Below are 275,209 nucleotides of genomic sequence, written 5' to 3' on the forward strand. Positions count from 1 at the left end.
AACCTGATTCAGGAGATGATACATCTGATTTTTTTTTTATTGTATTTATCCAGAACATTTAGCATATTATAAGGTAATTCTGTAACCTTGTATGTATTCTTATCTACTTTATTTGTTCAGTTTTTACTATTTTTTTTTTAATTGTTTACATTAAGGGGCAGTGCTTAAAACATAAACCAAGCCCTATATGTTTTACACCATATTATAATTAGTGTCAACAACAGAATTATGTAAATAACCAGGGAAAAAATATATCGTGGTCACAAATTGAGAATTAATTTAGTAAAATTGTGGCCACAGATTAAACAAAATGGGGAACAAAGACCTTGTTTCTTCCTGCTTGTTGTGCATAGGTTAACAAATGATTTTTATCGTTAAGCCATTTTTTATCGTAAGGCCATAAAAATACTTAATGCAAATATGTGAAATCTTGGCAAACACATTGCAAGTGCAGCTGAACTTGCACTTGAATCACCGAGATGTAAAATAGGAATGAAATATTGAGACATTGTGTCAGTAGCTGCTACTTTGGACTAAAACCCCAGAATTCCAAACGGAATCATTCAGTTTTTGAGGGATTGGTTAAACCTTTCTTCACAACACCTGGAAGCTAAGGGTGAAATGCCAAGATAACATATGACTCTCCAACGCAAGCCATTTAGGTCAAAGCTTCAACCCCGCTGTGAGGAACTTGAAATTTCAGGGAGAACCAAAGCAGATAATATGTTTACTTGGCTGATACAACTAAAGCCAAAAGTATATTTCATTTGTCCACATTCCTTTCCAGCTTCAGGATTTTTGTCATCAGCTGATGTCCACGCAGACAGCATTGAATGAGAGCTTAAAAAGAAAAGTCTGCCTTTCATGGTGGAGTGTACTTTAAAAGGCTTGCATGCTCAACTGTGCACAAGATGGAGTGGAATGTGGAAAATTAAGTGTTCCTAAGCCTTAAGTCCACTTGTGCTTCCACAAACACTTACCAAATCCTCGACGCCACCTGAGGACGAAGCCTACATTCTTCAAGCATGACTCCCTGCTGCAAGAGCAAATTCTGTACCACAACTCATGTGAGCTGGTTTGTGCACAGCACAAATGGACAGCAACATGCTGTGCCAGATCTAAAGTTGGATATGAGTGCATTCCCTGATGATTGTAGACCAGTGGTTCCCAACCACGTTCCTGGAGTACTCCAACACTGCACATTTTGCATTTTTCCTTAATCAAACAGGTCATCAGCTCATTAGTTGAGACTCCAAGACCTGAAATGGTTGTCCGATGAAGGAGACATGCAAAATGTGCAGCTACTCTAGGGTACTCCAGGAACATGGTCGTGAACCAGTAGCTACATTTACATGGACACTATTTGCTTCAGTCTGAATGAAATCATTCTAATCGATGAATTTGACCATAGTGTTTACGTGAATGCCAAATAAACTGATTGGGTTGATGTGAGCATTTATATGCCACAGGTTTCCAATTATATACTGTATGCCCTTGTCAGATACTGCAAACGTAGCGATGTATCCATCATGACAGCTTGCACCAGGACTTTTGAGCCAAGGCAACTGCCTCTTATAGACAGTCCCTGTCCCAAACTCTTGAGTATGTCTGCACAGTAGAGAAGCTTTCAGGAAGAGATGCCTAAAAAGACAAAGCAGCAGCCAAAGACCTGGTGGAAACAGGTCCTTAGAGGATGACATCTCTATCACTTCCTTCAAGGACAAGACTTCTTGAATAAGGATCTGGTTCCTAGAACATTTGTCATGTAACTTAATCACGTTCATGCTTTCAAGAGCCCTAAAAAAAATTGTCGGCTAAAAGCACAATTTTGTGGAGTTCCTAACTATCCAATTTATGGGACATCCATAAAACTTTTGTCCCAGGTGTGCACCAATGCGACAGTACTAACTGCAGCAAAACAATCCGCCTGTATGAACATCAGCCGAATGAGATGCATAAAAGAGACCCATAAACAAGCAAACAGCATCAGTGCTCTTTTATCAGCATGTTTTTAAGACATAACACCAGGCTTAATGAAAGTCTTAAACACCTTCAAAAAGCTTTGCAGGGTTTTATGCATATATATTGCCTCATTCTTACTTGGAAGAGCAGCCGTCTCATCCTATTTCTTTGTAATTATCACCCTTCAGGTGGAGCAGATGGCAAATTAACCGCTGGATGCAAACTGCTGACAATGTTGTCGTCTTATCCATTTTGCATGATGACAGTGTTAGTGTTTTATGCACATCCTGATTACAACAATTTTGACAGTGGGTGGTTGTTGTCAGGGACTGTTAAGTATGGAATGATTTTTGAAGAAGTTCTAAGGTTGCTGTTTTTTTGTGTGTGATATAATCATTCTCCCTCTTGAAATGCTTGCATAAAGAAGGTTCATTAGTATCACTTGTTGTTATGCAGCACAAACTCATTGGTTCGGAGAAATAACTTTTTTACACAGTTCCAGTTTTAGGACATTTTTGTAGGCTTAAAATGTGTTTGTCTAAGCAAATCAATTTGTTTGTGAACCAGTGCATCAGCAGATAAATTAGGCCACAATGATCTGGAATGCAAGCCTGTTACAAGACAGTGTTCAGTGTTCTTCTTTTATTCTTCTATTCTTCTAGTATTATAGTGTCCAAAGTATTCATACGTGTAGTAGAGACAGGGAGAATAGCATGGTTTGTTCCAGGTTCTCAGCCAGCTCTAAGTAAAATCATTGTGTGGAAAAGAATGATTAATTTGCAGAAATGGACAAAGAGGTTGAAAACCCTGATAAAATGAGATAATCTTGCCACAGTGCTCTCATCTCTCAAAGGAGTACCACACGGATCTGTTTTAGGCCCTCTTCCGATTTCCTTGTAAATGCTTCCCCTACAAGCTCTACATTTTTTTGTATAAAACATTTTTTTTTTGTAGAGTGTATTAAAGACATTAAAAACTCCGTGACCAGTCATTTCTTTCTGTTGACACTCCATTGTTGCTTTCAGATAGAGGTGGATGACAAGTCTGAGTCAGCAGAAGAAAAGCTGACTTTCCATATTGAGATCCAGAGTCCAGAATATTTGCAGAAATTGGGAAAATCTGTAGTGGATTGTTTATATCCAGATTATGTAAAACCAAGTCAAACTTCCTTTTCAAAGCCCTACCTGTGAAAGTACAGTTCCTGCAGTTTGTGAAAGCACATGACCCAGCTTCTTTTACTGAGCATTGTGAGGAATATTTGACCCATTCGGCCTCTTTGCGATTCAGAGGTACTACTGTACTGTTTCTTCCCTTACTTCAGATACTGAAAGGCACTGCAAATGACTGTTGGATAGTAGAAAGGAGAAGACGTTCAGACGTGGGGCAAATTTAAAGATATATTCTTTTTTTTTTCTTTTTTTGAGTGATGAGTATGAGGTAGAAGCTGCAAGAAGGCTGTTGGAGAGGAAACAAAGCTCACAGGAGAGTATTCATGACTTTCCATTATCAAAGATTATGCCTGAGATAGAAAAGGGATATTCCATAGAGAGATTGTTCACACTACCGAAATTGTAATCCTTAACTAATCAGCCTACTCGGAGGAATGGTGAGAGAGGTGAGTATACTGGAAAGGATTGTTAAGATTCAGGTTCTTAAATTTGTAATCCCACACTATTCTGACATGGAGTCTGAACTTAAAAAGACATTTGAGTTTTAGCATATGTCTCATTGGAGACATTTGGACTTGTAATAGTAAAAGCTTCCTTGATGACAAGCCATTGGATTAACGCTGTGACATTTAGCCGATTATTGTCCTCTAAATCAAGAGGAATAATTTACTCGTACCTCTCATCTGAGCTCTGCTTTCCACATGCTTAATTTGGTGTCATGTAATGATGGAGATAAATGACTAACAACCAAAACCAAATCCAAAACTGTATACAGAAGTGTCATCATCAAGGTTTGTGGACCAAAGCCAGTTGCTCAGCAGTGGCCTCAGAGTTAGTCAAGAATCTAATCAAAAGAAACCAACATCAAATGTAATTACACACATTGCTGTCCTTTGTCCTTTTGCATGCAGTAATCTGTAGTGGATTACTTTTGGGGTATTTTACCCGACACTACGCTAACGGTAAAGACAAACTACTTTTAAATCAAAGTTTTCACATTTATAGCAAACTACTACAACACACAGTCCTGGTAAAATGCAAACGGACACTTAAACAAAACAAACCTTTGGAACAACAGAAAATGATAGAATTTTTGTTTTTAGGTGAGCTATTCCTTTAAGGTCTAGATTTATCTGTCAATGAATGATTTGTGAGAGGTTAAACACCATCCATTCAACACCACTGCCTGATCTCTTCTGGCACCCCTTGACTGCAAACTCCAACACATATCAAAACAATTGTGATGTCAAGGATGGAGTGTGTTCATTTTAACTTAGGAGAGCAGCTGCAGCACCACCTGAGGGAGAGAATAGAAAGAATAACACTAGAGATATCATTCAATATAGATGAACTGTCAGTTTCCAAAAGCATCAATGGTCCATCCTCTGTGCCATTCATCTCACAGCCATCAGACTCTTGCGATACTGACACTTGATCCTTCTAAACTGACAAAGTTGGACTTATTTGGTGAGGAAGGCCTAAAGACAAACATAGAGTTATGCAGGTGAGAAAATGCAGGAATTATATGGAGCAATGTCTGAATCCATTATAGATAAAGTGCTTAAAAATCTCTAGTCACTGCTGCGACTGTTGCAGTTGCTGTTGTGGCTGAGTTTGGAGGAGATGACCTTCAAACATCACAGATGTAATGATATCAAGGCAAAAGAAGACATTAATGATTTTGAGTAATCATCTCCCTGAAGTGAGAGTGAGTGGGGTGTTTACACAACAGCATTTTCAACTAAAAACTTAAAATTTTGGCCGTTCATTTACTTGACAACACCATTTTGGGGGTCTGAAAATGCAAACTTTTGAAAACAAGCTTCAGAGTGCAAGATTTGAAAACAATACCGTTATCATCTCTGTGTGAAAATGGTGACGTCATACGCATGTGTATTATGTGTCCAAACCTACCTGGCCCTACTTGAAAAATTAATTTCCCCCTTCTATTAACTCATGAAAGAACTGTGATTAACCACATTATTTTAGAAAGCTGAGTTAAATTTCACTAGCCAAACCCAGGCCTGATTACTGCCAGACCTGTTGAATCAAGAAATCACTTAAATAGAACCTGTCTGACAAAGTGAAGCATGTTTAAAGAGCAACACAGCATTCCGCGATCTTAATTAATAAACAGATGAGAAATAAAATAGTTTACATGTATCATGTATCAGTCTGGAAAGGGTTATAAAGCCATTTCTAAGGCTTTGGGACTCCAGCAAACTATGGTCAGAGCCATTATCCACAAATGGAGAAAACTTGGAACAGTGGTGAACCTTCCCAGGAGTGGCCGGCCTACCAAAATTACTCCAAGAGCGCAGGCCTCACTTGCCTCAATTAAGGTCAGTGTTCATGATTCAACAATAAGAAAGAGACTGGGCAAAAACAGCATCCATGGGAGAGTTCCGAGGCAAAAGCCATTGCTGACCAAAAAGAACACAAAGGCTCGTCTCACATTTGCCAAAAAATATCTTGATTATCCCCAAGACTTTTGGGCAAATATTCTGTGGACTGATGCGGCAAAAGTTGAACTTTTTGGTAGATGTGTGTCCCGTTACATCTGGCATAAAACCAACACAGCATTTCATAAAAAGATCATCATACCAACAGTCAAACATGGTGGTGGTAGTGTGATGGTCTGAGGCTGCTTTGCAGCTTCAGAACCTGGACGACTTGCTATAATTGATGGAACCATGAATTCTGCACTCTATCAGAAAATCCTGAAGGAGAATGTCCGGCCATCAGTTTGTGACCTCAAGCTCAAGTGCACTTGGGTTCTGCAGCAGGACAATGATCCAAAACACACCAGCAAGTCCACCTCTGAATGTCTCAAGAAAAACAAAATTAAGGTTTTGGAGTGGCCAAATCAACGTCTGGACTTGAATCCAATTGAAATGATGTTGATGATCTGAAACATTGTGACAAACATGTAAAAAAATAAAAAAATCCGGAAGGGGGCCAACACTTTTTCACACCACTGTATGTGACATTTTTCAAAAACGCAAAGGAAAAACATGTCAGTTTTCAGCAGTCATTGTCATGTGAATGTACCTTGTGAGCTCTGTTGCTGTATGGAGGTCAGGAAGATACCTTTAGAGATAACTAAACAAATGAAAGGGGCGAAGAAGTTTTTTTTCTCCAAATTTTTAGATTTCGTAAAATTGCTTTGATGAAAGAGACAGGAGAGGGTGGATACACAGGTCAAGAAATCTTTATGTTGAAAAAATAAAAAAATAAAAACAGTGCATAAGATCAAATAAAATATGTTTAACGAAGAATCTGAAATGGTATTAAATTTAGATTTTTTTTTGGGGTCTTTTGTCTGTCTAGGCAATTTTTCTTGCTTCTGTGAGTAAATTTACTGTGGGTGTTTAAATCTAAATATGGCAAGGGATATCCAGAAAAGGGCATTGCTCTTTCAAACAGTAACGCAACAAAATATGGATGTTATGTCAGTACAGAAAACAATTTTTTTCCCTTAAATTTTTGGGATTTACAATAAAAATTTTACAGAAAAACTGGGAAGGATTTTTGGACAAAGGATGGTTTGAAAACTGTAGATGTTTCCAAAGCCTCTTTTTGCAGCTATTGTGAAAGCCATTATCAACAAGTGGAAACAAAGGGGCTCCACAATAACGTTCCAAAGAACAGGGCACCTGTCAAAAGCTGATGTAAAAACAAGACGAAAACTTGTCAAGGAAGCTGCCAAAAGACTTACAGTAACTTTAAATGAGCTTGCTGCATGTGACAAAGATATCCTGCTTTCTTCATATGTCTGGGCTATGGGATAGAATGACCAGACATAAGCCATAAACCATAAGCCAAGTGGGGAATACGAACTGTCGGCGGGTCACCAAATCCCAGGATGAACTCCAGACGAGTCAGAGTTAGGCAGAAGTCAGCACCGGGAGATCAATCAGAAGCAGCTCCTAATACAAGAGAGTTTGAGACGCAATATTCAGATGCAGGCAGGAAGGTCAGACACCAGCAGACAGGACAAAAATACATGGGAATATAGAAAATATAGTGTGATATATTACATAATACATATCCATATGGAAACTAGTATTTTTAGTATACTAGTATTTTTCAGTATATTGCAATGTATGCATGGACGTATGTATGTCTATATATTGCATACTATATAAAAATGTATATCTGTGTGTGTGTATGGGTTGGGAAGGTTACTTTTAAAATGTCGTTACAGATTATAAAATACATGCTTTAAAAAGTATTTTGTAACGTATTTTGTTACATTACTTAGTAAATTAATCTACATACTTTGGAATACTTAAGGTAAGCAAGGGGCATATTAACTTTGATGTTTTTATGTTAACCACCTCTAAATAAAAATGGGTGGCATGAATGCATTTAAAACCATTATAAATGCATAAATAATGCTCTGAGATTAATGTTTTAAATATAACATTTTGAACAGAAATATAAAATTATGGGAGGAAAACATGTTTTTAAATATGAAACTAAAACCGCCAGTAGGTAGTGGCAAAGGTTCGTTCAAAAGGCCTCTTTCAGGAATTAAGCTAGTGATTTTATGAATGTAATTGAATTATTCCCTCAGCTGATTCGTTCAAAACGGGGCTTCATTCAGAATCCAGATGTTGCTCATAGATGCGCAAATCTTCTGATGTGGATGTTGAAGGCAGTTGTTATTTGCATTAAGTGCAATAAATTCTATTTACACCATGTAAGAATTTATTTTATTATTATTATTTTTTTTTAAATAAGTGATAGAAATTAGATGCTATTAATACTTATTGCAAACAGTGGCAGATATGAGTTCGACACAAGGCTTTCTGGCTTTGCACTGTGATGTTCCGTCCTTTTTGTATTTCCATGACAATTACGCACTTGGCTTTTTGGTTTTCTCTTGCATTTTAGTGAGTCGTAGTCTGCACTCTGCTGGCCAGGTTGCTATTTGAACAGGCTGCATGCAAGTTAGAGTCAGAGAATCTCTATTTGCCTCATTGATTAAAATTTCTAATCATTTTACATTAATATTAAAAGAAATAAATGACATTAAAATAAATCAAATAAAAAGTAATCACTTTGGTAATTTAAAATACTTTTTGGATGTAACTGTAATTTAATTACCACCCATATAAAATGTAACAAAAAATATATATATATATAAAATATATATATATATATATATATATAGTGATAACAGCACTTTAACTATTTCACCGTTTGTATCACTCCGTTTGCGCTGTTTCTCACAGCGAGTGTCATGGTGGACACTCAAATTCACTATAATTTTATAAATAATACTGTTTTTGTGTCATGAAATGTAGTGTAATAACATTTTTAGGCGAGGATATACAGGTGCATCTCAATAAATTAGAATGTCGTGGAAAAGTTCATTTATTTCAGTAATTCAACTCAAATTGTGAAACTCGTGTATTAAATAAATTCAATGCACACAGACTGAAGTAGTTTAAGTCTTTGGTTCTTTTAATTGTGATGATTTTGGCTCACATTTAACAAAAACCCACCGATTCACTATCTCAACAAATTAGAATATGGTGACGTGCCAATCAGTTAATCAACTCAAAACACCTGCAAAGGTTTCCTGAGCCTTCAAAATGGTCTCTCAGTTTGGTTCACTAGGCTACACAATCATGGGGAAGACTGCTGATCTGACAGCTGTCCAGAAGACAATCATTGACACCCTTCACAAGGAGGGTAAGCCACAAACATTCATTGCCAAAGAAGCTGGCTGTTCACAGAGTGCTGTATCCAAGCATGTTAACAGAAAGTTGAGTGGAAGTGTGGAAGAAAACAATGCACAACCAACCGAGAGAACCGCAGCCTTATGAGGATTGTCAAGCAAAATCGATTCAAGAATTTGGGTGAACTTCACAAGGAATGGACTGAGGCTGGGGTCAAGGCATCAAGAGCCACCACACACAGACGTGTCAAGGAATTTGGCTACAGTTGTCGTATTCCTCTTGTTAAGCCACTCCTGAACCACAGACAACGTCTTACCTGGGCTAAGGAGAAGAAGAAATGGACTGTTGCCCAGTGGTCCAAAGTCCTCTATTTCATTTGGAAACCAAGGTCCTAGAGTCTGGAGGAAGGGTGGAGAAGCTCATAGCCCAAGTTGCTTGAAGTCCAGTGTTAAGTTTCCACAGTCTGTGATGATTTGGGGTGCAATGTCATCTGCTGGTGTTGGTCCATTGTGTTTTTTGAAAACCAAAGTCACTGCACCCGTTTACCAAGAAATTTTGGAGCTCTTCATGCTTCCTTCTGCTGACCAGCTTTTTAAAGATGCTGATTTCATTTTCCAGCAGGATTTGGCACCTGCCCACACTGCCAAAAGCACCAAAAGTTGGTTAAATGACCATGGTGTTGGTGTGCTTGACTGGCCAGCAAACTCACCAGACCTGAACCCTATAGAGAATCTATGCGGTATTGTCAAGAGGAAAATGAGAAACAAGAGACCAAAAAATGCAGATGAGCTGAAGGCCATTGTCAAAGAAACCTGGGCTTCCAGACCACCTCAGCAGTGCCACAAACTGATCACCTCCATGCCACGCCGAATTGAGGCAGTAATTAAAGCAAAAGGAGCCCCTACCAAGTATTGAGTACATATACAGTAAATGAACATACTTTCCAGAAGGCCAACAATTCACTAAAAATGTTTTTTTTATTGGTCTTATGAAGTATTCTAATTTGTTGAGATAGTGAATTGGTGGGTTTTTGTTAAATGTGAGCCAAAATCATCACAATTAAAAGAACCAAAGACTTAAACTACTTCAGTCTGTGTGCATTAAATTTATTTAATACATGAGTTTCACAATTTGAGTTGAATTACTGAAATAAATGAACTTTTCCACGAAATTCTAATTTATTGAGATGCACCTGTACTTGTTTAGACCTCAAATATGCGGTTTGTTAATAAAGATAACATCTATTTGAAAATTTGCTTCAATGTTTTTGGAGATGTGACCTCAGTAAAGCTCAGTAAAGCTCAACATTCCTATGGTGGATGGAAAATGAGATTTGACATTTAAACCTTTAATGACTGCAACATTATATCACAATATATATATATATATATATATATATATATATATATATATATATATATATATATATATATATATATATATATATATATATATATATATATATTCTGCACATATACTGTATATTGCATATATGTTAAAATATCCTAAAACACACAGTACAATATTTTATGTAAATCTATATATTATGAAGTGTATTATTGAATATTACATACATTAAAATAAATACATTGTCACACATTTTTCAATATGAAATGTAGCAATTCCTTATGCATTGTTCAATATGTTGTAATATATTAACAAGATATAGGCCTATCGTTCAGTATATTTTCAATATACATTAAGTAAGTTTAAATACTGATTAAAATATGAGGAAATCTATTTTTTTGCATAAAGGAAGGCAGAGAGAAGGCTTGTAGCAGAAAACACTCACAAGGAAGCAGAGAAAGAATTTAAGTGTAGGCTAATATTTCTTGTACCATTGAAGAAACTGTTTTAATTCACTTTTCTCTGCTGACATCTAGTGGATAGACTGCAAATATACTGATGCAAAGGATGTGAACAAACAAGTTATTACAGCTAATTATGCAAGATCACAGAAGGACTAATACCATGCAGACTTGAACAAAAACCCTTGAAACTTCACGCTCAAAATTACAGTCTTAAGAACGATTTAAATTTCAGTCACAGCAATAATGAACAGATTTAAAATTACCCTTTTGTTTTTCTTTTTTTTTTCTGTATCAGTAGCAGTGTTAAGATAGGCTACTCTACAAAAGTAATTCATTACTAGATGCTAATTACATCTTCAACATTATAATTAGATTACGAATTACTCTGTCACATTACTTATTACTAATTAATTTCTAAATTTCACATCAACCTCGGCCAGTTGAACAAAGCAAGGATAGAGATGAAACTGTTCTTTTAATTCTTTCAAATAGGCTAAATAATATATATGTGCATAAAATTATTCTTGAACCAAAGTATTTAAAGGGAGAAGATTTCATTAATAACACATTTTAATGTTAGATGTTTTATCCACGTAGTGCCTATTTATTGTTCTATAGTCTATACGGTATTTAATGCAATTACATCAGAAGTAACCGTAATTACATTACAGAAAAACTAACGTGTTTTCAAAAGACATAATCAGATTTGACCATCCTCTGTCCTGACAGTGTAAGTTTTATCTCTCTTTCATGTTCTTTTGATTCTCTTTCAGGTCTCTGTTCTTGTTAAATAAGTCAGTATTGTGCATCATTTACATCCAACTCCGGCCCTCGAGATCCAATTTCCTGCAGAATTTAGTCCAGCCCTAATCAAACACATCCGAGCCAGCTAATCTAGGATCACCAGAAAGCTACAGGCATGTGAGTTTGATCAGCGGTGGAGCTAAACTCTGCAGGATAATGGATCCGGAGAGCCAGAGTTTCCCAGCCTCGCATTAAGATCTCAGCAGGGACAAAGCATGCTTGAGTGGAGAATCAAATCAGTAATTCAGCAGTAAATAGGGATCTGATTTCCTGCTTGATGCTTTCTAGAGTAGTATTTTAACTGTGTGTACTGCTTTCTTCTGTTTTCAGTTTGACAGGCGATATGTGACCCTGGAGCACAAAACCAGTCTTAAGTCGCTGGGGAATATTTGTAGCAATAGCCAAAAATACATTGTATGGGTCAAAATTATCCATTTTTATTTTTGTCAAAAATCATTAGGATATTAAGTAAAGATCATGTTCCATGAAGATATTTTGTAAATTTCTTACCGTAAATATATCAAAACTTAATTTTTGACTAGTAATATGCATTGCTAAGAACTTCATTTGGACAACTTTAAAGGTGATTTTCTCAATATTTAGATTTTTTTGCACCCTCAGATTCCAGATTTTCAAATAGTTGTATCTCAGCCAAATATTGACCTATCATAACAAACCATACATCAATGGAAAGCTTATTTATTCAGCTGTATAAATCTCAATTTTGAAAAATTGACACTTAAGACACTTTTGTGGTCCAAGGTCACGTATAGTGTTGAAAACAGTTGTGTAAGCTTTCCATTGATGTATGGTTTGTTATGATATGACAATATTTGGCTGAGATACAACTATTTGAAGATCTGGAATCTGAGGGTGCAAAAAAATCGAAATATTGAGAAAATCGCCTTTAAATTTGTTCAAATGAATTATTAGCAATGCATATTACTAATCAAAAATGACATCTTGATATATTTACAGTAGTAAATTTACAAAATATCTTCATGGAACATGATCTTTACTTAATATAATAATGATTTTTGGCATAAAAGAAAAATGGATAATTTTGACCCATACAGTGTATTTTTGGCTATTGCTACAAATATACCCCAGCGACTTAAGACTGGTTTTGTGGGTCACATATATCAATGCATTTATATATGTTACATAAAGCACTCAGTCAATGAAGGTATAAATGAGAAATCTCATTTTCCACCCACCATGTCGCCTTGACTTTATCAAGACAACCAATTGTCCAAAAATCTAAAACTTTAATGTTTGAGTAAACACTTTTTTCTTAATATACCATCACACATATTTTTATAAATGAAATACAGTGTGAACTACACAAACAATAAAGTGAGATCATTTGTGATCAGCTTTATGTAAACATTATGTAAAAGTATTAATTCTTGGAAAGAGAAATTAATTGAGTGTTTCAATAAAGCTCATACAAATGTGTAGTGCATATATTGTAATATCATACTGACAAATACAAGCACTGGTTTCTCATATGGTTATGTCTTTCACAACAGTTCTTGTCCCAGTTTTTAAAGACAGGTTTGAACTGCTCAATGAAATATATCATCCCCATCACTCTTAATACAGCCTTTTAGTTATTTTGAGCATAGTTTATGTGTCTGGTTTGTGCTCAGAGATCAGATTGACTGATCGCTCCTGTGTCCAGTTCGAGAGACGGTGTTACTCCATTTATTTCCAGACATTGGACACTGTTTTGTGAGTTTCACCGTGTTTTCATCTTTCACATACACTGCCACAACATTTCTTCTTTCTCGTTTTGCTTTTACTTGATCTGTGTTTCAGCTACAGATGAACTGACTGAATGAAGAGACTGATCATTTACGTGTCTCTTTATTCCATCTTAGGTCTGCACATGGAAACTCTGCATGCAAACGTCATCTTCAGCTTACAGATGAGTGCGCAGCTACTGACATCTAGTGATTGGACTAGAAATATACTCTATCATGACACTGTATACTGTAAATCCGATGACCCCTTTAAACTTTAGAACAAGAGGATGTAAGAAGAACAAGTAAGTAAATAAATAAATTAATTAATAAAATAAGACCAAACACTAGCAATGTCTTTTTCCCCTCTTTACAGCAGCCATTGGTTTCACATCTGGTCTTAATGAACATTTGGAATGAATGAATGAATGAATGAATGAACGAATGAACGAATGAACGAATGAACGAAAGAATGAATGAATGAATGAATGAATGAATGAATGAATGAACGAAAGAAAGAAAGAAAGAATGAACGAATGAATGAATGAATGCATGCATACGTGACTCTGGACGACAAAACCAGTCTTAAGTGTCATTTTTTCAAAATTGAGATTTATACATAGCTGAATAAATAAGCTTTCCATTGATGTATGGTTTGTTAGGATAGGACAATATTTGGCCGTGATACAACTATCTGAATATCTGGAATCTGAGGGTGCAAAAAAATCTAAATATTGAGAAAATCGCCTTTAAAGTTGTCCAAATTAAGTTCTTAGCAATGCATATAACTAATCAAAAATTAAGTTTTGATACATTTACGGTAAGAAATTTACAAAATATCTTCATGGAACATGATCTTTACTTAATATCCTAATGATTTTTGCCATAAAAGAAAAATGGATAATTTTGACCCATACAGTGTATTTTTGGCTATTGCTACAAATATACCCCAGCGACTTAAGACTGGTTTTGTGCTCCAGGGTCACATATATTGTATTGGTACTAAAATAAGTAAAAAAGTTAATTAATGATATAATATAATTAATATAATATGAAAAAAATTAATAAATAAAACTACACACACACACACACAGAGAGAGAGAGAGAGAGAGAGAGAGAGAGAGAGATAGAGATAGAGAGATAGAGAGATAGATAGATAGATAGATAGATAGATAGATAGATAGATAGATAGATAGATAGATAGATAGATATAGTATGCTATACTTTTCATTTATTTATTTGCTTACTTATTTATACCAAATGTTCATTAAGACCAGATGTGAACCCAGTGGCTATTGTAAATGAATACACCAGACAGCATTAATATTTATATATATATATATATATATATATATATATATATATATATATATATATATATATATATATATATATATATATATTATTTTTATATATTAATATATATATATATATATATATATATATATATTAATATAAAATATATTTTAAAAATTAAAATAATAAAAATAAATAAATATATATATACTAAATATAATTTGCAACTATTATATTCAGTTTTCACCTTTAAAAAAAAAAAAAAAAATCATTTCTTAAATAAATATTTGATTTAACTCTTGCACCTGCCATCTAACGAGTGTTCTCAGTAAACGTGACCCTCCTTCACGTGCAGCAGAGGGCAGTATGAAGCCTCCTTCTGCTCGCGATCGCCATGTCTCTCCTGCAGCAGAGGAAGATTAGTCTCAGCGAGTGAAGAGCGCTGTGAGAAAGTCAAGAGACTCCGCGCTCACCGTGGCGGAGCAGACCAGAGCTCGCCATCCGCGGCAAGGAAGGAGAAACGCTGCTGAGGGATCTGTCCCGCCACCGATTCCCCGGTCCGTAGATCGTCGTGTCGACCCGTAAGACAGGGCCGAGGCGTGGAGATCAGGGAAGCCTCCTCCAAGGACTCGCTGTCGTCTGTGGCGCCGCGGAGAATCGCGCATTATGGGAAACGCAGCTACTGCCAAGAAAGGCAATGAACTGGAGAGCGGTAAGAACAGGAGCGTCTCATTCACCTGATATTACGAGATGCTTTACTTTCTAAAGCCCTAGCTCTTCTTATAATGTCGGTAGCGTTATTTATATAACTTTGTAGGTAGCCAAGGCTAATGTTAGTTAGCTGGTCAGTGAGTGCAAATGCTAAAGGTTTGCGTCTTTATATTACGAAATCGTGTTTATTCTGTATTCTCCATAGCCCAGCAAAAATGCAAGCGTATTTTTGTCTCGCTCTGCTGTTGTTGTTTTTCATCTAGAAACCACAAAATGAGTCAAACTAGCTTGATCGAAGGCCTACGGCTGTACTAGCATTCGTTATGTAAGTTACATGAATGGAAATGCTAATATAACCTGAAACTTAAAAACACAGGGAGGGCCGAGCAAATGGGTTTGTTGTCTGCTTCAAGTATGCGATAGAGCCTAAAGGTTAGAGGCTAATAAGCTGTTTGCTAGGTTAGAGGCCCAGACCTGCTGCTAGCCGGTATCAGGAGAAACACTCGCACTAACGCCGTTTCTTATCGTTCACATACGTTTTCGACATCTCCAGTTGCTTTTAGATAATGCACATAAAAATGAGGAGTTGATCTAGCTGTCTTGAACTGGAGAATCAAGGCTGGAGAATGAATAAATAAAATTAGCACTGACTTTCAGGTCGGGCCTGTTAACAGCAGTCTCTACTGCCTCTAGTAAACAGCATCAAGCCATTAAGTTAATTAAGCGCCTGGTGAGCATAGGATGAACTCTTTAAAAAAAAAAAAAACACTAACTCAAACGAGTGGATTCTTGCCTTTTTTCTTTAATAAAACGACAATGTGTTAGGCTAAATGTTGTTTTGCTAACATTATGGAATAGCGCAAAAAACTATTACCTAAGAGTTGTCCCTCAATAAACTCCTAATTTGCTGCTTATTAGTAGTTTTATTGATTCTTGTTAGTTTAGGTATGGGATGGATTAAGTGATCTAGAATATGGTCGTGCAAAATAAGGCAATAATATGTGCTTTATAAGTACTAATAAACAGGCAATGCTAGTATGCATCCTAATAAGCAAGTAGTTAGTGTTCCATTATAATATAATTGGCATAATTGTCTAAAACTTATTCGACACTGTAGAAAGGTGATTATATTGCATGTAATAGGCATCTGTCAATCAACAGTCGCAGTTTCAATCATCTCAAACAGGTTGATGTTCGTGAGTAACATACAAGGACAATTCTGTGTTTAATTATGTAATTATTCACTCACCTTTTGCATAAAAAAGCATATTTTATTCCTGCAGGGCATCTGCGTTTGGATGTAATAAAAAATGTCATATACATACAGCATCACTAACCTGGATATTAACTATACAGTTAATTTGGTTACATGACGCAAATAAATAAAATGTAACTAATTTGAGTGCTTTATGGAACAGTGGAATCATAGTATTTGTTACTATAGAATTGTAATATTTTAATTGTTGTTATATGATGTTATACATGATGTTACATGACTTGGATCTGAAAGTACTCAACATTTTTATTACCGTAGTTCACTATATACATCATTAAATTCAAACACCCGTCACTGTCACTGCTGAAAAAAAGCTTAAACCAGCTTAAGCTGGATTGCTGGTCATAGCTGGTTTATGATGGTCTTTCATCTTGACCAGGCTGGTTTTTATCCAGGTTAGCCAGCTGATCTCTAAGCCTGACCAGCTGATAAGTGCCCAAAAACAGCCAGCAGACCAGCTTAGTCTGGATTGAGACTTTTTTTGTTTTGAGAGTGTTTTTGTTTTCATGTGTGAACACACGAGCAAAAACATAAGGATTGCCTCCTTTAAATCATATATTGTGTTCACTTTGTACAAACCAGTATAAGGACACACAAATATTATAATTGATCCTCAAGAAACATATAAAAAGGTCATGGCATTTTTAAAAAGCTGCACAGTGGAGTGTTTTTTTTTTTTCAGTTTAAAACTACGAAGAGCTTCCATGCTTAAGTACTTATCTTTGGTCATTGACGTGATCAGCTTGTCATCTACAGAGGATAAGAGTAATTAGTAGATTCGAAAGGCTTGATGCTATCAACTGCAATCAACACTGTTAGTTAAAGTGTGACGCATGCTTCCCCCGGATGCACTGCTCCGTGTGATGGACCTGCATCTCCTTATGCAATGTAACATAACCGGTATGTTTTATCTCATGGGAAAAAATGCAGTGCATTGTAAATATTTAGATTATTTTAATGTCATTTTAAAGTCAGTTCACTGGTGGAGCAGGTTCTAATATTTTTTTGCACTGGTTCGATTCGGTCTTTGAATCTGATTGGTTGAGCAGAGTTCATGTTAGTGTTTTCCAGACCAGCTGTCATTCTATGTAGTAATAGTAAGGATGTTTTCACTGACTCTTTCTGCAGGTTATATCATTACACCAGTAGGACAGAGGAAACGACTGTGTTTATTAGGGAGTCATTGAATTGTTTACTCAACCATTTTGTGCAAAAACACTTATTCATTTAGAAAAAGAAACACTACCTGTGTTTTACTCTGAGATGTGCAGTGTTTGTGTTGTGGCTTTGTTTGCAGCTGTTTTCAAAGTAACTGGCAATATTGAGTTGCAACTTACTCAATATTAACTTTTTTGAACTGCTATATAAAAGCAATAATCTTTTTTTTTTTTTTTTTAATGAAGCTGTGATATGTGGATGAATACATTTAGCAGAAAAACAGATTAAATAACTAAAAATTTTATAAAACATAAAGTGCTCATAAGAAAACTGCCTATGGGCATCCTGGATACGGAACGATACATTTCAATAACTTGAGCGCGCACACACACACAATTAATAATTTATTATTATTATCATCATCAGGGTAAAAGAAATCCTTGAAACAAGGAAAATGTTTGGGAGAAGCAACACTCAAGTCAAGAAATGTATAAGAGGTTTTTTTCAGAGCATGTATGTCTAATGCAAGTTTTTGTCTCTCTAAACTGCTAGATTTTTCATTTTTTCATTTTTAGAGTAAGTTAAAAAGTGAAAAAAGAAAACACTAAAGACAAAATACACTGAAGTTTATGAAAAATTGATTCAAGTTGGATATTTGTATATTGCAGAACTCAACTGTCAGTTTTTATAAATGATGCACTTCGTTCATTGCAGTCATTAAAATTCAGTTTGCTGTTAAATATTTTCCCAGTTACCTCTGTTTATCCTTCATAACGTTAATAGTTTGTCAGACAATCTTGGCACATCCTAATCTTGTCCAACAAAAAAGTTAATTTTTCTATACTACAACATAAAAAAAAAAACATGAACATTTCTGTAAATTCATCTTAATCTTAACTGTACAAGTCTTTGTCTGTAACCATTGTACTCATGAGTGGTTGTACTTTACAAAACGCTTCATTCCAGGCCATCACATACTTGCGAAGCGAGAACATACCATAAAAGGATGTGACATTGAGAAGAATCCTCCTGCAGACATCTGCTGTTGTAAAAACCTTCAAACCAGTTAGAGCGACACAAACTAGCTGTTAGAAATGAAGCACACTTCTGCAGTGCCCAAAACCATTTTTGCGCATACGGCTCTTGAATGTTATTAACCATGATGCTCATCCTCAGATTGTCTCTTGTAGTCGTCTTTGTCTTATTCAGCATAAATGATAAACTTTTGAGTCTTTCTGTCAGCATTTGCTTTGTCTAGTTTTTTTAGCCCTGTACTTTTGTCACATCTAGTCCATGTCTTGCACCGCCTAACTGATGTGATTGTTTGACAGAAGTCTTTCTTTTATCTCTCTCTTTGTCTTTCTCTCTTTTTCTCTCTCTGATTCTTCATCATCCCATCCATGTGGGTGAATGTTCCTGAAAATCCTTGGTGATCTGTAGAGACTTTTGGTATGATCATGATTACATTAAGTTACCGCAGTGACGAAAAAACATTTGCGTAAATTCTGCAAGAAAAGCCACAGCATATTTAATCATTAGCTTTCTTCCTCCTGATTTTTCCGTCACTGCGGTCAACTGAAGTCTGCTGTGTTGTTTGTTTTATGTTGGATTGTTTTAACTTATTCTACGGATTTCCTGCTCCTGTGTTAATAAATAAAATACATGCATGCTTCACAAAAACTCTTTTCACCTCTGATGTCCATGACAACCCTTGTGAGTTTGCCTGATTTTGATGTCTAGAAAGTACTAGAACTAGAATAATATTCCCTCATTTACTTGTCAACTCGAATATGAAGTATCTTTTGATTTTGATTAGTTGGTAGAGTTATTTTTCAGCTATAATTTTGTAATTCAGATTTATGTATTTCTTCCTTGCAGTGAAAGAGTTTCTAGCCAAAGCCAAAGAAGATTTCTTGAGAAAATGGGAATCACCACCACAGGTGTGTTGTTTGTTTTATTTATTTATTTATTTATTTTTTTTAAGTTCTTCCTCATTATGAGTGATGAAGCACAGTCAGCAACTAAAGCAATGTGATCGCATTCATTTTCAATAACTGGTGACTTCTGGCCCATGTGGTCAGAAGATCCGGTCAGATACTGAGTGTTGCCAAAACAGTGAATTTAAAGGAATAGTTGACCCAAAAACTTACTCGCCATCAGTACATCCAAGATTTAGATGAGTTTGTTTCTTCATCAGATTTGGAGAAATGTGTCATTGCATCACTGTCTCAGCAATGGATGCTCAGCAGTGAATGGGTGCCGTCAGAATGAGCGTCCAGAATGAGCTGATAAAAACATCACAATAATCCATAAGTAATCCACACCACTCCAGCCCAGCAGTTAATGTCTTGAGAAGTGAAAATTTGCGTGTTTGTAAGAAACAAATCCATCAGTAAGATGTTTTGGCTTCAAACCTTGGAGCAGATGTAGACAAGAATGACTCCTAAGGGATTGAGGTGTTTTGTTGTTGGATGTAATAATGAACATAGCAGTAGTCATTTACTCCCGTCATCTGAGTGGCTGAAGAGGATTAGGTTTAGTTCTGAAGGGAATGTGCCCTCCATCTACCTAAATGCGTCTATGTTCGCGCGAATCATTGGTGATCCAGCTTCACCTCCAGAAGAAGTGAGTACAAGGTTTTTTTTAATGAATCTTTGCAAATGGCCTTTCCTAATAATGTGCTAATTAGCAAGTTTCAGGATGAATGTGGCTAAAGTAAACGGTCCCTCAGAGAGCTGCTCGGAAGAGAGGGGCGGAGTCAGCAGAGCTCATTAACATTTAAAGGAGAATTACACAATACGGCTTGCTCTAACAGGGTGACAGGGTGAAAAAGGTGTTTTTTACACTACCAATGAACAATTTTAACCAAACTATGTTACAGACTTTTCATTAAGACCCTAAAGAATAATCTCAACTTGTGGAAAATGTGCATTATATGACCCCTTTAATTACGTATTTGTTGCAGCTTTTTCTTTCACTAGACATTCATTGATGGACTGGACTCGTTGATGAGCAAGTAACACAATGCTGCATTTCTCCAAATCTGTTCCAATTAAAAAAACTTTTTTTCTTAAATTTCCAAAATCAGTTTTAGTCTTTGTTTTCTGTTGTTCATGAACAAGTCTTCTCCCATTGAGTTCTTGCAATAAGCTTCGTCACTTTTTATAAGTCTCAACTTTTAAATTCTGTCAGTTTCATCACAAAATTCAAACAATATATCTCTTTAATATCTTCAGCTCATTCAACAACAAATTGGAATAGAAATATAATTATATCATTTGATAAGAAAACTGTTATGTTCAACTTTAATTTGTATGCTTTTTTTGGAGTGTTGATCATTTTATCTAAAAATAATTAAATCTGGACTCTATTGTATATTTTACCCTTTGTTATTATGGTAATGTACCAACTGACAGGGTTTCTGTATATAGTTTACAGCATTAGAGAGAAATTGTTTTTCTTAAGAAAAATTGATGTGTACAGAACCCGATTAATATCCAAATGAATCTATCAAATCTAATCAAGAGCGTGTGAATCATAATCAAATCGATTTGTAAAAACTGTCAATAACCAGCTTTAAAAGCATAAGCCTATATATAGAAAATGTTTTCTTTTGGCAGTGTGTATCTACTCTATATACAGTAAATGCATATATTTTCTTCAATATTGTGTTCTTTCTCAGAAGTTAGTTAATGATATGGTTTTATTTAAATGTTTGTTTTATCCTGTAGAGCACAACTGGTTTAGATGACTTCGAGAGACTGAAGACGTTGGGCACGGGCTCTTTCGGGAGAGTCATGCTGGTTAAACACAAGGCTACAGATCAGTTCTATGCCATGAAGGTTCTGGACAAACAAAAGGTTGGTTGTAATCATGCAGGTAACCAAAATTACCATGCGTTTGTGATTTCACACCATGAAAATATCAATTATTATAGACCAAGCCATCAATGGTGCTTTCAAAGTCTAATTATTCATTTCAAAATGTAAGGTGTAATCTACAGCTATGGAAATTGCAATTTTATTTATATAACACTATTTACTATAACCAGAGTTGAAGTAAAAAAGGTTTTAGCAAACTAATTATTCTCAAATAATCAGAATCAAGTATTCAGACAGACCATGGTATGAATATCCTCTGAAAAATTCTTGTTTGTTTTCTCATAGGTGGTGAAGTTGAAACAAGTGGAGCATACGTTAAATGAGAAGAGAATATTACAAGCAGTATCCTTCCCGTTCCTCGTCAGATTGGAATACGCCTTCAAGGTACCATACTGCACCTTCCTATTGCCATTTCATTAAATTCATATAGTGATCAACAGATGCGTCAGCCAGGGCAAATAATCAGCCAGTATTTGGCCAAGAAAGCAAAAGTGTTATTGAAAACAACTTTTTGTATTTTATTTTGTGAATTGTTTTTAGATGCTGTGCAAAATAAGTGTCTAATTCCAACCATGGTGTACATATATTTTATTTCTAATTTTCTTTAATTAAGCTAAAATGTCTTAAGTTAAGCAACGTTGTTTACTAATAAGCAATTTTCAATAATCTAAATATAGCTTCAAAACAAAAACTCAAACAAAGATTGTGCTTTTTCCAGACGAGCAATGATTTTTCTCTTATTGCTGTTTGATTGTTATTAATGACAGCATAGGCAGCAGGTCTAATAGGCTGCATTCTGTTTAGACATCAGATATTTTGTCCCCTCCATTTATGGTTCCTTAAAAAGTAACTGATTGTGTTTACGTTCATTTTGCATCTCAAAACAATTTTGAGATGTGAGTGCATTTAGCATCAGAGAATTTAATTTTGCTCCCAGTAGGGCTGGGCAGTATATCGAGTTTGTACGATATATCGGTATTTTTTTTGTAAGCGATACTATATGAAGCAATACCGTTAGTATAGATATACAGTAGTTTGATACGAGCGCATCTGAAAAAATATCTAGGGAGGACACAGACTGAACTGCTGTGGAGAAGGTGCATAATACAATATGTTGAATAGCTTTAAAAAAACTCGTAAGATGTAGTAGCCTATAGTTTGAGTTTAAAGCGGCTCTGACAGAAAGGCTGTGTGTGCCGCTGACAGAGACGCTACTCGCGCTGTTTAATGTGTTTGAGTTGTGCTGTTTTCCTTAATGCGTAACTTGCATTTCACAGGTATATTCTCCATCTGTAAATGTTAAAAAAGCCATGGAAATATTTCCATTTGGCTGTCAGAAGTGCGTGAGTTTTTGCCTTGCGATTCTCAGCTAAACTTCACTTCATTTAGAACGAGCGCCGCCGCACGCATGTGCACCAAACAGAGAGTGCGATGAAATAAGAGCGCGATAACAGTGACTAAAATATACATTTTGCTGAAATATTAGTAGTTGGACAACAAATGTGACGTAGAATTTTAAACCTACAAGTAAGTGTGTTTGTATGATAGCACTAACTGTAAAGTGACTCTTAATGGGGTAATCAAAACAGCCTTTTTACTCAATTATTCTGTGCTTTTTTTTATCATTTTCATTTTTAGTTTAGCAAATTTAACTTCTGCTTTAAAAGAATTATTTTTGTTTTTAGATTGCAATGTTAGAATGTAATGTGATTTTAACCCTTTTTTGTACATAATATATGCCTACATGCTTACATTAACTTTATTTGTTTAATCCAAATACAAAATACCGAGACACATACTGTAGACCGCAAATCAGCCAAAAAATACCGAGATATACATTTTTGCTCATATCGCCATCCCTAGCTCCCACCACTAAATTGTAAATGCAATACCAAGTAAGCCAACATAATGATTTTAAGCGATTTATTATTTTTTAAAAAGCATGTTAACGGCAGTAATGTGAGCATAGCTTTTGAAAAATAATAATAATAAATATAGATACAGCAAAACAACATAAATGTGTAAATAAAACGTTTAAAAAGTTAAATGAGAAAGTGTTATTGAATAGTCGAGTAGCAATTCCAGAAGTAGGATTGTGGTTCACTATTTTAGACTTCAGTAATAGTCATCTAAAAATCCATATCTGCTAAGCACTAGTTTTGTTTGTCTCTGTTTTAATTCTGACTTTATTCTCACAGGACAACTCTAATTTGTATATGGTGATGGAGTATGTACCAGGAGGGGAGATGTTCTCACATCTTAGAAGAATCGGAAGGTTTAGGTGAGTGAAGACATGTTTGAGATAATTATTCATTTACTGCAGGATCAACTAACATTAAACTCCAGCACAGGTTTATGCAAAGGATGCTTGTGTCTGATGGAATTATTTTCTTATTACCAATTGTTTCCAAAAATGTATTTGCAAGGCAAGGCAAGTTTATTTATATAGCACATTTCATACACAGTGGTAATTCAAAGTGCTTTACATAAAAGGAAGTGAAAGTCATAATAAAAAAAAAGTCACAGCAATAAAAACAAGGAATTAAAAAATAATAATGATAAAAATTGATTTAAAAATAATTTAAAACAGTTAAGAATAGAGAATGATAATACACAGTGCAGTCAGTTGGGACGTAGCACAGTGCTCATTCAACAAATGCACAGCTAAACAGATGAGTTTTGAGTCTGGATTTAAATGTGGCTAATGTTTTAGCACATCTGATCTCTTCTGGAAGCTGGTTCCAACTGCGAGCGGCATAATAGCTAAAAGCGGACTCCCCTTGTTTTGTGTGAACCCTTGGACTCCATCCTAATGATCTGAGTGGTCTGTTAGGTTTATATTCAAGCTGTAGTTGCAAGGATTGTGTGTGTATAGTGTGTTTATATTATTTTCCGTACATGTTAGTAATTCGCAACAAAATATCCTTTTTGCAAAATGGCTCACACTGACCGCACATAAGCGAGCAGTGTACTGCGCAAACTGCACAGAGCAAGTGTGTGCGTGTCAAACTAAATATTTGATGTTGGAAGTTTAATTTGGGTCTAAATGTGTTTTTAATGCAAGTAATCATATTTTTATTCAACTGATTGGGATTGGGATATGTTACGGGGTATGTCCTATGTCAGAAAGAGTTAGTATATTTGGCAGTGTTTAATAAATAAGTAGTCAATATGAATACCAGTGAAATTCATGAGACAATTTTGGTATCAGAGGTAAAACTGCTTTTAAATATTTAATTTTAACTCTATTAGATCTCTAACTCTTAGATGTGATTTCTTTGATTGACAGTGAACCACATGCACGGTTTTATGCTGCACAGATTGTCCTGACCTTTGAGTACCTCCACTCACTAGACCTCATCTACAGAGACCTGAAACCTGAAAACCTACTCATTGACCAGCATGGATATATACAGGTAACTAGAAGAATTATGAGAACAAAAAATACATATGCGCAGTGCCAAGAATAAGTTTGTGCACCCCTTAATTATGCATACAGTGTGGTCCTAAATTAATTTACAATTATAGACAAACACAATCTGAATAATCTAATAACGCACAAACAGTTGTACTTTCACATTTTTTTTTAATGCATTGAGTAATTTTTCACAGTGCAGGGTGGAGAAAGAAGTGAATAGTTACTTTTAGATCCTCCTTTAAGCAGCGAAACTACCACGAGTGATTTTTTGTAGCTGCTTATAAGACCATAAGTTTTAGACCATCCCTCTCCACAAACATGAAATCATAAACTGCTGTAAAATGCCTTGATTGTAATGTTGTTTGATTTTTACTGACTCTTTAAACGTATCTGTTGAAAGAATGCCAAATAATAAATACAGTTCTGAGTTTACTGTATTTTAATGATATTTTATGTTATAAAAGATGATACAGGAAACTTAAATGTGCTAAACTGACATTTTCCACACAGGTAACAGACTTTGGTTTTGCAAAAAGAGTAAAAGGCAGAACCTGGACTTTATGTGGAACTCCAGAGTACTTGGCGCCAGAGATCATCCTCAGCAAGGTAATCCACGGATGTTTTAAGTTCAGCTAAATGCAAATTTACAAGCAGGGCAAACCTCTTATTTGTTTCTCAAATTTAGGGATACAACAAGGCTGTGGACTGGTGGGCCCTTGGTGTTCTCATATATGAAATGGCAGCTGGATATCCCCCATTTTTTGCAGACCAGCCTATTCAGATCTACGAGAAAATTGTGTCTGGAAAGGTACTAGCAAGTTGCATGCATATCTATTAGTGCTGTGTTCGATACATTGTTACGACGATGGCCCTGTATCGATATTGTGGCACGTGCAGCAGTGACCGCGCTTAATTTGAATACAAGAACACCGTTTAAAATGGAGTAGAAAAGTGCGAGGTTTCTAAAAATGAATGAATGGAGCATAATATGTAGGCTACAACAAGGTTTTATCCAGTGCTGGGGGTAATGCATTACAAGTAACGCGAGTTAAGTAATCAGATTACTTTTTTCAAGTAACTAGTAAAGTAACGCATTACTTTTTAATTTACAAGAAAATATCTGAGTTACTTTTTCCCCATTTATCGGCTGACAGCTCTCCTGTCCCCAGATTGGGAGAAATCAGAGGCGTTGTGTGAGCATGTTACTGTAGTTGTAGACTAAATGTGATTGTGCATTAATTCATCCTACTTGCAAAAAGCAGATTTAGTATTCATCAAAATGAGTTAAAACAGTGAAATGCAAACTCAGAATATGACACAAACCTGCAATAATTAAATGTTAAATAACACAACTGTATCTAATCCCATTTTATTAACCAATGTCTTTGCTGCTGATTTTTGATGATTCAGTTCAACCATACTAATAAGCAAAAATGACTTTAGATAAACTAACAATTGTGTTTCATTGTTCTTTTAGTGTTGAAGAGTGTTGAACCTTCTTCTCCTGCGTTCTACTGTACAGACGTTAATTTACTTTTCCTTCAGCCTGAGGTTTATTCATTACACTTTTTGGTGTGAAAGGGCTTTTACATTTGCTATAAATAGAACTTCTTATATTAAACACATTACTTTCCATAAAAAGTAACTAATTAATGTAATTAGTTACTTTTAGGGAGTAATGCAATATTGTAATGCATTACTTTTAAAAGTAACTTTCCCCAACACTGGTTTTATCTGGCCGCAGAGGAACACAACTGGGTTGCCTCCCGAAACAGAGCCTCCCACTTGCGCAATACGGAAATATCTGCTAAATGTGATGCTTATCTTTGTCAACCTGGCAACCACGTGCACGCGCTCTCTTCACTGTGGATAAATGCGCTTGCTTTCTGAAAACACTGGTTAGCTTGTAGTTTAGCGGTCTCCACTTCAGTACTCTATTATCAGAAAAGTGTAATTGATCAAGTGTTCATTTATGAGAGAGAGAGTGAGGCTGTGTATGCATGTGTGAATTACCACTGTTTTGCCGCGTTTCTCTATTAATGGTGAAGCTGTGGCTTTAATTCCTTTAGAAACGATGTTGTTACTAGCTCCTTGTTGAGAAAGATAATGTAGCTCTTGAGCGATTAAGCTATTTAGTTTATAAAATTGCGAGGCAGCGCTAAAAAGTTTGTTCCTGAATGTCTGTGTGCGGCCGCAGCATGATCTATGTGAGTGACTGAGCATGTGTGCGTTAGATACAGTGAAGACAGCGCATTCGTTTAGAACTCTTCTAATTTTTATTTTTTGAACGTAGAGAGAGTGCATCATTTGTATCATTTGTGCAATGATAACCTACCAGCAATGTAGTACATTACAGTATAAATTTATTGAGTACATTATTATTTATGGGCATAAAAACAAGATGCAAGCAATAAGAATTTTGTACTTGGTGGGGAGTGCCCAATGTAAACATGAAACATATGCCATTATCTATAATGTACTGTGGTAGTTATGAAGGCCCTTTGTAATGCAGACGTCAACTGCCTGCTCTGCCTATAGTTAGAAATGGCCCTATAGTATACAGCTGTTTTACTAAATTCTGCTGAGGTGAAATTCAGTGCAGTCCTGTATCGTGATGCGTATCGTGACTTTGTTGGTGATACACAGCCCTAATATGTATACAGTCAAGCAATTCGATTTATTTGGATAAGCAGTGAATGCACAATTAAAATGGCATCTTGAACATGTTTTGTAGGTACGATTCCCCTCGCACTTCAGTTCCGATCTGAAAGATCTGTTGAGGAATCTGCTGCAGGTGGACCTGACCAAGCGCTACGGCAACCTGAGGAATGGTGTCAATGATATCAAAAACCACAAATGGTTTGCCACAACGGATTGGATAGCCATCTATGAGCGAAAGGTATGATGCGCAGTCTTCAGTTACGCAGTCTGAGCCTAATACCTGAAATGCAGGATTTCCTTTATAACATCCACTATATTGAGTGTTGCAAGTGTTTGTTTTTTTTCTTCCCACTTATCTGTCTGTCACATCTTAAAGTGACAGTAGCCTAATATACCTGAATTGTATTATAATAAGTTACTAAAATTTTAGACAATTTTAGTAACTTATTATAATACAATGCCACACAGGTTGAAACAAAACTGTAACTTTTCTTAATCTTATTTTCATTTTTTTCTTTTTTTCTTTCCTTCATTTATTAGAATTTTGTCAGGACAAGTAAAAATGTTAAAGTCATGCCCAATTGTAGTTCTTGAAATCCCAAAAATTATGCTTGAAGTACTTGAAAGTCCTGTAGTTTTATTATACACTACCTTTATGAACCGTGGGATGGGCAATATGGCAAAAAAAAAAAAAAATTTACGGTTTAAGAAAGCAACTACAACATTGATGAAAATCACGTTGTCTTTATTAAAAGCTTGTAAAAGAGAGTTCCAAGTGCACCACATGACGTGCTCCACACGGTGTACATGTGAAACAAATTCACTGAAGTGTCTTTTCAGAAATTTGAAGGCAAATATTGTATAAACTTGTCTTAAACGCGTCCTGTATGTTCAGAAATAATTTAAAATAAGGAAAATGCTGAATATTTCCTAGCTGAAAATGTAGACATTCAGTTTTAAAGGTCAAGGCGAAAGTATAACACAAGCCGCAGGATATTTGAACAGTGAAAGTTTTGTAAGAACAAAGATTATGCAAACATGAAATATCAAACAGTAGTAGTTCTTTATAGGTTCCTGCATTCCTACACTGCTCTTTTCATTGTTTAGTTTTTTTTTTAATGTAAACTAGTTTGAAGGACGTGTTTGCATCTGGAGGATGAGATGCCGCTCAAGTTAAAAGACAACTCCTGTCTCCTTGCTTTTTGTCCCCATTGCAATTAGGGCTGCATGATAAATTGCATGCGATTTATGAAAGCGATATTGCGTAGCTTGTCAGTGAACTACAGCTCTGTGTAGTAAATGCCGCTCCATCTGAAAGCATGTGATGGAGATTTACTACTAATCACAGAACCGGCTGTGCTGCATGCGATTTATCATGCAGCGCTAATTGCAATGGTCTTTGTCAACGCAAAAGTGCATTCTGTGTGCATAACACCTAGCAGTGTGTTCAATATCGCTTCATAGCGCACACTCGCACGTGAGCGGTTAATGAGCGCCGTCGTGGTCGGAAAACTTTTGTATCTAAACTACTATATGTTTGCTATTACTCAAAATTGTGATTCCTTAATTTAAACAAACCATCAGCAAATAATAAAACTGTGGCTATATATATTGCATTCAAATTATTAAATCAAATCTGAAAAATCGCCCAGCCTTAGTTGCAGGAAGAGAGGTTTTAAGTTTGTGTATGCAGGTTGTTTTATATAAACTGATATTAGTTGAGTTACAAATGAACAGTTAATAGAGAAGTGCAAGGCATTATGGTAGATTTTGATTACATCAGTTTCTCCTGTCACCCACCAGGTGGAGGCGCCGTTCATACCAAAGTGCCGAGGTCCTGGAGACACAAGCAACTTTGATGACTATGAAGAGGAAGACATTCGTGTATCTGTTACAGAAAAATGCGCAAAGGAGTTCTCAGAGTTTTAGTTACGGACACATCAAAGCTAGACATATATGCATATATACATATATTTACTTATCTATATATGTATATGTGTGTGTGTGTGTGTGCATCACACAACACATCAAATAAGGGTATCTTTGCACTCTAAAGACATGGGATGAGCAGAGAGCACATCACCGTCAGAGTTCTTGTGTACTTCCTTCATTCCATTGGGCTTTAGAGGTCACCGGGGTTCTCATGCTCTTAACCATCATGCACTGCTCCTTCAGTTCACTCTCTTCCTGCTCCGTTTTCGCTTTGTCAAATGACCTGTTCGACATTGTGTTCCCCATTTGAAAGCTTATTTTTTTGACAGATGTTTAAGTATGGCATTACAAATATGGACTTGGGGGGGAAACACAAACACAAAGGCCAATTCAGCATTGTTAGTCCTTTTTTTTTTTTTTTTTTTTGTTCATGGCGGCATCATACAGTGTTGTTATTTGAAAGGTAGCCGTTGCCTGTACCTATTGGCATTTTTTGGTGTTACACATCCATGTCGTTTTTATTTTCACCTTTAGACCAAAACAACTGACAACCTTTTCAGGTTTTTTTTTTTTTTTTTGTTCCGTGTGCAAATCTGTCGAATTCAGAGCATTTTTTATTTTATTTAAACCACGTTGTGTGTTGAAAGCATGACCAAAACCATCGTGTTGTGAACGGCAGAGAAGGAGGTCTTAACTCTTCAGATTTGCCTTAGAAACTCGATATTACAGAGCCCACAGAATGATTGCATTACAGATGTTACAGTGATCTTTATATCACGATGTTACAGTGAAGGTCCAGTCTCATGCATATACTGACAGATGTTGTTAGCAATATAAAACATATCTTATTTTACCACTTTTGTGCATTTTTATTCATTATACAAAGGTTTTATTCTGAAATAGAAGATAAAACCTTTAAAGATCATTTTAACAGTGCTGTTTATCATCGGATATTTAAGAAAAACAGCAAATGCATTGGTGCAACTGCTATAGGATGAATTAGATTATCACAGTGAGGCACTTATCAGTTACATATCAGTTCACCGTTTTTGTCACCGTTTTTAATTTGTCAATGTTGAAGCTGTTTTGCAAAGTTCTCTCTTAACTGAAAATTGTAAAACTGCCAAAACTATATGTTGTCTCCATTGTTGCTGTTGAACTTTTGTCGTTCTTTTATTCTTATGACCGAATGTAGTGTTGAAACTTCTAGATATGCATATTGTTTGACAAGTTTGAGTTTTGAGGTACATTCTCACAGACATATACTAAGAAACTGAATATGTGAAAGAGAGAAAAAAACAGAGGTTAGTAAGCCTCTTCTCCTTTGTATCACCTATAATCCAGTTATTGTTCAGCTCATAATGCGTATATGCATTATTTCTTATAAATGTTTTTATTTATACACACATTAGAGAGATGCTAATAAATTTTATTTTTAAGACTGGTTGTTCTTTTGAATGTGTATATAAATGGTCTTTATACTCTGAAGAACCCGTTACATAACATGTAGGCTTTTCTTTTTAATTACAATGAATGCCTTTAAAAACAGGTTATTGTTAGCAAACAGCGTTGTGACATTTCAGGCTAAATTAATGTTTTGGGATATAATTGTGAAACGAAGTAACATTGACAGTTTTTTTTATATATTGCAATTCATTTAGCCATGCAAATCAAGCAAAATCACACAAGCAAGAGTGCTGCTGTTACAAATATTAATTTCGATTGCAAATGTGATTGCTTTTATACAACTTTAAAAATAGTGAAAGGGTTAATTCACTCAAAAATGAAAACTGTCATCAATTACTGTTGTCTTTCCAAATCCATTCATTGTTCATCTTAAAAACACAAAGCAAGATATGTTTTAATAAAACTTGAGTGATTTCTGTTCTTCCATTAAAAGCCAGTTTTCCCCAAAACAAAAAGTTCATAATGACAGAGTAACCCATTTCAATCAAACTGATTAATTCAAGTTTTCTGAAGAGCTATAATAGTTTTTATTCACATATAAATGTGACCCTGGAGCACAAAACCAGTCATAAGTAGCACAGGTGTATTTGTAGCAATAGCCAAAAATACATTGTAAGTGTCAAAATTATCGTTTTTTTTGTTTTTTTTATGCCAAAAATCATTAGGATATTAAGTAAAGATCATGTTCCATAAAGTTTTGTAAATGTATTACCATAAATATATCACAATTTAATTTTTGATTAGTAATATGCATTGCTAAGGACTTCATTTGGACAACTTTAAAGGTGATTTTCTCAATATTTTTTTTTTTCTTTTGTACCCTCAGATTCCAGATTTTCAAATAGCTGTATCTCAGCCAAATATTGTCCTATCATAACAAACCATACATCAATGGAAAGCTTATTTATTCATAATTTTGACTGGTTTTGTGGTCCAGGGTCACAAATATTGATCAAATACATTGAGCACATCAAATATGGACCAAAAACATGCTTGCTTGATGCTCGACAACTATTGAGGGTTTTTAAGATGTATTATTATTTTTTGTATGATTGAGCAATGTGGACGCAAAATGGCTAAACAAAAAGCTTTTTTTTTCTTTTCATTATTCAGTATAAAACCATTTTTGTCCTTGTTCATCAAAAACATCAAGTTCTGTATCACTGAATCAACTGCATGGCACAGAAAAAAAAAGTGATTGCACAACCGTCCAGAAGGTGATTGATATGCACTAAAGTCTTTCTGGGTGCGTATAAACTGCGGTTTTAACTCTCGAGTTGACTAATCTCCAGACTACATCTCTGGAACCATTAACCATGAGTAAGCAGCGTTTGGGTTAATCGACCTAGAGTTCAGAGTTTATGTAACAGTAAATAAACCTTTTGGTCTGCTGTTTATATGATGACAGCGCTATTTACCGGTTAAATATTTTAATGCTTTTACATGAAGTTTAAACAACTTTTTCTAAAATTATGACTGGAGATGCTTTCGGGGACGTCGCTAGAGAGGTAAAAGGTGGTAACGATTATCTGGATTCCCAGCTGCAAAATTAGGTACAAACAGTCTGTAGAACCTGCATTTTCCCAAACTCCCATGAGTGCCCTTTCATTTTTAGGGACAGGCAGGTCTACTGTAGCTTTTAGTTTTGTTTGGTCAAGGCAAGACTTAGCTGTGGCCCACCTGATGCCTTAGATAATTATCCAAAGTCACACTTGGGTAAGTTAACAACCAACTGGACTCCATGTAAGTGTTCATTCGATTCCCTCAAGTTTAAAACATGCTGTGGCCTTGAGCAACTGTGTGTTCAAGATAGGTGACAACATTAAGTCCTGCTGTAACCTTATTCTTTAACCTTTGAATAGTCCCTGGGACATTTTTCATCCCAAAAGGAAGGACCTTACAACAATATAACCCATCAGGTGTTACAAAAGCAGACACCTCTTTTGCCTTCTCTCTAAAGGGGCACCTGCCATATCAAAACCCCTTCAGGAGGTCTAGCTTTGACACATTTTGTGCCTTGTCTATAAACTGGGAATTGGGAAAGGGTGAGTTGATTTGGTTTAATTTGATAGTCTATGAGGCCTGTCCAGAAAGTGTCCAGCCATGAGAGACATTTATCGAAGAAGATACAAGAAGCACTGACACCTCAGTCCCTTTCAAAGGTGATGTTAGTTTTGGGAAATCCAGAAGTCTGGAAATCTGAGCTGTAACCTGGGTGATTTGATGTTTCGAGACATTTGATACTTTCCAGACAGACCTTGGTAAAGCCTAGGTCAGGGGTGGCCAACTTTGGTCCTGGAGAGCCACAGTGATGCAGAGTTTTGCTCCAACCTTGATGGCCTTCTAGTAATGCTTAGACCTTGATTATCTTGTTCAGGTGTGTTCGTTTAGGGTTGGAGCGAAACACTGCAGGGCTGTGGACTGACGCTGGCCACCCCTGCCCTAGATCTTCAACATCTTGGCCAACTTACTAGGGAGGAGCCGATATGTTGATGTTGTTTGATAGACTCTGTTTTCCCTGCTTCTACGTCATGTATTGCAAGGGAAGTCAAGCCAGGAATATCTTTAACCATGTCAGGAAACTCCTGTATCAGAGCTTCAATATCTACCTGATGTTCTGCTGTCAAACAAGATGCCAAGATGGAAACTTTATCTCCCTCTGAAGAGCTTTTTTGTCAAGTGTTCATCACTGCCCTTTTCACTTCATCATAGTCTGTATGTTCAAATGTCAAGTTGATTTACATTGAACATAGAAAATTCAGTTCCAGCTTGTGCGACTGCCTATTCCCGTCTTGTTTTTCTATGGTTCACAAGCTTTTAGAACATCTTGCATCACCATAAAACCATCAGGTACTCAAACAAACAAAATAGCATATATTCTAGACTACTTCGTTTCATTTGATGCATCTATAATGCTCCATAATGTAACTTGGCTTCTGGGGTGCCCAATCCTGTTCCTGGAGATCTATCTCCCTGCAGCTCCAGTTCAGCTCCAACCCTGATCAAACACAACTGAACCAGCTAATTAGGTCTTCAGGAGCACTTGAAAATTATAGACAGGTGTTAGACAGCAGGGTTGGAACTGAATTCTGCAGGTGGGTTGATCTTCAGGAACAGGATTGATTGAGCGACCACAGGTAAGCTGACTCACCCTAAGCTCCCTCTGTTTTACCACTCTTTGTCAAAGTTGGGTGTTCTCTTCATGTCGACTTCGCATGTGATATGCAGTCAAGTTTAAAAACACAGTAGCACAGTACCAAAACTAGAGAGGGGAGGCAGATTACTGGGTGCAGTGATCTCACATGGGTCCACAGACCAGAAACCTGCAACAATATAAACTGAAGTAAAGCAGTTTTATCTCACTTTGGTGTTTATTGCTTCTTTCGCCTCTCTAGTATGAAGGCCTTTTTTGTTGTTGTTTTCATTTTGTCATACTGTGGCCTACACACCTAGCCTTTTTGGACTTTAAGGCACAGTGAGTTATTGGTGTTTATTTTTTGTTTTTGTTTTTTTCTCGATTATAACAATGATTATAGTGTGATAGAAACACTGTAATGATAAGTAGTAGTATTAGTTTAATAGTGAGAGACTTGACTGTGCATAATTACAGTAATCAATGAGAGGAGTGGTTAATTCAAGTTAAACTCAGTAATTGTTTGTTTGAAATAACTTCCACTGAATAATCACTGAATTTGCACTACACCCAGTTGATTAAGAAAAACATCAAATTGCTGTATTCATATTAACTAATAAAACTCTTCATGAATAATTAACAAATAGATACTCATAAAATGACATGAAAAATTAAATATACTCAGAAACTTTTATATACTCAATGACAACCATGTGTAGTCTCCCAGTGATTTACAGAATGGACAGTTTAGTGTTATGTTATGACAAATTCCCTTATGCATGCTTAACGTAATCTATAGTAGTCTTTTTTTGATGGCCGATGCCGATATTTTAGAGGGTGTTTACACAACACCATTTTCAACTAAAAATGGAAAACTTTTTATCCTTTTGGTCATTCATTTACAAGACAATGGTGTTTCGAGGACCTGAAAACAAACTTTTGAAAACGGGTTTCAAAGTGCAAGTTTTTGAAAACAATACTGTTATCGTCTCTGAGTAAACTATAAAAACATGAATTTTGAAAAAATAAATAAATTGATTAAAAAACAAATCTGTAAAATAAACATTTATACTTTAGATTGCAGCTTCTTGATTCTGTAGCCCTATTATGGCAATTTTTTTAATAAATATTTATCAAAAAATATTTAAATTATTTTTTGACATCTGAATTTAAATTGTTGTAATTCATGAGTGCTTTAGAATACAGACCTAAGGCTCTCTTTAAAGGAGACAATCAGCAGATTATCACTGAAGTGTTAAAACATGAAAAAAGTTATAGAAGTTTACTGACAATAAAATACAATATCAATGTCAATGTCTAAATAAGTTGTTTCAAATCTGAAGTTGATATGAGGAAAATTGAGGTTCTTGTGAGATTTTATTTAGGCGTTATAAATATGGAACCTTGAGACTCGGATATATTTTGTCAAGATTCTAAAAAGTTTTTATTATAAAATACTGTACTAAATTTTGTAATATGATGCTTGACACCGACTACTAAAAGATTTTAAAGTACCATTTCCATGGTGATGCAAGGTCCGATTTCAAAACAAGGATGAATTTAGAGTGTTTAAATTACGAACAAAAGGGAAGTAAACATTGTACTTAGTGCACTCTGTAATCTGGTCTGAGCCATATTTTCTCAAATAAAGCCTAGGCAATGCCAATTTTACATACAGGTACACAGTGACTATGACATAGTAGTAAACTAGATATAGAGCACCATAGAAATAGTCAAAATAATAGTCCTGCTCATAAAACTTATAAACCTATGCAGCTAATAAAAAAAGCCAAATATCAGCCATACTAATATATCAGTCGGCCGCTACTATTTTAGTACTATTGCTACTCCAACATGAAACAAAAGCATTATCACAAAAACAACAACATTTTCTGAACAAGTAGGCTTACACTAAATACATTAAATCAAATTTCCTTTTCAGATCAAATGATGCAAGTTTATCTGAATTTGATACTATAGTCACTTGGACTTGAGGCTAGAAGGTGAACTTTGATTCTTTGAGGACAATGCCTGCTTAAACTAATCCTTAAATAGCCTGATTCACTGAAGCTTCTGTGTATTTTCAGGTTTCCAAACATAGTAAAATCCTTTCCACAGTAGGAACACTTGTAAGGTTTTTCTCCAGTATGAATTCTCAAACGATGCTTAAAGTATCCTTTATACGTAAAACTCTTTCCACACTGAGAGCATGTGTATGGCCGCTCTCTTCTTCAGTTCTTGTGTGCTGATTAAGATGTCCTTCTCGTGTGAAACTCTGTCCGCATTGCCGGCATGTGAACGGCTTCTCTCCAGTGTGAATTCTTAAGTGACTCCTTTACGTGTGAAACTCTTTCCACATTCAGGGCAAGTGAACTTGATTTTGGCAGCTGAATTTTTAGTTCTTTTTTTGCACACCATTGTTTTCAGTCGCTGTGCAACTAAAAGATCCTCTAGTTGTCACATTAGGAGGTTCCTGATGCTGATTATCCTCCTTCTCTTCATTCAGATCTTGACTTGCTTCTTTTACTTCCAGTAGGTCTAAAATTAAAATTAAAATGAATTCTATAGGGATACATATGGAAATAAAGTTAATCACATGAATGAAGTTAAAGGGATAGCTGACCCAAAAAATTAAATTTGCTGTTAATGTCCTCACCCTCAGGCAATCCAAAATATAGGTGACATTTTTTCTTCAGTAGAACAGTAATTTTTTGTTGAAACCGTGGTTCTTGGTGATTCATAAAATGCAAGTCAATGGCTACTGGCACTTTAAGAGTAAAAACAAACATCAGACAAGACAAAATTAATACCCGTGGCTCCTGACGATATATTGAGGTCTTATGAAGTGAAACGAGAAACTCAACATTATTTAACCCAGAGCCTCAGGCACGATTCACCAGTTTGATTACATAATCACGCAATGATGTTAACAATATATGCAATTATATCATTAAAGCACCCAAAAAAAAAAAAAGAAGAGAAACATGCATGTTTTATATGTCTTAAGCATATAAAGTGAATAAAGTAATCCTAATCAGCTCATCTTTTTACATTAACAATGAGAAACCATCGAATCTTTATGATGTTAAATCTTTATCTGATATGCAAATGTGCATATCAGCTGTGAAAAAGTGAAGAATTGGGTCTTCGGTCCGAGTCGAACTGTTTTCTCAGTTCAGTGACTGCTGGAGGAACTGGAGCACTGAATCAGTTCATCACAGGATCAGATTCGCCGCTGTTTTGGCTCATTTGGAGTCGGAGTGACTGTCAGGCGTCTGAAAGTGAGTTTTGATTGAGTAACTTGTAGATCTGTGCTGTTTGAGCTGCAAACTGTTTGAGACACTTCAGACAGATTTGATGAACTGATCCATCCAGTTTACTAAAAAGAACCGGTTCAAAAGAATGATTCGCTCATGAACCGGACATCAATCTGGACCGTTTGCCTGAGACTCTGGATTATGGGTAATAATGCTGCAAATAATGTTCAGTTTCTTGCACAGACCGATCGTTTCACTTCATAAGACCTCAAAATATTGTCAGGAGCCACAGGGATTCATTTTGTTTTGCCTGATGTTTTTTTTTTTTTACTCTCAATGTGACAGTAGCTACTGACTTGCATTGTATAAATAATCTAGAGCTAAAAATCTTCTTTGCTGTTCTACTGAAGAAAAAAAGTCACCTACATCTTTGATGACCCGAGGGCGAGTATATTAACAGCAAAATTAAATTTTTGGTGAACTAGCCCTTTAAATAATTTCCTGTGATCTTCAATATACTGATGATGAATTACTGTCATTTCTCATCTTCTCTCTTCTCTGGTGACAGTATTTCACTGAAGTCCTTCAGTTTCCCTCACCAAAAAAAAAAAAAAAAAGGCTTGAGGGTTTAACCTGATCACTTTTACAGATCTGAGTTTCTAAACCATGAGAGATTTTTACTTTCCATAAGAATATGTAAAACTGCACTATATTAACTATTATATCTCAAGTCTGATGGTTTCATAACTAGATGTTAGATATGATGAACAGCCTGAACCTTTTCTACCTTTATTGTTCCTCAGCTATCATAATGAAAAATAAAGACTGGACACAAACCTGTTTGCTCCTCAATATCTTATTTAAATGTTTACTGTTCTGGATCACTCGTGTCTTCACTCTCTTCTTAAAAAAACGTCATCTTTACAGCAGTAGATATGTATAATGTGTTGTCTTCACTCGTTGGATGATGGGAATATTACCAGCATTTGTTGGGGAACTGCTGTCGGAGTGGCTTCACTGAGAATTGTGTGGTATGAATGGCTGAGTCACATGAAGAACTACAGGACCAGACCTGTCAAAATAAAAAATAAAATGTATGTTTTCAACTTTGGATAACAGCTGCTGTTTTGACATTACAATAATGCATAGGGTGATGGAGCTGTTTGTTTAACTGTTTGCAATGGTTGTTGTGTCAAGAGTACAAATCAAAAAGGGAGTCATGACATTTATTATGCACTGGCAAGTCATGCAAACTTCTTTATCTTTAAGGAATGTTTGGAGAAAATTTGGTGAATAAACATTTTAATTTATAAATTGTTATAAAGTGAAAATACAGCCAAGGTGGTAGAGTTTATGACAGCTTGGCACTGCACAAATACATTGCGTTATCATCTCACATTTAAACAAAATGTTGAGTAAATCCAGAGAGGCAAGTCAAGGTGACCATAACATCTTTCACTGTCAGACAGAAATGCAATGCAAGCAGAGCTGAAGAGAAAATGACAGCTAATGGCAAGGCTGGCTTTCATTACAGACTCTTTGACCTCGCTCTGTGTTGCCAGGGTTTTTCCACACAATTGGGCTATTTTAAAAATGCAGTTTTGAAAAATTACAGAGGGGCATGAATTGCTTTATGTATATAATGTATCTCAACTGCCAAAAGGTGTATTTGTAGACAAAGAAAAATGAAAGCTTTTACTAATGTATATTGATCCTTGGAATAAATACCTGGCAACCTAAAGACCGCATGAGTGAGGGAGAGTCTGTATGAAGGCGTTTGAATCTGTTGTCACAAACTAGAGGCTATGTGAGTTTCGCCCACATCATGTATTTTAAGACAGGTTCATTGGGTTTGCTATTGCAGATTAATTGCACATTGATGCTTGTGTGTTGACAAAACAAGAGTAAATGTGGAGGGAAGAAGAGGAATGAGAAAAAGGGCAGGCTATTCATCTTGACCGAGGTCAAAGAGAGGAATTTAATGTATGAAGGCAAGAGTTTTTAAAAGATTAAAGGGGTCGTATGATGCGATTTCAAGTTTTCCTTTCTCTTTGGAGTGTTATAAGCTGTTCGTGCATAGATAAGATCCCTGAAGTCGCAAAGACTAAAGTCTCAAAACCAAAAATATATTCTTTATAAAAGTTAAGACTCGACCACAACCTCCTAAAACGGCTCATTCAAACACGCCCCCACATGTGTACGTCACGGTGTGGGAAGATTTGCAAACACTGCCCAAATGTATATGCAAAGAGAGAGGGCATTTATTCTCGCTGTAGTGTTGTTGTTGTTGCTGCCGCCGGCGCCATGTCCTGGAGACGCTGTGTTTCGTTGTGAAAGCAAAACTACTTTGTTTGGGCTTCCTAAAGAGGACACAACTAGAAATCAGTGGTTAAGTTGTATTTACAACAGTGTTCCAGAACAGTTCAACCCAAATATTCGAGTGTGTGCAGCGCATTTTACAGAGGACTGTTTCCTGAATCTGGGAGCAGCTGCCAGCTGCACAAAGACTGTTTCTATGAAGTGGGGCAATTCCAACTTTGCAAGGACAACAAACTGTAAGGCTTCTGACTCACAGCCTGTAAGTATGTTTTCATATTTAAAGAATTTGCCACTGACGATTCAAATGCGAGTTTTGAGTTGTGTAGAGTAGCGCTTGTTGTTTGTTGTTTCTCCGATTACAAATGCTGACATGGTAATGTTTATGAGGAGCGATGCAACTCGACACTGGACACGTAAAAAGACAGTACAAGTCATTATAACCAGTAATTATATCCCCACTGGATGCAACAAATGCCTCCTTTGTAATGGGTTTTATTGTTTTTGTGTCGTGCCGGGACACGGCATCACAATATGGTAAGGAGCGTAACATTTCCATCTTCAGGCTTGAGGTACTCGGCCAATCACAATGCACTGGATAGCTGGCCAATCAGAGCACGCCTCGCTTCTCAGAATATGTTATTCATATTTATATCTCAAATTTCTCATGCAAAGTGCTCCAAAAAAATGCTAAAATCAAAAAATGTAATAAAATAAAGTGGAATTATAAGTACAGTAGCCTAAGTGCACGTGATTTCTGAGAAAAACTCTTGAAAATTGAAATCCACATCTAAACAATTTTCATTGAAGTATTTGTTCATAGTCCTGGCAGTGTAAATATGGAAAAATAAATAAATAAAGAGGATCAGGCCGATCAGACTGAACACCACAACTATCTTGTGGCCAATCAGCAATAGCGTTTACGCTCACGAAGGGGGAGGAGTCAGGAGAGTGAACAAGCAGGAGATTTATAAATACTGTAGAAGGAGAGACTGCTGAGACATCACCAAATGTCAGATATCACTGGAAAAAAGAAGGGTTTCGATCAATCGCAAGGATATTTCCAACTTGAAGACACTGCGGGAAGGTCTGAACGGATGCCTAGGTTATTTTGTTTCTGCTCGACATGTGAGTAACATGGTTTTGTTATCTTTTGCAGAACCTAGATATGTTGCTGTTGTAATATCTGGAGTATACTGTATATATATATATATACATACACACACACACATATATATATATATATATATATGTAAGGGATAATATAATCAACGGCTAGCTGTGCATTAAACGATTTGAATGCAAGACGTGGAGGCGAAGAACCACCCGATGCGCAGCGGAGCCTCCACGCCTTGCATTCAAACTGTTTAATGCACAGCTAGCCGTTGATTATCCCGTTTATGTCATGGTCATTTGCCAGCATTCACATATTAAAGATGTTAATAATATTTGGGCTGTGATATTTGACCGGAACGATAAAAATGATAGTTATTTTCGTCCGTATTACTATTCAACTCTAACTGTATGTTACTATGGTTACCGATGTTTATAGGAAGCGCATTAATATAGAACGTGATTAAACTGACCTGGAACTACCTGTGCAGTTCAACGAATTTAATCAACACCTGCCAGCCAATCAGAATCGAGTATTCAGACAGACCATGGCATAACTATATATATATATATATATATATATAATATGTATATGTGTGTGTGCATATATATAGGTGTAGTGGATTCATCCATACTTGCATGTGAGCTGTGTTGCAAAGCGTCTTTGTGTATTTGGGGCGGAGCAATGAAGGGAGGGGTGTGTTTGTTTGGATGTCCATTTCAAATATCAACAGTGTTTCTCAGGAATCGCTTACTGCACCTTTCATTGAACCTTGCATCTGTGTAAACCAGTGGTGGAAGAGGTAAATGAGAATCAGTTTACAAAGTTGAGTATCCTTGCCCAGTACTTGAGTGATTAACACCATTCGCTGTAGACTTGCTGCTTGCTCATTGATCTCTGTAGGTTATAGATATATTATACATTGTTTATAGTTATTTATTAGTGTTTCCAAAATGTTTCAGATCGACATGCCCCTTACGGCGTCACAACTCTGCAACATCTGGAATTACAGATTTCCGTAAAACCATTTGAAGAGAGCATGAGTTGTTTTGAGCTGCAGCCCTTTTCTAGCCTGTTGCTGTCAGCTAGAATGAACTGTCACATCCCCGAAACAAGCTAAAACAACAGATACAACGCACAATTATGCATGTGTGGCTGCGCTTTAGTCATTCGTTCATATACTGTATGTTGCGCCATTTACAAGCATGATATTACAGTTAATAATAATATTATACAATCATCTCATAATACTAACGCAACATGGAGAGCCTTCAAAAAAGCATAAAACCACATTTGAATGTTCTGTATCATTCAATGCACACTTAAACGCTCAAAAACGCTGCGTCCCAATTCGCCTACTTATACTATGCCCTAAAAGTATGTAGTCTTTTTGTGAAGAAAAAGTACATACTTTGAGTATTTGGCAGAAGAGTAGGCAAGCTTTGGGACATACTACGTTGTCATAGCTGCTTGTTTAATGGAAGCTCTGTTAGTTACGTGCATCCTGTAACTGTTTAAACTGTCCTGTCAATCATCTTATCACAGTTAACGTCATCCACATTTCGTTTAATTAGATTTCCTACCGTACTGGAGAGAAATAAAAAAGCACATCGCGGGTCTTTCATGCCGAGAACTCTACTCATGTGTTTGCATAATGATGCATTTCAAAGTTAATGACCAAAAATATCATTATAAAAGATGAAAATTATGCAGATGAAATGTAACGTGGATAATATTAAATAAATATTTTTCATCAGTTTAGACATTATTTATCACTCAAATCCCTTTCTCTACCTGTCGGTCGGTCGCGCATATCCGCCATGTTTGTAGTTTTTTTTTTTTTTTTAAACACTTTTAATACGTATTTGTAGTTTTAATCGATTCCTAGTCCACCGCACAATGTGTTGTGGGCAATATTAGCCGTTTAGAGTGCAGCACATCAGTCCAGTTACAGCAGGAGACGCGGCACTGCTTTTATTACATCACAACACCAACACAAAATGGCTTATGTATTTTTGAAGAAAAAAATTATTTTATTCTATCAAAATATGGGTCTATAATTTGTTAACTTTTTTTTTTTCCCCCAGGTAATTTTACATTAATAAGCAGAAATGTGCCTACTTGTCCCAACTCTCCAGACTTATTTGAAGAATTATTGTAATGTTTTTTATTGTAATCTTTTTAAATAATTGTGCATTTATAACACTACTTTCTGTCATATTACACTGACATTAAAACACACTAGGTAACACTGCGTTCTCTCCTGACTTACCAGTTTCTCTATATAGTTTTCCTCAGACGCTGTCATGGGATTTTCTGACCCGATAGCCGACACAAGCAGTCACATCAGGACAATCTGTGGACACATGTCAAACAACAGATGAAGCATGTACTGACAATGTTGTGCAGCAGGGGGCACCAGAAGACAAAAACTAAAATCAGCATGGATTCAAATTTTAAATATTTTTAGAAGCCAGCTTTTGTCCTTGTCAGTAGCTGCTTAACATAAAATGTAGTGTATAAAATTAGTGTGCCTTAAAAATCTTCATTACGTGCTTTATAATTTTGCTTCACCAATGCTACATTGGATTTTCAGTCCCTAAACACTTTTTCATTCTTTTCAAAAAGAGTTTGAGTAAAGGGGGTGCACTGAAAAAAAAGAGAAAAGAATACTGTTCTTCCACTATTTGCAATGCTAATGAGCATTCCCAAAAAAGAACGCAGCTGAGCTATGTTAACCCTCTGTTATTCAGCTTGCAGCTACAGCAGATCAAAGCGTTTGCTCTGCCCACTGCTCTCTCTCACTCTTTTGCAAATCCCTCTTTTCTGTGTGCTCCAGTTTCCAGAGTGGAATTCCCTCTTCTTGCAGCAGCACACGTGTCTACACATCTGTCTCTGTTTGGAGTGTCTAGTTCAGGCGGAGGATGAACATCCAAACCAATTACTTTTAAATAAATGGAGCATGATTGTGATTCTGCCGAGAGTCAGTCAGGCATAACATGAGAGCAGCCTAACATTGTATTTTTGTGTTTCATAGCTGTGCTGCTCAACTCTGTTCCTGGAATCTGACGCTTCCATTACAGGCCTGTGCTAATGAGCTGATGACCTGAATCAGACGTGTTTGTGCTGATGAATCACTGCTCTAAAGCATCATGTTAGTCTTTATTGTTTCCCCTCACATTTATTCCTTTGAGGTTAAATTACTATACAGACTCATATCATTCATCCCACACAATTTCCGCGACATGATTGATACTTCATGCGTGTCTTACGATTTTTTACTTTAGTTTATTAATCATTCCACGAAACCGGTATACGATTTGAGTCCCTCTGACCTTTTTAAGTGTATTTTATCTATTGGGTCACCAAAATCAGTTTTTAAAATCTTTTTGTATTAATTGAAATGTCCCCTTTAATAAGGTTTAAAAACATGACATACATTTTATCTATACATTAGAAATTATATTATTTTTTTCAGTCGACACCACCTATTTTATCATGTCCCTCATGACCTTCTATGAAAGTGTACTTGGGATATGAATAATAAAATTAGAAAAAAAGTCCATACATTTTGCTATTCTCATAAATATCTATCTGTGCTTTTTTTTGCTGGTAATGTTTTTTTTTTTTCTAAGTAAATTCATGATTATTCAATAAAATCATATTATTTAGTTCTGTACCTCAGTAACCCCTCAACCCCGTTACACAAATCATTATAATGAACTGATCCTTATGTGACCTCATTAACAGGAAGTGACACCATATAACTCTTCTGAACAACATTGTGTGCAGACATAGGCAAGTTACCATCTTCTTTTATAACTATAACTTATTAATATTGTGATATTGTGATTGTCAAGCTTAACGACTCAACCCCGTTACATCAAATAAAGATAGAAAACGATTACTTGTGAAAATGATCTTTGTTGTTTTAACAATATACATGATTTCTTAATATCATGCATACCATGTGCTCTCCTGTAATTCACTACATTTAGAGCAAGGGCTGTTTTGAGCAAAAAATCACATCCCCGTCACACTCAACCCCGTTACTTATTTGATCATAACGGGGTTGTGAGATTGTGATGGGGTTGTGTTTTTAACACTTTGGTTCTGAAGTTATCCAGTAATTTAAATGAATTATTATATTTGATCAAGAATCTTATACCACAAGCATATGTTGAATGTAGTAATGTGTTAAAGCTGTGTGTGTGTGTGTGCACGTGTGTTCTGCCTCGATTTTCACATCTTAGTGTTAAGTAAATTTTACAAACAATACCCCATAATGATAACGTGAATGAAGTTCATTTGAAATCTTTGCAAATTTATTAAAAAAAAAACCTAAAACAACTCACATGTACATAAGTATTCACAGCCTTTGCTCAATACTTTGTTGAAGCACCTCTGGCGGCAATTACAGCCTCAAGTCTTTTTGAGTATGGTGCTACAAGCTTGGCACATCTATTTTTGGACAGTTTCTCCCATTCTCCTTTGCAAGACCTCTCAAGCTCCATCAGGTTGGATGGGGAGCGTTGGTTTTCAGATCTCTCCAGAGTTGTTCAGTCAGGTTCAAGTCTGGGCTCTGTCTGGGCCACTCAAGGACATTCACAGAATTGTCCCATAGCCACTCCTTTGTTATCTTGGCTGTGTGCTTAGGGTTGTTATCCTGTTGGAAGGTGAACCTTCTGCCCAGTCTAAGATTCTGAATCATTATCATTAATGCTATCTCAGTATTTTGGTGCACTGAGCTTTTTTTCTACTCTGACGAGTCCCTCAGTCCCTGTCGCTGAAAAACAGCCCCACAGCATGAGGTTGCTACCAGCACACTTTACTTTTGGGATGGTACTTTTCAGGTGATGAGCAGTGCCTGGTTTCCTTCAAACACGATGCTTGAAATTGAGGTTTATCAGACCAGAGAATCTTGCTTCTCATAGTCTGAGGGTTCTTTAGGTGCTTTTTTGCAAATGCCAAGTGTGTTTTCATGTGTCTTCACTGAGGAGAGGATTGAGTCTTGCCACATTGTCAAAGCCCAGTTTGGTGGAGTGTTGCAGTGATGTTTGTCCTTCTGTAGGTTTCTCCTATCTCCACGTATGATCATGGAGCTGGAGGATGATCAGGTTCTTGGTCACCAGTCTAACCAAGGCCCTTCTCCATCAGTTGCTCAGTTTGGCCAGGAGGCCAGTTCTAGGATGAGTCCTGGGGTGCGTTTCCCAAAAACAACTATGTCGCAAGTTCCATCGTTACCAGTAGAGTTCAATGGAACTAACAACCATAGTTAGCTAACGATGCTTTTGGGAAATGCACCCCAGGTTGTTTCAAACTTCTTCCATTTAGGGTAACGAATTTTAACGAAAGTTTTCTGTACCCTTTCCCAGATCTGTGCCTCGATACTATCCTGTCTCCGAGGTCTACAGACAATTCCTTGGACTTCATGGCTTGGTTTGTACTCTGACATGCAGTGTAACCTGTGGGACCTTATATAGACAAGTGTTTGCCTTTCCAAATGTCCATGTCCAATCCACTCAATTGACCACAGGTGGACTCCAATCAAGTTGTACAAACATCTCAAGGATGATGAGTGGAAACAGGATGCACCTGAGCTCAGTTTTGAGTGTCATGGCGAAGGCTGTGAACACTTATGTACATGTGATTTTTTTTTTTTTTTTTTAAATAAGCAAAGATTTCAAACAAACTTCTCTCACATTGTCATTATGGTGTATTGTTTTTAGATGTTTTTTGGAAAATAATGAATTTAATCCATTTTGGAATAAGGCTGTAACATAACAAAATGTGGAATAAGTGATGCGCTGTGAATACATTCCGGATGCTCTGTACAGGGGTGTTGTATGTTGGTGGAAAACCAGAGCCTGTGTGCTTCAGCACCATCTCCATGTGGAGATCTTGAAAGAGGTATGGGCCAGATGTTGAATGCCATGAAGCAACCACACAAGTTATATATTTTATTTTGATGATTATAATGTTATAATGTATACTATGTTATTGTTGTTTTTCCTGCAGTCGGGTTAATAAAACTCAGTTCAGTTGCAATTTATATCTGTTGTCTTTCTTGGTCACATAATGAAATACAGTGTTTATAGAAAATCTTACAGTGAATTTGAGGAAAAAAACAACTATTTATATGTTAAGCAGTATTTGTCTCTTCAACCCCGTTACCCTAGTCTCAACCCCGTCACACCTACATTTTTATTAATTATTTTTTTAAGTTTATGAAAAAGTAATTTATTTTTTGTTGAATTCAGTCTGAAATGTTCAGAGCAATCGTAAGATTTTAGTTCAAATTCTGAAGTTAACCCACTTCTTTGATCAAAAATGATGAGGTTGCTGTCAGAAAAAGTTCCATTTCAGGCTTTAGTATAGCAAAAGTGTGAGATTTTATGTAACTTTTATATTTGCAAATACTGAATTAGTGTGAGGGACATCTGATTAATAGGAAAATGTTGATTTCATTACAAATACATTTTATAATCATATTCAGAGATCATATTGAAGATTAATAGTGCCCATATCTTAAAATAATGACCAATAATAATGGGGATCTGATGCCTGAGGTGGGAAAATATGTTTTTCAGGAAGTTAAATATGTCATTAATGCTGTGGCGTGTTCAGAAAAGTAATACATTTTGGTAAAAAATCTAAAAATGTGTAAGTCCAAATCGTACCAGTTTTGTGGAATGACTCTTATGGATTATAACTAGTACTATGACGTAGTTGCATATTAGCATGCATATTACTAGCATATTGGCTGTTTATTTGTGCTTATAAAGCACATATTAATGTCTTATTCTGCATAATCATATTTTAGATCACTCCGTACCTAAACATAACAACTACCTTGTTAACAATTAATAAGCAGCAAATTTGAAGTTTGTTGAGGAAAAAGTTGTGGTTAATAGTGAAAATTGGACCTTAAAATAAAGTGTGACCTTTTTGGTAAATATTTAGTTCATTATTATCAAAATTTTTATTTTGATAAATAAATCACGCTACCAATGGTGATTAAATCTAACGATCTGTGTATTAGCTCATATCACATCAAACCGTGCAAATCATTATTATTGTTATACTTTGTTCTCAAATTGTTCATGTTAACATCATCATTGCATTACTACGTGTATGTAGTGTGTATTAGCGTTACATGTAGGCCTAGATTTCAATTTCTGTACAGTCTAATCTCTAATTGTCATACCATTCGAATTTCATATAAAGAAATTCCTTTAACCCCAAAAGCACATTATTCTTCCTTATAACTGGTTCACTTTAAAATACAAAACTTGTGTAATCCCAGGCTATCTGTAATGGATGCACATTCAAAACTGGAATATAATCTAATTTGAGTCACTTGTGATTCATAAAGGCATAGGCTAAACCTTTTTGGATTACAATCCGCCATCAAAATGATAAATTTAATTATTCCAGCTGCTATAAAAGATCTGCAGGATCCTCACATGCGATATAGCCTACTAGCCGGGGCAACTTCTTTATGTTACCGGATGTGACATAATGACGCAGCGCCATGCTCGAAATTCCTACGAATTCCTACCAGTATCACTCAAATTGTGAATCGGCCTAAAGTAAGGAGACAGTTTTGAACACTGGCTGGCTATGTACTTGCTCAGAAATTGATTTTGGATCATTTTTAACCAAATAAACAATTATGGACTGCAGCTTTAACATTACTATGTTACCCTGCAGGTTGAAATATTTAAGATGACTAAGATGCAATGTATTTGATAATTGTGTTGATTTTGCATGCATTTCACTCAAAATAATCAGTAAGTTTGCTTCATATGCATGTGCATAACATTGGGGGGTGCTTGTAAGAACATTTCTTTTATTTTCCAAGTATAGAACTATAAAAACTATACAAAAACAGTAAGTTAACAGTACTTAAAAACCATTCATTTACATATACATTATTACATTACAAATAGTAAAAAAAAAAAAAAACACTGGAAGGTTCACACAAGACAAATTGTCATTATACTTTCTGTCCAGTTCATAAAGTACTCAAAACACTCATAAAGCAGCGTCTCTGTTCTTCCCAAATTGCTGTAATCGGCATAACATGCACACAAAAGATTTTAGTCACAGCTAAATGAACTGTGAAATTCTAATTGTGTACTACATTACTGATGCACAGAATCACAACTTAATAGTCAAGGTAGTGCCATGATTAATTTCTGACAGGAACAAAAATGAGGCTGTGTTCAATGGATTGTTTTGTTGTTTAACAACATACTGACTGTTCGGCTGACAAAACATTTTCCGAAAAAAGAACAAACTTTCAAGTAGACAAAATATAGGTAAAGGTTTACTTAGGAATATTATTTTTTAAAGAGTTTAAATTAATGCAGGGGGGCTTGTTACCATACAGCTAAAATAAATGCATGGTTTCAATGTAAAAAATTCTTATTTATTGATTTAATTAAAAAGTTACTCACATTAATTTGATGAACGTTGAAATTAAGTGGTATTTTATGTGTCTTAGTGAAGGGAAAGACTTGTTAGTGTTTAATGCTGTTATGTTTGACACTCGAAAGAGTTTCTGTTGTGTTGGAGTTTTTGTGATTATTTTGCTGAAAAAAACATGAAAGTAAACACATAGACTATTAATATTATTATTTTACTCTTCCACTTGTGTTGATTTTAAGTGAAATAGATCAGATTAATTGGTTCCAGGGTCACAACTCAATTAGTAGGTGCGTCTGGGATCTGATAGATAGTTTGAATCCGGTGAAGTGGAGATGCTCTGAATATCATCATGGCTGTGGAATGTAGGTCAAAGCATCATGCAGTGAGTTCATGACTATGTAGCACCACATTATAAACTCAGATTACTCAATTCAGAGGCAGCATTGTGTTGTTTTTATATGTTTCTCGTTGTATTTCTGCCCCCACACACACACCCATTAATCCCAATAATAAAATCCATTAATTCCAATAATAAAACGTATCTAAAGTTCTTACAACCAAACAATTTTTGACCATTTGACATCCTAGGCGAGATCCCTATTGATTTGTTTCCTGTTTACTCCTGGATGACCTTTAACACTGATTAAAAAAATTTTCATTCTTTGTTAAACATATGCACTCAATTACCGCTCCCGTTTTTAAAAACTAATCTCTAGGCATAAAAAATGTATTATTATTATTATTTTTATTTTTATTTAACAAGGAAAGTCCCACTGAGATACAATATCTCTTCTACCAGTGCTATTACAGTGGAGTTCATAGAATAAAATATGTGCAAGTATGGATTATTATATGCAGTGTTCATTCACTAAAACGTGCACTAAATATAATTTGCAATACCCAAAACTTATTTTTCTTTCTTTCTTTCTTTTTTCTTTCTTTCGCTTTAAACTTAAAAAGCCTATGAAGCCAATATAAGAGAAACAAGATATACATACAATATACATACAAAAGTTATACATACAGTTTCCCTGTAAATCTGACTCACACTTTTAAATATAAATTATTTCTATAAGCTTTATTACTCACTCAGTAATGCAATTTAGTTAATTTGATACAAAAAAATAGCTTCAATATCTGCATTAATAAATTGCCAAGATATAGTCGAGAAATAGTTCCATTGCTACAGTGTTCCGGATGCTACGTGTTCATGTACATGTTATTTTCCAGCAACATAATTTTCTATCATGTACTGCTTGCACATTATGTCACTTATAAAATGTAAATTGTGCCCAAAGCTTTCACTATGACATTTCAGCATTAACTGGTACTTTAATATGCCATTAAAACTGGCAGGAAAGAGGCTTACTAGTGTTTTTCTTACAAATCCACTCCTAAAAGCCATAACATGGATCACAGGATAAACCCTCCTGCCATTCACTGCCAAGAGGTGGGAGGGCTTTAGGGATGGGGACGTGTGAAGTGTAACAGAGGATTTTCAGAAACACCATTTCACCTTTCATATTCTGCTCACACATTTTGTATGTTTTCCTCCACTCGCATCTTAACAAGCACAGATCTGGTGGATCCTGCCGAGTGGACAGTGGGTGGAGAAACGGAGAAACAAACACAGAACACACTCAGAAACAAGCACCACATCTCATACAACATCACCAGCACTGTCAATACATGGACCCCTACGGATGTAACGCTCTCTGTGATAAGTTTTTTCTTCTCTTGCACTTTATCAAATGCAACAGGAAAAAATGTACTTCATTACTCAATTGGACTTAATTTAGCACCAAATCCTGCTGCTTCTTCAAATTTCTTTTGAGGACTGCAGAGGACTGTCTTCTTATAACAGGGCCAGCAGAAGAGACAAAAGCAAAGGTATCTATGCCAGACTTCTGCAAATGAAACAGTTGATGCTGCTTAATGTTCTGCACACATCATTGGACCATCCTGAAAAGATGTCATCTTGAGCCAGATCCAACATGTGAGCAAGCTGATCTGGTCTACCAGTATGCATGTGGGTCGGAAGATTGGAGTGCTGCAAATCTTCCGAAGTTTCTCAAATAAGGATCTGACAGAACAATGCGAGGGCTTTAGTATGACACATTGAACTATAAAGGCCGTGACACACCAAGCCAACATCAAAGAATTAGCTGTGGTGAAAGCTGACTGCATTGCTGCCCGATGTCGCCTGTGTCTGGGTCAAAAAATTGCACTTGCACACCGCAAAGACTACAGCTAATGGCCAACTAGCACATACAATTTGTGCCTGCATGAAAGGAAATAACTTTCCATACCAGCAGGTTGCAGTAGTCTGAATTCATCATTCAAAAAGGGAAACTGGAAATAGAACTGCGGATATACATAGTGTAAACAAAGCAGCAGCACTTGCTTGCCATTTTGAATATGAATCATGTTGATCACTTTCTTCATTAGGCAATCATGTCATTATGAAAATATTTACATACTGGAATGCTCAGAGAAGATGAAGGTGTATAATGAGAAGAGGCTTCTGTGTGTGTTCTCTTTACTTTGTCATTTGCAGTCTAGGATTATATAAAAAAAACCTGAGACAGCCTAAATCTATTTGTGGGAATATATCTATTTACCTGTCTGTTTTAATGCAAAAGTATGGTTGTGTATGTAGAATGAAAGTATGGTTCCCTTTTTTCTCAGACTGAGCCACTGCCCCTCCAAATTCAACAAAATTACTACAGTACTATGAGCTGAGATTAATGTTTCGGGTGCAACTGCTGCAGCCCACAAGGAAAGGTCAGATGAGGTTGCTGGGCTTCAAGTGAAATGTCACACTAGACCAGTGTTTCCCAAACCTGTCCTGAAGGCCCCTCACCACTGCACACACCCAGTTCAGCTCTCCAAGTCTCTGCTAATGAGTTGATGAGTTCACTCAGTTGTGTTAGAGGGAGACATACAGTATGAAGGCTTCATTCGAAAGATTAGGCAGCTGATTCGTTGCGTTTGGGTCCAAAGGTACCTCTTGCTCTAACTGGTCTAACGATCTACAACAGCATCGAGTAAACCATTCAGTACTTATTAAAAATGGATACTTTAATTTTTTCAATCAATCGATGGAGTCATATTTAAGAAGAAAAACACAAAATGTGAAAGTTTATAGTCATGGTTCCTCTGTTTTTAATACTACTATAGGGTGTTCCACAGGGATCCGTACTTGGACCGCTCTTATTTAGTTTGTACATCAATCATATGCCTTCTATTTATCCTGATGTAGAGTTCCAGCTACAAGCAGAAGACACTGTAATTTATGTGCATGTTTGTTCTAGTGAGGTTGTTGCCTCCAAACTCACTAGAGCAATAAGCCATGTTACTAAATGGCTGTTTCAATCATGTCTTATGATAAATGTGAGTAAAACTGATGGGATGTCTTTCTGCAAACGGCCATGTAGAACTTCAAAAAATGAAATTAAGTTATATAGGCAAGTTTAAATATCTAACTCTAATCTTTTTCTAATCATTTTGTATACACATATTAAAAATATACCAATGAGTTAGGTTTAGTATAAATTAGTGCTGTCTAATGATTAATCGCATCCAAAATAAAACTTTTTGTGTACATAATCTATGTATGTGTACTGTGTATATTTATTATGTATATATGTTATTTGCTCGTTCTGTTTGTTGGAGCATTTGACAGGTCAACTTCTTACCCAATGTTGTGGAGTGAGTTTGTCTGGAGCGTTTGGAAAAGCTTTTCATAAGCAGTCATAATTTAATGGAATTGGGCTGCAGAAGTGACGTATACTTTAAAGAAAAGGCAGTGTTGACTAAACATTTGCTTGCTGTGAGGGTGTTGTATTGCTGTTATCTCTAAACTATGTATCCCAAGAGTATGGTGATATATCTAATATGTTAATATGTGTGGTATGGCAAGCTGAAAATGTGCCATACACCAGGTTTTTGTATAACACGGCCACTATGAATTGGAACAAAAGAGCAGCAAAATGAGAGTCAAGGGTCAGTTCCTTTCCATGAGTGACAATTTCACAGTGCAGATGAATTTGAATAGACTCTGATTCTTCACATAGGTGACACAACTGCCAAAAAGAGGAAATTGCTCATTTATTTCTAATAAAATGGGATTATTGCCTGAAACAGTCCACAATGGGCCTTTCAATAATAACTTTCCAGAATAATGTCTTTTTTTTTCAAGCCATATATTTCAAGCTTTTAAATTTTTGTTATTTATTTATTTATTTGTTTGTTTTTTAGTAATTGCTCTCTAAATTTTCTTCTTTCACAATCAAATCATTCATTGCATGGTTTGTTTGTCTGCACTTGTCTGAATTTTGTCATATTTTGTGAGATTGCTCTATGAAAACAAAAAATCAGTGAAAACAAAAAGCGTGTGCATAACACACTGACATCACTGACAAAACAACTGGGACCGCAACCATCTGTTAATGTTTGGATTAGTGTTTATATGTTAGAAGCCACATGTCAGTCATGTGTGCCTGCTTTAAAGAAGAAAAAAAAAAACTGGATCACATTGCGACAGTCATTGCAAATATTACAACAGAAGTGACCAATCATTGTAAACTCAATGACACCCTAGTCTTTTTATTTGCACATTAAATAGGCTACATATAAAGAAGCATATGTGGGAATACTAATGTACTGTATGCTATGCATAGATTAGGCATCTGATCCAGATTTTAATGAGGGTCTTAAAATTCTATTAACTATTGCCAACTCCAGCCAGCCAGCTGGAGAGAGAGAAGGACGCTTCACTGACCTCTGTCTGCATCACTCCTGCCAATTTTGGGATGGACAGCAAACTGAGCATTATCCTTACAGTTTATACACTCTGCTACTTCATTACACGATTACACTATCCTACATAAAACAACACACACAAAAATATACAAATAAAATGACTTGGGCATGTGTGTTATGTATGTAAGGGTGGGCTTCTGATTCCCCATTTCCACTTAATCCTCTCCCATCCCCCTTCACTCATCTCCGCATTATCCTCTGTGCATTTGAATTATTTTGTCACGGGGGTCTCTCTCCTCCCGCCCCATCGCCTCATTTTTCTTCATAGCTGATTATTCTTGTGGAGAAGAAACGTTTCATTTCTGTCTAGCGTCATTGCGATCGAGTATTTTTGGGGGATTTTGAACGCGGCGGCTGAAACTGAGCAACTTCTCATGCTGGCACTTGTTCATTTCACATGCAGACCCGCTGAACGGAGAAGACTGGATTTGACTCATCATTTGTCCATGGGAGCTGCTGGACACCGATAACGGTTGGAATAAAAGCGATGCATTGGAAGTAATCGTGACATTGGTCAGCAGGTGAGTAGCTGCAACGCGATGTTTGCTGTTACAGGTGCGCAGCGTTTGTAGACTATCAATAAAATGTATCAGCTGCATATGCCTAATATTCTAAAAATGTAACTCTTTATTTGAGTGAAGTGCGGTTATGCTTATTTTTGCTTCATTCTCTCGTTCGGTTTACAATTCCATTTAAAGCGAGTCATTTTTGCATGGTTGAATTCGACCGGATTTCTCTGAGACAGGTATGGAGGACAATGTGTTGTGAATTAACTGCTCTTATTTTCGAATACATGACTTTTTGTGAATTGCTTAAATGCAGTGTCTCACGAGGAAGCGAAACAATGCATAACTTTTCGTTTTTCGTAATGTAGGGTTGTTGTTTTGTCACCCAACATTTTGCACTGTACGTTATGAAAATAAAACCTGAGCAGCGTTCTGTATAACTTATTAGCCACAGAACCCTCAGGACTATATAGGTTTTCTTAATCTATGAATTAGCTGCAAATATAGCCAAATGGGAACTATACACTGGTTTTTGTTGGGTGACTGTACATGCAAAGTAAAGCATTACTGGAAACTTCATGTAAGTAATTCAACTATTATATGAAGACTTGATGCCAACTCCGTGAAAATCCCTCATAATGTTCGTTCTTACCTTAAGATTTTAGTTGTGGATGTGGCTTGATTGTGAATTTTGGCTTGTGTGCTTGACAGACTGTGGTTTTTAGTGGTGGGGGTTGGGATCTTATCAGACTCACATGAAAATAGATGAGCTTCATCTGAACATTGGCTGAACATTTAAAGTGCATTGTTCCAACTGATAATATAATATGATATAATAGAAGACTAAGACTTAATGGACAAAATAGTGTATAAATAGTATAGTAGAATAAGTGATGCTGGTTAAATTAAACAGTGAAGCAATTTTGCATGAGCTGGAGTGCTGTTGTGAATATCAGTCGAATTGCAGGTTAGTAATTATAACACTGAGTGCGTGATTCTGTTATAATGTCATGTTGATTATGCTTGTCTTGTTGCAGGTCTTTGACCACATTATAATTAAATATCACTTTGACAAATGATTTCAATTATTTTCAATAGAATAAGGGGGGTTGACAATGACAGTGATTTGCTGCAGACATTCATTTTCAATGAAGCTTGGTGATTTACAAGCTGGCTACTGAAACGCTACATGACATTTCTCAGTAGTGGAGTGTTAATCTAAGGTTTTTTGCATTTGCATTTGCATTTTTAGAGACACCACTGCCTAATACTGCTGAGAGCAGGACAGATCTGAACTTTGGTTGTGCAGTGTGTAAAAACTGAATGATTCATTGATTTATATTTATTGATATTTAATAACTTATTCATAAAGACAAACGTATTTGTCATATCGTGAAAATGCTCAAACAAAACACACTATCATAATATTTTGTCCTACATGCATTTTTTTTTTTCACCCATTCCCTTGTCATTTGGTCATGAACATCACTGATTTTACTGATTTTAATCAAACACAGTAAAAATACTACTATTGTGCAATGCAATATTAAAAATGAAAATAGCTGGTTTCTGTGTGAATATGTCGTTAAATGTAATTGATTGCTGGGATCAAAGCTGTGTTTTCAGCATCATTACTCCAGTCTTCAGTGTCACATGATCCTTCAGAAATCATTCTGATGCTGATTTGCTGCTCAAGAAACATTTCTGATTATGTTGAAAACAGTTGTTCTGCTTAATATTTCATATACATTTTTAGGATTCCTTGATGAAAGTCCAAAAAGCATTTATGTTTCATATTTTGTAACGCTATAAATGTCATTTAGTGTCACTTTTGATTAATTTAATGCATTCTTGCTGAGTAAAAGTTTTTAAGTTTTTAAAAATCTTATTGATGCCAAACTTTTGAATGGTAGTTATTTTACTTTTTTTTTTTTTTTTAGATATAATGAATAATTATCTATGCGACAGTATATTTCAAAACATCTGTTTATTAACATGTAATACTGTAAATTATCAGACTACTGTTTTTATGTTTATAATTTAGTAACAATTACTGAACATACAATATCAATATCTTAGTAGAACATTTAATTTAAATAAACCTATAAGAGTTATCACATAAATCCATTTTAATGTATCATATTTAGCTTTGCTTTTAATTGTGAAATACGCCCAGATGATGCTTCTCTGTGTCATACTCTCTGCACTGTTTCAATGAAAGCCTGTTTATTTTTATCTCTTTGAGATAAAGTCTGGCCATTATAAGCCTCACCCAGACTCCAGTTGGGGGCTTGTTCACCAAGTCAAAGCAAGCGTGCTACTGCGGTGCCGTGAGCTGAAAAACCCTATTTGGTATAGTGTGGATACTTTTGTATATATTTGGACACTTATATATCTTTGATTTATTTTGTTGATTTTTTTTTTTTTGTTATTGGGACTGTTCACTGGTAAATGATTCTCCACGGTTGGACTATTGTATTTTCGGTGCACCTGTAAATAAACATCACCATACTCTAAAAAGTACTTGCGGGTTGAGCCATCCTTTTTGGGCCGTAACATGCCCGCAGTAGACCCTGCCGACAGTCTACTGCTTCACATGCTTATTTTACATTTTAAAATGTATGATGACCTTAAAGAGCCAATTCCTGGACAATTTTAAGGTCTGAAAAAGAGGACATGTCTGGGAAAACATATGATCACCCTACCTTTACAGCGCATGTCAGATGTTGGTGGCCAAGTGTTCATATTCCCCGAGAGGAGAAAAGCATCAATATATAAAGGCTCTGGACAAAACATCAGTATTATCGTCACCATATGTAACAATTCAACATTTTAACAAGATTGAGAAGCGACCTACAGCATCACTAACTGAGCATGGCCTTAACAGCTTGCTTCAGGGAGACTGTCCTTACATGTTAAGTCACTTTTTAGTCATCCCTTTTTCAAGTAAATATATTTACACTTATTATTTTTAGACTTTACTCTTAAAACTATGGCTGGGAAAGTAACATTCATTTCTGTTGTTAATAATATGTCACTATCTTGTATGTCAGCTGTTTTGTCGAACCGTAGTTTCACAGGATTCGTACAGGATTTGTATCGCGTGAGCTACCGGGCAAACCTGCTGCGTTAGAAAACCCATACATATGAAGCTGTATGTGATGTGACACTAACATTCAAACGTATCAGTTTTCAAATCTCCCAGCATGTTAAAATTGTTTTGAAGTCATAACATAACATTCTGAAAGTAACTGTGGTATGTTTTTATTTATTTATTGTGTTAATTAATAATGTTTTCAACTAAAAAGTAAATATGCACATAATGTAGTTATTTTAATAGCCTATATTTTTATTTTGTAAATACATTAATAAATCAAACTTATTAATGGCTCAATGGCCTCTTATACTGTATGTATGGAAGCTGGTTTCCACTACTGAATAAAAAAGTAAAAAGGTAATTGTGACTTTTTGTTTCACAATTGTGATGGTTTTTCTAGTAACTGTATCTGAATTCTGACTTTACAAAACACAATTGCAACTTCATATCATGCAGTTCTCAGAGAAAAAGTCATATTTGCGAGATGTTAACTCAGTTACTAGAAACACAATCACAATTGTGAGATAAAGAGTCACAATTACCTTTTTATTCACTGGTGGAAACTGGCTTCCATATATATTTCACAAGACCCCAGGATAAAATAAAATGTCACGACCCCTTTAATAAAGTAGTTCCTGCACAGTCAGACAGGCATCGGGAATGTGTACCGTTGATGCCTCCAGGAACAGGGTTGGGAAACACTGCTTTAGTCTCATTAGTCTGAGAATCTGGTCTATTCTCAGTGGATTTCTAAAACCAATCCAGCATTTGCCATTTAGGGATTCCAGCAGCAGCAGCTGCCTTCAAGGCACATGTTCTCAATCTGGAATTACAGTTGAACATAAAATTGTCCAAATTATGAAGAAAATATGCAACAAAGTAACTCCGATAGTGTAGTCCAATAGTTTCCCAATTGGCAGCTGCTTTATGTTGATGTTCTTCTGTAGGTTCATTTCTATTTGAATTGCATGAACATTTAGCAGTATTTCTTCTCGGAAATTCATTTCACCAAATTGCTTCTTTGAAAAGTTCGACCCTTGTGTGTTTAGTACAATACTGCCTCTATTTTAATTTTCCATGATTCACCTGCATAGGACGAGTGGTTTGGATGGATGATAAAAAACTGTGACCGTTTGTACGAGTCCGAACCGAGTTTCAGCCCATGATTTCTTTAAGTAGGCCTATTAATAAGACAGAGAAGCTGCATTATTAGTGGTATATAAAAAAAGTTAACAACAGCTGGAGGTTCCTCTGTGCTCTGAAAACTGTGAGTTACTCATTCACATAGTTTTTCCACAAAAGGGAAAGTAAAGCAGGAGCACAGACAGACATGATGCGCAGTGAACAGAGGATCCCGCGGGGGAACGACAGCATGCTGTAGAAACACCGAGGCTTGATCTCATTACTACTGAAGCGCACCGCATGACCTTACCTCACAATCGCTCTTCCTGTCTGATACTGGCATTTCAACACGGAGTAAAGCGCTTACATATCAAGCTCAGCTCTTTATTATTACATAACGCCAAGTTAAACACAATATTGCATGCCTTATAATCATACAAATAATTTATTTAGCAAGTGAGACCAACACTGAGTTCAGGAGCTTTTCAAAGGAGGCCTTTTTTCCCCCTCGTGTACCTATTAGTGTATTTCAAATGCTTTTCTAGTTACGTCCAGTGGTGAGATCAGTGCATGATGCAGTTTTCATGATGACTAGTTGTGCAATGCTTTGTAGAACCTGATCTGCTTTATGGCAAATCCTTCTTTCTTTTTTCTAGTATGTGACTCTATAATACTGGCAAAAAGAGGGATACTTCAGGAAGCCAAACACAGACATCATATATGAACTTTCTTAAATAATTTATTAAACTGCACACACTGAACCATATACTACAGCAAGCTGATTTAGTTTAATGCTCCAAGCGTTGCTACCCGTGATTCAGTTTTAACTACTCAAAACCACCATGATTCAGATGATGCAAAAACACAGGATGAATCAGAGTTTATCGTCAGTGGTCTGGCCAGAAAACATGACAGTGAATTAGGTCATAAACACAAAGACAAAATACCATCAGGATGACATACAACACTAAAATAATGCAACAATAACATAACAAACTGCACATTACTGATAACATCTTGACCTTTGCCTGTGATTTTGTAGGTAGGAATGAATTAACCTGCCTGCAGTAGCTAATAATTGGATTTCATTTCAATTATGATTATCTGTGTTTTTTTGGGGTTTTTTTTGCGTGAATTCTTAAGTAAAGTCTGGGCTTTTGTTTTGGCTCTTCACATGTTTCACTTCAGTACTGTAAATGTATCCTTCCTAATCATAATTGCAGTCAGTTACACTGGATATATTTGCTGATTATTTGTATTACTTTGTGAATATTAATAATAACAATAATAGCCTACTTCAGACTGGATTTGGGAAGGGAAAATGGTATGTTATCAGTTATGCTTTGCATATAATTAATATGAATTTCTGACTAGAATCAATTCAGTTGCAGATATATGCTATTTAAATAATAATTATTTTAATAAATTTTTATTAGTCAAGCATATTTGGATATGAGTTATAAATCCATTATATAGATAATACGTGTAAGTCAGTTATTAAATGTAATTATGACCTGTCAAAAGGGAAACAGCAAGTGTCTTTATAATTCTTTCAAAACTGAAATTGTTGAAATTGAAACTTGAAAAGTTGAAATTGAGATATACTGAGTTGAATTATGACTAGTAATGCTGGGGGATTAACTTGTCATACAGATAGGTAATATTAATATGTAAGGTTAATGTAATCACATAAAATCTCTTTTTGTTACAGTTAACCCACTCACCTCATTAGATCTGACAACTCACAATTATTGAAGGGCCATTCATATTATTAGAAACTCTTTTAAACTCTTTTAAATCTAAAAATAGAATTGCAGTTAATTGTAATAATCTTATCATTCTTATAACATTCTTAGTAGTTGCTTAAAAAACATTAAAACACACACTGCCAGTTTGAATTATTTGTTCATATTGTTAAACAATTGTTACAACGCAACAATATAAGAGCAACAACATTTTAAGATAAAGAGGCGTGCTTTGGGTTTCAGTATTGATAAGGTGTTTATTCAAAGAATTCGTCACCAGAGATCTATTAGTTATGTTCAGAGATATCAACATATCTATTGCTTGTTAAAGGGGTAATCGGATGCCCATTTTCCACAAGTTAATATGATTCTTTAGGGTCTTAATGAAAAGTCTATAACATACTTTGGTTAAAATTTCTCAATGGTAGTGTGAAACAACACCCTTTTTACCCTGTCAAAAACAGCTCTGTTCACAGCGAGCCGTTTCGGTGCATGTCCCTTTAAATGCCAATGAGCTCTGCTCACCCCGCCCCTCTCTTCCGTGAGGTGATGAACCGTTCTCTGAAAGACTGTAAGCTTTAGCCACATTCATCATGAAACTTGCTAACTAGCACATTATTAAGAAAGGCGATTTGCAAAAAAAGTATATTCACTTCTTCTGGAGGTGAAGCTGAATCAAGAATGATTTGAAAAAAACATGAGTGAGTTACTATTACAGCTAAAATCTCACCATTTGTAGTGTTTTTTTTAAAGATAACGCTTCATCTCAGGATGATGTTGATGAACTTAAAGGGATAGTTCACCCAAAAATGAAAATTGTGTCATCATTTACTCACCCTCAAGTCGTTCCAACCTGTATGAATGTCTTTGTTCTGCCGAACACAAAGGAAGATATTCTGAAGAATGTGGGAAACAGTGCAGTTCTGGGGCAACATAGACTTCCATAGTATTTTTTTTTTTCCTACTATGGAAGTCAATGGTGCCCCAAAACAGCCTGGTTACAAACTTTCTTCAGAATATCTTCCTTTGTGTTCGGCAGAACAAAGACATTCATACAGGTTTGGAACGACTTGAGGGTGAGTAAATGATGACACAATTTTCATTTTTGGGTGAACTATGGCTTTAAGTTCAGTTTATTTCACAAATGAAAAAGAAAATGTGGAATCAAAACTGAAAAAATAACTTGACTTAAAACAAGACAAAATGATATGACATGATAAATTTGATCAAGCTGGTAACATTAAAAAAGATGAGCAGTGATAAAGGACACATGATATGAGGGAAACTAATGCTACAACAGAAGACAATCAAGACGGGAAAAGACAACAAGCCAATGAAGATTACAAAATAAAATCCAAATAAAAGCACATGACAAAATAAATGCATGAATCAAAATGAAACAATAACAAAACCTGAACCCACGTGACAGTCGGAAAGCAGATTACAATCCTGTAAATTTGTCCCGATGAAAAACATAAGCAAGCATATTTGAAGTGTTTCTCTGGCAATAGCAATGCTTGTCAGCTCTGACCCAGATGAGAGGCAGTGCTTGAGCAGCAGATTGAGCGGTGTGGTGACCTAGTTAAACGGCGCATTAAAGAGCAGTCATTCATCACATTAAATCAGTCTTTTGTCAGACGCAGGCATGGTCTTAATAAAACCACATTGTTCCAGAGTGACAGTGCAGGACTTTTCCTTTTATTTGATGTAAAGATGGACATGCACATGTTCTGATCTGCAGTGTCTTTATTAACCTTCATCACTTCTTTCAAATGAAGGGTTGTTTATTAATGATGCATGACTTCATCAGCAGAAGCGCTCAAGTCTTTGAAGAGCAGAAAACAATGTTCTTCATTTTAATGCTCAGAACTGTTAGATCTTTAAAGGAATATTCTTTATTAACTACAACTTAAACTCGAGCCAAGAGGACATGGGATAACATGCACTGATGAATTCTTGACAGTAAGATTGTAAAGCCTGACATATGAAATAATACATAAAAAAAAAAAAAAAAATCTATTTTTATTGGAAAGGTTTCACTGAACCTTTAGATAAAGTATTTATAAAAATCTAAATGTGGTCTAAAAAAAAACTAGTAAATAAATTAATACATTAAAAAATAAAAATACATATGTGTTGAGTATCGTATTTGATACATCAGGCTTTTATGGATCACATAGTGTGATATAGTGAGAAAATGGAGAAGTCTTTTTATTCAGAGGAAAAATTTGGTGCAGATGCTGATATTTATATCTGATAGATTTTATGATCAAAACATTTAATGCAATGCAATGATGAGATGAAGAAATAAACATTCCTCAAATGCCTGATGATCATATTTGAGACTTATATTTGAGCATGATTTTTTCTAAAAAATGATGTCTGGATGATCAAGTAAAACAAAGTTGCTTCAGTGTAGCAAGTGTTCATCTTGAAATATTACTAACAGTATAAAATTTACATGTACTTTATAAAATAATTAAAGATTTTACAGCAAAAAGACACATGAAGCATGAGCTCAAGGGGGATGTAAAAAAAAGGCCTTTTGAAAAGTATAAACTATCCGACGACAAAGGCTTGATTTTTTTTTTTTATTGTTGACAATTTATAGGCCTTATAAATTTGTGTATCAGATATGATACAGTTGGCTTTACTGGGTGAATAAAGAAAATCAGTTGACTTGATGGTTCTTCTCTCAAATCAGAAATGAGATCTTTGGCTTAGTTGACAGGGAAAAGACTTTCATTTCATTACATGTGTAACAGCAGCATCTGTACAGTCCGTGATAAACACCTCTTTTATTTCTCTCTCTCCACAGTGTCTCAGCCGAGCGCTGATAAAAAAACAATGCTACTGGATCAGCTGCGAAACTATCCGAGGAACACTGTTAGACTTCAATACAGGAATACACAGAATAAATACAGACCATCTCACTAACTGGAGCAGTTCATTCTGTCTCAACACTGGACGTAAACCTCAATATGCCAGCGTTGTGAATTTGCCTCAGAAGACTAGAGGATCCTACAGGATAAGCATCCACATGCTACTGAGAGGAACAGAGACACGGGAGGATGTCAACAGAGGCAGAACTTCAAGCAGATGTCAAACTCAGTGTCAAGAAGGAGTCCAGAAGACGAGGTCGGTCCAGAAGATTTCTTTCTTTCTTTATTTTGCTGAAAGTGCTGATGGCATCAAACCAGCTTGCATGTCACTACATAACTAGTGTAATTCATATACAGCACAGTAATATTGCCATCTGCCATCTCTCACGCTTCAAAATCAGTTTGATTAAGGAACACAAACATGGTTGAGAGAATGTGCAGAGCTGAAAAAGAAGCTCAAATATAATTTTTTGGTAAGGGTAGTTTGCGAAAATTAACCTGTGCAATGTTTTTTGTGTATTTGTAGTTTGTTTATTTGTTTAGTATTTATTTTAGATTTGGATTTTTTATTTTTTTTCCACAAATCAGAATAGATCTGTGATGCATTTTTAGGTTGTGATACACCATATATTTGATTAGTATTGACAGAAAGCTGACAGGTAATTTGCCTACATACAGAAGCACTTGCAAAAACTAAAAACAGTTTTAGATTTAGTTTGAGCAAAGCTTTTCTCCATTATTCAAAATTTTCATTAACTTTATTCTAGCATTTAGGTTCAGCCATTTCACTAAAATAATTAGTCAATTGTTATGCATTAGTGAAAGTGTGTCATTGAGGGAGAATATATAACTAAACCCTGCGAAAAACTTGCTTCATGCCTGATGAGAGAAATGCTGAAGTTCTTTATCACTTAATGAGTTTACTGTATGTATTGGTACAGGTACTGTATTTTGTACATTGGCATTACTTGATATTCTTTTCTGTGTTCAAATTGAAAAATCAAGTTGAAAATCATTTCCGCGTTTTGATGTTGTCTCTGATGAGAGATTCAGTATACCTGTGTTCTGCTCTCTCTGCCCATAAATGATAAATGAAATTGCCTCAGCCTTGAATTTTTTCCATCTCCATAGCAACCGCTGCTTACCGACAGAAATCCATGAAAAGTAATTCAAACACACAGCTGTCATGCGAGCAACACAAACACAAACAAACACACACACACACACACACACACACACACAAACACACAAACAAACACACACAAACACAAACAAACACACACACACACACACACACACACACACAGTAACCTATGGCAGTTCCAGCTGACCGTCAAACTCGTAGTAAAGCCACGGCTTCTGAAATAAAAGCAACAGAAATATCAGTCTGAGTTGAGCACACTGAGACACTTTCATCAAATTCACACTTTAAACATGTGACACCAGATCAGAAACGCCTGCTGACTGCAGTCCACCTCGAAAACGAGTGATACATTTCATTTTTGGTGTCATCATAAATTGAAGCACCGTACAAAAAAGCTGATGATTTTCACATACACATATTGTATATGTCCTTTTAAAAAGGTATCCAATTTAATACACAAGTTAAATAATTTTATCCAAAGCTCCCTATATATCACAACCACAAAACAAGATATTGGACAGAATATTCATGCTGCTCTTTTCCATGCAAAGAAATACAAGCAATTATTCTATTTGATTCTATTATTTAATTTTACTGTTTATATTAGTACAAAACATTTGTGTGTTTTCTGTAAATCACTTTATAAATAAATATAAACAAATAAAATAACTATATCAATAAAACAATATTATAAATCTATATAAATAAAGCTTTACATACTTAATAAAGCAAAGGGCCCCAGTTAGTGGATTCTACCTGTGAATCAGGTATCACGAATGAATATTATTTATGGAACCAATTAATATTTATTAATGCATCCACCAGTCCATGGTCAGTTGGTGACCTCTTCATCCTCAGCAGATGTTCTCAAACCTTCCAGGCCTCCTTTTATCAAATCAGAATATCCAAGTCCCACTTAGTGACAACAATCTCCCGTTTATTGATTGATTGATTGATTTTTGCCTGCAAGGTCAGTGACTGCATTAGTGTTACATGCATTGGACTTTAAAATCATTTCCTGTTTCCTGTGTCTTTTGTAGTCAGTTTGTTGTTCATTTTTCATTGGTTCCCCCTTGATTAGTGTCCCCAGGTGTGTTTGTTGTTATCTTGTTAAGCTTGTTAGCTCCTTTGTTAGTTGGTCAATCAATGTTTGCTGGTAGTTTCATCTGCCTTCCTGTTCTCCTTGTTTTTCGTTGTTTCATTTGGACTTTTAATAAAGTCCTTACTCTTAGATCCTCACCTTCTCCTGCATTCCTTCTTCCCCGTGTTACAATTAGTGGTATAATGGCTCAATTTGATTAACATTAATGTTCCTATAGAATTAATCTCAGACTCACAAAGCTATAGGCTATTACAGTTTAATTCAGCTGCTGACACACAAAATCTTTACTTGTCGCACAATTTCTGAAAGCTGACACTCAAACAGCAGAAGCACACACCAAATCTGCAAAACCATACACTAATTCTCAGCCTTTGACTTTGACTTTGACTTTTTACAAAACACAACACACAATTCTCTATGTAACACACACAAATCTAACAGGAATTAATATTACTGCTTAAATGTTTGCTTTTGAGATGTGTTTGTGATATTTTGAATGCAGTGCTTCATTTTGCAAGAGATGTGAGGCATTTTGCATTTTGTGTGCAATTCTTGGATTTGTGTGTAACTTCCTGAAAAAAATAGAGGCAAAGTTTTGAAAATGTGTGTGAACAGTTAAAAAAAATATTGAAAATACATCAGACATTAGAAATTGTTATAACTCCTAACTATGTATTACACTGTAAAAAATAAGTCAGAAAAAGAACTGGCAGCTCATTACACACAACATTATCCATTAATTTTATGGACATTTCTGTTAACTCTAAAACACAATGCAATGGGGTGTAAAATTCAAAATACTGTAAAAAAATAAATACGGAAACATTTCTTCAAATTATACAGTATATTGTGACCTATTTTTACAGATTTTTTTTTAGAGTGCATGTGTCTTTTTCTTTTCTTTTCTTTTTTTCTACTAGTTTTAGTGTTTCAGTTTAAAAAAAATAGATAATTTCTCAACGACTAAGTCACTAAGTTTGCTAAAACATAATTTTATATTTATACATCCTAACTCTCTTAACTTCTCTTTAGAATGCTGTTGTCTGATCCATAATAAACCATACTGTATGTTCTGCATTAAATATGAGGCGTATCTGGTAATTTGTCTCTCGGGGGTTGAAAGGTCAATGAGTTTCTGTGTCAGGACTCCAAAATCTAAACAGCCTCTTGACAGATTGGTGCGTCTGGAGACTCTCGTCCTCCTCCCCATATGCTGCCATCTGTCCTGCTCTCACAGAGCTGCTGAACATTTGCTGGCTCACACATGCTCCTCTAGGAGATTCACTGATCTACTTTCATTTCAACGCATCCAAAAGATTTACATTGTCATCTGAGAATAGACCAAAATATTGAGCGAAGAAGTGGCTTTCAGCAGAGCAATTTCAGTTTTCAAACCAGAACGCAGTTAAAGCTTTGTAATCAAACACAGGCTTTTTTATTCAAAATAATTTCAATAAAAATGGTCTCGTTAAAAAACAATATAATAATCTTAATGGGTCTAAAATAGGCTACATTTTCTGTTTGTATTTATAGCAGAGATGTTGCTGGCCATTTCTTCATGACATTCACCTGTATGTTTTATCTCTTGTTTAATTGATGGGTTTCGGTGCTGCACACATTTAGAAAATAAAACAGAAATATATATTAAATAGAACAGGAAGGAAGAAATTCTTGCCTTGTCCTGGCTTGTTCAACCTGAAAATGGTGTATTATATATATTAATGAAAATCTGTACATTTTCCACAATTTACTAAGCATGACATTTTCATAGCTGCTTTAATATATAACCTAAGTCTCTTAGTCTAATTGAGAGCATTTTAATACCAACAACAACCACAGTGTTGCAAGAATCTTTTTTTGCGGGGTGTTCAGTCTTCACGGTTCTAGCTTTTCTCTGGAGTAATTTTAGTTAAATTATTATTTGCTAAAAGAATATGCTATACATAATTAACAAGAGCTTTTTGCATTTAGGATGTTTGTATATAATTGCAGACAGTGTTGGGAAAGTTACTTTTAAACATAATGCATTACAATATTGCATTACTCCATTAAAAAAAGCGTTACTTACAGTAGTTACTTTTTATGGAAAGTAATGCATTATGTTGCTTTTTCATCGATTTTTGTCACCCACTCTGCACTCACTCCTGATTTCTTTTAACACGGGGACAGGAGAGTTGTCAGTCAATAGATGGGAAAACAAAGTAACAACAAAGTAACTTGCGCGACTTATTTAAAAACACAACAGATATATTTTGTTGTAAATTTAAAAGTAATGCATTACTTTACTAGCTAGTAATCTGAAAGTAACTAATATACAGAATATAATTATAATAATATAATTGACACTGTGTTGTAAGTGTGTAGAGCCCTGCTGCATTGAGGTTTTACTAATCTGCTAAACATCACAAGCAATTTGTCATAACAACCAACAGTTTTCATACAGTACACAATCCTTGGCATTGGCATAAAAAGTATAAACTAGCACAAGGCTAGAGGAGTGGAACCGTTGAAGGTTTTTGAAGGTGACCTCTCAACCAGGTTGTTCTCGTTTAATGACTGTAATTGGTGGGTTCTGTAGGAGTGTCTGGAGGTAGGAGGATGCAGTGATTTAAGAGACAGTTAATATAGTGAGAGTCCTGAAGGCCAGCATCACGGCTTTAATTTCATGTGAATGCTACTTGAAGCAAATAAAGTGGGACCTGGAGTGTGACATGAGCCTCTTAGGCTGATTGAAGGCCTCTGGATCATCTGCACTTAGTCATGTTGGCTGGGATGAGGGCCAATACAGAGTTCAACTCTGAAAATCGTAACCGTAACCGATCAACCAAACTCATTGCACGCTAGGTAGTCTGCATCTCAAGTGTGGACGTTTCTTTAAAGGACTACATTCGCAAAAAGGTGCATATTAATATTACTCAGTACCTAATAGTAATATAACTTGTGTTTGTTTGTTTGCTGGTTTTTATTGTATTTGTTATACTTGCATTTTTTAAAATTGTTTAAGCCATGAAAATAGCCTAAGATGGTGACATGGCATTAAATAAAGATATACTCAGTACCTAATATCACTCAGTGCTTAAATAATTACACTGTAACTTGTTAACAAATTGTTAACTTGTTAAATGTATATATATATAAAAACTTGTTAAATGTATAATTACACTGTACCAACTTGTTACTTTTTATTTTTATTTTGTGGTGGAATAAAAAAAAAAAAAGAATTGCAAAAAGTAAACTCAAAATTCTGATAAAAAAGAACTGTGAAAATCGAACAATTGTGAGATATAAACTTAGAATTACGAGAAAGTAAGTAAATGTCACAATTACAAATGGCGGTAATGCACAAATTACGCTGGATGCCAACCGCCGTTAAACATTAAAAAGAAGAAGAATTAGAAGAAGACAATTACAAATTAAAGGTGATATAAAAGGTTATATAACATTTTTCAGACAATTCAGACTTTTTTTTCACATTTAAAAACAAAATCTGAATTGTGAGACATAAAATCAGAATTTTGAGAAAAAGTCAAAACTATGAGATAAAAAGTCACAATTTCCTTTATTTTTTTATTCTGTGGATAAAACAGGATTCAGAAACAGGCTTCAATATGAGCTCTGTTAATGAGTTACACACCTAAGTATAATACTTGGGGTCCCATTAGTACTGAAACCATAGCAAGCAGCACTAATGGCAGTTTAGAGGTCAAAAATATGAAAAACACATATGTGACTCTGAAGCACAAAATCAGTCATAAGCAGCACAGGTATATTTGTAGCAATAGCCAACAATACATTGCATGGATCAAAATTATCAATTTTTCTTGTATGCCAAAAATCATTAGGGTATTAAGTAAATATAATGTTCTGTGAAGATATTTTGTAAATTTCCTACCGTAAATATATCCAAACTTAATTTTTGATTAGTAATATGCATTGTTAAGGACTTCATTTGGACAACTTTAAAGGCAATTTTCTCAATATTTAGATTTTTCAGATTCCAGATTTATCAAATAGTTGTATCTCAGCCAAATATTGTCCGATCCTAACAAACCATGCATCAGTGGTGTAACTCTTATTTATTCAGCTTTCAGATGATGTATAAATCTAAATAAAAAAATTAAAAATTGACCCTTATGACTTGTTTTGTGGTCCAGGGTCACATATGTGCTGTCTTAAAAGTAATCCAGATCAATTTTTCATTGTTTTGATAATTTTGTATTTAATTTATATTTATGAACTACGGAATTGCTGTGCTGTATTTTGAAACACCTACCATACAATGACCTTGTGCAGCTGTGCAAATATTCCAGCGTAACATGCTCTAAGGGTTAATGACTATGATTTTTCATCTTGACTGAACTGCAGTCTCGCTCGTCTCTCTGTGGTGTTTGTTCAGGTCGGGATCGCAGCGAGCAGGCCCTGGTTCAGCGCTTCAGGGGCGACGGCGTCAGTTACAAGGCCAAGCTGATTGGGATTGATGACGTGACGGCCACACGCGGAGACAAGCTGTGCCAGGACTCCATGATGAAGCTGAAGGTAAAGAGTCCTCAAAGGGCTGGAAGTGTGATGGCTGCAGTAAAGCTGTGTTAGGATATAAAGACAGCGGGACGATGCTTTGTTTTATACAAATTATATACAAAGCTTCTGATGTTCTGCATTTGTAAGTCACTTTGGATAGAAAAAAAAAAACATCTGGTGAATGAATAAATGCAAATGCAAACAAAGGAAAAACATCTCATGGATGAAATATTCATTATATTGCTCTTAAAAGCATGAAATGGACATACGAAGAGATCATTTGCAAAAACAGATAACTTTGTTTTTAACAATTTTCAAAAATTACATTTTTCATTGTGTATTCCAATTAATCTCAATCAAACTTCAGTTGGGTTATTTTGATTAAGTAAAAATGCGAAAATGAAAATGCAGCTAATTAACACAATAAAACAATAAAAACATGATAACATTATGAAAAAAATGATTTTTGAAAATTACAAAAAAACTGAGTTATTTGTTTTTTGCAAATAAACTCTTCATATGGAGGGCCAAAATCATTGCCTGAATTGGTGTTGTTTAATTATCGCTTCTCTGATGGTGCGTTTCGACATATGTCAGTGTCATTCAAGCAAATATCACTATTAACTAAGCGTTTTCCCTCAAAAACTCCTAATTTGCTGCTTATTAATAGTTAGTCAGGTAGTTGTTAATTTAGGTATGGGGTAGATTAAGGGATCTAGAATATGGTCATGCAGAATAAGATATTAATGTGCTTTATAAGTACTAATAAACAGTCAATATGCAATCAATAATAATAATAATAGTGTTCCCTAATCTAAAGTTTTACTTAAATAACACACATAATCAGTCGATTATTTATTTAACATGGAATAAGATTCTTAACCTTATATTTATTAGAGAAACAACAGTTCAACTGAGTTTAAAGGAAGTGAGAATTATTCAGAGTTTATTGTAAGGATCTAATTGTGAGTTAACAAATGCATTTTATTTGTGAAGCATATTTTCTACTCTATCTAATATGTCATTAATAAACGGACACTTTAAAATGGTTAAATGAAGCAATTATGCAAATAAAACAAGTCCATTTTTTCTAAATCTGAGAAACTTTGTCATTTCATGTAAATGTAGCTTCAGACCTCTAGAATGATTTTCATTTTTAATTCTTAAGTGTGGTTTTATCTTGTTTAGGTTGAAAGCGGGGTGATTTCCAGTATACAAAGCCATGTACTTCTAATATATTGAATGTCTTGCTTCAGCTTTTCAGCTGTCAGTGTAGAAATAGGATTTGACAACTCATTAAGAGTAAGAAAGACCGCTGGTATTGGAAGCCACCACAGTGCATTCAGAAAGTGTTCAGACTCCTTTATTTGTTTCACATAGCAATAAATAAATACATTTATTAAGGGGTCTGAACACTTTCCGAATGCATTGCGTGTGTATATTGTAGTCAGGCTATTCAGTATTGCCTTGAGAAAGATGTTACGTTTTCAAACTTGCTTCAAGTGACCATGGAACGTGCTTGGAATTTCATTATAGAACAAAAGGCTAATAAAATGAGAACGTCTGCTTCAAAGACTTCACTCAGCATGATGACTTTCTTTTTTGTCTTCAGAAGTCCGAGAAAATTAGCAAACTAGACACATCTTTCACATTTAGAAGTGCTAAAGAATATCAAAAGTGACCTTACAAATGAGAACAGTTGTAGAACATCCCCTATGCAAACTATGGCAACATATTGCTAATAAAGTGAGAATTTACCTTTACTGCAGACGTTTCCATTCATGCTTGCTTTTAATTCTCCTCTCCCTCATTTATTCTCTGTTTACGCTACAGGGAATCGCTGCTTCAGCGCGGTCAAAAGGGAACCACAAACAGAGGATTTTCTTGACTGTGTCTTTTGGTGGAATCAAGATTTATGATGAGAGATCAGGGGTGAGTGTATTCTGCAAGCGTATCCTAGTTTTATTAGTGTAAATCCTAAATCTGTTTAACTGTGATCCTCATTGTGCAGTTAAACACGGCTCTGATTGTAAAACATTTAAATCTTGCCAAAATGTTAAAATGCTCAAATATTCTTGTTGTGATTATGATATTTAAGTTACAAAACGAACTATATTTTCACCTAAAATATAATATTATTTGAATATAAAACACAGATTTTTAATATTCTGAGAACGTTAAAATGTCCAGTTTTCTTATTGTAATTAGAACGTTGTTTAAAGGTTACTAAAATGTGTCTTCTACTAACCTTATTTTCACACTTGAGTGTAACATTTATTTTTTATATGCTAACGTACATTCATCAAGTAAAAATAACATCCTGAGGACATTCAAAGATTTATGAAAACGTGTATCAAATATTAAAAATGTTATAAGAATCTTCCATAAACATCATTACTTTTGTCTTAACATTTATGTAATTTTTTAATTTTTTCAAAGATGTCAGGGTACATTTACATGACAACAATTGTACTACAAAATAGCACAGTAGTTGTGTAAATGAATGGCCAAAATGCATAAAAAGTTTTCAAAATGTATAACAACTTTTATATAAAAGTTTATTGAAAATGGTGTCGTGTAAACACTCCCTTAATTTAACTACTTGAAAGTATTACTGCTGAAAAAAAAATGTAATGCAGTTTCTCGGTGGCAAATCTATTGACTTGATTACACAAACCTCATTTCTATGAAGATTGGGACATTTTGGAAAATGCAACAAAAACAAGAATCTGTGATTGTTAAATCTCTTCAACCTTTAGTTAACTGACAAAATAACAAAGAAAAGATTTCCTCTGTTTTCACTGACCTACTGAATTTTATTTTGTAAATGCAATAAAAAAATAAAAAAACGTATGCCTGCAACACACTCAAAACGCTGTGAAGGAAGATGTGCTTACCACTGTGTTACATCACCTCTCATTTTAATTATACTCATTTGGTAATCGATAATAAATAAAATAATGATGCCTGGCATTGACATGGACAACGGCATATCAAAGACACTAAATTAATTGTTGGCAGAGATCGATTTTTCCTTTGGATTTTTGAATGCATTAGGCTGCAAAATAACAAAACATAATGAAGGGGTCAGTATTTTTTTCTGAATGCTTTCTGTTAATACTAATTACACAAAGTGTGCATAGAAGTGATATGCTATATTTGTACTATGGGTAAATAGGCGATGGTTGGTGGATTTTTTGAAAATAGACTTCTCCAATAATGATGGCTATTAGCACTTATTGTAAATAAACACTAAGTTCAAAATTCAAATATAAGCACACTTTTTGCATGAAAAAATGGTATGATATGACTGATTTTGACATATGGTGTGATCCTCAGGTCTTACAGCACCACCACTCTGTACATGAAATCTCCTACATTGCCAAAGACACAAGGGACCATCGCGCCTTCGGCTACGTCTGCGGAAAAAAAGGCAACCACAAATTTGTTGCAATCAAGACCAGCCATTCGGTTAGTGTTCGTAGCTCTTAATATTGCTTAATTCAGACTGTTCTCATGCATGCCAGTTAAATGCTATAACCTCAGTTATCCTCTCGTAGGCAGAGCCAGTCATACTGGACCTGCGTGACCTTTTCACCCTCGTCTATGACATCAAACAGAGGGAGGAGTCACAGAAAAAGGCTCAGAAAGACAAGCACTGTGAACAAGCCGTCTATCAGGTAAGAGCCAAACAAGAGCAAGAATTTCTTCAAAAAATAAATTGCCAGTGACTCTTTAGGGTCAAATTCCGCATGAGTTTCTGTTGTCCATATGCGTCCTGCCCGACCATGCACCATGAATGGCATATAAATCTCTCGTATGAAATAGAAATCACTGATAATGTAAGAGGGTGTTTTGAACAGCCATTTCCTCTGCCACAACTGACCTATCGGTAAGCCCCTCCCCTCGAACGCAGACTAGCCAATGGCAGTCGAGTATCAGCTGCACGGGGAGCGGAACTCGGACATCTTTAAGTTTCAGCGCCATATAGAAACATGGAAGATCCGAAGCTCGCATCGGTTTTATGGGGTTTATGCTTCAAAAATGGAAAATCGATGTGCCTGGGGTACTCGTAACACTAGCCACGTTTACATGTACACTTTTTTGTCATTCCGATTAAAATAATTCCGATTGTGGACTGTTTACATGAGACGTTATCTAATCCGATACGGTGTTTACATGTGCCGCTGCTTTCAATTTTGGGACACGCTAAGTAGCCTACATGCAGAGCTGGGTAGATTACTTACAAATTGTAATCCGTTACTGATTCCAGATTACATGACAAAAACTGTAGTCAGTAACGTAATCCGTTACATTACACATTTTAGGTAATGTAATCAGATTACTTTTAGAATACTTTTGATTTAACTCGTTTATCACATTGATTTAAAGAGAATTATCTTGTACCATAATCATGTAAAAAATTACAAAGATTAAGAAAACTTGTTCCATTCATTGTACAACATGAAGTGCATTAGATAAGAACAGTCTGTTTCAAAAAGTCACGTTGATTGGCACATTTGACAAGTGAACCTGCATTGCATTGAACTTCCCGTGACACAAAGAATTCAGCTCTACTGAATATGCTAAAGGTACAATGACATATTTTTATTTTTATATACTATACGCAAACATTGGTTGGGCTAATCAACATTACAAAAGATGCCAGTAAAACAACAACAGCAGCAGTGTCAGGAGTAACTTTTGACGTGATCGAAGTTTGAATCCTCCTTTTGCTGAACTCGTTCTCCTCCCTTTTCACATCACACATATCACATCTGAAAGGCATTGATGTTCAGTAGAAATGAAGGAAATATTCAAAATGTGGAAAATAAAGTGCCTCATGGGTGTTTATGGAGTAGGGTTAGAGGTAGGTGTAGGGATGACTTTTATATAATAATTTTAATAAAAATGATCATTTACACTCAATACGTAATTATTGCATACTGTTTTATAATGTACTATAATACTGAGGTGTAGATATATTTGTAGTATAAGTAGCGTCTAACTACTATTTACACTTATTGCAAAGAAAATACTGGCATTTTAAATAGTGTGAATAGAATCTGTCACTATTTGCACATAGCCGCTGCCAATAATTATATTTTTTGACTTTTGAGAGCTAGATAATTGGTTGTAGTTAGTTGATTATTTCACTCTATTGTTATTGTTTGTCACTGGTTGCAGTTCTTGCTGTTCTAACTTACCATAAATAAACATTTTGCAATGAGTGTGTGTTTTAAAGTAGACACAATTAATTATATTTGGTGGTGATATCAAATTTTCACCACCAAATTTTGCGATAGCCTAGGTAATTTTCCTTTTTGTTTTATGCAGTAATATTATTCAGTGCTGTGCATCTGTTAGCTGCTCAGTAGCTTTTAGTTTCATAGTTGTAGTAACATTTTTTTTTTTTATGTCCAAAAAAATACATGAATGGGATACTTCACGTATATCTTTGCTTTACATCATTGTCCTCTTTTCTGTTTTCAAACATAAGAGTTGTTCATTTCTGATGATTCTCGGTTTTTATATTTCTTTTAATTTGCTCTAATTTTGTCTATAAAAACACTACGAATAATGCCTGTTTTTCTTAATGGCTGACACAGACGATTCTGGAAGATGAGATTGATGATCCAGTGTATCAGGTGAGCTTAACCTGATTTTATGAAGAACTGACATTCTAGACTTGATTTTATGATCATTTAACTCCTCCATTTAAGTGTTGTTGATATTTTTTGCAGTTGATGCTCACAGAACTTCTGTTAACCATTCAGTCATTGCCAGTGCATTGATATGCAGTCATGTTTTGTGGGTCTGTCTATATGTTCTGTGGAGAGTCATAAACAGCCCTATTATATACTGGATGTTCTCTGATACTGTACGATGAACCCAGTGCTCTCTCGCTCACACTGAATACAGACAACTTTAACCATCAGTTTAACATCCAGATTCATCTCCAACCAGAAGCTCTCAAAATTTCTTGCTTTAGTTTGGTTGAAGTAGATTGGTTTAGTAGTTTTGAAGCTGTTGCACCAGTTCGTGATGGGAAAAAAAGGTGTTTCTACCTGTTGAAATAGTAATTTTAGTATTATTATAAATTACATTTTTATTACATTATCAGATTTTATTGCTCATTCAAAGCTCATTTGACCATATGACCCTAAAAGTTGTTGGATTGCTGTTCTTTCGCATTTACACAACAGTCTGTCATTGCAATGTCAATACCAGCCAAAACACATTTCACACTGCAGGCCTTGGATCACAGACAGGTCTAGATATTTAACCTGTTAAGTGTCTCTTGGGCATAAGCAATGCATTGGCACTTCTCACAGATCGCATGTGTGAAAATTCACACTTGGCAATAGTTACTCATGTGGACAGGTCCTGATTTGCCTTCAGTTTCATGCTTTTGTCACCGTTAACTGTTGTGATCAGGCAACATTAATGGAGTTCTCAGTTCTGTATCAACTTATACTCATATGTACACTACCGTTCAAATTTTGGGATCAGTAAGATTTTTAATGTGTTTTTTTTTTAATGGTGTCTTGTGCTTATCCACACTGCATTTATTTGATTCAAAATTAAGTAAAAACCATAATATTGTGAAATATTATTACAATTTAAAACAACTGTTTTCTATTTGCATAATTTGCACGGGGACACTTAATTTCTAGCGATTATCGCCGATTTGATTGCAAAGCTGAATTTTCAGCATCATTACTCCAGTCTTCAGTGGGTCACATGATCCTTCTAATATGCTGATTTATTATCAATGTTGGAAACAGTTGTGCTGCTTCATATGTTTTTGGAACCTGTGATATTTTTCAGGATTCTCTGATAAATAAAAGGTTAAAAAGAACAGTATTTATTTAAAAAACAAACAAAAAACAAACATCAATTTAACATACAGTATCTTTGCTGAATAAAAGTATTAATTTCTTAATTTCCAAAAAATGTTCTGACCCCAAATATTTCAATTGTATTGTATGTTGTCACAAAATATTTCTACTTTGAATAAATCCTGTTCTTTTGAACTTTTTATCATTTAGAAGTATTACAATAGAAATTGTTATATTAAATTATAAAAATATTTCTCAATGTTACTGATATTACTGTATTTTTTGATCAAATAAATGCGGCCTTGATAAGCATAAGACGCTTCTTTAAAAACGTTCAAATTCTTACTGACCCCAAACCTTTGAACAGCAGCAAATTTTGCTCCCAAAATTTGGAGGAAAAAAAAAATATTAGTAATACATTAAGAGTATAGAGATACAAATATATATTTGAAAATCATATCTCTGATCATTTGATTTTAGGAAATATTGATTCATAGAGAGACTTTTGATAGAGCATCTCTTCTGAAATTAGATACTTTTGTGAGATAACAGGTCTTTTTTTGTGAGCAGCACCAGACCAGTACAATTTGCTTAAATCAACTAACAACTGAGAAATGAATGAGAAACCATTGCTGATTTTCTATCCTGTGGAAACAAAAGAGTTCTCACTGTTCTGGATTAAGATACACGATATTTAGCATTGAATGTTCTTAGTGTTGCCGCTGTCTGATTGGTTCCATACGGGGCCTTTCTCATTTTCTTTTCCAACTCCTTGTAGTACATTGTGTTTGAAGCTGGACACGAGCCCCTCCGTGGCCACCAATCAGAGGAGAGCGTTTACCAGGTACTTGCTTAAGCCACTCCCCTCTTCGCCCACATCTCTACAGTTACAGTATCAGAAAGAAAGTAGAATCTAAAAATAGTTTCCCTATAATATTATCTCCCCAAATTAAAAATACAGTACTCAAGCATATACATACCTGCAATATATATTATGCAGTGCACATAAAATGAAATATTACTAAAGCATAGCAGTAGTCTTGTGTTCTTAACTTGCTATAATTTGTAGGTCCCCACAAGTCAGCAGAAAGACGGGATCTATGACGTTCCAAAACACCATCTTATGACTGTAGGTTCTCTCATGTCTCAAACATTCGCTCAACCTTCCCTCAAACAAACCTCTCAATGTTCTTCCCCTGTCTTGATTTAGAAAATGTTTTTTTGAATCCCAAAGCAAATTGAAAGCGATCAGTGTACTGAAAATATTTCTCTGTTGTTGTTGTTGTTGTTCATGTTACGAATCTTTCAGTATTATGTGACATTATACAAGGGAAATGAATGAGGGGAAAATCAAACAGAGATTTGTTTTGGGAGTTCACCTCTAGTATGAATGTACTGCATGGGTTTAGAAAAAGTTAATGTGACTATTGCAATGCATTAATGACAAGGATATTTATTTATTTATTTTTTTAAACCAAAAGAAATAAAGTTTGGCTTGAAAACACCATTATGGTGGACATTTTCAGAGTGATATCTACCTAAAATTTCCAGAACTTATTATTTATAACAACCGAACAAAAAATAAATAAATAAATAAAACATTGAAGATCGGCATTCATTGCAAAACCCCAGACTTATAGAAGTCAAAACACAGCATTGCTTTCACCAGAATGAATCCATGTTAAATGATTGTTATCAGTCCATTTCACAGAGTGTTATTGCTTGTCTGTTCATTCAGTCGGAGCCTATCGAGTGCTTGGAGCTTTACTCACATAAATAACAGTCTCCCTGCTGCAATGTTTGCTCACACGTGCCAAACATTGATTTTGCCTGAATCTATGAACACCTGAGTCTTCTGGTGTGATTTTCTAGCTTTGCTGTAAAACATGACTGTTGTGTTGGCTTTCTTTTTTGTTTTGCATACACATTGGGTTCTGGATAAATGGTCATACATTTTAGTTATCATCCACGTCATTGCTTGTACCTTTTGTTTTATTAATGTTTGTCGCCTGATTTCCTTCACTTGTTAGTGTTATTGACATGTCATTATGTCTTCATCTGATAACCACTATAACGTGTAGTAGCCAAGTACTGTATTTCCACTATTGAAGCATTATTTCATTGTTGGGCCCAATGATAGATCAATAACTATTCCACTGTGGGCTGCTTTGCTCAGTGAACACTGAGAAAAACAATCACTGATCTTGTTCAGATTATCTGTGTTGAGGAATGTCTTCCAGTATGGCATTATGTCTCCTTTATCTATTCCTCCCCTGACTGTCTTGCAGAATATAAACCAGTTTGATCTTTTCGGTGACATGGCAACCCCCCCAGACATCCTTTCTGTAAGTAAACCTCAAGATGAACAATCACCCATGTGCTTAGTTTCACTTTTAATGCAAACCATTTAAATTACATATTTTATTATTACCCAAATTAGGTTTGGGTACCTAAAATATATATAAAACAGTGTACCTGTGTGTGTGTGTGTGTGTGTGTGTGTGTGTGTGTGCGGTTTTCTGAAAAGTCAGGACATAGATTTGTATAATGACAAAGGTATGACAGGTATTACAAGGTGAAGGTGACTTTTCAGGACATTGACCCATGTCCCCACTTTTCAAAACACTTATAAATCATACAGAGTGAGGTTTTTTTGGGGAAAGTTGAAATGCACAGTCTCCTGTAAGGGGTAGGTTTAGGTGTAGGGTTGGTGTAGGGCAATAGCACATACAGTAAGTACACTATAAAAACCATTACGCCTATGGGATGTCCCCACTTTTCACAAAAATGAACATGTGTGTGTGTGTGTGTGTGTGTGTGTGTGTGTGTGTGCGTGTGTGTAAATTCTATCTGTAAAAATAAAAGTAAATTCTGACTGTATATAGATATATAATTTTTATATTGTATCAGTACTTAAATATATTTGAATTGCATTATTGAGCATGTATTTTATAGGGATGCACATATCATGATTTATCATTGCTGATTCTGTTTGTTGATTTTTTTTAAGCAAATAGGCTGAATCCAATAATTGTTTTAAAGTAAATGTATTTGTTGTTTATCTGCTCTACTATAGGCCGAACTGGCCCTAAACCAAAAATATCCATAGCCATTTGAAATTAGAGGCAACACAACCACTGCATTTTAATCCCAAATAAAAGGTGCTACACACATTTATCATGAGCTATTTTTTATTTAAATTAGATTGTGTGTATATTATATTTATAGCAAAACCAGAATGGTCTGACTTTAGCTTTGTGTAATTATGCTGCATGAAACAGACAAATCAAATCAATCACATGTTTAAAGTAAAAAAAAGCCGTCCAAGACTGGGTCCAATTTATGTCCGGTCAAACGGTGCATCTCTAATTTTTATTATGATACCATTGTCTACAATCTCATATCCAAAATGACATCCATGTCATCACAGATGCCAGCGTCACCTGCTATCACACTGGATCCTGGAAGGAGGCGACGTCAGCACCGTCCCGAACTCTTCACTCATTTAAGCCCACCGGCTGTGCCCTCAGGTAACACACAGCAACTGCCTGAGAGTTTATCTTTTAATCAAAGTTTTTTTTACGTAATTTTTTTAAATGAATGCTATTAATAAAACTTATTCTCAACCATTTTTGCTGTTTCTCAGGCTATATGACCATGGGTGCTATCCAGGCTGCTCACTGGACCCAACAGTCATTTGCTACCCAGGCTGCTCCAATGGCCTTCGGGGTTCAGGGACCATTGCAAGTGGCCCAGATGCTCCCTGGAGGCCAGCCTGTGATTTGGGGTCAGGCTAATCTCTTCCACTCTCCAGCCACGGGCCAGCAGCAATGGGCGTTCGTACCAGCCCAGACAGTTGGCATGGGAGCGCATCCGATTCCAGCCGCAGTGCTCCAGGGTCTGGTTCCCATAGCTGCCATGCGCCCTCACTCCTGTGAACCTCCCGAGACTTCGTCAAACATTATGAGCCCTCAGCACTGTGTAGAACCTACCCTACAGGAAAGTGGATCTAAGGACGCCCTAAACAAGGACCCCCAGGAGGAAACAATAGCTGTTCACTTTTGCACAAGCAAACATGATGCTGCACAGTCCTCTGGGACACAGGAAATGGACTGCTGTGGTGAGCTTGATCTTTCACAGTTGAGATTGACTTCAGAGTCGTCAGTATCACCATCCCCAACTGATTCTTGTGAGTTTAAAACACTACGACCAAAGATTGAGGTTTATCATATGACAGGCATCATTCCGATTCATTTGATTCCCTTTCCACAGGTGCTACTCCTGGTCTGGAGCAGGAAACCATGTCCCCAGCAGTTGCCCCCTCAATAGAGCCATTGCTCCTGACTGCAAAAGACAGCTTAGTCAATGTGCCAGAAGCTTTGGTAATGGTTGTGTGTCATGGCTGTATGGATGTGATTTGTCTATTGCTAAAGTCTGTTTCAGTTTTTCACCAACAATTCTATTATCTATGTCTTACAGGAGGCATGTGCTCAAACTCTCAGCACTGATGAGATACCACCAGATGCTCAGATAAACCTTCCAGACTCTTCACAGCTGGATGTCCAAAGAGAGATGTCTTCTGGGTTGGTTTTCTCTCTTCCTCACTTTCTTCTTCAAGATTGTATATCAGGGGTTTCCCAATTCTGCTCCTGGAGGGCCACGGTCTTGCAGAGTTTAGCTTCAGTCCTAATTAAACACACTTCCAAGTACAGTAAGTCTGTTGGGGCAGGTTGGAGCTAAACTCTGCAGGACACTGACCCCCAGGAGCAGGACTGGAACCTATTCTACATCACACCATATGTTGTATGTCACATGCTAAGACTTCAAATGCAGCAGTAGTACAACGAGTGTAGGCTGGAGTTTCCCAACTCCTTCCTTCCTTTCTCTGTTCTTGTTGCTAGAGATCATTCATCAGTGAAGCCTGGAACAATCCCAGAGCTGCACCTCAGTTCAGTTCTGGTTGCAGGCATTTGCCAAAATACAATGCTCCAGAGACAGGCATCAGTGGTATGGTAGCGGTAGAGTGTGAAAGACTGGCACTAACATCCCTGGTCGCAGACCAGGTGACTGAGTACCTACGGTGTCCCCAGAAGGAGCGTGAAAAGATTGATAATTTAGTGTGTTAGATCTAAAATTCAGCTACACTGGCAGCCTGACAATTGTAGTGCATCTAGTGTATTGCATTGGTTCAAAGGCCTGGCCACTCTATGGAAAACCGTGAACCCAGAAGTCTAGGGTCTTAGGGCAGTGGTCTATAGAGCAAGATTATTTTCGTAAACGAAAACTAAAACTAAGACTAAAACTATTGATGAAAAAACAATTTCGTAAACTGAAATAAAATAAAAATTTCAAAATATTTGAAAAACTAAAACGAAACGAAACTAACAACAGTTATTGAAAAACTAACTGAAATAAAATAATAATTAACAAAAATAAATAATCGTTTTCGTAATCATTACCTTGGCGGAAAAAATATATAAGTGACAGTTTAGGGAAATACCTGTCAATGGTGCATCACGCACATGGGGTTATCAGACGGAGAGACGCAAAGCAGTTTAAAACAGTCCTGCACGGGTCCTGTTTGGTAAACGTGCACCAGCAGTACTTAACAGAACACCCGATCCGTTATCCTACAGCAGCACTAATTTATTTCTGTACCAGACCAGAATTGTTTGACATAAAGACCGCGAGTCGCGACCCGAACCGCACCCGCATTAATCTATCAGGTAACTCGGCCTAGCATCTTATGATCACTCTGCCAAACTTTCGAACAAATAAGCATAGGCTAAATCACATATACACATGCTTGTAATTCTTCATAAATAAAGAAAAGAACATAGGCTATTCAAATATGAGCCATTAATGTTAAATTCGATTACCGTTATTATTGAATTTCATTAGTCCCAGTTATGATTTCTGCACGGCTGTTCACGGAAAAGTGAGCAAGACACGACGGTTACAATATCATGATTATGGTTAAATAAGAAAAAAGACATAGGCCTATAACCAAATTAGGCTACATTTATTTTAAATATCTCAACACCATTAGATATGACATTAAGCGCAACTTGTGTAGATTTATTTAGTAAAAAGGCTTGACTGCTTCCTTTGATGTATATTTGTAGAATTTTACCTTTTAATCAATTTCAGCATGCGTTAATTTTCTGTCGCTAGACTTTAAATTATGCCTACGTCTTTCTTTGGCCTTCGCACTGGAACTGATCTGTTGATTCTGCTAAACTTTAATGAAAACTGAAACTAAAACTGAAACTAAACTATATAAAAACTAAATAAAAATGTGTTCACAAAATAAAAACTAAACTAAAACTAACAAAAATATTAATTAAACTAATAAAAACTAAATTGAATTTTATAGCAAATTTGAAAACGATATTAAAATAAAACGAATTTAAAAATTCAAAACTATAATAACCTTGCTATAGAGCCCTGGTTACATACATATTAGGCATATTGGGGTTTCTGTGTCATCTCTGATACTCCCTCACAGGCACATCATGCAAGAATTATTTTCCAGCTGTTAGAAGGTCCGTCCTCCAAAGTCACTCTGTAGCTCATATGGGGAAAACCCAACGGAGGCTTGCAGGACCTACCGCACCCTAAATAATAGAGGTTCCAGCCATTTGTCCCATTCCTTCAGGAAACTGAGCGATGAACTGCTCCAGGACTGGACCACCAGACTGATAGTTTCCTTGATATTGTGTGGCTGTTCCAGTAACCACCGATGGCAGGCATCATCAAGCTGCTAGGCCATTATAAATTGCTAACTGCTGTCCCCCAGCTTGACTGACTGGAAATGCCGGCTCAGAGTGTGGCTGACCTGCTGCAGGATGACCCGCTTAAGGTTGTCTTAATCCAGGAGGTTCTGCACGGGTAGCTGTTGGGCTGCTGCTTGACCTCTGGCCATGGGCCACCAAGGGAGTGACTTGCCTCTGCCATCTCTTCAAACAGGTTCATGCATGCCTCCGGTTCATCCTGTGGCCAAGTCTTGGTGAGTGGCCCATGAGGAACAATGAACACTGTGTCTGGAGCCCAGTCCTCCTGGCCCTTAGGAGCAGGCATCAGTGCTCTTCTTGCTCTATCCTCAAGTCTACAAGGGCCTGTTGTGTTTGGTGGAGACTGGGTACACTTTTAACCATCTCAGCAAGGTGTGAGGACTCCATGGCAACCTATCCCCCCATGGGGATACAGCATTGTAGCAAGGTCTAAATCAGGATTCCTCAAAGCTTTCCAATGCCCTGCAGAGTTTAGCTCTAACCTTGATCAAACACACCTGAGTGAGCTCATCATGGTCTTCAGGATCCCTAGAAAATCACAGGTAAGTGAATTTGATCAAGGTTTGAGGTAAACTATGCAGTGCAGTGGCCCTCCAGGTCCAGATTTGAGGAACCCTGGTCTAAGTTGTGGGATGGAGAGGTCAGATATCCAAAAGTGTGGGTGAATTATGTTCTTTATCAGTAAGTAAGGATGAACTAATATGGAAAGTCAACTCCTCTTCATGGGTCTCCCTTTGGCAAAATCTGGCCTTTCTACATAAGGTACTTAATCCTGATACGATCAGTCAAGTAATTTACTTGATCCCCTCTCCTTGTGCTCAGTCTGAGCACTACACGCCTACATTGAGCTTTTGCGACTGGCTATATAAGCAGCCACATCGCCATAGGATCCTCAGGTTTACATCGACTGAAGCGACGACTGAGTCATGCAGCACCATAGCGCAGCAAGGAACGCAGTACTCATTCCCGTATCTCAGGGAACCGAGGTTACGATAGTAACTGAGTATGTTCCCTATCGATACTTCACTCGTACTGCGTTTTACTAGACGCATATGGGGAACCAGTACAATCACGCCGTGCTATGGTAGTGGAACGACTGAATAACTAACTTAGGGCCAAGGGCCAAGGGGACAAGTAGTAGAAGCCCTCAAGCAGCGGGTCGAACTCATTGAGGTCACGCCCGGCCCGGGTAATCGTTCCAAGGGGGACCTATACAGCCTCGGCACCCTGGGGGGCCGAGAGCACACAAGTAAGTAATTCTGTCGACTCGGGCGTGCTATGGCCGAGCTCTGTACAGTGCTGGTCCCACCTGTTAAGGTTCACGTCCATTCAAGCAGAAAGGACACGTGCCTGTAAGGCAGGGACTTCCAGGTTATAAAACCTAGCAAATGTGGACGGCGAGGATCAGCCGGCCGCCGCACATATTTCTGCGATGGACACTCCGCTAGGCCATGACGAGGCAACGAGTGTGCTCGTACTCCAATGGGGCAATGCAGGCCCAAGGAAGATTAAGCTAGTGTAATAGCGTCCACTATCCACCTGGAAAGTCTCTGCTTCGTGACCGAATGCCCTTTGGTGCGGTCACCAAAGCAAATGAAGAGCTGTTCTGTCTGCCTAAAGGGGGCGGAACACTCCAGGTAGATTCTCAGTGCCCTAATGGGGCAGAGTAAACTCAGCTCTTAGTCCTCGTCTGACTGTGCGTTCACACCAGACGCGACTTGCGCGAATAAATCGCGCTATTCGCGCGTAGTTGGACGCTTGAACATTTTGAGTTTACTCGCTTCATTTGCGCGTGAAATTCGCTTTATTTGCGCATGAAATTCAAGTCACAACAGACGCGAATTCGCATCAAGGAGGGGCTTCTGCCAGGCGGCTCCAGTCTCATTACACTACACTGGTCCAATCACAAATAACAATTTTTACTATACTATTGTGAGTGTATTTGTAATAGGATATAATTAGAATGAATGTACAAATGTTTGCCATAAGTAGCCTATTCTAGTCTTAACATAGAAATAATATTTTTATGTAACAAATAGGCTATAAATTATGATTTACTATGTTGTGCACAAAGTAACACACCAAGCAAGATCCTTTTTATTTCTTTTTCTATAAAAGTACGAAGATGTATTGTGTCTACATACAGCGTCCTCCATTGTTGTTTCGGATTTCTGCCTCCCTCGCTACGTCGTAATCACGTCACTACTAGAGAAAGCTCCTGATTGGTTAACGTGGCGCGAATTTTCACGTACTCTGGCATGACCACCGTCCTTATTTGGCTTGAGTCGAAAACTGTTCCCAGGAACGATATTCATTGGCTGGGGGACAGTGCGCTCTTGGCAAAGTTGACCCTGAGGACATTCCGTCTTGGTGAGTGCAGTTTCAGCGTGGCTGGGTCTCAAGCTTGAAACACACTCGCCGTGACCATCAGCGACGTGCAGGCGAGCCCTGCACGAGCGACAGAAATGGCGCGGCATTTGCAACAATGCTGAGAAATTTGCTCTTCGAAATTTGCTCTTTCGAGCGTTCGCCGGATGGTGGCAGGGAACCGTGAGACCTCGGCTGCTATGGGCGCTGAAGCGGCCAGAGAGTGGCGAGTCAGCAGGGAGATCAGCCGAGCCAGAGGGTCTTGATCCGCTACAGAGGCTGGTCAACGGCGAGAAGGGCTTCAAGTCTCATAGATCAGCAAAGAGATGTCATCGCTGAAAGAGAAGAAATCTGAGGATCGTATGGCGATGCGGCTGCTTATATAGCCAGATGCCCCGCCCATTCTGGCGGGCTTTGGCTGGCATCCCTGCCATAGGCTCATGCAGCACCGCTGCTGAGCCATTGGTTCGTTTTTAAAGCACTGCACGAACCAATGGCCGTGCAGTAACACTGCGTTATTAAAAAAGGCTTCAGTTATCAGAGAAAAATGAGTTTTACCCATATGCATCTAGTAAGACGCAGTATGAGAGAAGTATCGAAAGGGAACAATATTGTCTACTTATTAGACTAACTTATCCATTAATGTTTGTCATTTGTAAACAAGTAAAAAAGTTCAAAGAACATAATTTGAGACACATTGGAAAAGCATTACAAGTCTTTTTTGTGTTAGCTGAACAAAAAAGAGACATGTGACTTTTCTCAATGACTTGGGTTGAGTGAACAACTTTGGACGAAAGTTGAGTAAACTCAAAAAAAGCTGTGCAGCAAGTTGCCTTGAAATTTTAAGTTAAGTCAACTTTTCATTTTTTACAGTGTTCCTGCTACGGTAAGACCGTATTGACAGTCATCGTTCGGTCTCATAGACCATTTTGGGTTGTGATATCATAAAATGGCGAATGCTGAGCTCATATTAATTTGGTTATGCATAAATAAACTAACATCTTTTGACAAAATCAAGTTCTCATTGCTCAGTAATTTACTGAAGTTGGCAAGAAAGGGGAAAAAGGCAAAAACTGGCGGATTTTGCTTATGATTCAGGCGTATGACAGACGTTACACTTTTGTCTCTCATGTCCATGAAATTCAGTATTTCTCAACTTTATTTATGAGCTGTATTTATGATTTCATCCTTAGGACGAATGAGCCTCAACATACAGAAGAGCACTGAGAGAATCCAGAAATTTCAGTGATACAGATGGGACTTCAAGCTGTGTGAGCTCTGTGGGACATTTCACAAACTGTAATAAATGATAGAAAATAAAATCTATTTTAATAAATGAAGTGCACCTTTAGTTTGTGATGGACTTGAAAATCGGCTGTCTACCTGTAGCCACTAACTATCTAAACTACTTCAGAAATGATTTTTTTTTTTTTTTTGTAAAATAATAATAAACTCACAGTATGAGAAATTGGACCAGTGAAATCAAAAAGTTTAACTGTGATGGACATTTGATGGACATGGGGATTGATTTCTATTGTCATTTCTAATGGACAAGATCACCCGTGAAGCAGTTGCGTTCTACATTTGGAGAAGCCAAAAACATTGGTTAAAATCATGTTGCTTTAGTTTTTCTTGGAAGGAATTTTATTGAATGTTGATATTGTGATGAGCCTTTTCTTAAAGAAAAGAAAACCTTTAATGACCATCTGCATGAATTTATTTTTCTTTTCTTTCTTTTTTTGAAAACTGACATGATGACAGACATTCTCGTTTCGATTTTTTACTATGACATGATTATTTAAAAAGGAAAATTTTAAAATAATTTTAAAATAATATGTGTATTACAATACTGTCAGTGTTATGTTTTTGAATGACAAAATGTATTTGTTTGTTTCTACAACAGTGTTCACTGAAGTGTTGTAGTAGGTAAAGCAGTTCGAAGACAATTACTGTCTGGATATCTTTGATAATTTTCTTGCAAAAATATCACTTTTTTGTATTGTATAGATTTTCTCAAATTATTATAATTTAAGAAAGACAAAGTGCCATTTTTATTTTTTCCTGTTCTGTACTAATCAGACACTGTACTAAAGCATTTTAGTTTGCCTTATTTTGTCAACTAAAAAAATAAGAGAAATCAATGAGAAATCCAGAAGACTAACAACAAATCAACTGAAATAAAGCAAGTAATTTCACATTTGTCATTGGTTAGATGTACCTATGTTTACAAAAGTCTTGATGTCATTATTTTAGATTTTATTATTATTATTAAGAATAAGGTATTATTAGGATCTTATCTAACAACAGATTTTGCCAAATATTCTTTAGGGTTCCACCATACAGAATAACCTGTCATCATTATGAGTGGTCTCCAGTAAAGATGTTTCTCTCTTCCAACATAGAGCACTTTTCCTGTTGCGAAGGTTAATTGTTATGGCAACAAATTATATTCATGTTCAGTCATAAATAAGAAGGTGATGACACTTATTCAGCAAATACTTAATAAATTTCATTTTCTGTCTGAGAAAAAGGAGTGTAATTATTTCACTTTGTGAGAAATTTTGAACAGAAATGCAAAAATCATTACAGCCCATATATTTGAATGTCCAGTATTTTGCTTCTGCTATATGCAATTTTGATGGTTACTATGTAAGTTTTGGCCCTCTTGTGGTTGAAGCACAAAACTGCTAGATATTTGCGGTGGAATTAGTTCTGATTAACAGGGACCCTGCCCGCCTGGGATTTCTGTTGTACAGTAATGCATTCATTTAGAAACATCCTGCAATATTATCATATACTGGACCACTGCTGAGTTGTACATATTGAGGAGTTTGAGATTTACATTTACATTTAGTCATTTACCAGACGCTTTTATCCAAAGCGACTTATAAATGAGAACAATGGAAGCAATCACAATCAACAAAAGAGCAATGATACACAAGTGCTATGACAAGTCTCAGTTAGCTTAACGCAGTACACGTAACAAGGTTTTTTTTTTTAATTATATAATAAATAAAAAGAAAACAGATAGAATAGAAAAAGAACAGAGCAAGCTAGTTATAGGCCTTTTTTTTTTTAACTGGATAATAAATTAAAAGAAAACAAAAATATATAATACAAAAAGATTAGAGAAGCTAGCGTTAGTTTTTTAAATTTTATTTTTAAAGAAAACAAGCAGTTAGTAAATGAATAGAGTGCAAGCCTAAAAGGGACACTTTTTTTTTTTTATTAAAAATAATATAATTAGAATAGATATAGATTAGATTTGATAACATCATAAACTCCTGTAAATAAATGTTAAATACATTGCCATACTTTCATTTAAATCGTGTATTGTACTCTTTTAAACATGCATTACAAAAAAAAAAAAGTCATACTTTTGGGAAGAGAGATTAAGTGGTGCATAGCCTAAGAAAAAGAAAAAAAAATGCACGAAGAGCTTGAGAAAAAACACTTTGTCTTTAGAAAAGTATTTAAACAATCATAAAAATAAATAGAAATGTTAACAACAAAGCCATTACTCAAGTCAGTAAATAAGATTATTAGTTCAACTGAAAGTCCAATGGTTATATTGAATGCAACTCAAAACAAACATTTTCATTGATTTTTTGTGTTCACTTTCATGTGACTCACTTACGAGAATACAGACTCCAAATAATACATCCTGGAAAAACCTGAATGCCTTTAGGCTTCATGAAAGACAAAAATTCCAAAATACATTACATTATGTTTTGTAAAATGTTAATCAGTTATTTAATGGCTCAAAATAGTATTTCTACTGTATATTGCAGTTTTTATTGCAAAACATTTGCTATAGTATCAAAAATGAAATGCTCTCTAATACAAGTATTTCATATTTCACTTGTACACAGCATCATCTGTTATTTCTGAAAGTGAATGTGTAAGGCTGTTGTCACAGATGAGGGGAGGGCTTGCTGGGTAGGTTAGGGGTTTAAGGTCTAATACTGTGTTATCTAGTCTACTATGCTCTAGGTTTCCCTGACATTATAATGCACAGTTTTCTACAAGCAAATTCAGCCTGCAGCAAAGCAATCCTTTGTCTCTGCATTATATGGTAAGTTGGAATGTTTTACTTTATGAGCATGAATGTGCAGTGCGTTTTATTGGTTTCCAGTGTTTTAAATAAATCTTCTGTTTTGATTGCTTCACTTTTTAATTGGTCAGTGCTCAACATTCAGAGAACTACTGTAGAATTCAGCTGTGTGATTTTAGTGTTTAGTTTTAGTGTTTTAGTGTATAGGTAAACTGGTCAAACATTTTTTAAAAATCTGTTATTATAAAATACCAACTTTTCAGGCAAAAAAACAAAACAAAACAACAACAAAAAACAGTAAACCTCATATATATATATATATAGTTCCTCAAGGTTTTTATCAGTATGCTGTGGCCTTTTTAAAGCCACAGTTAAAAATGTAAAAAGTGCCATTCATTTTTAAGGAATAATGCACAAACATCCTTTTTAGTCAAAATATTTCACAAAATGGTAGATTCTCAAAATATTAATCAATAAATATATTGTAGACAATGTCTTGAATAGTTGATCAAACACTTTGGTTGTTAAACTTTTTAGAACATGTTTATGTAATAAAAACCAAATAATGTAATATATAATATATTGTTCATATAATAAAAGCAGCAATACAATAAAATAAAAATGAAAAAATTACCTATGAAAAGTGAAGTTAGTTTTCATAAAAGCTCAGATGCATCAGATGCCACCGGGTTTGGTTTTTTGTTTTAATGCAATTAAATTCAGACATTTTCAACTGTGACATGCTTTAAGTCTTCCAAAGTATCCAAATATCCTTAAGCACTACTGTGCAATGTAAATTATTATAAGGACCTGAATCTGAATTCTGCAATTTGTAATAAATTACCGTACATACTGCATTCACAAACAGCATGAATCTGCTTCTAACAGTGCTGTAGTGCTTTGTCGTTCAGAAGACAGGACCGCTGAACAACCGCCTAAAGATCCAGTGGACTGTTCACAGTCTGAATGGTCCTCATGGACACGCTGTGACCCCTGCCTTAAGAAGAGGGTGAGAATGGTGTTCTGTATATTGTCTGGTTGTCTGTCTGCTCATTAACACGATTAAATAGAATGCATATTAATAATGTTGATAGCACACTTCAGATCTTTCTTTTTTTTAAATCTTTAAATTAAACATTTAAACATTTGTGACTCTGGACCACAAAACCAGTCATAAGGCTCAATTTTTTTTTTTCTAAAATTGAGATGTATACATCATCTGAAAGTAATCATAAATAAGCTTTCCATTGATGTATGGTTTGTTATGATAGGACAATATTTGGCTGAAATACAACTATTTGAAAATCTGGAATCTGAGGGTGCAAAAAAATCTAAAACTTGAGAAAATGCACCTTTAAAAGTTGTTCAAACGAAGTCCTTAGCAATGCATATTACTAATCAAAAATTAAGTTTTGATATATTTACAGTAGGAAATTTACAAAATATCTTCATGGAACATGATCTTTACTTAATATCCTAATGATTTTTGGCATAAAAGAAAAATGGATAATTTTGACCCATACAGTGTATTTTTGGCTATTGCTACAAATATACCCCAGCGACTTAAGACTGGGTTTGTGGTCCAGGGTCACATTTAATCTTTACAGCATAGAAACTACTTTCAACATAATGTGACTGTGTCTTTATAAACGTGTCATCTCTCACGTTTTCTAAAAGTGAGAGATGAACCTTTTGAGTCTCACACACTTGTATGTATCTTCAGTATCGCTATGCCACGCTGGTCCAGCTGTCTGAGTTTGGAGGAGATCCGTGTCATGATCAGGGCCGAGAGGAGGAAGCCTGCACCGCTCCGCCGCGATACTCCTGCCAGAAACCCACTCCTCCATGCCAGGGCTTTCGCTGTACTGTCACAGGTGACCATCACATCCCCATTAGTGCCTGAGCATCTCAAAAATTTCTAAAACCCTTATATATTAACTGTGCAGTTTTGGTCCAAAAACAATAAGTATTTGAACACAAATGTATGAAGGCAAAATGAAAACACATCCACCTTTTTCCTACGCCCCATGATGCTTTGCACGAATTATGAGAGTAACTTCAGTCAAACTGGAAACAATCATTGAAAGGTTTGCTCTATGAGCAGTCAAAGTATTATTGGAACAGAAGCAATGTAAAGAAAGGGCCCAGGTTTGAAGGCTGTGTGTGGTGTAACAGGTCGCTGTGTGCTGGAGGCTCTGCGCTGTAACGGTGATGATGACTGTGGGGATGGCTCTGATGAACTGGGCTGTAATAAAGTGTACAAAGCCTGTAATCAGCCAACTGAGGAGTATTATGGAATTGAGAATCTTGCCAAAGGGTGCGTGTGTTTAATACACTCCTGTACTGACATACTAACATACAGTAAGGGCCTGCATTTCCTTTAGTCCTGGTAATATCATGTTTGTTTGCTTATGTTTTTACCCTTAGCGCATATACTGTAGTAGCTTTGGATGCAGTACTGACCATCTTAAATTGTTATCCAATGTACTTTTTTTTTTTTTTCTTTTTTAAAGTTTTAAAGTACATTATAAATCATGTTTTATCACTTGTCATGCTTTAGAGAATTACACTTATTTTTATGTTGACTAACATACTAAAGCACATGTAAAATATTGATTATAATTGTAGTGTTGTTTGATATTGCATTTGAAGTTAACATTTAAATGTACAATATTTCAACTTTACAAAGCATGCAAGTTTTAATAGAAATGCCATTAAAGGACATTTAAGTTTACCATTAATGCTTGTCAGTACCATATCAAACACAATAAGAAGTAATTTAAGTTCCTATCAACAGTTTATTGACATTTGATGTTTGCAGAATAATATGTGACTTAGTAGTAGACGACCAGATTAAACAGATGCCATCATACATAACAGGTTTTGAGAATGCATGACATTTTCTACAGCCTAATAAAACATTTGGCCTAGCATTTGTTCAGTGTGTTAGGCTGATGATTCACACTACGGTAGTTTATGCTTTTCAAAAACTGTCAGTTTTCATGCATGCTTATCATTTTTTATATTGCAGGTGACATTCATTAATTTAAGGATATTTTTGTTGTTCCTGTACTTGAGCCAAATGCAAAATTTTGGTGATTCTGTGCTATGGATCAGGTATTTGGAGATATTCTGTTGTTCATTCCCAGATTCAACATTTTGAACGGTAAACTGGAAGCAGTGGTGCTCGATAACCGATACTACGCTGGCGGCTGCTTGCCTCATTTTATCCAAGATGTTCGCTACAGGAAGCCATATAATATACAGCAGTACACGATAGAGGTATGTCGCATGTTTAAAAATGAAAGCTGCAGTACAGAAGATTAGTGTTTGGCACTTTTGAAGCATTGTGTTTCGAAGCACATATTAAACTGTTTAACATATTAAACATATTAAATTGTTGCTTCAAACTGTTTTTACAATTTGATGGTTCTTCACTAGAGGCATTGATCTGAACCTTGAACCATCCATCCATTGTCTAAAATATATTTTTAACTCATCTTGGGTCAGTTTTATAATGTAGGTTCAGTTTCACTGACAAACAGGTGTGTATAATGAAAAATGGAGAGTGTTGAAATGAAAAAATGGAGAGTTGATTGTTTCTAATTGGTCTAGATAGCCACACCCTTCCTAAAACACATAAAACAAGCACTACAAATGAATAAAAGAACACAAATTATTAGGATGGTCACTATTATTTTGCTAACTGGCAGATGAATTTGACTGTTAATCAAATGTTTATATATTTATTTATTTATCTTGCTGCATGTTTTAAATAATAAAAATAGACTCAAGTGAACAGTGACTTAAAATATATAATATAAATGGGGCAATAATGGGCTAATTTGATCAATAATGTAGGTTAGTAGGCAATCTTATGGTTTTATTGAACAATACTATAAAAATACCTATTATAATCTACCTGGTCTCATGGCATTTACGTAGGCTACCTGGGTGCACTTTTTAGCGTGACATGACGGTCATACGTACCAATAAGTATCACTGCAGTTTCCAAAATAAATGAACACTTTCAAACTAATTTAAAGAGTTGCGATTTTCGCACAATTACTTGAAGAATATCATGCTATGACTTCAAAACAATATTAATATGCTGGGAGATTTGAAAACTGATGCTTTCGAACGTTAGCATCGCACACATCCAGCTTCATATCTATGGGTTTTCATACATTATATGTATAATACATTAAGTTTGTTCGGTAGCTCACGGAGTACGGAGACGTATTTAGGAGACGAGAAGCACCGGTACGAATCCCGTGTAACTACGGTTCGACAAAGCAGTTTAAATCTGCGTAAAAGGAAGTTCAAATAACACAGTTGCATCAGCTCATACGTTTTTATATCAGTTTTGCATTTGTTAACACTATCGGGTAGGTTTAGGGCTGGATTTGGTGTAGGGCACATTTCCAACATGATAGAGCATTAACCTTTAGCGACAGTCCCCGGATATTTGAATTCTGAACCGCCACAATACGTATCTGAAGCAACGTAATGAAAAAACAGCAATACGTACCAATATCTACGTAATAAAAACGTGCCAGGGTTCACGTATTGAACCTGTGTTTTAGCGCCACTCAGTGGACATTTCTATTTGAAACTGCGGCGAAACGTGCAGCAAGGTATGTAAAACGGTGTCGTACAAAAAGTGCGCAGAGGCACGTATTTTTATGAGACCAGGTTGAGTTTAATAGTATGTGCTGTTTTACACTGACAGAGAAACAAATGTGAATTAAAATGATACATATTATGCACAAGATGTGGCCACAAATTAAGAATTTGTTCCTTCATTTTAGTTAAATCATGACCATGTTTTACTGATTCTTTCCCTTGTTTTAGTTCAGTTATGTCCATTATTGAACTCAATTAAAACAAGAGAAGGATTTAGTAGAACATGGCCACAATTTAACTAAAAGGAAAGAATTAGTAAAACATGGCTACTTTTCTTTTATGGGGCAAGCTTTGACCTCCTTATTGACATTAGCTCTGATAAAAGGATTCATAATTACCAAAACCAGTGATTTCTGAGTGATTTTTGCACCTGAGCAACTAGAGTATCTTTTATACAGCATCTTTACATACAAGTTACCAATGACTCTAGTAACAACTAAAGGCTGATTCAGAATTTTGGCTTCTGTTTTTAAACTATATTTGAAATAATTTTCTTTGTTGTTCCCAGACAAAAGGTTCTTATGATTTCACACTGGAGGTATATGAATCTTACAATGAATACGTCAAGAGTGAAACAAAGGCAACTTTGTCCAAGACCAGCGTCTCATTTGGAGTTTCTTTTCCTAATACTTTTGAGTTCAGTTTTAAATATAATGACCACAAGTACAAGAAGTCAGTGACGAAGATGCGCAACTTTTCAGGGACGGTAAGTAGTTTTTCTGTGACTAAGGTGAAACTTAATTTGATAACTTAATTTGAACTTAATTTAATATACATATATATAGTATACTTGCAATAGTTCCATTAGCTAGCACACTCAGATATACTTCAGATACCTTTAGTTGAACCTCAGCACTGCCTACCGTACAACAGTGAACACATGGAAAGTTTGAAAATTCCAGAAAAAAAGTACATTTTAAAAGATTTTTATTTTCAAATAGTTAATTATATTAATAAAAGAAGTCAATGTTAAATTCCTGACCAGACTGTGAAACCAATCATGATTTTATTCTGTGTTGTCCTTAGAAAAAAAAATTTCTCCGAGCTCACTCTGAACTTGAGGTAGCGCGCTATTCTTTAAAGACATCAAACCTGATGTTACACCCTGAATTCCTGTCCCGCTTGCAAGCCCTGCCAGTGGAATACACATACGGAGAATATCGGCAGATTTACAGTGACTATGGGACACATTTCATCAGAGAGGCGACTCTCGGTGGAGATTTTGAATATACTATTGTCCTCAATGATGAGAAATTAGAGAAAAGTGGTAGGTAATAGCATGTGATCAAAGCAAGGACAACCATGTTTTTCCAAAGGCTGAGCCTATACTGAATGTATTGTCTTTCATTATAGACTACAAGCTTGAAGAGATCAAGAAATGTGTACAAGTTGGGCTTAAAGTTGGAGCCCTAATTAAGGGGGTGTATGTGAGTGCAGGATTTTCACTTGGTGGCTGTAAAGGGCTGTTGGACGAGCTTGGAGGTAAGCAAAAGCCACAACTCAGAGGCTCAGATCGAAGAACTTATAAGGTGAAGTGTGCAATTGTTTGATGTTAAAATACTTTCTCCAACCTGTGCAGAACTCCAAATGTGCAGAGACTTCACCAGAGTGTTTAGAAAACCTGTTTGGAAACAACCATTAATTATATTACCTGCTTGTGGAGCACATCATCTTCTTAAATGTCACTAATGTTTATTTAAAGTCAGCATATGTGTTCTCGCAGATGTCATACGTCAAGGCGTTCCATTATGCTATTGCAGACCGAGCGATAATGGAAGGCATTATTATTGTAATATTATGTGTTTTGTACTGTAATGTTTTCTCATTGGAGAATGAGAGATGAGGTAATCTGACACCGTTGCAGTCAACCCTCCACCAACGGCGTCTCTCATCATGACGCTGGTTAGCCTCTTGATTTCGAGGAGGTGTGGCTTTGGAGAGTGATTTGCAGGGAGGGTGGGATCTTATGCTTTCAAAGCTAGCTTGCTCTTGATAGACTCTCCGAAATCGCCTACCTTACCTTTAAAAATACTGTTTTGTCTGGCTATTCAGATTCCAGTAAAGCAGGGGAAATGGTGGAAGATGTGTTTATTGTGGTCAGAGGTGGTGACAGTGAAACAGTCTCACGTCTAGCTGCAAAACAGCTGCCAACTCCAGACATCATGCAGCTGTGGGGCGATGCTGTGTTCTACAATCCAGATTTTATTCGCAAGAAGGTAAAAATTTTCACCCAGTATATGTTTTCCGTTTTGTTTTGTTTTTCCATTTTAAAAATATGGGGCATTCATAACTTAAAAAAAGTGCCACCACATATAGTTCTAGTGTCTAAGGGCAAGATTTACTAACAGCTTTTGCCAGTGCAAACCATCTTTTGGTGTTAAAATAGTACTGTCAGGATTTACTAAAGATGCACAGTGAAGAATTGGTATGTAGATGTAAATTAGTGAAATGCCATGGACAGAGTTATTTTTGTTCCTGACCTTACTGAATATGCATTTGTAGGAGTTTCCCTTTCAGACGTACAATTTATGGGAAGAGAGTATTAAAATGAACCACCCATGACATGGGAGAACCTACAATAAAAACCTCAGTCTTACTCTCATTTAATTGGAGAAAATTAGTAGAGAGCCAAAGCTTAATGTTGGTATAGCATTCATGTGCTTTGTCCAAAGAACATGTTTTATCTAGGCTTAGAGGAAAATAAAAACCAAAGATCATTGACAAAATAATGATAAGAAATACTGAAATAAGGGGGAAATCGTGGCCTAATGGTTAGAGAGTCGGACTCTTAAATATTCAAAGGTCGCAGGTTTGAGTCTCGGTAACGGCAGGGTTTGTAGGTGGGGGGAGTGAATGTACAGCATTCTCTCCACCCTCAATACCATGACTGAGGTGCCCTTGAGCAAGGCACTGAACCCTCAACTGCTCCCCGGGTGATGCAGCAAAAATGGCTGCCCACTGCTCCAGGTGTGTGTGCACTTAGGATGGGATAATGCAGAGCACTAATTCCGAGTGTGGGTTTCCATACTTGGCCACACGTCACTATCACTTTTTTTTTTTTTACTGTACTTCCAAAAAATAGTGCTCAGAGGAAGCATATACAGAGAAAACAGCAGCGGCCCCAAAATCGACCCCTGCAGAATGCCACATATGTACTAATGGAGCCAATGTGGAAGCAAAGTCTCGTAACTACACAGCAACTGTCCTGTCCTTTAAATACAACTCAAGCCACTGAAGGGCTGTGCCCTGGACACCAACCCAACACTTCAGGCAGTTAAGAAGAATCTCATGGTCAATTGTATCAAAAGCAGCACTTAGATCTAATAAAAATAAAACAACATGTGATCCATGAGTCCAAAAGTAATAATATATAGTTTGTAACCTTAAGCTGTGAAGATCCGTTGCTATGGAAGGTCCTAAAGACTGACTGGAACATATCTAAAATACCAAAATTATTAAAATATGAAGAGAGTTTCAGAGTAAACCACTTTCTCTAAAATCTTGGAGATAAAAGGCAGTTTATAAATAGAAGTTGTTGTATACTGTGTGATCCAAATGAGTTTTTTCAACAAGGAATGAAGAATTGCATGTTTTAAAGTGGTTGGTACTACTCCACTCATCAAGAAGCTATTGATTATAGCTGTTAGACTAGAGTTCACTGTAGAAAAGATATCTTTGAAAAGATGAGGAGGGAGAAAATCCAACTTGCAACTAACTCCCTTCATTTTAGAGACAAACTAAAATAAATTAAATAACTTGCAGTTTTATGTTTCAGACAGAGATGGCGATGGAGAGGTTCATAGTACACTTTAAATCTGTGTTTGTGGATATAAATGATTTTGATATGTTTCTGGCTTCAGTTGTGCCCCGACACACACTGTGAACGCTCAAATAATCCAGTATTTCAATATGGATTCTGTAGCATCATTTCTAAATCATGTCAGTTTTTTTTTTCTTTGCCATGTTTGTCCTTCCTATGATTCACTTAGAATGTAATAACATTTTTGGGCCAATTATTTACGTCCAAACCTACTTGCAAATTTTAACACCAACCCTAATTAAACACACCTGGACTACCTAGTCAAGGTCTTCAGACTGTCTATAGAAACTTCCAGGCAAATGTGTTGGAGCTGGTTGGAGCTAAAATCTGAAGGACCTCAGGGTTGGACACCCCTGGTTTAGTAGATTAAATATTCTTCCTTCACCTGTCCCTTAGTCTGGTTGACCTTTGGGGTCGCCACAGATGCTCTGGCAACCAGCTCCTCCCATTCCTCCCTCTTCTCAGTTTTTCTCAAGATTAAATATTACATACGTTAATATTCTTCATTCTCCAAACACTTGTCCACTGTAGGGTTGCAGGACCTTTTTTATCGTGTGACTTAATTTTACTTTGTAAAATCCTGTAATGGTACAATTAAGCTGTTTTGTTTTTACAGATAGAACCACTCTATGAGTTGGTGCCATCCCGAGACCCAAATGCTAACATCCTGAAGAAAAACCTGAAGAGAGCTCTGTCAGAGTACCTGAAAGAAACCAGCTCCTGTCGCTGCTCGCCCTGTCTCAATAATGGCATGGCAGTGCTCAAAGGTGAGAATAATCAGAAAACACAATCTAAAAAATAATAGTTATTTTTATTTGGAGAATAGTTATTTTTATTGAGAGTTCTAAAATGGTGTTTATAAACAAGATAAAATTCTACAAACAAGAGCATTTTAAATGAAAGCATACACTTATTAATTAAGAAAAAACACAGAAAAATCTCTTACTTTCATAAACGTTTTTAAGTATCTAAATATCTCAAGTGTTGGAAGTTCCTTTAATCCTTATGAGATTTTTTTCTTAGGCACAAGGTGTGTTTGTATTTGCCCAGCTGGTTTCAGAGGAGTGAGCTGTGAAATAACCAAACGAAAAGGTTTGTCCGTGTGGCCTGTTATCTATAAAAGAGGGATGTTTTGTCCTGTTCCGAATGTTGCACTTGGTGTGGATGTCCATTGAGTTAGAGAATTTTCCTATATGTCATTTTATGAAGAAAGGATGCTTGTATTAGTATGATGATCTTCTCTTTTATTTCATCATTTGATAAATTAATGCTGTCACGGTCAATCAATGGAAATGATACAGTTTCAGTTTTAAAGTACTTTATATATTATATACTGTATATATACTAGTTTATAGTACATGACATTGCATAGCATGAATATTGTTGGTTCTTATGAAAAATTGCATGTGATATTCATCACTCTAAAGTCCCTTTTGACAAAAGCGTGTGCTAATATTTTCATGCATCTAATTTCTTTTTCTTTCTTTTTTTTTTTTTTTTTGGTATTATCCTAACATTTACAGCACTGGCAGTAGATGGCAGTTGGAGCTGTTGGTCTTCATGGTCCACCTGCACACGAAAGACCCAGAAACGTACCCGTCAGTGTAACAATCCAGCGCCGCAGAATGGCGGAGTAACATGCCCTGGGCCAGAAGAGGAATCAGCTGATTGCTTCTAAAATATCTGACATTTATCAGTTTCACAAATAGTAATAATGTAACAAATAATAGCATTGTTTTGAAATGGATAATGCATACTGACAAATATGGTGGGAATATGCACATAAACAATTTTCTTTAACCAGAGCTGTAATAAATGGAAAAATAGATGGAAAAATGTCGATTATATTTTGATTATTAAACGTTGACGAAAAATTTTGAATAATGTTCATTATATCATTATAAGAAAATATGTCTAGGCCAAATTACATCTCAAAACCAAAAGAGATTATATAAGAAATTATATTTTAAATTATTATTATTATTATTATTCATTACTGTAATGTTTCCAGATGTTTTGCTTTGGGGGAAAATGTTGATAAAGCGATAGGTGTAAAGAGTACCAGCCATGCTTACTGTAAGTAAAAGTTGAAATACCTTAGGCTGATGATACACAGAGATTACAATCAAAGTGCACACATCCAGCAGACCAAAAGCTCAATGTGGGTGCTCAACCACAAACAATGTCAGACAGGAAGAGCAAAGTTGGCACACCACAGCTTTTCATCATACATGATATACGGGGCAACTTTTTGAGCAATTTGGCCGGGCAACTTTTTTGAGCAATGTTGCTTGGCCACTTTCCCACTGAGAATAGGTGACAAATTTCTATCTGGATACTTTAAATCAGTCGTAGGCACTGTGTCTCACCTGGTTGCCTGTTGATGCCAACATTAATCAAAGTTGCCCAGCAATATTGCTCGAAAAGTTGCTCCGTGTATCATCAGCCTTACAGTGACAATATAGGCAAAAGATGCACTAGTCCTCAACATCCAACAGAAGAGACAATTAGTGAGTAGCGCAACTGCATATTTTGCAAAAACTGCACACCTTAATACTGCAATAAATCAAAGTCGACACAACAACCTTAAATACTTAAAAACATTCAAGTCTAAGTTAAGCTCAAGTTATCACAAAGGACATGAGGAAACCAATATCTTTTTAAAAAGGGCTCTTCAGGATAATGGATAAATATACATATTAAGTAAAATAAATAGTCAAAGCCTAATTGGACTGGACGAGCTGGTTTTGGCATCATCACTGACTGCAGCTATGTGCTTATCTAATATACGAAATGCCTGCAATTCAGAAACTAGCTGCTAAATGGACTCGCATTCATTTAAAGCAGCCTTGTTGGCAAGTTAAGGTATGTAAGGGCGAAACTCCCTTATACTGAAGTTAACTTCACCATCCCATAGATGCAGATACTTAAGAAGAGTATATGCTGATGTTTAAGTACAGTAACTTGTCGTTATATCCTTTCAAGTGGTTCTGATCAGCTTCTAATCAATATTCATCATTTAAAGAATTAAAGGCATAGTTCGCCTAACAGTTAGAGATTATGGTTTATAAAGTTGTAAATATGGATATTTTTAAACAAAAAACGCACCGATTCACTTCAGAAGGCTTTTATTACTATCTCCTTAAAAATGATTTTAGTAAATTCTGTAGTTTTAGAATAGTGAAGTAGATTTAGCATTATGAGTCTGTCTATACATATCTTTAGCCCTCTTGCTGACCGTGATAGTCCAAGTCACATAGGTCATTCAGGCCCTTCTCTGTGTGACCAGTTCTCAGTGTAAGCTCATCCTGCTCAGAGAATAAAAAATATTGTTTAAAAGTCTGACTGTGAGAAATGATATCTTATCAATATGTTTCCTGATCTAGCTATAAAGTTCTAAATACGTCAACCTTGAGGAAGATGTGTGTGTCAGTGTTTTTTGTTACAGGATGAGATGGCTCCAGTAGGGTGAACAACTGGCATCCTGGAGTACTGGAATGACCATATTAAGAACACTGGACATCCCAGTTCATGCACTAATTTTGTATTTCCGTGCACTAATTTTGTACTTAATATACTAAAATGATTCTGTAGTACTTATTAAGATAAACTTAAGATCATTTAAGTGTACTCAACTGTGCTATTTTGAGACACCATGAATATGAACTAAAATGCACTTTTAATAAACTATCTCTGCACTTAAAAAATGTATTTAGTTACCACTTGTAGCACACTTGAACCCATCTTTCATACACTAGTACACTCAAGTGTACTACAAGTGGTAACTAAATACATTTTTTAAATGCAGAGATAGTGTGTTAAAAGTTCATTTTAGTTCATATTCATGGTGTCTCAAAATAGCACAGTTGAGTACCAAAATAGTGTACTTTAAGTACATTATGGAAGTACACTTGTTTTTCACCTGGGATATAGAAAGGCTGTTCTGTGACCTGTATAGGTCACATTGCGTCTAAACTCAGACTCCCTGCTGTCAAAATGATAATCAGTGGAGATATGCTATTGACAAGATGGCCATGTCTGGAGATGTTCCAAGTTTATCTATGCTTTAACCAATTAGAATCATAAAACTTGAAGTAATGACATAGTTTACTGATCTCTGTTAGAGTATAACTGATGGGTGAGCAGAGTGGCCTATGAACTCTTTGCTGAGTGTTGACTCTGACTTCTGCTGACGAAACTACAAAATAGTTTCTTCATTAATCTATGACTCCTGTCTTCATTCATCATAACCGATATCTACATCATGACTGATATTTTCCATACAAAAACCATAAAGGCCCATAGACTTCACTTTAAGAAAATATATTGGATATATATTATAAATACTTTGATTTTGGTGTGAGACAGACATACTGTTTTGTTAGGAAGCATTGGAATCTCCCAATATACTAAATCCTTCTATTGCATTGGGTAATGATTATTTTCATTACGTCCTACAATACTAAGTTAAATTTCCACAGACAACCACGACCATTGGATCATGACCATTGGACCCACACTAAATATTCACCCACATAAAATTACACTTTACATTTTGTGAATCACTCTTGCTGGTCCTGTTTAACGAAGCATACACACATAGCAAATTTTCATTCCCAAAGTTGTTTTTTGTTGAGTAGTTGTCAAAAGCTAAACATCTTCATCAATCATGAAGTATCCATCTGTTGTATTTTCTGATACAGATTGTGTAGAACAGGGCTGGGCAACTTCGGTCCTGGAGGGCTACTGAGTTTAGGTCCAACCCTAAATAAAACCTCTGCAGGACAATGGCCCTCCAGGACCGAAGTTAACTAGCCCTGGTCTAGAATGACACTGTCCGCATGCACTTTTGCAATACACAAAATAATTCACTGACTTTTGTAAGAGTACCAAATAAAGGTACCAAAAGTAGTCATATGTTTATGTACTCTCCAGACCAACTTAAGCAATTTCAGTTCCATTTCAGTCAGTCACGTTCAATGTTATGTCGACACTGACATTAGGGGTCTCACTTGGGAGCCCCAATCACGTCTGAGCATTACAAGAAACGTCCAATGACTATTGGCGAGTGGAATTTTCCTGCCAAGCCACTTCCCGTGCATACAGGTATAGAAGATGGTGGTGTGCATCCACTCATTCAAATTTTTGTTTCGGAGTTGATTGCTTCATGAGCAAGAGATTCATCACCACTATCAACACATCAGCAGGCTTCTCTGTTGTGTTTCGAACGGCATATTCAGTGGTGTGTTCGCCCCTGTTCCTAGCACAAATAATATAGATATCCTGCAAGTAAATCAGGCCAAGGTGCTAAAATGCGGGGTTGATGCAGGAGCTCCTTGTGACAGTCCCTCCCTGGAAAATCCCTCTGAGGAAGTACCTTCTTTCTCAGGGACAGGGCACTATCTGGTACTCATGTCCTGATCTATAGATCGTGAGTTTCCAGAGAGGTTTGAGGAGAATAAATCATCCCATATCGTGCCTCATGCCCTCTTGGTCCTTGCACGACTACGGAGATCACACTTTGAACCACTTCACATTTAAGACAGCGCTCCTGGTCGAATTCACTTCTATCTAGAGGGTTGGGGTCAACGAATCGTGCCTTAAATTTGGGCCAGCTGACTCTCAGGTTACCCAGAGACTCTGGTCTGGTTATGTGCCCAAATTTCCAACCACTCACTTTTGGGATCAGGAGGTGAACCTGCAAATGCTGCCCTTGGAGGAGGCAGATCCAGCCCTTGTGTTGCTGTGTCCCATTCGCACTTTGCGCAATTTATGTGGAATGCACCTAGAGCTCTGATGCTCTGACCACCTCTTTGTCTGATTTGCAGGTCAGCAGAAGGGAAAGACTGTCTCCAAACAGAGGTTGGCCTACTGGCTAGTGGATGCCATCGTCTTGGCGCACCAGACACAAGGCGAGCCGTGCCACCTGGGGGCTAGAGGTCACTCTACTCTGAGTGTTGCCTGTACTTGAGCACTGGCATGCGGCAGCTCTCTAGTAGACAGGTGCAGAGCTGCAGACTGGGCAACACCTAATACCAAGCATGTTGGGTACGAACAGATAATTTGCAGGAGGAATGGCTTGGTGGCTCTGGCTCGAATATGTGCATCTTACCTTCTTCCAGCAAGTTCCCCATATGGTGAACCTTAGTCGAAATTCCTCCAACACCCTGTGGCATTCGGAATCAGCGGAGGAGTCTGTTGCCAGGTCCCGTACTTGGGTTCCATGCCATTAATCACCCCTTTTAGTGGACTAGGTGCCCATACATGAGATTCCCCTTTGGTATTCCTGTATGTTCTTTTCCTTGGTACAGTTTCCCTTGATAAACCTGTTTCTTTCCCTGGACAGTGCTGCAGTCAGTCCCTGTTGTGTTCCCTTGAACTGGGGTCAGGACAGTATGTTAAACTGTCCTGAGATCAGTCTTATGTCTCCTCACCCCAACGATTGCTGAAAAAGAATTTTGTGAAAATGTCAGAGCATCTTTTTTGGCTTCCCTAGTAAGACCCTTGTAATTGATATGTTATCTGGCTTACAGGGCAGTGGGCAGGTTACGGATTGAGGTAAATCTGTGCTGGCATTCTTGCTGGCCAGCACCTGGACCATTAATTCTCGTAACACAGTCCTGGTTGTGGCGTTTTCCATAGGGCCCCCTAACATCAGTGTCGGTGTAATGCTGAACGTGACTGACTGGAAAGGGAATGTCTTGGTTACGTTATGTAACCCTTGTTCCCTGAAGGAGGGAACGAAGACGTTACATTCCTCATGACACAACCCTGAACTGCGCTGAATCCCGGGATACTTCTCGGCTCCTCAGCACAAACCTGGATGCACGCCACCCTCTTTTAAACCTGTATCTACGGGGAGTGGCTTGGCATGCAAATTCCACTCGCCAATAGTCATTGCCCGTTTCTTGTAATGCTCAGAGGTGATTGGGGCTCCCAAGTGACACCCCTAACGTCACTGTTGATGCAACGTCTCCATTCTCTCCTTCAGGGAATGAGGGTTACATAACGTAACCGAGACATTGTTATTCTCTGAAAATCTTTTTCTTGCTTTAAAATCTCAATCACATTCATTAGAAACTTCATTGCAATCAATCACAAGACATTTTTAAGTTAATTTTTCCTTAAAATGTAAATTTTCTTTATTTTTCAAGTTATATCTATGTGCTTTTCTGCCTTCATGTTGATATGACAGTATAGCGAGAGACAGCAATTGAAGAGGAAAGAGGGGAACATGAACGGAAAAGGACCATAAGCCAGGACTTGAAATCAGGTCATACAAAAAAAGTAACATATTTTAACTAAATTGAACAACATTAACTGGTAAAGGTAAATCCAAACCAGCAGACAGAAAGCAGACAGAAGTGGCATTATGCTAGTATAAAATGACAGGACACTGTCAACATGAGTATATTTAGATTTTAGCAACGTTTCTTCTGATTACTGCTTCCTTGACAAGGCAGGCCACCATCTTTTGGCGGGGGGTTACTGCATTCCCGTTTTCGTGTCTTTGTTGCAGACACACATGGGGACCAGGAGCTCCAGCAGCTCCAGTCTCCATGTGTAGGACCTGTCAGAGGGAAAAACCTTGCTTAACATACATGATCTGATCTTCAGAACTGAGCTTGATAGCGTATTTGAGGCTAAATATATCCTATCATTCATCATGTTCAGAAAACAAAATCCAGACACAAGCAAAAGTTAAATCAGAAATTGCATATAATTTGGTCGCAAAACATAACATATTACACATTGTACTGGTGGAGAGATGAGTCTCCAAGCCCATTTGAACACTTGGGCCAAATACAGGAAATGCATCACGTAATTATTAAAAGCAAAGTGGTCAAGTGCAAAGATCGTAAATGTGAGTATTTGGACAGACCGATTCTTTCCCAACCCTGTTCCTCGACATACGCCAAAACACTACACATTTTTGACCTTTACTAATTAAACAAGGTTGGGAAACCCAGGTTCGAGTCATGACCTGATCCCACTTTTACTCCTACTATGCTGTATAGACATTTGCATTTCATTTGGCACTTTTATTCAAAGCCATTTGCAGTGCATTCAAGGTTTGTTTGAAACTGCATGTCACTAAAACACTGTTATAAAATATATTTATGACACTTGATTACGTTAAGCTGAGCTGCATTTGAAGCTGTAAAATACTTCACAAGCCCTATTTGCATGGGATTGGTATTATCTGGGGACCTTGTGTGATTTAGAAATTACCCCCCCACATCTGAATTTTGTGTGGTGCATTCGCACGGGTTAAGCGAAGACTGTGGTTTTACTCAAATTTACTGACTTATGAGAAAAAGAAACAAATATAGTTTAATGCCCTGTGTCATTTACATTTCACCAGGTTAAAATCTAATAGCTCAAGCTTTATGCTTGATTTATTTGTAACACCTTAAATTAAGTTGTAAACACCCTCGCTTTATTGTGCACTATTTTGGATAGGCTATTGCTTGTCTTGTCGTTATACTCTAGGTCTAGCTGTATGATATATCATAAACATAACAATGTTCCTCACTGCATGCTGCTATACATGTCATCGATTTCCATCTGATCATTCTTTTTGTTTTCGATCTTCTGATGGTTTTCAGCTTTCTCTTTCTGCAAACTGTATAATTGTATGGTGTATAGCGATATGGCCCAGCACCCCAAATACTATCAAAACACTCCAACACAGCCTCCATTCTTCGCAAAAGATGGATAAAAAGGCGCACAGGAAACAAAACTTTTTTTCAAGATAGAGAAAATGATATACGACCCCGGCCAAATCACAGAGATGCCAATTCACAAGGGACTAATATAATCACAGGACCTCAGTGTTCGGCGAAATATGGTAGGTCATTTGCGGGGAAATTTTTACTTTACAAATTACAGACATGGCTGATTCGTAAGGGATTAAGATCAGACTAAAGGTCATTTTGTGCAAAAAGGGCTATAAACACAAACTTGTGATCTCATTACGTCTCTATTAGGCTATGTTCACACTGTCAGTGTTTGGGAGTGACAGCTGCATTTACTTATAGGTGTGATTTTTGAAATGTCCTGTTCATACAGCACCTTACAATGGAGGCTCGAATACTGTGTTTATGAACATGCAACTGAAGTTATGCCTGTATTCTATTTGTGACTATTACCTGTTGCAGTGACAGTGACTAAAGCAAATATCAAAGATGGCGACATCCAAAGCTGCAAAGTCTTATCACATTTGAGGCGACAAAAGGCCCTCCCTGCTTTTTTAAAAGATTATATATGTTTATTTAGAATAGAGTATTGCAGAGATTGCCTCTTCTGACATACCGCCAGTACTTAAAAGACACGTGTGTAAAGTAAGAGTTATACTTTGGTAAAGTACATTACCTTTTCTTTCCGTCTCCTCACAGGCCTCACCTCTGTAACCATTTTTACATATACAACTGCAGTCTGTCCTGGACAGCACAGGAATGCCATTATTCATACAGGGGACGCAGAGACACGGGTTGAAGTTCTGCATGTACTCTTCCCATGCCATCTTCAGATGGGGCAGCTTTGTGCGAAGCTGCTCGGCTGCTGTGCTTAAACGCACCAGCTCATATATCGGTGAAACCTATGATAGGACCACAATGACCATTAAAACCCTTGCAGGTTACACAAAGAAATAACAACGCATAGAATCTAGTTGATATAAAACATTTCCAAAATAGAGTTTTGAAAAAAAAGAAAGCATTGCTGAAAAAATTGTAATTGTTGAATTTGTATAGTAAGTATGCATGCCTTTCTCTTGCCTTAATTTAGCCTTTTTATTTTTTTACATCTAAACAATGATCGACATATATACTTTGAGCATAATAAATATGCTAAACACCGAAACTCAATTGTGCACAAAAACCAGTAAGGTTCTAGTGTGTTGTGCACACATGTGTTTACTATATGCAATGCACTGTGCTTGTGTTCATATGTGACTCATGTGACATCATTAACAACAGTCTTACATCACTGAACAAACATGGTTCGAACAGATGGATGTGTGACAAAATTACTATCTTGTTATTCTATCTTGTTTTCAATTATTAATTCTGTTTTAAATCCACCCGTTAATCATATCCCAAATCCTTCCAATGCTCTCTGTGAATCCTTCTTGAGCTTTTTCATTGACAAAATTTCAAAACTAAGGCCGCAGGTGATACTTCCATATGTCGGCTCTTGTGTATCTAACTAGCCGTTGGGAGGTTTTTGATCCTATTTCGCCTCTCCATCTCACTGAAATTATTTCCACTCTCAAAACCTCTTGCCTGCAGGATGTGAAACATCCCCGCTTTTAAAACTGGTAGTAGATTCTGTTGGCCCTGGTCTGGTATCCCTCTTAAACAAATGTCTACTAACTGGTTTGGTTCCTACATGCCTGAAAGTGGCCACTGTTACCCCTCTACTCAAGAAGCCTTCTTTAGATACATCTGATTTAAATAATTTTCGTCCAATATCTGTGGTTCCTTTTATCTCCAAAATTTTGGAAAAAGTTTTGTTGTGCCAACTTCAGTCATTTTTGAATAAGAATCAAATCTCTGAGATGTTTCAGTCAGGTTTCAAGCCTTTCCACAGCACTGAATCGGCTCCTTTAAGAGTCTTAAATGACATTTATATTGCTACTGAAGCAGATGACTCTGTGATTCTGGTACTCCTAGACTTATCTGCAGCCTTTGATACTGTCGATCACACATTGCTTTTATTATAATCCCATGTGGGGATAAAAGGTTCAGTCCTTAACTGGTTTTAAAACCGTTAGGATTGGCAATTTTACCTCCTCTGCTGCTCCGCTCATATCTGGGCTTCCCCAGGGCTCTATTTTGTCACCATTGCTTTTTTCCCTCTACTTGCTTCCTTTAGGTTCGATTTTGAGAAAGTATGGAGTATTGCAATCTGTCTGTTTTTAATGCAAGTTGTGTACATAACCTGTTCTCACTGATAGTCGTTAACATCTAATAACATTAGATAAACATGTATCCTCCGTCATTGCATCTAGTTTTTTCCAGCTTCATTCACTTTCCAAAATAAAACATTTTCTGTCTGAAAAGTCTCTTGAGACAGTTATCCATGCTTTTATAACTTCGTGTTTGTATTATTGCAATTCTGTTTTACGGTATCTCCAAGTCTCAGGTAGCTCGGCTTCAATTGGTTCAAAATGCTGCAACTAAATTTCTTAAAAATGGGCACAAATATGACCACGCCACAGGACTGACTTCAAAATTCATCTATTTGTGTATAAATGCATACAAAATCTTGCCCCAAAATACCTCTTATTTACTGTGTCCCTATAACCCTCCTAGAAGTTTAAGATCTGGCAACCTTAACTTATTGACAATCCCTTGCTCAAGACTGAAACACAGAGGGGATCGAGCCTTTTCGGTGGTGGGTCCTCGACTGTGGAATAGCTTGCACGTACAACCTAGAATGGCCCCCTCTTTACCAAGTTTTAAATCTCTCCTTAAAACTCACTTGTTTTCCTTAGCCTTCAATGTGAGTTAATTGTTGATTTTTATTTCTGTTTCAAATTTGGTATTTGTTTATTCTGCTCATGTTTGTTTTGATTATTTTTATATTGTATTTTTTATATGGTACTTATTACTTTGCTTATGTACAGCACTTTGGTCAGCCTCTAGGCTGTTTTAAAAGTGCTTTAAAAATATAAACTAAATTACTATCGTCATTACTAGCTACTTCATTTTTGAAACACACTCCTGAATGTTTGAAATGTTGCTGTTTACTTAATTCATATGCCCTAATCAAACTTCATGTTCTAATATGTCACCCCAAGAAAAACAAATGCATTCATCAAGTCAAATCATGGGCTTAAACAAGACTTCATCCAAGTGCAACACTATGCTTAGTGTTGATTATCACTCTTTTAACAATACAATGTATATGAAATAACTAAAGTATGAAACAACTACATGACAAGTGTGTATTAAGTTAGCCAGGCAAATGCACCTCAAACTCAATTAGCGCAGGGTTGTATTTGAGACTCTTTCCCCAGCCCTGGTAACTTTTGGCATCTTTGATAGCCAAACTTCCAGTGCTGGAGCCAGTGTGTCCACCCTTCACAAAGCCCAACACATCCTCAATAGCACTGCTGGACTGATCACCAGCTGTTGAAAATGAAAATAAAATAATACAAAAAAATAAGTTTAATTTAATAAGTTTACTGTAAAACCAAAATAACTGAAAATGCATGGTGCTCCAAGTTGCTTACTCGCTGTCTTTGTTCCAACTTTTTCACATAATTTTCCTTTTGATGAAATTGTTATAGACTGGTCGACTGTCAGTCCCAAAGATAAACCAAGGCACGATCCAATTTGTAACCCAGTCATTTCTAATAAAGAAAAGAATGTGGTAAAAAAGTTAGTTTTTCTTACTTCAATAGAGTTAGTAAAATACAGTTCAATTATTTTTGATACACTGTCCATTTTGTTTTGCTTGTAATTTAAATATAATTTTCATACCATTTCTTTGCATGGCATTCTTGTTCACAACAGCAACATAATCCAGGACTCCACCCATGGTACCCTCTGTGACATAGTGTGTGCCATATTCATTGAAAAACTGGGAATATGCACCAAAATCATACTGATCAGGCAGATCACCCAGAGCCCAGAGCATGTCCTCGTCCAGAGTCAAGTCTCTGCTTCTCATCTTAAACTGAGCTGTTTGTACTTTTGACAACAGCCTGACAAATCCCACCTCCTAAACATGCAAAGATTAAAATGACTGAAATGCTCTAGTTTCCAAGGCATTATCCAGACTATATAGTTAGGTCAGAAAAACTAAATGAGTCAAAGTCATGCAGTCGGTAGAGTCAGTGCTGATATATTCAGCTCAAACTGAGAGCAATTTACAAGTTTACAGTTTTAAGGATAACCAATCAAACATACGAATGAAAGGAAATGCACGTGTATCGGTATTTTGGATCTGTGCATCAGGTTTTAAAGTGACAGCAGCCTATATTTTACTTGCTTCTGTCTGTGTCAATGTTAATCAAACAACAAAAGACAGAGAGAAAAACACTCACTGCTCTTGACTGAATAACTTTCGTAATTTTATACTGTGAAATGTTGTTTTACATTTTATTATTCAATTTCTGTACCTGAATACTACTAGACCAGGGTCAGAAATGAACATTTCCATTAAGGGGCGATATTTGCCCCCTGGAACTGATTTCCAGTGGCATTTTTACAATTGTGAGCGCAGTATTTATAATTACCTTATTATTATAATCACCATACTATGTTGTCTTTAATGTCAAGTGCTAAATTTACGCAGTTACTTTAATCAATATTTGACTGATCTCTGTGTGAATGTCCACAAAACTGGATGACTTTCTGAGTGTATATAAACCATAGGCTATTTTAGAAAGGAATATTTAAAAGATTTAGAAGAATCAATAAATTATGAATAAATTATTGCTATTGTGTAATTAAATAATATGTCATCATGTAATCAATAAAAAGTAACTGTAGTCTGATTACGAGTATTTTAAAATGTAATTTAATCTAATTACAAGTACGTTATTTTTGGAATCTGATTACATAATCCAGATTACATGTGATCAGTTACTACCCAGCACTGCTGGTATATGGTGACAATAAAGGGAGTTAAGTTGATATACAGGTGCATCTCAATAAATTAGAATGTCGTGGAAAAGTTCATTTATTTCAGTAATTCAGCTCAAATTGTGAAACTCGTGTATTAAATAAATTCAATGCACACAGACTGAAGTAGTTTAAGTCTTTGGTTCTTTTAATTGTGATGATTTTGGCTCACATTTAACAAAAACCCACCAATTCACTCTCAACAAATTAGAATATGGTGACGTGCCAATCAGTTAATCAACTCAAAACACCTGCAAAGGTTTCCTGAGCCTTCAAAATGGTCTCTCAGTTTGGTTCACTAGGCTACACAATCATGGGGAAGACTGCTGATCTCACAGTTGTCCAGAAGACAATCATTGACACCCTTCACAAGGAGGGTAAGCCACAAACATTCATTGCCAAAGAAGCTGGCTGTTCACAGAGTGCTGTATCCAAGCATGTTAACAGAAAGTTGAGTGGAAGGAAAAAGTGTGGAAGAAAAAGATGCACAACCAACCGACAGAACCGCAGCCTTATGAGGATTGTCAAGAAAAATCGATTCAAGAATTTGGGTGAACTTCACAAGGAATGGACTGAGGCTGGGGTCAAGGCATCAAGAGCCACCACACACAGACGTGTCGAGGAATTTAGCTACAGTTGTCGTATTCCTCTTGTTAAACCACTCCTGAACCACAGACAACGTCAGAGGCGTCTTACCTGGGATAAGGAGAAGAAGAACTGGACTGTTGCCCAGTGGTCCAAAGTCCTCTTTTCAGATGAGAGCAAGTTTTGTATTTGTGTTTTTTGAAAACCAAAGTCACTGCACCCGTTTACCAAGACATTTTGGAGGACTTCATGCTTCCTTCTGCTGACCAGCTTTTTAAAGATGCTGATTTCATTTTCCAGCAGGATTTGGCACCTGCCCAAACTGCCAAAAGCACCAAATGTTGGTTAAATGACCATGGTGTTGGTGTGCTTGACTGGCCAGCAAACTCACCAGACCTGAACCCCACAGAGATTCTATGCGGTATTGTCAAGAGGAAAATGAGAAACAAGAGACCAAAATATACAGATGAGCTGAAGGCCACTGTCAAAGAAACCTGGGCTTCCAGACCACCTCAGCAGTGCCACAAACTGATCACCTCCATGCCACGCCGAATTGAGGCAGTAATTAAAGCAAAAGGAGCCCCTACCAAGTATTGAGTACATATACAGTAAATGAACATACATTCCAGAAGGCCAACAATTCACTAAAAATGTTTTTTATTGGTCTTATGAAGTATTCTAATTTGTTGAGATAGTGAATCGGTGGGTTTTTGTTAAATGTCAGTCAAAATCATCACAATTAAAAGAACCAAAGACTTAAACTACTTCAGTCTGTGTGCATTGAATTTATTTAATACATGAGTTTCACAATTTGAGTTGAATTACTGAAATAAATGAACTTTTCCACAACATTCTAATTTATTGAGATGCACCTGTATATTAGCCAAAGTGTATTACTTTACCTTATTAGTGTATTGTGATATGTTGTGTAGAAACTTGAATTCAGCACTATGTTCTCGACCAGTTTCCAGAAAAGCGACTCTCATTGACACACCAGCGTTAAAGGATATTTCTCTCTGTCTTGCCATGAGAAAGCCAGCAGCATCCTCATAATAATCTGATGCTTCCTCTGTAGTCGCTTGTGCCTGGCAGGGACAATAACATAGTCAGTGCTTCTCACTTAGAAGGCTGCGTCCTAGGCTGTGTTCTTCCTAAACCAGTCCTTCTGAGGCTTCCAGAGTCCTTCTTAACATTAAATGCTAGAATGAAGGAGTCAAGTGAGTCAACTTGGCTGTGTCATAAAGGATTCCACCTTCACGGTTATGGTAGAAAAATACTATTCAAATACATTTTGGTAAAATGGAAAGCACAAAACAAAGGCTGCCTTTTCAGATTCAGGTGTCCTTTGATTATGATGCGGCAGCCGAGATATGCAGAGGTCCTAACCACATATGAATCCGCCATTAAAGCCCCCCAAAACAACACTTGTTGGGTCCCCTATACAGCCTCAGAGGTTAAGTGCAGGAAAACTGAACACAGTAGTTTCAGGTTTACAGTCTCAACCAACTTGGTGGCCTTAATGCATAAAATATGGCAATATTCAGTATGTTGTCTCTCCTTAAATTACACTATCCCTAAAGCAATATGCCAAAATAGTAGTGTTTAATCCGTTTATTTATTCTGAAAGGTTGCATTTCACTTAATAAAGCTAAGTTTCAGATAAAATATGTACCCCGTTTTTTGCTTTTAAGCTCCGAAAACCACCCTCTTCTTTTCTTTTCAGAATCCACATGCCATAACCTTCATGTATTGTATTGCATTTGTAAGCCTTCTGAAGCCATAATATAGGTATGCACTATGAAGTTATTTATACACATAACACAAAGTGACTAGGAACCTCTCTCTCTCTCTCTCTCTCTCTCTCTCTCTACACACACATATATATATATACAGTTTGAAAGAAACAGCAAGTAAGTTCTTTTGTGTAATATTAAAGTACCAGAGACGTGAGATAATACCATTATTTGATATGAGAGGAAGTTGTGAGGTTTCCGGTAATATTTTTCAGCATCATCATAACTGAGGTATTCACAGAAAGGATCGTACGTGAGTTTCCGCCACTCTCCATTATAGATGTATTCACAAACGCCTCCAAAGTATGTTGGGTCCAGAACACGATTCATAAAATCAGCAGATAAAGCATTATATCTGAGGGAATAAAACAAACTCATTTCAAGATTGGGATACATATAATTCATGTAGTATGTGTTTAAAATATATTGAAATATAAAGCTACCACACGTGATAGCGTGGATTTAAGTCATTTTCTTTTACAGTATGTCAGTTACTGATTTCATTTTCCATCAGAATTACTGATATTTAGCAGTAAAAAAATCAGTCTGCTATGTCTTACCCTTGAGTGGCTTTTTCAGCTCCTGGTATGGTCAACATGCCGGTACATTTGGTTTCTCTTCTGTTTATCACTTCACAGTCAGTCTCATCTTTCTGATTTACACAGTCTATTTCATCATTGCATCGGAGCTGCTGTCCAACACAGCGCCCTGTGAGAACACACACAGTATGCATTATATTCAAAAAGACATACAGACAAACATGTAGAAAGAAATGCAGGCAGAAATATCAACCTTTGGGCCCACAAGCAAACATGTCCCCGCAGTGGTTGTCTTGTAGTTGACACTCGCCCTCTTCTGGACATTGTCTTTCATCCCACTGACTGTGCACACACTTCTGACCACCGAACTGAGACGCTCGTTCCAAGTACTGGAAACGAATCTGTGAAACATCATAAATATTTATTTTCAGTTATCATCAGCTTATATGTGTGTTAACATTGCAACAAATATACTGGACAGTTAAACGTGATTTAATTAAAATGACATTAAAATGTTTGCGTATTGCATGTTTCTTTCATATCACCAGAAATTAGAGCTGTTCTACATTTGCAGTTTGCCCAGCAAATGTCTAAAATTATACATAAATTATATATAATTATATATGTAAAAAATAAATAAATATATATATATAAAATGAATACATCAGAAGCATATATATATATGTGTGTGTGTGTGTGTGTGTGTGTGTGTGTGTAATAATAAACAAATATTTACAATTATTCTCTGCTGTAATGACAGATATATAACTTAATTTTACCATACTTTTTGTGGTAAAAAATATATATATATATATATATATATATATATATATATATATATTAAGTAAAAATAATTTAGTTTAATAATTCATGAAGTGTTAAAAATGAAGTAGCACATTTTTTTTCAAGATTTTCTTTGCAGAATTAACAAATGTAACGGAGACTTTCTTTTCCATATCTGTTGGAATCTTTGAGTTTTATATGACTAGAGTTAGGTTTTAAAGAGTTTTTACCGTCCTATCTCGACATGAATCACAAGGTGACCACTGCGTCCAGCTCTTGAGTTTACAGTCAATAGGAGCGGGGGTATCAGCTCCTCTGGTGTGTCTTGAAGATGTATTGGCCCTGGAGAGACAAAATATGGTAACATGGTACAACACGAAAAGCTCCTAAAATTAATTATACGTTACCTGTTGCTTGATGATTGCAGTAAGTCATCAGTAAATCTGGCAGAAATATGGTGACTGAAACATGATAAAACAATTCCAAACGTACAGATAGAAAACACAAATCTGCACATTGCTGAAATAGTTGGTTTGAGATTGATCTGAGACTTAGGTCCAGTCTACAAATTGTTTGTCAGCATTATTAATGATTGACAGGGTTTTTTTGGTTTTTTTTTTTGGCGAACTCACTTTTGCCCAGAATGCTCCACCTCCAAGCAAATACATGACTTACAAGAAACGTTATCAACTTTATCATGAACAAATACAGTAGGTTGATGACTTGCATTGAATCAAAATAAATGATTGGATTAATCATCACCAGTTTGCAACTGCCTGTTTCACTTTGCACACACTGCATACTGTAGTAAAAAAAAAAAAAGAGAGAGAGAGAGAGAGAGTTACCAGTAAAATTAATACTTCAATCATAAAACACAACACGATTCAATGTGCAATTAAAAATACTGTTAAAATACCTTTGAAAAACCTTTGAGAATTCCTTCATATCGGTTCATTAGACCGTATTAATTTTATTATATGAAATGTCGTGTTTAATTGAGACGTTTAACTATAAATACATAATAGAACTAAATAAAATCCTACTCTGCAAAAAGTCTTAGCTCATGAATATTAATTAGGTTGCGTGTACGTCCTCAGGTAGTCCTGATTGGACAACATAAAGAATAAAGATTTAAAGACAAGACTGGGCGCCAGTAGCGGGTAAATAAAATAATCCTGGTGATATATTATATTATATAATCATGAAGGTTATTTTGTTTGTCCGGTACTGGCGCCCGCTCTTTAACGTCTCTATTCTGTCCAATCAGATAGGACTACCGATCGACGCACAAGCAACGTAATTAATATTCATGAGCCATGCCTTCAGTAGAGTAGGATTGGCAAATTTGTGACCGGTTTAATCAATCAATAAGAACAATGTTCCGCTGTCTGGACGCGTTGTGCGAGCTTTTTTGAAGATATTATGTAATGTTTATGTAATTCGCGCTTGGACAAGGAGAATTTAAACGAACATGGAAAAGGTAAACAAACTGTTTGGGATAAACAACAAACTGCTACTAATAAATACGCCGAGCTTGTACTATTTTGCCAAATAGAGTTTGTTGAGCAAAAGTACGCTGCGTGCATTTTGCTTATATGTACTTGTTTTATGTCGCTGTACTTCTAATTTTGAACAATAATCATGCATTTAAATGCATACCTATTTGAATATTACACTAAATCGTGATAGTATGAGCTTAACTGTATATCTGTCAATTAACTGATTTTATGTTGGCTATAGGAAGCCTGCAACAATTTCAAATCCATAAGGGCAAAGTTTCAAGAAGAGATCCAGGCGAGGCACAGACCTGTGGTTCCTGAGAAACCCAAACGCCTCCCAACATCTGCCATAAGCCACTCTGGTCTGATAACCATGAGCCTTTGTTCAACTGTGGAAACCAAGACCACCATTCAACCCCAGGTCACTTTGAGAGATGACCAGAAAACACCTTCAGGAAAACGCCCTGTATCATTCCCAACCACAACATCTGAAGTCAGTAGGTCTGGAGATGGGCAGAACAGGCAGTCGCTTAAAATGCGGTATTTGCCCCTCGTGTTGCCGCTTTCAAACGAGCCAAAGCATGATTCTTCTGCACCTGCTTCAAAAGGCATCAACTCGCCTCTTAAATGCATCATGAAACCAATTCCTACACCTTTCAGCTCGACCAGAGTTTCACTGTGCGCTAAAGAAATTGGTAAAAATGGTCTGGGGCTTTTGAAAAACAGTGGTACTTTTAATGCTCAGATGGAAGAGTCCACCCTAAAGACTGCAAGTACAGATGCTAGGGAGGTCCAACAGACTAGGGTGTCAAATGCTGGATTGCTAGATCATTCAGCTCCACCTTCACCAAATGATTCGCTGACAGATTCATCTTCTGGAAGTGTTACTCATTTCTTTGACCAGCATGTCCTGAGCACGCTAGAGAAAGCCAAGAGGAAGCTCTGTCAGAGGAACCTGTTGGTGTGTGGCAGACCAAAGGGCTTTTACTCCAGTAAAGCACAAGTGCGGCACACAGAAAGTCCTCCATCGCCTGCTGCATCTGAGAGTTGTCACCCAGAGACTTCGCCATTGAAGGTTAATGAAATATCACACAGTAAGTTGCAAAACTGTGGAATCTTTTACGAGGATGCATATTAATGTTTGCAATTGTACCTTGCATGACAAAGAGTGTAAAGCTACTTCAATGTAAGACTGAGGAATTTGTCTTTTATTTTTTGTACCTGTTCTTGCACTTTAGGCACCATCTCTGTAATAGAGCTCGGTGGAGTCATGCGGCCTAAAAAAGCACGCAAACCTCTTCCTGACCTGGTGTCCTTAGGTCCTACGCCCTCAAAGCCACCTAGACCCCCACGTGTGGATCTGAGCAAATATAAGACTGGATTGCATGTCTCTGAACCAACTGAAGCACTTACTATTGGTTTGTAGAAGTTCTCCTCTTTTTTTGATTTATTATTCCTTCATTTTTTGCTCAATTTACCTCAGTACTAGACTGAATACTGTCTCCGGGAGATTAATTCTGTGCAGTAAGAGCCCTGAAATGGTTGAAAAAAAAAAAAAGTTAAAAAACTGAGATTTAATATAAAGAGGTCTTTATATTCATGACTTATTATTCTTTCTCAGCAAGGCAGCATTCATTTGATGAACAAACATTAAAACAGTAATATTGTGAAATATATATATTTTTTAATTAGAATAAAATAAATAAGTCTTCAGTGTCGCCTGATTCTTCAGAAATCATTATCAATGTTAAACAAATATTTTGTTGAAAAATGTATGATACACTAACATTCAAAAATTTAGAGCAAGTAATATTTAAAAAAAGGAAGAAATTAACTTTTCAGCAAAGATGCATTAAATTGATCAAAAGTGACAGTAAAACATTTATAATGTTATAAACAATTTCTTTCTTAATAGCCTAAATACTGTTCTTTTTAACTTTCTATTCATCAAAAGTTCTTAGCTGCAAAAACTATTTCCAACAATAATGAGAATCATTAAGAAATGAGCTACAATATCCACATTATACTTCAGAAATCATTCATGCTGAAATAATGACTGTTCGAAATTCAGCTATGCCATCACCAGATCAATTAAATTTTACATTTAGTCATTTAGCAGATGCTTTTTTCCAAAGCGACTTACAAATGAGTTCAATGGAAGCAATCAAAATCAACAAAAGAGCAATGATATGCAAGTACTATGAAGAGTCTCAGTTAGCCTAACGCAGTACACGTAGTAAGGTTTTTTTTGTTAATTATATAATAGATAAAATGAAAACAGATATAATGGAAAAAAGAGAGACGGCTAGTGTTAGAGGTTTTTTTTTTTTTTTATAGAAAACAAGCAGTTAGAAAACAAAAAGAGTGCAAGTCTTAAAGGGTCTTTTTTTCTTTTTCTTTTTTAAATAAAAATAGAATTAGAATAGAGTGCTAGCGTTAGAGGGCCAAATAAAGATGGAAGAGATGTGTTTTTAGCCGATTCTTGAAGATGGCTAAGGACTCCGCTGCTGGGATTGAGTTGTGCAGGAGGGAACAGTTAATGTAAAAGTCTGTGAAAGTGATTTTATGCTTTGGGACGAACAATAAAGCGACGTTCACTTTCAGAACGCAAGCTTCTAGAGGCACATAAGTCTGAAGTAATGAATTTAGGTAAAGGGGTGCAGAGCCAGTGGTGGTTTTGTTGGCAAATATTTTAAAATATAGTTTTTGAAACTTTGGACCAGCATTTGCACCCCTACTAAAGTACAGTTCATTAGGCAAACTGTAGGATTTTAACAGTTGCCAGATTATCAGATTGCTGCATTAATGCACTGAAGAATGTGGAGTCTTAGATCTGTTAAATGGCATATTACAACTGCTTGAAACACGGCTGATCCATTCATATCAATGAAATGATTTCAATCTTGTCCGTTGTTATATTTTTCTTTCCAGAATCTGTACCTGAGCCTGAGATTGCAGCCCCTGCTAATGCATCACTTGAGGACGCAAGTGTACCTCCCCCTGAATTTCCAGATTTTGACATTTCTGCACCAGAAGCCACAGACAGTAATGCCATAAATCTGGCGGCCCTGGATTTCGAGGCCACTGAATTTCAAGGGTTTGATTCGTTGCCTCCACCACTGCCAAATGAAGACAATGGCCTGCATTTACAGGCTGTGTTGGTCCAACATTGTCCAGGTCATTTTGGTCCAAAGAGCATGCAGTCAGAAGACACTCTCTGTCAGTCCTCAGAGGAAATGAGAAATGAAGGGACCCTGGCGTCTAATACAGAATCGGTGACCTCTGACCTGGGAATGAATGGATCACACACTACCTTCAACCTGAGCGGTGAACACCCGCTTCCATCAGAGCAAATGTAAAAGCATAAGTTTAATTTGTCTTATGTAGGATATTCCTGAAATAGTTATTATGAATAGTATGACTCTCAATATAGTTCTGTGATTTTCATTATACTGCAATCAAGACAAATCAGACTTGCTCCCAACAAATGTCATTTTTTTTCCCCTCAGGTCTTCTCAACAAAAGTATTTCCACGAAAGCTTTGATAATGTTTATGAGGATGTGGAAACAGTCCCCAAGTTTTCTTTTGCTCAAAGCTCTTATAAGTGTAAAGGAGCTCCTAAGAGTGAGTATTATGCCAACAATACTTTTTGAATACAAATGGTTTGTAGAAAATGTGATTTTGAATGTGTTTTCCCTTTCAGATCCATATGCAGATAACAGCCTTGTGGTGAGTGATTATTTCTTATATTTGGCATTTATTAAATTACAGATATAGTTTAGCTGACATTATTTAATGTATAGATGATTTACAGATCAATATTATGTTTTATATATTATGTAAGATGCCTTCATGATACCATGCATGCTGGAAATTGATTTTAATAGGTGATTGATATGAAATCCTTGAATTTGTTCAGAAAAGTGGAAATGCTTTGGACTTTTTGATCATTGACGAAGGTCTAATGAGTCTTTGGCGATGTTAATATTTAGTCTTAACACTAAATGTATATTAGTTCTATTGATCTCTTAATTTGTTTGACAGAAAGAAGAAACTTGGAGGAATATATGGCATGTCACTCAATGGTTTGTCAGCATTTATATCACTCTACTGTTTATTGTGAAATGCAGTCCACAGCTTAAGAAAAAAATAAATATGTTTTATTAACTGTATTGATCCCCTTTCAATTTGAAGGTCTAATGCAGCTGAAGATCAAAATGGCCAACATGATAGGTATTATGTTTTGTTACGTTATAGCTCTGATGATATGTCATAATAGCCATTTAGTTTCCAGCTTCTTGCAAATTTTAGTATGTACTTTAACAATTTTGTAATGAAAAACATGAATATTCTAACAAATACATATACATATTATTTACTTATTTATTTTGTGGTGAGTCCAGTGAAAATGTTAGCTTGATATTTTTTTCTTATGTAACTTGTAACATATCTAAATGTTTAATTGCGAAAACAATTAAATGTAAAAAAAAATTGCCAATATAGATTCAGAGCAAGGAAGATAAGAGGCCTGGGTCGTTCCTCATAGAAGCTGATTTGCAAGAAATATGTGATTCTTTCAGAAAGAAGCTGAGCCCTGAACATCATGAGGATAAAGAGCAGAAGAAGAAAGAGAAGCAGCGTCTGGAGAAGGAGAAGAAAGAACAGAAAGAGAAGGATAAAAAGAGAAACGAAATGCACAAGAAATTTAAAGTGAATTCAAATGCGTAGATTAAAGTCACACTTAATATACTCAGTGGATGTCAGCACATTAGATGCTATTTAAAACTAACCGGCATTTATTTTAAAGAAGATGGCACAAGTACACGCATCTGACGCAGTGACATAAGTTTAAGTGAATGTAGTTTCTGATGTGTTTCTCAATAGATCACTGGACTGGAAGAGCCCATGTATTGTGCCAGAGTGCTGGCGGACAGCAAACTGCGAAAGTACAACCTGCCCGTCAAAAGTGGGGATCTCATCAGCATCATCCGAACAGTCAACTGCCCCAAGGGCAAATGGCTAGCCAGAGACACCAACAACAAATGTGAGACGCTCCTGACAATCTCGTAGTCATGCAGAATCTGTGTGTATATATATCCAACTAGTGCGAGAGGCCTACAATTTGGGGACCTTTTCCATCATGTCCTATGTATTTAAATTCTTTCCTGCAACACTCTTTAGAATTAATTAACCCTAAAAAGGGCAAAACCATAAAGAGCAAATTAATTTATTGCTATTTTCCATCTAATTGGGATTGAAATAATACACTTCCATGATTTTTTTTTTTTTACTCAAATTTTTGACTCTTATTTTTGATTTGAATGTTTGTATCCCCCAGGATACGTCACCCCTTTTAGGGTTAAAATAAACCTGGCCACTTTTGTCCGAAAACTCCTAATTTCTGACTTCACCCGAGAAAATCTCTTGCATGAGTTCATTTAAAATCACTCTTGTTGCTGATACAGCTTCACTTGCCTCACCGATGTGTGACCCTGGAGCACAAAAGCAGTCATAAGCAGCACAGGTATATTTGTAGCAATAGCCAACAATACATTGTTTGGGTCAAAATGATTGATTTTTCTTTTATGACAAAAATCATTAGGATATTAAGTAAAGATCATGTTCCATGAAGATATTCTGTAAATTTTGTACCGTAAATATATCAAAACTTAATTTTTGATTAGTAATATGCATTGCTAAACTTCATTTGAACAACTTTAAAGGCGATTTTCTCAACATTTAGATTTTTTTGCACCCTCAGATTCCAGATTTTCAAATAGTTGTATCTCGGCCAAATATTGTCAGATCATAACAAACCATACATCAATGGAAAGCTTATTTATTCAGGTTTCAGATTATGATTGGTTTTGTGCTCCAGGGTCACATGTAGGGAGGCAAATGTCTTGATTCTGTGTTTGTGTTTGTAGATGGCTACATATCTGTGATGAACGTGGAGTTGAACATTAAGGAGATGCTTGAGCTCGGAAAAAAGGTATCACAGGCCGCCGGACGAAGCCAAACCGATGGAGATAACCTTAGTGACAGCAGCAGGTAAAGAACAAAAAATGAACCAACAACAGACAGCACGTTCATACCTACAAAATCATGCATTATTTGCATTAAATTAACAAGGTAGACCTATGCAGTGAAAGTGTACAGTTAAACCATTCTCTTTGTTGATTGAAGACCATATGTGCTGCTGCATTCTGGATCATCTGCAGAGGCTTAGTTGCAGTGGCTGGAAGGCCAGCCAATAATACAAATTAATAAATAACAATAAAGTTGCATGCAGCACTTGCCGCAATTTTTGAAGCACATAGCAGGATTTTAGGAAGAGTGTTGTTGAAGCCATATTAAAAAAACTTTAAATTGCTTTTAACTAATGGCAAGCGCTGTCACCAAACCGGTGTAGTGTTGCGGTCAAACATAGCTACAATGACACACAAAGTTTGTTAATAATTTGAATGCTGTGTGAAAATAAGTCCATGCGAAGCGCTCAAGCTGTGTGAACTGGAAGCAATCAAGACTTTATAATAGATTACTTATAATTATTTATAATTTTAATACTCAACTTTATGGATGGCCTGCATCCAAAAGGAATTCAATGTCCGTAGAATGTTGCTTCCCAAAACAAAGTATTATTACATCTCATGATAAAATGGAAAGCTCAGAGGTTAAAAATCAAGTACCATCTAGTAATGTCCTCTTTAGTCACTAGACTCAAATCATACACTGCACTGCTGCAATCAAATAACAGTTTTGCACAATGTGGCTCCTATATCATATAACAGAATTTGTAGAGCACATCATGCCAAAAAAAGTGCAACTTTTGAGTGAGTGCAACAATGACCTGTGGATCTAAATTTCAAATGGTTTGATCTTTGCAGGTCCTCTCATCAGAATCCTGTGCTTACAAGTAGCTGTAAGTTTTCTTTTTTTTTTTTTCTTTCTTTATACAGTCGAGGTCAAAAATATTGGCACCCTTGCACTTTATTTGAACATACAATTTTCTCAAGAAATGAATTAAATTTAAATATCTGATCTCTGTGGGTCTTTATTTCACTTAATGTTTAAATCGGAAAATAAAACTGGCATTGCCAAAATTAACACTCTAGAGTTAATATAAGGTATAACCATCCCAGTGATCTTCCTGCATCTCTGCACTAGAAAGTTTGTGAAAACTGCTCCAGTTATTCCATATTAGATGGGTACCTGCTCATAACTGCTGTTTTTAAATTTCTCCGTATGTTTTAATGAGATGTAGACTCACTGCTGGCCACTTCAGGTACAGTGCGTTGTTTTGTCTTGAAGCTTTCCTGGGTGCTTTTTGAAGTGTGTTTAGGTCCTGAAAGACCCATGACTTTAGATGGAGGCCCTGCTTTTGGCTATGAATTTGCCTCCAAAATGCCTTTAGTAAATGATTTCACGATTCCTTTCACACACTGAAAGCATCCAGTGCCTGTGGCAGCAAAGCAACCCTAAAACTTGACTGAAAAATGAAGGATTGACAGTCTGGGCCAGTTTGGGGTTTTCCGTCAAATTAATATTTCAGATTCTTTTCTTTGTTCAACTGTGCAGCGAAGACAAATATATGGATATCAAAATATGTTGTCATATTTCACTTTCTGGATGAAATTGTGGATTATTTGAAAGAAGTGCATTGGTGCCAGTGTTTTGGACTGCCACTGCAAATGTCCTGATGCATGTCTGTCAATGCATTATTAAATGTGTTCATCCAGTCACTGATGACAGCGAGGAATGGATGTATGAAGATGACACGTTGTCGCTGTCTGCTGAAAATGTGTAAGCCTGAACTTTGTTTCATAAAATGGATTTGAGCTGTTTATCTGAATTGTACACAGATCTCTAGAGTTATTTTTCTCTTTCTAGGAGTCAGATCAAAGCTGCCTCTATGCATGAGATGTGTGAGTATGCATTTTCACTTTCTCAGTGTTGAGAATTTGTTTTGTGCTGTTGTTGTTAATCATGTTTCCTCTCTTTTCTCAGTTGATAGCAACTCTTCAGCTCATCATCCATTTGGTGACTGGAGTATTGAAGACATCCAGACACAGTGAGTAGTTTGACGCTACAGATAAACGCACAGCTGTACAAGCATGTCTTCATGTCCAGTATTTGAAGACAATTCAAAGAATTATTCAGTAGAAACCAATATATTTTTAATGTACTCTGTTCTTGACTTCTTTCATTGAACATTTGCAACTTTTTTTTTTTTTTTTGTCCCATCGATTCCTTGCTAGTGATGATAAACATGCATTTGTTATGCTGTACCTTTTGAGCTCGTCACTTCCACTGACCACTAATTAAACCTGTTTTTCATTACATAACGACCTAAAACACAACCCATGTAATGCATAACACCTAACTCTAACAGATAAGGGGACTGCCAGATTTTATAAGGGAGATTAACAGAAAATGCGAGTGTTATTGGATTTTTACATTTTTAAATGGTATATCTCCACAATTTCTAAAAACAATTGATATAAAGCCTCTTTTAGGTCTTTTTCTAGGATCTTGTCTATATCCAGTGCTATCACTTCTTATATTATTTCGCTATTTTCATATTATTTAGTGCTGCCAAATGATTAATCGCATCCAAAATAAAAGTTTATTATGTATGTATAAATACACGCATGCATGAATATTTTTAAGACAAATGTAATATTTGTATATTAAATGTATGTGTATATATAATATAAATTATATAAATATATACATGTAAATATTTTCAAAATATATACTGTATGAATGTGTATTTATATATGCATAATAAATATACTCAGTACACACACACACATTATGTAAACAAAAACTTTTATTTTGGATGCAATTAATCGCGATTAAATGTTTGACAGCACTAATATTATTATATTCCCCTACTCCATATGGAAATTATATGTTGTTGTTTTAAAGCCACATTTTGTCTTGTCTATTCAATGTTTTACTTGTCTGCTACATTTGATTAATCATGATATTTTGTTAAAAATCTAAATTAAAATAGAATTGATTAACAGTGATATATTTTTTTAACTGGCATAATACTATTCATACAATTCTCATACTCCTCTTCTTTAAAATGTCTCCATGCTATCTTGTTCATTAAACATTAAATAATCAAGTTTTTAATAATTTAAAGAAACCGAGACGGCAAAGCCTACCTTGTGTGATCATGTCTTTTTCTTAAAATGTCTCGTCTTTAATTATCCCTGTGTTCGTGACAGAGAGGCAGACAACTTCCAGTTTGCAGACATTGATCTTCTGCCTCCTCCAGCTCTTTACGCTGACTCTCTGTGAGCCGGTGGTATGTCTCAGTATGTCGTTTGATGTTTACAGGATCATTAGTCAATTTGTCAGTCAATGAAAGAAATTGGAACCAGCAATACATGCTAATTTTTTCTTTTTTTTCTCTCTACAGTGACTTTGATTGCGTTCCTCTATCATTACCAATGACATCCTCATCCACACAAGTGTTGTTTGAAAAATGGCTATCTAGCACTGACCTTTAGTCTTTAAATCATCAAATCAGACTTGATTCTCAAATGCTAAAAAAGACAACTTACTGTAGCATTTTGATGAAAGTGATCTTTTCAAGTTTGAAGTGTTCCATTTGCATTGTGTGCAAGCAGTGGTAGATTGAGGATGAATGGCAGCTTAGGGGTTTTAATGAAACGGCAATGTGGCACTTATTCATATGAACTATTAAATTGCAAAATTGAAGTCATCTTCAAGGAATTGAGAGTAACTGTGATTTTGCATGCTATCTACACAATAACCTTGAAGTTGCTTTTGTCTTTGTGTCTCATTGTGTGGGAATATTGGAAGTTGGTGGTTTGATTACATGTTTGTTCAATAATGAAAACTTAAATGGAATAAATGGATGTGTATACAGCAGTGAGTCTGACCACTTTTCTCCGTTACATGACAGCTGTATTCAACCTCTGATAAAACTGTACATTATGAAAAATATGTACGTCACTGACACAGTTTTATCTCATTCTCTCAAAACTATTCTGCCACATAAAAGCACAATATTATTAGGCAATCCATGATATGAATATCTAAATTTAAATAATTCATTCGTCTATATAATTAAATGTGAAAATAAATAAAAGAATAAGTACATAAACGTATAAATTGATGCATGAATACTTGTAACTTTCATTACTACTAATGTAATGAATATCAAGTTGACACGTGGATAAATTGTATGAAAATAAAATACACATTGCTTATTGGGTCATTTTGTAAAGAATATATATGTATTTGTCATTCACGTTTCCTCTTTTACGCATTATTTTTCTCCATATTCGATGTTATTTTTAAGAGCATTAAAATAATAATAATAATAATAAAACCTCGCTAAGCCGCGCCCCTTTTGGGTCGATCACAGGAAGTCGGTCCGCACTGTATTACTTCCGTCCGAAACACGGAACAGTAGTGTGAATAAATGAATGTACTGCAGCTGCAAATGAAACTGTATTTTAACGTGTCCTATTTCAAGGTGAGTACGCTGTATACCGAGACGTTTATAAACTTTAGTTATCACAAATTCTGTGATTGTTCTGAAAGCTCTTAAAGTGTATTTTGTTCATCGCAGGGGATGCAGAGCTAGCGTCTCCATTCACAGCAGTTCATCTGTAACGCTGGATAAATCATACTGATACTGCAGGTAATTCATCTTAATAATGTTACAATTCTGGTCATTTTAGTCTTAGTAATGTCTTTTCATTTGACTGATTTGCCGTGGAAGGCGATTAGGGGTTTTATCGTTTGTGTTGGCATTTCCTTTACATTACTAGCTTTCATTAATTTTGACGATCACTCAAAATATATTTTTTAATACGATGTTGTAATTTTCAATGACATTACCTTCAGTCACATTATTGTAAGCATTTTAATGTATGTTAAAACAGATTTTATTATTAATTATTGTGGTAACACTTTATTTTGAAGGTCCCTTTTGAGCATTCTGTTGACACTAAGTAACTTTGCACCTACATGTCAACAAACTATCAGAGTATTAGTAGACTGTCTGATTAATATCTGCTAACTCTTTATTGTGATGCTCTCTCAACAGATATTATAGGGGGTGAGAGGTCAACATTTAAAAAAAATAAATAAATAATAATAATAATAAATTGTCACCCAAATGTAGGTACAGTGTTACTTATAGTCAACAGAATGTGTTAAAGGAACCATCAAAATAAAGTGAGACCATTATTGTTATTATTATTTAGGCAAGGCAATAAGTTATGTGCCTATCCAGAAACAGACTTAAACCTATCCTGAAAAATGTTGGCTGCTAGGTTGTTGAAGACTTCAACTCTGATGTTCAACTAGTTGCATGTCAATTAATCGCATCCAAAATAAAAGTTTTTGTTTACATAATATATGTGTGTGTGTGTACTGTGTATATTTATTATGTATATATAAATACACACAAGTGCATGTATATATTTAAGAAAAATGTTTATATTTTAATATAAACTAATATATGTTATTCATATTTATATATAATATAAATTATATGACTATAAATATTTTTGAAATATATACTATATGTGTGTGTGTATATATATATATACACAGTGAGGAAAATAAGTATTTGAACACCCTACTATTTTGCAAGTTCTCCCACTTAGAAATCATGGAGGGGTCTGAAATTGTCATCGTAGGTGCATGTCCACTGTGAGAGACATAATCTAAAAAAAAAAATCCAGAAATCACAATGTATGATTTTTTAACTATTTATTTGTATGATACAGCTGCAAATAAGATTTGAACACCTGAGAAAATCAATGTTAATATTTGGTACAGTAGCCTTTGTTTGCAATTACAGAGGTCAAACGCTTTCCTGTAGTTTTTCACCAGGTTTGCACACACTGCAGGAGGGATTTTGGCCCACCTCCACACAGATCTTCTCTAGATCAGTCAGGTTTCTGGCCTGTCGCTGAGAAACACGGAGTTTGAGCTCCTCCAAAGATTCTCTATTGGGTTTAGGTCTGAGACTGGCTAGGCCACGCCAGAACCTTGATATGCTTCTTACAGAGCCACTCCTTGGTTATCCTGGCTGTGTGCTTCGGGTCATTGTCATGTTGGAAGACCCAGCCTCGACCCATCTTCAATGCTCTAACTGAGGGAAGGAGGTTGTTCCCCAAAATCTCGCAATACATGGCCCCGGTCATCCTCTCCTTAATACAGTGCAGTCGCCTGTCCCATGTGCAGAAAAACACCCCAAAGATGATGCTACCACCCCATGCTTCACAGTAGGGATGGTGTTCTTGGATGGTACTCATCATTCTTCTTCCTCCAAACACGTTTAGTGGAATTATGACCAAAAGTTCTATTTTGGTCTCATCTGACCACATGACTTTCTCCCATGACTCCTCTGGATCATCCAAATGGTCATTGGCAAACTTAAGTCGGGCCTGGACATGTGCTGGTTTAAGCAGGGGAACCTTCCGTGCCATGCATGATTTCAAACCATGACGCCTTAGTGTATTACCAACAGTAACCTTGGAAACGGTGGTCCCAGCTCTTTTCAGGTCATTGACCAGCTCCTCCCGTAGTTCTGGGCTGATTTCTCACCTTTCTTAGGATCATTGAGACCCCACGAGGTGAGATCTTGCATGGAGCCCCAGTCCGAGGGAGATTGACAGTCATGTTTAGCTTCTTCCATTTTCTAATGATTGCTCCAACAGTGGACCTTTTTCACCAAGCTGCTTGGCAATTTCCCGTAGCCCTTTCCAGCCTTGTGGAGGTGTACAATTTTGTCTCTAGTGTCTTTGGACAGCTCTTTGGTCTTGGCCATGTTAGTAGTTGGATTCTTACTGATTGTATGGGCTGGACAGGTGTCTTTATGCAGCTAACGACCTCAAACAGGTGCATCTAATTTAGGATAATAAATGGAGTGGAGGTGGACATTTTAAAGGCAGACTAACAGGTCTTTGAGGGTCAGAATTCTAGCTGATAGACAGGTTTTCAAATACTTATTTGCAGCTGTATCATACAAATAAATAGTTAAAAAATCATACATTGTGATTTCTGGATTTTTTTTTTTAGATTATGTCTCTCACAGTGGACATGCACCTACGATGACAATTTCAGACCCCTCCATGATTTCTAAGTGGGAGAACTTGCAAAATAGCAGGGTGTTCAAATACTTATTTTCCTCACTGTACATAATATGTACACACACATAATATATTATTATGTAAATTAAAAACTTTTTTTATTTTGGATGCGATTAATTGCGATTATTCGTTTGACAGCACTATAATAAGTTATTATACAGTGTGTCCATATTTTTAAGATGAAAATATTTTTAATTGATTAGGTCTGTTGAAGCAGAGCGGTAGGTTATCACCATGGGTCTGTTGTCTGACCCGAATCGCAGAAAAGCCCTGACCAGCCTCCTGACCCGCCTCAACACACCCATATGGTAGGTGTTTCTCCTTTGAAATCACAGCATACAACTTCTGCAGCCTTGTGTGAACCTGACACACTATGGCATCGCTTCCTTATCGGTTTCTCTGCTTGTTTCAATTTCTCTTGTTCAGTATTGTGTGCTACCTGGCGGCCATAGTGTGGTTCATGGGTCTGGCGTTTGAGCCCTTCACCCTGCGCACGTACATGTCGGAGAACGCCATGGGCTCCACCATGGTGGAGGAGCGCTTCTCCTCTGGGGAGCGAGCGCTGTCCCTCGCCAAGGAGTTCAACGCTCACAAAAAAAAGGCGGGGTGAGCAATGCAAATCATTGCAGTCTCTGAGTGCCTGCTGTGTGATTAAAGCAGGTTTGGTTTCTCGAGGAAGTCAGAAATGATCCTGATTTGTCTCACCAGTGGGATGCCGGTGGAGTGGTTAGTTAAGAGCATGCAGGCCCGAGGACTGGAGGTGTTCACTCAGAGCTTCTCCCGTAAGCTGCCCTTCCCTGACGAGAACAAAGAAAGATATGTGAGTCCCTGTGCTGTCAGTCTGTATTATTACAGTCACCAAACTGTATTGACTGTAAGCTTTTTTTGGAATGCTTTTGCACATGCATACAATAATTGTGTGTATATATGTAGGCATTTAGGCAAAATTAAAGACTTAAATATATAAATGTATGTGTGTGCATTTATATATACATAATAAATATACACAGTACACACACATATTGTGTAAACAAACTTTTGGATGCGATTAATCGTTTGACAGCACTAATATATATACACACACATATATATATATATATATATATATAATATAATTTTTTTTTTTTCAATCTGAACATGAACAGCGCATGCAAACAGTGTAGCAAGTAGTGAAACAATTGTGCAAACTGTCTAGTGCAACAAAAGTACAGACAGTGCGATTGATTTTCCCAAACCATATAAAAAGTATTTACATAATATAACAACCAAATGGATTATCGATCCCTTGGCTTTGCTATAGAAGAGTTAATGCCTCAAGAATGAAGTAAGACTGAAGAAAGGATGAAGTGCAGCTGAATATAAACATGTTTTGTTCAGATGGTTCGAGGCACGAATGTGTACGGGATCTTGCGAGCTCCTCGCGCTCCTCGGACAGAAGCTCTGGTCATCACCGCTCCCTGCAGTCCTGGAAACAGCAACAACCAGGCAGTTGGTCTTCTGCTGGCTCTCGCAGAGTATTTCAGGAGTAAGACACTTTATAAGCACGTTCTGTCAACATACCCAACGTTGATTTCAATCAGTCTTGCATGACAAACCAATCTTTACATTTTTTTTTTAGTTTTGATTCAGTAAATTCAGAAGTTGCTCCATATTATCTTTGAACAATTCCTTGTGTCTCCCCAAGATTCGTAGATGTTACCTAAATATAATAATAATAATACTTAATAATATTAATGCAACTTTTTCTATAGTGCCTTTAAAAATTGCATGAGTTTGAAGATTATTTGGCTTGTTGACTACTTTAACCATTAAAGTTCATTTTAAGGTTCTTATGTAATTTAGCGAGTAATGCCACAAATGTAATGAATGCAATATTCACATGAGTGTAATACATAAAAAAAAGTTAAAATGTATTTAAATTTCAGAACAGCAGTTTAAAGCCTTTTTTTTTGTGTGTCTGGTGTTTGATCAGCATTAATTTGCAGAATCAGTCCTTACACAGTTTTGTGAAAATTTTAAATTTTGTTCAAGAACCTTTTTAATAAATAATTATGCCTTTGCCATAACTGTTAATTATCATGGGAATTCAGTGTTTGAAATGTGTGCTAAGTATGGACCAAAAAATATTCCTGTACAAAATCTGGTAAAATATCCATGAACAAAGTGGCCAGGCCCTGCCAAATATGTTTTTCTCGCATAGATATGCAACTTCTTTAAAAAATCTCATTGCATTTAAGAGTTATAGCCATTTGTGTAAAGGTAGCCACTCCCACTACTGAAATCTGGGATGGATTTGAAGATGCTAAATTACAGTTTTCATAATTTTGGTAACTTTTGATAATAGGACTTGATAATGCTCAGACTGGGTAAACGGCCTGAAACTAGTTCACAAAGCAAATACTGTAGATCTTTGCTAGATGGAAGTAAAATCAGAGCAATAGATTTTGTTTGCACTGATGCAAGGATTGTAGTTGTGTAAGACATTCGAGTCTGAACCTTACTGTTGAGGAGTTTTGTTTTAGTCGTAGTTTGCTTTAGTTTTGTTTTGTCCACTTCTTCTTTAAAGACCAGGTTTACTGGGCCAAGGACATCATATTCTTGGTGAACGAGCATGATCTGATCGGCATGCAGGCCTGGCTGGAAGGCTACCACCACACTAACATCACAGGTGTGTACAGGTGAAACATGCTTCTTTACTGGGCTATCAGAAAATGAAAAATTACCCAATTAACTCATAATTTCACTCATTCTATCCATTTTCTAGAATACATTGCCGGTTCTGTCTGTGTTTATGTTTCGGGTTCTCACTTTCATTCAGGAATGGAGTACTCGCCGCTGCAGGGTCGCGCAGGGTCAATTCAAGCTGCGCTCTCATTGGAGCTCAGCAGTGATGTGATTACCAGCCTGGACCTGGTTTTGGAAGGACTCAACGGTCAGCTGCCCAACCTGGACCTGGCCAATCTCCTCTATGCCTTCTGTCAGAAGCTAGGAGTCCTGTGCACAATTCAGGGAAAGGTAGGCCTGTCAGACAAAATGAAACAATCTTACATTACACTGCCATTACACTATTTACATTTTAATAGTGATTTTAAAATAAACATACAATATACCCAGTTTCTGTTATAATAATAACACACCATACATTTATTCCAAACTTGTATGAGTTTCTTTCTTCTGTTGAACACAAAACATATTTTGAGGAATGTTGGGAACCAAACAGTTGACGGTAGCCATTGAAAAAAGTCAATGGCTACCGTCATCTGTTTGGTTACCAACATTCTTCAAAGTATCTTCTTGAACTCGCACAGTTTTGGAAAAACTTGGATGACAGAATTTCCAGTTTTGGGTGAACTGTACCTTTAAAGGTGCTGTATGTAGGATTGACACCGAGTGGTTGAAATAGGTATTGCAGTCCAAATTCAAAATATTGGAGACGGTTATTTTCACCCTCCCCCTCCTCCTCAGGCTTGACGCACACGCAGGTTGCCAGATTAATGACATCAACAGGATCAAGCGCACATGATGATGAAGACAATTAAATACGCTGTGTTTTCCGCCAACTGGCAACCCGCGGTGCCGAAATACAATTGGGTAAACTGGCAGGGGGCGGGTTTCACAAACCATAACAAACACAGACATTCCGGGCCGGAATACACATTTTCAAAGGAGAATAACTGACTGTAGCATTGTTTTTCAGATAAACAAATATGTTAACTTAGCATGTTTCTTAAATATCTGCAAACATATTATGGTATTTTTATGCTTTAGTAGAGTCAAAATCCTACATACAGCACCTTTAAGTCATCACAAGCTGGCTTTGATGCAACAATCAGAATTACTGAAATTTATAACATAAAATATATGGCAATACATTCACACAATGGGTTTTTTTTGTTAACCAATTAGCCTATAAAATGTAAACATTGAAAACCTCTAAACCAGTGCAAATTTGGTCCACATGTCTAAACCAAATTTCCCCGCTCAATCAGAAGTGAATCCGCCCAATCTGGCAACGCTGTTTCTACTGGAATTGGCTGAAAATTGGCTAGTGTGACACTGGTGCATTGCTGTTGATTGTGTCTTAGCTCCAGAGGAATGACTGGGACACGGCTGAGGGCTACACTCACGCGGCGCAGACCATGGTGCTGATGGTGTTGAAACAAGCTTGCGGACGGTCCTGGGGTGATCACGGCCTCTTCCTCCGCTATCACATCGAAGCCGCTTCCATTCGAGGCATCAACAGTTTCAGACACTATAAGATGGACGCCACCACCATTGGCAGGTTGGTTTGTATTGCACAAGAAATCAGTTGTGACATATATACATCCATTTTACTTTTAAGAGCCATAACCAATGCTAACCAGTCAAACACTTTCTGATATTCTTTGCATTCTTTTAATTCTGTTTCACTGTTTGCCAGATTGCTGGAGGGAATGACCCGTAAACTCAACAATCTCCTGGAGCGTCTTCATCAGTCATATTTCTTCTACCTCTTGCCTTCTCTCTCTCGCTTTGTCTCCATTGGCTACTATATGCCGGCGTTTGGCCTCCTGGCTGTCATCTTACTGCTTCGAGTATCCTTTTCAGGACTGGGTCACTACAAATTTTTAATACAAGGGGAAAAAAATAGTACAAATCTAATTTAAAAACAATCAAGGCAGATTTTCCACTTTTTCAAAAAAAAAAAAGACCTTAACTAAATGGAAGACAAGAAACTAATAAATAGAACTAATGCAAATAAATAGAAACTCTACGACATGGAGTATAGATGAACGAATCATTGAAATCAAATATACAGTTAAAAAACAAAAACAAAAAAAAACATTTCTATTAGAAACCATTCAGTATTATCTGTACTGAGCTAAACTCGTTGTATTTTTCATTATTTTGTGTAAAAAAAAAAAAAATGCGGTCACGTTTACTATTCTTTGGGATTTTTTTGACTGGAGAAAAATCTAGTGGTTTTAATAGGAATCCAGACTGTGAGAGCCACACAGATTTCACAGTGGGTTTAAGTTGGTCATGTAGATTCACTGCTTGGTTTGAAAGTGACTTCAGTGTGAGCTGTGCTTCATATATCGCTACAAACTCTTAAGGACTTGTTTTATAAGTTGGATCCAGAAAAACATTTTCAATTTCTTTCAAAAGTAAATTTAAAGAATCTGATGTGGCAATAATTGACCTCTATTGACCTTTATTCCCAGAAAAATGTGACCACAGTTTAAGGCTGTAGATTGGTCCGTTTATTTGCATGTTTATAAATCTTTGATGTGGAATGAATGACTTTTTTCTGAACAAACTCATTGGTTCATGCAGTATTTCAGAATCTAGCACTATTTTTACCAGAACACAGTAATGCGTTTGTTAGAATCCTTAATTTCGCTGTAGGCGCTGGATCTCTGGGTTCATCTGGGAACACCAGCTCTGACAGCGGTGGATGGAGTTACTGAAGCAGAGCAAGTAAGTCTCGTGTTATTTAAACGCAAATATTTTTACACCTAAAGAAATGAATATTTGATGTTATTTGATAAATATTTTAAACAGGAGAGTGGGATAAGTTGTTGCACGCTTTAAGTTGTCTTCATGGCAATACAACTAAAACTACACTTTATTCTCTTTCAGGATGTCTGTTATCAAGTAAAATTGCATGAAAGCATCTGCATCTTGCTCTGCATTACATTATTTGTACATATTACATATGCTGCACTTCTGAAATGTTGCCAAGAGCTAAAACAGTAAATTAATTCCTGTTAATGTTCCTGTGATGAAGGTTATGGCATTAATAGCAAATTATAGATTTAACTGGAAACCAACTGCAAAATCAAAAGTCTTGCTCCGTTCTGCAAAGAAATGCACATTTTTCATGATCCCGATCAGTTGCCGATGATTAAAATTCAATTTTTTCTCATTCTTCACATTATGGAAGTAAAATTGATGCTTGCTGACTCTAACCCTTGAGCTGTGCTGAAAATCCTTTGCACTTGTAAACCTATCATTATGCTATTTTATCACTAAATCTTAGATTCAGTGTTTTCATAAACTTGTTTTCTTTCCGTGAGCACATAGACCTCATTGATGCACCTCAGGTTTTGAGTGAACATTGCCAAAAATTGTCCACAAAAATTAAAGGGATAGTTCACCCAAAAATGAAAATTCTGTCACTTACTCCCCCTCAAGTAGTTTCAAACCTGTATGAATTTCTTTGTTCTGCTGAACACAAAGGAAGATATTCTGAAGAATGTGGGAAACAGAGCAGTTCTGGGGCACCATTGACTTGCATAGTATTTTTTTCCCTACTATGGAAGTCAATGGTGCCCCAGAACAGCCTGGTTACAAACTTTCTTCAAAATATCTTCCTTTGTGTTCAGCAGAACAAAGAAATTCATACAGGTTTGAAACTACTTGAGGGGGAGTAAATGATGACAGAATTTTCATTTTTGGGTGAACTATCCCTTTAAGGTGCATAAGCTCAGATCAGTGAGGCCTACAATCAGTCGGTTACAAAACCTGTGCCAATTGTACAAAGCACAAAAATGATCAAATTATACCCAGCAAATTAGTTTTAGTTCAATGTGGTAACATTAACCAAAACACATGACTGAGACACAACGTAAGGGTTAATTATGCTTATTTTTTATCAAAACAAAAGAAGAAATATAATTAATGTATTCAATTCAGTGATGGAAGTCCAGCTGTCATTGCAGATGTTCTTGCATAACATTTGCTTCCTCTGTTTCTCTGCAGCCGTCCAGTCCGGGCGTGTTGACAGTGTTGACCCCGGTGGTGATTAGTCACCTGACAGGTGTGGCGCTGTATCTGCTACCTGTTCATCTGCAGGAAATGGCTGTGGAGCACTTCCCTGTGTCTGAAACCGAAGCTGTGGTGCTCACTGCTATTGCCATCTATACTGCAGGCCTGGCCCTGCCACACAACACACAGCGGTACACACACACACTCATTCTAATGCAGTTTATATTGCGTTAAATATTTACTCGCCAGCATAGCTCATGTGTTTGTTTCTGTCTGTGGCAGGTTGCTGTCTGGAGAGGGCACAGAGCAGGGCTGGAAAGTGCTGAAGCTGACGGCTTTGCTCTATTTAGCGGTGTTGTTGGGCTGCACAGCCCTCATTAACTTCTCTCTGGGATTCATCTTGGCGGTTACGCTGGTGCCAATCACCGCCAGCATCACGCCGCACATGCCAAAGTATGCACAGCTCAACAAATAATCATTTATTTTGGTCAAACGTGCGCTGAAGATAATCTGACTAAATTTTGGTAAAAATTAGACAATTTGTTGCATCGAAATATTAGCTAATCTTTTTATTTAAATTGAGACACCCACTGGCCATCATAATGAACATCAAAGTTTATAACATTCCTCTAATTCACAAACCCATGAAGTATAGACAACAAAAACATAAATAAAAGATAATCACAATGTTATAGCAATGATGCATGGTCACATTATTTTATCCAACCCCTGTAAATGTCACTATTAAACGTGCACCAAAGATTCATTTTAGATTGTGGATAACTATATTTTAATCAGCAGATTTTACACTTTTACATGCATTAAGCCACGTTTAAAGAATCATTAAATAATGAGAACGATCATTGACCTGTCAGCGTCCTGATAGCAGGGCATTTGGTGCTCTTTTATTAATTGCCTTTTTTTCTCCCTAACAAATATGAGTAATCATCCTAAATTAGATATCATTCAAAATCGTTCTTTTAGCAGGCTCCTCCCCGTATTGGGTGGTGTCAGGTTTCATATTACAAAATTGACTACACTATTTTAATTTCAAATCTTTTTCCAATCTTATCAGAACATACTGCAAAGGTCTGGCAGTCAAGGGTTCCATATTTAGTGATTTTATTTATTTATTTTTTTTTTTTTTTGGGTAGAAGTGATATGGTGACATAAATTGATTTGTGACAGGAGAATGCATCAGAACAAATTCAGTTTGGGGGACATGGCTGTTTTTGGTGTAGCGCCTGAGCAAAATCTCATAGGAAACTAAATTGTTTGTGATAACTTCAAATTTGGAACATAACTTGTGAAGACATATGGCTTTGATTTAATAGCAATTTTAGATTACAAAATATTTTGTAAAATATTTATTTTTTATAAAATAATGTTTAATACAGTACATTTAAACTTTTTTACACTTTCATTTTTTAAATGCTTTCACTTCAGCGTGTCTTCTTTAAAAAAAAAAAAGAGACCTTAGGTCTGTATTTCAGAGCATTCATATATTCAAAAAGGGGGTTGACAGTTAACAGGTTGAGGATTAAGTATTTGTAAGAAGCCGTCTCAGTGCCGTTACTGTAGGACGAAGTGTTATCGATTCTGTATATAATAAAAACACTGAGTACAGTGACTCATGAGTGTTTGTATCACACACAGTCTGACTGCAGTATTCATGTTACATGTTGATTTGATTGCTCCATCAGTTTGTGGTCTGCGGTCAGCGATATACACACAGTGTGAAGTGTGAACACACATTTATATTAGCCTCTAATCTCATATCTCTTTCTGTGTGTTTCGGTCTCTGTTAGATCTCTGTGCGCTCTGGCCATGGTGCTGCTCAGCCCTGCCTTCACCATCCTCTACTGCGTCTTCATCTACCAGGAGCTCATCGAAGTGCCCGTCAGCCTCGGCGAGGGCTGGATGCTCTTCCTCTCGGTCATCTCGCAGGGCATTCTTGATCACACTCTCTACGGGTCGCTCGTATATCCACTCTTAGCCCTTTTCATTTATCCCTGCTGGCTAATGTTCTGGAACATTCTGTTCTGGAATTAACCGTCTCAAGTAGCTTCAAATGGAGCGGTTTTAAAATGAATCCCACTTTGTGCCAATCATGAAGAGTTATTGTCCATCTGTGGGTATTATCTGCCGTTAGGGATTGGCAGAAGGAGGATCTAGAAGGATGTCAGGCCCAAAGAAAGTTCAGATAAAGAGGATTTAATGGTGTGGCTTCAACGGTAAGAGTACTTTGGTCCAAGTATTGAGTGTTTCAGTTTTGGGGAAGGGGTTTGCATGAAGACAGATGTGGGACAGAAATGAGGAATTATTATAAGAAAGCAAAACATTTTCCAATTCATTAGAAAATAAGTTCAATATTGTTACCAGATGTGTGGACCCATAATGGTTCATTATTTATTTTTTTTACCCTATAATGGAAAAGGCTTTGCATAGTTTGCCATTTTGAACTCTGGGGGACTGGAAGCTTATATTTAATGTGGTTTGATACTGAAAATTGTACACCAGAATTGTTTGTTAGTTAATTCAAAATGAAGCTCTTGAAATGTAATTCTCTGTGGACATTACAAAAGACAGGAACAAGACGATAACTCAAGAGTTTCCAAGACTTATTTTCTTCAATGCATTATATCCAATTTATTTAATTTGTTTCAAGCAACACTGGATTTATATGCTCTGATGAGTTATGCACATAGATCTTCGATTATTACATGTAATTAAAATAACATAAAATTATGCTTGCTTGTGTGCATTTATAATAAAGCCTTCCCACATCTCGAGTGTTAATAAATGAATATTATTAATACAGTTTTAATAAGCTTAATAGAACAGCAGTTTAAATACTAATTCAAAATAAATTAATAACATCCAAATTTAATATTATATTATTGTATATTGTGGTCTGTCTGTAATTTCTTTGTAAATATGACCTGTTGTGTGATACATGGATGGGAAGATGGACGGATGGATAGATGATCTGAATTGATCATTCAAGCCACAAATGAGAAGCTCCCCTATATGATGTTACAGCCTGTTGGTAGGTCATTAACAAGAACTGCCCATTTTATGAGATGTAAGGGAAACGATATTTCTAATTATGATCAATAAACTATATTTGGATCAAGTGACTGATTTGGGGGATTCTTTACAGAACTGGTGTCAGAGGTCAGACCAACATTTGTCCAGCAAAACTTTAGTGAGAATGTCTAGACCATAGAGGTATATTTCTTTTTTGGCCATAGATAATATCCTAACACTGAACCAGCAAAACATTTAAACTATTCTAATACACACACACAGTTTAGCACTGGACGAGTGTTGACACTGAAGCACAGTAAAGCACAAAAGCATGAAGTTATGGCAGTATTTGAAATTCATCAGATCAGCTTCTTGGTGGGTGATACTTTTGTCCCTGTAGTATTTATTCACTGTACTGTAATTTCATATTAGACTACACATAGAAGATAGGTCCAAGAGGAGGTTTGAAATATTTTTGTAGTTTTTGACACTCAAAAATAGCCCAACTCTATATGAAAAATGGCTAAAAAAACGGCTCATGGCGTAAGAGGCTGAAAAACAACACAACAGAACAGACTAGACTTCCTAATTAACACTAATTGGATCCCTGAATAAGGAACGACATGCTTTGTCAATAGCCTCTGCTATGGGAATGATAGAAGGCTTTACAGAAACATTATTATATTGACGTACTATAGGTCCCTGACTGGGCAGTTGGGCATTTGAGCCTACATGATCGACACGGTCACTTACAAAATCACGTGGAGAGAGCACACAGCGCTTCCAACGGCAACATTATATATGAGGGGTATAAAATGATTTTGTGCCTCTGTGAATCAGAACTTTAAGGATTGGTCCCTGAAGTGTTGTGTTCAATAGAAACCCAGCATGAATACAACGTCACAGACGCGTGACATGACTCCTGAGCTCCAAAAGCCTTGTAGTGAAGAGTATCAGGAATACATTGCTGAATGGAGCATACGAACAATGAGAACCGCGACTGCATCATTTAATCGCAACAGTTGTCGTAAGCTAAGCACAATGCATACACTACTGCTGTCTGTTGTCCGAAATGCCATACAACAGAGCTGATCAAATGTATCAGTCATTAGCAACCACAAACCAAATATGTGACCCTGGACCACAAAACCAGTCATGAGGGTCATTAAAAAAAAAATTAAATCAGCTTTCCATTGATGTATGGTTTGTTAGGATCGGACAATATTTGGCCGAGATACAACTATTTGAAAATCTGAGGGTGCAAAAAAATCTAAATATTGAGAAAATCGCCTATAAAGTTGGCTAAATTAAGTTCTTAGCAATGCATATTACTAATCAAAACTTAAGCTTTGATATATTTACGGTAGGAAATTTACAAAATATCTTCATGGAACATGATCTTTACTTAATATCCTAATGATTTTTGGCATAAAAGGAAAATCGTTAATTTTGACCCATACAATGTATTATTGGCTGTTGCTACAGATATACCCCAGCGACTTAAGACTGGTTTTGTGGTCCGGGGTCACATATTTGGTGCACAAAGCACCAAATTATTTGCAAGTGCCATCTGCCCGCTGCCAAACTCATCAGAGTTCAAAGTGGGTCAAATTCATGGTCCCAAAGCATGCATCGGAGCTGAAAAGGAGAGTTAGTCAAAAGCAACCTATCATGCGAACTGCATGCACCAGTCTGTCCGCCGCCTGACTCCTTAGAGTCAGAAGTGTCTGAAATGCACAGCTGAACTGCTGTCGTCCAAAACGCCATGCAGCAGCGCTGACAAGCAGGGCAGTGATGAGCAACATTTACACAAATTGAATGTTTGGTAGCACAAGGCGCCAAATCAATCAAATGCACCAGCCTGACAAGCCAAAACAGTAGACAGAAACATATAGAAGGCAAAAGAGGCTTGCTTATAGGGGAGCTTGGACTTCAGCACAACCCCTCACGTGCCACTCCAACCAGAGAAAGCACTGCACATGCAGAGAGAACACGAGCCTCAAGTTCACACGTTCTACTTATTTTCTTGAATAGTAGCAGGTTTAAACTGATTCTGAAGATCATTCACGTGTAAATACATACAAGAGCTCAGATTAAGCCACAGAAACAGCCTCCCGTGGCATGAAACGTTTTAAACACTCGCATGCAAATTCAAACAATCATTGATGAACTGTACATTTCTTGTAAGTTTAGATGCGCTGTAGAGACTATACATGTGTGCCTTACTTTAAACTGATAATAATGACATGATGGGATGATAATCTTGCTGTAAAACTAGTTTTCAGGGCAAGACTTTTTTATTCTTCTGCTGAACACACACACACAAACAAAAATATATTTTGAAGAATGTGGGTAACCGAACAGTTTCTTTTCCATACTATGTGGGACCATCAACTGTTTGGTTATCAACATTCTATAAAATATCTTCTTTTGGAACAAACAGAGGGTGAATAAATGAGAGAATTTTCACTTTAAGTGTTGACATTTCCACAGATCATCAAAGCAGTTATTAAAAAATGATGCACGCTTCTCGCATGCTGTTGTTTTTCAATTAATGAACAATGTTAAACACGCAGAAAGAAAACTCAAGATAAAAAATGCCACTGGGTAAACAAATTCAAGTAGAGATAGAGTTATCTATAATTAAAGTATTAGAGATATCTCTCTAAACTCTCAAAGTTATGAGAGGTACTCGTGCGGAATAAAACATTTATATAATTGCTGTACTTTTTTTGCCAATGCTATGCTTGTTTAGTTTGGCTGTGTTGCTAAAACGAACGTGTTTTTCACAGTTAATCTGTTCACAAATCTGTTCAGGAATGTAAAAAACGGAAAGCCCTTCGTTTGTGCAGCAACAAAACCCTTTAAGCTTGTGACCTCAGAAGTTACAAAACCTACAAAAACAGCACAGCACTGGTTTAAAATAGGCATACAAATAGATTTACTGCATGTTTTTCTAACTTGCCCTTGAAAGACTTATATAGGAGTCTTACATTAACATTTTTATTGCAATCAGCTATCAAATCACATGAAGACTGAGAGCTCCCACACTTGTTATACAGTCACAGCATCAGTTTTGGCTGCTAGACTGATTTATTGTGTCTATGTGAATTCATTGTTAGTCTGATGATACACTGGGCAACTTTGGGCAATGTTGCTTTCAACAGGCAACGAGATGAGACACAGGGCCCACGGCCCATCTAAAGTATCCATATGTAAATTTGTTAGCCATTCTCAATGGGAAAGTGTCCAAGCAACATTGCTCAAAAAAGTTGCCCCGTGTATCATCTTAGTCTTTTTTTCCCACTGACCAAACAATGTGCTGGTTGTCCTGCCATAATATGGCTGGATTACGCAGCATCTCTTCATCAAAGGGTATCCGGAGACAAAACACAAATTAGTGGCTTGTTTGATTTATTTTGTTGGGCTATTTTAGCATTTCCCTGCCACTGACAGATTTGACAGTTCGTTAGTGTTAAATATATAAAAAGAATATACTGACTTCTGTCATGCAATCCATATTTATTTTACTATTAATTTACAGGGTTTTTTTTATATACAGTATATTCTTCTGAAAGATTTCAAACCCATGTGGAAATATTCTAAACCTCGGTTACACGTGTGCATTACTATGAAAACTGCTGCATATGAATTTCAACATTATTATAAGCTGAATAAAGTCTTTGTTGGCTGTTTTGTCAGCTGATTTCAGCTCATTTATGTTTCTTACGTTGTTGTACAATCACATTTTGTACACCTGATTGCATCACAGCTTTCAGCTGCGTGAAAGTCTCAAATCCTATTTGAAGGAATGTCTATTGTAAAGGCATCTCAGGCTCCTGTACAATGGGCTCGTTGTTTAGTAAATGCTGTCACTGGCTGTAACAGCGGTCAAAGTTAGTCAGAGTAAACCTGTGTAAGAGGATAGAATATAAAAACCCATAAACTCAGGGCTCTGCTGACAAACCAGCAAGAACAAGCCGAGTCACAGACGTGCGTGTCCCAGCAGCAATCATGGCTAGCCGGTAAGCCACCTTCTTTTTATTCTGTCCTGTATAACACAAGCTTTATGATGTTTAAGTCATTGGAAACATGTCTGTAGTGATGTTGTAAATTGGCAAAATCTGTGCTCTGATTCTCTCAGATTTTCCTTTGTGTATTTAAAAAATTGGGTACCACATTTTACATCCTGTTACTAATGTACATACTATGTATGTATTACAGTAATTACAATAACTAGGTACTAACCTTGAACCTACCCATGTACTTACCTTATATTACAGTACTTTCTTATGTAGGTACACTGTAAGTACATGTAAGCACATATACTGCACAATAGACTTTTTCCCCTCACTTTTCAGTTTTGAGCACCCTGCTGGAGGCTATAAGAAAATCTTTGAGACTGTGGAGGAGCTAAACGAACCTCTTCCAGCAACCGTCACTGGTATTTTCCTCTGTTTTCATGGCTTTTTGGCATATTTATTGACTGAAAATATTCTGGGTAAAAAAAGAGGAAAATATGTTCCTTTTTAAATATATCTTATATCAACCACTCAAATTCCTCGCATAAAAAAAGCTTCAGGAGGAAAAGATGATGTGCCTGTTTGACCTGACAAAAACCAAGTGTTTTTTCCCAAATGAACATTTATTTGTAACTGTGCACCTGCATTTTTTTATGCATGTGCTTTTTAATATTTTTTTATTGCTATTTTATTTTTTTCTAGATTTTCAATAGTAAATGTACATTTCGGGATCAGAGTCTGGAAACAGCTTGGATTGCATTTAACCTCACATGGTCAAAATATCATGATTTGCTGTGTATGGTTAATCATTACAGTTCTGAAAGAAAGACAACACAAAAACACTTTTTTGTTTTAGGTCGCATCCCCTCATTTATAAAGGGCAGTCTGCTCCGCCTGGGTCCCGGTTTGTTTGAGGTCGGGTCGGAGCCCTTCTTCCATCTTTTCGATGGCCAGGCCCTCATGCACAAGTTTGATTTCAGCAATGGACAGGTCACGTATTTCCGCAAGTACGTCAAATAATTATTATGTTATTGTGTTGTTTCCTGCTCCAGTTAAATCTTTCAAAGAAAAGAATATAACACTTATCAGTGTTATTTTGGTATCAAAATACTATTATAGTTTTTATAAATATTTTTTTATTGTTGTTTTTTGTCATTTCAATTTTAGTTCAAGTTTTAGTCATTTTGTTTAATAATCAAATAATCTTTACGTTATTGTGCCGTTTCCTGCTTCAGTTAACTCTTATAAAACTTATCAGTGATATTTTGGTATCATTGACATTCTAATCATAGTTTTTATTATATTTATATATTTTTATTTTTGTATATTTTTACTTTTAATTGTAGTAAAAGTTTTAGTTAATTTGTTGTGTATTTATTTTCCTTTTATATTTTTATTTATTTATTTATATTTTTTAGTTTTATTTACAAGTTTTATTTTTTGTAGCTTTTATTTTATTTTATGGTTTTAATTAATTTCATTTTAGTTTTAGTTAATTTAGTATATCAACTTAAATGCAAAATAAATTGTATTTATTTTTTATTTATTTATTGTAATAGTTTTAAGTGTAATTAATAACCCTGTTATCCTTGGCATTTTTACTCACAGGTTTGTCAAAACAGATGCATATGTTCGTGCTATGACAGAGAAACGAGTGGTAATCACTGAGTTTGGAACCTGTGCTTATCCAGATCCCTGCAAGAACATCTTCTCCAGGTTTGATTATTAATCGCTGTAATTCAGCACGCAGGGCATAATGCTTAGGTGCATCAGCATTTTCACGTTTTGTCATTTTTGGCAGGTTCTTCACGTATTTCAAAGGCGTTGAGGTGACAGACAACTGCCTAGTGAATGTTTACCCTATTGGAGATGATTTTTATGCTGTCACAGAGACTAATTTTATCACTAAAGTCAATGTGGAAACCTTGGAAACCTTGAAAAAGGTATGACAAAGATTTACTGTGCATTGATTTAAATATTGTGTAGATCTTTCCAGCATTCTAAGAAATATTGCTTAATCATTTCAAAAGGTTGACTTGTGTGACTATGTGAATATAAATGGAGTAACGGCCCATCCGCACATCGAGAGAGACGGCACGGTCTACAACATCGGAAACTGCATGGGGAAGGGAGCCTCGCTGGCCTACAATATCGTCCGAATCCCACCTAAACAGAAAGGTAAGTGGTCTTACAGTCACTGAGCAGTGTTTAATGAATGCTGGTTAAATGATATCTAATGCATTTGGTTAAACGGCAACAAAATCTTTCAGACAAATCGGACCCCATTGAGAAATCCAAGGTGGTTGTGCAGTTCCCAAGTGCGGAGCGGTTCAAGCCGTCCTATGTGCACAGGTAACTATGTATTTATTTATTCTGCATTTGGAACTATTTCTACTGGCAGAGAAACATTGAAAATATAGTATCTAAAACATAATTTACTCAAAAGAGGACAATACATTTTGGTGTTTTTATTTTTTAAATCGTTCTGGCTTCCATACACTACACTGAAGGACAAAATAAAAAAGTTTTCACTTAGAAATTGCTGTTAAATTTCACAGTTCATCACAAAGAAATAGCAAGTAATAACTAATGAATTACATGTGAAATTATGAAGAATAATGTGTTGTAAAACACACTCCAGTACCTTTGTTTTATTTACAATTATGAAAAATCATTTTTTTCATACAATTCACAAAAAATCACACTTTGAAAAATAGTAAATAGTAACTTTTGCGAATAGCAAACTGATCAAAACAGTATTATGACAAAATTATGAGTTAAAAAAAACACATTACAATAATAAAACAATAAGTATGAGAACATGCTGTATGAGTATTCAACAAATATATTTTTTAACATTTAAACAAAACATCGTTTTGACAAACTGTGAGTATACAAGTAATTACAACTTATCAAATATTATTTCATGGTTTTGCTTTATGAAATGTTAATAATAATAATAATATTTACATAAAATTTTGATATAGTACTTTAGCCAAAGAAACTTTATTGTGTAGCTCATTTAAGTAAGTGATAATGTAGTCAGCTACTCATCATCACAAAATAAACCTGCAATGTGTGTTGCTCATATGCACAGTGTTTATTTTGTTTCATTTGGAACTTTTTCCATTAACGGAGTAAGCATTTTGTAAATATAGCGTTTAAACGAGTTGTTGATGGAAGGTGTGTGTTTTATTGCTTAAATGCAGTATGTGCAATATTTGGAGCCAGATCAACAGTTGATTAACCATATGTCTTCCCCTTCCTAGTTTTGGGATGACAGAAAGCTACTTTGTCTTTGTTGAGACGCCTGTTAAAATCAACCTGTTGAAGTTCCTGAGCGCCTGGAGTATCCGAGGATCCAACTATATGGACTGCTTTGAATCTGACGAGGAGAAAGGCGTATGTTCCTGTTTCTTCATCCATTTCTTGATAATAATACATGGGTTTCTTGACACCAATGATGCTGATGTTTCATGAGTAGAACAGTAAATGCTGAATGCGGAACCTTAGATGTATGTTGTGTTCATTTCTGCAGACTTGGATACACATTGCGAGGAAGCATCCAGGAGAATACATCGACTATAAATTCAGAACCGCTGCGATGGGTCTTTTCCATCACATCAACTGCTACGAGGACTCGGGCTTCATTGTTGTTGACCTGTGTGCCTGGAAAGGGTGAGTACTGTACAACACAATGATTTACTTACATTAAAGCAACTACAGACAGTGGATAGTGTAAGGTGAGCCGATATCTGAAATCCAAACCAGGAATGTTTCGTAGCTCTGTGGTCAAAATATCATTGAAATCTCACTTGTGATTGTCTGCTAATTGAAAATGGGCACAATATATTTTTGTATGGTTTATTTTGTAATTGTTGTGCATTCCATATACTGATATTATTATTAGTGCTGTGCAACGATTAATCGCATCCAAAATAAATGTTTTTGTTTACATAATATATGTGTGTACTGTGTATATTTATTATGCATATATAAATACACACACATGCATGCATATATTTAAGAAAAATATGTTATTTTTATATATTAAATATTTTTATTTATAATATAAATTACATGAATATAAATATATATATATATATATATATATATATATATATGATGTAAATAGTTTCAAAATATATACTGTATGTGTGTGTTTTATATATACATAATAAATATACACAGTACACACACATATACTATATAAACAAAAACTTTTATTTTGGATGCGATTAATCACAATTAATCATTGCCCAGCGCTAATTATTATTAATAATTTTAATGATGTTTGTGTTCATGCTGAATATAGTTTTAATACAAATCTCCAAAAATCACACTATGAAAAAAAAGTAACTATTGCAAATAGCAAACAGATCAAAACAGTATTATAGCAAAATTATGACTTCACAAAAACACATAAACAATAAATATGAGAATGTGAGAAATAAAATTGTATTTAACAATTCTTTTTAGAATTTGCTTACTATATTTAACTGTTAGTATACAGTAGTTACAACTTCTGAAATGTAATTTTAAGTTTATGCTTTCGGAAATTGATCTTTCCCTAGTAAGGCTTATTATTTGGCATTTTAGGCTCCTTTTGAGCATTTGCTTTCTGCAAATGTAATTGTTTAGTTTATTATTTTTCATATTATTAATTCAAATCAGAGCCTAATTAGAAGTCAGTGTATTATCAGAATGATTTTAATACTAATATCTCAAGGTGGAAATCTTTAACCAAGGTGAAAATTGTCAAACCAATTTACAACTGTAATTTCTGATGACTTTCATCAGGAATATTTAATAAGCATGGGTTAAGTTGTGCATTTATTATTATTTATCACCATTATTATCATTCACATTTAACAACGTGTAACAGGTAATATACTTTTTATTATTTTTCAGCTTTGAATTTGTCTACAACTACCTGTGGCTGGCAAACCTCCGTGCAAACTGGGATGAGGTGAAAAGAAATGCCATGATTGCCCCTCAGCCTGAAGTCAGGCGATACGTGCTTCCTCTGGATCCCTACAGGGTATAGATTTATATTTTACCTATACTGCAAAATATGCATTTTTTTTTTTCTGGCCAAAATATATTCAACGCTAAATATAATATAAATATGCAAACAGTCAGGCTCAATAAAATATATTTTTAAATTTGAAAATATATTTAGTAAAATATATTTCGAAATGTATTTCGGGGAAAGAAAATACATTTCCAGTCTTAAGGTTTTTCTTCTGAAATTTTCACACGTTCAAACATAAATACGACCTCATGTTGTGTCAATCATGTTTACACACTGCCTCCGAAACTTTCGTCCGTCATAAAAGGATGACGAATAGGGAAAAAAACAAAAAAAGACATACAAAAATTTTGGACTCAGTGTGCAAGGACCTTTTACAGTTAGTCTAATACAAAAGAGCCTACTAGAGATCAAAAAGATCTAGAATTCTAATGATTTAATGTTTCATTTTTTATATATTGTATTTTTTTTTTTTTTTGGAACTTTGTAAAGTATGTTCCTTGCTGATTTTTATTAAATGTCTTTATTTAAATGTGTTCTATGTTCACGTGTTAAAAACATAAATGCATTTAAAATGCTTTTTAAAATAAATTATGCTAAGAAATGGCCAAAAAAAGATATTGGTAGAAAATCAATTTATGAAAATATATTTTGAAACATTTTTGACAGTTAATTTAAATGTATTTATTTGAAAATATATTTGAAAATATATGTTTTGCTATATGGGTATGTGAGGAAAATCCTGATGCTTCAAGACCAATCATTCACACTGATTTCTCACAGGAGGAGCAGGGCAAGAATCTGGTGTCTCTGCCATACACCACGGCCACGGCCACAATGCGCGCTGATGGGACCATTTGGCTGGAGCCTGAGGTGCTTTTCTCTGGTCCACGACAAGGTACTACAAACTTGATATATATATATATATCCTTTATACCCTTTGGTTTAAAATGCAGCTCAAATTAAGCTGGACATTAAAACTTACGGTGATGTTTTGTCATATGTTTTCAATCTCAAAGCTTTCGAGTTTCCTCAGATCAACTACAAAATGAACAACGGAAAGAATTACACATACGCCTATGCGCTGGGCCTCAACCACTTTATCCCTGACAGGGTATGAATAATCAGGGCAGCTGGTCAGTATTTCATAACAAGTGTTGAAGAATGCATTTTTTAAGCTGTCTTTGATGATTCGTAGATTTGCAAGCTGAATGTGAAGACTAAGGAGACCTGGGTTTGGCAGGAGCCGGACTCGTACCCTTCAGAGCCGCTGTTTGTGCAGAGCCCCGATGGAGTGGATGAGGATGATGGTGGGTGACATTAGCTATATTCAGAGATATTAAAGTAACTTTGCAAGAACGTCACCTAACCCTACCAGTCGTATGCGTTTTTTCGTATTCGTCATGCTTTCCTATCAAAATGCTACGGATGCAAAAACGCAGAAAATCAAACCTAATCCAAATTTTTTTATGACAAATGAAAGTTTCGGAGGCAGTGTGTAAACATGATTGACACAACGTGAGGTCGTGTTTATTTTTTAACGTGTGAAAGTTTCGGACTCAGTGTGCAATGACCTTTAGTTGACATGTAGTTGCAAAGTTACTTATAGTGAGTATAAATGTCTAAAGTTTAGTTGAAATAAAGTGTAACGGGTCTTTTTCTTTCTTCTTTTTTCAATGCTTCACTGCTTAACAGGCGTCTTATTGACGATTGTGGTGTCGCCTGGAGCCCAGAGACCTACATTTTGCCTGATCTTAAATGCCAAGGACCTGTCTGAGATTGCAAGAGCAGAAGTTGACATCATATCTCCAGTCACCTTCCATGGAATGTATAAACCATAGAACGGCTGGATTTACTGAACATAGAGTCCTCCAATGCTGATAAAGTTACTGTATACTATACACCGTGACACTGTAAACTAATAATAATAAAACTATGGTATTGCACATTTCTGATTTTCTTTAAGTTTGTTTTTACAAATGGTCTTCGCAAGTGCATAAAAATTATTTTACCATCATAATATCCTTGAAAGGACAGTTCACACAATAATGAAAAACTCCTTTTAATGTACTCACCCTCAGGCCATTTGACATGTAGGTTGACTTTTTGTCTTCAGTAGAACAGTTAAGAAGAGTTTTAGCTGAAACTGTGATCCTTGGTGATTCATAAAATGCAAGTCAAAAACAGCATATAGAGGCAACACAAAATATATGTGGCTCCTGACTATATATTGAGGTCTTATGAAGTGAAACAATCACTCTGTGCAAAAAAAAAAAACATTATTTACAAGGTCACACTGCCTGTAATGTAAATCCAACTCCAACATATTTAGATTTGAGAAAAAACTAAATTAAGTAGTTAAAGGTTCAGTGACAGCTAGTGGTTGAGATGGATACTGCAGTCCAAATTCAAAATATTGAAGAGAGTCGTTTTCCCGCGCTCTCTTCCTCATACTGGAGACTCACTCAGGTTGCCAGATTGAGGACACACAACAGGATCGAGCGCAACTGACAGTGGAAGGCGATGAACCTTACACTGTAAGTTGGTAAGTTGATTTACCTGCATTGTAATATTCCTCTGGTCATAGAGCGTTTCAGATGGATGCCAAGGCTTTTTTTTTTAAGTCATGTAGAAACTGCGATCATTGACTAGGTTCACACTGCAGGCTAACGTGGCCCAAATCCGACTTTTTGCCTAAAAATCTGATTTTCTTATGACAGTCTGAACAGCACAAATCCGATTTTTCCAAATCAGGCCCAGGCCACTTTCATATGTGGTCCTAAATCGGATACATATCCGATGTTTTGCAATGCGACTTCAGTCTGAACGGCCATGTCGCATTTCATGCGATTTTTACGTCACTGAAATGCGACAGACGTCACAATTCTGCGCTGGAGGAAATCGTGCTCTCCTTCTTCTTAATATTCTTCTTCTTATCACTTCGTTATTTAGGCTCTGAATGCACATTAACTTAAAAATTGCTGAACACGCTCTAACACGAGCAGCATCCATTTTTCCAGTCTTCTTCTGCGCATGCGGGTCACTTCAGGGCCGTATACGGTTCACACATGAGACTGATGACAGTCGCATTTAAATGTCAATGTGAACAACAGCGCAAAAAAATCAGATTTCATTAAGACCTGCAGTGTGAACTAAGCCACTGACTCTTTTCGTGAATCTTCCATGGATGTATTACGCTGTGTTTTCCATAAACTGGCAACCCAGGGTGTCAAATTGGCAATGGGCGGAGTCACACAGATCAAAAAAACACATTCCGACAAGGAACACTCACTACAAAGTAGAATGAATAACTGGCTGTAGCATTGTTTCTCAGAGAAACAAGTATGTGAGGATTTCTAAATATTTGCAAACATATTATGGTATAGCCTATATACTTTGGCACAGTCAAAAATTACAGACAGCACCTTTAAAAGGCACATTTTCAGGTTTTATTAAGGAATTATTTTAATACATTTTGGTCTCTACGTTCAGCAGCAATAATATGTCAATTAAAGTAGTCCATAATTTGTTGTTCCATATTCTTAGCATGCAATGACTGCTGAACTCGTGAACCTCAACCAGAGTTTTATGCTCTGCCAGAAATGTACTGCGGTCATCATCTGGCTTCTTTCAAGGGAATATATTCTCACCTGTGCCGTTGTCTTCATTCACCTGTTACCTTTTATTATTAGAAGCACACAAGCTTTCACAACAGTTTTGGAGATGTGTGATTTATTTATTCTGGTTTGTATACTCAACCTAGTTTTCACCCACATTCTTTCATTTCCAATTCCCTGTGCAGGGTGTGTATATAACTGGAGATATAAGTGAGGTACAATTTTTGTAGGTTTTTTTTTTTTTTTGTACTATTTCATAAGTAACACACATTTTCAACAGTCCAAATACATGATCACATTTGTAACAAGATCACAAATGTAGACATGTGGTTTAACCACCATAGCATTAAATAGATTTCAGCCTTTCAGTTTAGTGTTTTAACTATCATTTAATTCATTAGCAATGCAACATGTTTTAAACAGTATTGACATATACAGCCATCAATCCCTCTTCTGCTTTGTTTTCTGTAGCAGTGATTCCCAATCCTGGAAATGAAGCACCTATTTTGTATGCCCTCTAATCAAACACACTTGATCAACTTGACAGTTTGGTAGTAGAGACTCCAAGACCTCATAAGGTTGTCTCAGATGAGAGACATTCAAATGCACTTGTCAAAATGCACAGTCACAGACAACAGGGTAAATGGTAAACACTGAGTTTTTGAAAAGTTTGTTTGAAAACATGCTTTATTTTTGTGGTTGTGCTAGATGACACCAGTAGAGCATGAACTGCCTACCCTAGCTGTAATGTACATAGTGATGTCCTTTATACTACTGTAGTGCATACTGTGCAGTCTTACTGTAGTTGTTTTGATAAAATGTTGATACTGTATGACTGGATTTAAGACTGACCTTTTCAGATTAAAGTTAGCTCATTTATTAGTCATGGTAAGATCTCACACTGTAAATGGCAAAATTATGGCCTCTGCCTTATGCATAACATTTAATGAAACTGCATATTTTGTTGATCTGTTTGAAGGTTAGTAATATGGTAAGCATTTTGAAAAGTCACAAGTGATTTTTAATGTTAATCATGCAGCAATGTTTCTTCATGTGTTTTCGGGGAAATCATCTTAAGGTGCAGTTGCTTGAGCACAACATACAGATATCTCAGTAAAATTTTCACATAAAGTAAATAAAATATTAGATCTAAGTCAAATAATACATAAAAAAATAAATAACTTGGATGTCTTGTTTCGTTAATCCATTTACTAAAAATTAATTTGTTGATAAATGTTACTTGCTATCTGTACAAACATTTAAGATACATGCACTGCATTTGAATAATATTTCTTCCAAATGTATTTAGTGAAAATAATCTCAGCATTCATGTTCAATGGACATAACTCCAAAGTCCAGCAGAGGAAGTTTAAAATGTGACATATTTATTATGCTACATATCAGCAGTTAGTATTTGGTTATAATTGGCATTTGAAAATAAATAAATAAATAAAATAATGGAAAGACTACAACGATTAGAAATGCAGCTACAAAAGTGAATCACATGAAGTTTAGACACTCTTTGACATTTACAAATGTTTACACTTAGACAAGTATTCTTTTTCCCCCATATAACAATGGAAAGTCAGATGAAAATGCAACTGTGACTTAATGAGATGGATTAAACATGGGGTGTGAAAACTAGCAACTGTGTTGCGGCTTTTCAAAATCCCAGGGGTAAAAGCTTGAGGTGTTGGGATCAGAGCCGAATAACATCTCAGCAACACTTTGCTGAACAGAATCAGACGAACTTGAGGATACCATTTTACTGAGCTCAGAACAGAAATAGTCAATTTCAGCCAGGTTGGTGTTTTTTTTCGTCCCTTTTCCAGCACCATGTTCAGCCTCTTCAGCTTCTTGGCTTACGTTGGACACAAATGAGCCAACATCCATTGTATTAAAATCAAAAATGTTGTTTTTCATTGGGTCAAGCACTTCAGAGTCGAGAAAGCTCATTTCAGAGGTTCCCCACACCGAACCACAGTGAAATACTTGAGAGGAATCACTAGCATTTGACATTATAGAGCAAGCTTTGGATTCTCCTGAAGCATCACATCCTTCTCGGATTGGTTCAATGAGTTTTTCTTCACTACTATACGCATAACTCTCTTCATTAGATGGGCAAGAACCAAAGGGGTAACAATCATCATGTTCGGATCCACTGAGATTATCACTTAGCACGTCACAGCATATCTGCTTCTCCTCCAGATTATTTAAATCTGTGTAAACTGGTTGAGGACTTAAGAGTTGACACGTATTTATCATATAACCAGACTCACAGTTTTCCGTTTCCGAGTCAAATATCCCTGTATCGACTGATTCAGGACTAAATGGATCAGGGACGTGGATTTCAGAGTTGCTCTGCTTCCTGATTTCCAAACCTGGGCCTTGAAGATCAATGCTACATTTGGTTTTGTCAGCAGGTTCTGGACTAAATGGAATAGGAGTACCAACTTCATGATAACCAGAATCTAGTCTTGGAGCCTCATGACAGAACGAGTTAACAGTGTTAATTTCTTCTAAGTCAGATACGCCTTCGATCGGCTCAGCAGGTATGGGACTAAATGGGTCAAAATACTGGAGTTCAAGTTTACTCATGGCCAAGCCTTCAGAGGAAAAAGGTTTGTGTGGTGAACTGCTAGATTCAGGGCTGAGTTGCTCATGGGCATAAAACGGGTCAGTAGCTGATGTTTCTGTGTTACTAAACAGACAAAAGACGTCTTGAGCTGTAGAATTTGGCGGATTGCTTTCCGTGTTCATGATGGATGAATCAGGAACAGGTTCAGCTACATCTGGATTTGCCATCCATTGGTCATTCCACTCTGAGTCAAGCACACTTTGGCAAGCATTTGAATCATTAAATGTAAGATATGGAATATCTAAAACCACCTTTTCAGAATCAGGCACTGATATTTCATCATGTTTAGGAGGGTCACTGTTTGTCGCGATTTCCACCTCCAGTTCGTTCTCATCGTTAGTGATCTGGTTGCGTTGTTCTGTGTCTTCAGGATTTGGACTGGAGCATTCAAATTCATCTACATCATTAAATTCAGGGCTCAAAGAGGTGTCCTTCCAATTCATTTGGCCATTGGACTCATCTTTCTTTACATCATTGTGTTCAGGGCAAACTGGACTTTGATTATGTAGTTCAGGGCTACCGGGATCTAATCTCACAGTGAAGAAGAACATATCTCCATATTTGTAGTCGTATGCATCTAAAGCAGAAGGTTGAGAAGGAGAAATGCAAGGAGAGCTAGAGGCATCACTGTTTATATCATGCAACTGTTCACACAGAGAACCTGCACTATTATCTGGAGATAAACTCTCGAGTTCTTTGTCATTCGCAGCATTTTGTTCAGAAGTGATAATATGATGTTCAAAGGTCTTCTGGAAATCACCTGGGAGTGGATCAGGGTCACATGGACTTAGAGGAAACCCAGTATAGGACCCTGCAATGATGCTCTGCAGACCACACAGAGAGTTAGCTCTTTTAATTAAACCGGATCCAGCCTGAACGTCAACCCTGTCCTCCTCCTCTTCAGCAAAAACATTGGAATCGGCATCGATGGAATTAAACACTGTAGAACTGTGACTAGAGTCTGATTCATGGACAAACTCATCATCGAACTGAGGACTACCAGCTTCAACTGATAGATCTGGTTGCACAGCATCATGATTTCGGTCTTGTGTGGCGTTTGTCCCAAGCTCAGACCCATTATCGCTGCAAGATTTGAGACTCCTGCTTTCAGCGGACATGGACACACCACTGTCACGCTTTTCAGTGGACTGTGTGCAATCAGTATCTGGTGGCAAGTTGATGGGAGCGTTAAAAGTACCGTAGTCTTTAACGACGGATTGGAGAGGGTAGTGTACAGCTTCTGGAAGACTGTTCTCTGCAGGGATGAAGTCATCCTGACAATGCTTTTCTTCTGACATGTTAACCAAGAGAGAGTCAGAGGCAAAAGGGTCTGTGCCTTTAAACGGGTCCCTGGGTAATTGCTCTGAGAGAAAACAGCACCATATTAGCCACTGTCTTATGGATTGATTTGCTCTTTTCCTCTGTGCATTTCTGTGCTACAAACGTATACATATTTATCAGCAGCTAAGGTTTCTTCAAAGCTGTGTAACTTTTCAGTAACAAGCCATATTTTTCAATAAGCAGCTGTCTAGTGTGACAAATTTAGGTAATAATCAAACATGCTCTCATGCAGATATTCCTGTGCAGAATTGGGCTTTTCACATTTAGGGCCAAATGTACTAAACAGGGCAAATTAATGTAATAACACAATCCCATAAAAGCACCCATGCGAGTGGAAAGTTTTGCAGTTGACGAATCACCTGCGATTACGAACACAGTATTGCGTAGCTTGTCAGTGAACGACGGCTCTGTGTAATAAATGCTGCTCCATCTAAAGCATGTGATCTACTACATCTACTAATCACAGAACCGGCTTTACTGACGAGATATGCATGTTTATAGCATTCGATTAATTTCACAGCCCTACCGTAAATGAAATCACATTGCCTGATTCAGTTAAAAAAAACTCCTCCCATAAATTTTTGCATCTAAAAGGGAAACCCCTACAAATGCATATGCAAGAAGGTTATTCTGAAAAATACCTGTCCACGGATTTTCATTGCTAATGTTTCACAGTGTCTTTTGTAAATCATGACAGTAATTTTTAACGCTAAAAGAAGGTTTGCGTTGGTAAAACGTTAGTGAATCTGGCCCAAAATATTGTTCAGCTTTGTCATTGTAAACCATGGGTTAACAGAATCCAGGTTATTTTTCCATGTATCACACTGTTCAAATTATTCCCTAATCTTCAGGTTTCATAGATTCAAAATGTAAACCCCCAGGTTAACCCTGGGTTTTATTTGGATATATGCAATATCTTTTATTGGACAAACACAGCATGCGACCTGTTGAAATAATGGCAGGATTTCACAACCCAAGGTTATAACGGTTATAACTCCCTAATGTTAAATTGTTACCCTTTTTATTAAAAAAATAGTGTAGTGCTCTCACCCTAATATATAGTGACTATGGTTCTGTAACTGTGCTGTAAGTATATAAACTACTTAAATTAGCAGCTGGTAGCACTGGAAGTTAGTTTTAAAGTTGTGCATTGATGCAGTTTTAGTTATAGTTTGAAAAAAATTTGTTTCAAGAATGTATATACACCATTACAGGCAAAATAAGGTAAGGTTTAAAACAGAAAGTTACTAACCTGTTACATCAACCTTTGGAAAGTGGTCCTCTCCAAATACATCACCTGGAAATTAGTGAAAAATAAGTTGTCACATCATGTTAATGTATGAACACAATCATGCTATAACAATTACTCACCATCAGTGAAGGGGTTTGGATGGAAGAAGTCAAACTGTTTGTTTGTCGCCTGACTGGGATGAATAATCTCAAAGTCCTCCTTCTCCATGTCAGAAGATTCGGACTGTTTGAAGAGAGAAACATAAGTTATTGAGGGTCCATTTTTTGTAGGAAACTTAACACTGCATAATGACACAATGGGAACACATCAGTGGTCATGCGGTCTGTGTGTGACGCTCACACGGGTTGCCAGATGCAACAAGGAACGAGCGCAACTGACAATGTTAGGCAATGAGCTTTACACTGTAAACCGATGAGTTGTATTATCCGTGTTTAATATTCCTCTGGTCAAAGAGCGTTTCAGATGGATGCTGAGGCTTTTTAGGTTCGGTGGAATCTTTGCTGAACTTCCATGGCTATAATATGTGGCGTTTTACGGCAACTGGCAACCCGGGGTGTTGAAATACTATTGGGAATCTGGCAGTGGGCGGAGTCACACAGACCAAAACAAAAACAGACATTCCGACACAGAACACACATTTCAAAAGTAGAATAACTGGCTGTAGCATTGTTTTCTTTCTTCTTTTTTTTTTGTAGAAACAAGAATGTGAACTTAACATGTTTCCTAAATAACTGCAAACATATTATGGTATTTTATGCTTTAGTTCAGTTAAAAATGACATAAACCACCTTTAAACAAACAATGCACTTTTTAGCCAATTAACATAACTGAAAATGAATAAGCACTCTGAAGGAGTTATTAAATAGCTGTAAATAAAAATTACTGAACACATCCCACAATGCAAAACAACAGGTACATGCTCAGTCTGTTACACGGTGCATGTGTGTCCTACCTGTGGAGTGGTTGATCTGAACATAACATCCTCCTCTTTGACCTCTGTCAGTGTGATCTCAGTGAAAGACGATGAGCCACTGCTCTTCTGGAATCAGTAACACATCAACAAACTAGTAACTAGTAGCAAACTACACATTCATATGCATGATAATGTTCATACCAAGTTCTCCATTGAATACTGCATTTTATCAAGCTCCTCTACAGTGTTCTCCTGCTCAACATCATTCACTTCCTCTCCTTCCGGTTTGGACTTGATCTTCTCACTGTAGACATGATCACACTCGCTTTCTACATCATCCATGTGTTCTTCCAACTCCTGGTCCAAACCGACACAAGGAGCTTCTTCTGTCATCTCAGACATTGAACTTTCACCGGTTATGAGGCCAGCAACCAGCTCAGCCAGCTTATTTTTAACCTAGTCAAAAAAGGAAAAAAAAAAAAAAAAAAAAAACCATAACATTATGTTTACAGAGTGTGAACAAGTTTCCAGATTGCACATAGAGACAGTATTTTGGATGGGTCAATCAATCACAAGTGGTCCACCAGAAGTTGCTTGACCATTTTTGACATTCCTATTTCTCTGAGTGATTACCTTGACATATTTGTGTTGCAAATCCACCATTTTTGTACTTTATTTTACTTGTTTTCACCTCTTATGTCATGGAACAAAAACTGACCTCTAGAGCACATTACAAGCTATGCATAGGGTTAATTCAGTGAATATAGTCACTTGTCAATTTTTAAGGTTTGAAGCATCTCTTAGATTTTAGGATGAGAAAGAATGGATTTCTTTTTAATTCCCCTCATTTTGGGTTGATTATACAGTATCTGATGGGGGACCAGATAGGAAACTGTGATTTTTACAGATGCAAGTCCCATATGGCAACAGTTTGCTGTCAAATTTGAGTTTGAGCTTTCACTGGTCACACAGCTACCATATTATACAGTAATTATGTTTATATAGCTTTTGTTTGTCAGTGAGGTCTGAAACAGTGGTTCTCAACCAGGTGCTGGTGACCACTCTGATGTAAAAGATATGTTATTTTAAGAGAATTATTATCTTTCTAAACACAGCGCTGCACAGAAATCAGTCATTTATTAAATAAATCTGAGGTTATCACACATGTGACTAAGAATGTTACATGAAAGGAACCATAAAAACACGTTTTTTTAAAAATAATATGTTACAATAGCAAACTAGTTGTTGATATCCAAACTAGCATTAAGAATTTTGACCGGTATTAAAAATAAACTACTGAAATGTTGGTATTGTGACATTTAATGCATATTTTTTGTTTTTGTAAATTTGTAGCAAGTTTTTATGGATTTCCATGGATTCTCACTCCTAAAGACTATGCTTTCATTTTAGATCCACAGGGATGTAGTATAGCTAGACTTTCTATACAACTAAATAAAAAGCTACACTTACATTTATTAAACTGTACACCAAACTATAAGTTCAATTAGTACATTCATTAATTATGGAAAGTCAATATTTTTGATATGCCATCTAAAACCACTTATAACCTTTTTGAAATTGGTTTCACCTATTTTAATTGGATAATAAAATAAAAACTAGTTACCAATTAGAAGCCAATGCAATGTTTGCACTTTTAATTTAAAGCTTTCACCTCCTCAAAAGATCAGAAATATCACGAAACATTTTGGGTGAACTGGTACCAAAAATATGCAAGGAGAAAAAGAGGAAGGTGACTGAACTGTGACCTGTATAATCTCCTCGAATAAGTCCTGCAGCGGAGTGACCCGTAGATGCAGGCTTTCTGCGTGTGCTTTGGCGTAAGCCACTTCCCGCTGGAGCTGCAGGAGGTCTTCGGCCGCGGCACACAGCTCCATATCATACTGCTGCACTGTCTGCTCCAGCTCCTGCTGCTCTTCCTGCAGAGACTGCAGCTGCACACAAACACACACACAGATGGTATCACCCAAATATTAGGCTATATGCTGTTCACTCTGGTGCACAGAGTAAAATATACCCCACAGGGTTCCTATGGGGTTTGGAAAAGTATGGAATTTGATTTAAGTATTTTCCAGGTCTGGAAAAGCATGGAAAAAAGAAAGCAGAGTAAAAGTATTTGTGTTTCCAGACTTTTGCCTCTATTTTTTTATAATAGAAAATTAAGAATTTATTGAAAATAAATTTATTGTACAATAAGTCAAAGTCAAAATACGACTGAATGAATTTAAGGTGCACTTTTTCATTATGCAAAATTGCAGGTTATAAGCATTTTGGGTTTATTCTCACAATATTCTTAGCACTGTATTACATAGCCTTAAGGAACTTTGCAAAAAAAAAATATACAGACTTTTATGTGTGCACGAAAAACTTAGCATATAGGACGATGCACACTGAGCCACCTATTGTGCCATCAGCCCATTTAGCGGTGTGGTTTCTTGGCCTCCACAAAGTATGCGTTAAAGAGACCTAAGGCTTTGAAATATGGCATGCTGTCCTAACAAAAGCCAAATTTTAAACACTTTTTTACAATACCTGTCTTTTTTATAAACCCTTGAACTTGGCAAATTTTATGCCATCAGCCCATTTCGTGTCATGGTTTGCGTGCCACCACAGAGGATGTGTTAAATTGGACATTAGGCCTTGATATTAGAGGTACTACCATGAGAAAAGCCACATTTTGAGCAAATAGATGTGTTAATTCATGTGCATCCATGCTCTTGTTTTATTCATAGTAAGATGGCAGTGATGCACAAAGGAAGTAGGTTATATAAAACTAGAAATTGGAATGCGTAAGCATACAAAAAATTCCCTTACGCATGTGAATAGTTTCTCGAGGGCACAAAAATGTTTCTTGTGTACATGTTTTTTAGGGGCTCTGTATGTTGTCACTTCAAGAAAATCAATGAATACAAAAACTGAGAAAATAAAAATATTTACAGATGACTCTACTATATACCAAATATAAAGCGGAAAATGTTAAATAATGGTCTAAAAATCTACTGAGAGGTTTGGAAATTTGAGTCTGGAAAAGTATGAAATTTTGAAATGGAAAAGGTGTAGGAACCCAAACAAATATGGTACTTCTCGTTCACAGTAATTAAAAAAAAAAACAATTTAAAGATTAAATCTTAAAAGATAAGATTAAAAGTGATTGCGTAACTGCCCAGTAGTAGGCGATATGCATCAAGAATATAAACAAAATTAAAAATGTTAAACCATTAAACAAAAGAAGAAGAAAGAAGTATGGCACGCATGGTGAATATTGGATTCGGCGTTCTGTTGAGAATATCTTTGTGAAGATTTACCAACATTCAAAGCAGCGAGAGCCTCTTTTAACTGTCTGTCTGTCTGCACCAATTTGGCCATTATCTGGCTTTATGTGAGACAATTTAAGATTCTTTTTTTGGCTTTTTACTTAAGACAGTGTGTAGAGTGTGAACAGGTAGCAAAGTGGGTACAACTGATGCATGAGTCTGAATCCAATAAGCTTGCCATGTAAGTGAAAATCACTCTGTAGCATCTTTTGCATGTCTAACTTCGATGTAGTATCTACAGTAGTGGTCGACCGATACTGGTTTTTTGACAGCCGATGCCAATATCCTGGAAAGCAGGGTGGCTGATGGATGATATAAAGCTGATACTATTTTATTTATTTTAATATTTAAGAAATCTGAAATCATTTGAAAATGGATTAAAAAATAAACATAAAATAAACACACACATACTTTAGATGACAAAGTATTTTTCACAAATAAATAAATATTCAATAAAAATACAATTAAAAGGGAAGTAAACACTGTAACCAACAGTCAACTTCTATCCGTATTAGACAGAACGATGAGGGAGAATGTGATAGCTGTGTGCTCAGGCGCTGCCGCTCTCAGCGCCGTCAAAATAAAAGTTCCACCTCGAAAAAAACTTATCGGCCGATATCTGAAAATGCCAAATATCGGCCGATGTATCGGCCTTGGCGATATATTGGTCAACCACTAATCTACAGACAAAAAACTTGATATGGTCAGATATGATCTTTCTTGCAACTGAGTTAGCATCTGTAACCCAATACTTGTGACGAAGCTTAGAGGGCATCTGATGTCTACCACCAAATGTTCACACATGTCTTCAAGTAGAAGATATGGTAATAAGATGAATTATTTAGCCTTATAGGCATTGCTGACTTATTAACTCTTCTTCCCACCCTTAGCAGTCCATTGTCTAATACGTGATCCAACCTGTAGACAATCCTATCCTTTTTGACTACTCAACTTCAATCGTTGAACACAATTATTACCTCTTGGAACTGTTGATTGAAAGAAACTATGGCCGTCTGAGCCTCAGACTTATCTTTTACAATCTAATATGGTTCTTGTTCCTCCAGGGAGGCTTCAAACTCCTTTAGTTTTGCATCTGTAGTAGATACAACAATGTTGTTAGTCCATTGAAAAACCAGTATCTCCTTCCGTTTATGGCTCCATCAATACTGTCATCTGCTTCAAGTACCAAGCAACTGCAGCTCTCATCTACTTCCGTTCTGAGAAGTAATTGATATGCCGACTAATGGCTTTCTGGGGAATATGGGGGATGTGTGTCAGCTTTCACACAAACCACTGAAGACACAAAGCTCTCTTAACTGGCAATCATCTTACACTGCATGCAGCTGCTTTATGACGATCATGATGCAGAACGACTGACTGTGTGATGAAGCCTACTAGAATGCAGTTTGATGCCCCTAAAATACAAGATATGATGTCCTTCTATCCATTTTTGTTTTATATTTATATCAAATTATATAGTTTAGCAATATCATACGAGAAGGAGTGCTTTTTCCTGAATATCTGCACAGTTGCAAATGTGATACTGATTTTATGCAAGTTAACATTGTGTTACATTTTAAACTCAATATTGTCAGTATTGTCTGTTTTTGCTCAAATTTGCCAAGAATATAGTTCAATCAAAGCCACAGCAGAACTGTTGTGTAACTGCCACCAACTGGCAGTTTCAGTTTCATATTTAAATCTGTTAATGTCCATTTAAAACTGATTGATTTAAAAGCATTATTTTTGCAATTCTAATTGGGAGTGTAAATGCACTCATGCCACCTCTGAAGAGTCTGTGTAAATATACCTAAACGACACTTCAAATGCTTCAAATTATTTTGAAAATAATGTTATGGCCATGTTGTAGTATTAAAACTTTATGTATAATAGGCCTAAGTTCTATTCTTAATCAAAATATTTCTTTCTAAAGCTATGTTTTGTAATGTCTATTCAATGCTTTTTTTTTATTTTACACAATAATCTTTTGGTTGGTAAATTCTTAGTTGTTGAATTAGTTGAATTAATCAACACATCATATAATTACCGTAATTCGATTAAAAACTGTAATTGCTTGACAGATTCAGAGTCCTAGATTCAAAGCATAAAAGCACAGCTTGAAGAAGACAAAGCTCTTCAAATATGATCAAGGAAATGAAGGAAAACCATCGATTCACTTTTTCTCCTGAGCATGAGTCTGGCTATTGATCACTGTCTCTTGTGTTACCCGTCAATGCGTCCAGCCAATGAATTAGACACCAAAGTAATATCTAATAACCTACTACTCATCCCCATCCCTATACTGCCACCCAATAGTCAATAACAGCACTGCAACAAATTAATATGCTTCACTGAGAAAAACAAAACAAAAAAACATGGTTACTACAGTCACCTATAATGGTGTGTTACTATAGGAAAAATATGGCTAATTTCGGTAACACTTCATTTTAAAGACCAACTTTCATTATTAACATTTACATTACATTTACATTTACATTTAGTCATTCAGCAGACGCTTTTATCCAAAGCGACTTACAAATGAGGACAATGGAAGCAATCAAAATCAACAAAAGAGCAATGATATGCAAGTGCTATAACAAGTCTCAGTTAGCCTAACGTAGTACACTTATGTTTTGTTTTTTAAATTATATAATAAATAAAAAGAAAACAGATAGAATAGGAAAAAAAGAGCCAGCTAGTGTTTGAGGCCTTTTATTTATTAACAAGTTGCTTATTTGCATGCATATTACTAGCATATTGGCTGTTTATTAGTACTTATAAAGCAAATTAATGCCTTACTCTGCATGACCATATTTTAAATCCTTTATTCCTTCCCCATTCAAGTAAAAAAAAAAAAGATGATGAATTAGTTGACCTCATAAACTAGTCGGCTGTTTAAGCTTCATGGTCCATTTAGCCCTTTATATTAGATGCCATAACTCCACATTTCTGCTGCAAAAATAATCTTTCTTCTTCTACTACTTCTCCATCAGACTAACTAAATGAAGTTCCTAAACGTAAGTTAGGCAAGGCAAGTTTATTTATATAGCACATTTCATACAAAATGGTAATTCAAAGTTCTTTACATAAAAGGAAGTAAAATAATCATAAAAAATAATATATATATATTTTTTAAATGATTTAGAAATTGATTTAAAATGAATTTAAAAAGAATTTTAAAGAAAATGATAATACACAGTGCAGTCAGTTGGGACGTAGCACAGTGCTCATTCAACAAATGCACAGCTAAACAGATGAGTTTTGAGTCTGGATTTAAATGTGGCTAATGTTTTAGCACATCTGATCTCTTCTGGAAGCTGGTTCCAACTGCGGGCGGCATAATAGTTAAAAGCGGACTCCCCTTGTTTTGTGTGAACCTGTTAGGTTTATATTCAGTGAGCATATCTGCAATGTATTTAGGTCCTAGGCCATTGAATGATTTATAAACGAGTAAAAGTACTTTAAAATCAATCCTAAATGTAACTGGAAGCCAGTGTAAGGACCTGAGGACTGGTGTGATATGCTAAAGTTTTCTGGTTCTTGTCAGAATTCTGAATTAGGGAGGAGCGAGCCCATCTAATCTTTCAATCAATAGCCAGAGTATATACAGTAAGTAGCTGCTTATCTCTCTCCGGTTTCAGCTGTTCTAGCATCCCTCCACCTCCCCAATCTCCACCTTCATCTTAGGTACCTTGCCCTTTGTAATCATCTTATACCAAGTCTCTGTGGGGGGTATATTAGAGCTTGAGTTGAAGCTGCTTCATCGAGCCCCTCATCAGTGGACAGCAAGCCAAATAAGTTTAAACCTAATTTTCTAAAGATTATATGGGCAAACTAACTTGTTAACCTCAAATTATTCAGTCAATTTCTGTTCTTCATATCATCATCTTTCTCTTGTGATGATTCTAAGATGCTGGTGTGAGGTGAGCATGTGTGTGTGAACAATTTTATGTTGTGTTCTGGAAATGCTTTCCTCAGCCTGTTTCTGTTTATCTCTGTTTCTTCGATAGCCTGTAGAACATCTGCAACACTAGGATTTATTTTATACTGGGATATTTTCATTGATTTGCTATTGCCATGTTCTTTCATCTCACTTGGTTTGCCTTGTGTTTCATTTTCCTTTTTTTTTCAACTCATTTCTGTAACATTGTGCACTTTAGCAGAATATGAACAGTGCATTAATTAAGTTATTCACCTGTGAACACACTGCTGTTTCCTGCTGAATGCAGTGCTGTTTGTAAGCTATTAGAGACCCACAACATTTAGAAAAGCGTATCAATTGTACAAGCAATTATCAGTCAACGTTATAGCTTAAGCAAACTTGGAATCTCTGTAACAGAGGAAACATTAACATAAAAGACCCAGACTAAGCAGCTATTTCAACTAATTTCTTGGCATTTCAAGACTAGACTGCTGCAGTGCTCTTTTGGCTGGCCGTCCCGCCAGCATGACTTTGCCGATGATTAAGAAAGCAGCCTTGAATTCAATCAGACAAATAGAGCTGGCAACCGAATCCAAGGCTTTGACACTGGCAATAGAAATATATCACCATTTGATTAACCTGGAACAACAGCAAAAGTCCTGCTGCAGAAATCTTTGGTATCTTAAGCTTGCTTACCACTTCCCTCTCCTGTTTCTGGAGGTCATAGATCATCTTCAGTTCTTCCTTCAGCTGCGTCTTCCTGTCCTCCAGCATCTCCACGGTCTCCTGCGTGTCACGGCACAAGGCCTTGACCGTCTGAAGGGTCTCCTGTTCCATATGCACCTCATCCTGCAGACCCTGAGGATACATTCATAAGCATATGTTAACTTGATGTTCTTGCAGCTCTTTGCAAACTTAAATCAAATTTAATGGTTGCACTTTATTTTACGGTACATGTACTTACAGTGTACCTTCATGGGGTAGGGTTAGGTTTAGGGGTAGGTTCAGGGTTAGTACTTAGTTATTACCTAGTTATTGTAATTACTATAATAAGTAAAAGTATTTACATGAGGAACAGGGCTGTAAAATAAAGTGCTACCAATTTAACTAAAACTTGGATGCACCCAGAGTCTTGTTCAAAACCAGCTGATACTTTTCCTCGTCAGACCTGGCTGAAAAGTGCTATGCAAACCAGTCTGAGCTGTTGTGCAACCCATTTGAATTTGGCACAATTTTATTTCAAGTGGACTGTCTCCCGCTGTTTTAAATGCACAAACAGTTTTTGGGAACCTGAGATTTCAGAATTTGTTGATAAATAAAAAGTTTAAAAGAACAGCATTTATTAAAATAGAAATCCTTTTTAACAAATACACGACCGTTCAAAAGTTTGGGGTCAGTACATTTTTTTTTTCTTTCTTTTTTCGAAAGAAATTAATACTTTTATTCAGCAAGGATGTGTTAAATTCAGATTGATAAAAGTGATAGTCAAGACTCGTAATGTTAGAAAAGATTTATATTTTGAATAAATGCTTTTTATTCATCAAAGAATCTTGAAAAAAGTATCAGTTTTACAAAGTATCATAGTTTTACAAATTTAGCTTTACATCACAGGATTTTTTTTTATTTTAAAGTACATTAAAATAGAAAAACGTTATTTTAAATTGCAAATTATATTATATTATATTTTTTTTCTGTATTTTTGATCAAATAAATGCAGCCTTGATGAGCAAAAGAGACTTGATCCCAAACCTTTGAACAGTAGTGTATATAAACTGATTTTTCAAATATATTTTGATAATAATATGCTTTATTAGTATATATTTAAAATTTGTTTAAACACTAAAACTCTTCTAAATTCTATGATGTAACGGTGTGTTTCTTTATTGAACTGAGGGCTTCAGACAGTGACGGGGAGAAAAATGGGCTTTTACTGCCAAACAAACAAACAAAACCACAATCAAACCACACCATTAGGGAGTGATGGGTGCTTTTGAAGCACTGCAGATTGCAAATTCAGTTGTGTTTCATATTTAAAAGACTCATTATTTCTGTAAGTTTCACCATTTACTGTAACGATAGGAGGTTTAGGTCATTTTACTATCTCTCTGGCTTGATCTTGTTCAGCAAAATGAATGCATCTTTATTCAAGTCATTTTAAAGTTAAAATGTTATTTTTAATAGCCAAATTCATCATACACAATCCCAGTCACAATTTCTGTTCACACCAGATTATAAAATCACTATGATGCAGCCAAAGAAACACAAATGATTAGATCACATCCTCGAGGCTTTCCTTCATTTGTCACGTGACACAATGAATAACCTGTTCATGAGCGGCCCATCATTAGTTTACACAAAGCATGGTGGGGCGTCATGATCCTGTCAATAATGACTAGAAATAAATTCACTCGCAGTAATCGCAGTAAAGTTGTATGCAGAAGAAAATTATTTGTAATCATAGTCTGAGTGCTGCAGACATGACGTCAAAACCTGGAAGACCAATTCACCAAACCCTCGAGATGGCTTTTTATAATGGAGTTTCAATTTATGAGTAAACCAAGGTCTGTGGTAAATTCAAATTGACAATACTTGAATGTTTTGCTCTACAATGTAAATACATTTGTCTTTTGTCTGATTTTCATTCACTTTTTTGCTTCAAATCAAAGTTTGTAATGTTGTGATTCTCCTTGTAGCTGGTTGGGTTGGTTAATGGCTTATAATGCTTAAATACTTTTTTTTTTTAAATTGCGATGAGAAAAATGAATGGAAAAAGTGTTGGGTACTAATAGACATGTACTAGATTTATACATACAGTATCTCACAAAAGTAAGTAAACCCCTAACATTTCGGCAATCATTTTAGTATATCTTTTCAAGTGACAATACTATAGAAATGAAACTTATATATTTTAGAGTAGTCAATGTGCAATAGCTCAACATACAGCCATTATTGTCAAAAAAGATGGCAACAAAAGTGAGTACACCCTACGTGATAACATCTATACGTCGTTTAACCATGCAAAGCCACATGTCCTATTCATCATGTTCATGTTTTTTTCTGCTTGACAGGACTATACAAATGTGTGTATCTTATATTACAGCAGTTAAAATTTGGTGATTTGAGTACAATTCTCTCATACTGACCACTGGATTTTCAACATGGCACCTCATGACAAAGAACTCTCTGAGGATTTGAGAATTAGAATTGTTGCTCTCCACAAAGATGGCCGAGGCTATAAGAAGATCAGTAACAACCTAAAACTGAGTTACACTACAGTGGCCAGTGACATACAGAGGTTTTCCAAGACTGGTTCCACTCGGAACAGGCCTCGCAAGTGTCGATCAAAGAAGTTAGGTCCTCATGCTGCGCATCATGCAGAAGCTGGCTTCAAAAAACAGATGCATGAGTGCTGCCAGCATTGCTTTAGAAATTGCAGAAGTGGATGGCCAGCTTGTCAGTGCTCAGACCATACGCCGCACACTGCAACAAGTCGGTTTGCATGGCCGTCATCCCAGAAGGAAGCCTCTTCTGAAGCTGGCTTAGAAAAAGCCTGCAAACAGTTTGCTGAATACAATCTGTCCAAGAGCATGAATTACTAGAACCATGTCATGTGGTCTGAGTCTAAGGTAAACTTGTAAGCGTCAGATGGTGTCCAGCATGTGTGGTGATGCCCTGGTGAGGAGTACCAAGAAAATTGTATCTTGCCTACAGTCAAGCATGGTGGCGGTAGCTTCATGGTCTGGGGCTGCATGAGTGCTGCTGGTACTGAGGAGCTGAGGTTCATTGAGGGAAACATGGATTCCAACATGTACTGTGATATTCTGAAGCAGAATATGATGCCCTCCCTTCAGAAACTGGGCCGAACGGTTTTTCCAACATGATAACGACCCCAAACACACCGCAAGATGACAACTGCCTTGCTGATGAAGCTGAAGGTGAAGGTGATGGAGTGGCCAAGTATGTCTCCAGACCTGAACCCTATGGAGCACATGTGGGGCATTCACCATGTGTCTAACATCCAACAGCTCCAACAACCTGTGCAGCTCTGCTGAACTCCAAGCCCAGGAGGATTAAGGCAGTGCTAGATAACAACGGTGCCCCTACAAAATATTGACACTTTGGACACAGTTTTGACATGTTCACTTAGGGTGTATTCATTTTTGTTGGTGCTAAAGGTCCCCATCTAAACTCAGTAGCTTGTTAGAATAATTGGCATGACAATAAATACAGATGGCTGACAGCAAAGTTCTGTTCAAATGGTTAAAAGACCTCAGTCAGTGTAGCAGCATATTACATTTTTTTTACAGGGATAAAAGTGAGGCTGTGAGGGACAGTGTGTGTCACTGTAAAGACTGTAAGTCTGTCCCTCACAGCCTTGTTTTCATCCATGTTAAATTCTGTATGGCATCTAACCGTGTTGAGATAATGGGTGTATGTCTTAGACATAATCATCATATTTTTTTAAAGAAACCAGAATTGTTGTTTTGTATTTAGTGACAGTACTGTAATGCCATATTAAATTAAGGGATCTCTGGCAATGTAAGAAACTTTCAAAACCTTTATTTTGTTTAAATACATTTTTTCGTATTAATTCATTATGTGTTTTTTCCCCCCCATATTAACTCACATCTTACTCAAAACATATTTTAGGTAAAATATAAAAAAAATATATATATATATATATATATATATATATATATATTACCCCTAGTCAGGAGCAAACTGCATTCTTACCCCCAGATTGTTTTTTTTTATTTATTTTATTATTATTTTTTTTTATTATTATTATTTTTTTTTTGAACAATTCGTGCACTATGGGAGGAGTACAAAAGCTCATTTTCTAGGTGCCTTTAGCCTCATTGTACCATGCAATTACTTTTACATCTATTATCTCTATGCTATCACACATGTTGCTGATCTTCAACACACAGACACACACACACACACGCGCGCGCATAAACCGTGTTTTGAGAAAACCATATCACGAATAACAAAAGTAGGCTATAGAAACATAAGGACATGTCACACCAAACACGAGGCAACAAATCAAAACAAATTGAGACACATAACCTATTCACTCCAAGAATGAAAGGAACATGGGCTGAAAAATCACTAGATAGGCTACAGTGTGACACACACGGTGTTCACACGCAGCGAAAGGTAACACGACGTTCTGCTTTGATTGAAAAAAAAAAAAATACTAGCGCTCATCGGTGCGGCCAGTTTTTCAGTGTCTGTGCATATGAACAAGCGTAGAAATTAACACAGTACCTTGATTGCATTAACATCTGAAGTGTTGACCTGAGCCTCAAGCTCCGTGTCCCTGAAACAGCACAAAACGTAAAGAAAATATATCACGTATAGGCTATCTCAAAATGATGCAAACCGAAATGTCAATACTTCTGCAAGATTTCAGCACGATTCTCTCATTTAAGCGCATGCAAACACGAGATTAGGCTACTGCAGAAATGTGTAGAGTGAAATTACGCAACCCATGTGTCAGATGATGACAGGATGATGAATCACACCTCTACAGCGCATGCAAATATTATGGCATTGCTTCCGCGCATGAATAACCTCGACGCGAAAGGTGATGATGATTTTTGAAGGATGTCGGTTAAATGGCATTATGGCATGCAGCTACTTAGATGCGTAAAGATAAGGCGGCGCGCGTTTGTGTACCTGGCAGCGGCTGCAGCGCGCGCTCGTGCCGGCCGCAGACAGTCCAGAATAAAGCGCAGCATATTCATGCGTGACACACGACACGAGCGAGTTAACGCACAGCCTTCAGAATGTTGTCCCACTCTCTGTGAAATGCATGCTGTCAAATAAAGATGCGCGAAAGAGACGTTCTCCTTGAGTCGCTCTCCGCTCTCCTTCTGCGGCGGGAGTCACGTGATCACGGACACTGAACCAGAACCGGCCCCACGGTCCTCGAGGAAGAAACCGGCTCAACACACCGCCTGTGGTCAATAATGCATATGCATAGCCTATGTGCGGTTGCAGTTGGAAAGATGCAAACTTCATTCCCAGATGCTCAAGAATACCAACAGTGTCGGTTAATGAGACACAGCCTGACTCATTCAGTGAAGCGGTATATAGGATCTGCCTGGTGGGGTTTACTGTAGCCTATAATGTTTCTTCAGGACAGTTTATTTGCTGACCGCTGGAAGTCGATCTTGGACAGCAGGGCATCTTACTGTATTACAGCTTTTTTCAGCTGCTTACACGCATTTTCAAAACGTTGCCTCTTTTTTTTCCAAAACTTTACACACAAATCCAAGAATTGCACACACAAAATGCAAAATGCCTCACATCTCTTGCAAAATGAAGCACTGCATTCAAAATAACACATCTCAAAAGCAAGCATTTGTTTTACATTGCAAACACCTTTGCCATGATATTATAGGCCTATTTTTGGATATATCATACACAGTTATCCAAAACTTAAAGCTCTTCTTTCCTGAGCTCCTATACATCTCTGTGAAAGTAATTGGCAGAGAGATGTTGGAAAATTCACGGTAAACACGAAGGCAAGTTTGAAACCAGACTTGTAAGCATTTGTGGTTTTGTATTTGAAAACACTACACAGTACGAAAGAAAATACATACATCAAGCATGTGTAGATGTGTATTTATAGGCCTGTTCTAAAGCCATGATTGTTTGTTGTTACAGTTTTTTTTTACAGTTTTTCTCGATTGCTAACACACTATAACTGATTAATTTAGCCAAATTTTCCAAACCATTCATACAGTTCTCGAAACAAAGACACGTTTCTCAAAACTTTTAACACATTTCACACTGTAAAATGTAATAAGTTGACTTTACTTAGAAACAGTAAAGTCTTTACTTTCTTAACAGTGCTTACAATTAAAAAAAAAAAAAAAAAAACGTTTAGCAACACTTCTCTAAAACTTTTAAGAACATTTTTTAAACATTCTTTAATATTTAAAAACATTTTCAACAAAGTTTAAAAGGTAACAGTTGAAAAGTGTAATTAAACAAACTTCTGTGCAACCAGAAGATTAAAGGGATTCAACTATCCCTTTAAAACAATCTCAAACAGCCTCAACTTACATCAGCAGCAGGTTTTTAAGTGACTGTAGTTTTGGTAATAAAATCAAAGGTGTTCTTGAGCTGTGGAGGGTACTCCAAATTCAGCGCATATATCAACCCAAAAAGTAGACACATGGCATTTGGAAGATTTTCAAGATCATCCATCACGAAATTTGACAAAATGAACAGTACAAGGGCTTGGTTAAGAAAAGTGAAACAAAAGCAGAATTTACTTATCTGGTCCAAATTAAGGAGTTGACTAAAGCATAATTGAATGCCTATATGTGATGTTTGTGTGGGGGTTATAGTAAAACCAGTGCTGTTGTAAAAAAGTCAGAGACTTCTTTTCCAAGAATGAGTGGAAGGCCACAAAGAACTGCTTTGCAGTGATTGTCAGTGCTCTGGGGAAAAAAAAGAAGATACAATTACATTTTACAGTGTATGTATAACATAAAATTAAATATGAAATTAGTTAATAAGACAGTAACATAATTTAGTTTAAGAAAGAAGCATTGATAAGCTTACCACAGGTTTGATTTGCTAAAGAAAGTCAGAGTCTTTTTCCAACAGCCTCTTTCTTGCTCTCAAAAATGTCCAGAAATCGTGAAGCATGTTGATAGTGTGCAGAGAAAAATTCTTGCTTGAGGTTTTTGCTTGTAATTTGATTAAACTCTGAATTGATCTGTAAAAAAAGAAAAAGACAAGTCTATTAGGCTTTTTGTTACTCTTTCAAAGGGACACTTGCAAATTGTTTAATTTACTCACACTCATGCAGTCCTAGATTCACATGACTACCTTCAGATGAATCCAAATGAGTAAATTTATAATACAAAAATAACCCAGTTCATATAGAGTTGTATTGATTAATGTAATAATATCTGTTTGTGCTTTCGAGCTTTCACATTGTAGCACCTCTTCACTTGCAATAAATGGACTGAGATGGACTAGTTTTCTAAAAAAATTTTTTTTTTTTTAAATGTTGGTGGGGAAAAAAGCAATACACATCTAGCATAGCATGATGGTAAGTAAATAAAGTGTTCTTTATATTGTGTGTTTTCATGGTGTAATTTAATTATAACTTACCTGTCTTTATGTGAAAAGTGATGGCCATCTTTGGAGAATCTCTTTTACTGGAGGCTCCTTCTCTACAATCTCTTTTCAATGTGCTTGGAAGCAGGTGTAAAACCTACTAACATTTAGAAAATAAATTCATAAACCAGAAAATTTACATCAGAACGGAATGAACAACTGAATTTTCAAAAATGAGGCCATTCAAAACTTGATTAAACAAATGCAGCCAAAGATGCAGTTATTAGCAAACATTAGACTGCTCATTTTGATGAACACAATCCAGCACAATCCAACAATTTGATCAAAAAAATATAACATCCATTGTTGCTATGTAACTCTACCTTACTTAATCTGATTATTACTTGGTTGATTACTGTATATTAAGCAACTGAAAAATATGACAAACACAAGATGACTCACCTTTCCATGTGCTTCTCCCATGGTCAGATGCACTGCTGCAAATCCATTCCACCTTTTGGTGGAACTGTGCATAACCACTCATTTAAAAATACTCATTATTGCAAGTAAAGTTTAATTGAACCTATTTAGTTTAATAACTTTCAGTGCTAAAAAGTTGTCATTACTTTGTTAAACTTAGTAAAGTCAACAAATATATTCAAAAGTTATAATCACTTACTTTTATTAGTAAGATCATCAGTTACATTTTACAGCGTAAACACGAAAAGATTGAAACCAAACTTTTTTTACTGTAAGCATTTGTGTTTGTGAATACAGTATTACACAGTATAACAAAAAAAAAGAAAAAAAAAGAAAAGAAAAAGAAATAGGCTACATCAAGCATGTCTAGTTGAGTAGATTAGTTCAGACTAGACTAGTTCAGTATTTATAGGCCTGTTATAAAGCCATGATTGGTTGGTGTTCAGTAAAGCACATGTGAGGAGTTAGTGTGAAGCACTGATGAATTAGTGCCATTTTGATTGGTTGTGTTTTCTTGTTAGATTTGTGTGTGTTACGTAGAGAATTGTGTGTTGTGTTTTGCAAAAAGTGTTTTATGAAATTCAAAGGCTGAGAATTAGTGTATGGTTTTGCAGATTTGGTGTGTGCTTCTGGTGTTTGAGTGTCAGCTTTCAGAAATTGTGTGACAAATAAAGATTTTGTGTGTAAGCAGTTAAAAAAAAAGTATTATAATAACAGGCGTGTATGTGCATCGATCTGTTTTCTTCTGAACCTGAACACATCATTATTCTCCTGATTCCTGGTGTCATTTCATTTGATGTAGTTATCAGGATTTATATTCAATAAATATAAATATATTATCAGCTCAAAAGGGTGCACAACTTTTGCGTGTTTGTTTTTAATATGTAAAATGCAAAAATGTTTTCTGTGATGGTTGTGTTTAGGGTTAGAGGACAGAATATGTAGTTTGTACAGTATAATCATCAGGTCTATGGAAAGTCGCCATAAAACATGGAAACCCTGTGTCTGTCTCTCTCTCTCTCTTTGTGTGTACCTGGTAAATGTCTCCACAATTAGTTATACCAGTAATTATTGGTTTTGTTTTATGTGCCTTATGTGTGTCACGGTGCACACAGCAGGGAGGAACGAGGAGACGAGGATAACTCAAAATAATAGTCTTTAATGTCGACATCAGGGCAGGGCAAGACAAGGCAGACACAGACAGGAACACCGGGGAGTAACGAGTAGACCAGACGAAAACTAACTAAACAGGCAGGAACTAAATACACATGACAATCACAGATAATTAGACACACCAGAACTGAATAAACTAATAATCACACGGAACAAGGACAGGAACATGACCAAATATGGAAACAAGAGGCGGGAACACATGACAGAGGACTGACATAACTCCCCCCTCCCGGAAGGCGCGTCCCGCGCCTAACAGTTCCACCGGGGGGTGGGGAGGGGGGGGGGGCGCTCTGGAGGCCCCTCAGGACAGACATAGACAGGAACACTGGACGGGGACCTCCAGAGCGTAACAGACAGACTGAGGCCATGGCAGGGCTGGGAGCTCAGGAGGCCATGGCGGAGCAGGGAGCTCGGGAGGCCATGGCAGGTGGTCGTTCCTCGGCCCACCCACTCCACCCAGAGCTCTACTACCATGTAGGGGGTATCAGGAGCCCTCTGGGGCTAAACGGACAGGCCAGTACAGGATAGCCCTCCAGGGCCAAACACACAAGGACAGGACAGCAGGAACCCTGCTCTGGACTGGAGTCAGTGGCGGCCAGCGGGCTTGCACTCCAGGCAGGCTAGGGTGAGCGGCGGCCGGCGGGCTAGAGACAGCCACAGTCGGTGGACGGCGGCGATGATATCCCCGCGGACGGCGGCGTCGCTCTTCCCGCGGACGGCGGGCTGAAGAGAGCCGCAGATGGCGGCAGACTGGAGGGGCTCGCGGCCAACGGACTCGCGGCGATCCCGCCGAACTGGATGACGAGCAGCGACTTCCATGCCGCGGGACAAACAGACAGGAAAACCAAAATAAAAATGTTCCAGAAAACAAACAAAACAAAATGAGGTGAATGGGCCTACTGTTTAGGTCTGCTCTTCTGTCACGGTGCACAAAGCAGGGAGGAACGAGGAGACGAGGATAACTCAAAATAATAGTCTTTAATGTCGACATTAGGGCAGGACAGGGCAGGGCAAGACAAGGCAGACACAGACAGGAACACTGGGGAGTAACGAGTAGACCAGACGAAAACTAACTAAACAGGCAAGAACTAAGTACACATGACAATCACAGATAATTAGACACACCTGAACTGAATAAACTAATAATCACACAGAACAAGGACAAGAACATGACCAAATATGGAAACAAGAGGCGGGAATACATGACACACACGACAGAGGACTGACGCTTGTTTGAGATGCGCCTCGCCTCGTCTGAAATGTAGGTGAGAGCAGGCGGCTGCAGTGAGGGGAGGAGTGAAATAAGTGCAGTCAAGACGGACAGTTCTGAGCTCTAGAAGTGGAACAGATACCAACGAGATCAAAGGATATCACGTTATTCTCACTCATGTGCTGTGCTGTGCTGCTGATAAACATGATATAATTTCAGTTCTGTTGCTTTTATATGAATATAAATATGATGAACAAGACACTCAAAGTGCTTGCTATTTAATTCCATACGAAAGACGTATTTATCATCCATTTTTATTTTAATTCAAACATGTATTTTAGATTTTTATAGAAACTATGACAACATCACATCTCACACAGAGATCGCACTGGCATAGTGTTTGGGAATATTTATGCACAATTTAAATACATAGCATGAAATCAGATTAAAAAAAAAAAAAAATTTTAGAAGAGATCACGGTTGTCTGAACCAATGAGCATTAAGCTGTGTTGTCAGTCAGTCGTTTCCCATCATGCTTTTGATCAGCGCAGTCGGTGGAGAGCAACTGCGGGCGACTGCTCAATCCGACACAGCCGCCTCGCCGTCGCGAGAGCACATGTCAGCATGACATCAGAGCAAGGCGGATTTAACTCGGACACTTTTCTAACCGGCATGCATCTCGCGGTGATCACCGGTGATCGGTTCTGCACAGATTTTGCTCATCTCAAACAAGCCTATGGTGTAAGTAATGTAATGTATGTTTGTATGGCTTCCTGGGGCCTGTATCATGATGGTAGATGAACAAATTCAGAGTTACAGGATTAGTTTCGAGTTGACAAAACCAAACCAGTCCAATCCGGCTTTATTGGTACCATGATGCTGATCATCAACTTTCTTTGTCAACTGAGTTTGTGGAGCACGTGCACATGAATGTGTAACATCATGGCGAACAGCAATCACATGCTTCGCAACACAGAGCAAGTGTGATTCACTTCTCGTGAGAGAGCCCGCTAGATCCAAAACTCTTTTGCTAAAGGTTAAGAGATCGAAGAATATGAGGAATTTAAACACACTGACACTGAAGAAAGTACTTTTAAGAGGACAAATAAAATAAATTATCTTGCTCTATTAGCGCAAACACAAGTGAAGCTTGTGAAGTTAGTTTATATATGATAATATATAGAGATAGAGAGCATGTAAGGTCACATGTAGCCATTTTAAAGCATTATATTGATTGTAGCACTTATTTATATTACATATGATCTGTATATATTAATGTTAATTTAAAGGGGTCATCGGATGCGACATGCACTTTTACAAGCTGTTTGAACTGAAATGTGTGTTGGCAGTGTGTGTACACAACCACCCTATAATAATAAAAATCCACCCAGTGTTTTTTTTTTTTTTTTATCTCATTAAATCATTTCCCATTTCTCAAATCGACCCGATCTCAGATGCATGTCTGTGTGACATCACACAGACAGGCCCCTCCCACGATTGTTTGATTGACAGTAGCGTTTCAGCACAGACTGGACTGGTGTCTTACCTCAGACCCGCCCTGAGTGAGCTGTCATCAGTCCACCATTGTTTCACCGCTGGAGCAGATGTAGACAAGAATGGCTCCAAAACGATTGAGGTGTTTTGTTGTTGGATGTAATAATGAACATAGCAGTAGTCATTTACTCCCGTCATCTGAGCGGCTGAAGAGGATTAGGTTTAGTTCTGAAGGGAATGCGCCCTCCATCTACCTAAATGCGTCTATGTTCGCGCGAATCATTCGTGATCCAGCTTCACCTCCAGAAGAAGTGAGTACAAGGTTTTTTAATGAATCTTTGCAAATCGTTTCCTAATAATATGCTAATTAGCAAGTTTCAAATGAATGCGGCTAAAGTTTACGTCTTTCAGAGAGCGCTCTAAAGAGAGGGGCGGGGTGAGCAGAGCTCATTTGCATTTAAAGTAACATGCAATAAAACAGCTTGCTGTAGACAGAGCTGTTTTTGACAGGGTGAAAACAGGGTTGTTTTATAGTACCATTGAGAAATTTTAACCAAACTATGTTACAGACTTTTCATTAAGACCCTAAAGAATCATATAAACTTGTGGAATTATAAAATTATATTATATATATATATATATATATATATATATATATATATATATATTAATTATAAAAATCATATGTAGATTGTAATTATCATTAAACCCAGACAATTTTGTTGTATTTTTTCAAGGTACCTTATCAAGTCACTTTGCTCACATCTGATTGGTCCAATTTCAGTTTGAGATCTCTTACCCAGAACATAACCTGCCCCGGAGCAGGTTAGCTGTGCAGTGTACGTTACTATGGCAATGAATGCCACTAACAGCTAAGCCACTTTCATGGTACCTAAAACCCAGGATTAGTGCAAACTAAACTGAAACTTACCTGGATAGCCAGCTATTCCAGCTTCAACTTGCCTGGTTAAATAAAGGTTAAATGAAATGAAATGACTTTGTGGGGACATTTTTTGGTCCTTATAAGGAAAAGAGCTGATAAATCAAACCAATGACGGTTTTAGAAAATCTAAAAATTCCTGTAGTTTTGTGTGAGGGGTGGGTTTAGGGGTAGGGTTAGTGTAAGGGGACAGAAAATACAGTTTGTACAGTAGAAAAAACATTTTGACTGTGGAATGAACCCATAAAACATGGAAATGCAGTATGTGTGTGTGTGTTTTACTTTGAACATGAGACATTAAACTGCTTCATAGTCTACAGAATCAAGCAGATGATTGGTGCACTATGCCAGCAAAACTTATTTTAATCACACATGTGAACCAATTATGAATGCAACACATTAAAACACAATAAAAGCCTACAAGAGAGAGAAAAAAAAGTCTCGTTATCAAAGAAAGCATTACAAAAAGTAAATAAATAAATCATAATGTAAGGGCTGCAGGTGTTTTTGAGCTGGTGTCAGTTTATATGAGAATGTGTTTTGTGTATCATTACATCAGATTTAGCATACAAGTGTTTGTTTTATTATTCACACCACAACGTTACTGTAAATACATGTGTCTTTATAGAAATATTATAGGCCTACTAGATATTATCTTAAAAGATATATTGTAAAATATTCTCTTCATTTTATGTTTATGTTTTCAGTATTATCGGGATGATTCAGATCTGCAATCATGGCTGCTCATGGTGCGGTTAGCATTTTCCCAGAAATAAATGCACAACAAATGACATTTTCTTAAACTGTTGTGACAGCTTTCTATCTGTAACACCACTTCTGGGCAGGTTTTGACACAAGAAGAACACCTGACACCTGAAATGCAGGGGTGACTGCGCTTTTTCAGTAGCTGCCCCCAGATTGTGGAATGCTCTGCCCTTCTGTATTAGATCTGCACCATCACTATCGGTTTTTAAATCCAAGTTAATAACCTACCATTTGGATTTGCCGTTTTATCAATGAGAAAGTTTTACTTTTTTTCTTTTTTTTTTAGTAATTATTTTGTATTGTCTTATTGTTATGTTTTCTATTGTGCAGCACATTGGTCAACCCAGGTTGTGTTTAATAGTGCTATATAAATAAAACTGACATTGACATTGACACCAGAAGGCCTACAGTACAATAAAGCCTTGAATCTGATATGGGAAGCTACAGGCAGCCAATGGAGAGTGTCTGAAAGAGTAACATGGGGCTTTTTTGGTTGACTAAAGATCAGATGCGTGGCTGTGTTCAGGATGATCTTCCTTGAGGTGTTCATTCAGGTAAGAGTGTTGGAGTGATATCTGAGGATGGGGTAGGGTCCAGAGGACAGCTGGTTGGAAGGTTTGAGAGAGAATGAGAAGAGATTACTAAGGGCAGTGGCTGTAAGAGCTGTAAAGAACAGCTCATTAGCAGAAAAAGTGCATGATATTCATAGCATCTGTTGATTGTAGAGAAAGGCCAATTTACACGTGTTGGAAATGAGCAAACCTGTTTGGATGAAGAGTAACCGCAAGTCCAGGCATCTTCTCTTCTTCACTATTTAGCTCCAGATAATCCAGTAAAAAAAAGAAAAAAAAAAACTTTTTTCCAAGTGCTGGATTCAAACACAAGAGGGCAGCAGAGCATCACATACTGCGCTCATCACTGAAAAATAAAAGACCTCTAAAACTTAATTTTGTTAGAATTTTTGAAAATACTATTAATAACAGTTCAAGTAAAAAAATAAAATAAAACAATAAAAACTCAAATAAATTCAAGCACCAATGGATAGACCAATGGTTTCAAATTTAAGTGTGTCTGTGTGTGTGTACAGGTTTATATATCCTGGTGGGGACTTACACCTGAATACACACGGACTCATGGGGACTCGTGTCATGGTGGGGACCTAAATTGAGGCCCCCATGGGTTCAGACGCTTATCATACAGAATGAGTTTTTTTGAGAAAGTAAAAATGCACAAAGTTTCCTGTATGGGGTAGGTTTAGTTGTAGGGTTGGTGTAGGGCGATAGAAAATACGGTTTATACAGTTTAAAAACCATTACGCCTATGGAGAGTCCCTACAAGGATAGCTGACCAGACTGTGTGTGTATATTTAAAATATAATATATATATATATATATATATATATACTGTATATATATATATATATATATATATATATATAGATATAGATGATATAAATGGGCAGCAATTACTCAGTAATTGCAGCTGACAACTATATATATATATATATATATATATATATATATATACTGTATTATCATAAGATACATAAAAATTAAGATATTTAACTGACTCATAATCACTGCTTTTGCCATCCGTGCCAAAGTCTCTCAAATTGAAAAGCCTGTTTGAAGTGTTTTGTAGTTATTGGTCACATGTTGCCTGTCAACTTCAGTACATCTGGTGGTGTAATTGCATCTATGTCGGTGATAAATCTGTGTAATTGATATCCAAGAATAAATGCAGATGTTAGCGTTGTCTTAGCTTCTTAAGACTATTATGATTTATATTTTCAAAATAAAAACTTATAGTAAACTATTTAAAATCAATATGAAATGGAAAAACACTTGCATGACACCGTTCTTTATTTATTATTTTATGCTGTGGAAGCATCACAATGATATTGTTGTTTTGATCTGACAGTGTATCTTGATATGACAGTATGACCACTATACCTCAGTGATACAATACAATAAGCTGAAAGTCTTCCTTAAAGATTATTTTCAATTGAGACAACTTTTAAGAACACACTACACCACTGCTTCGGGCAAAGCGCAATTCATCATTTATACAGTGTCTGTCACTTCATTCAGTTTACAGTAGATAGGTTACACATTTTTTTGTTTATTCTGGACAAATTAGTTTCATTCCCATCCATGCATGCAATTGGTAAATGTGTTTAAACAAATAAATGCGTTCAAATGCGAACTGAAGGATATTTACAGTAGATTATAAGTTCACCAAATACAGCTCATCAACAGCAGTAATAAAAAATTTTGATCCATATAAAAATTCTGAAGATCAAAATCTTCACAAACATTCTGATGCCATTTGTGCAGGAGATCATTTTATTTACATTTACATTTATTCATATAACAGATGCTTTTATCCAAAGTAACTTACAAATGAGCAAAAAAAAAAACAAACAAAAAAAAAAGCCAACAACTTCACACTTCATAAAAAAATAGCAAAAATATATGCAATGCCACAATGCCAACTGTTTAAACCAGAGAAGCACACGGCTAAGATGCAATGTAAATGCAAAACAGAAGAGAGAGAGAGAGAAAAAAAGATTTTAAATTGTATATATTTTTTTGCATTTTATATATTTTTGTTTGGCTGCTAATAATAAGCATTTATTTATAGTTATGGAACAAGCACTCATACAGGAGGTGTGTATGATGGCTCAGAAGGTTTGTTGTTGAAGGCTCAAAAATCATTCCATCACTGTGGGAGTGTAAATTTGTCAATCGTAAAGTGACATTAAATCTGGTCATACAGTTCACAGAGAGCCTGTTAGACGGTGTTGATCCAGAATCAGTCCAGAATGCAAGCATCAGAGTCTTGAATTTGTTAAGGGAAGCTATAGATATCCAATGGAGAAAAACCACTGCTGAGGCTTAATTGTAAGGAAAGGCTTGAATAAAATCCTTATAGGTCAAGAGCAAGGTGGATTCGCAGATGTGGGATGGAATCATCAATCTTAGATTGATTATGACTTTACAAGACTGCTTACTAAGGATGCACCGATGTATCGGCCAATAATCGGTATCGGTAAACCAATAAAAACAGCCATGATCCGGACTAATTATATGCTGTCAAACAAAAGGGCATAGAAAAACCTGTCAGACTGCAAATGCCTCTAATGTAGACTATAGAGCTGTTGATAAAAAACACAATCCTATTAAAAAAATTTGCGTTGTTAACACTAGTTCTATTTGACCCTATGAATCACCCTTAGTTCAAGCCGGGGTTGTCATGTCCATGGTTTTTCCCTTCACCAAATATTATTTGTAGCATCTCTCATCCAATAAACGCAAAGAGCTTTGTTACTTCTCATAAGAAACAAAGTCTTAACTCTCAAATAATGTCTATTGTAGTGCAAAATTCAAACAATAAATCCAGTTTTTGCTTCAGTTAAGGCAGCAGTGCCTTAGTGCGAGTCTCTTCCACTTTAATTCAAGTTACAGCACAAAATAAACATAAATGAACATCAGAAGATAAAGTACAACTTACTGAAATGTATAACGTCTATGTAATCGCTCAATCAGCATTTCAACCGCGGAAAGATGCAGATAAAACAGCTTGTGAACGATCTGCATTCATGGCCGTAGCCAGGGTTTGAAAATTAGTGAGGTTTAGGGTGGGCTTAAGCTAATAACCCCTACAAATGCAGCTCATTATATACACTAAACACTTTAAAAGAGACAGAGATGTAGATGTTTGTGAAAGATGTTTTCTCTGTTTTGGAGGGATGAACACTGTTAAATTATACCATATTTATTGTGTAAAAATTTGTGAATATTTTACTATAGGTTAGGAGTGGATAATTTTATCAGATGTTTATTAATCATGCAACAATATACTACTATACTGTACTTAAATACTATACTGAATGAAATAGACTTCTCCATGGCTAGTGTTTGCATATATTTCATTTAATTCTGTAACTTACTTGTTCTACAGATCTGTGTACTAATGTTAAATGCTACTGCTTTTGATAAAGTTGATAACGACAGATAATATCATGATATTTTTTGTGTTTGCCTTACCGAATGTGCTATCCTGTCAGCAAGAACCTGTCGATGGGCTTTTTTGATTACTGTCAGTTTAAGTGCCGCTGATGCAGTGTTGCCAGATATTGCTATAAAAACAAAACAAAAAATAATAATAATAAACCAAAATTATTTCAAATCCTTTGCAAATAAGATAAGATAAAGATATCGCTGACCCTAAACTGAAACTTCCCACTTTATTAACTTTCTAAAGTGTCAAATTAAGTGGAGAAGACAATTCTCTGAAGCCTCGTTCGCTCCGTCAGCATCTCGCAGCGATCATTTTCATACCGTGAACGCTAAACATTCTTGCAAACTGTCTAAACTGAATTATACATGCCGACACTCATATGAGGAGATTTAATTAGCAAACTAGTTATTCAGAGAACAAATTTTATTTTTGAATGTGCTGCATTTACCACAATTCGTTAGTTAGCTATAAAAAACAGAGGGAGCCTATTTACTGTTAATTACATATGTATGTTGGAATAAATCTGTTTTTTAATTAATTTATTTATTTATTTTTTACGAAAACTACGAGTTGTATACAAACATTTTTTGCAACACATTGCTTAAGGTCTTGAGGTGAGCAATTGGGCAAAGAATATTCTGAACCACCCCTTTAGTTTGCTGTTAGCAAAAGACGGAGAGGAGGAGCATTAAAATAAGACCCCACCCTCTATTAAATATTCCTTTTCAGTTGGAAATACATCACACTACTGAAGTAAAGTTGGCAGCAACTTCCAGTTCACCTGGACTTTAAGAAAACCAGGGTATGGGTATCGGCAGATGTTATTCTGAATAATCGGTTATCGGCTGAGGAATGTAGTATCGGTGCATCCAAAGTGCTTACAGACTCTGAGGAACCCTCATATCCAACGAAGCATAAACTTCCGTCTCTCTGGCCACTCCTGCCATCACCCTTCTGGCTGGATGCACCGCCCGTCTAACCTCATGAACCTCAGTGGACTGCATTATTTCAGTGTTAACCATCTGAGTGGATGGATGGAGTGCCTGTTTAACCCCTTGAGCCCCCATGGACTGCATTATTCCAGTGTTAACCATCTGCATCGCTCCTTGAGTTTGCAAAGGCCCTTTTGGCGACTGCTTCTCAACAAGAACTACACTCTGGTAGTGCTGCGTTTCATGTTTGGCAGAAGCACCAGAGCCCTTCTTCTCCTCTATTAACTGGTTCTCCTGAAGGCCTAGGACTGGGCCGGGCGTCACCAGCAGAGTAGGCTGGGCTTCCATCACATAAAAGGGGGTGGCTGGGGCGTAGTACAGCGTAGGCTGCTGGACTAACATGGTTTGGTTAGGAACCACTACTTTATCTTGGACATAGACTCCTGTTGAAGACATGCTGCTGGTCTGCTGCGCTCCTGCGGTATGAATGATGGTGGACGAGTTTGCTTTCTCCTGAGACTGTAAATGACTAGCTGTCCCTTGTATGGTGACATCTTTGTGTGTGGCGGACAGGACCGGTTTGGAGGTCACAGGGACGGTCTTGCTGATTTTAGCCTCTATTCTAGAACCACTACAGATCTCAGCCAGAGCCTTGAACTTCAGATCAAGGTCATCAAGAAAAGAAAAGTCGTTGTCTTCGTGTAAGAGACCGCAGATGTCTTCAAATGAGCCCTTGTATGATTCCTGACCCTCGTAGTCGTAGATCTTTAGACTGTCTCCCTTGTCTTGCTCCTTAGCCACATGACTTGCTTTCTGTAGTAACACAGGAAATTATGTTGCATTTATTGATTTAGAAACCCTTGACCCATTCATATACACCAGTGACCCAAAAATACATTAATACATTTTTAGAAAATATTTCTAACCATACATACTGTATTACATAATTTTCTATTTGTGTTTTACTGTTTTGTTTTGTTTTTAGTTTAAAGGTTAAGTTTAAACATATAATTTTGGTCTTTAATCCTCATAATACATTCAAAATCTGTATGCTATTTTCACATTACGTTTCTGTTTGTACCTGAAGAATCGTTATAAATGGTTTATAAAATAGTCATAGTATTTTCCAACGAAAACCATAGTTTTATGATTAACAACTTGTAACTAATGAGTGAATGTGAAAAAAAAAATCAGTTTTGAATGTTACCATGTCATTACTGTATTAACCTATACATAATTATATGAAATTTATAAGAACTAATCTAAGCATTATTATGTATTATATATATATATATATATATATATATATATATATAAACAGTATTACTGTGGAATGGAATAAATGAAATGTAATTAAATTCCTTTGAATTTACAATTCATGATTGCACAAAACTTAAAAAATAAATAAATAAATATTACACTGAAAAGTATTCAAATTAAATAAATGTATTTTACTGGCATAAACCTTTACTTTCAGATGAAAAAAAAAAAGTCATGCCGTAATGGTTCATCAATGGGCATAAATATTCATATGTATGCGTACATATTCAAAATTCAGTTCCAAAAGTGTGTGAGATATGGGGAAAATATATATTTTACACTAATATAGCTTCATACATAATTTTACAAAAAAAAAATATTTGACACCTAATGGTGCTCCATATATACCTGGGTCCAAAATGACCCGAATGTGAAACATGTCGATTTTTGCGTGTGTGTGTGTATGTGTGTGTGAATGGTTATATCTTTTAAAAAATAATTGTCAAAAAATTTTGGTCGCTTACTAACAACTATGTATGATTTAGAAATTTTTATGAATCTCTCCCGGGTCAAAATGAACTCAAATGCATTATGAGGGTTAAAGCTTTCTGTTCTGGTGCTCTTTCATGGCATGCTATCCAAAAGCATGTTATGTGCACCTGGTATTTGGAGTCTTCCATATGCATTTTGCAATATTAATGTTAATACACAGTCGATTCATTTATTTAGATTACATGATCGATTAATTGTTAGTTTGCATTTAGCTATGAAGACTTATGCTGTGTAAAACGGATACTTACTTGAGAATAGTAGTTGCCTAAGAAAGCATCAGACAGTGCAAGCCCGTCAAACATGTAGTCTTCAAATCTGCTGTGTCCTTCTTTTCTTTGTCCATACCCGTACCGCCCATCAATCTGTTTTCTATGGTGATGAAATGCACTGTCATTCTGGTCGTAGAACGAGGCCCAGTGTGAGCCTTCTGCTCCAACTCCAACTCCAACTCCACCACCCTTTACTCCACCCCACACCTGAGCTCCTCCTACAGCATCCACATTACCGCGCTTGTTGTCCTCCAGCTCCTTTGACATCTGTAACAGAGCCATTTCCTAGGGGACAGAGTACAGCATGTTTTTATGTCTGCAAGGTCGTAGACTAATGCTCAGTTAAGTACCAAATATGTGTAATCATTTATGGCAAGTAAATCATTTTAGCAAATTACTTCAACTTTATAAGCAACTGCTACACAATACATTACCGTATAGACCCGAATATAAGACAATATTTTTTTCTTGGAAATAAATCTGAAAAAAAGACTAGTTTGACCAATATGGATTTAAGCAACATGCATGATAGAAATGAAGGACAATAAACCTACTACTATCTACTAAAAAAAAAAAAAACAAACAAAAAAAACTTTAGACCATCAGAATCAAAAACCGCATTAGTGATATTTTTTATTTATTTATTCCTTCCAGAACAGCATCTGGTCACACATGTGCAATAATCCTTATGTAAAGCCACCAAAATGGAAGAAAATTTGCACACCACCAGATCGTCTGTGGAGGTAACCGTAGCTAACTCATGCTTCTTGAGCTCCTTTTTATCCCCCAATAGTTTTACATCGCCAACAAAAACTGTTTTGATTATAAAGTCTCTAAATATTAAAAATATTATAAATATTTGAATAAAGACTATTTGGATAATTTTGTCAGAGTGCCATTTAATTAAAAAAAATATATACCGTATTGACCCGAATATAAGACAATGTTTTTTTCTTGGAAATATATGTGAAAAAGCGCAGTCGTCTTATATTCAGGGTCTAGACTTTGACATGTCAATAATACACCCACAACAATAGGTGGCACCAAACACGCATAAAACGAGTGTGCCATGAAATATGTAATGTAATGTGTGTTGTAAAGATCGCGAGTGAAAACAAAAGAAAAAGAAAAGCTTACAGTGGCATGAGACTGTCATGTTAGCCTGATGGGAAAAAACTTCCTCTGTAAGTGATTTTAAAAAAGTAAGACAGTACGCAGATTTTAAGACTATAATAAGATTTAAATTCTACTGTTAATAAAATGTTGGTAGGCTAGCCTACTATGAGATGGATAACCTAAATGTTATATAATCCAGATGGGCTACCTGTTATTTTCATGGTATATCAAAAAGGGTATATTTTTAAATGTGATTGTTGGTACATTTTACCAATTTAAAATAGGAAAAAATATGCAATATGAAAATAATTATAGAAAAAAATGTTTTACTGAGAAAAAAACAACAACAAAAAAAACAAGATTTGGTTTTCAAAAAGCCTTTTTCCAAAAGGTACATCTGGAAAAAGGGGGGTCATCTTATATTCGGGTCAGTACGGTATGTGTCAAAGATGAGACGTCCCATTTTTGGTGTCCATATTGAATTATATTTACAGAAGTGATTTTATATACATAAAAAGAATATTAAATGTAAGTAATGTTTCAGTAATGTTTCAAAAAACTTTAGTGAAAATAAAATGTCAAAATATGACAGAAATAATGTTCATCGTCGTTCAGCGTAACAGATATATTTATGTAAAAATGAAAGATATATAATATATATATATATATATATATATATATATACACATATAACAGGTGTAACAGGTGATTGTACAAAATTTTATGGTATTTTAAATTATAAAAAACATCTTGCTGACAAATGGGTAAATGTGGTTTGAAGGACAGTGACATAGATTGGTAATGGAAAAAAGACTGATACAGAAAAAATAAAAATAAAGCACCATTAAACTTTAATTGTTTTGATACTTGAAAACCCATTTTCGTCTTTGTTCCATAAATAAATAAATAGCCTATAAGCACGTGTGTAATAATAGATGTAGCAGTTTGTGTGCTTGACAGTGTAGTTTTCTGCTGCACTCTTTACTCGTCTAACACAAAATGCACAAGAAATGTAAACATAATATAATAAATAATAAATGAGTGTAATAAATAATGAACAACAGCAGTTAACAGGGTCCAAGTTTAGAATGTGTCAAAACTGAAAACAAATGCTGCTGATTCAATCTGTTAAATATAAACAAATGTTCAGTAATATGTTTGTGTTGTTTTGATGTTGTACTGACAAGATACAGGCTAATTAGTCGTTATGGCGCACGCCCAAAAACAAACAAAATCTGATAAAGGGTTACATGCATCCAAATTCCTTAGAAAATAATTTGCCAGAGGCATTTCTAGATGATGCACACCAAAATACATGTAGATCCGAAAAAGAATGACAATCATGTGGTTGCATAAATGGAGAACTGAAGTATTTAGAGGAAAAAATAATTTATATTCTTCCCTGTACAGTTCGCTTTTTATATTATCACAAAATTTGGTACACAGCCTAATGTACACATTCTAGGTATCCACCAAATTTCATAATGACCAGCTATTAAAAATTCAAAAGTTTAGGCACTTTAGCTACTAAACTTTAGCTTCTAGACTGCTGCTCTTCAAAAACACTCTAAGAACACAATAGGCAATGTAGCATTTGGACCAATCTGACACACAATTTTTCATTTGATTTAACAAATCAAATTAGTTATTAGATTAACAAATAATCACAGACCCCTCACCCAATACACATACTGGGTGCCGGTATGTCTGTGGATGACTCCAGCCCCCCGTTTACCATGGCAACCAACCTGATAACACTAGTTTTATTGCCCAAAGGAATGCGGGCAGAAAAACACTCACTTCATTTCCCCTTAAAAAAATGGACTCTTCTCTAATTAATTCATAGGAAAACATTTCTTTGAATGAACACACATATCCTTCAGGTCATTGTGTATATTATTACTGTTCTTGGCCACCAGGGCCTGGGCCTGGGTAACTTCTGAGGTCTGGTACAAATTATGACATACAAAAATAAATAGGCTACAGACTAATATGGATTACTCGTTAAAAGATCGCGATCTTGATTCAAACACACTCAATCTTATTGCTGTGTTGATGAGACCATGTCTATTAAACCATTAAAATCACAATCACATCGGAATATTTAAACCTGCTTTCGCGCAGCCGCTGATCCAGAGAGCAGCGCTCATCATGAGCTTTATGGGTTTCACTTTATTTTGATGGTCCCTTTAACACATTCTATTGACTATAAGTAATGCTGCACCTACATTTCTACTGACTCTCATTAGAGTGTTAGTAGTGTATTAGTTGACTGGTAGGGTTAGGGTTAGATTAAGCTGACACGTTCTTGCAAAGTTACTTATAGTCAGTAGAATATCTGTTGGGAGACCAACACAATAAGGAGTGAGTAGATATGAAGCAGACCGTCTACTAATACTTTTATGAGAGTTTGTTGTCATGTAGTTGCAACATTATTTAGTGTCAACAGAATGTTCAAAAGGGACCATCAAAATAAAGTGTTACCGCTTTATGTTTGAAACAGCTTTACAAACAGTCTACACAGTAGGCTACATTTCTGTGTTGCAAACATTAAATAATAATGAAAGTATTGGGATAAAAGTTTATAGTCCGGGTATAGACTCTGATGTTACGGCAGCCGTGTTCAAACTGACTTTTGGAACTGATGTTACGCTTCAGATGATTGTAATGGGCGGCGCCAGGGAGGGGCTAGCAGGTGCTCCAGCACCCCTAAAAAGACCAAAGCACCCCCATAGTTTAAGAAAGATTAAACAATACAAAAACATTTGTCTACTTACACATGCATAACTCGTGCAATGGAATACTATGTGACGTGATTTGCAGCCGCACATTTCGTAATGTCACAGCATTTTATTTAAAAAATGGATCGGTTCCTTGAGCCAGGCTAGGCAGCCCTGGACTATGGATTTTTCTAGTAAACTAGTCGAACGTTTATATTAAATATATTAATATAATAACCTACTAAACCATCTTTTAATAAGCATTTAGGCGTATTATAGCCTACATTCCCGCTCAAGCGTGCACATAAAGCTTGCTGCAAAGCACCGGCAAAAGTAATAATTATGAATGCATAGGGGAAAAAGAAGACATTTTAATTATTTACAGTACCGCCGCTCCCTATACGCAAAGTACGCAGTTTGTGTAGGGCACCAACTCCCAGGGGGGCACCATCCCAGTTGCTCAAAAAAAAAAGACAAGAAAAGAAACGTAACGCGCATTCCGCATCCACGACCACTCGCACCTCATGTTTGCGACTGAATGCAAATTATCATAATTGATGGACAGCTTGGCTATGCCCGTGAAAAGACAACAGCAATCCGGCGCTGAGAAAAGAAAAAAAAAAAGATGAAAACGAAGCCCGTGCATCACTTTCAGGTAGGCTACATTCATAAACCTGTGAAACTTTTTTGGCTGTTCAGGTAATAGCTAATTTCACCACCACCAACGCATTCTAATATTCTCTGAGTTTCCATGTTCCCTTACGAAAATTAGCCATGGTTTTAACACGAATGAAATCAAAAATCATGGTTCTTGTAGCCATGGTAACCACAAATTAACCATGGTTTACTTCAAATAATAACTTACAAAGAAGTTTAAAATATATATATTTTTTTGTGGTTATAAAAACAGACCTAAGCCAACAACAGCCTTTAAAATTACTTAAAATGCATTATATAAAACAATGAAGCAGTAATGATTGGTTTATGGTTTCATTGAATAACACTGTTAAAATACATAGGCCTAATGTAATACATTACATGTTATTACAAATGCCTGCATTGCTGCTGTTATACTTACAGGACGATCAAATCCTTGTTTAATATTGACCAAAAATTTAATTCAAATATACACTTAATCTTGAATTTTTGGTCACCTTTTGCTATAGATGACACAGCCTTTATAATTTCTTCAACAAAAGAACATGTGGACATCATAACCCTTACAAAAATTAACCATGGTTTTATCGTAGTAATTTCTGAAGATAAAATCAATCAGAAAACTGTATTAATAAAATCATAGCCATAACTGTCTAGAGCTACAATTGTAATTTCTAAATAATACAATTTAATTACAATATATTTATTTACTTTTATATTTTAATATAAGTTCTATTTTGACCCCTATAGTAGGTGTTTTTGTTGTTGTTGTTTGTTTTTACTTCCATAATATTTGAGGGAGGGGGCACAACAATACAATCCTGCTTAGGGCACCCATTTAGCCAGCTGCGGCCCTGATTATTTATTACTAAACTAGTGCTTTCTCAGTTAGTGTTGGCTGCAAACGCCGATGCTGACTCTCCATCTCCACAGTAGGCTAATGGACGTTTCATACGGACTACATAATTAGAGAAGATTGATTTTTTTATTTGAATTAGTTCGTAGTAGACATTTCAAGCTTTCTATAGATTTGTTTCAGTTTAGTTTATGTATGTGAGCCGGTTCATTGCGATGCGCTCCATCCACAGAGACTGCATGAGATGACAGAAAGCACATCCAAAAATGAATAAGTATTTTAAGTTCTTTCCGCAGGAAAAAAAAAGAAAAAAAAAAAGATTGCGCGGGCGCCCCCATGTCATACATTAAGCGTGATAATAGGCCTACTCCTACACTCCTCATAAATACTGGAAATGCACCTACAGCTATTATGATCTCTATTCTAAAAATCAATTATCCAGAGTCTTAATAAATAGGCTAATATCTGGCATCTAATACTAAATATTTATAATATTAAAATGTAGACTAGGATGTAAAAGGTACAATCTTACACACCTTATTTAGTACAATAACAAGGATTTGGTACATTTATAATACATTATAATGCCACTTCTAATCCATCGTGATTGAGAGTGTATATTATATGTTGATACCTATGCAACATATTAGTGTTCTAAGAATCTTTAATAGTTTGTATATCCACTTCCAATCCAGTTCATATACAAATTACCATGCTTGGAGACGAAGAGTCATAAACTTTCCCTCCAAAAGTTCAAGTCACCATTGGCTCTTTGACACGCCAGATGTGTGACCTCTATAGCAGATAAAGCTCTCACATCAGTGACGCCCACCCAGTCTGCGGATCTTTTAGATTCTGAGAAGATGAGGATATGAACTCTAGAACTCTTCTGGACCCTTAAGTTTTTGTGCCAGGCCTTGCGGCCTTGACTTTCCATTCAACCAAGGATCCTCAGATCTCAGCAGATCTCTTTCTTAGCTCTTTTTCCCTTTCTACCTGGGAAGAATCTCCCAATCACCACAGAGCCAGAATAACATCTTTTGGAGTTCATCACCTTTCAAACCCGGAAGGACTTGAAGAACTCCAACACCACCAAACTTTGAAACCATCAAGATTTTCATCCGAGACTGCATCCGGACACTCATCAATGACCAAGACAAAGCAAGTATCGTACATTTAACTAAATGAAACAGAGGTTTAGTATAAATTATAGACCCCGTTATAAACGGAGCTGATGGTTTGACTCAGGTGGTTAACGGACTCTTTCCATAACTGCATTCTCTGGTTTCTCTAATGGCTTCATTCATCCACTTTAGCTCCCCTTTGTATGTACGTGTGGGTGTATGTTCATTCGTTTGTTTGTTTAGATTAGTTATGTGTGTTAGCGTTTAGTTAATAAAAGTTGTGTGCACAAATTACATGAGTTTCTGGTTCTGCCTTGCAAATTAATGTCTCTTTATGATTTTGACCCTCGCTACATGCTCTAATGCATTACAGTTTTTCTCGATCGCTAACACACAATTCATGAAACAATTCATAATTTTCTCACAACTATAAACACAATCTCTAAACTATACACCAACTTACACAAACCTCAAACTTCCAGTTCAAAACTAAATATTATAATCAAAAACATATTATCTTCAGTCAAAATCAAACTTTAGCCTCGGATGATGCACAAACCTGCCAAATACACAGACTGCTCCACTGCCTACACTGTAAAAAGTGAAAGTTGACTTAACTTAAAAAAATTGAGGAAACCCGTTGCCTTAAAATTATTAAGTACATAATAATAAAAAAAAAAAAGTTAAAACTTATTTTTTTTAATTATCATTTACTTAAAAATTTTAAAGCAACTGGGTCCGTGTATCATCTGTTCATTCATTTTTTTATTTAATATTGATAGTAGAAAAACAAGAAAACAGCGCCTATTTTCGTTTTTTCCTTTGTTCAAAAAAAGGAGAAAACGAGAATTCAGCTTAATTTTTCGTTTTTCGTTCAGGCATAAAAAAAATGAATAAACAGCTTAAATATTCGATGTCTACACGTGGGGGGGAATTAAACGCCCCTTTCTGCTGATTGGTCAGCCAAAGATCAACTGTGCCTTCATCAGTACTTCTGCAGTTCCGCGCTGCAGAATAGTAGTCCTCCGCTGCTGCAGGTGTACGGATTTATAACCATTTTATTGCAACTACATTTCCTCTTTTTCTCATCAAACAAGCATACTAATGAATAGCTCGACACAACTCGTGCCGAGGCAGTCTCTAGACAAGGCTTTTTTCTGTGTAGACCAGCGGTTCTTAAAGTGATCCGCGAAATAATTTGCTATAGCCTACCATATTTTTCAGACTGTAAAGATGCATTTAAGGCCAAATAATCTAAATGTAGACTTTTAAAAGTAGGCGCGTCAAGTATCACTTGGTTTGGATTGGTTGGATTGGATTGGTTCCTGTGGTGGCATGCGACAGAAAGATGTTCAGGGAGACCAAGACGCGCCAAAAGTGTTGCATGCTGTTGTTTTCTTTATTTTTCAAAGGCATGACATTTTGTAGTTATTTTGAATGTACACAAAAAAAAAAAAATTGAGTATTTAGTTATTTCCCCTGTTGAGGAAAAAAAAAATACAAGTGAACATGAATTAATACTCAATATTAATTAAATAAACTGCTTTAAAATGACTGCTGCATATTTCCTGTGCACTGCAATACTGGTCTGTGCTTGACTGTAGTCCCGTGTGTCTGCTTATTGATTTAACCCATCGCAGTGTATTGGAACTGTGTGAACTAGGGCAACTCACCTGTTCTAAAGGCTATAGCTACCTTCTTTTTTCGAAACACACACACACACACACACACACACACACACACAATATCCCGCTTGCACTTGCCCATTTAATGGCAGAGAATGCTCTCTTTTTTTTCTTTTTGAAGCGGATGCAATTCTGTCGTAAAATAACTTGTAGTGTATATTCCAAGCGTTCTGAGGGTATATCATATGGGTTTGGTGAGAAACAACCAAAATGGCAAGTTTTTACTTTTCTTAAAATCTCACATTCCTATGTGCGAGGGCAGCAGCTCGCGCCGCGCACGAGCACATATTTTGAGATACAAATTCTAATCAATTTTAATAAAATACAAGACTACATTATAAAACTCAGGAGAGTATGTATCTCTGTTCTCCGGTTGTCAGTCATAATGACAGTTTCTTGCGTGAACGTTATAGGCCTGTTATACCCAATTGTATTCTTTCCTTTTCGTATTAGTGTTTAAAATATTTATTTTGGAATGAATTAAGTAATTATTTACTTAATTAAACAAACAATTAAGCAGGGTAGGGTATAACAGCTGTCATATCATACCCAGCCATGCCCAGCTGATGCAAAGAATAGAATTTATATCTACACAGAAGCAAGCCCAGTCTATAGACAACCAAGAACGAATACGTTTGTTGGGAAGATTTGAGGTCGTTACCATTAAAGAGAAGTGATGAGAGTTCACATGATCCATCTGGCATGTAAACAAAAGTTTTGTATAGATTTATAAAACTTTTTGGAATGGCATTTATAACGTGCTTAAATTGTTTACGTTCAGTAGCTATTTAGAACACATGTCACTGAAGGATAACAAACTCCTCATTCAATAAATGAAGAACTAGCCTAACCAAACACCCCTTTCAAGCCAACCAAGAGTACATAGATATATAGCCTAAATAGCCTGTTGTTCTATATTGGGGTTCTGTGTGGAATGAAGGTGTGATTATATAATCTTTTCCAATACAGCAAAACCTGTTGGTGTCTTTGTTTTTGGGTTTTTTCTAACTTTTCTTATTTGTGCTTCTCATCCACTCTGCACAGTGCAGCTTCACACTGATTTAACTCTCCACAGCTAAATAAAAGAGGCTTGGTGCTGATTAAAATTTCTGAAATAAATATTTCTGTAAAACGCTTAGTTTGCACAGAAGAAAGCCCGATCTAGGACCTGCCCCGTACAGGAATCGGTATACTGATACAGCAGCAGAGGACTATTATTTTCTTGAACGGAACAGAGGAAAGACTGATGACGTCACGGGTTCAGATTTGGTTGACCAATCGGCAGAAAGGGGCGTCTCATGACCGCCCACAAGGGGAAAACAAATTTTGAAGTTGTTTATCCGTTTTCTACCCCGTGAACCAAAAAATGAGAATCGAGCCAAAATCTTGTTTTTGCGCTTCTCTGAACAAACAACAAAACTAAAATAGGCGCCGTTTTCTAATTTTTCTACTATCAATATTAAATCAAAAAACGAATGATCAGATGATACACGGACCCAACTGGTTTTCTCAATCTTTTTTTAAGTTAAGTCAACTTATAACTTTTTGCAGTATAGAAAACACCAGTGAGATCAATTCAAAACACTGTTACCAAAACCTCCTTTTGGGAAATAGGAATCCTTTTGATAGTCAATGTCTGTTACAGTATACAACATAAATAGAGTGGTGCAGATACAGTAAAATTCTGCAATAAACTTTAAGAAAAATTTACTTTCATTACACTACTGTAAAGAGATCTTACAGTAGATGAAAAGAACTACAAGAGAAAAATTCAAAGACCAAACAACTGAATATACCGTAAATACACATTGGAATATACTGTCAGTTGTTTTACAGAAATAAATAAATAATGGATAAAAGAATAAATAAATAAATTCATTCAGCATCCTCAGCCAAACTGCATTACAGTTTTGGTAGCATCCTTATTTTTTATAGCAGTTTCTTTGTCTTCTGAGAAAAGACTTCTCTGCCTCCCCTGGACAGTCGTCTCTCAGTTCTGCACAAAATTCAGTAAATGTAAGGACTGCTTGGCTACAAATCAATTCAACAGTAATGAGTTTGAGGGTGTGTGCTACAGTATTTACTGTACATAGAATAATGAAAGTTCTCTCATCTGAAGTACTGCTGCTATGTACTGTAATTATATTGTATGTGTCAGTAGTATTGACACCTTGTAGACGAGCCTGTAGGCCAACTTCCCTCATGGTCAGTCCATGCAGAAGAACATGGTCAACCATAGTGCTTTGTATTTCATCAGGAACCAATGACCTTTGACCTAATCCCCTTCATTTTTATTTTCTCCTCCTATTCCTCTTTGTCTCCAACTACCAGGATTCATTTTCCAAAACACATAATCACTTGTGCTCTTGTTCATATCATTCTGAGATTTTGACCTGTGTGTCATCAGTTTTTCTACTGAATGTTCACACATGAATAAATGTGTGCTGCTTGAGATCATTTTTTGATGCTTGAGTTAATTATATTGTGTGTTTGTGTTTTCTGAATGAGAACATGGTTAAAAATTATGGTGTTTTTGTGTAGAGTTTTGCAGAAAACACTGAGCAAATTGGAACATGTGTGAAAACAGGTGAAATGTGTTAAACGTTTTGAGGAATGTGTCTTTTTTTTTGAGAACTGTATGAATGGTTTGGATAACTGGGCCAAATGAATCAGTTATAGTGTGTTAGCAATTGAGAAAAACTGTAATAGGAAAGTATTTTCTGTAGCCAAGGAAATATACTTTCTTTGAGTTGATATGAACTTACACTGAATGTTCGCTGGATGAACAGATCAGTTGATGGCAATTTAATTCTGCTACAGTTATTACTGTCAGCCGATTTAAATAATTGTAATTAATCATAATTAATTGTAATTATTTATGTACATTTCCCTTTTGAGCTGATTTGCTACAGCAATGATAAAAGAAGAAAGAAAGGGCCTCTGGAAGATGTGACATGTCTTATAATATCTGATTCTGAACTTCCAAAATCAGTCTCTGTTAAAATTCTGCCTTGTACTGTAGTGTCACATACCTTGTCCTCCCCCTGTCCTTCAGTGTTATATGTGATAAGATGCTCTCTAGTATCAAACGGCATGACCTTGAAATCTCCCGCAACTCCTGCACCTCCACAAAGACAGAAGAGCAGCAGAAGCGGCACCACTGCAAACACAGACAACATTCATTCAGCACTTCATCTGTAAACACCTTCCACAACCGCACACCATTCATTCATATAGAGCCATATGCAACAACAGCAGTGAACAATAATTCAAACATACTAACATGTTTTACTTGTGATATGAAAACTGTATGTATATGTATATTTAGATTTCAAAATCCATGATCTTTACATGGAGGACCAAATGTAATCAGTATTTTGAGCTTATTTCTCAAAGCAATATCTGCTTAATGAAGATAATACCATATATATATTTCTCTGGGCAAAATATGTTTTGAATATATGTTGTAAACAATGAAGTAAAATTATAATTTTTTTTTTTAATTGAAAAAATATTAAGTTTCAACCTTCATATACCAGAATGCATTTCAAAATGCATTTCAGGGGCAAGAAAATACATTTTTAATCTTGCAGCAGACTACATTTTGGCTAAAATGATCAAAACTACAGAACATAGATTTGTAATGATTCATTACTGTTAATTAATTTTTAAAATAAAATTCTTCAAATGTGTTACATGTTCACACATGTTATAGACAATTGTCAAATATTTCCTTGATTGGAAATATATTAAGGGCAAAATACATTTTAAATGCTTTTAAAGAATATATTTTCATAAATATATTTTCAAAAATATACAAAATGGCCAAAAATATATTGGTGGAAAATAAATTTATGTAAATATATTTTAAAAGATATTTTAGAAAAAAAAAAAGGTTGTTTTTACCATTTTTTGAAAATGTATTTTACAGTAAAATATATATTTATACAGTTTTCGTAACTCTTTCTCTCTCTCTCTCTGTCTGTACACACACACACACACACACACACACACACACACACACTGCGCTCAATGATTATTCCTTAATGATTAGTTGAGGAAATTAGCCAGTGACACTACTTTAAAGTATTGAAAAAAATAAGTTTTAAGAACACACATTTTACTTCTTTCACAAGCATTTCTATTTTGGCAAACAGCACATCCTGACAGAAAGAGAGCTTCAGTGTTTGCACTCACACAGGAGCAGCAGCAGTCCCAGCAGCATTAGAAGAACACCAGATGCTCCAAACATGGAGGAGATCTTTTTGGGCAGGCAAACTTTAGCTGCGTCACATGTGCAGACGTCTATCTGAAGCTCCTGACCAGCGCAGATCTTCCCCTGCTGGTCCCTCACGTCCACAAACACACGGTACATGCCAGGCCACAGTGTTGTCTGAGACCTGAATATCGCTGTAGTGCCTGAAAATATGATTTTAAAGAAGATGACATAAACAAGATTGACACATGATGAATGACCCGTTTTCAAGACATAAATCCAATACTAAAATCGAATCGAACTATTTTATTTTTCTACAGTGTAAAAAATGTCAAGGTGACTCAACTTGCTGTAGTAACTAATTGCACAGCCTCATTAACGTTGCCATCTTAAACCCTATTTAAGGGGTAAAGTGATAATTACCTGATTGTAATACTGTCTAAAACTGTGCATTCATGTGCTCAAAGATTAGTGTAGTTCACTTTCAATAAATTGTCCTGAAAAAATAACCCCAGGCTGGTAAACAATCTAAGCGGCTGATGCTCAGCCTGTCAGACCTTTAATATCTATGTGTCTCAACTCCAATTGTTTGAAGCAGAGGTTTTCTATATTGCCTAAAATATCCAGGTTTTGGCTGTTTGCACTGTGCGTGTAGATCGTTGTGTGACATTCATGAGAGCTATAGAGAGCAGAGCAGACAGCTCCTGAGAAAAGTGAGAAAACATGTCGGACACAATAGATGCAGCATCTGTACTGACAATAAATTTGTTGAAAATAATAATAAAAAAAAAATTATTTTGTTGTTGCTGTTATTATTATAATTAAATAAGAGTTTAATCTGCATTCGAATCCTCTTCCCCTCGTGTCTGAGTTCACCTGGCTTTACAGCTAGTAACTTACTGATGCTTTCTATTGCACCTAAATGCAATGCTTACGTGACACTTCCTTCATGCATCAGTATCTACAGCATTATTCTCATGAAGGGATTACGAAGTGCTGTATCTCGGCCAAGTTTACAATCTTAATTCTGTAGCAAAATCCAAGTCCATTTTTCACTGTACCATATTTTTATGGATCCTCGAGCTTCAAATACGGGACAAAACAGATATATGAGCCAAGCATGAATGCCAGTTATGCTTATTGCAAGTCTGCATTTCTCAGTCATTCTCTAATATCTCATGGCCATGACATATTATCACATCCCCATGAGGTCATACAGTATATCTTGACTGTAACAGTCTATAACGTTTCCACAAGTTAATATGATGTGGCTACAAGACGTTACGATTAATTACCGTTGAGAGGCTCGATGCTCCATGACTCCTTTGTGCTTCTGGTGTCCACTTTGAAACCAAAGGGTGCTCCATTGGGGAACTGATCTTTGTCCACAGCAGTGACATAAACCACGTGATCCTCATAGCACAGCGTTTGAGACTGATGGCTCAGCACAGGACAGTGGTCATTAAAGTCCTTTACTTGAATGGCGATGGTTCCTGTTGCAGTTTTGGACGGGGCATCTGTAACAGAAATTGCAACAAATAAAACATTTTGAACTCTTTTACGTAATCAGTTACTACCAGCACTGCATATCATAAAATGCAGTATCACCACAGGCTCACTTACCATTAGTGATGCAGATTATATGAGCGTAATATGTGCCATTGATCAGAAACTTGGACTCATAATCTGGTATTTTATTGAGTCTTATATCAGCCGTCCTCTCATCTATAATCAGCCAGTTGTCAGTGTCTCGTATTTTTGCATACCTAAAATGAATTAAACAAATTGTTTTATTTCAACATCTGCACAAAACCACATTCTTGAGTATGTTTGTAGAATTTCTGTAGTCTCACCTCACGTTATTAGCAATTAGTAGTGTGTCGCTGTCTATTGCTGTGTAAGTGGTAATGACTTTATTTAAAATAGTGCTGGTGCTTTCTTCAGAGATCGTGATGACTTTGACGGAGGGTTCGAAGCGAGGGCCCTCAGGCTGGTTGACCACACTGACGCGGACTGTGTACGTCTTGCTCTCTGTTATGACGACTGAAGAGTGATACTGTGCCTTGTTAGCGACAGACACCTGCAGCTTGATTTCCTTCAGCTCTTCGTAGTCCAGCTCCTGTGAATCAAACAAAGGGTGAAAAGCAGGAAATGGGGGATGCAGGAATGCAGGAGACTTCCTGTTGGATGTTTGAAGTATCAAACACACACATTTATTCCTGTTCCTTGAGGTCCACTTATAAAGAATTTTACATCAAAAGTAGTCATAATTTAGAAATAACGGGTCATTTTCTACCCTGTTTTAGAATCTTTGTTTTGAACACTATTTAAAAGCATGTTACTTTTAATCCTTAAATATAAACACTGCAATGATTGGCTAACATGTTTGCTTATGAAATAATAAAACTATACATTGAACCACGATTATGATTACAGTTTCTCAGATCAATTAATTATGATATAATAATTTTAAAAAATGCAACACGTTTAGGGCCAGATTTACTAACAGCTTGCATCAGCGCAAACCATCTTTTGGTGTTAAAATAGTACTGTCAGGTTTTACTAAAGACGCGCAGTGAAGAATTAGCGCTGAAAAGGCATGGACACAGTTATTTCTGCACCTGATCTTATTGAATATGCATTTGTAGGAGTTTCCCTTTCAGACGCAAAATTTATAGGAAAAGATTATTAAAATGAATCACGCAAAGCGATTTACTAACATTTGCGCTTGTGAAATTACTGGTATTTGTGGCATTATATAACGCCCAAAAAAACTGTCTTAAACTGTTTTGTGCTTAAAATGGCTGCATTTGTTGTTTTTCCACATGTATTAACGGGGCACATTATCCAAATCCAAACATATCCTTTACGCTAATTTGCGCTGCGCTTGGTAAATTGCGTTGGTCATTATGGAAATTAGATATTGCGTCTGTTTTCTTTAATTTGTGTGTTGTCGGTAAATCACTCACAGATATTTACACGCCCATCGACGCTGTTTTGGAATTGCGCTCTCGTGCTAATTTGTCCAGTTTAGTAAATCTAGCCATTACTGTTCGGGTCATTTTGGACCAGGTGTGGAGTGCCATTAGGTATCAAAATACTTTTTTATTAAATTATCTATGAAGTTATATTAGTGTCAAAAACTTTGTAAAATCTATTTAGCCGTTATATATCACACACTTTTCAATCCAATTCAATTTTATGTGTATAGCGCTTTTCACAATACAAATAGTTGCAAAACAGCTTTTACAGAAAATTTTAGGTTTCCACATTATATGTAGGAGTAGGTTATATTAGTGGTGACTATGACTGAAATGTACAGTAAAAATCATGCAGTTAGTTACAAATTGCATGTAATCAAACAGACGGTGAACACTATTAACTGCAATGATTATGGGATTATGGGATTATGGGATTATGGGATTTGGGACTGAATTTTGTTGATGAACATGAATATGTACGTCTATTGACAAACCACTGCAGCATGAAAAACTGATGACTTATCATCTGAAAATGAAAATTTTTGCAACAATTTATTTCTAAATTAATATTTCTGTTGTTTTGATAGAAATACATATATAGGTTTCATACATTTGGACTGTTTTTGAGCAATCGTGAGTTATAAATTCAAAAGAATTTAATTAAAATGGGGTTAATACTGGTAATTTTCAGATTATATGTTCCTATATGAGAAGTTGCTGATCAGATGCAATATGGTTGTAGTTGAAAAATATTAAATTGTTACTGTTTTATAAAATACTGATTCTCTGGGTCCAAACGGACCTGGAATGCATACATAATACACGTTAATGAATGAACACATCATTATTGATTATTGATAAAAAATGCATTATGAGGTTTAAGTATGTTATGTTTTGCTGCTGTGGAACAGTTTTAAAATGTGGGTACAACAGAGATTGAAAATGTCAGTGAAAACTTGCACTAATTGCAGTCAGTATATTTGACTTCTGTGAGAATGATGCTGTTTCCCTCAAAACAACAACAACAACAAAACTGAGGAAATATTAAGTGTAGCCTGAGGGTGGCGTTTGCTTGGATAGACACTTGTGCAGTTCTTTCAGTGCCAGGTACACAGCTGTGATAAGGACGGCTGTGAGCCAGCACAGAAGCGTTAGATATTCCAGATCAGTAGCGCAAAGCCACACGACAGAATGAGCAAGTTCATCCTGTCTACAGTATGCATGGAGAACCACAGCAGGTTAGTCCACAAGTTTCTCTAAAGCAGACTTATTCTGTGTTGGAACAAGACCAGCGTGCTCAGCTCGCACCGATTGTTGTCCAGTGATTGAACATTTCCCAGCGGAGTATTTGGTCCCATAAACATATTTCAAGTCTTGCACAAGCTGAGTAACTGCCACTGAGGAAAAGGCAGTGCTAACAGAGCGAACTATGCGGGTATTATCTAATGTTAAAAAACAGTTAATTTTCAACAACATCCCTGACCATTTCAGTCTGATATTAACATCTTATTTATAAAGATGTGGTACAGATGTGCGTAGGAGACAATAAATCTGATATTAAATTGAAAGATATGTATAGTAGTCTCCTCTGCAAACATGCAATAATAAAAAATTCTCTTAACATGAAACAATAAACCTGTTGCTTTTTTATCTTGAACTGCTGAACTGATTCAAGCTGAATAAAGAACAACATTGTTGCCTTTCACAGAGCTGCTTACAGCTGAATTGAACTTGTTTCAATTTGATGAACTTCACACGTTACTGATCGGAGCTGAACCAACACTGAGCTGAATTTAGATAAATGTTGACACGGTTTTCTTTTAGATCTGCTTTACAGAAGAATTTGAACGGTCTCCATAGTTGAGTTTCCATATTTGATTCTGCTAATTTCCTGTGTTTCTCTGTGAAGCTGCTTTGACACAATCTGTACTGTATAAATCTCTATGAAAATAAAGATGACTTGCACTCTCAGAAGAAAAGGTACATGAAACAATCCAAAAAAAGGTACAAGAAAATAATCCACAACTGAAGTAGTGTCACGGTTCACACAGCAGGGAGGAACGAGGAGCACACAGATGAGGATAAACTCAAATTAACAGTCTTTAATGTTGACATCAGGGCATGACAAGGCAGGGCAAGACAAGGCAAGGCTGACACACAGACAGGAACACCGGGGAATAACGAGTAGACCAGACGAACTCTAACTAAACAGGCAGGAACTAAATACACATGACAATTACTGATAATGACACACGCCTGAACAGAACAACAGACAATCACACTGAACAAGGACAGGAAGCAAACCAAATAAGGACACAAGAGGCGGGAACACATGACACACACGACAGAGGACTGACATAACTCCCCCCTCCCAAAAGGCACGACCCGCCCCGTAACAGTACCACCGGGGGGGGGGTCACTCTGGAGGCCCCTCAGGAGAGACATGGACAGGAAGACAGGACGGGGACCTCCAAAGGAGAACACACAGAACGGGCCAAGACGGAGCTGGGAGCTCTGGAGGCCATGGCAGGTGGTCTTCGTGGCCGTGGCCTCCTCCCTCGGCCAGGCCACTACAGCCAGGACCTTTTCTACCCCCCCCAAAAAAATGTTTATTAAGGGTATTAAGGGGGTATCCAGGGGCGTAAATTTCATCTAAAAGTAGGGGGGGACAATAAACGTAAAATTTCTCAAGAGCAATTTTTGAAGGGGACACAAATAATACAGCCAAAATTGTACTTGTAAGGATAGATATGTGTACACAGCATGGAGACCGTGTTTAAATATGAGTTCATGGTTCACCACGCGGTCATATTATAATTATTATTTTGCGTCATCCATAGTATTTTAGGTTTCGTCTGAAACCTAGTATGTCTCTTTCGCATTAATTCAACCGCATTAAACCCACTGATCTGCCAATTAACATCATATTGAACGAAACCCAACACGTAGGTCTACAATATTAGCCTAATATCAGTTCACACACAGGCTTATCGCCATGTTAGTTGTAGTGGGTGACAAGCTACGGTATTAAGCTTGTTAACCTTATAACCGCTCATAGAAAATACGTCGAAAATTACTAATTTAATACAGATGATGCTGGATCATTAATAAAGAGAAAGAATCATTTCACCCGATGTTTAAAGAGAATAAAATAGCCTTGACAACCTTACACATAACTAACTTGCTCTCTCTCACCGGACTCGTGTGTGTATCTGTAAAGAAGGAAAGCAGGCAGTGGACCAAACCACTGTGAGGAAAGGGAGGGGGGAATCAAAACATTTATGAACTTAAAACTTTTTTTTCATTTATTTTGTTTTACTAATCACACAATTATTTTAAGTATATGTCCATTTTATTATTTTCAATACACAGAGTCGCTTGTAATGATATTTTTAGGGGGGGCAAGCCTCAGATAGGGGGGGTCCTGTCCCCCCCGTATTTACGCCTATGGGGGTATCAGGAGCCCTCTGGTGCTAAACGGACAGGACAGTACAGGATAGCCCTCCAGGGATAAACACACAGGAACAGGACAGGCCCACTGGGGCCAAACACACACGGACAGGACAGCGCACTGGGACCAAACACAAAGGGACAGGACAGCCTACTGGGGCCAAACACACACGGACAGGACAGCGCACTGGGGCCAAACACAAAGGGACAGGACAGCCTACTGGGGCCAAACACACACGGACAGGACAGCGCACTGGGACCAAACACAAAGGGACAGGACAGCCTACAGGGGCCAAACACACACGGACAGGACAGCGCACTGGGGCCAAACACACACGGACAGGACAGCCCACAGGAACAGGAAGCCCTCCTGGGCTAGCTCGGAAGCTGAGGCTTCTTCTGGGCATGACAAGGAGTCAGGGGCCCTCACAGGGTCCCTCAGCAACCGCCTCCACTTCCACGACGAGTCTCCGTGGACTCAAGACATGACAGGGTTAAAACTGCTCCTGTGGGCACAACAAGACTAAAAACGGCACTCCTGGCCGTGACGTGTGGACTGGATCCACGGGAACCCTGCACTGGACTGGAGTCAGCGGCGGCCGGCGGGCTTGCCACATGCGTTCCAGGCGGGCTAGAGTCAGCCACAGCCGGCGGACGTCGGCGATGATATCCCCGCGAACGGCGGGCTGAAGAGAGTGGCGGACGGCGGCAGACTGGAGGGGCTCATGTCCAACGGACTCGCGGCTATCCCGCCGAACTCCCACACGTTGCTGTCGCGGGCTAAGGCGGGATGACGAGCGGCGACTTCTACGCCGCGGGGCAGACAGACAAAACAGGAACAAAACAAAACTTTCAAAAAACGAAAAAACTAAACGAGGTGAATGGGCACCGCTTACAGTTTAGGTCTGGTCTTCTGTCATGGTGCACACAGCAGGGAGGAACGAGGAACACACAGACGAGGATAAACTCAAATTAACAGGCTTTAATGTTGACATCAGGGCAAGGCAGACACAGACAGGAACACCGGGGAATAACGAGTAGACCAGACAAAATCTAATTAAACAGGCTGGAACTAAATACACATGACAATTACTGATAATGACACACGCCTGAACAGAATAACAGACAATCACACTGAACAAGGACAGGAAGCAAACCAAATAAGGACACAAGAGGCGGGAACACATGACACACACGACAGAGGACTGACAAGTAGCTGTTACTGAATTCAAAATCAAAGGTTTTAAGTAGGAACCATTTGACATTCGATTGAGTTCCAGCATACCCATTTTATGTTAACTGAAATAAAATACAAAAATAAAATATATATATATATATATATATATATATATATATATATATATATATATAAACTCTTTTAATTTCAGCTTGTTTCCGAGGCAACATTTCTCATTTTCATTTAGTTTAACTCTAGTTTACCAAAATAGCTAAAACTAAATAAAAATAATAAAAACTATAGACATATTTAATATCAACAAACATAATTATCACACAACAAAAGTACTAACATTTTAATTGAAGTTAATGTGAAAGCAGAATATATACAAATAAAAATCTCTCTAAAATATTAACAAAAACAATTATATTATCTCAATGTACTAAAATGGCACTGCTCTTTTCTTTCCTCGTTAACACTTTACAATAAGGTGTCATTTGTTAACATTAGTTAATGAATTAACTAACATGAACAAACAATGAACAATACAGTGTGTGCAGAATTATTAGGCAAGTTGATATTCTGGTCATATTTTTTTTCCAAGAACATTTTACCAATTCCAAACCACATCAATCTTAATAACTAATATTGATTTTGTATTTAATCATTTATAAGTGATATATAATTGTCCATGAAGGCTGATAGTCAGAAACGTCTTATTTCAGGTGTGCAGAATTATTAGGCAGGTTTTCCTTTACAGATAAAATGAGCCAAAAAAGAGATTGAACTCAAGAATAAAAGTTAAAAAAATTATTAAATGCCCATGAGAAGGATGCAATACTAATGCAATAATAGAATTAGCAAAGTTAAGGCATGACCATTGGGCAGCGAAATGCTCGTTGGGTCAGCACGGTCAGAAAAAACAGGTTGAGAGGAAAAGACACGTTAACTGCAAAAGAATTAAGAATTAAGGTGAAGAATTAGTTGAGAAACCATCAGGAATCATTTAGTCTCCAGCACCATCATTTTCCAGAACTGCAACCTTCCTGGAGTCTCCAGAATTACAAGGTGTCAGGTTCTCAGAGACTTTGCTTGGGTAAAAAAATCTTTAAAATGGCCCTCACTTAATAAGAATAACATGCTGAAGTGTTGTGAAATACATGAAGACTGATTTTGTATAGGCTTTATGGACAGATAAGTTGTGAGTGACTCTTGAAGGGCCAGCATCCTCTTGTACCACAGTTTGAAGAATTTATCTTCCAGAATCTGGCAGTAAGTTTTAGGAGCTCATTTTTAATCAATCCTGCAACACAGACTTTTCAGGATAGGAGATGAACTAAAATGAGCTCCCAAAACTTGCTTCCGGGAGGGGGGATTAATGTTAGGAGTTGGGACTTCAGTTTGGTCTTTTTCTGTTTCTTCTATCTGTTCTTGTTTTCCCTAATTTGGTTTTGTTCCGGTTGTCCTCATTAGTTCTTTATTAGTTAATTAAGGTTAATTCGGTTCACCTGGGTTTTGTCATTATCTCGTTTCCGCCCTAGTTTTAGTTTGCTTTATAAGCATTCAGTTTGAAGTACACCTTTGTCGAGTCTTAATGTTATACTAATGTTATTCTTATAAAGTTATCCTGAAGTTATTTTGGTGTTGTATCCTTTGTTTCTGAACTGATTATTGCTATTAAAAAACCTGATTTCACCATTACTTCATCTCCCCGAACTCCTTGAGAGCAACACCCGTAACAAATAAATCCCGTAGAAGTTTTGTTCATTCTTAGTTCATGTTAACTAATGTAGTTAACTAATGTTAACTAATGAACCTTATTGTAAAGTGTTACCCTTTCCTCTTATAATTTACAGTGAAAAAACATAAATTAACACTCCCAGACTTCCCTGTGACACTTCATGTTTGATGTTTCATTTCAATAATTTTGTTCCTTCTTAAGTTTTTCTTACCAGTTATGTACATTAGGGATTTATGTTGTTTGAGCATTATTTTAGTGTCATATATGATGTACTTCAATATTTGTGTGAAGGTATTTCCATAAAACCCTAAAATGTTGCTACTTTGCTATTTTCAGTGTACAATGCATGTGTTAAATGGAAAACAGCTTTCTGCTATGAACACACGGCACATCTCAGTGCAGATTGTTTGTTTAATCTGTCAGAATGTAATGCAGATTTTGCAGAGATGCTGTTGAAGGATATTGCAGTCAGGCTATTGAAGGACGGTGCAGTTAAAACTATATTCATCTTGAAAGCTGGTGTGCAAAGAAAAACAAAGCACTGTTTGTAAAGGCAAAACAGAAAAATGACAGACTGATCAGTCTACCTTTTTGAGAATCAGGACGCCTTCGTTGGTCTTGTTGTCTGTGATTATGGAGAAATAACCAGCTTCGTTTCCTGACACGATTGTGAAGACGGCCAGCCAGTTTTCAGTGTAGATCAGATCCGTGTCGATCACTTGAATCCTCACCACTTCCACATTTTTAGTGTTTTCCTCCACACGGCACTCATACTAAAAACCAAAGTGATTTCACATACATTAACCAGATGCACTTTCATAAACAGCTAACTTAACTGGCTATTTTCTTAAATGACAAAACATTTCATATCAATTAAATGTGTAATATCAAATAATAATGCATGTGTTTTACAAGTATGTGCTTTTTTTTTTTCAAACAACTCATAATAAACTAAAGATGTGTTAAGTCTAGTGCTGTCAAACGATTAATCGCAATTAATTGCATCCAAAATAAAAGTTTTTGTTTACATAATATATGTTTGTGTACTGTATATATTTATTATGCATATATAAATACACACTCATACAGTATATATTTTGAAAATATTTACATGTATATATTTTTATTTATTTAATTTATATAATTTGTATATAAATATATTTAATATACAAATATTATATATTTTTCTTAAATATATACATGCATGTGTGTGTATTTATATATACATATACACAGTACACACATATATTTTTAACAGCACTAGTTAAGTCATTTGGTATATGCTGGTGTGGTAATACTCAAAAAATAAAATCTTACAAAGTTTTTCTCCAAAGTAGGAATGTTGTCATTGACGTCAAGAATCTTGATGACAGCAGTTCCTGTTCCTGTATTTCCGTTCACATGTCCATCCAAATCAGTCCCTTTAATAATCAATGTGTATGTTTCTTGTTTCTGTGATGAGAAAAGCACAAACATCAGTCACATGTGGAAGTAAATGTGCAATACAATTTGGACCAGATCTCACTACTAACTAGCATGCACATTACTAGCACATTGGCTGTTTATTAGTACTTATATAGCACATATTAATGCATTATTCTGCATAAACATATTCTAGATCCTTTAATCATATGCCATACCTAAACTTAACAACTACCTTTCAAACTATTAATAAACAGCAGATTAGTGGTTTGTTGAGATAAAAGTCATAGTTAATAGTGAGAATTGCACCTTAAAATAAAGTGTGATCTTATAAACACTGAACCAGAAATCTGGTAGAATCAGTCAACAACAACCTATAAAACATCATGTCACATCAGTTATGTTTCTGTAAAAACTTGATTTGCATTTCCTGATGGAAAAATAAATGCATGCAGTGCAGCAATGAATGAAGTAAAAATAAATCCATAAACGTAGAATAAATCAATATTCAGAATGTCAGGAAATGGGACATTTTCAATCTTTAATCAAGAATAAATTTGATTAAAAAAAAAAAAACTAAGGCTGAAATTAACTACAAAACTAAATTTGAAATTATTCTGCCAACTGACTGATTCAAGCTAAATTAATTACTGTTTGCAAATGCAGTGATAATTGAAATATTAGCGACTGCATACCTCTCTGTCGAGCGTGCTGTACTTGACGTGTATCTGACCAGTGTCTCGATCAATGTAGAACATGTCCTCAGGATGCTGTTCAACAATGCTGTAGGAGATTTTTGTATGCAGAGTTCCTTCTTGATCTCCGTCTGTTGCGGTGACCGTCGTTACGAACTTGGCTGAAAAATGAAATGCGGTAGACTTAATACAAATAAACTTCATGAAATGTTTAACTGTATTCAATAGTGTTCAACAACCTGTAGAGCTGATTTTGTCTATATATTGGGAAATATGTTTTGTTTGTTTTTCTGGTAACACTTTAGATTAGGGAACACATTCTCACTATTAAGAGTTTTCCCTTAATAAACTCCCGATTTGCTGCTTATTGAGTAAATAAGGTACATTACGAAACCTTGATGGACAAACCAAGCTTATTGAAAAAACTTGCCTCTACCTACATTTTTGCAAAACTTCAAAAACACACCTAAACAATTCACTGCAGTTTCCAGCTGAAATGAACACTAGTGGCAGTAAAACTCCGACAACATTTATTGCTATTCACACAAATTATGAATACGGTGCAGATTATCTGATTTGTAAACTAATATATTTTGACATTTGCATCACAGTTCTATATGTACAGTATGTGCTTTTTTGTGTGTATTAATCTCGCTCTTCTTGTTCACCTGGAACAGCATTGCACGGGTACGAGTCACAATAAAAAAACTCAACAGCTTGTCAAAGCAAGCTAAAATGCCATGTTTGCTTTGGCAAAAGTGTTTTCATCACCTTTCCTTTTTTAACACTATTGGTTTAGTGTAGGGTTTAGTGTGTTATTTTTAGACGCGATAGAGCGCCACTCACCGAACCTTACATTATCCAAACTGCCACAATACATACAACAACCAATCTCTCTTCTATTCATTACTGATTCAGTATTGTCTCATCATCAGCATGCTATAGGTGAAATGTCCACTCCTGACAAAAACACTGTTAAAATGTTTGAAAACTTCAAAATACACTGGACCAGATGGGCTTCATCTTCTGTAATAATGACATACTACACTAGATTTAATACTAGGCATGTCCCGATCGTGGTTTTTGTGTATATATAAATGCTTAATAATTGCAACATAAAGGTAAAAAAGTGGAGATATGTTTAGAAAGCATGAAGCTCGCAGTGTCAGAATGCCAGTCTGTCAGTCACAAAACACAGCAATGCGTTATGGCAACAATGTCTCAGTTAGTCTGACAGCAGATAAAAGTAAACGATAAATTAAGAGTGATCGTTACAAAAGTGTGCATCAGATACATTGACTCAAACATATGTGACACGCTAAAACAGACGTCACCGGTTCTCGCACATGCATGTCTTCTTTTAGATTTAATAGCAGCTGAATGCGCACATTTGAGTGCATTCTTTTCTTTTTGATGGTGGTTGGCAAATCTACTGCAAGGTGAATACTGTCACCTACTGCATGACACCGGCATGACAGATGGCATAAAATAAGGATCAGGTTTAGGAGAGGCGATACCAGTCAGTTAAAAAAAATGCTTGATCGGCCCCGATCCTGATCCTTGAGATCTGCTCGGGACATCCCTACTTAATACTAGCACACTAATAGCTTGCACAGTGTATATTATAGTATTTAAAAATATGCTGTATTGACGTGACCTCATTATATTTGTTCTGGGGTTGTTTTGAATCACAGCTAAACATAGTAAGCACAGCTATTGCTAATTAAGGGCTTGGGACTGTGCACAACCTTTTTTTTTTTTTTATTGAATTTTGGCTATTTGCCTTTAGTTGGAGTGGAATGAAAATAGATGTGCAAGTAGGAATAGGAGCACGACATTTTCAGAAAAAAGACGTGCATGTGATGTTTGTATTGAGCAACCGCTCACTACAGCAGATTCAAATTATCATTCATCTTACTCTAGTAGCAATTAGTAGAAATTAGTATTGTTCTAATTTTGTCATTGAAAACAGGAGGTTAACACTAACAGGAACTGCTCTGTTCTACCTGATTCTTATCCCTATTTGTGAATAAATATACATGGGACCCCCAGTAAAAACAAGTACATAAGGCACCGTTTTCACTTGGTATTAAGACGAGTTTTATTCAATCCGATCACAAGTGGACAGGCAACAAGACACATTTACACTCGGCACTAAGTTGCGATCAGATTTCAAGAGGAAGGTCTCTGGTTTCATGACTGCATGCATCACTGTGCATTGGAAAAGCGAAAATGCAAATGAAAGAAAGACAATGAAATGTGAAAAACTGTATTGAATCCGTAGTTTCTTCCAAATACAAATTTCAGCCAGATCCGATCAACCAATGAATTTGAATGCTCTGCTTAGGCGTCTGTTGTGAAATAAGCATTTGAATGAAAGTGCCATCGGAGCATGAAAATGTAGACTTTATCTGTGTGCCTGTCCTTACATGCCCAAAGCATGACGATTCCTGCTTTACAACCTCAAAAAGTCGTTTATTCATTGTGTTTCACAGTGCATGTTCTGATGACTGAAACAACATTTATTCCTATTCACACAAATTATGAATTGCTTATGAACCTTTTTTTTATTTTTTTTATTTTTTTTTTTTTTACTAGATTTCAGTTTCATAGAACACAAAAAGCCTGAGAGTCTCATACCACAGTTCATGAACGTTCAATGCCATTATTGCACTGGATTTTGTTATTTTTACAGCTGAGTGGTTTTTGCATTTGTTATCAGTCGTGCGAAGTGACAGCAGTGATAAATGACATGTTCTCTCCAGCACTCATCTCTCAGAGGCGTGCTGTAATCAGGCTCGGCTCTAGACTTTTTTGAGTGTTTGGGGACATTGATATGAAATGCATGCAACTGGCACAGTGAAGCAGCAGACAGACAGACTAGTGACATCAACTATTTGACATATAATGATTTAACATGTTAATTTGGTGCAATTAATTATGGACAAAAATAATGAAAAAAAAAATAAAAATTAAAGCTGCAGGCAGCGTAGAAAGGGCCCTTGCACCCGGGCTCTCTGTCACCCGGTGGCTTTAGGAAAACAGCGAACGGTCAGCAATATGCATTTAAAGTAGTAAATATAGGAGAAATACGTCAAAGTCATTTATATGTGCCAAACTTCCTGCTACCAGCTACCTATAACTGGATATGGGCATGTAGATGTCTTCAGACCAGGCCTTTTATCAAACATATGAAGTTTTGTGCAGATTGAACATGGTATGCCTGAGTTATAACAACTTCCTATTTCATGGCGAAACATCAAAGTTTGTCAGGCCACCATGGACGCGCCCTTCAACGAGAACTTAAGATCTTCGCAATGTAACGTCACACGGGCTATAGATTACACTGACCAAATTTGGTGTTGATCTGTTTAAATCTCTAGGAAGAGTTCATTTAAATGCAATGCCCGAAAATGGCAAAAACGACACACAGCTTGCAGAGAAAATTCTAAATAACAGACTTCCTGTTGGGTTTCGGACTTCGCTCTGGAATAATTTTTTGTAGGTATTGGTGTGTTACATGTGTCTACCAAATTTCGTACATGTATATGTGAAACATAGGCACTTCGTTGAAATTTTATAGGTGGTGCTATTGAGCCATTTTACCACACCCACTTCTGAAACCCATATCAGATGTAAATATTTTCCACTTCTGGCGCATGTGCAAAGTTTCATGAGTTTTCAAGCATGTTTAGGCCCTCGAAAATGCAATTCATTTTGGAGAAGAAGAAGAAGAAACTGAACAATTCCAATAGGGTCCTCGCACCATCAGTGCTCAGGCCCTAATGAATAATAACCCACCCCAGCCAGTTTAAATGTTGCATTGCATGCAGTTGCCGATGAACATGATGCATGACGACTGACTGTGTGATAAGAATGCAGTTATTGTCAGTCCTCTGTCGTGTGTGTCTTGTGTTCCCGTCTCTTGTGTCCTTATTTGGTCATGTTCCTGTCCTTGTTCAGTGTGATTATTAGTTAAGTCTTGTCCAGCTGTGTTTTAGTTATTATCAGTAATTATCATGTGTATTTAGTTCATGCCTGTTTAGTTAGATTTCGTCTGGTCTACTTGTTATTCCCCGGTGTTCCTGTCTGTGTGCCAGCCTTGCCTTGTCTTGCCTTGCCTTGTCTTGCCCTGCCTTGTCATGCCCTGATGTCGACATTAAAGACTGTTTATTTGAGTTTATCCTCGTCTGCGTGTTCCTCGTTCCTCCCTGCTGTGTGAACCGTGACATGCCCCTAATATTCAAGGTATAAGAGCAAAAAAGTCCCTTGTATGAGGTTTGTCTTAAATGTATCATATGTAGTTTTGCAATATTACAAGAGTGCTCCAAGATGCTGTTTTTTTTTTTTGTGATATTGATTTTATATAACAGTACAATAAACAAGATTTTAATATTGTTTTACTTTTTAAACACATTATTGTCTGGTTTTACTCAATTTTGCAAACGAAAATAGCCACAATTGTTATGCATCTATGAGCAACCCACAGCCGTGTTTCGTTACTGAATGAGTCTGTGGTTGATAATGAATCGAATGAGCCAATAATTCAGTGATTCATCCATAAACACATTGGGCAATGCATCTCGAAAAAGCCTAATCACTTACTTTGTTTCTGAATGAATCAGGCATTTGAACAAATGAGTTGAATTAGTGATTGAATGGCTCGCTCATTAAGACAGTGACTTGCCACTGACTTGGTTTTAGTTTCATATTTAGAGTATCATTTCATGTTTTCATATTTCAGTATTAATTTAAAATATTATCATCATTTATGCAATGTTGAATCACAATATTTCTTTATAAAGCTACTTTTTGCAATGTCTATTCAATGCTTTTCTAACACAATAATGACTTTAAATGATCTTTTGGGGAGGAATTTCTCAGCCAAAATTGATGTGATTAATTTGAGATGAATTAGATTGATTAATTGGTACATCATGTAATTAATTAAATTAGATTTATTATTTTGCTGTCTATACTCTATAGTTTGTATGTCAGTGTAGTATAAGTTGTGTTCAGTGCAAGTTGTGGGTGAAATGAGTGACTTGTCAAAAAGGACAAATCATAAAAGCATGTTTAGCAGAAGCATCTGTAACCTTGACAGTCCAATTGTTAAGTGTTTTAAGAACAACAGTCTGTACGATTATGTCTGTGAACAAAAAGCATGGCAAGATTTCATCAGCATAAAAGAACAGTGGGCGAAAACCTAAATATTCACCCGTTAGAACCCGTTTGCACATAGTCAACAACATACATAAAAGAGTTGCAACTGCTAAAACTGTAATCACAGACACAAAGCTGGCTTGATAATGATCAAATCACTGTGGATAGTTTTAGAGAGATATATGTATGTATGAATTGCCAATTAATGTGTTTGTGAGTACGCGCTGTGTGTGTGTGTGTGCGCGCAACACAATTACAATTACGCATGTAGAATCTCACATGCTAATATAGAATTAACTAAGAACCCAACTTGTTCTTTGCAATTGTTTTTTTTTTTTTTTTTTACAGAAGACATTAAGTAATCATTTACAGTGCACGCTGGAGAAAGTAAGTGAAGCACTGTGTGAACAAATTCTCTAAAAGTTAACTAAAAACAAATGACTTATTAAAGGAAACGAGAGTGCAGGTTTGACAGGTCCGCCACCGATTAAATCGAATTTAAAAATGCATTAAGACATTTTACTGGAACATATCAGGAGTAGAGCCCTGCACGGGCCTAAAATTTAGGCCCTAGCCCGAGCGCTCAGGCCCTAGCCCGGCCCGTGTCCGACAGCTCATCAGAATTCTCGGCCCGAGTCCGGCCCGAGTCCGACCCGAGCCCGTCTTTTTTCCCCCTTCTCCCAAAACAGCTTATCTACTACTGTTTCAGCTATTAAAATAGTTCAGTTTTGTATGAAATGGTAAAGTGATTGTAATTCGTTTCGTTATTTTATTAAGTTAATTTAGAAAAACGTTTGGAGCATTTTTTTATATTCGTTAAATGTAAGTTTTTGTTTTTTAAAGTTACGACCGAGCGGCCAGCGGCAGACAGCGAGTTGATCGTAGCCTATGTTTGATCAATTTAGCTTTCTCAAATCATCACGACTTCTCTAAAATTAAATCTATAATTATAAAACAGCTCCACAATGTTAGTTTAAACGCTTGAGCTAGATAAATGTGCACTGATGCATATCCAGTAGTTTGTGCGGAGAGTGAAAGCTGAAGCGCGCTTTACAGGACGCGACAGAACGATCACTTGCATTGGAAACATTTCAAAATACGCTGTCATTTTTGCTCATAAAGGTAAGAGTAAAAGGCTACGTTGTTCGGAACTGTAAAGGGTCTGCTTTTATTTGTGTGCACTCACAATATCAACAAAACGTGCTTTCATAAAAAAAAAAAAAAAAAGCAGTTTCGGTTTTGAGCAAGCGGAGCGTTTCTGAAAAACCGAAACACAGCATATAGCCTACTTGCCTCACTGACTTGATAAATATAGTATCTATAGAAAGCTTTGAATTACTACTTTAAAACGAAATAATTCGAATCGAAAACAAAAACTCTTTCATTATAAAATCCCTAAAGATGCATTTCTCTCTAAAGGCGCATCCAGTGAGGAGATGGCGAGTCAGGATCATCATCAAATGCATGGCTGATCAAAAATGCAGCTTTTCCCAAGCATTGGGAACATTTTGTAACTCCACGCTCCAACTTCTTCCTGATGCTCTGCATGGTCACCTGTATGCTAATGTGTGCGTATGCGTTGCGTATTGCTTAGGCGATGTATAATATTTATAATATAATCAGTATTTAATTAGCCGTGTGTGCTCTGCGCGTATATGGGCACAATAAAAGGAGCAACATGATCTCACAGAATTCCGTGTAATGTTCACGGACTTAATTAACCTCCGAATCTGTGGTGGCATCACGGAATCGCCGAAAATATTCCGTGATAGGCTCACAGAAAAAATTCCGTGATGGGCTCACAGAAGTGATACCAATGTAAGTCAGTGACAGGCATCAGCCGTGCTCCACGCACAGAAACCCTTAGCATCAATATGCCGACGCGATACTGGGAAATTTATCGTCATCATTATTGTTCAGAACTGGGTAGGTTTAGGGTAGGGGTGGGGTCAGGTACTCCAGTGAAAGTATAACTGCATCGGAGTCACTCTTTTTACGTGGTCCGATGCAGCGCTGGTGTTGAACCAGTGAATCCGTGCATGGACCACGGCTGATGCCTTCTGTGAGCCAGTCACGGAATTTTCGGCGATTCCGTGATGCCACAACAGATTCGGGGTTAATTAAGTCCGTGAACATTACACGGAATTCTGTGAGATCAGGTTGAAAGGAGAGAAGCTAAATGAGCCCGAGCCCGATCTGTAAAAAAAAATAATGGCCCGAGCCCGGCCCGAATGGACTCGGCGTGTCGGGCCCCGTCGGGACCCGACGGGCTTGCAGACCTCTAATCAGGAGAGCAGACCCAACGCACAGAAGTAAATCACCTAAAATAATCACTTTACCAAAAGATTACCAAGTCAGCATTTAGATTTTAACCCGGTAGAAATGGTTCGCATGACCTGGAGAGAGTTGTGCAATCAATCCTTAAATATAGATGAACTGAAACACATTTTGGGTAAAGCTTTAGAATACTGTTCCATCATTACTAAATAACTACAAATGAACAAATCAGGAAGACAATAATAACATTCTAGTAACTACTATTAACTAACAAGAAACTATTAGTTATTTAGTAGTTAGTAATAGTACACGGTTGAAAGCAGTAGTTCACTATTAGCTAATCAGTAACTACAATTACTAAGAAACTATACAGTTTAATAACTATAACAGGTTAAAATGAACATCTTAACCACTACTTTAACATTTAACCACTTACTTCATGAGTAATATCAGATTTGTGATTTGGGTAAGCTTTACATTATTATTACCAAACATTTCTAATCATCATTCATCCCAAATTCTAAAGAAATTCCTATACAAAATCTTGCGTAAAAAGCTTACAGGAACTTCAGTCATTACTGGGGAGTGATCATGTATTGTCTTTGTAATAGTGTTCCACGTAATTAGAATTATTGGTAATACTTAAGTCAAAGAGGTTACCATGATCGTCACTTTAAAATGAATTATGCATTATTTACATTTCACATATCACATTCCTTGCATAAGGAATAAGGATTTTGAGTAAGACTCAGCTGGTGACATTTGTCTAAAATGTGATAAACTTTTAATTGTGGGAGATTTCAAAGTATGTTTATTGTCCGTCTAACTCTGAACTGATTTTTGGACATGATTGGCAGGCTGATCATAGCCTATGTTTGATCAATTTAGCCTTCTCAAATCATCACGACTTGCCTAAAATAAAATCTATAGATATAGCCTACTGAAACAGTTCAAGCATACAACAATGTTTAAACGTTAAACCTAGATAAATGTGCGCTGCATCCAATAGTTTGTGTGGAGAGTCGAAGCTAAAGTGCAGGACATGGAGGCACCAGCGCAATCAGTTGCATTTTTTTCAATGGAAACACCTTAAAATACGCCATAATTTATGCTGGGGCTTTGCGGCAAGCTTCAGCGTAATGCGTGTATTTGAAGCAGAACTCTTCATCTGCGCTGACGGCGTGCTCTCTACTGTTGCGGGACTCTAAACACAGTCGACACGGTCTCGTGTTGTTTCCACCAGCGCCACAATTTTTTTCATCACTCGAACAATTTTGGTCTAAAATCGAAGTACTGCATGTCTGTCATCTAGTGGTAGGGAATACAAATGAGCTATTACACCATATTAGGAACTACAGTCTGTTTCATGAAGTATGACGTCTTGTCGCAATTTTGCGACTTTGGCGTTAGAGGGTTAATTAATATAAGTTTTAAAACAGCAGTAGTTCCAAAAAGATTTAAGCGTGATATTGTACAGCTGATCCAGTAAAAATCGTATCCAGGTGTTTTATCTAATTGCCATCCTATTTCTAAATGACCATTTTTATCCATAATTCTAGAAAAGATCACTTTAACCCAATTGCAGACTTTGTGCAGACCGATTTTGGAAACTTTTCAGTCATGGTGTAAAGTTTGACACCACTGATCATGATATTCTTGTCCAGAAAAGACCATGAGAATTCGGGGCATGGCATTTAAATGTTTCAAGTCCTACCTTTTTAATGGGACTTTCTTTATTTTGGTTTCTGGGAGGAATTAAAAAAATAGTAGTATTGGCTTACAGTGAACTACCACATTCAAATGAGTGCTAATACTTACTAATTCGTTACTCATAGTTTCTTGTTAGTTGAGGAATGGTCCATAATTCATACTCAGTATTGTGCAAGACTTACACAATCAGTTACAGGAAACATTGTGTAGGATCAGAACGAGTCAGACAAAACTAAGATTCGATCAGAACATCGAAACATGAGGAGCCGAAATTCCGGAGAGGATCATAAATCAGATTCCTATCTCCGACCTCTGGAGCAAGCCTAACCAACAAGCCTCTTTCACAGAACAGCTCGCAACATTAAGACAAAAGAACACTTATTGATAAGTACAATGCCGGAAGGAGATCGTCAAATTTGGGACAAATAATCAAGATTAATGGTCAAAGAGATGGCCATCACATGCGTTCCACAAGAGAAATCACAAGCTTCTTTAGATTGACTTTTCCCCCACACATACAAGACAAAGAACCAGACTGAAATTCCTCTGTCCAAAGAACATGTCTTTTGGTCTCCACAGAATTATACAGAGACTTTCTTTTTCATATGCACATAAAACCATCCTAAAAGGACATTGCTAGGCATAACACTATATTATGTATGTAACCACACATTAGAATATCATGTTTTAAGCACATATTATGTATGTCTTTTTAATAACTATTGAATGACTTTAAGGTATTTGTGTTTGGTATGTATGAGTTTGACAATTCTAGCTTGAAACGTTTCTTCCAATTGATTCTTTGTCAAATGTATCATATTCTGGTTATAGAAATCACATCCAAAAGTATGCCTTGCCAGAGTGTGTAAAATTCGGACCATGTGACTGATAACATGCTGATTTATGATGGAAGGAACAACCCTAGCTAAGATAATAGCCTATCTAATTGGTCAAGACACCAGATGGGATGTGTCCAAAAAGCCGAGTTTAAAACCTCAGGATACCATCTTGACCTGACCCCATGATGGTACCCACCTTCTTCCCTTCTCCCTTCTTCTTCTCGCCACCGCGTTTTGACGCTGTTTTAGCGCTCTTTGAGCGTGCTCTGGCCTACAGGCCAGTTGCTACTTAACACCACGATGAGAAGAATATAAATATTCTATCTGCATTTAATATAAATTTTAGCCTCATTGAGAAACTCAATGCGAGGGTTAATTAAGTGATTGATGGTTTGTTCAGGTCTATGCAATAGCACATATTGCTATAAACTTGGGATTTCACATACTCATTCTCTTAAACTCATCCTTTCTCTCTTTCTGCAACTTGTGAATGTGTGAATGCGTGTGTTCATGTTAGATTAGTTTATGTCTTAGGTTTATATAAATAAAGTCTTATTTATATTAAAAAGAGAAGTATCTTGTGTTTTGTGCTTACAAGTTAATGTCTTAATCTGCCGATCTTGTTACTGTGCTTATTAATAGTGTTTTCACTATATTTTGGATTTTAATATCCAGTGCAGAATTAATGTTATACGGCTAGTTCAGTGAATCGCTGCCGACTCAGTGATCAGCCGCAAAACAGTGATTCTGTTCAAATTCCCTATAAAATCATAAATGATTCCCTTCGAGCTAAATTAAATTATATTTATGTATCAAACCCTACAATTGTGATATGTAGTAGTATTTTTCCCACACACACCTAGTTTCACTTTAAAAGATTAGGGCTGTTTCTCAATTTTCACTTTCTGGTGGAGACTGGTCTTGCCAGGCTACCTTGAAAGAACAAACTCAAAAGGACACAAGGACACAGAACGCATCTTTGTGAGAATTGAGATGCGCTGTGGTCTTGCTCAACTGAATGTGCGAGCATAGTAGCGGCCAATGAACAATAAATACAACATAACCTCACAAACAAATGTCATAACCTATTATAACACATCACTATTTCATATCACTATGTATAAACATTACTTTCATATTATTCATATCTTTTTATTTCACCCTATGTATTTGTAAAAATGAGTTTGCATATTTGTTACCTATGCTTTGTCAATGTTAAGATTCATTTTTAATATGTCAGTAAAAATATTGCAGACTTTCTCCAGGTCTTTATTAATTTAATATAATTATGCAAAACAAATGTGTACTTTCACGAGCCATTACGTATTTGTTTGCAGCATATATTGAGAAGCAGACAGTGATTCATCAACTGGAGGCTCTGTTTGTGTTCCACAGAAGAAAAATCATATACAATCATATATTAGGTGGAATTTCCTCTTAGAGAAGCATGGCAGTGTGCCGTGTCTCTTAAAAAAAAAGAGTATCTACATGTTATTGTTTAAGGATTTTTAAATATACTGTAGTGTGTTAGACATTTGTGACTTAAAAACACATTTTTAAATAATAAATGGGTAATTATTTTCTGTCCATCCACAAATGGCAATTAGGATGCATTTTATTCTATTTAGAATATTGACATTTTTTACAGCCTTTCATTTTGGAAAAAGGAATTTATGATGTTTTAAAACTTTTACAGCACCTGCCGAATCATAATGTCAAGCCATGGAAATGTTATGTTACATGTTTGTAGTTATAGGGCCTGTTTACACCTGGTCACTTCATGCGTTTTCTCTGATCTGATAGCTGCTCGACCGTGAAAAGACCAGGTGTAAACGCCCTCCGAAATATTCAGAACACACATATGCAAATTTTACTCCTCCCAAAATGTTAAAATAATAAACATGTGAGAGAATGTTATAGGCTTTGGTTATAGCCACATATGCCAGCGCTAATGCACCACGCATCGCCGCAGATGAGTGGCTGAGTATCTCTTCAGCAAGTCGACACGCAAACTGACTCAAATGTTATGTGCTCAACACACAATCATTAAAAGTAGTGAGACTAACTTATCTTTCAAGTGCTGATGCCGTGCTCTCCCCTATTGCAGTCTTTGATCTTAAAATTACTGATAATTAATAAAATGCAGCGCTTATCTGTTGCATTCGTTGATGTGAACTCTGGTAAATTTGCATACAGCACGGGAATTGAACACCAGATTTATATCCGTTTTGCGAAGACACATTTACGTGGCCAAGTGTAAATGGAAATGTTTTAACAAATAAGATAGATATCTGGTCAGAGAAAACACATGAAGTGACCAAGTGTAAACAGGCCCATAATGTCAAGCCATGGAAAATTAGTTTGTACTTTAGATACTTTTTGGCTGATGATACATGGGCAACATTTTGAGCAATGTTGCCATCAACCCATGACCAATCCAAATTAACCAGATAGAAATGTGTTACCCATTCCCAACGGGAAAGTGCCCAAGCAACATTGCTCAAAAAAAGAAAATTAATTTATCATTATTTATTCATTTCTTGGAATGTCATATTTTCCCTGACAATATTTCTGCATTCGTTTAATTTCTGTCATCTGCAACAAAAACGATGGCGAATGAATTGGTGAATTAATCACTTGTTTGAGTCTTCTTATCAAAGAAGACCGAAACCTCACACACTCAGCGAATTGAATTGCCAGTAAAACAGCAACCAGACACTTTAGGACACATGCTGCACAACAAGCACCGGATGATGTGGGTGTTTACACAAAACCAGTTGATCAAACCTGCGTCCTCATGGAAAGGTCTTTATTAAGTGAAACACTTGCACGTGCAAATTGTGAATGAATTATGTACTTGGTGAAGTCAGGTAAAGATATTTTTTCAACCAAAAGGCTAATGCTACACAGGGCAACTTTTTGAGCAATGAAAAACCAGGTGAGACACGGGCCCATGACCAAACTAAATTATCCAGATAGAAATTAGTTACCCATTCTCAACAGGAAAGTGCCCAAGCAACATTGCTCAAAAAGTTGCCCCGTGTATCATCAGCCTAATAAATGTTTATCACTGTCCATCATGTCCACTTGAGCTCTGTCCACTGACATGCACTGAACTGGCTTGTAATATTCACAAAGAATATTTTTATTTCAACCCAGGCTCATTGGAAACACGTGCCTGTGATGATGTTTCTGCAACGTCTGTCGTCTCACTAAATGAGGACATAAATACATGAACAACATCTCCAGAACTGCTCTGAGAGTCACTTCACGAGCATTCGAGCGTTTCATTTGAGAAAAACTATCCTCACGGCAACCCGTCAAAATAAAAGTTCGGTTTCACTTGAAGACATTGGGCAGAACGTAATAAACTACTACTACTAAAACTATTAAAACCTTATCTTTAAGGAATAATCATACAATGTCTTCAATGTTATTATCGATATTAAATTCTTGATGACTGCTAGTTGTTTACTTATCTACTTGGCAGAATTCAAATAAGCCATTTTAATCTAGATTAATTCCAAGATTACAGTGAGATTAATCTAGATTTAAAAAATTAATCTATGCCCACCACTAGTTTTTATGATGTTGCTTCAGGTAGGTACAGTACCGCGGCGGTTCAGAATTCAAATGTTCAGGGAGTGTCGCTAAAAGGTTAATGATTTATTGTGTTGGAAATATCCCCTACACCAAAGTGTTCCAGAAATGTAGTGTTTGCAGTGAGCCTGGGTAGGCTAATTTCATGATTGTCTCTAAAGTATGATGAATGATGGCAGTACCTGTTGCGCTCTTCTCATAAACAGCTGCGGTTGTCAGGTTAAACACAGGAGGACAATCGTTCTCATCCTGCACCACGATTCTCAAATCAATGTCTTTCTCAGCATGACTGCCATTCCGAAACTTGGCCACCCCTTGGAGCTGGAATACAGGAAAATCACTAAACATTTCACAAATTACATAAAATTCATAACAGCCATTTACTACTTTCAGTATAAATTATTAAAGTCACAGCATGAAGTTATATATTTTTTATAATTAATCTGTATTTTATGACAGACATTCATATATCCCCTCCCTTATCTTTCTCTCATAAAACCTTCATTTTCTCCTTGTGATGTTTTTTAAAACTGTATTCAAGGAGAACAATGCAATACAAAGTACATCAAACACCCGCTCAACTAAACACAAATGTGACCCTGGGGCACAAAACCAGTCTTAAGTCGATGGGGTGTATTTGTAGCAATAGCCAAACTGTATGGGTCAAAATTATCCATTTTTATCTTATGCCAAAAATCATTAGGATATTAAGTAAAGATCACGTTCCATGAAGATATTTATTGAATTTCCTACCGTAAATATATCTCAACTTAATTTTTGATCAGTAATATACATAGCTAAGAACTTCACTTTACAAATTTAAAGGTGATTTTATCAGTATTTAGATTTTTTTGCACCCTCAGATTCCAGATTTTCAAATAGTTATATCTCGGCCAAATATTGTCCGATCCTAACAAACCATACATCAATGGAAAGATCATTTACTCAGCTTTCAGATTTCTCAATTTCGAAAAATGTACACTTATGACTGGTTTTGTGGTCCAGGGTCACAAATGGGAAATAAGTATTCCTCATAGAGAGGATAAGCCAGGCTGTGCTAGAAATATCATGAAACCATGTCAGAACTCTTCTGTACGACTCAGGAGATGCTGTTTCTCTGCTCGGTCTAAGCATGTGAACTCTGATCAACAAGCACAAACTTTCTCTATCCTTTCTTGTAAATTTGCTATACTTTTTTTTAAAGTATGACAAGTTTGTTTTTATCGTCTAGTGATGGTCATGTTCATGCAAGCCTGATCTGTGCAGGTGATATGCAAATCAACAGACATTTACCTCATGGCTTACGAAACATTCTGGCTAAATAAATCATTTAGAATTCTATCACTTGCTGACTAATGGATGCTCTGCAGTGAATGGGTGCCGTTAGAATGAGAGCCCAAGCAGCTGATAAAAACATCACAATAATCCACAAGTAATCCAAACTACTCCAGTCCATCAGGAAAAGCTGTGTGTTTGTAAGAAACAAATCCATCATTATGATGTTTTTAAATCGCTGCTTCTGGCTAAAATCCGAGTCCATAATCCATAATAACACTTCCTCCAGTGAAACGGTCTGAATCTGAATCAGGTGATAAATCTGCACAGATCAAGCACCGTCTACAAGCAAAAACAGTCCTAAACAAATATGTGGGTGAATTTTTAACTGACGGACTGGAGTGGTGTGGATTACTTGTGATGTTTTTATCAGCTGTTTGGACTCTCGTTCTGACGGCACCCATTCACTGCCATTGATGAGCAAGTGATGCAATGCTACATTTCTCCAAATGTGATGAAGAAACAAACTCATCTACATCCAGGATGGCCCAAATTTCCATTTTAGGGTGAACTATTCCTTTAACACATGCCATGTTTCTAAATCCACCGAGATTTCTGAATGTGCGTTGAGCTGGTTTTAAATTTGATTCAAAATTGAGAGAAAATGTAAGTTCAAAGTTATTAATGAATCATGATTTCTCTGTGAAAACAAATACACACACACCAACTCAATGACATCGCCTCTATTTAAGCATGTGCTATGGCTAAGAAAATACAAGTTACAGGTTTTTAGTATGAGCTGCACCTCATTTAGTAATCGTGTCATTCGGGCAGAATGTATGACATTCATCACTTCATGACAATCCCAAATCCAGCTCTCCTGTGAAAAGTTGCTGCTAGATGCTATCTCGAGTTCTTACTGACTCATCAGTATACTTCCATAGATTAGTCAGGGTAGGACAGACACCCATGCAATAAATGTTTATAATCGTGTGTAAAAGATGAAAGAGCTGCTCACATAATAAATGGGAGTTTTCTCTCTGTCTAACACTCCATGGATCTTGACCAAGCCAGTCTCACTATTAACAGTGAACAAGTTGACGGGTGGCTGGTCAGCACCAGATCCAGTCAGTGAATACTGTATACTCGTCCTGGTCTCCTCATCTGAACGGATCTGCAAACAAATCCATTTTACACTTTAGTACAGTTTTAAAAAGTAGCATCTGTTAAACAATTTATTTCTTTTTTTTTTTAGCATGCATGAGTTTATTCATACTAGTAAATGATAATTCATTGCAGAACATTGAGAAAAGTGCTTAACATTTTTTTTAAATCTGGAGAGATTTTACAGAATACCACCTTATTTGCTCTATTTATTAATTTGCAGTTCAACTGTTCATCAAAACATCACTCACTAATGTTTGGAAAGGTACTGTTGCATGTAAAATAATAATAATAATAATAATAGTATAAATTAAAAAAGTATTTCCCCCCAAAAAACACTGCAGAGAAAACAAAAAATGAAGATCTTACTTTGGCTATGTATTCCCGATACGTATAATCAAAATTTTCCTTCAGTTTGTGTGGTGGGATGATCCACTCTCTCTTCTGTCTGATTCTCTTCTGTTGTCCTTCAGACGCTGACGTGTTCAGTATCTACACAAACACAAAAGCACATGTGTCTATTCCAACTAATAATCTGATAAACTAAACTGAAGAGCAGTAAAACAGGTAATATAACATTTATACAATATGACAAATTTACAGCTTGATTGCATTACGCAAAATAAAAATATCCTACTCACAAGACAATTATTAACATGACTTTCCCCAATAAAGTTTCACGTTTCATCTCAACGATGCTTTCCAAAGATTCTGTTGTCTTCTTGTAAACAAGTATACTTATTTTTGAAAACAAAAATACAAAAAAAGAAACCTTTTTTGTGGCTACATTGTTTGCAGTGGTGAAAATAAAGCCACGACTGTGGGAAAGCTGACATTTTAAAGTAGCTACTACCAAGTAATATAAACCATAACAAAAAGAATAATAGTGTTAATAAAGTTTGTGCAGAGGTGGGTAGTAACGAGTTACATGTACTTCGTTACATTTACTTGAGTAAATTTTTTGGGTAACTAATACTTTTAGAGTATATTTAAAAATGGGTACTTTTACTCTTACTCAGGTACATTTTTAGTGAAAAAACTGTACTTTTACTTCGTTACTGTGGGCGACGCTCCTCTCGTTACTTTATCTTAATGCAATACAAGTTAAAAATCCTTCAATTTATTCCAAACGCGCCGTCTACTTTTTTTTTCTGGGCAATGAGCGATGCCCGTTCGCAAATGATTCATTCTTCTGAGTCAATTCTGTTCGAAGGCTTGATCAAACCAGTTGGCAGACCAGTGAATCGGTTCGCGAATCAGTTTGTATTCATCAGTGAATGATTCGTTCAGTTCCCTGCCGCACGCGCTGAGTCGTCTGAAGCGGTTCTCACTCAGAGTTGTAACAGAAAGAGCGTTGAAGACGTGGCTTTGGATCAACAGTCAGTTGAAAGCAAAGGCTATGGTTTGCTAGCTATGAAGACCTTTAGGTCGGACCATCTTAGGACCAGCACATGACCAGCTTAAATCAGCTCAAACCAGCATCCCATGCTTCAAAACATACCATACCAGCATATGCTGTTTTTTTCAACAGGGAACAGTTTTGCTACTTAATATTTTTTGGAACCTGTGACATTTTGTTCAGGATTCTTTTATGAATAGAAAGCTAAAAAAGAACAGCATTGATAATAAATCAGGCTGATAAAAATTCTGATTTGCATCACTGAAATAAATCACATTAAAAAAAAACATTAAAAGTATTTTGAACGGCAGTGTGTGTGTGTGTGTGTGTGTGTGTATATATATATATATATATATATATATATATATATGTGTGTGTGTGTGTGTGTGTGTGTATATGTATGTATGCATGTATGTATATAAAATTTTATCTAAATATCTATTTATCTAAATAAAAGTATACTATATGCAGTATATGATCCAAAGTAACTAGTAACTAACTACTTGAGTAGTTTTTTTATCCGGTACTTTTTTACTCTTACTCAAGTAACTATTCAGACTATTACTTTTACTTTTACTTGAGTACAGTTTTTGGGTACTCTACCCACCTTTGAGTTTGTGTTAGTTTTAATAAAAATAATTCCCTGATAAATGCCTAAAGTTGAAGAATCACCAACAAATGAAAAGAATTGCTTTTAAGGCCGCAAACCTTTTGTTTTGACTTCCTCTGTAATTCCCACCCTGTGTAAGACTATATGCCCTCTTCCTCTGGCAATCTAGCAATGCAATAATTTAACCAATAATATCTATCCATATGAAAAAAGAGTCAGTATTAAGTGGCATCTAGCCATACAGTTCTTTAATTAATATCTTCCCAGAGTTCATTAAACTCCTAAACCCCTCGCTGACTATCACACATCAGTGTGAGAATGAGCTCCAGAGAGCGCAAACACACCCACACTCAATCCTAGCGGTGAAGATCAACAGAAAACAGCACTTTACACTCGTAAATCATACTGAATTATCATCTTATTTACACGCATTGATGAAGAAGTGTTCAGAGGGGGTTTAGAAAAAAGAAAAAGAAAAATCATATGAAAGAAACGAAACTTTGAGGATGCAGACAAAAGATTAAAGATTATATACAAATCAATATGAACACTGGAAACTTTTCAGTCTTTTCGCTCACCGCCAGAATCAGCGCTCCGAGCAGTAATATGCCGCAGATCTTCGCCATTCTCCTCCGCCGCCGCTGCTGCCGTTACTCGCGGAACTTTGACACGGACTGAAGAGCGGTCAGCGGCGGGCGGAGCTTCAGAAGAATGCGGCGTAAGACCGCGGAGGGGCGGGAGACAGTCCACCGTCACACCCTCAACACTGATAACAACGCCACAAACAACATAGTGCATTCACACAATGATTCTAAAGAATAGCCTGCTATAAATAGCTATGAAACATTTCTTAGTAGGCTTATTTGAAACAATAAAATGCATTGTATTAAATTAGACTTGCTGCTTTACCCAGTTAACAATGAACGTTCTCAGAACTTACTGACTCTAAAGTTCTGTTTTTAGAACGTTCAGTCAGAGTTAAGGCTGTCTGGCTTTAGGCTGCTAAAGTTCTCAAAACGTTAGAACAACAACTTTATTCATACACCGTTTATTAGCCTAAACGTTTTAAATTAAATTAAACGTAGCCTATTAGTTGGATGTTCATCTAACGTTTTTAATGTTATTGTTTGTTTCAGAAAACATTCCAAAGTAGCATTCCCATAATGTTTGCAGAATTAGGCTATACAATGGAATGTTCACATAACATTCTCATTTTTTAACATTAAAATAATGGACATTTGGAATGTTCGATCAGAAACACCGTTTTCGTAGTTTTCATTAGCCTACAAAATGGGAACAAGAGCAAAACATATTTTAGTTAGCTCATCTGAGTAGGCTTGATTTTAAATAATTAGCCTATAAAGATTTCGCAAATCGGACAGGTCTTTTTATTTATTTATTTTTACAATTGGTCGTTTTAGTTATTCATTGCTCTTCGTTCTTATGTCCTTGTAACTAAATCACTAACTTTAGACAAAACAAATGACTAACTTGTGAAATGCGGAGTTAAAGTAGAGAGTCATTTCTCCCCATTTCTGCCTGGATAACCTTCATTAATATGGAAAGCATTTGTCTGTTCTGTGTAATTGAGTTTAAATCGCCAGTTCAGACTTTCTGATTTGAAAACAAACAGTTCTAATAAAACAGGGGTTTTCAAACTTTTCAATGCCCGAAATCCAGGTGTGTAAAATACTTGAGTAATTCTACTTGATTGCTTTACTTAAGTATTATTCTGGGGGATTTTTACTTTATTCAAGTACAATTTAAACTGACTACTTGTACTTTTACTTGATTAGATTTCTGAAGAAAAAAAATGTACTTTTTACTCCTTACAATTTTATTTCAACTTAAAAAGTACATTATATTTTTATTTGATCTTATGCACATTAAATATGGTAAACAGAATCTCAAACATGTGTTCTTGACGTGAGAACCAATAATCATTGTTTTCAGGCATCAAGCACACACACAGTTCTGCTTCAGTTATGACCTTCATCAGGTAAATGTCTGGGTTCAAAAGTTCACCATCAAATCTGAGGAAGCATGTTGAGGCAGCAAAGATGTGTTTCCCCCAAAAAGTTAATTCATTATTCTTTGTTTTGATAGAGCCATTAGCTGTGTAATATATTGGCTTAATGCACAAGATTGAGTGCAAATAAAATCAGTGATGAAAATTTAAATATAATTAATATTTTTGTGGGAATTATTATTTTTTTAATTAAATACTACAAATCTCCAAAAAAGTGTTTAAATGAACATTGTGTGTTCACTTAATTGTAATTCATGTTGTGATGTTCTTACCAGGTAGTGGATAAGTTGTTTTAATAATATGTCATTATATGACGCACTGAGTAGGAATTTGGACTCTCAATGAATATTTTTTTTAAATCTTAACAATTACATGATTTGCTCATTAATTCATATAATTAGTCACAGATAATTATGTAGCAATATTTGCTTAGAAAATGCCCAAATAAAAATGCCCTAAATAAACAATTAAAAGATTAATTATCCTTTTAGACAGTGACGTAGACGACACAAAAAAGTGGCCTTTCAAAACGTTAATGTATGTTTTAATTCTATGACACTCCTCATTAATTCAACCCATTCTTGCATTCTGTCTGGAATATGTTTCTCACCTCTGCATCACATTGTTATTAAGCGATAGTTCACCCAAAAATGACGATTCTCATGTCGTCCCAGATGTTCATGACTTTCTTTCTTCAGATCAACACAAGCAATATATACCTCTATAGAAACAATACAAAGTGAACACGACGGTCAAGTTAAAAATATTAGTATTTGTATTTTTCTCACACATGTCTACCGTTTCACTTAAGAAGACACTGATTCATTAACAGGGGTTGTATGAGTTACTGTCATATTCACTTTGTGTAGTTTTTGAGGTGTCATTTTTGGAAGTCCCATACTTGTCTTATTATACGAAGAGAGATGATTTAGTTTAGATGATTTAGATCTTAGTTTGTGTTCATCTAATAAATAAAAGTCATATATATATATATATATATATATATGGGATGGCATGAGGGTGGAAAGGATAGAGTTTCCTTTTAATTCCTTTCCCTGCAATGTTTTTTTGTGTGTGTTCCGCTGTGCTGCACTGTAATTGTTATTGCTGCACTAGATAGGCTATGTGTTTGACCTTTCTCCCTTTAACCAAACTTCTGTATGTCTGTCAGAAAAATAAAAGTACTTCTACTTTTTTAATACTTGAGTACAATTTAAAGTACTTTTTTACTTTTACTCAAGTATGTTTTTGGCCAGATACTTGCACTTTTAATTGAGTCAAATTTTTACTGAGTATCTTTACTTTCACTTGAGTAAAATGTTTGAGTACTTTTTACACCTCTGCCGAAATCTGATTATTTCCAATGACCACCTGCTGTAGGCTATTCCTGTCTGTTTAAAAAATAGTAGGCTAATTAAATTCTATGAATAAATTAGAATAGCCCACTTTTATTTGTCATTGTACAAGTCAAAACAAATTATGTACAAATTAAATCTTATCTTTTAAATATTTACTTAAGTTAACAGTATCTATCTTCTAGCTATATAAGAATATAGAGAAACATTTTCATTTTAATTTCAATTCATTTATATAGATTATTTACAATAAATATCATTCAATATCTTATTTGTGTTTGATAGTTTGCCTATACAGACTCAAAGAAGAGGTCTGTCCTAATTTCTAAATTTTTAAGTACACTGCAAATTTAAAGTGTAACACCCACAAAGTTGAAATGAACATTTCCCCAGTGTTTATATGAGAATCACCATTAACGTGCTGAATCAAGTCAGGTATTATCTTTGCAAACATTGCGAAATTGTTAAATTACAAACTCCTGTATTGTAACAGCAACTAAGGGCACTGAATTGTTGAGATGACAGCTACAAAATTAACACTGCATCAAGTTTAAAATATAAAGTATGTTCAATTTTACATTTACACTCAAATAGTGTTTATTATACACTATAGGTATTCCATATCAGTTGAAGTTTTCCACTCACTGATCCCATCCTCAGCGTAATACAAAAGATCCTCATACATCCTCATAATACAAAAGAAATGAAAAAATAAGTTTCTTCTACATGTTACCAAACAAAAGGAAGTCAAGATAAGGCACCCATTATTTGCTCTTAAAACATGTTTTGGCCAGAATGACTGGAAATGAAGCCAAGGATTTTGCAAGTATGTGGGAGGAAAGGAGTTAATGTTAATATTAGGTGACAGAGTCTATGATGGACCGAGTTTGGGTAAAAGGTCACATTTTTTAAGTGAATGAAGACCATTCACATTTTTTATTCACTAAATAATATGATAGCTATGCGAGTTCTGCAAATAAATGTAGAGATACCCTCTGCGTCACAAACCATGTTTTCTTTCATGAAGGGGAGGGTGTCTAGGAATTTTGACCAAATCCTGAATAGAAAAATACAATAGAGGTCAATGGCTACCGTCAACTGTTCGGATACCAACGCTTTTCAAAGTAAGATAGAGTGGGGGAAAACGCCCACCACCTACTGTTTTTCCCAAAATAACCACACAATAAATTTTTATTGTAACTATGGACTACGTTGACGAGAGTGATGTAGAAGTTTTCACCATGAAGCTTACATGCACCGAAGAGAAAACGGATTTCACAGTAAATCATCTCATTTTCAGCAGTAAGAAAAAAAGTGTTTTGTAGAACATCACAGTTATATATGATATGAGAACAGCAGGGCCTGTAGATAGGGAGTATATTTTCAGAATGACATAATTTGTTTCTCAAACCTAGTCAGTGGGGTAAAATGCCCCCGGGGGGCAATGGGCAATTACTGTAGTTATTCTGTCCTGAACATCAAATCCATTGTTTTTCCATCAAATGTATTCTAACTAGTTGGTTGAATAAAAATATTTGGATTTTATATTTAAAAATTAGACTACCTCAAGTTAGCATCAGGTGGCTAGCTAGTTAGCATCAGCTAACAAAATGTTTCAAATAGGCTATTATAATTTTTTAATTCATAATTATTTATTAAATCCTTTTTAGTTTAAGCAAAAACTGTCTGTACTCTGATTTTCCTGTAAATGTTTAAAGTAAATTGCTTTGTCAGACTGGGGGGCATTTTACCCCACCCATGGGGTGTTTTGTCCCATAGATGTGTATAAGTTTAATTTTTGTTAAAAATCTAATAACATGAAAACTCTGGACACTCTTTTCTGAACACATTTAACACATTTAACTTTTGTTGAAATAAACTCATGCAGGTTTGGAACAACATAGGGTGAGTAAATGATGGCAGAATTTTCATTGTTGTGTGAACTATCCCTTTAACTATACACCGATCAGATATGTGGTATAAAGCATTAATCACAACTAAGTAACTTAGCAGTCATTAGAGTATTAGTAGACTGTCTGCTTATTATCTGCTATCATACTTTGATGGTAACTCTCAGTTTGACTAGGTAACTTTGCAAGTACATGTCAACTTTTTCTACTAACCCCAACCTAACAGTCTAGTCTAATGAGAGTTAGCTGACATGTAGCTTACAATTAATAGAAGAATAGTCTAAAGTGGACTTCAAGATAAACTGTAACCCAATAATTCTTTGCTGCGCATTTAACACGATTAACATAACATCTGAAATGTAGAATGAAACATTATATACACCACAGATTTACCTTTGTTAAAACCCCCTTGCTTTTAATTAAACTTGGCATGAAATGGAAAATGCAAAAATTAGATTAATGGTCCATTTTGATATCATGGTGACTTTAAAAGAAAAATGAAAGACGATACCATGTTCTCATGTACGAGTCTCATGAAAATTCACCGTGTGTTTCTTCTCTCTTTAAACAACAAGTTAATAATTCACTCCAATCAGTCAGTGAAGATAAGAGCTCCAGCAGTAACACCGAGACTTTCAATAGCAGCTCTGTTTCGACTCGTCTTGACACTGAAACTGACTTTATTTTTATACTGTTACAGATGACAAGAGTGTCATTTATTCATGCAGATGATCATATTCAATGCTAAACTGTCACTGAGCGAACTAACAGGCAAATGAATCCTATCAGTGTTGGGATTCCTGAATCAAGAGGTTTTAGTGCAGGGAATGCAGCAGGGTGGATGAGATGACAACAGGCAGATTGCACAGTGTATGAGAATGATAAGACAGTGGGTGGATTAGTCATGAACACTTGGGTTCTGTGGAAAGGTGGGAATTCTGCTTATGCATATTTTGACCTTTTGAGCTTCTCGGATTCTATGCATGACTGCGACCGCGAAGTATGAGTCAATGCATGAGGAGCTGCTACACCCAGTTCACTCCAACCGATGTATATCAAAGACATAAAACTCTGGCAGCTTTATAGAGGCTGGTCATGTGCTTTTGTATTGGTTTAAGAAGAAGAGCGACGCCATTTCTGTGGATTTTATTTGTCATGTGTTTCAAGCAATTGTGAGTGTTGCATCAAAGTTACCTTCTAACTTCTAACACTAAAAATTACTTTCAAACTATTTTTAGCATTTGCTAGTAAATTTCACAAATGGTTACAAGACTGGCATGTTGAATTAAATGTATAGTGTTTTCTTGTATTGACCATGTAAATCAGTTTGTTTGTAACCATACACAGCTGTAATATTTAAGGAAAGAAAGAAAACTTTCCACTCTCCCAAAGCTCCATGAAACAAAGAAAACACTACATTCAAAACTATTTTGTTTACTGTAACATGGCAAACAAGCACTACAGGCCTGTTATATACAAAGCATAGTGTAGATGGTAGGTAACTCATTTCTAAATGTACAGTTGATAGATGCAATAGTTAAAAAAGAAAAGAGATAAAAGCTTGTTTTGTCTTCTTTTTGTTTTTGTTAACTGTGGATTACGAAACAAAATTACCGAAGTGCATTACTGCCACCTGCTGCTTGGTTGGTGCAGAAACACTATATTTTTCTGTGTATCTGTCAGGCCTCATGTATGGCATCAATTGAGTCAGCTTCACTATAGCTACAAGATATATTTTAATTGTTTAAACTATCTTTAAATAATAACGAAAAACTTATTGTCGGTGTTGTGAAATGCATGATCAAAAGCGGTACAGCATGTAAAACCTGAAGATATTGGGGTGGCAACTTAGAAGGCAAATACAGCAAACCTCCAAGCTCTATGCGCAGTGTTTAGCAAAATAGTGTGCAAGAACAGTTATAGCAAAACCATTATGAGCAAAGCTGAGGAGAAAGCCACCAGGTCCCCTTGGATCAAGAGGGCAGAGATGTTCAGGGCTGGAGCCTGATCAACTCTTGACGAAAGATGACCTAAACACCAGAGGACACCAAGATGCGTCCCAGTGCATCTAACAACATATCTTTTTCATCTTTTTTCTAACAATGTGACATCTGTGTCATCTGAATGGCTACATCTACCCCACAAGATGATGCTACATAACTTAACTAATTTTTCCCTCTTCTTTGCTCCCTCTGCTGGTGACCTTTGCGAATGTTAATGAGTTGAGTAACAACAAAAAAAAAAAAAAAAAAAAACAATTGCAGACTGTACATAGAAATGCGTTTAATGTTGCTTTTTATAATATTATCAGATTAAACTTAAATGAAATGCCACTGGTGCGGTAAAATGGGAAGTTACATAAGGTAACTGAAGTAGAATTTTCATTTTGCACCATGTTGCACACATGAATATGGGAAATGTAAATTCAAGCATTATATCGCTCTTTACACATGACAGTGCTGTTCCGCACGTCGCATTCTAACCTGAATTTAACCAACGATAGTCAAGGAAGGCTGAGCAAATGGCATTTGGAATTCCCCCTCAGTGACCCTCAGGAACAAACCATTATTAGACCACAGAGGTGCGTCGGTGCTATTCTAGCGTGTATATTTAGTGTTAATCGGGACATTGTGATTTAAATACCAAGTGCTGGATAATGTAAACATTGAGGTATGTTTTAATCGTCTTGATTCTTGATTGAGTCTTGTCGGTTTTTCTGTTTTGAGTGCGATGGGAAGACGCGACGCCCCCATCTGTTCCGCGCGCAATGGATCGCTCTGATTTCGCAGCTCAGCGCGTTTGTTCTCGCTCAGTGTGTGTTTGTGTGTTGACCGTATCGGTAATCTCAACTAACGATTAACGAACATGTCTGTGGCGTTCGCACCGCACCGGCAGCGCGCTAAAGGCGATATAACGCCTGCCGGGATACAAAAGGTAATTTATTTGAATAATTTTTCAAGCAGGATGAAACCGAGGGTAATTGCGTTTGCATTAACGTTAGAGGGCTCGGCTAGTTAGCTGCAACGTCTCTCCCGCCAACACTCTCATAACATCATAAACCAAACATTTTAGAGAGATGTTTGTCGTCGTGTTCAGCAGCTCCTACAGAATAAAACACGAGCAGGTCGCGCTTCTGATCTTAAGTCGTTGTTTAGCGTTTAAAGCGGTTTAAATCGCCTCGGCTTTGCTGTGTCTTTGTTAGCCGCTAACGTTAACGTAACGTACATGCTCGGCTCTGATGAATCACAATAGAGGATTGTGTAAAAGCGTCGCAGTGTAAATTAACTGTTACACGGTCAAACAGACAGAATTGTGCCAGCGATTTCTAATTAGTAGAATCGTTACTGTACACCTGATTTTATTATTAATCGTATGTTTTGTTACAAGCGCGTATGCTAATTGCCGACTTCTCCTTATATTGATTACGCGGGTCTGATTTGATCAGCCCACTTTTATTCTTTGTTTTTTTCATTATTCCTGTCAGATTTGATTAGTCAAACATTTTTTTTTTTTTGTAGATGTTTATCTGTTTTTAATTCCTCATGTATGATTTGATCAGTCGAGCTTTATGATTCGGGTCTGATTTGGTCAGTGAAGCTTTATTCTTTGGTTTTCTATTACTCATGTCTGTTGACCAGTGTTCCCTGCTGCTTGAATGAATAATGTTTAGGTGTTACTTTAATAAAAGGAAGAATTTTAAGGTAACAGGTTAATTTATGTGTCATCCAGCGGCATATAGCAATGATTTCCTGGCACTTGATGACCAAAAACTGTTGCTTGATTTGTTGTTTTAGTGAATTTGCACATTTTGTGTGTATGCTTGTTTCATGACTCAATCCCATAATTGCGATGATTGATGTAATGACCTGTCCTGACTGATGCGTAAACCAGCACTTTGATTTTTTTTTTTCAGATCAGTTTGATTCAAGTTCAGACTGATTCACTCCTCTTTTTGAACTATTCATTTAAAGAAGAACAATTCAAGTTTATACATGCAGAAACAACTCAATAGAAAGACTTTTCTTGCCATTATGGTGTTATTGCATGATACACAGTCCTTTTATTGCATTACATTCAATACAAACTTGGCGCTGCGGATTCTGCATCAGCTGCAGAGATACAGCAGCAAGAGCATCAGCATCAGTGCAGGGGACATTAAAATATAGAGATCCCTAACCGGTACATTATAAAATAACATACATCCAACATTACCAAAAAAATAAATAAATAAAAGATTCATTTCCTCACATCCACTGAAAATAGGCATGGAATAAAAGCTTGATCTTGGCGTTTGATTATCAGCATTGTTTTCATAATCACAATTAATAGGAGAATCAGTATTTTTATGGAGCACTACTGCTAACGGCTTAGTTTCCCCAAGTGTTATATGGACCTCTTTGCTTGTGCTATTTTTTTTACCACTTTTTCATTAATTAATTACTGCTTTTAACATTTTTCCTGCATTATTTTGTTCTTTTTCTGTCTTAATGTTTAATTAACTTTGTGATGTTTCATTTGCAGTTGCTGGATGAAAACAATCAGTTGATTCAGTGCATCATGGATTTCCAGAGTAAAGGGAAAACAGCTGAATGTTCGCAGTAAGTTCTCTGTCATGCATATGCACAGTCTTTGATGTTTTTCATTTGTTTATAGATTTTTCTTAAACCTTTATTCGTCACTTTAAAAAAGTGGACAGAAATCTCTCTCAAAAATATGAAAGACATATTGTATATCTATATATATATATATATATATATATATATATATATATATTTTTTTTTTCACATTCACTGACAGATTTCTTTACCAGCATCAGTCCTGATCATAACTACCAGAAATACATTCGTTTTCAGGATTTGAATCCTTTAAATGCCGGTTTGTTTACAAAAATCCTGACAGGTCATTTTATGTGCTGTCATATAAAAAAAGAAAACCAATTTCCATATTCTTATATTTACATAATTTCTTCTTTTTTTTTTCTCAGCAAAATCAGAAAATAGAAAAGGGTGAATATTTGCTCTATAGGTCAAACCTGGGAAAATGGTGACACCAGGTGGAAAATAAAAAGTTAAAATAAAATAAAAACATTTTTGAAGCCTTGCTAACAGAGTGAAAGCCTGTTAACAAAGAGTGCATGATTTATGCTTAATTGGCACTTTGATTAAATATTGTGGTTTTAATGGGTTTCAGTGGAGTCATTCTTGTCCTTAAAAGGGTCCTATTATGCTTTTTCACTTTTTGAATTTTAGTCAGTGTGTAGAGTGTATGTTTGGGCATAGTCCACTTCAAAGGGAGATATTTCGTTTTTAAAAAATCCCTTTTCAAGAACTACAACGAATGGCTCTTTTGGACTACAGCGTTGCTTTCCAGGGTTTGTGATGTCACAAAGCGGCCCATTAGAATATCATTAAAATAAATCCCGCCTACGGAAATATGAATGGTTGGCTGGCGGGGAGTGGCGAGCTCGTGGGGCAAGTGGAGTGGTCGTGCTGCTTTAGCGTCAAGTTTTTGCAAGTTATTACACATGCACCTGAATAATTATGTATGTTACAATTATGAAAACGTTTTTATAAATTGCTGACAGTACAATACTGGACAGTGATGTAATCTGCAGAATTTACACTTCAACTATGAGACTACAGTGTTTCCCATACATTGATTTATTTGTGGCGCCTGCCACAATATCAAAACTGACCTCCACAAATAGATTTTCCAAAAGGCTTTGACTTCGTTGAATAAACATGAGCACTGCACGTTTCAAAATCGAAACCCGGTGCGGGTGTTTTATATCACTGTATTTCTGAAGGAAACCGACTGTCTTCAGAACAATTTGGATGTCATTTTCATTTCATCTTGCATGTAATGTCTGATAAAGCAGCATTTGTGAGCTTTGTGTACAGCGTTACCGGGGAAGCCTCGCTCTCTACCGCTCCAACAGCGCCTCCTGCTGGCAGAGAATGAATTTGCATTTATATGCCGCCACAAATAAAGTGTCTGGGAAACACTGGACTATGGTAAAAATTCAACTATATAACAGTTTCACTGCAATTCATGTTATAATGTTATGTCATGTTACATATTACCATTGTACTTATCTGTACATAGTAAATGCAGTTATTTTAGGTGGTTGTTGACATCCCATCTAAAACGTGATTTAGCCAAAAAAATAAAAAATAACAACAATGTTACCACTCTAATATGTCTCGCTAAATCCTCTTGTTCAATATCCTCTGGGTATGAATCCGGCTCAAATTGATGCCAATATTGACGAACTTGCTGCCTTGGCAAGGGGCGGGGCAGTACTGAAACACCGTCTAAGCGGTTCGCCAATCACAACGCACTGGGACAGCTAACCAATCACAACACATTTTGTTTTTCGGAAGGCGGGCCTTCATCAAACCCGGAACTAATCGAGCCGTTTGTGCCAGGCTGGGGAGAGAGGTGCTGTAATAATGTAAATTATGTGAAAAATAATGCGCTGTTTGAACCACCAAGCATGAGAGCATGTTCTAGTACACCCCCAAAACAAAATCAAGACTTTGTAAAAGAGCATAATAGGACCCCTTTAAGGTGCTGAGTGGAACTCTTTTTTTTTTTGTACAAAAATAACAAATGAGGGTCAAATATTGGCATTTCAGTGCAAAAAACACATTTATGCAGTTCGCATTAACTGCCAAAAATGATTAGTTCACCCAAACATGAAAATTCTGTCATAATTTATTTACCCTGAAGTTGTCCTAAACCTGTATGAGGTTCTTTCTTCTGCTAAACACAAACAAAGATACTTTGAAGAACGTGGGCAAGCAAACAGTTGTTGGTTCCCATTTATTTTCATATTATTGAAACAAAAAATACTATGGATGTTTGTGGCTAGCAGCAACTGTTTGGTTACCAACATTCTTCAAAATATCTTCTTCTGTGTTCAGCAGACAAAAGAAACAACATGAAGGAGAGTAAATTATTACATGTACTATACCTTTAAGACACACCATAGTGTTTATATCACACATTTCACATTCTCAAATGATTCTCCCAGTTCACTCAGTGATCAAAGCTCTTTTCTCATTGCTCTCTGGCAGCTACCAACAGATGCTACACAGAAATCTAGTGTATCTGGCCACAATAGCAGACTCCAATCAGAACATGCAGTCTCTGCTTCCCGCCGTGAGTATTTATTCCCAGTCTCCCATCTGATACATTGGCATTTATTGGCTTTAGGTATGGTATAATAAAATGATAAGAAACCAGAATATATTTATATTTAATGTGCATAATTCATATGATCTGTATGATGTCACACAGCATGGGTTTGATTTGAATTTAAGATTAGATTGCCCTTTAAAAAAGGTAGCAGGTATGTTGGTGTAGGTTGACACAAAGGCAATTGCCTTTGAATAGCCTATAATAGGCTTTACCACAGAGTTTATAAAGTATAAGTATGAAATTGAATTAGCATAAAACATACCAAACTGTTAATTTGGCTATCAGGAATCGTTATTAAATTGCCACTTATAAATAAAACAGATAAATTAATGGGTAAATAACTGAATGAAATCAGTGGTTGAGTAAGTGTCTCTGTGTTTCTCTATAGCCGCCCACTCAGAACATGCCCATGAATCAGAGTGGAGCGACTCCACAGCTGCCCCACGGTCACAGTATGCCGTCAGACGGGCCGCCCGCACCACACATGCAGAGCCAGATGAACGGACAAATGCCAGGTACAGTCAGACCACTGCACTCACCATCAAACTCCAGCAGCTGAGGAAGACTCTGGCAACTACTCCAAACCAGTGTTCATTTCGTTGACAAATTATTTTCGTCATAATTTGTCAATGACGTTTTTTTACAGACGAAAATGAGGCGATAACTAAATAAAAAAACAGTTTTTAATGACAAAAAATAAAACGAAAATATACTCTCATTTTCGTCAGCGAATAAAAACGAGATATCTGCTATCCAGTCAGACTTAGGCCCAATCCCATTTCTACCCCTTTGCCTTTCCCCGACCGTGTGTTCACGTGAAGGGGTAGGGGTGTCTCGATTCTCTTTTGGTTGGAGGGGTAGGGGTAGGGGAAGGGCCAGATAGCCCTTCAAACAAAGATTTTCTGGGACCTCACTTCAAATGAAGGGGTATGAATAGGGATGGGTACCGAGAACCGGTATTTTTTTGGACTGGTACGTAATTGGGTCAATACCGGACTACCAATGAGCTTCAGGAGAAATGATACGGTTATCGATACTTGCGTTGTTTTATCTCCATATACTTCAATGTTAATGACGAATTAGAAGCTGCTGCTTGTCATTTTCCTTCACTGAATGATGAGGCTGACATTTGCTCGACGTGTGTGTGATATCTGTGCACATGTGCGTTGTGTGTTTGTGTGCAATCAGTCATCGCGGCAAGAGTGAAACGAGTGAAAAGTGTGGGCTCACGTTACAAAACTAAGCAACAGCAGTGTCAGATGCAATATATGCAGTAGTGTAATAGTGAACAAAGGAGGCAACACTAGTAATATAATGAAACATTTACTTACAAAACACATCTACCTCAAGCAATGCGCTGTCCAACTGTAACTCGCGAGACACATTCACATCAAATGTTGATTCAGCGGTATAGTTACGCTCACAAGACACTGCACTTATTCGCAATCACAAAAGTATATTATTTGCATGTGCTTTAAAGCCTTGCTGTTTAAACCATTCATTTGCGTGCTGTTCTGACGTGCGCTTATTCAGAGTGCGTACACTAAAAGGCCTGTCAAACAACACCTGATTACTTAGTTATCGTCTGATTGCGCTAATATTGTCAAACACACACAATGTTTACATATTAAAACAGTTAGTTATGTCTAAAGTGAAAGTAAACAGTTGAGAGAGAAACAGATGCATGCAGCTCTTAAAGCAACAGTACTAAACATGCTACCGATTGTCATTAAAGGGATAGTTCACCCAAAAATTAAAATTCTGTCATTATTTACCCACTGTCACATTGTACCAAACCTGCATTAATTTCTTTCTTGTGCTGAACACAAAATAATATATTTTGAAGAATGTGGGTTGGTGGTCCCCACAGACTTTGATAGTAGGGAAACAAATATGTAAGTCACTTTTGCACCAAATAGTATTGATTAACAGTATCTATAAATACCGGTATCGATAAGCGGTATCGGTATCAGTATCAGTATCGATACAATTTAAACAACACCCATCCCTAGGTATGAATTATCTCAGCATAAACCGGCTACAGCGGCAACATGGCTGCCTGAGCGAATAAAGACACATAAATGTAAGCATTATTGGCATTAATAAAGATTTTAATGAAAAGTAATCATTTGTTTGTTACATTCAATCGTGTGTTCATATTTACGGTCATGTTATTCTAAGAAATGTTTGCAAAAAATCGCTACAGTTTGCTAACGTTATATCATTACTGACTGCACGATAGTGCCACAGCATATTTTCATGTCTGATCAGGGCGATAACCACCATAGACATTTAGGAGGGCTAGTTCCCCCAATAATTAGAAATCGCTAAACATTTTTCTCGAATACCTATTGCCAATTCGAGAGAGAGAGTGCTTCTGTGCATATCTCTTTACAATGAGTGAGTTTACGTCAAAAACAGCAATTTTATCCTCTTGTTGCTGGAAAATATAATGTAGTGATTCAGTATTTAAACTGTCATTAATACATCCTGGGTGTGTGAGCTGCACTGTGTGTGTGTGTGTGTGTGTGTGTGTGTGTGTGTGTGTGTGTCAGTAAGCAGTGCATTAATATAGAACGGTAATGGCTCTAATGCACACCAGTATAGGTGTGTTTATTGTAGGAGCTAGACGACGTATGATGACATGTGACTGTATAGTAGTGGTATCCCAATTCTTAGGGGAATATTTTACGTACATTTGCATTGTACCGTCTGCGCTGTTGCACGCTCTACAGACTCGCGCAGCAGCGCTTCAGACTGCTTCAGTGCAAGCTGTAATCAGTTCATATTGCCTGCAGCCTGCAACTGTACAGTCCACAGTACAGACATTTCAAAATAAGAGTCACGGCGTATTTCAAGCTTTTTTTCCTAGTCATTATTGATATTTTGGGTACATAAACTGTATTTAATTTAATTTCCATTTAATTAACAACTATTGTGGCTTGTGTCTGGGATTGCCCATCACAGGATGGACAGACTAAGAACATTATTCAAAATATTATTTAATATATAGATTTTACTAGCATCAAGTTTTTATACTTAAAACTAAAAACATAAAATATTCTTCAGTAATTGAAATAAAATAAATGAAATGAACTGAAATTATAAAATGAATCTATAAAAAAGGAAATAAATATCTAAAATACATATATTTAAAAATATATATATTTTATTTAGTTTATAAGCTTTAGCTTATTTTGATGTACTAAAATCTCTCAAAAAATAAAAATGCATTACAATTTAACTAAACCCTTTAGATTTTAGTTGACTAAATCTACTTTAGATTTAGTCGACTAAAATTGTATGATATTTAGTTGACTAAAACTAGTCTAAAACTAAAACAATTCAGATGACTAAAACTAAATCAAAATTTGCTGTCAAAATTAACACTGCTCCAAACTGCTTGGGAAAAACTACCTGCAAACTACAGTACTGTGCCAAAATTTAGACACTTGTGAGAAAAAGTTGTAAAGTTTAAATGTTTTCAAGAATAATACCATTAGTAGTTTTTATTTAACAAAATGAAATCAACATTGGCTTTAAAACAGCTTATTTCTAGGTAGACTTGCTCACAGTTTGCAGGTAGTTTGTTTTAAGCTTCTCGGAGAAAGTGCCACAGCTCTGTTTTTGACTTAGGCTGTCTAAATTGCTTCTGTCACCTATTTTCTGTCCTTTTTTGCTTATGTTTTGAAGCTATATTTAGTTGGTTATAATTCTTAAACTGCAAGTGTTCAGATTTTATTAATTTGGAATTATTTTAAGAAGCATTTATGTAAATAACTTCATAAAAATGCACAAATAAATGTGATATCCAAAGTCGGTAAACTCACTAAATTAATTAGAAAAAAATGTAGATCAGGAATTGTTTTAAAATGGATTTGTGATTCCTACAATCGGATCAGATCGTGAGCTGCCTAAAGATTCCCACCCTTATAAAGTCTTCTTTTTTTTCTTTTTTTTGCTGGCACACTAAAACAAATGATGTAAATAACCATCTTAAATCAAATGTTTTTGTTAGGCATCTAATGTATTTACATCTTCTCATAGTTTGCTTTTAGTGATGTGCTTCATATGATTATTGAATGCTTATAGGGTTGTTTTAATTGTATTTTCACATTAAAAGTAAAGGGGTTTGTGTTGTTAAAGTGTCATGAAACCCCCCTGTTTCAGCACTGGTCTTTCACACCTTAGAGTTGAAAAAGACTCCAGAAATAGGCATGTAAAGCTGTGGAAAATGGGAATGAAGAGGGGAGAAAAAAAACAATAAATCACAGACCTAAAAACACACTCATTATACAGAAAAATAAATATTAAAATGTTTTAAATAGACAGAATAAAGGCATAGTTACCTTTTGTTTACTCTTCTTTGAATTTTCGGTTTTTATCATTGTTTGCGGTGTTTTGCTTATTTGCACATCTTTTATTTGAAGAAGACATGATATGTGCGCATACACGGTGCTGATTAATGTTTGGAGCACGAGAGAATATGAAATATGCTCACAAAACTTGAAACACGTTTGCTCTGGTCCGGATATGAACTATGATCCGTGCAGAATGTGTTGTTAAACTCATCTCGGCGTTCAGTGCAGAAACCGCTCTCTCATGCGCGCTCTACGAGTTGTTATATTAAATATCGTTACGGTCATGTTTTTGCAGAGGTGAACTGACAGCGCAGAAGCTCGTTCATGAGATCTGAATTCTCCGCTGTAAGACGACCTCATGCATAATACAGCGCAGTGATTGGATCATAAGAGTTCGTTCTTATGAATAATACTGCGAAAAGCTTTGGAAACTGATGACGTAGACGCATACTGATTAGCCACGGCAGCCAATCACCACTTCAAATTAACGCATATACATCACTTTTCGTGACGTTGGTTTAACTTTGCCGTTTGAATCGAAGAACAAAATGCCTCTATAAAATGAAAAAATAACCACTTAATGAGGGCTATTGTTGTTTTCACTGATGTGCAACCTGTACATATATGTTTGCATCTCAAAAAATGTGTTTTAGGGTTTCATGACCCTTTACTATCTGTCTGCTTCTCCAGGTCCAACCCACATGACCATGCAGGGCCCCGGGCCCAACCAGACACCCAGCATACCCAGCGGCTCCATTAACATGCCACCCAGCAGCCATGGCACCATGGGGGCATATAACCACACAGTGCCCTCCTCGCAGGGAATACAGGCACAGGGGCAGATAAACATGAGCCAGGGGCAGCCCATGGCCAACTACGGCCCTCGGCCCAACTTGAACATGCAGCCCAGTCAGGGTACTCATCTGAAAACCATGTTTTAACAATAATATCTACCACATAATCAAAAAACCAGTTTGCTATGAGTGCCTGTGTTTTCTAGGGCCTATGATGCACCAGCAGGCTCCTGCTCAACAGTACAACATACCCCCTTCTGGTGGCAGCGGGCAGCATTTCCAGGGGCAGCAGAACCCCATGGGCATGATTGGTCAAGGCAATCACGTGATGGGACAGAGGCCCATGCCTCCCTACAGGCCACCGCATCAAGGTATGCTGAAATATCTTGATAAAATATTGATTCACTCAGTTTTTGGTTGTTTTAATGTCTGTTTGGTGTGTTTTCAGGACCTCCTCAGCAATATCCTGGTCAAGAGGAATACTACACGGAGCAATACAGCCATGGAGGACAGGGGGCGCCAGAGGGTAAGATGGGTTCTTTTGCAAAATTATTTGTACTGCTTCAGTATAGCACAAATAATCTTAACCAAATTATTCCAGTGGTTGGTGGGTAATGTTATGTCCATTTTGGGGCAATATGATCTGCACCAGGGTTCCTCAATAGGCGGCCCGAGAGAAAAATGTTTGGCCCGCGCTAATTTCAAATAATGCGACATTAACTTGCATCATAACTTACAAGCGACATTAACGTGTCTACACCGACCGGACGCGAGTTACGCGGTAACGTAAGTTTGCTTTAATTTATTTTCAAGATCTGAGGTAAAATATATATTGTTGCTTTCACTATGGCTATAAACCTCACGCAAATAATATTCAAACTCACATTAGACACTTTTAACACTGAATAAAGCACATAATCATTACCTGAGATTATCACTGTCATATTTTGTATGTTGTTCCTGCCGCGACGTCACAGAAAATAAAAACCATTTCTAAAATAGAATCCCGTGTCGCTTATTGTCACGTGATCCCCCCAAAAAAATCTAAGTGTAAAAATATTAATGCTGACAGGTCTAATAATTGAATCTGCAATTAGGGAAAGTGGAGAGAAGAGATCCAGTCTGGAGATGAGCAGGAAGGATTGCATGGCAGACATGGAGATCCAGATTTTTTGTTTGTTCATTTGTTTTTAATATTCAACAGGCAAAGTTCTTCTGTATCTAAATGCAAAAATGTTCATAATTGTTTGAATAAAACAGACTACTGGGGGAAAAATCTGAATATTTATCTTGTGACCGTCTTGTGACTATTTGAACAAAAGCCACAATAATATAAAAATTGTAATAAGAATTATATATATATATATAGGTCAGTGGCCCTTGGCTTGGTATTGTTGGCAGAATTTGGCCCTCGGCGAAAACTAATTGAGGAACCCTGATCTACACCCACTGCCGAATAGGCCACTCCGGTCTAACCTTCAAGTTTGTTCACAATTAAACTCTACAGCGTAGCTGCCTTTTAATTTAGGGCCCCATAAAATCAATATTATTTTTCCCTTCAAATCTATGTTTTCCTTTCTATTTTTTTCTGGATTCTGTTTTATGATTTATCATACAAAATGGTGTCTAACGAAATGAATAAATAAAATAAACAATTAAATGTATATTTTAAAATGTAATCAATTGGGGTGTAACGATTCACTCAACTCATGATGTGGCGCTTTTAGGTAATGCACAAAACACACGCGGATATACAAAACAACAGCTTATCCCACAATACACAAAGTTAGCGTTGGCTAAAAATCACAATAGCAACAGACAACGAGCAAGGCATCTCCTGCACTGTCTCAGCGTCTTCCTTTTATGGATCCCGGTAGCCAGTAGTTGGACGTCATCGCCTCCAACGATGATTGGCAGGAGCAGAACCAATGGAGCAGCGCTAAGAATGTGTAAGTAAAGGCGAATAAGAGAGAGAAGAGAGGGAAAAACAACAACACAAAACAGATTCAATTCATGATTCGATTTTCTCACGATTATTTTTAACAAAATGAAATTGAAGACAAATGATATAGTAAATGAAAAGGTGCCCTTTCATTAGGCTATTGCTGTACGTTTCTTTGTGAAATTAAAATATAATTTCACAAAACTAAAATAAGTTACACAAATAAAAGAAATCTCTTCATATAAACAGACTAAGGCTTTGTCTGCTCTTTCCATTTAAAATTAGAGGCAACCACTGCATTTTAATCATGATCCAAACAAAGATGCAGCATGAGCATTTTTTAAATCTAAATTAGACGGTATAATTTCGAAATCTGAAGCAAAAACAGAATGGTCTGAATTCAATTTTGTGAAACTACATAAAACATCTGAAGGAAACAGCAGACGAACTGAATGAGACGCAGATTCACTCTCTGCCAGCAGGTGGCGCTCATGAACAGCAATGAAACAGTGTTTCCTGGGTTACTTTAATATGCATCTTTCAGAGGCAAGATGAAAAGAAAATACCACACAAACTTTTCTAAAGACAGTCGGTTCCTCTCAGAGATACATTCATATAAACTCCTACCCCAATTGTATCGCAATTTGCTTGGCATCTCAACCCATTTGAATTGGCACATATTTGAATTGATTTTCAACCGGCTCGCGGTTTATCGTTACAACCCTAGTAATCAAATTAAAATACAACAACTACTTTGTAACAAAGCATTTATTTTTTGATTTATTTTTCTGCCATATTTTTTTTTTTTTTTTTTTAAGTTAAACTGATTTTTTTATTTTGGCGGTATGTTATGCAGCCTTTATTTCTCTGCTGTGTGATCGGCTGTTAGATTAATCCATACTGAGTAAAAATGTCCAGAGCTCATCAACGTTAATTTAATGGCAACATTGATGAATTTTTCTCGATAGGATATCATTTATCGCCCAGACCTAGTTGTGCATGATGCAGACACTCTTAGCTGGAATTCCTGCAAACACACGGTTCATTGTACTTAACAGGTAGCTTTGCTGATGCTTCATGAATTGCTTGTTCGTCTTGCTGTAGGAAGCGCACAGTATGGTCAGCAGCAAGAGGCGTATCAGCAGGGTCCACCGCAGCAGCAGGGTTACCCTCCGCAGCAGCAGTACACGGGACAGCAGGGATACCCCGGACAGCAGCAGGCCTATGGTATGAATTATACTGGCAGATTCACGTCTGAGACATCGGAAATCAATCATTGACGGCTGCATTTACTATCAAGTTCTGCTTCTTTGTGAATGTAGCAAAAAAAAGAAATTCTGTCTGTCTGTCTGTGTGTGTGTGTGTGTGTGTGTGTGTGTGTGTGTGTGTGTGTGTGTGTGTGTGTATATACAGGTTTAGCTATAGATGTGAGGGCCACTGTAGTGAAATATCATGACAGCTGATTTGTGAAGACCTCTGTCCTCACTAGTTAGAAAGGTTCATAATGGTCCAGAAGATATTTAACTTTAAGTCTAACGATGTACACATTTCTGACATGGCACAATTTGTGATCATAAGGTTTCTTAATCAGTTAACTGTCTACATCCCTAGTAAGAATACAGAGATACAATTTTATTTATTCCCATTAGTAAACACTCTTCCTTTTATACCAACAGGTCCGTCTCAGGCCACTCCAAGTCAGTATCCGAACTACCCCCAGAGTCAAGGGCAGCAGTATTCAGCCTACAGACCCCCACAGCCCGGACCACCACAAGGACAGCCACAGCGCCCCTATGCTTTTGACCAGGTGAGAAACCCTCTCGTCACTACAGAGCACTGCTAAGATACCTGTCGAAATCTGTGTTATTAGATACTTTGTTTAAATGTGAATGATATTTCTGTTAACTGCTGGTGGTCACCAATTTTGGAATTTTTTCTTCATGTGTCTCTGTTGAGTGGTTTTGAGCAAAACCATAAATTAAGGCCTAAAAAGGTCTTAAATCAGAGCTGAAAGTCTTTAATATAAAAAGTCATAGCATTAAATGTTGCATGCCCTGCATCCTTAGTATTTTTTTTTTAAGACCATGTAAAGAACATTTAAGGAATAAACTGAATGGAATGTCAATATGGCCTTGTTTTGTTTCCCAAACACAAATATATAAACATCCTTTAATCAATATGCATTTACTTGAGATTGAGCATATGAGTTAGATCATTTGCTCTGGAAAGGTTTTTATTACTTTTTGTAAAATTAGCTACATTACAATGAGTTACAAAGTTACATTTTCCATTCAGTTTATTGTTTAAATTTTTACTTTACTTTGTCTTAAAAAGGCCATAAAAAGTCTTACATTTACCTTCATAAAACCTGCAGAAACCCTGGTTCAATTATTGTGACTGTACTCATCAGCTCCTTTTCAAACATTTGTTACTCACTGTCTTGGAATCATTAAATGAGACGAATAAATGTCACGTTTAATCTGTAATATTTCCATCTTTAAAAGAAACCGTAACGGAAATGGAAATGTTTCTGAGTGTGACACATGACTCTCATCCTTCAGTTAACACAATGTCGGTTAATAAGTCTGTCGTAGCTGTGTTGTAGCACAGGCTTACAGTGACTATGTATCTTTGTTCACAGGGGCAGTATGGCAACTACCAGCAGTAGATGACGGGCATTTGACTTCCCACCCTAGCATTTCCAATTTGGAGCTGTGTGTGATCTGATGAAGGGCTACTGCGCTCTCAAAATCTCTATACATCACCTATGAAGAGATGAATCTTCCCCGCTAACGTAGACTGAACTCTTCATTCGGCCACAAGCATTTGAACTAACCGATCAATGATTGGCTCGATTCTCAGCACAGGTGATCTAATTGTGAAACGCCTAAAAAACTCATTTGACAAAAAAAGAGAAAGCGTACACTAAGAATTTCCTGTCAACTCATATGTGCAGTTTTGAGTTTAACAGAGAAGCAATTTCACAGCAGCAATGCCTTAAGTGAAACAGCTGCCTTATTTACAGCAACTTACGAAATCAGTGAAAATACAGAAACACACACAGCAGTGGAACGTGTTTTGTTTTTCTAATAAAATTCATTGTGCGTTGTTGTTGTTTTTTTACATTTTCTCCTCTCCCGCAAATGTCAGAGAAGCAATAATGCTGAGGTGCGAATGAAGGCTAGTGGAGAGGTGGAAAATGGTTTTCAGGTTCAAAACTATGCTATGATGTATAAATGTATTTTATGCTTTATCTAATAGAGCTCAGATTGAGTCCAGGTGTTGAACAGTAGCTCAAAGTGTCGTCCCGTGTGCTTATTGACTGTATTGAATTTGTTTTCTTTCATTTTTGAAGGTGGGACGTTCCATTTTAAAATGACCTGTATGTCTTGCTGAAATTTGATTAAACCGATCTGGTACTGTACTGGGTTGTATTTCAATCATGGTCGAATCATGGAATGTCTTCAAACTTGGTATCAAAGAAGCAAGTATCTTGTAGGGGGTCTGGGGATGCTGTAGCCCAGGAGTGCCAAAGCCTGCTCCTGGAGATCTACCTTCCTGCAAAGTTCAGCTTCAACCCTGATCAAACACAACTGAACCAACTAATATGAAGGTATTTTTGGTGCAAAACAACTGAGCGTCCGTGACACAACAGTTACACCTTCTCGAATCCTTCATTGCAGGTGCACAAATCCTATTCTATGGACCACAAATTAAAGAAACGTATACACTCACGTGGTTTGCTACTGTTTCTGCAGTGAATATGGTGCAAAACACATTCACACACCTGCATCAAAAAATTTGAAGTCACGGACGAATTTTGTACATCCACAAATCAGTATGTGAATTCTTGCAATGAGATTTGCACACTTGTAGACTGTTTTCTTACATATAGCTATATTTTTTTTTCTTGGATGCTTTTTCGAGCACAAAGACAAGTACATAACGGCAACGGCTTGAATCTGCTGCTAGGAGTCTTAAACGCTGTTTTTTACCTGCAAATGACAAGTTTCGCGCACGCTCCCTTTTGCACCACATATCTGTGACAAATGGAGCAAAAGTGATTTGTGCATCTGTAGAGGCAACGGCGAGCACTCTTCAGAGATCAGAGAATTTCGGCCAATCAGAAGAGCTAGTTTGGATCAGCAGGAGGGGGAAAAAAACAAAAAACTTTTGTGAGCTGTGAGCATCTTCCGGAGCAGAGAGCGGCGACCAATAAAGGTATGCTTTTTTTCTTGTACTGAAATCATTCACCAGTAGTCCTAATTAAGTTAGCTGGTTGTAGAGGTGTGTTTGATTAGGGTTAAAGCTAAACTGCAGAACAGTGCCCTCCAGTTTGCCCATCCCTGCTTCAACTCACAAAGAGGCTTTATAAAAGATCGATTAACCCGTTAATTAAATAGATTATTATGAGAGTGTCATATACAAGATGAATAAATATTTGAAGTTTATTTGCAAAAACCGATAATTTTCAAAATTCATGTTTTTTTTATTGTTTTCATGTTTTTATTGTGTTAGCTGTTTGTTTGTTTGTTTTTTAACCTAGTCAAACTAACCCAAATGCAGTTTGATTGAGATTTACTGGAATGCACAATGAAAAAACATGATTTCTGAGAATTGTTAAAAACGGAGTTATGTTTTTGCACATGAACTCTTCGTTTGTTAATATATTTAAATTATAAACAAATGTATAACAGTGAGAAATTTCAGAAAAAGAAAGAAAATGTACCTTTATTGGTATTTGCAGCTGTCCGCTCCGGAAGATGCTCGCAAGCGTTTTTATTATTATTTTATTTTTACCTCCTGCTCGTTCAACTGATAGGCACCTAAACTACACTGTAAAGAAATTGCTGTTAATTTTACAGTAGCTGGATGTATCATTACTGTATTCTCATTTAAAGTAGTATTACTGTATTGTCAATATTAGTACTGTTCAGTTTATTTACATTTTTTACCTGTATAAAACAATCTAATTGCAGTTCAACACTGTATACCATATTATTATACCTCAACCCCATAAAAATCACAATAATCCATTAGCATTTTTCTTTATAATATTCTTTTTAATTGTTGAACATGTTCTTTTTAAAAATACAAATTACAAATATTTATCTCTAGCATGCGCTAGCTGAAAAAGAGCATCACCACAGTTCCCTGGGGACTTTGTATCTGCAGCATGGCAAAACAGACTTTACAGAAATAAAATATTTCTGTTTTCACTCCAGTCTCTTAGACTGTGTATTTATTTGATGTCCGAGCGCTGATGGAAGCGTTCAGCCTCCTCGTGTGAAGATCGATGAGTGTAAAGACCTAAGACCAATGACTTTTCCCTGCGTGACTTTAACCGAGCTACACACTTCAGTATCATTTCTATCTTCCCTCACACACTCTCCTTCCCTATCCTCCTACCTCTATCATGTGTTTCCAAACCATTCCGGTTCTCTCTCAACCTCACTCTTAACATCACACGCAGACGGCAACGTAATCCTGCTAACCTGCGCCCTATCTCTACATCTTCCACTACACCTCTTTCTTTCTCTGTGGGTCTCTGGAATTGTCAGTCAGCTGTAACTACATACAGGTATTTTTAAAAATATAAGTACAATGTAAAAACATGTATGTACACAATAAGTGCATTGTATCAAATTATTAATTTAAATGTAAGTACATTGTAGTTAAGGCCACCTAATATAAAGTGGGACCTATAAATGCAGTACAAGATTATTATGTGAATGCTTGGCTAAAGAGATGTGTCTTTAATCTAGATTTAAACAGAGAGAGTGTGTCTGAACCCCGAACGTTATCAGGAAGGCTATTCCAGAGTTTGGGTGCCAAATGTGAAAAAGCTCTACCTCCTTTAGTGGACTTTGCTATCCTAGGTACTACCAAAAGTCCAGAATTTTGCGACCTTAGGGAGCGGGTTGGATTGTAGTGTGGTAGAAGACTAGTTAGGTACGCAGGAGATAAACCATTTAGTGCCTTATAGGCAAGTAATAGTATTTTGTAATTGATCCGGAACTTAATAGGTAGCCAGTGCAGAGACTGTAAAATTGGGGTAGTATGATCATATTTTCTTGACCTGGTAAGGACTCTAGCTGCTGCATTTTGGACTATCTGTAGCTTGTTTATTGAAGATGCTGGACAACCACCTAACAGTGCATTACAATAGTCCAGTCTAGAGGTCATGAATGCATGAACTAGCTTTTCTGCATCTGAAACAGGTAGCATGTTTCAAGCTTGGCAATGTTTCTAAGATGGAAGAATGCTGTTTTTGTAACATGGGAAATATGATTTTCAAAGGACAAGTTGCTGTCTAATATAACACCCAGATTTTTGACTGTAGCGGAAGCAACAGTACATCCGTCTAGTTGCAAATTGTAATCCAAGAGATTCTGAGTACTGTTTTTGGTCCAATAAGTAATATCTCGGTCTTATCCGAATTTAATAGGAGGAAATTATTGGTCATCCAATCTTTTACATTTTAACACAATCTATTAGCTTAGATAGTTCAGAAGTTTCATCTGGTCTTGTTGAGATATATAGTTGAGTATCATCAGCATAACAATGAAAACTAATCCCGTATTTTCTAATAATATCACCAAGGGGCAACATGTATATTGAAAATAGCAGAGGACCTAGGACAGATCCTTGTGGTACTCCATACTTTACTGGTGATAGTTGAGATGGCTCCCCGTTTAAAAAAACAAAGTGGTAGCGATCGGACAGGTAGGATCTAAACCATCTTAAAGCCTGCCCTTGAATACCCGTATAGTTTTGTAATCGATCTATGAGTATGTCATGATCTATAGTGTCGAACGCAGCACTAAGATCAAGTAAAACTAGCAATGAGGTGCAGCCTTGGTCTGACTCAAGAAGCAAGTCATTTGTAATTTTAACAAGTGCAGTTTCTGTGCTATGGTGAGGTCTGAAACCTGACTGAAATTCTTCATAGAGATCATTTTTTTGCAAGAAGCAGCACAATTGAGCAGACACAACTTTTTCTAAAATTTTAGACATAAACGGCAGATTTGAAATGGGTCTGTAATTTGCCAGTTCACTAGAATCTAGTTGTGGTTTCTTAATAAGAGGCTTAATAACCGCCAGCTTGAATGGTTTTGGGACGTGACCTAAAGATAATGATGAGTTAATAATATTGAGAAGCGGTTCTTCTGCTACAGGTAACAACTCTTTCAGTAGTTTAGTGGGTACAGGATCTAATAAACATGTTGTTGGTTTTGATGCAGTGATACATTTATTTAGTTCTTCCTGTCCTATAGTTGTAAAGCACTGAAGTTTTTCTTTGGGAGCTGTGAATGAAACTGAAGTACTAGACTGTGCAGAACCTACATTTGTTATTGTATTTCTAATGTTATCTATTTTATCAGTGAAGAAATTCATAAAGTCATTACTATTAAACTGTGAGGGAATATTTAGATCGGGTGGCGTCTGTTTATTTGTTAATCTAGCCACTGTGCTAAATAAAAACTTTGCATTGTTTTGGTTATTATCTATGAGTTTGTGGATATGCTCTGCCCTGGCAGCTTTTAGAGCCTTTCTATAGCTGGACATACTGTTTTTCCACGCAATTCTAAAAACTTCCAAGTTAGTTTTTCTCCATTTGCGCTCAAGATTACGAGTTTCTTTGTTGAGAGAATGGGTATAACTGTTGTACCATGGCACAGTACATTTTTCTCTAACCCTTTTCATATTGAGGGGGGCAACAGCTTCTAATGTATTAGAGAAGATAGTGCCCATGTTGCTAGTCATTTCGTCTAGTTCACGTGTATTTATGGGTACACAGAGCAGTTGAGATAAATCAGACAGGTTATTTGTGAATCTGTCTTTGGTGGCTGGAACAATAGTTCTGCCCAGACGATAACGCGGAGCTATATAGTTAATATCGGTAATATGCAGCATGCACGATACAAGGAAATGATCAGTAATATCATCACTTTGAGGTACGATATCTATATCAGTAAGATCAATTCCATGCGATATAATTATAATTAAATCTAGCGTATGACGTTTTGCTTGACTCCAAAAGAGTTTATTAGGTCAGTAAACGCAAGTCCTAACGCATCATTTGTATTATCAACGTGAATGTTAAAATCTCCAACAATTAGCGCTTTATCAACATTAACCAATAGATCTGAGAGGAAATCTGCAAATTCTTTTAGGAATTCTGTATATGGCCCTGGCGGTCTATACACAGTAGCCAGAGCAAGAGATAGAAGAGATTTCTTTTGCATATCTGACAGTGTAACATTAAGTAGAAGTATTTCAAATGAGTTAAACCTGTATCCTGTTTTCTGAGTAACATTGAGAATATCACTATATATTTTAGCGACACCACCGCCACGACCAGTCTGACGGGGCTCATGTTTATAACAGTAGCTTGGTGGAGTAGACTCATTTAGACCAAAATATTCATCTGGTTTAAGCCAGGTTTCAGTCAAACAAAGTACATCAAAACTATTATCTGTGATCATTTCATTTACAATAACTGCTTTGGGTGCGAGTGATCTAATGTTTAGGAGCCCAAGCTTTAGAAATAGTTTTTGTTCATTTATTTTGCATTTTTCAGGTTTAATCACGATCAGATTGTTTCTAGATCCTACATTAAATGTATATGTTGACCTCTCTATTCGGGGAACAGATACAGTCTGTATAGATTGGACAACGCAAGTACTTCTGTCATTTAGGAGGGTAGAGCAAAAGCCATTATAGCAGTTATTTGAGAATTGGCTTACTAGTCAGATGGAGCGTAGCGTCCTGGAGATGTTGTCCGACAGGAGTTCGGCTCCGACTCTGCTGGGGTGCAGGCCATCAGCACGGAAAAGCCTAGAACGCTCCCAGAAAAGATTCCAATTATTAACAAAGAGCAGTTTCTGTTCTTTGCACCATGACAATAACCATTCGTTTAAAGCAAAAAGTCTACTGAACCTTTCGTGTCCTCGTTGGATACGTGGGAAGCGGTCCTGACACGATGATCGTCGTCGCGGGCGATGTGCTGCGTACCGTCTCGATCAGGCTCCTGAAGTCCCTCTTCAGTGTCTCCGTCTGCCGCAGCTTGGTGTCGTTAACCCCCGCGTGCAGCACGACAGCGCCGATGCTCTCGTCGCCCTTCAGGATCACGGGTATCTGCGCAGAAACATCGAGAACACGAGCACCAGGGAAACAGTGAGTGTGCACTTTATCTTCAGCTAACGTAGCACGGACGTGCCGGACGATGGAGTCTCCGACGATCACAGCGTCGCGTTCCGTCTCGTGGAGGGGAGCGGAGCGGTTCCGGGTGGAGATCTCAAAGACCGGAGGCGGCGGAGGGGGAGAGGTCATCACCCGGGGCCTGGCTCGCGTCTTCCTCTGCTGGTGCACCCAAGGTCCGTGGTGTCCCGGCGCCGGAGTGAAGGACACCTGGGAAGATCGCGCCCTGGGTGCACAGGGCCTGTGCAGAGAAACACACGGAGTAGAGGTGGTGGGAGTGTTAGCAGCGCGCTGTATACTTACCCCGGACTTGTGAGCGTCAGCCCGGGATGTTTCCAGCGCGGCTCTCCGCTCTCTCAGCTGGGCCTGCTTCTCCACCAGGTCACGGATCTGCTTCTCCACGGCCTCCAGCTCCAGCTGCACCGAATGTAGCTCGAACGTGTCCTCACCTGCACTCAGAGGTAGACACAATTCCGCCATTTAGGCAAATAACAGTGAAACAATGGTAATGTGTGTAATAGAGTATTAGCAACGTAAGCGAGATTAGCAGCAACCACGCTGGCGATGCTAACTGGCTATAAGCTAATAGCAGAATCGGGAAATCAAAATAAAACTAGTGATAACAAGGCGCTCTGATTGCTTTTGTTGTAGAATGCTATAGGAGATATAATCACACGTTATAGAAACGAAAATGATAGTGTATAAAACTGATCTTAAGATATAAAATAGATGATAAGGAATTAACTCGACGGAGCTCAAGCTCAAAACACGCAGTAGCAACAGTCTCAGCAAAGCACAAACTGGACGCTAAACAGTCAGGTTTCTAAACAAGCCTTATGCTACAGACTTCCATTCACTCCTAGCTTAATCTCAAACGCCTTACCACTACTAGCACGCATGAATCAGGCAACCAACTTGATTTGATTTAATTTACACACGCAATTGTACTGCAGATAACATTCTGGTACAACCACTACATATCTCTGACCATTTCTTCATTACATTTACAATACATTGTGCTACCCTTGTGCCACCAACCCCTTTACCAGTTACTTTTAGACAAAACCTATGCTCTCTTTCTCCCTCCCATCTTTCCTCTGTAGTATCCTCCTTTCTTCCCTCACCTACCCATTTCTAATCTCTGGATGTGAATGCAGCTATTGACACTTTATGCTCTACCTTAACCTCTTGTCTTGACGACATTTGTCCTCTCTTCTCTAGGCCAGCACGGGCTGCCCCTTCTAACCCCTGGTTATCCGATGTTCTTTGTGAGCATCGGACTAAACTCAGAGCGGCAGAGAGTAAATGGCGCAAATCAAACAACCCGTCGGACCCGAGTTATCAGACTGAGGTATCAGTCTTTGCTCTCATCTTTCTCTGCTGAAGTCCACACTGCCAAATCCTCACATTTCCACAACAAGATCAACAGCGCTCCAGACATGCGTAATCTCTTCAGAACATTTAATTCTCTCCTCTCTCCCCCTCCACCACCTCCCACCACTTCTATAACAGCTGATGACTTTGCCACTTTTTTCACAGACAAATCTAGAACAATCAGTAGTCAGTTCTCAGCTCCACAAACACAGGACCCCCAACCAACCACATCCACTGCTAAAACTCCCATCTTCTCCTTCTGTCCCTTCACTGAGGTTGAAGTATCCAAACTTCTCCTCTCCAACCATCCTACAACATGTCCTCTATACCCAATCCCCTCACACCTTCTCCAAGCAATCTCTCCCACACTCTTACCGGCACTCACACACATCATCAACACATCCCTCCTCACAGGCATCTTCCCCACTGCGTTCAAACAGGCTCGGGTAACCCCACTGCTCAAAAAACCTGCATTAAACACTTCTCTTATAGAAAACTACAGACCTGTCTCTCTCCTTCCATTCATAGTGAAAACACTCGAACGAGTTGTCTTCAACCAGGTCACATTGTTTCTTTCACAGAACAACAAACTGGACGCTAAGCAGTCAGGTTTCAGGAGTGGCCATTCAACTGAGACTGCGCTACTCTCAGTCACTGAAGCCCTGCGAATTGCAAAAGCCGATTCCAAATCATCAGTCCTCATTCTGCTGGATATTTCTGCCTCTTTTGACACTGTCAATCATCAGATCCTCCTGTCCACCCTCTCATCATTGGGCATCACTGGGATTCCACTTAGCTGGTTTGAATCCTATCTCACTGGTAGGTCTTTCAGGGTGGCCTGGGGAGGGGAGGTATCCAAAGCACATCCACTGGTCACTGGGGTTCCTCAGGGATCGGTTCTTTGACCCCTCCTCTTCTCCACATACACTCCATCACTGGGTCCTGTAGAACCTGGTTGAAAAGAACGCACACGCATAATCTTAACCCAAGAACATTCCTGAGTCCTCCCTCCACGCTGTGTCGTAAAAGTTACAAATGACCAACACAACACCCAAAGTATCTGACTAAGCTTCCTGCCTGTTCTCCTTATCATCTCATGAAGCTGGGAGGAGAACATCTGGCCATCCTTTGAAGAACAGAATCTTCAATGTTGTTCCTGACCAGTTTACCATAAATAAAGTCGAATAAACAGACACAGCACAGCACAGACCCTCCCTGAATCCCCTGACTGCTTTTGACCATAATTCAATGATGCTATCAACAAGGAAAGACAGATATACGTTGACCAGACCTCAACAAACCTACAGCACGGTCATCCCCATGACCTCAGAACAAACCCCTGTTCTTCACTGCATTCCAAGAGAATGCCGCCTCTGTTCTCATACAACAAAGAAACTAGTTACACAGAGGATCTTTAAAAGGACAATCAAGGAAAGACTGCTGCTATTAAAGCAATATACTCAAACAAAACATAAAATACCACATTCATATATATATTGTCTCTTATCTTACTGTGGTTATTAGAACTTAGGATATTTTAATCTATGACTTAACCCGTTTAGTAGGTAAAATTATAGGTATTCGATATGACAAATACCCCATGTGTGGTATTAAATTAAACTTTATTTTGATTGCAATAAGGTGAAAAGGATGAATGTTGACTTTTAGCATCATAAGGTATGATTATAACACTTTATAGAAATCTGCTAGGATATTTCCTCTATGTAACACATTTATTAGCAGATAATGTATGCACGAAAAAGTAGTCGTGCTGGGCGGGGCTCCGCCCTACAGAGACAATGTGATTGGACCAGACAGTAAATAGGATGGACTCACATCTGTCCGATAAAAACAGACACCCAACTTTGCAAAGTGTTGGGTTGGACAACTGGTGAAAAACTGCAAGGAAACTTGGCTGAAAGCTTGGGCGCAGCTCGCATCAAGTTCAAGTCACTGATTCTTGCATATAGAACAACCACAGGCTCAGCACCCGCCTACTTGCACTCACTATTAAGAATCTACATCCCCTCCAGAAGTCTGAGATCTACTAGTGAGCGACGCCTCGTGGTACCATCACAGAGAGGCTCTAAATCACTCTCCAGAACATTCTCGTTCACCATTCCTGGCTGGTGGAATGATCTTCCCTCCCCTATCCGGAGTGCTGGATCCCTGTCAATCTTCAAGCAACATCCGAAAACTCATCTCTTTCGACACTACTTGAGTTCATCCTAAAGTAAAAAAAAAAAAAAAAAATCTTTCTCTTTATTTATTCCTTCCCTTGCTAGTTTGTACTTATTTGAACAATGCCTGAGACTTGGTGTTGCAAGCACTTCGTCTGTCTGATTGCCTCTTTATGTATTCCCCAATTGTAAGTCGCTTTGGATAAAAGTGTCTGCAAAATGACAATGTAAATACAGTAAAAATTAGTTTGTGTTGTTGTGTTAAATTTCAGTAATTCTGGCAAAGTTGACAATCTCTCTGATGAGAAACACCATGAGGGGATTCAGGCTGATGCTTTTTCTTTGCACCCTCTTTCCAGAATTCCATCTGATCTGTGACTCTGAATAGCATTTTGTGCCACCAGGGTTGATTCTCGGAATGAACCTGCATGCACAAGAAAAAAAAAAAAATTCAAACAAGTGTTTACAGAATTTGGCCTAACTGCCAGACTTTGTGCTGTATGTGCTTTGAAATGAATAAAAACACTATATACTCTCTGAATGCACCTACAAGGAAGGTGCATAATTAGTTGGTAATCCATCACAAATCATTAAACTTATAATACATTCCTTATAATGCATTCCTGTAGATCAGTGTTTCTCAACCCTGGTCTCCCCCCACCCAAACCTGCACATTTTGTATGTCTCCCTTATCTGACACACCCATTTCAGGTCCTGGAGTTTCAGGTGTGTTTGATTAGGGAGACAAACAAAAGCTGTGTCCCAAAGTTAAGTGCACACACTTCGAAGTCCACAGAATTGGAAGGCCACGCCTCCGAAGTGCATGAGACGCTCCGCCTTCGCAGGATTTCCTAATTGCGCCACCAGGTGTTCCCGATTTCCGCTCCTGTCGCATAGCAACAGTGTGAGAGGAGAGCTGAACATCCTGACAGGATAGGTGGAGCCAGGATTGCTCATTTTTGTTTTTATGTTTTATGTCATAATGGAGGAGACCGTGATTCGCCAAGACCAAGGCCAGGTAAATTACACTGGTTTGCTGAGTCCTTAATTGCCGGATTACAACTTTAAATGCAGGTATTGGCTTGGAGCTTACTTGAATAATGTAATGATACATACGAAAAACTACAAAACCTAACCCTAACACACACACACACACACACACACAGACAGACAGACAGACAGTTTATTGTCTTGACCATGGTGATCATGTGTAGACAGGTTTGCAGCCTGGACTTTTTAGGCAAGCATGAAAATAAAACTGTAAAAAAAAAAGAAAATAGGGCATTGTTCAGCTCAATGTTCAGTGGCAGCTGTCACAGCTGAACGGTGCTCTTTGGCCGGTCCGAGTCCTTCAGATGCAGCCTCTGATATAGTTAGCAACAATTTGTTAATATTCTGACAATAGATGTTGTTACTTTCATTTTCAAAATAATCAGTGGTGGACTGTAAGGAAGTACATTCATTAAGTATTCTCGTACAAATGTGAAATACTAAGTTTTCTTCGTCTTTTTTTTTTTTTTCTCACAGGACAGCAACATTGCAAAAATATGGTCTTTTACAACATGATGCATTGTTGTAGATTAAACTACCCAACAGTAGGCAACTTTAAATTGAACAATCTTGAACATATTCAGAAGTAAAATGCAACATACACAGTAGTGCAGCAGTAATATTAATGCAAAACCATCCCGACTAATTCTTTTTCAGAACAATACTGTAAATACCTTTACTTTTACTCTCAATACCTTAAGTATATAGAGTATGTAAGATAATACTTTTAATTAGAGGATAGATTCCCAAAAATTAAAATTCTGTAATTTACTCACCCTTAAGTTGTTCCAGGTTTGGGATTTTCATTTTTGGGTCAACTATCCCTTCAACTAAGGTTTTAAATATGACTAGTTTTTCCCCAATGTGGTATTATTACAAGTAATAGTTTACTAAAGTACTTCAATATTTCTTCTGCTAATTACTTTGTCATAGCTCTTTGTCATAGCAATTTCTCTTTTCCTTCTTTTGCTAAATCAGACCAGACCCCTGTACTGCAGGATAAAGCTGAATGTGTCAGCGCTGGACAGGTTTTTAATGGTTTTGGGCTGAGCAGGGAGGCCTTCACAGTCCTGCTGGATCTTCAGAGAAGTGAACAATGACACGGATGGGGTGCCACAATCCAGACCCTGGTGTTTCTCTTCTGTCTGGCCAGCGGTGCATCATACAGAGTGGTCTCCGGAGTGTTTGACATGCCTCGTTCCACTGTCCACCGCATTGTCCTCCGAGTCACTGAGGAGGTGCTGGCCATTCACCAAGAGATTCACCTCCCGAAGACCCCAGAACACATGGAGGCAGGGCTGGGTTTAAAATTTTTGTTTTTCTGATGTTAAACCTAAGCTATGTTGTAAATAGTTGTAAAAAGTACTTTCAGTAATGTATAGAACAATTTGTGTAAAAAAAATATTTACAGGACAAAACAATAAACGTATAGAAGAAAGCTTGTAAGCTGCATTAAAAAAAAAAAGTACATAATTACTTCCCTTTTTTTTTTACACGTGAATATGCATAACAAAAAATACAAAATGTACAGAAAGTACTCGGGCTCATTTACAAATAAATTACATTACAAAAACGAGTAACGAATCTCGTTTTTTAACTTGCATCACAAAAATAAACTGCAGAAATTAGGTTGTTTCATTGACAATGTGACATAAAAAGATATTTATGTACCCATTTTTTCCACTGTTTTCTCTTCTTGAGAGAATGGCTAATAAATAATGTATTGTCTCTCCATTCTCTCCTGTGCTCTTCTCTCCTCTGTCTCTCCCTCTGGAATTGGATGTCCTCCCTGAGTAGCTTCACCAGCTCCCCACTCACTCCTTCACCTGTCCCAGGACACTTGCAATCCTAAGGCAGAGCAAATAAACCGTGCCTGTTAACAACAGCACAATGGATTTCAGCAAAAATCTGTATTAACTTGATTACTTTGGATTTTTAAGTCCTTCCCCAGCAGACTCATCTTCTCCAGAATAGTCATAAAACAAGAGAAAATGGAAACACTTATGAAAAATATTTAGACATTGGTCTATATGTTGAAATATGTTTAACATATTTAAACATATGTAAAAATTGGTGCAACATTAGAAAATATGACACAGCAGCTCATGCATACAAAATACTTAAGTGCTCAAGTTTGGTGTGGACGTGTGGACATATCTTGCATGACAAGCACTACAAAAACACAACAAAGGGAAAGATTGCCTTATATACTTGTTGTCTTATTGCCTTATATACTGGTTGTCTTATTGTTTGTGGGCTTTATGTTAAAAAAAAAACTATTTTGCATGTGTTGTTTCTACATATATTGGAACACTTTTAGCACCCAGCCATATCAAAATTCAAGAATTGTGTTTTTTGATGCACCATAGCACGCACTCAACTTCGGGACACAGCTAAAATGTGCAGTGTTGGGGGGCGCCCAGGCCAAGGGCTGAGAAACACTGCTGTAGATCAAACAGTAGATCAAAGTCAAGTCACCGTTATTTATATAGCGCTTTTTACAATGCAGATTGTGTCATAGCAGCTTTACAGTATTAAATAGGGAAATAGTGTGTCGTGATAGTGTGTTATGTGTAAGCCAAGTTAAAGAGATGGGTTTTTAATCTAGATTTAAACTGACAGAGTGTGTCTGCCTCTGGAACAGTGTTCGGTAGATTGTTCCAGAGTTTGGGCGCTAAATAGGAAAAGGATCTACCGCCCTGAGTTGATTTTGATAATCTAGGTATTAATAAATGGCCAGAGTTACCACCTCTATAATTCAATCTCAAGAAAAGACACCAATACACCTCCATTGCAGGTGACATTACCATTAGACTAAAATCTGAAAATAAAATACAAAAGATGTACATAACAGTGTGTCTTAACTAATTTTTCTTTACTATTTTCACGTTAGTTCGCTGTTAACGTCTGACATAACTTGTGATAAAAAGGCAGTGTAGAATTATTATGCTTCCCTGATTCATTTACTTCGGATAACTGACATTATAACTTACCAGCTGATGTAATCACCGTAACGATGGCTCCAAAATACACCCGATGTTGCAGACGATAACATCCACAAACTTGAACATAAAAAAACCGAAGAACTATAAAGAATAACTAAAACCGGATACAGTCTTCTGATTGGCCGAAATTCTCTGATCTCTGAAGAGTGCTCGCCGTTGCCTCTACAGATGCACAAATCACTTTAGCTCCATTTGTCACAGATATGTGGTGCAAAAGGGAGAGTGAGCAAAACTTGTCATTAGCAGGTGAAAAACAGCGTTTAAGACTCGTAGCAGCAGATTCAAGCCGTTGCCGTTATGTACTTGTCTTTGTGCTCGAAAAAGCATCCAAGAAAAAAAATAAAGCTATATGTAAGAAAACATTCTACAAGTGTGCAAATCTCATTGCAAGAATTCACATACTGATCTGTGGATGTACAAAATTCGTCCGTGACTTCACATTTTTTGATGCAGGTGTGTGAATGTGTTTTGCACCATATTCACTGCAGAAACAGTAGCAAAACACGTGAGCGTATACATTTCTTAATTTGTGATCCGTAGAATAGGATTTGTGCACTTGCAATGAAGGATTCGAGAAGGTGTAACTGTTGTGTTGTGTTTGTGGGAGAGAGAAACAAATCTACAAGTTTGCAACTTTTGTTTGTGGCTTCAAATTTACTGATACACGTGTGACTATTCTCTACAACTACAAATTCCGCTGTCACGGACGCTCAGTTGTTTTGCACCAAAAATACCTTCATAAACTAATCAGGTAGGTAGGTAGATCTCCATGAACAAGATTTGGCACCCCTGCTCTACCCCATCCTGTGTCTCAACAAGACCTTGGCTTCATCACATGCCTGCTGAGAAATAATGGTTCAGTCAAAAGGTACTTTGATACTTATAAACTCAAAGGTGCAACACTTGGACAAAACCCACAATAGTGTCCAGCCATTCCCAGGAATCTGCGTAACTCCCTGCAATTGGCAGGAACTAGAAATACACAAATGGGCTAAACCTTTCCATTTTCCACTACTTTACCCAATAGGGATGTAATGATTCACTTAACTCACGATTTTGATTTCACAATTCGATTTTCTCACTACAAAATGAGATTGAAGATTATACAGTAAATGAGAAGATGTCTATTGCTGCACGTTTCTTTGTGAAGATGTCTATTGCTGCACGTTTCTTTGTGAAAATTGAAATATAACAAAACTAAATTGAAATTTTAAAACAAACCCCAAATCAAATAAGAAAGTTACACAAATAAAAGAAACACAAATAAAATAAACAAACTAAGGCTTTGTCTGTGCTCTTTGTATTTAAAATGGCAACCACTGCATTTTAATCATAATCCAAAAAAAGATACAGCACGAGCAGTTTTTAATCTAAATTAGACTGTATAATTTCGAAATTTGAAGCAAAAACAGAATGGTCTGAGTTTAGTTTTGTGAAACTATACTACATAAAACATATCTGAACGAATCCAAGTAGGTATAACTGCAGACATCCAAAATGGGGGCGGGAGCTCCAAAATAGGGCGTGGCTTCCTCCCATTGACAGACAGGCACATGACAGGCATGCGCAATTTTTTCTCCCAATCAACTTCAGTGCAAGCTCCGCCCCACAACTGATTCTAAAGATTTTATTGGTTGTGTCAATCACAGTGTTAATTTAATTTCCTACACTATGGCAACTCTCCATAAATCTCATATCGGGACAGAAGAAAACACACATGACTCGTCGGCAGCTTGAGCATCTACAGACCGTCGCACAATAATAAAAACAGATCTCAGGGTATTATCGTTCACAGGTAAGACTGAACAGTTGTTTCTGGATGTTAATTAAACACAATTTGGAATTCATGACCACAATTTTTTGCTTGAAGTTGTGTCTTACTTTGTTGAATAATTATTACACAAATACCATTCTAAAACTGTACTTTTCACGATTATTTAATTTACTTTATAATTTACTATACATTTATTCTTCATTATTGTCTATTCTGTGTTATTCCACCCTTGATATTACATAATTTGTTATTCATTTATCTATTATGGTATTACACATATAATTTGTGCTATTGTACATTTATTATATCACTTATGTTATTGTGCTGTTGTACTCACTTTTTATATTATTCACTGTACTACAACTTGTACTATATAATTTTTAATATTACATATCACTTTTACTATATTTTTACTGTGCACTGTATCAGTGCATATTAGTTTACCACTGTAACTAAGTTTTACAAGATTCATAAAGGATTATCTCTCACATTTGTTATTGTTTGTTGTGGAGTTTATATCTATATAGAGTGCTATGAAAATAAAAAGCAGACTACCAGTGTGTCACTTTTTGAGTTGTATTTGCTGGTTTTATTCAGTTTTCTCAATGATGGTAAATTATTAGTGCTTAAAGACGTATTATTTCGATTTTTTCCCCCCAGTATTTCAAAGGGAATGAGCTGTGTTCTGACCTGAAGCACGAGAAAAGCTAAAATGCTGGGCTTGAAGACAGCGTAAGCAATGAAACAACTTAATTTAATTTAATGTAAAATCAACCAAATCAACATGAGTGTGAGTGTAAGCATTTTACAATTTCTTAAGAAAATTTATAATTTTCCAAGCCTAACTAAATAACTGGAGGCAGAGTTATTTTTTTAACTCCATGTAGATCACAAACCACTGAAATCGGTTGATAAATGTAAACGTTATCGTGTTTTAAGGCAGTCTTGCTTATAAACATGGCGGACGCGTTGACGTATCGCAGCAACGGCTCAAAGTGGCCAATGATGCGTCTAGGTATTTTATATGTCTATGCTTATGAACAGCAATGACATAGGGTTTCCTTGGTTGCCGCTGTAAACAAAGCAGAGCTGCACATATGAACACTACTTTAATTTGCATCGTTGCATCGAGACAAGATGAAAAGAAAATACCACGTAAACTTTTCTAAAGACAGTCAGTTCCCCTCAGAGATACATTCATATAAATTCCTACTCCAATTGTATTGCGATTTGTTTGGCATCTCAACCGATTTGAACTGTCACAAATTGGAATTGATTTTCAACCGGCTCGTGCATGGTTAATCGTTATGCCCCTATTGCCTAAGGTAGGTGACTTTAGCCAGATTTCTAGTTAAAGAGGCCTTTGTCAGACTCCCTTATTTGACTCAAAAGCTGCGTCCCAATTCAAAGGGTGCATCCTTCGAAGACTGCATTCAAAGAGCGATTGCATCACCGCTGTGCGACCGAAGGCTGTCCTAATTTGAAGGCTCCTTTAAGTGCGTCCTTGAAACACACCCTTCGTTTCTCAGGCAATGAAGGCTATAACAAATGGACCCTTCGTGGCAGATTTACCACAGAATTTATTGCACGCTGGTGACGACAGGATTTTTTGAGAGAAATTGCCAGATTACACTTTTAAATGTAATTACTGAGTTCTACTTTAGGCCGGAATACACTACACGACTTTTAAAATCTGAAAAGATTTTAAAACACTGGGCATACACTTACCGACTTTGTAAATAGTGACAAAGGAAAACAGGCCATCATACACTAAACGACTGAGGATCACTATCAGACTTTAAAGTTGCTCCGATCACTACAAACCCAGAAACGAGTGCTTTGTTGCTAGGAGACACGTGACAAATGAAAACAATGCATGTTCTAAAATCGGCTGGAAATATAATAAATGTTTGATATCCTCCGACTCGATGGAATCAAAGGGTGCATCTCAATCAGCTCTGTAGCATTTGGACCAATCAGACACACAATTTTGCATTTGATTTAACAAATCAATTAGTTATTAGATTAACAAATGGTCACAGACCCCTCACCCAATACACATACCCGGTGCCAGTAGGACTGTCAAGGACTTCAGGCCCCTGGTCCCATGGCAACCCATCAGATAACACTAGTTTTATTGCTCAAAGGAATGAAAATGGCTGAGCAACACTCACTTCATATCCCCTTTAGGAAAAAGACATTATGCCATAAAATGGACTCTTCTCTAATTAATTCATAGAAAAACCTTTCTTTGAATAAGCACACATATCATTAGGTCATTGTGTTTATTATTACTATTCTTGTATATGTTTTTGTGTATTGTATACTGTTTTATGCATGCTTATAATAGATCACTAGTTAATATCACTCTAACTGTAACATGTTTGGTCTATCAATTCGTCTTCGGATGATCTAATTGAGAGTGAATATTACATGTTGATACCAATGCAACATATTAATGTCCTAAGAATCTTTAATAGTTTGTATAACAACTTCCAATCCAACCCCTTTGCAAATTACCATGCTCGCAGACAAAGGGTCATTAACCTGCCCAGTATTTCCAAACTCCCGCTTGGAAATTCAGCCTTTCTCATTGGTCAAGCCCATCCTGAGAGGTGTGACTCTTCGCAGACCTTAAAGGGCTCACACACAGTTCCACCTTCACACGCTCTTCTGCAAAAACTCTACTGCTAAATCTCCGGATTGCTGCCCGTGTGGAGAGCCTGAGCCGGAACCGGCGTGCCCGGTGGGCTCCTACATATCTCAGTTTTGCGGTTCTGTTAGATCCTAAAAGGATGTGAGCTAGAACTCTTCTGAAACTTTAAGTTTTGCGCCAGGCCTTGCGGCCTTGACTTTCCATTCAACCAAAGCTCCGCGGACCTCAGAACCAGAATAACCTCTTTGGAATTCATCACTCTTCAACCCGGAAGAACGTGATCGCGAGTCCAAAACCTTGAAACCATCAAGACTTTTCATCCGAGACTGCATTCCAGACACACACCAACAGCCGTGGAAGTGCAAGTATGGTACATCTAACTAAACTAAACAGAGGTTTAGTATAAGCTATAGACCCCGTTATAAACGGCGCTGATGGTTTTACTCAGGTGGTTAACTGACTCTTTCCATAACTGCATTCTGTTTTCTCTAATGGCTTCATTCATCCACTTTAGCTCCCCTATTGTATGTACGCGTGAGTGTATGTATGTTTGTTTGTTTGTTTAGATTAGTTATGTGTGTTAGCGTTTAGTTAATAAAAGTTGTGTGCACAAATTACATGAGTTTCTGTTTCTGCCTTGCAAATTAATGTCCCTTTACGATTTTCAATCCTTACTACATGCTCTAATGCATTAATACTTAGGAAAGTATTTTCTGTGGCCACGAAAATATCCTTTCTTAGAGTTGATATGAACTTACACTGAATGGTCGCTGGATGACCAGATCAGTTGATGGCAATTTAATTCTGCTACAGTTATCACTGTCAGCCGATATAAATAATTGTAATTAATCATAATTAATTGTAATTATTTATATACAATACCCTTTTAAGCTAATTTGCTACAGCTCCCTTGTTCAGTAGTCAGGGCACTGATCAGGGAGTCGGCCATTTTAAGGGCTGTCTCAATCACGAAATCCTTCCAGTGCACTGGAACATTCTCTTACTGAAAAAATCCTACAGTGCATCGCAAATTCTAGGGAACATCCCTTACCAGAAATAGCGTCACATTCTGAAGCGTGAAACAAACCACACGTGCCAACTCGATAAATATAATGACACGTGATAGAAGATTTTAAAAAGACAAACTGTTTTTAGTATATTTCAGCATAAACACACATCGCTAGACAGGTAATGAACACATCTAGTTAACATTTATAATTAATATTTGGCTGAAATATTGTAAGAATATGTAACAGAACAATGTGTTTAAAGAGAAATAAAAAAAATATATATCAAAAAGACTGCATGCTTATTAATTCCAGTGATGACGTTCTACTACGTTGACGTTGTACATAGTCATGTCGCCGGAAATTGAGTGATCACTGTCACAATGTGCAGGGTACTTACCAGTGACCATACACGATATACTGATTCATGAGCTAGGGAACTGATTGAGATGCACCCAAATTCTGAAGCAAAAAAACTGGAGTCTGTCACCATCATACACTATGCGATTTTCTATGAAATCTGTCAATTCAAATCTGCAGACTGGCTCTGACTTTCGACAACTAGCGTCAACATCTCCAGACTGTAAATCGGTGGAAAATCGAGACAAAGATCGTGTAGTGTGTTCCAGGCTTTACTTGAATAATCTAATGTACCTAATGACACAAATGTAACAATAAAAAAATATATAAAGCCATTCAAATGTTTACTGATATCTTACCAAGATACGGTTTTATATAGTTTATACCCTTTATTTTGTACATAAATGGACCATGGTGAACATATTTAAGGCAAGGCAAGGCAAGGCAAGTTTATTTATATAGCACATTTCATACACAATGGTAATTCAAAGTGCTTTACATAAAAGGAAGTGAAATAGTCATTAAAAATAATAAGAAATTAAAAATAATAAAAATCAACAATAAAAACAAAGTGATTTAAAAATTGATTTTAAAAGAATGTAAAACATTTAAGAATAGAAAGTGATTACACATAGTGCAAGGCTTTTTTAGACAGGCTTTGAACCCTGTTTTGTTTTTAGGCAGTTGAATATATCATTTAAAAAAGTCTGGTACGAACGTTACTGCTGCTCGTCAATGGCAAATTTGTGGTTAACCATCAAAGAGTGCAGAAATATTGTCCACCAATGGTTCTTCAGATAATCTTTCTATTATAGATCAGGCCTTAGCGTAGTGCTAGATAAAGCGTGCTTCAACAATGCCTCGTAGTGGTTCTTTAAAAAGTGTGATGAGGCAGATTGTCTCTTTTAAACAAGGATGAAAAGGCCAGGTGGAGGGTATGACCTTGAGACATAAACATGACTGTTTTTTAAGACCCTGGAGTCATGCACGGACCCCGGGAAACCAACAAAAATGTCCAAAAACATTGCATTGTGGTCACGTACTGCTTGGAGAATGATTGATGGGTGAAGTTTCCTGTTATAGTAGCACTGACCTAAAGCTGGATCTCTTATTCCAACGTGGCAACCATTGATAGCTCCAACTGACCTCCTAAAAGCAGAATGCTTGCTCAACCTCTCAAAACCTTTACCAATCTCCTCCACTTCAGCTTCTGAAGGGGCCTTCAGATGATGACTGAAAGATGTTTTATTAGAACATTACAGATTGAGTAGCATACCCTGTGTGCAGTTGTCATTGGCACTCTGTTGGATGTTCCACAGGTAAGCCATTCAGTCATTTGGTGGTCTTTTTCCAACCATGATGTCTTTAAGGCTTCCCTCTTTAAATAGAAGTCAGGCTGATGTGCAGGATGCTGCATGCACATAGAGATGTCAAAGTAACATTTGGTCAATCAGTCCCTTTGCCAAGGCACTCCAAATGCTTACAGTAATGCCTTGCACCCTTCAGAGAACTAACTTCAAGGGCTGTCCCATAGAAGGGAGTAGGGCACAATTCTGTTGGAAGTCACCTCATGTTTCTCTTCCAAACAAGTATTATGGGAAAAGCTTTGCCATTGGGAACCACTGGCACAGAAAACCTTCAGCCATTCCACTGGATACAATCATTGAGCTAATGGGTGGCCCTTAATCGGGCAATTTAAATACCCATTTTAATATTTTCTGTTTTCCTGGAACTAAGAGCATGCCTATGGCTGTCTGATCCTGGAACATCAGGTTGATTTGGGAGAAAACAGGATCAAAATGACAAATGGTAGAGCAGTGGTTCTTGGCTCCGGTCCAGGGAAAACACCAACCTAGGCTCATTGGAAATACGTGCCTCTACCTACATTTCTACTTATATATACGAATCGCTACAGTTTCCAGTTGAAATGAACACTAGAGGCAGTGAAACTCCCACAACTTTTTCCTTTTCACACAAAGTATGATTTGCAGGTCCACAGTTTCGATTAATAAGGCCTAATTTTCGCATAATTACTTGAGGAATATTATGTTGTGAATTTAAAACTTTTATAACATGCTGTGACATTTGAAAATTATATATTTGAACGTTAGCATCACATAGCTTCATATGCATGAGTTTTCTAACTTGGTAGGTTTGCTCGGTACCTCATGTGATACGGCGTTGCACGCAAGTGATGAAGAGCTCCAGTACGAACCCCGTGAAACTACGGTTCAACAAAACAGCTCAAATCCGCATAAGGAAGTTAAAATAGCACGGCTGCATCAACAAATGCATTTTTGTATCACTTTTGCATTTGTTAACACTATCGGGTAGGTTTAGGGTTGGGTTTGGTGTAGTGGATATTTCTAACACGATAGAGCATTAACTTTTAGTGACACAATATTTGAATTATGAACCAGCGCAATGCGTACCTGAAGCAATGTAATATAAACAGCAATACATGCCTATATCAACGTAACAAAAACGTGCCAGGGTCACGTATTGAACTCGTTTTTTAGTGCCACTCACTGGACGTTTCACTTTGAAACTGCTGCGAAATGTGCAGCAAGGTACTTAATAACAGTGCTGCAGAAATGTATTTAGATGCACGTATTTTGAATGAACCTGGGTTGGAAAACACTGCACATTTTTATGTCTCCCTTATATGACACAATTTCAGTTCATGAAGTTCTGTGCAAAAGGGCTTATTATTAAAATCAGGTGTACATGTAAATAAGGGAGACATTGCAAAGAGTTTTATTACTATAGAGTATATTTAATGAAGTCTGCACTGTGATTAGGCAGAAATAAGACAGCAACCAAAATAAACTTGATCGATTAAAGTGTCCATTTTATAAGGTCATGGTATCTGTGTTCACTAACTGTGCTTTCTCACAGAAAAACACAGCTTCCGTTCGTCTCACAATTATAATTCAGAGCACCTCTCAGGGCAAGACTGTGAGCTGCCACAGTGGGAAATAACTGCAATCATCGCTGGAAGGCAGAATATTCTCCCTCTTTCTCTCTTCTTTGTCTTTCTCTCTTTATGATAGAGGGTTTGTGGGGAGGAGAGAGGGGGGATGCAGCTCTCTGCACACTTTAATTGGAGATGTGTCACACTAAATAAATAGTGTGAACGCAACCAGCAACCGGAGACTTGAACTAGCAGCCCAGGGGAAGCCGGCAGCTTTATTGGGCAGCAGCCATCGTGCCACAGGGCCATAGATGTGTGGCTACGCTAACCAGTGCCTTACACAGCGATAGTCACTATAACCAGAACTTTAGGCATGTTTATTTTACTGATTATTCTATCCATACATATACATAGATAAACTTATTAAATGCCATAGATTTAAATACCTTTTTAGAAT

General features: G+C 36.7%; 9 protein-coding genes and 2 long non-coding RNA genes across 18 annotated transcripts; 6 read left to right on the plus strand and 5 right to left on the minus strand.

Moving 5' to 3' along the window:
• The first annotated feature begins 14,878 nt into the window (after positions 1-14,878).
• On the plus strand, positions 14,879-30,955 carry prkacbb (protein kinase, cAMP-dependent, catalytic, beta b). The gene is made up of 10 exons (XM_058751673.1): positions 14,879-15,189; positions 19,501-19,562; positions 21,354-21,482; positions 21,789-21,887; positions 23,702-23,784; positions 24,793-24,919; positions 25,432-25,527; positions 25,607-25,729; positions 27,656-27,820; positions 29,386-30,955. Exons 1-10 carry the CDS (start codon positions 15,144-15,146, stop codon positions 29,509-29,511), a joined length of 1,056 nt encoding a protein of 351 aa, XP_058607656.1. The 5' UTR covers positions 14,879-15,143; the 3' UTR covers positions 29,512-30,955.
• Positions 30,956-34,840: 3,885 nt separating this feature from the next.
• Positions 34,841-43,789, minus strand: LOC131528902 (uncharacterized). Its single transcript, XR_009267949.1, has 3 exons — positions 43,074-43,789; positions 38,209-38,443; positions 34,841-36,652 (listed from the first exon to the last, which is right to left on the minus strand). It is a non-coding gene; the product is annotated as an uncharacterized LOC131528902 (long non-coding RNA).
• Positions 43,790-54,297: 10,508 nt separating this feature from the next.
• Positions 54,298-102,405, plus strand: LOC131531850 (complement component C8 beta chain-like). Of its 4 annotated transcripts, XM_058762991.1 has the most exons (25): positions 54,364-54,579; positions 63,347-63,666; positions 70,053-70,192; positions 72,008-72,106; positions 73,514-73,645; positions 73,735-73,854; positions 75,784-75,822; positions 77,795-77,860; positions 78,086-78,145; positions 79,305-79,361; positions 80,447-80,546; positions 80,663-81,205; positions 81,289-81,398; positions 81,496-81,599; positions 91,120-91,240; positions 91,955-92,105; positions 92,407-92,548; positions 93,381-93,513; positions 95,426-95,623; positions 95,944-96,184; positions 96,271-96,399; positions 96,970-97,133; positions 99,354-99,504; positions 99,761-99,829; positions 100,261-102,405. In XM_058762991.1, exons 2-25 carry the CDS (start codon positions 63,600-63,602, stop codon positions 100,413-100,415), a joined length of 3,291 nt encoding a protein of 1,096 aa, XP_058618974.1. In that variant the 5' UTR covers positions 54,364-54,579; positions 63,347-63,599; the 3' UTR covers positions 100,416-102,405. The 4 variants fall into 4 exon arrangements, with proteins under 4 accessions (XP_058618957.1, XP_058618965.1, XP_058618974.1 ...); XM_058762974.1 differs by lacking the exons at positions 91,120-91,240; positions 91,955-92,105; positions 92,407-92,548; ... (6 more) ...; positions 99,761-99,829; positions 100,261-102,405 and adding an exon at positions 87,371-88,381 and having other exon boundaries at positions 54,298-54,579; XM_058762982.1 differs by lacking the exons at positions 77,795-77,860; positions 78,086-78,145; positions 91,120-91,240; ... (8 more) ...; positions 99,761-99,829; positions 100,261-102,405 and adding an exon at positions 87,371-88,381 and having other exon boundaries at positions 54,298-54,579.
• Positions 102,406-105,842: 3,437 nt separating this feature from the next.
• Positions 105,843-116,655, minus strand: c8a (complement component 8, alpha polypeptide). Its single transcript, XM_058759879.1, has 11 exons — positions 116,482-116,655; positions 116,305-116,416; positions 115,545-115,692; positions 115,313-115,460; positions 114,918-115,107; positions 113,862-114,044; positions 111,229-111,469; positions 110,979-111,098; positions 110,717-110,874; positions 108,113-108,338; positions 105,843-106,307 (listed from the first exon to the last, which is right to left on the minus strand). Exons 1-11 carry the CDS (start codon positions 116,589-116,591, stop codon positions 106,159-106,161), a joined length of 1,785 nt encoding a protein of 594 aa, XP_058615862.1. The 5' UTR covers positions 116,592-116,655; the 3' UTR covers positions 105,843-106,158.
• A 710-nt stretch (positions 116,656-117,365) lies between these two features.
• Positions 117,366-127,479, plus strand: si:ch211-188c16.1 (uncharacterized protein LOC562677 homolog). Of its 2 annotated transcripts, none has more exons than XM_058759862.1 (17): positions 117,366-117,554; positions 117,815-118,667; positions 118,812-118,991; positions 120,505-120,928; positions 121,083-121,198; positions 121,278-121,303; positions 121,619-121,659; positions 121,769-121,807; positions 122,155-122,284; positions 122,459-122,618; positions 123,502-123,625; positions 124,462-124,496; positions 125,314-125,377; positions 125,465-125,499; positions 125,582-125,645; positions 126,814-126,903; positions 127,008-127,479. In XM_058759862.1, the coding sequence occupies exons 1-16, from the start codon at positions 117,546-117,548 to the stop codon at positions 126,884-126,886; spliced, it is 2,373 nt and encodes a 790-aa protein (XP_058615845.1). In that variant the 5' UTR covers positions 117,366-117,545; the 3' UTR covers positions 126,887-126,903; positions 127,008-127,479. The 2 variants fall into 2 exon arrangements, with proteins under 2 accessions (XP_058615845.1, XP_058615849.1); XM_058759866.1 differs by having other exon boundaries at positions 126,814-126,893.
• A 501-nt stretch (positions 127,480-127,980) lies between these two features.
• Positions 127,981-140,603, plus strand: gpaa1 (glycosylphosphatidylinositol anchor attachment 1). Its single transcript, XM_058793210.1, has 14 exons — positions 127,981-128,093; positions 128,190-128,261; positions 130,929-131,033; positions 131,152-131,331; positions 131,434-131,545; positions 132,103-132,250; positions 133,292-133,393; positions 133,544-133,740; positions 134,811-135,007; positions 135,146-135,299; positions 136,114-136,185; positions 137,470-137,666; positions 137,758-137,928; positions 139,284-140,603. The coding sequence occupies exons 3-14, from the start codon at positions 130,960-130,962 to the stop codon at positions 139,525-139,527; spliced, it is 1,848 nt and encodes a 615-aa protein (XP_058649193.1). The 5' UTR covers positions 127,981-128,093; positions 128,190-128,261; positions 130,929-130,959; the 3' UTR covers positions 139,528-140,603.
• A 3,916-nt stretch (positions 140,604-144,519) lies between these two features.
• Positions 144,520-151,400, plus strand: rpe65a (retinoid isomerohydrolase RPE65 a). The gene is made up of 14 exons (XM_058756285.1): positions 144,520-144,530; positions 144,867-144,949; positions 145,384-145,534; positions 146,136-146,243; positions 146,329-146,470; positions 146,558-146,705; positions 146,798-146,879; positions 147,797-147,929; positions 148,066-148,205; positions 149,439-149,568; positions 150,343-150,457; positions 150,579-150,673; positions 150,758-150,869; positions 151,255-151,400. The coding sequence occupies exons 1-14, from the start codon at positions 144,520-144,522 to the stop codon at positions 151,398-151,400; spliced, it is 1,596 nt and encodes a 531-aa protein (XP_058612268.1).
• A 2,145-nt stretch (positions 151,401-153,545) lies between these two features.
• On the minus strand, positions 153,546-172,510 carry si:ch73-140j24.4 (uncharacterized). Of its 3 annotated transcripts, none has more exons than XM_058796598.1 (9): positions 172,257-172,510; positions 171,846-171,897; positions 167,271-167,432; positions 161,087-161,272; positions 159,522-159,776; positions 159,360-159,446; positions 158,527-158,629; positions 158,408-158,452; positions 153,546-157,177 (listed from the first exon to the last, which is right to left on the minus strand). In XM_058796598.1, exons 1-9 carry the CDS (start codon positions 172,322-172,324, stop codon positions 154,818-154,820), a joined length of 3,318 nt encoding a protein of 1,105 aa, XP_058652581.1. In that variant the 5' UTR covers positions 172,325-172,510; the 3' UTR covers positions 153,546-154,817. The 3 variants fall into 3 exon arrangements, with proteins under 3 accessions (XP_058652581.1, XP_058652572.1, XP_058652588.1); XM_058796589.1 differs by having other exon boundaries at positions 161,081-161,272; XM_058796605.1 differs by lacking the exon at positions 171,846-171,897 and having other exon boundaries at positions 161,081-161,272.
• Positions 172,511-173,220: 710 nt separating this feature from the next.
• On the minus strand, positions 173,221-175,237 carry LOC131550774 (uncharacterized). The gene is made up of 4 exons (XR_009273627.1): positions 175,122-175,237; positions 174,714-174,819; positions 174,156-174,312; positions 173,221-174,031 (listed from the first exon to the last, which is right to left on the minus strand). It is a non-coding gene; the product is annotated as an uncharacterized LOC131550774 (long non-coding RNA).
• A 7,334-nt stretch (positions 175,238-182,571) lies between these two features.
• Positions 182,572-230,319, minus strand: dsg2l (desmoglein 2 like). Its single transcript, XM_058749975.1, has 14 exons — positions 230,213-230,319; positions 227,995-228,117; positions 227,480-227,635; positions 225,369-225,507; positions 211,598-211,758; positions 210,798-210,932; positions 210,068-210,253; positions 201,985-202,250; positions 201,755-201,897; positions 201,427-201,648; positions 200,113-200,334; positions 198,948-199,075; positions 187,737-188,042; positions 182,572-186,489 (listed from the first exon to the last, which is right to left on the minus strand). The coding sequence occupies exons 1-14, from the start codon at positions 230,258-230,260 to the stop codon at positions 185,623-185,625; spliced, it is 3,102 nt and encodes a 1,033-aa protein (XP_058605958.1). The 5' UTR covers positions 230,261-230,319; the 3' UTR covers positions 182,572-185,622.
• Positions 230,320-237,702: 7,383 nt separating this feature from the next.
• ss18 (SS18 subunit of BAF chromatin remodeling complex) lies at positions 237,703-252,652 on the plus strand. Of its 2 annotated transcripts, XM_058756300.1 has the most exons (10): positions 237,703-237,862; positions 239,450-239,526; positions 242,008-242,092; positions 242,520-242,646; positions 247,183-247,407; positions 247,493-247,657; positions 247,735-247,812; positions 250,333-250,455; positions 250,905-251,035; positions 251,870-252,652. In XM_058756300.1, the coding sequence occupies exons 1-10, from the start codon at positions 237,794-237,796 to the stop codon at positions 251,894-251,896; spliced, it is 1,107 nt and encodes a 368-aa protein (XP_058612283.1). In that variant the 5' UTR covers positions 237,703-237,793; the 3' UTR covers positions 251,897-252,652. The 2 variants fall into 2 exon arrangements, with proteins under 2 accessions (XP_058612283.1, XP_058612293.1); XM_058756310.1 differs by lacking the exons at positions 237,703-237,862; positions 239,450-239,526 and adding an exon at positions 240,787-240,942.
• Positions 252,653-275,209: the final 22,557 nt, after the last annotated feature.

The sequence above is a fragment of the Onychostoma macrolepis genome, chromosome 02, assembly GCF_012432095.1.
Source record: "Onychostoma macrolepis isolate SWU-2019 chromosome 02, ASM1243209v1, whole genome shotgun sequence".
NCBI lineage: Eukaryota > Metazoa > Chordata > Actinopteri > Cypriniformes > Cyprinidae > Onychostoma > Onychostoma macrolepis.

Excerpts from the sequence above, each read along its gene's own strand:
- ss18 (XM_058756300.1), top strand. The coding sequence starts at position 237,794 with ATGTCTGTGGCGTTCGCACCGCACCGGCAGCGCGCTAAAGGCGATATA. Across the intron at positions 237,863-239,449 it reads CGCCTGCCGGGATACAAAAG|TTGCTGGATGAAAACAATCA; the intron begins GTAATTTATTTG and ends TTTCATTTGCAG. Across the intron at positions 247,813-250,332 it reads AGGACAGGGGGCGCCAGAGG|GAAGCGCACAGTATGGTCAG; the intron begins GTAAGATGGGTT and ends GTCTTGCTGTAG.
- prkacbb (XM_058751673.1), top strand. The coding sequence starts at position 15,144 with ATGGGAAACGCAGCTACTGCCAAGAAAGGCAATGAACTGGAGAGCG. Across the intron at positions 19,563-21,353 it reads AATGGGAATCACCACCACAG|AGCACAACTGGTTTAGATGA; the intron begins GTGTGTTGTTTG and ends TTTATCCTGTAG. Across the intron at positions 25,730-27,655 it reads AGAAAATTGTGTCTGGAAAG|GTACGATTCCCCTCGCACTT; the intron begins GTACTAGCAAGT and ends CATGTTTTGTAG.
- si:ch211-188c16.1 (XM_058759862.1), top strand. Across the intron at positions 122,285-122,458 it reads AAATGCACAAGAAATTTAAA|ATCACTGGACTGGAAGAGCC; the intron begins GTGAATTCAAAT and ends GTTTCTCAATAG. Across the intron at positions 122,619-123,501 it reads CAGAGACACCAACAACAAAT|ATGGCTACATATCTGTGATG; the intron begins GTGAGACGCTCC and ends TTGTGTTTGTAG.
- LOC131531850 (XM_058762991.1), top strand. The coding sequence starts at position 63,600 with ATGTCAACAGAGGCAGAACTTCAAGCAGATGTCAAACTCAGTGTCAAG. Across the intron at positions 70,193-72,007 it reads ACTCCATGATGAAGCTGAAG|GGAATCGCTGCTTCAGCGCG; the intron begins GTAAAGAGTCCT and ends TTTACGCTACAG. Across the intron at positions 93,514-95,425 it reads TACAGCAGTACACGATAGAG|ACAAAAGGTTCTTATGATTT; the intron begins GTATGTCGCATG and ends TGTTGTTCCCAG.
- c8a (XM_058759879.1), bottom strand. The coding sequence starts at position 116,591 with ATGTGCAGATTTGTGTTTTCTATCTGTACGTTTGGAATTGTTTTATCA. Across the intron at positions 115,693-116,304 it reads ATTCATGTCGAGATAGGACG|ATTCGTTTCCAGTACTTGGA; the intron begins GTAAAAACTCTT and ends GATGTTTCACAG. Across the intron at positions 115,108-115,312 it reads GCTGAAAAAGCCACTCAAGG|ATATAATGCTTTATCTGCTG; the intron begins GTAAGACATAGC and ends TTATTCCCTCAG.
- gpaa1 (XM_058793210.1), top strand. The coding sequence starts at position 130,960 with ATGGGTCTGTTGTCTGACCCGAATCGCAGAAAAGCCCTGACCAGCCTC. Across the intron at positions 131,034-131,151 it reads CGCCTCAACACACCCATATG|TATTGTGTGCTACCTGGCGG; the intron begins GTAGGTGTTTCT and ends TCTCTTGTTCAG. Across the intron at positions 136,186-137,469 it reads GAGTTACTGAAGCAGAGCAA|CCGTCCAGTCCGGGCGTGTT; the intron begins GTAAGTCTCGTG and ends GTTTCTCTGCAG.
- si:ch73-140j24.4 (XM_058796589.1), bottom strand. The coding sequence starts at position 172,324 with ATGAATATGCTGCGCTTTATTCTGGACTGTCTGCGGCCGGCACGAGCG. Across the intron at positions 167,433-171,845 it reads CAGATGTTAATGCAATCAAG|GGTCTGCAGGATGAGGTGCA; the intron begins GTACTGTGTTAA and ends ATGTATCCTCAG. Across the intron at positions 158,630-159,359 it reads TCAGATCAACCACTCCACAG|TCCGAATCTTCTGACATGGA; the intron begins GTAGGACACACA and ends CTCTTCAAACAG.
- rpe65a (XM_058756285.1), top strand. Across the intron at positions 147,930-148,065 it reads AATCTGACGAGGAGAAAGGC|ACTTGGATACACATTGCGAG; the intron begins GTATGTTCCTGT and ends TCATTTCTGCAG. Across the intron at positions 149,569-150,342 it reads TTCCTCTGGATCCCTACAGG|GAGGAGCAGGGCAAGAATCT; the intron begins GTATAGATTTAT and ends GATTTCTCACAG.
- dsg2l (XM_058749975.1), bottom strand. The coding sequence starts at position 230,260 with ATGGCGAAGATCTGCGGCATATTACTGCTCGGAGCGCTGATTCTGGCG. Across the intron at positions 202,251-210,067 it reads GCGTCCTGATTCTCAAAAAG|GAGCTGGACTACGAAGAGCT; the intron begins GTAGACTGATCA and ends TTTGATTCACAG. Across the intron at positions 201,898-201,984 it reads CTAATTGCTAATAACGTGAG|GTATGCAAAAATACGAGACA; the intron begins GTGAGACTACAG and ends AATTCATTTTAG.